The sequence below is a fragment of the Bos indicus genome, chromosome 9 (genome assembly GCF_029378745.1).
Source record: "Bos indicus isolate NIAB-ARS_2022 breed Sahiwal x Tharparkar chromosome 9, NIAB-ARS_B.indTharparkar_mat_pri_1.0, whole genome shotgun sequence".
Taxonomy (NCBI): domain Eukaryota; kingdom Metazoa; phylum Chordata; class Mammalia; order Artiodactyla; family Bovidae; genus Bos; species Bos indicus.
Window position 1 is genome coordinate 68,326,703 of NC_091768.1, and position 288,358 is coordinate 68,615,060.

The 288,358-nt window shown below is 39.0% G+C and overlaps 2 protein-coding genes, 1 long non-coding RNA gene and 1 other non-coding gene across 15 annotated transcripts; 2 read left to right on the forward strand and 2 right to left on the reverse strand.

Moving 5' to 3' along the window:
• The first annotated feature begins 819 nt into the window (after positions 1 to 819).
• Positions 820 to 55,846, forward strand: LOC139184934 (uncharacterized). The gene is made up of 3 exons (XR_011568471.1): positions 820 to 963; positions 34,524 to 34,566; positions 54,401 to 55,846. It is a non-coding gene; the product is annotated as an uncharacterized lncRNA (long non-coding RNA).
• Positions 55,847 to 86,238: 30,392 nt separating this feature from the next.
• L3MBTL3 (L3MBTL histone methyl-lysine binding protein 3) lies at positions 86,239 to 191,208 on the forward strand. 10 transcript variants are annotated; one of them, XM_019967416.2, is made up of 23 exons: positions 86,239 to 86,386; positions 89,945 to 90,018; positions 108,267 to 108,383; positions 116,259 to 116,370; positions 116,742 to 116,816; positions 118,273 to 118,432; positions 119,578 to 119,710; positions 121,490 to 121,574; positions 123,231 to 123,322; positions 125,398 to 125,502; positions 127,033 to 127,168; positions 129,098 to 129,189; positions 131,639 to 131,790; positions 139,830 to 139,906; positions 144,141 to 144,226; positions 145,925 to 146,035; positions 150,750 to 150,864; positions 152,465 to 152,567; positions 161,111 to 161,260; positions 172,837 to 172,916; positions 185,039 to 185,208; positions 185,425 to 185,487; positions 189,375 to 191,208. In XM_019967416.2, the coding sequence occupies exons 3-23, from the start codon at positions 108,282 to 108,284 to the stop codon at positions 189,516 to 189,518; spliced, it is 2,343 nt and encodes a 780-aa protein (XP_019822975.1). In that variant the 5' UTR covers positions 86,239 to 86,386; positions 89,945 to 90,018; positions 108,267 to 108,281; the 3' UTR covers positions 189,519 to 191,208. The 10 variants fall into 10 exon arrangements, with proteins under 10 accessions (XP_019822975.1, XP_070652249.1, XP_070652247.1 ...); XM_070796146.1 differs by lacking the exon at positions 86,239 to 86,386 and adding an exon at positions 86,447 to 86,467; XM_070796147.1 differs by lacking the exon at positions 86,239 to 86,386 and adding an exon at positions 87,174 to 87,194.
• Positions 191,209 to 195,242: 4,034 nt separating this feature from the next.
• On the reverse strand, positions 195,243 to 239,206 carry SAMD3 (sterile alpha motif domain containing 3). Of its 3 annotated transcripts, XM_019967423.2 has the most exons (11): positions 239,070 to 239,206; positions 238,725 to 238,824; positions 237,901 to 238,069; positions 234,985 to 235,092; positions 221,403 to 221,588; positions 220,843 to 220,927; positions 217,793 to 217,957; positions 199,954 to 200,154; positions 196,516 to 196,687; positions 195,940 to 196,022; positions 195,243 to 195,726 (listed from the first exon to the last, which is right to left on the reverse strand). In XM_019967423.2, exons 2-11 carry the CDS (start codon positions 238,801 to 238,803, stop codon positions 195,442 to 195,444), a joined length of 1,533 nt encoding a protein of 510 aa, XP_019822982.2. In that variant the 5' UTR covers positions 238,804 to 238,824; positions 239,070 to 239,206; the 3' UTR covers positions 195,243 to 195,441. The 3 variants fall into 3 exon arrangements, with proteins under 3 accessions (XP_019822982.2, XP_070652251.1, XP_070652252.1); XM_070796150.1 differs by lacking the exon at positions 234,985 to 235,092 and having other exon boundaries at positions 238,725 to 239,177; XM_070796151.1 differs by lacking the exon at positions 237,901 to 238,069 and having other exon boundaries at positions 238,725 to 239,176.
• A 14,113-nt stretch (positions 239,207 to 253,319) lies between these two features.
• On the reverse strand, positions 253,320 to 253,391 carry TRNAC-GCA (transfer RNA cysteine (anticodon GCA)). The gene has a single exon. It is a non-coding gene; the product is annotated as a tRNA-Cys (tRNA).
• Positions 253,392 to 288,358: the final 34,967 nt, after the last annotated feature.

The window sequence follows — 288,358 nt, forward strand, 5'->3', positions numbered from 1 at the left end:
TAATATCTTGCTTCACTGTGGTACATTTGTCAGAACTTGAAAGTAAATGTTTGTTGTTGTTGTTCAGTCACTCAGTCATGTCTGACTTTTTGTGACCCCATGGACTGTAGCACCCCAGGCTTGTCCATCACCATCTGTCCATCACATCACCCCTGCCCATCACCATCTCCCGGAGCTTGCTCAAACTCATGTCCATTGAGTTTTGAGGCCATCCAACAATCTCATTCTCTGTTGTCCCTTTCTCTTCCTGCCTTAAATCTTTCCCAGCATCAGGGTCCTTTCTAATGAGTCAGCATCAGGTGGCCAAAGTATTGGAGCTTCAGCTTCAGCATCAGTCCTTCTAATGAATATTCATTTAGTAACTCATTAGAATATTCATTTACTAACTATAGAGCCACCAAGCAGACGACCCACAAACTGCAGAACAATTAAACTGAAGAAAGCAAACCTTGGAACCTTATTATTACCTAAAGTCCCTACTCTGTTCAGATTTCCTTAGTTTTCACCTAATGTCCTTTCGCTGTTGCAGGATCCCACACAGCTTTCCATGTTACACTGAGGCAGAGTGTCCTTTTGTGCTCCTCTTGGCTGCGGCAGTTTCTCAGATTTCCTTTGTTTTTGAAGACGTTGATGGTTTTGAAGAATACAGGTCAGGTGTTTTGTTAACTGTTCCTCAATTGGGGTTTGTCTGATGTTTTTCTCATGATTAAAATGAGGTTATGGTTTTCTTGTGAGGAAGACCACAAAGGGAAAGTACCACCCTCATAACTTCAGAACAAGGGTACATACTGTTCACATGGTTTATCACTGTTGACGTGGATCTGCATCACAAGGCTAGTATTTGCCAGATTCCTGACCAAAGTGGTGTCTGCCAGATTTCTCCACTGTGAAGTTATATTTTCCCCTCTTTCCATACGGTATCCTTTAGAAGGAAGTCACCATGCAAAGCCCACACTTGACAAGGTAAGGAGTTACCCTTAGGCCATTTAAGTAGGAAGTATGCACACAAATTATTTGAAATTCTTCTATATGAGATGTTTGTCTCTTTTCCTCCATTTATTTACTTATTTCATAGGGACTTGTGGCTATTTACTTTGTACTTTGGGTTATAGCCCAGGACTTTGTTATCTATTCTGATGCTCGAGTTGTTCCAGTTTTGGCCATTGCCAGTGCCTTCGCGTTAGCCTCTGTGTCCCTTTGACATGCCCCATCATTTTGTTTTGGGAACACTTCCTTACTTTCTGTCACTGCAGTCTGCTCCAAGCTCATCTTGTGTGTTTCCAGCCCCAATGTTAGAATCAGCCATCTCTCCAAAGAGCTCTGGTTCTTTTTATTGGAGAATGTTATTAGAAACTAAGATCTGGGCACAAGATGTGATTTTTGTTAACTTTGAATCTTTCTTCTGTATGTTTTTACATATATAGTTCCCTCTCCATGTCTTAATCGTCTTAAAACTGAGATGAATTTCTAAAAGCTTTGAACACTTACGGATGACTTTGGTTAGTAAGATTTGCTTCGCTCTGGCTAACTGTTGTTTTGGATGATTTCTACTCTTACCACTACTCCATCACTATTTGTAGAGTTTGTCACTCACAGATATGAATTCAGGATAGAAGCTTTCTGGAGAGAAATTATAAATTATGTATGCAGTTTTTCTCGCTACATTACTTTTGACTAAATCAACAGCCGACAAATACGTTTCCGTAGTGAATAAAAAGCACTGCGTGTATATATGCATACAGGTGTTTCCCTTTAGGCTTCTTATTGGATCACATTTCGGGAAGAAAAGTGCCAAAATTATTAGCCTGTGATTCGCTTGAAAGTAGCACCTGTGTGTTCTCTCCCTCATCCTTATGTTTCCAGGGCTTAGCTTGTACTCGACACAATCCAGGGGTTTCCTCAACATTGGCTGCATAAATTACAGAGACTCCTAGAACATGGTGAGGCCTCCCATCAATAATTTAGGTGTGTCTAAGGGTTTTTTGTTTTCATTTTTGTTGTTTTTTGAATGGCCTACTTTGTTTTGTGGGTTTCAGTACCACTAATTAAAAGAATGGTGGTCACTATCTTTTTCAGGGAAACTGTTTTCATCCCTCGGATTATGTTTCATCATGAGCCATGGTAAATGAATCAGTTTTAGGCTTCTTTTCCAGTGATGAAATAAGGCTCAAACTGTTCATTTAAGAGAAAATGCTTGCCCATAGAAAGCCTATAAACAAGAGTGTGTTTTCCCTTGATTCACAGTAAAACATGAACCCTTTATCTGAGCTCTCTATTACATGGAAAAGCATTTCGATGTATCGTGTTGAATAAGCTCATCTTCTACTGGATGGTACTGAATTTAATTAGAAGAAAATATCTTCATGAAAATAAGGCTTAAATGATATACTGTTTCATTTTAAGACCATAAGTCATCATATCCTCTAAATGGTGGGATAATGACGCTGAAACAAAACCCTATAGCAGAAAAAGTATTCATTTGGTGCTCAGTCTTTCTGGGGAAAACATGTGCATTTTTATTCTTTATCTCCCTTATATTTTTACTTCCAGTTTCCCATTTGAAAGAAAGTTCTCTTGTATGTTTCATTTTAATTCTATTCTAGATTCAGTATAATCTTCATAAAATGAGATTCATTTAAATATACTTGAGGAACTGAGCAGTCTTGGATGAAAGTATTTGAGGCAGCATTTATGTCTTCAGTATAAACACTAGCACCACCATCCGTCCGTCTATTCATTCATCCACTTATCAACACTGCTGTGTGTCCATTGCTGCTGTGGTGCTGGGGAAACATGGATGGGGAAGATAGATCGTGCTTTCAGCAGGGGAGGTGTTAAAAGAAACTGAATAACGTAGCAGGATGGTTCTGGTTGAGCAGAGGAAAACACAAAATCTGGGTCTGGCCTATTGTCTTGTGACATAAGGTGGCCTTTAAGGGCCATGTGTTGTGTGTAGCCGCACAATGACTGGGACAGAGAGAACTGGGGTGGCCTGGAGTCTTGTCCCTGGCCATTAGCTTTTTTTTTTTTTCCTTTTTAAATAATAAGTCACATTTACTAAGTCTTAGCCCATGTCTGGACACTGTTCTAGGGACTCTGTGTGGTCTTAATTGGTTCATTTTTCACAAGAGCCCATCCCAACAACTAGCTTACTGAGATGACTCTGTGGTCTGGAATAGGCATTGTAGCTCCTATTTCCATTTTGCAGATGAGGAAACAGAAGCACTGAGAGTTTAATGAAGTTAACTAAGACCATGCAGCTCGCAGTGGCATAGTCAGGAGGAGAGCCCAGGCAGTGTGCTCCAGAGCCAATCTCTCACTGTAATGATTATCTGCACTCTTTCGAAGTCTTAAGGAAAAAGCAACAACAGTCAGAAGCTAAAGAAGTTGTTTTTCTAAAGGGCTCTATGAGTCAAGTAAAAGTAGTGAAGGAAGAAGGAGTGGGGGGCACACAAAGTGCTTCATTTTTTTTTAATTTAAATTTATTTGTTTTAATTGGAGGCTAATTACTTTACAATATTGTATTGGTTTTGCCATGCTGCTGCTAAGTTGCTTCAGTCAGGTCCGACTCTGTGCGACCCCATAGACGGCAGCCCACGAGGCTCCCCCGTCCCTGGGATTCTCCAGGCAAGAACACTGGAGTGGGTTGCCGTTTCCTCCTCCAATGCATGAAAGTGAAAAGTGAAAGTGAAGTCGTTCAGTCATGTCCGACTCTTAGTGACCCCATGGACCGCGGCCCACCAGGCTCCTCCGTCCCTGGGATTCTCCAGGCAAGAACACTGGAGTGGGTTGCCGTTTCCTCCTCCAATGCATGAAAGTGAAAAGTGAAAGTGAAGTCGTTCAGTCATGTCCGACTCTTAGTGACCCCACGGACCTCGGCCCACCAGGCTCCTCCGTCGCCATACATCGACATGAATCCGCCACGGGTGTACATGTGTTCCCCATCCTGAACCCCTTTTCCACCTCCCTCCCCGTACCATCCCTCTGGGTCATCCCAGTGCACCAGCCCCAAGCATCCTGTATCCTGTATTGAACCTAGACACGGAGGAAACCAGAATTGAAAGAGACACGTGTACCCCAATGTTCATCGCAGCACAGTGCTTCCTTTGAGTGGCCAACGGTGACCTAGAGTCTGGGAGAGGGAACTCAGCACTGCCCCTTGAGACTGATGGAGTCAGACCTGAAAGCTAGCATCCCAACATGGACATCATTGTTCTCACCTGGGACACCAGCCATCCTGAGGTGAAACATCCTCTGTTAACTTCAGAAGCCAAGGACAATGACAGAGGGCAGAGGAGTAGGGGAGCGGGCACAGTGAAGCAAGAGAAGAGCCCAGAATCTTCAAGGGGACTGTTCATGAAGCTGGATATATTGATACAGCTTAAGTTGCTTTGATGTGGTGCACATTCTGGCTGACCCCATGAGAGCTATGAAATCATGGTTTTGCTGTTTGTTGTTTTTTTTCCCAGGCAGTGTGTATAATATCCCTAAACCTTACTCTGCTTTGAGGCTCACTGAGATTATAAGAGATTTACGTTTTCCACTTCATTAAATATAATTTGAATGTTTATGGATTTATATTATTTGTATAAATGAAAAAAAATTTCCCTATAATTTGATAGAGTTGGGTTAACTTCTAAAGAAATTATAGTACAAATTTATTATTCGTAATAAATTTTTATAATAGCAATCATGCTTTATTAGTATTACTGACAGAAATGTCAGAAATTTAATTGAGCATTATTGTGCCATCCAGTGCTAAGAATGAGGACCAACTATGTGGACCAAATAGTCTCCTCCCTGCTGTCTTTAACTTTAAGGGAGAGATGTGAACATTTTATGTAGCTCATTCAAGATGCAAGGGAATTCTCAGAGATGAGCAGATGCAATGCTTAGAATGATTGATGGTCTTTTCCGAGATGAGCGAGTACAGGAAACAAGACTGTATGACCGTGTTTCTGCCGGGATTCCAGGTCCGTTCTCCTTTCATCTCTGGCCTCCCTCCATCATAGACTACCCCCTGTCGTAGAGGAGAACAATTGGATGAGTTTTCCCAAGGATAGGGTGAAGTGGTTTATTTTTATCATCACCTAGTAATACAAACTGTTAAACAGAAAAAACTGAGATAGGGTTTCATCCAAACATCTCATCAAAATGTCCCTGCTTCGGAACGTGTTGCACCCGAGGGACTCTTTCAAAGACTGAAGTCAAAACAGCTGCATCTGAGTGACTGCCTCCAAATGAAGAACAGCCCCATGGAAAGGTCAGGTACCGAGAGCCCATGGGAGATCCTCTCTTGACACTTCCAGGCATAACGGGACCAAGATTTTATAGTGTGTTCCCCCATGCCCACAGTCCCCTGGGGCTTTGAAATCTCTGTATTAAAAGTATCACATGAAAATAAATAAAAGTATCACATAACCTAAATGTCAGGGAAAAATTAAGCTCAGTGTTTTAGAGGAGGGAACCTTGAAAAGGAGATTTCCTGGAGGATAAAGAAGTGACCTAGGGGACTGGAGAAATGAGGGTAACTGGGAGGAGGGACAAGGGGGAAGGAGAAGGTATTCCAGGCTGAAGGGACACAGTGAACAAAGACACAGGCGTAAGAAACCGAGTGGATGATCACCACAACCTATAGGCATTTGAGGTTGCTCACCGTCCATCCTTTACTGAGCACCTACTGTGTGCTTCACTACACTGTCCCCATCATTTTAGAGAGGACATGACACGTGGTTGACCTAGCACATGGTTCAGTCTTTTTTCCCTCCTCTCAAAGACAACAACAAAATATACTTGATCCCTAAACCGATTTCAAAAAAACAATTTGATTTTAACCATGTGTGGTTTCCCCTCAAATATGTTCTACTTAATTTTTAAACTACTTTAATATGAATTAAACAATCCAGAAAACTATTTTTTTTCTATTTAGTTTTTAAATCACCTTAATCTGAATTAAATACAGATAAACAATTTGATTTATTTTGAAAAATACAATTACATTAGAAATAAAAATACAAATTGCTGACCAATTAAGTTATTAAGCATCCACTTAGTAAGCCATAACTTATAAAAATATCTTAATTACTCAATCTTAATAATGATAGTTTATATTCTATAGAATAGCAAAGTATGCTGAAATATTTTAAATACTATATGTCAATCTTCTTAAAAAATAAATCAACATGTGGATTAAGTTTTCTGTAACATTGCTATTAACCTGAATATTCCCATGGTAACAAGACATATCTAACAGAATACAAAGCAGATAACTTCCAATATTTAATTCAAATTCATAAATAAAACCACATTTGTAGTTGTATGAAAGTTGCACATTAATCCAGTTTATCAGGTATACAGAAATTTTTAGAATCATATTTTAGAAAATTTTGTGTTAAGACTTTATAATTAATTTCTGATTACAAAAGTAAGACATACTTTCTGTAGAAAAATGAAAAAATCAAAAGGAGAATTAATCTCAGATTAATATTTGTTTGCAGACTATTTGCAGTCTTTCTTATACGTTGTTTCATTTATAAATGTTTTACAATTTTGTATCAAATTATAAATTTAGTTTTGTATCTTTTATTTTTGACTTCTTCCTATGTTGTGAATTAGCTTTTACATTTTTTTTGATAAGTAACAAATTTGTGACATCCTCCACAATGTAATCATGTACTTCCTGTTTAAGGGAATTTTTTTGAAGTCTTAACCACAATTAATCTAATACTAGCAATTATGAAGCCATACTCTGCCCCTTAAAAAATAATGACTAAATAGTTAATTTCTTTATGTCCTTTTTTACTGATTTTGTCAGGTGATTTCTATAAGCATCCAAAATTGATTAACAGTGTTTCAGACTTACTCATCCTTACCAAACATGTTTTGTGTGTGTCTAAAATAGAGTAATTGAGAGAACTTCCAGGAACTCAATCATAAAACAACTAACTTCTGAAGGAGAACTTAGGGGAGGCATTGCCTTATATTTCAGCATTTCTAGTAATCTCCCAGAAAGGCCATAGTATAAAATTTTAAGTATGGTTTACTACTTTGGTACACAAAGAAAAAATGATAGTCAGAAAATGCCCTCCACTTGGACATTTTCACTTTAAATATATCTGTTTCCATTATTTTAACTTTGAAATAATATCAAACAGCAGATTATATCTATATAGGATAGATACAACATAAGGACCATAAAATCTAACAGATGCAATTTACTGGAATATAAATGATCAGACAGGGAAATGATGACATTGCCTTCCTCTGGTTGCAAAGAGCAGCAAAAGGGGAAATTTACAAGTTAGAGAAGACCTCAACCCAAGAGGAGAAATGCAGTGGAAGACCAGGAACTTTGGAAACCAAGATTGCCAAGATTTGGGAAAATCTAGGAAGTCCTCTTCTTTCCCAGAAGTCTCATTTCAGCATATCTATGCCACTTGATTCGTGCTTCTTTCTCTGCCAAGCAGCCTCCTCTGCTCCTCAGTCACAGATTGAGAAATGATGAATGATACCTGCAGCTCCAAGACTTGCAGGAAGTTACATACAGGTACAGCTACATGGAGAAATGGATTTTCTCTCAGTTCTATCCATTAGGTGCTAGAAACTGGATGTTTGTGTCCCTGAAAAATTTCTAAGTCCAAACTCTAATCCCCAGTGTGATAGTATTTAGAAATGCAGCCTTTGAGAAGTAATTAGGTCATGAGGGTGGAGCCCTCAAATGAGATTAGTGCCCTTATAAGAAGCAGCACCAGGCAGCTCTCCTCTGTCTGCTCTCAGCCTTTAGAGGATACAATGAGGAGATGGCTATCTGCAAACCAAGAAGTGGACTCACACCAGACACAGGATCTGCTGGCATCTGGATCTTGGACTTCTCAGCCTCCAAAATTGAGGGAAAGAAATTATTGTTTAAACTGCCCAGACTATATTGTTTTGTTATAACAGACAAAGCTGACTAAATCAGCCAGTAGTTGTCTCAGCTTGACTCACATGCCTAATCCTGTGCCCATCAGCTGTGACCAGGGTCCACAGTCAACTTGGAATAACCTCTGAATCCCCTCTGATTACTGCAGCAGGGGCCAAATGATGCTTATAATTTTGCCCACTGCAGCCAGGTATCTAAGAAATAGTTTCTGAATTTGTACAAAGTATGAGTTTCTTTTTACTATTTTTTCCTTTTTTGAGAATTATGTTAATAGTACACAAATACATTTTCCGTGTATCTGGTCCATAGACTTCCAGACCTTTTCTTCGGAGAAATCTTACTGTAAATTTTGTTCTACAATTTGTTTTTGTTTTGTCACTTAACAATATGTCTTGGGTGTTAAAGTTATATATTTTAATGAATTAATTTTTGAAGGTATACAAGTAATACTTGAATTCATCTTTATTGTAAAAAAATTCTAGTAATACATATCATATGGATGAAGAAGTCAAAGTTCTGTTTCACACAACTCCTGAATTATTTTTTTTTAATTTTACTACTATCATGGTTATGTACATTGCTTTGCAACTTGAATTAATGCATAAATGTATATTCATTATTTTAAAAATACATTACTTAATGAAACATTATTTTTAAATATATGTGCACAGTGAAAAAAATAGAATACCTTTTCAACACCTTCCTGCTACCGCAGTCTACCTTGCTTTCTCAAAATTACCATTAACAATGTCTTTCTTGTTTTTATAAAACAGTCATACAAAAGTGGATAGGTTGGGATTTTTTCTTTTAATGTAATTGGGATCAATTATATTGTAAAGTAAAAGTAAAGTAAAAATAACTACTCTTTTCAGTGTACAGATGTATTTTACAGATAGTTCCACATCAGTACATTGTTGTTGTTCGGTCACCCAGTCACGTCTGACTCTTTGTGACCTCATGGACTGCAGCACGCTGGGCCTCCCTGTCCCTCACCGTCAGTATATACAGACTTACTAAGTTCTCTCTAGCATTCCATTTTATGAATGTGCTGAACTATTCCTCTACTGATAAATTTTGTTTTCAATTTTTCTCTGTTAAATATTATGATGAATATATTTGTACATATTTCTCCATACTCGTGTGAGAATATTTTTCTATATTAAATAAACATAAATATTACAAAAGAGTCCTTCAGGAAAAGCTGCAATAATATAACTCCATTCCACATGCAGTGTTCATTTCCATACAACCTTGCCAACCCTGGATATCAACAATCCTTTTTAATTTTTGCCAATGTGAATAGTAAAAAAATTTTCTTTTCTTGTTATAATTTGTGTTTCCTCATTAGTGAGCCTGGGCATCTGTATTTGTTCACTGGTCATTCATATTTCTTTTTTTTTCTCTTGGAGTTTTTACCCTATTTTAAAAATCAATTTGTTGGAACAGTTTATTCGTCTGTCATTTTGTGTTCTGTAAATAACTTCCAGATTTAACTTTATTTCTGGTATCTTTATCATGTGAAGTTTTATTTTTTTTAAGTAGTCAACACCATTAGTCTTTTCCTTTATGGATTCCAGATATTGTGCATTGACTTGGAAGTTCTTTACCACACCAAGACTATAAAAACATTCTCCGGTTTATAAACACATTGATATATTTTTAAAGATTTAACTTTTAAAACAATCTAGAATTATTTGAGTATGTCTGTGTTGTACATTGAGAGCTAACTCTGTTATGAATAAGTGATTGTCTTATTGGTTATGTAATTGACTAATAACCACTCAACTGATTTGAAAATCTACTTTTCCTATAAATTGAATTCTTATACATAATTGTTCTATTTTCAGACCTTGTTTTCTACTCACCCCTTTCTATTATTTTTATAGTGCTATACTGTTTCACTGAACATAATTTTATATTATGCTTTGATATATGATTTTTCTTTTCTCGACTTTTCCTTTTTCAAATTTTCTCTTACAGATAAATACCTTCCAATTAAGTTACATAAAGAGTCTTATTGGATGTTTTCCTAATTTTCTTCCAACCTTCTGTAGGACTTTTTGTTGGAATTATGTTAAATGTAGAGACAAATGTGAAGAAAAAAAAAATGCCCACAGGATTGGAAAAACTCACCTGTAAACCCGTCTCAGACTGGTGCCTTTCTAAGACTCGTCTTTGACTCGTTCCAATCTCTTCTATGTTATTGGTCTTTCCTGGTCTTCTACTTCCTTTCCAGTCAAACATAGTCATTTGTATTTTCTAGAAAACCTTCCCTTTCACCAAGATTTTCAAATTTACTTATATACAAATCTTCCTCACTCATTCCTTATATTGGTGATTTTGTCTTCTCACTTTTGTCTTCATCAGACATGACAAAGATCTGTTGACTAGTAACTAGGCAGCTGGCTAAGGTCTCTTCTGAACTGTGTTACTTTGTTTCCCCAACTAGCTTCTTCTCCAAGAGTGACACCTGTATTCTGTGTGAAGTTGGCAGGGCGTTCCAATGGCCATGTTTCATTCTAAGCAGGAAGAAGCTAGGGAGGTTGATGAGCTCCTTTTTCCTATTACCAAAATTAAGAGAGCTTTGATTTGGGGTGGGTCCCATCCTATTACCAAAATTAAGAGAGCTTTGATTTGGGGTGGGTCCCATGAGCGTCATTAGACACGTTTCCTTTTTCTTTCTTCCCTTTGTGTGTGTGGTAGAGTTCCCGAGGAGCCCCCAACTCTCTACTCAGCTTCTCCAAGGCAGGCCGTTCTCTGAGGAACGCACGTCCTCCTGTGGCAGATTATCCACCCTCCAGAGACGGTTTTTCTGATTTTATCCAGGGACAAACACTGCTAATCCCTGCCACTCAGAATAAGTGGGAAGGGAGAGAAAAAGAAGGTGCCCAACTGGCCTAGCTATTTCAAGAATGTGTTGACTCTGAGTATGGAAAAATCACTGAAATTCTTTCAACACTGTAAAATGTTCTCTTCCCCGTGTTTTAGCCTGAGGTTTTCTCTAACCTTGTTTCTTCATCAACCTGATTCCATTTTGTTTCTATTTATCTTCCTATAAACTTTAATTTTCTGGACATCCTCTCTCAGTTTCCAGTGCTGAAACAGATTTATTCTTGAGAAGCAAGCAAATGAAATCCTTTCTGTCGTTTCCTTCAGGGGCTGGGAGTGGGGAAGAATGTGCGCTCTTCCACCATCTTTCGCCCGTCTCTGTTTTTAAGTTTGTTTACACTGAACTAAAGGGGATAGTCTCATAAGTAAATCACTTAAACAAAATAAGGAATGATCAGGCTCTCGTGTCACTCTGCATTTCCTCTATTGTTTCAGTAGTGAAACCTGTGCTACAGTTTGTCACTGTGAGGAAAATGATGGTGTCCCTCTCTGTGCTGCTCGTTCCTTAGCTCACAGCATTGCCTCCATCACAGTAAATGCTCTGGAATCCAGCTAAATAGAGACCTGAACACATTATTCTACATACAAACCAAAAATACAGAAATTCAAGAACAAGACCTCTGGAGGATTCGATGCAGGTGGATACGGACAAGGCTGAGACTAGGAACCAGGATGGTTTCTCTTGGAATGCGCTCATTTTAGTTGGCAGCGGCAGCAACTGTCACCCTGCCTCTCATGAGCGTCACTTCTTACGTTACCACTTCAGGGCACCAGCTTGAATAGCTTCATCCTCCTTCCTTTGCTCTCATGTCCCATATTAGAGTAATCAACTGAACCTCAGGTACAATTATCTTGTAAACTGTATTAGCATTTCTGGCCTTTAGTGCTTTTCCAAAGGAAAAAGATGTTGATTAGACTCTGTGTGTGGGTGTGTGGATCGGTGAGTGGGTAGGTGTGGAAGGCTTGTGTGTTTGTTGTTTTAAAGCTTAAGCTCAGAGTTAAGGAGAACTGTCAATTGGTGAGCCACTGGTTTCCTAGAATAAGATTGTTTCTTTCCAGAGAAAGGTAAAATGGCCTTTTTCTGTTTTGTTCCAGCAACATAATAACCATAGGTCTTTGAACCTAATAGCTGAATCCATTTATTCACTGACATCTTTCCATAGGTAAATAGATGTTATTTGTCTTGTCAGGGATAATGCCATTTATATGCCTAATGTGGTTGATAATCTGGATTTAGCAAAAATATTTTTGTTCACTTTTGTTGTAATTTATGTTTTATTACTTTTTTATAAAATAAACAGTACATATAAATTTTGTGAGGTAGGGGTATGTGCCTAACTCTTTCTTTTTTGCAGATCCATAATATGTGTTGTGTATAATGGAAAGTGATTATTACTGCAGAATGGTAATTAATAGATTATTACCACATCACATGATATAGACCAGACCTGCTGAGATTGTTCATGAAAAGGTTAATTACCTTACAAATAAAATTTTAGTTGATATATATAGTAATTTCCTTTTAGTATTATGAGAAATCTGGCATGTTTTCAGGTTGCAGGTTCTAACAGAATTGAATATATCTACTTCATATTAAGTAAAAAAGCTGCCAATAACATTTTAAATTATTTTCAGAATTGGCTTTCAGCAGTCTGTACATGGAATAGTTGTACCTAAAAAAAATGAACAACTATTTTCTTAAAAATAGGATATGTAATTCCAACTTAACTGGAAAATACTACTATAGAAAACAGAACAATCTAACACAATATCTCAGACTTGTCATAGCAATATAACATCATGAAATCATGGGCTGTTTATAGATGAAAGTTACCTTGAAGATATATACATGTATAATATGTATTATGGATTTGCTCTATGACCCTTGAATATATGAAAAAAATAAAATGTCTTAATTTTTACAAGTCCTGTCAAAACTTTCTAGGCCTTCAATATATAGGATTGTTGAAAATCTATTCTTTATTATTTGGAGTGCTGGCCTCTTCCTTGATTTAGGGCTGACACAGACCAGGAAACACTGGGGGAGGACTTCCAGCTTTCCATCAGTTTCATCCACACATGATGGTTAATTTGTCAGTTTCACTAAGCTATGATGCCCACTTGTTTTATCATGCACCAGTATAAAATGCTGGGCTTCCCTGATGGCTCAGATGGTAAAGAATCTGCCTGCAATACAGGGGACTGGGTTTGAACCCTGGGTTGGGAAGATCCCCTGGAGAAGGGAATGGCAACCCACTCCAGTATTCTTGGCTGGAGAATCCCAGGGACAGGGTATCCTGGTGAGCTACAGTGTGTGGGGTCGCAAAAGAGTTTGACACAACTGAGCGACTCACACACACACAGTATAGATGTTGCTGCAAAGGGTTTTTCTTTTAGATGTGATTAATATACAAAACAGTAGACTTGGAGTAAAGCAAATTACTTTCCAAAATGTTTGTGGCTTCATTCAATCAGGTGAACAAAAACTGAGGTTTCCCAAAGAAGCAGAAATTATGCCTATAAAGACTACAGTGTAGGAATCCTATCTGTTTCCAATCTGAAGATTCCTGACTCGAGACTGTAGCACCAACTCTTTCCTGAATTTCCAGGTTGTTGGTTTGCTCTACAAATTTCAAACTTTCTAGCCATTATATTCACATGAGTATGTTGTGTGGTGTGTGTTGCTCCTCTGCTCATGGAATTCTCCAGGCAGGAATACTGGAGTGGGTAGCTATTCCCTTCTCTGAGGGATCTTCCCAACCTAGGGATCAAACTCAGGTCTCCTGCTTTGCAGGCAGATTCTTTACCATCTAAGCCATCAGGGAAGCCCTCCGCTCTGGAGAAGTCTGATTAAGAACTGATTAATAATTCTTTAGGTCTTCCCAGGTGGTGCTAGTGGTAAAGAATCAGCCTGCCAATGCAGGACATGCAAGGGACATGGGTTAGATCCCTGGGTCAAAAAGATCCTCTGAAGAAGGGAATTACAACCCACTCCAGTATTCCTGCCTGGAAAATCCCACGTACAGAGGATCTTGGCAGGCTACAGTCTGTAGCATCGTAAAGAGTTGGACACAACTGAGCGACTGAGCACACAATGCAGTAACTCCGTAAGATATTCACTGACAAAGTGCTGTTTCAAAGTCAAACCATTTCACTGCTCTCCACATCCTCCCTTATGATTATACAGTAAAAGTGAGAAATAGATTCAAGGGATTAGATCTGAGAGTGCCTGAAGAACTATGGACAGAGGTTCATGACACTGTACAAGAGGCAGGGATCAAGACCATCCCCAAGAAAAAGAAATGCAAAAAGGCAAAATGGTTGTCTGAGGAGGCTTTACAAATAGCTGTGAAAAGAAGAGAAGTGAAAGGCAAAGGAGAAAAGGAAAGATATACCCACTTGAATGCAGAGTTCCAAAGAATAGCAAGGAGAGATAAGAAAGCCTTCCTCAGTGATCAATCCAAAGACACAGAGGAAAACAATAGAATGGGAAAGACTAGAGATCTCTTCAAGAAAATAGAGATACCAAGGGAACATTTCATGCAAAGATGGGCACAATAAAGGACAGAAATGGTATGGACCTAAAAGAAGCAGAAGATATTAAGAAGAGTTGGCAAGAATACACAGAAGAACTATACAAAAAAGATCTTCATGACCCAGATAACCACAATGGTGAGACCACTCATCTAGAGCCAGGCATCCTAGAATGCAAAGTCAAGTGGGCCTTAGAAAGCATCACTATTAACAAAGCTAGTGGAGGTAATGGAATTCCTATTGAGCTTTTTCAAATCCTAAAAGATGATGCTGTGCAAGTGCTGCACTCAATATGCCAGCAAATTTGGAAAACTCAGCAGTGGCCACAGGACTGGAAAAGGTCAGTTTCCATTCCAATCCCAAAGAAAGGCAATGCCAAAGAATGCTCAAACTACCACACAACTGTACTCATCTCACACGCTAGTAAAGTAATGCTCAAAATTCTTCAAACCAGGCTTCAATAGTTCATGAACCAAGAACTTCCAGATATTCAAGCTGGTTTTAGAAAAGGCAGAGGAACCAGAGATCAAATTGCCAACATCCACTGGATCATCGAAAAAGCAAGAGAATTCCAGAAAAACATCTACTTCTGCTTTATTGACTATGCCAAAGCCTTTGACTGTGTGGATCATAACAAACTGTGGAAAATTCCTAAAGAGATGGGAATACCAGACCACCTTAGCTGCCTCTTGAGAAATTGGTATGCAGGTCAGGAAGCAACAGTTAGAACTGGACATAGACTGGCTCCAAATAAGGAAAGAAGTACGTCAAGGCTGTATATTGTCACCCTGGTTATTTAACTTATATGCAGAGTACATCATGAGAAACGCTGGGCTGGAAGAAGCACAAGCTGGAATCAAGATTTCCGGGAGAAATATCAGTACCTCAGACATGCAGATGACACCACCCTTATGGCAGAAAGCGAAGAAGAACTAAAGAGCCTCTTGATCAAAGTGAAAGAGGAGAGTGAAAAAGTTGGCTTAAAACTCAACATTCAGAAAATGAAGATCATTGCATCTGGTTCCATCAGTTCATGGGAAATAGATGGGGAAGCAATGAAAACAGTGACAAACTTTATTTTCTTGGGCTCCAAAATCACTGCAGATGGTGACTGCAGCCATGAAATTAAAAGACGCTTGCTCCTTGGACAAAAAGCTATGACCAAACTAGACAGTATAGTAAAAAAACAGAGACATTGCTTTGCCAACAAAGGTCTGTCTAGTCAAAGCTGTGGTTTTTCCAGTAGTCATGTATGGATGTGAGAGTTGGACTATAAAGAAAGCTGAGCACTGAAGAATTGATGCTTTTAAACTGTGGTGTTGGAAAAGACTCTTGAGAGTCCCTTGGACTGCAAGGAGATCCAATCAGTCCATCCTAAAGGAAATCAGTCCTGAATATTCACTGGAAGGACTGATGCTGAAGCTGAAACTCCAGTACTTTGGCCACCTGATGCGAAGAACTGACTTATTTGAAAAGACCCTGATTCTGAGAAAGATTGAAGGTGGGAGAAGGGGACGACAAAGGACGATATGATTGGATGGCATCACCAACTCAACGGACATGAGTTTGAGTAAGCTCCAGGAGTTGGTGATGGACATAGAGGCCTGGCGGGCTGCAGTCCATGGGATCGCAAAGAGTCGGACACGACTGAGGAACTGAACTCAACTCAGCACAGCTCAACATCCTCTCTTTCCACACTGCCCCTAACCACTATGATGCTTGCTTTGGTCCTGAAGGCATAGCCCTGAGTGTTCAGTCCTAAGAATCCACATACTGGCCTTGCTACATCCTGGGCTGGGTAGTGACAGGATTCTCATCTTCACCACGTTGAAGTCTCACTACTCCTCCATCTTCTCAACCACTGGGAATTCAACTCTTCCCCAGGGCTAAGTCTTTCCCTCAACCATCCATCACCCTCTTGTCCAAGTGTAGAACCCATCCTTTCCCACCCATCCCAACTCTCATACCTTGGGCAGAACCAACTCCCATACCTTGGGCAGAACCAACTCCCTCTTACCAAAGATCCAAGTGCAGATACATTTAAGAATTCTCAGACACAGAAAAGCTATTTATTTCTCCTTGGGCAACAAACTCAGAATACAAAATGTTGGCATTAAGTGCTCAGAAATTACCCATTTATTCCTTTGAAGTGAGAATAGACATGAATTAATGTCTCATTAAACTATCCTGCTTTGTGGGTAAGGAGTCAAGACCCAGAGAAATTAAGTGGTTCCCTCAAGTTTCCCAGAACATTCTTATACAAAGGAGAAGCTGCTGCTGCTGCTGCTGCTGCTGCTGCTGCTGCGTCACTTCAGTCGTGTCCAACTCTGTGCGGCCCCATAGATGGCAGCCCACCAGGCTTCCCTGTCCCTGGGATTCTCCAGGCAAGAACACTGGAGTGGGTTGCCATTTCCTTCTCAAATGCATGAAAGTGAAAAGTGAAAGTGAAGTTTCTCATTCATGTCCGACTCGTAGCAACCCCGTGGACTGTAGCCTACCAGGCTCCTCCATCCATGGGATTTTCCAGGCAAGAGTACTGGAGTGGGTTGCCATTGCCTTCTCCGGAGCAGCTGCTATCGGATGCCATATCCCTCCCCACTACCTTCATCATATATCTGGCTATAAGCTGCTCCAGACTTGTGCACAAATTTGTGGAAGTCCCAGTGTTGACACTGCTTTGCTACCTTGATATGAAATGGCAGGTTGGAATTTGATGCTTAAATGTATCACAGTCTTTGTGGGTTTTGGCAACTGTAGCTTCCTCCAGATAATTCAGCCACAGGCTTTGGAGGGAAGAGGGTCTTTACTGAAATATGTGATTTAGTCAAGCTTGAAATTCAGTGGGCACTACCTGGCATCCGTGGTTAGAACGTTCTCTCTGCTTTTTTTTTTTTAAGTTTAGCAGGTCCTGAAAAGACAGTGCAAAATGTGGCTTTGGGCTGCAGTGTTATAATGGGCTCTTCCCATCCATCTCAAAGGCTCATTATATAAGCTTATTTCTTCTACTGATATCGGAGCAAAAATGGCTGACTTGTGACTTTTTTCCTATTGCATTCAGTTGTCCAAACATACTCAGACATTCAACAGTACATGAGCAGCCAGCCGTTTGGTCTTTCAACCAAAAAGGCTGTGGCTGGAGTTTCTTGAGAAAATAGCTGCTTTTGATCAAAATAAAATTCAAACTTCAAACGAATACAGTTCATTGCCTATAATAAGCCTTTGTACCTTAGGGGTCACAATAAAACTGTTAGCCTTATGTGTCACTCTCTTCTCTCTCTCACTCACTCTTAGTCTCATTATTTAACTAACTTCTGTAGCTAAAGGTCTCTGTGTTTCTGATTGTTTTTCTTTAGAGACCTGCTTTCTGTAGAGATGATCAAAGGTGTCCTTGAATTTATGATACATATATGTATGTGTGTATGTATATGGGATTCCCAGGTGACTCAGTGGTAAAGAATCCACTGCCAGTGCAGAAGATGTAAGAGACTTGGGTTCCATTCCTGCGTTGGGGAGATCCCCTGGAGGAGGAAATGGCAACCCACCCCAGTATCCTTGCCTGGAAAATTCCATGGACAGAGGAGCCTGGCAGGCTACTGTCCCTGTGGTCACAAGGAGTTGGACACTGATGCTGGGAAAGATTGAGGGCAAGAGGAGAAGGGGGCGACAGAGGATGAGATGGTTGGGTGGTATCATTGACTCAATGGACATGAGTTTGAGCAAACTCTGGGAGACAGTGAAGGACAGGGAAGCCTGGCATTCTTCAGTTCATGGGGTCACAAACAGTCAGACATGACTGAGCAACTGAAACAATTCTAAAAGAAAAGAGTGTGGGTATAGACTGTTAGGCAGTTGGAAGACATAGCATTGTTTGGAATCAGGATATCAGAATATGTCTTCCTGGTGTGATACTACTAAATACATCTGCCAGGTGTGGAGAGCTCAAGATTGCTCCAAAGCCTATTTATGCCAGATTAGCACCTGTGACCACTGCCTTGGGACCACACATTACAATTACTGTAAGAAGCAGGTTGTGCAGATTCTAAAACCAGGCTGCCAAAGTTCAAATCCTAGCTTTACTGCTTGTTATCTCTGTATAAAGCTTGTATAAGTTACTTATTTTCCCCATGCTCAATTCCCCACCTGTAAATTCAGGATTTCGAAGAAAGGACACACATCACAGAGATACTGTGAAGCTTTGGTGAATCAGTGCATGTAAAGCCCTCAGAATAGTAGTTGGCACATTGTAAGCAGTGATTCAGGGTTAGTGTTATTAACTAGATTTTTGAGAGACTTTTGTACAGTTTTACCAAACACTGGAATAGAAGGTATGGTTTTTATATTTGACTCTATTGCAAACCCTGATCTAGAACACTGTAATATTCCTTCAGTTTTCTGGATGGAAAACTATATTCCTGTTCTGGAAAATAATGATTTCTTCTGGGTTGGTTTGTTAGTTGGTTCATCTCAAGCAAGTTGCTCTTGAAATCGCTATAGCCGAGAAATTCTTCAGATCATTCAGACCCCCACCCATTTCTTTATGGTTTGGAAAGAAAAATAAGAAGAGATAAGAGCAATGGACTTAGCTTAAGATGGGGGAGGTTTAAATTCTAGGCTTTATTTGGTTGTGTAAAAAAATATCTGTGAGAGTCAATTTCCTCATCTGAAAACTGAGGATGTCCCTACAAAGAAGCTATTTTGGAAATAGTCCTGTTGCAGCACTAATTCATAATATAATAAACATTATTTTAAGTTGTACATATAGAAAAGAGTTAAATATAAAAACAAAAGTATTAAAATTGATCAGCACAAAATATAGATGAAAATCTGATCCTGGGGTGAAAAGGATCTTCCTAAGAAACATCTCAAAAAGGAAGAAGTTGAGTTGATCATCAAAATTTTTAAAATAACTTCTATAAATCAAAAACTTAAGGAACTATGAAAGCAAACATCACAGTAGTATTAACCATGTAACAGGGGAATATGTATACTGGATGAGTAATTCTTAAAAATCAGTGAAAAAGATGAAAACATCAATATAAAAATGAATAAAAAATATGAAACCAATCACAATGTGTGGATTTGATTTTGATTCTGATAAAGAAACTTAACAAAAAAGTATAAGGCAATTGGAAATTGGAATACTTTATATTTTCTGATAAAAATATTATTGTTCATATTTTCAAGTATGACAATAATATTGTGTGTGTGCTTTGGAAAGAGTCTTTACCTTTTAAAGATACATTCTGAGACATTTGCTGATGTCTGAAGTTTGCTTCAAAATAATACAGGGGTGAGGTGTGTGACTTGAGGGTATAAATGAAGTAAGATTGGTCATTACTTGGTCATTTTTAAAGATGCGTAATGGGTTCCTTATTCTAACAACCTTTATATGATATTTGATTTTTCAATAACAAGAGTATAAAAATTATAATACTGTTTATGAAAATGATAATATTTAAAATATGTTCATGTAGATACATAAATGTATGGTTTGGGGGCATGCATGCACATGTGTGTGTATGTGTTTATGTGTAAACCTTACCTCTGGGTTGAGGGGAGGGGTTGAGAAGGAGAGGAGTGTGATCAAGAGGGGTCCATGGGGACATAATTGTACTGTTAATTTTTCATTTCTTAAACCAGATGAAGCATAAAGTGGTGATTAAGATATTTTTAAAAAATTATGTGCATCTTTATTTTCCCTTATATTTAAAGAATTTTTTTAACTGTCGTGGAGAACATTGGAGATGTTGGATACAAGGTTTTTTAAAAATATGAAAAGATGTTTTTTAACAAAAGAAAAAATAAAACAGCAATAACTACATGGGAAAAGTGTTGAAACTTGTTTTTACTAAAATAAATATAAATTTAGATAAGATAGTTTTTTCCTAGCCCATTGAAAAAAATTAAAAATTATAGCAATCAGTACTGGCTAAAGGATAGTGAATTAGTCTCTCATACACTGCTGGAAATAAAGATTATTTCAAACTTTCTGGAAGAAAACTTTGGTACAGATCAAGACAAAATATTTCCACTTGTTGCTATTTATTGTTTGAAAGTAACCATGGGGAAACACAGAGTTTTTATTGAAGAATGTTCACTGCAATTGTATTTTACAGGAAAATTAGAAACATCTATGTCTTGCAATTGGAATTTAGTTAAATGTATGATGGCGTGTTCATAAAATAGAATTCTGTGTAGGACTGAAACATCATGTTTTTTAATGACATAGAAAACATGGGTGACATAGGATTATGTTTTATAAAACATGGTAAAGAGTGTGCATATAAACACGATCCCACTTTCATAAGCGACAAGTGAAATCTGAGTGTGGATGTGGTGGGAGAGCCGTCTCTGGGATTGTGTGTCACCTCCTGAGATGTAAGCAAGTCTGGGCAGGCTTAAGGGACTGGTGGGTGGCCTTCTGGGCTTCTTTCAGTTTGCTTAGGGGAATGAAGGAACCTCCTAGAAAATAACTCTAAGGGAAAATTATTCTAAGGGAAAAGGGAGTTGTGAGAAACAAATTTGGCTGTGAGACAAAACCTTAGGGTGAGAGGCTGCAGTAGTTCTGAGCCCAAAGGTGTCGTCTGGCATCTGTCCTGGCTCCATCTCCATGGACTTGGGGCTTGTCTTGGGAAACAGAGGACAGTATGCAAAGTGGGAGGATCTGCTCAAGTAAAGATTTTGCACAGCCTGGAGAGCACCCATGACACTTTCAGTGTGCCCACAACAAATGTAAGATAAATAGGAAGAGAGCTTTCTTTGCTGCTTTTCTGTGGCCTGCACCCAACTTGGAGCTTTGAAGGCTTCATTCAGTGTGTCTTGATAGTCAAAAGCAGTCAAAGCTCTGCGGAAACAGCACTGGGGCCTGGGGCCTGCCATGTGGGTGTTGCCTGGGCTGGCACCTGGGCACCTGGGCACCTGTATGCACTCTCTGGAAATCAGAGAAACATGCTGGGAGCAGGGCAAGATTTTCCAAGGCACTGAGGTTTGCAGTTCGCAGCAAAACAGTACTGCTGAAGTGACACTACATTTAACTCCCTACTGGGGTGGTTGCATGTGTGTGTGTGCACGTATCCCAAGAACATAAACCCAGATATTATTGGTGCTTATTATTGTAGCTGATCTCAATTTTTTTTCTTTTGTGTGTAGATTGTGATAGTGTCAGTGTCAGATTAAATGTTTCTATCACTGAGGTTTAGATATGACTGAGCATGCCCAAAGAACATTATTTTGAATGCAGTGAAACTTTCATTTCTAGCTTAGGGAAGGCCTGAGGATCCCTCTAAAGATTTTGACTCTTAAGAAAAAGAGAGGAAAAAAAAAAAAAAAAGAGAGTATATTTTCTGTACATTTCTGTTATCAGAAAAATATTGGATATATCTCCATTCTCCTCAAGGTCAAATACTCTACGATTTTACAATTCTGTGAAAACATGTGTAGGCCCATGATTAAATATTTTTACTAAACTAGGAAAATGAAAGTATAATAAATAACTTCTGTTGCACATGTTATGTTTTACTTCTAAAATTCCATTTGTCTCCTGTGGAATTCACAAAAATAGTTATGGAGACCATTAGTTTAATTCTTATGAGAGATCCAACAACTAAAATGTCTAGAGCAATGAAAAATAATGAGAAGTTGCTTAAATTGTGTTTTTATTTACACTTCAGTTCACTAGTCTTCTGAATCCTTTGCATATGTAATAGAGGCTGTGTACTTTAGCTATTAATATACTAAGCTGCTTTGTATTTCTCAATTAAGCTGGGATATGAAAATAATGCTTTTGCATATGTTAAGGGATAAAGTCTGACTCATATGTGATAACATATGATAAATGCCTAAAGTTCCCAAGGGGCAGAGAAGGTGGACCTTATAAAAAGGAAATTTGAAAAAGGCAATTTAAAGAGGATACAAATTATATATGTTCAAAAGGTATCAAGGTAATACATTTAGAATATATAAACTACACACAGTCTTTATCTTAGGGAGTACCACATTAAGAATCTTTACTAGTTGAGATTTTTAACTTTTAGAATATCTATTGTTTATGGAGGAACTGAGCCTTCACCCTACCTCAAGGCCAATGTAGGAGACACGGGTTCGATCCCTGGGTCAGGAAGATCCCCTGGAGAAGGAAATGGCAACCCACTCCAGTATTCTTGCCCAAGAAATTCCATGGATAGAGGAGCCTGTTGGGCTACAGTCCATGGGACCCCAAAGAGTTGGACATGACTGAGCAACTAAACAACCACAAATATTAAATATTATTAATACCAAAATGAGTATATTAGTATTAAGATTAAAAAATATTTGTTTTTCAAATGTGAGTTGAAAATCAAAATAGATCCAATGCTTTTTCAAATGGTCATCTTTCCAAATGCTTACAAGGGTTTTTTTTCTGTTCAAGTTTCTATTCTTCTTGGTCAAATGTGGTAAATGTATTAGTCAGAACAGGTTATGCTACACTGCAGTAACCAAACACTAAATTTTTGAAGCTTAACATGGTAAGAATTTATTCTGGCTCAAATCATAATTTGAGATGGGTCAGAGAGCCATCTCTGGCTCTCTGCATAGCTAGTAGCTATGCTATATGGAGTATGTGTCTTCTAAAATCATCAGATGAAAGGACTAGTGGAACGAGCAGGATATTTTTAGGTGCCAGACCCTGAAAATGGCTTATATCACTTGTATTCTCACTCATTTGACGGGATCTCGGTCTCATGGTCTCAACCTAATAGCAGAAAGTCTCGGTGTCCAGGAAGAAAATATAGGAAGCAAAATAGCATCTTTCTACCCTAGTAGTTTTATTTTTCCAGGAAATCATCTAGGTTCTCTTGACTTTCAAGTTCATTACCACAGAATTGCACATAATGTTCTTTTATAATCATTTAAATCATATCCCTATCTCTAATTATATCTGTTTTGTCATTCTTAATTTTGTGCGTTTTATTTTATCCCTTTCATCCTAATTTGTGCTTGTCTGCTATTTGATTGGTCTTTACAAAACACAAGCTTTTACTCTTATTTATCTTTCCATTGATATCACAAATAATTATTGAGTGCTATTCTAAGTAAGTGAACATTTTGTGACAATAGGTAAAAGAAAGTTCCTGCTCAGGAGAACTTGGACTCCTCCTGCTGCTTTCAGGCTATTTTGTTGTCCTCATAGCATAAGTTGCATGCTTTTCTCATTTATCTTTAATCTTTCTTTTTATTTTTAATAAAAGGCAGGAGGAAAAGGGGACGACAGAGGATGAGATGGCTGGATGGCATCACCGACTCGATAGACGTGAGTCTGAGTGAACTCCGGGAGTTGGTGATGGACAGGGAGGCCTGGCGTGCTGCCATTCATGGGGTCGCAAAGAGTCGGACATGACTGAGCGACTGAACTGAACTAAGGCTATAAAATTTCTTTTTAGGTTTGGGTATCATGACTTCTCATTTTCCTTTTTAGCTCATTTTCTTTCCTTTGGTTAAGATTTCTATTTTGATTTAGGATTTTTTTTAATAGCACATTTTAATTTCCAAGTAGTTAAGTTTTTTGTTGATGATTTATTTTTTCTCTCTGTGTTGAATTATTATCAGAGAATGTAAGTCTATAAAATCTCTGCTTTATAGAATTATTGTTTTCTTTGTGGCCAAGAACATGATTAATTTTTAGACATGTTCTATGGATTTAAGCAGAGAATATATGTTCTCTGATATAAGACATAGTTTTTTATAGCTTGTTGATTGTATTATTAAAATAATCTATGTCTTTCCTTATTTTTTGTTTACTTGAGCTATCAAATTCCAGAAAAGTGACATTAAATTCTTCCACTATATTTCTTTAAAGACCTAACTATACTTATAAACCTTTTTATGTATTGATGGATATGCTATTTTGTGCATAAATTATGGGACAAAACTTTTCTGAATCTAGGCAGATTGTATCCCTTGACATTAAATAATGTCTAATGTTTAATGTTTTTGGTCTTGTTGTTTATTGATATTTTCACATTTGCATTCTATTTGTATTTACCTGCTATATCTTTGTCCATGTCTTCATTTTCAGTGTTTCTTTGCAACTTTGTTTCAGATGAATTTCACATTTAAATTATTTTTAATAATGGCCATGATAAAAAATTTAGTTAGCATTGATATTCTTAATTTTATTCTTTCCATTATGTTGTATGTTTTCTGGATATTTTGCCTCATTGTCATTATTTCCTGTCTTCATTACATAGTCTGTCAATGTCAAATTTTTCTTTATTGCTTTTTAAAATTTGATAATTTAGAATTTCTTCTCATATTTAAATTGTTTGTGATTAAGCCTATCAGTTCAGTTCAGTTCAGTCACTCAGTCGTGTTGACTCTTTATGACCCCATGAACCACAGCACGCCAGGCCTCCCTGTCCATCACCAACTGCCAGAGTTTACCCAAACTTATGTCCATTGAGTCAGTGATGCCATACAACCATCTCATCCTCTGTCGTCCTCTTCTCCTCCTGCCTTCAATCTTTCCCAGCATCAGGGTCTTTTCAAATGAGTCAGCTCTTCGCATCATGTGGCCAAAATATTGGATTATCAGCTTCACCACTATATAGCTATATTTACCTATTATGAGAATACAAAAGCTCTATTTAATCCTATATATTTTGTTTTTTATTTCTCTTTCTCCCATAGCTGAGTATTAGAATATTTTTGTTTACTCAGTCTCCCACATGTTCTATTCTTATAATTGTTTATTCTCAAATTTCAGGAATTTCAACATGATAATCGAACTGTATAAATGAGGACATTTGTAGAGTTCATGTCATTTGTTTCCTTTTTTCTCATTGATCATGGTTATTGCATATAATTGTCTGGTTTTCTCATTATTTAATGTGAGAGGGTAAACCTAGTTCCTCTAAATCCAACATGGTTAGAAGTGAAAGTGTGTCTCTCTCTATTATTACAGTAATCTTTCCTAAAATTTGGTAAACCTCATTAATTCATACTTTCAGTCTCTTGCTACTCAGGGAAATTTCATCTTATAATTTAATTTCCAGTTTGCCTCCTTCTGAGTTCCAGAAGTCCCAGATGTTGAATTAATCCCTTGTTGGGTTTCCTGAATCTGTCTTCATATTTTCCTTTCCCTCATTGATTCCACCTCTTTGTATTTTGTTCTGTGTTCTGATATGTTTTTCCCAGTAGATTCTCTGCACTACCAATTTGCTTCTCAGCAGTAAACATACCCTACAGTAAGTTGTTTCCTGACTGTGGTTTTGGGTTTCCTAAGCACTTCACCTGGGTCAAGCTGTGGGGTCTAAGGAGCAGAAGAAACAACCGAAGGGTATAAGACAGAGCAGAACCTTTCTGTCATTAGAAAGTAGCAAACAACTCCTTTCCACACAATGAGGAAAACAAGGAAATTTGGATGGCTATCATTATGGATGCATTGACTTTTTTCTGAAATCCCATGGTGGACAGTCTTGGGAGAGAAGTAAAGCTTTGGATTTCTTACTCTGGGTAGGCTAAGAAAATATCGAAAGGTTCTGAATAAAGAACGAGTAAGTGTCACGTGGTGATAAGTATTCCAAGTAAGCCCAGAGCTAGCCCAGTCATAGGCAGAGTATTCTTGCATGGAGAATCCCATGGACAGAGGAGCCTGGAGGGTTAACTCCAGTTCAGTTCAGTTGCTCAATTGTTTCCAACTCTTTGGGACCCCATGCACTGCAGCATGCCAGGCCTCCCTGAACATCACCAACTTCCGGAGTTTACTCAAACTCATGTCCTTTGAGTTGGTGATGCCATCCAACCATATCATCCTTTGTCATCCCCTTCTCCTCCCACCTTCAATCTTTCTGAGCATCAGGGTCTTTTCCAATGAGTCAGTTCTTCGCATCAGGTGGCCAAAGTATTCGAGTTTCAGCTTCAGCATTAATCCTTCCAATGAATATTCAGGACTGATTTCCTTTAGGATGGACTGGTTGGATCTCCTTGAAGTACAAGGAACTCTCAAGAGTCTTCTCCAACACCACAGTTCAAAAGCATCAATTCTTTAGTGCTCAGCTTTCTTTATAGTCCAACTCTCACATCCATGCATGACTACTAGAAAAACCATAGCTTTGACTATATGGACCTTTGTCAGCAAGGTAATGGCACTGCTTTTTAATATACCATCTAGATTGGTCATTGGAGAAGGCAATGGCAACCCACTCTAGTACTCTTGCCTGGAAAATCCCATGGACAGAGGAGCCTGGTAGGCTGCAGTCCATGGGGTCGCAAAGAGTCAGACAACTGAGCGACTTCACTTTCACTTTTCAGTTTCATGCATTGGAGAAGGAAATGGCAACCCACTCCAGTGTTCTTGCCTGGAGAATCTCAGGGATGGCGGAGCCTGGTGGTAATAGTCGGAAACTATTGAAGCAACTTAGCAGCAGCAGCAGCAGGTTGGTCATAACTTTTCTTCCAAGGAGCAAGCATCTTTTAATTTCATGGCTTCAGTCACCATATGCAGTGATTGTGGAGCCCCCCAAAAATTAAGTCTGTCACTGTTTTCCATGGTTTACCCATCTGTTTGCCATGAAATGATGGGACCAGGTGCCATGATCTTAGTTTTCTGAATGTTGAGCTTTAAGCCAATTTTTTCACTCTCCTCTTTCACTTTGATCAAGAGGCTCTTTTGTTCTTCACTTTCTGCCATAAGGGTGGTGTCATCTGCATATCTGAGGTTATTCATATTTCTCCCGGAAATCTTGATTCCAGCTTGTGTTTCTTCCAGCCCAGCATTTCTCATGATGTACTCTGCATATAAGTTAAATAACCAGGGTGACAATATACAGCCTTGACGTACTCCTTTCCTTATTTGGAACCAGTCTGTCGTTCCATGTCCAGTTCTAACTGTTGCTTCCTGACCTGCATACAGATTTCTCAGAAGGCAGGTAAGGTGGTCTGGTATTCCCATCTCTTTCAGAATTTTCCACAGTTTATTGTGAACCACACAAAGGCTTTGACATAGTCAATAAAGCAGAAATAGATGTTTTGCTGGAACTCTTGCTTTTTCGATGATCCGTGTATGGGAGCAGTTTGATCTCTGGTTCCTCTGCCTTTTCTAAAACCAGCTTGAACATCTGGAAGTTCACAGTTCACTTGCGAAGCCTGGCTTATTGTTGAAGCCTGGCTTGGAGAATTTTGAGCATTACTTTACTAGCGTGTGAGATGAGTACAGTTGTGTGGTAGTGTGAGCATTCTTTGGCACTGCCTTTATTTGGGATTGGAATGAAAACTGACCTTTTTCTGTCCTATGGCCACTGCTGAGTTTTCCAAATTTGCTGGCATGTTGAGTGCAACACTTGCACAGCATCATCTTTTAGGATTTGAAAAAGCTCAACTGGAATCCCATCACCTCCACTAACTTTGTTCATAGTGATGCTTCCTAAGGCTCACTTTACTTTGCATTCCAGGATACCTGGCTCTATGTGAGTGATCACACCTAGGGTGTGATAGTGAAGATCTTTTTTGTATAGTTCTTCTGTGTATTTTTGACACCTCTTTTTAACATCTTCTGCTTCTGTTAGGTCCATACCATTTCTGTCCTTTATTGTGCCCATCTTTGCATGAAATGTTCCCTTGGTATCTCTAATTTTCTTGAAGAGATCTCTAGTTTTTCCCATTCTATTGTTTCCTCTGTTTCTTTGCCTTGATCACTGAGGAAGGCTTTCTTATCTCTCCTTGCTATTCTTGTGAACTCTGCATTCAAATGGGTTATCTTTCCTTTTCTCCTTTGCCTTTCACTTCTCTTCTTTTCACAGCTATTTGTAAGGCCTCCTCAGACAACCATTTGACCTTTTTGCATTTCTTTTTCTTGGGGATGGTCTTGATCCCTGCCTCCTGTACAATGTCATGAACCTCCATCTATAGTTCTTCAGGCACTCTGTCTATTAGATCTAATCCCTTGAATCTATTTCTCACTTCCACTGTATAATCGTAAGGAATTTGATTTAGGTCATACCTGAATCCACTCCAGTGTTCTTGCCTGGAGAATCCCAGGGACAGAGAAGCCTGGTAGGCTGCTGTCTATGGGATCACACAGGGTTGGACACGACTGAAGTGACAGCAGCAGCATACCTGAATGGTCTAGTGGTTTTCCCTACTTTCTTCAATTTAAATCTGAATTTTGCAGTAAGGAGTTCATGACCTGAGCCACAGTCAGCTCCCAGTCTTGTTTTTGCTGACTGTATAAAGCTTCTCTATCTTTGGTTGAAAGAATATAATCAATCTGATTTCGGTATTGACCATCTGGTGATGTCCATGTGTAGAGCCTTCAGGTGGAAATAACCCAAATGTCTACCATCAGATGAATGGATAAATAAAATGTGACACATATAAACAATGGTGTATTATTCAGCCTTAAAAAGGAAATTCTGGCACATGCTACAACACAGATGAATATTGAAAACATTATATTTAGTGAAAAAGCCAGATGCAAAAGAGCAAATATTATGATTCCATTTCCATAAAATACTTAGAGTAGTCAAATTGATAGGACAGAAAGTAAAACAGTGTTTTCCAAAACTTATGGGGAATTCCTGTTTAATGGGCAGAGCTTCAGTTTAGGATGATGACAAATTCTGGAGATGAATGATGGTGATAGTTGCATGACAATGTGAATATACTTAATGCCACTGAACTGTACCTGAAATGCTTAAAATGATAACCTTTGTTATGTACACTTTACCACAATAAAAATACAGTGGTAATATATATGTAACAAAATTATATATATATAGTATATATTATATATATAAAACAAAGTTATATATGTATAATTCTCAAAGAGTTACAGTAACTTTGTTTTTTACTGACCCTAAAACTACTCTTAAAAAATAAAGTCTTTTTTTAAAACATAGTTTATCTACATTTTAGCTTGTGGTGGCAAAGGGTATGCAGATAAGCACTACAAAAAACAGAAATATGTATAGGAAAAGAACTAAGCCTCGTAAAACAGTTAACTGGGAAAAAGAACAAAGGAAGGTAATTATATGGTTACATTGTCATTCAAGGCTATTTGACATTTTTTCCAGGAGATAATGTCAGATCCCTGGTATGAATGACACGGAGAGCAGGATTAGAATGTGACCTATTAGCCTGCAGAGTTCACACTAAATATGCCTCTTTAAAAAAAAAAAAAAGCTTTATTGAGGTATAATTGATATACAAAACCCTGCACATATTTAATATATACAATTTGGTGTCTTTGGACACACACATATACCACAGTAAAGGTAATAAACATATTCATCATCTGAAAAAGTTTTCTCATCCCTTCCAACCCTTTGTGTGTGTGTGTGTGTGTGGTAAAAACACTTAGCGTGAGATCTACCTACTTAGCATTAATTTTTAGTACACAGTCCAGTACTGTTAGCTACAGGCAATACAGGTAAACTCATCTCTAGAATGCATTCATTTTGCATAACTGAAATCTTATACCCATTGAACATCAACTCCCCATTTACCCAACCCGCAGCCCCTGGGAACCATCTTTCTACTCTCTGCTTCTATGAATTTGACTGTTTTAGGTACCTCAGAAAACTAAGATCATGGCATCTGGTCCCATCACTTCATGGGAAATAGATGGGGAAATAGTGGAAACAGTGTCAGACTTTATTTTTCTGGGCTCCAAAATCACTGCAGATGGTGACTGCAGCCATGAAATTAAAAGACGCTTACTCCTTGGAAGGAAAGTTATGACCAACCTAGATAGCATATTCAAAAGCAGAGATATTACTTTGCCAACAAAGGTCCGTCTAGTCAAGGCTATGGTTTTTCCTGTGGTCATGTATGGATGTGAGAGTTGGACTGTGAAGAAAGCTGAGCGCCAAAGAATTGATGCTTTTGAACTGTGGTGTTGGAGAAGACTCTTGAGAGTCCCCCGGACTGCAAGGAGATCCAACCAGTCCATTCTGAAGGAGATCAGCCCTGGCTGTTCTTTGGAAGGAATGATGCTAAAGCTGAAACTCCAGTACTTTGGCCACTTCATGTGAAGAGTTGATTCATTGGAAAAGACTCTGATGCTAGGAGGGATTGGGGGCAGGAGGAGAAGGGGACGACAGAGGATGAGATGGCTGGATGGCATCACAGACTTGATGGACATGAGTTTGAGTGAACTCTGGGAGTTGGTGATGGACAGGGAGGCCCGGTGTGCTGCAATTCATGGGGTCGCAAAGAGCTGGACATGACTGAGTGACTGAACTGAACTGAACTGAGGTACCTCATACAAAAGGAATCATGCAATATTTGTGATTTTATATAGATAGATAGATATGGCTTATTTCACTTATCAAAATATTAGGATGGCTATTATAAAAATGAAAAATATTTTTGGTGAGAATGTGGGAAAATTAGAACTTTCTTACACTGTTGGTGGAAATGTAAACTGGTACAGCCACTACCACAACAGTATAGAGATTCCTCCTAAAATTAAAAATAGAAGTACTGTACCATATGATTCAACAATCTTATGCCTGGGCATCTATCAAAAGAATTGAAATCAGGATCTCAAAGAGATATCTGCAATTTCATGTTCATTGCAGCACTGTTCACTATAAGCAATTTATGGAAACAACACACTGTCCATTGACAGATGAAAGGATAAAGGAAATGTGATTTATATGATGGAATATTATTTGGCCTCCTTAAAAAAGAGAGTAATTCTTTCATATGCAACAACGTGGATGAACCTGACTAGGGAGCAGTGAGGGGGTTTCTTTCATAAGGGCATTAATTCCACTCATGAACACTCCTCCTTCATGACTGAGCATCTCCCAAATGTCCCACCTTTTAATATCATCCTATTGGGAATAAGGATTTCAACACATAAATTTTGAGGCAGGGGGATATAAACGTGCAAACCATTCCTCTAATGGATAGATTTCCTAGATTTCTTGAAGGCGCTTCTTACGGAAGGCCTCCCACTGTAGTCGCCCACATTTAGGCAATGCCTCTAATCCTGCAGGCTATATAGGCTTCATCCATTAGTCCCAGAGCATCACCAGAACTTCCTTCCAGGAAGTGCTATTGAACCTGATTCAACAAATATCTAAGTTAGGCCCACATAGCCTTACTGTAGTCCCCCAGAGCTACATATGAGTCCGTGTTCACTATTGCTAAAAAAAAAAAAGCAGGAAATCCTCAGTACATCTCTTTCCCTCTCTTGCTCAGGCTGCTCCAGTACAGCTTCTTCACCAGGCTTCATGCTCCTCACCTTCTGGAAGCATAGGTTAACTTCTCTAAGAGATTCGCATACAGGCCCCTCTCCAGCTTGGCTTAAGGTAAAGAGGGAATGACAAGACACCATTTTCCTCTCTGGACAAAGTGTAGTCAGGGAAACCCCAAAGTTTGCAACAAACTTCTCCAAAGAAATTCTCTCTTTCTCTCTTTTTGCATCTTTAACTTCAAAAAGGTGCCTTTAGGTGAATAATGAAATAGGGATTTAAGTAACCAGTTTTAACAGGGGCAGTCTAGTACCTCCTCTTTGGAGAAGGCGATGGCACCCCACTCCAGTACTCTTGCCTGGAAAATCTCATGGATGGAGGAGCCTGGTAGGCTGCAGTCCATGGGGTCGCGGAGAGTCGGACACGACTGAGTGACTTCACTTTCCCTTTTCACTTTCATGCATTGGAGAAGGAAATGGCAACCCACTCCAGTGTTCTTGGCTGGAGAATCCCAGGGACGGGGGAGCCTGATGGGCTGCCATCTCTGGGGTCACACAGAGTCGGACACGACTGAAGTGACTTAGCAGCAGCAGCAGCAGCAGCAGTACGTCCCCTTAGAATATCAAAGATTTTAGAAACCACTGTTTTGTTGTTGGTCTTTGTTATCTCAGCCAAAAACTCACATGAATTATCTCCACATGAAATAGAGTGTTTTAGTTTATACTGTTTTTAAAATTATTGGCCCAGGTAATATATTTTAAAACATGTTACTTCCATTGCCTGCCTCTCTTCTCCCCTCTGTTTTGGTGCCTTAGAAATGTCTGAAAATTTAGAAAAGTAACAGGGAAATACTAATTACCTTGTTGTAAAACAGAAACAGAACCTTTTTCCTCTCTAGCTTGACAAATCATTCAAGAACTCTCTCCACTGCATGAGTAAGAACAAATGTTATATTGGTAAATACAAATATAAAACATAATTAAATCTTACTTAACTGGAACATTTTGAATGAACCACTCTGCTAAATTGAATTTCCAGGTTAAGCAGCAACCCCTTTTTGTTTCAACGTTCATCATTAAATATCTTCCTTATATTCCTCAGCTGCCTTAAATTCCTCATGGAATCAGGCGATAGGCAAGTCCCTCCTCATCTGCTGATTTGCTTTCCACGATTTCATTTACCCACGGACAACTGTGATCTGAAAATATTAAATGGAAAGTTGCAGAAAGGAACAATTCATGAGTTTTAAATTGTGTGCCATTCTGAGTAGAGTGATGAAATCTCGCAGGGTCTTTCTATGTCCCACCCAGGAAGTGAGTCACACTTTTAGTTCAGGGTATTCCCTCCCGCCCCACATTAGTCATTTAGTAGCCATCTCCGTTATCAGATCCACTGTCCTAGTATCACAGTGCTTGTGTTCAAGTCACTCTTATTGTATTTAATGCCCTCGAAGCATAAGAGTAGTGATGCTGGCAATTTAGATATGCCTAAGTATTTCCTTTAAGTGAAAGGGTGACAGTTCTGGACTTCATAAGGAGAGATAAACACTCTTTTGCTGAGATTGCTAAATTCTACAGTAAGAATGAATCTTCTGTCTATGAAATAGTGAAGACAGTAAAAGAAATTTGTGCTAGTTTTGCTGTTATACCTCAAACAGCAAAAGAAATGGCCACAGTGAGGGACGACTGCTTATTTTGGATGGAAAAGACATTAAATTTGTACAATAAGATGCTTCCAGACAGAGACCACACAACATTCACATACCTTTCATCACAGTATATTGCTATATTGTTCTATTTTGAGTTATGGTTGTTAATCTCTTACTGTGCATTCATGCTGAGTTGCTTCAGTAGTGGCTGACTCTTTGCAACCCTATGGACTGTAGCCCATCAGGCAACTCTGTCCATGGGCCAGACAAGAATACTGGAGTGGGTTGCCATGCTTTCCTTCAGAGGGTCTTCCTGACCCATGGATCAAACCTGTGTCTCTTATGACTCCCGCATCGGAGTTCTTTATTTCTAGTGCCACCTGGGAAGCCCAGTCTCTTAATGTGACTAATTATAAATTAAATTTTATCATAGGTATGTATGTAAAGGAAAAAAACATAGCCTATATAGAGTTCTCAGCAGGGCATCTACTGGGGGTCCTAGGATACATGCCCTGTGGAAAAGGCGAGGACTATTGTATATGAATGAAATAAAATTAATATACATGTCATTGCCACCTTTATATGGCTTATAGTAACATAATTTAAAGGTTGAGAATTATAGGAAATATCAGATCATCGTCATACTTCTGGCCTTCCTCTTTTGACATTATCTGGGTCTGGAGGCACCTATACTACACAGGAAAGTAAAGCAGCAGGATAGAACAGGCATCGTTCTGAGCAGCTAGGGCTAAAATCAAGTGCTTAGTCTCAAGTCAGGTGCCGCTTTGTACACGACAATATGGAGAACCCAACTGGAACCTGGGTCCTGTCTTGGGAGACAACTGGATGAGAAGACTGGCAGAATGATATACTGCCAGTCATATATGGTAATAACATAAAGCCAATATACACATGTTCTCCTGTATTCTCTTATATTCTATATTCTCTGGTATTCTCCTGTATTCCATTACACTATTTTATGCCAGTAGCCAGACTTAAATTCCTTGATCAACAATTTTAGGGAAGATACCTGAGGTCAGCATTTTGTGGGTAATGCCCATTGAAGGGCTTTTGCAATGTGGCTATAACGACAATGAGGAAGAATGATTCTAAGAGACTGACAAGAAGAAGAGGAAGTTCTGTAGACTGGGAATGAGAAAGGGGCCAAGGGTCCCTGGCAGTTTCTCAGGGGTGGTGAAGGTCTAAGGAAGGGTGACGGCTTGGAATAACTCAGCAGGAAGAATCTAGGCATGGGTTTCTAGCTTAGGCCAAGAAGCCTGTCCTTCCACCATGATGAGTTGTTGTTATAAAACCTCACAGGTTTCTGAGAGCTGAATTTTCTTTCTTTTTCTAGGTTTCCCAATGGAAGCCATGGTTACTGTAAGCAGAGTTCTAAGGTGGGTGACAATGTCAAAGATGGCCGGCCACATGTGTGAATGACCAGACGGCTTGTCAGAGATCTAGGGAGATCTGCCTACAGCTAGTTGTCTCCCCAGCAGGGGTAGCTTATACTGAATGGTAATTAAGTCAATTGAACTTTTCATCTTGGGGATTTTAAGTGTGAAATACTAGAGTTGATTATTAGTAGTAAAGGCAGAAGTTTATCTATTCATTTATTCAATAGACACTTCTTGAACTTATACTATTTTTCAAAGACACTGCTAGATGATGAGAATATAGTCAGTGAACAAAACAAAACAATTTCCTGCCCTCCCAGTACTCATATTCTAGTGGTAGAGACAAACATTATTATATTTAATTGATTTGAAGACATGCATTTTTTCACATTTTAAATTTCTGGAAAAAAATGGAATGCATTTTAAAGTCATTGGCCTCTTATAACCACAGTTGGACAGAGAGCAGTCAGAGTCATTTTTCTGTGTGAACTTAGTTATCTGTTTGTAACTATAAACACAATTGAATTACATGCATTGTTGGTACTGAATATGTGGACTTTAAATGCTGTTTAAAATATCTTCAAAATGTGGTATTCTGATATAGCTGAAAAAGAAAAGTTATTGGTAGACATCCAGGCTCAGAAATAGAGCAATGAGACATAAATTTGATATTAGAGAAGCAAGTAATATTATTTGAAGAATGACCACAATTCCATATTTCTTGCTTTATGAGTCCTAGAAAAGAAAGCCACTAGCAAGTAGATTAAGCTGTGTTCCATTTTATTAGTGAGATAGTGGGTGGAAAAACAGTGACATTGAGTATGAGATGAAGAATATATCAGAATATTGAATTCCAATTGTAAAGATGTCCTAGATATAATTTAATTGATTTATTTTGCTTATAGTTTTCTTTTTTGTGTGTGAAGGATATATGATTTTTAAAAAAAGTCTAAATAAGCCTAAAAGACCAATTCCAATGAGTATAAAATAAAAATTCTCAGCGATAAGAAAGATGACATGATTTTATTTGTCAGAGTTTCTCTTTCTCGATGGGTATATAAAATAATGGCACATGTTTCAACCGATAATATCTTAGAGTCACTGAAATTCACTAGCTATATAATGTCAGTGCTAAGTGCCACAAGAGAAATAAAGCAGATAAGAGGATAGAGAGTAATGGACAGATTATGCTATTTTGGGATGTGGTGTTCAAGTAAGTTCTTTCTACTAAAGAGACATTTGAGCAGAAATCTGAAAGAAGTGAGAAAATGAGTCATGCAGTTATCTAGGGGAGGGCTTTTCCACACAGAAGGAACTTCAAAAGCAAAGGTTCTGTGGGAAGAGCATGTGTGGAGTGTTTGAGGAATCAGGAAGAGTTTTCTGTGTTTGGAGCATAGTGGGGAAGTGGAAGAGTGAAGTCTGAGAGGTGGTGGAGCATGTACATTACGGGAGTCCTTGTAGACCATGGCAAGGACCTGGAATTTTATATACGTTATGTAAGTCCTTGGAGACCAGAGCAAGGAACTAGGATTTTATTCTGAGTGTGATGACAAGTCATTGAGGATTTTTAACACGCAGAATGCTGCACGGGGAATAGAATAGGGGGCTAGTTAGAAGATTGTTACAGTAAACCATGGAAGACATGATGGCAGCTTGTAATGGAATGTTTGTGGAGATGGTGGCTTTTGAATACATTTAGTAGGTAAAATCCATAGGATTTATTGATGATTATTTATGAGGATGTCAGGAAGGAATCAGGGATGGTTCCATGGTTTTGGGTGTGAACACCTTGTTAATGGTGGTGACCTTATGGAAATAGGCAAAATTGTAGGATAATTAGGACCTATAGAGGGTTTCAGGGAGGGAATTAGTAGATTAAGACTTTGTTTTGGACTTGTTAAACTTAAGCATCTAAGAGAAAAAGTTAAGTACACAGTCATATATAAGAATCTCTGTTTGGGGGAGGCTAAGGCAGTAGAAATACATTCAGGAGTCATCAGAGTACGGATGGTATTTAAAGTCACCACGCAGGATGAGATCACGATAGAAGTGAATAAAGAAGACTGAAGAGAGGCACGTAGGCAGTGATACAGGGAGTAAATTAGGAGGATTTGGAAGACAAGTGAAGAAAGTGTTTCAAGAAGATGAGACTAATTAACTGTGTCAAATGTTGATGAGATTCAGATGAGGCTTCAGAATTGACCACTGGATTAAGCAATGTGGTGGTCATCAACAGCTTTGACAAAAACAGTTTTTCATTGGAGAGGTGGGAATAGAACTTGACTAGGGTAGATTCAAAAATGAGAGGTGGAAGGTGAAGAAAATGAGACTGAGGAAAAATGGTGCATGTGAATTTGTGAGAGAGAAAAAAGAAACAAGTCAGATGTTGGAGGAAGACATGAGGTCAAGAAAGTTTTTTTCTTTCTGCTCCTTTTAAAAATTATGGGAATTACTACAGTGTTTAGTTGTGGTTGATGATATGAATGATCTAGTAGAGAAAAGAAACTGAAAGAGAGATATCAAAGAGTAAGCAAAAGAGATGGGATTCCCTCTATACAAGGAGAGTTTGTATAGGAGCCTTAGACAGAAGAATGACTGTGGTCCAGAACCAAGTAATATTGAGAGACGATTCATGAGTTGCTCATGGTTTTGCACATTTTGAAAACAGAGGCACTGACTCATTTACGTCCAAATATCTTTTCAAGAATGTTGGTGTAATGAACCGTCTTGGAAAACTGTGATTTTGTCTCTCTCTGGAGAAAAAGGTAGGCTAACCTGCTACCTATTATAAAAGATATGGGCCCCTAGTCTGAGGATTCCTTTCCTATAACACAACCGATAGCATGCATAAGCATCCATCTGGGCTCACCTGCGACGGGCATGGGACAAAGGGCGCTGACAGTAAATGTGCTGACGCATGTGTTGTCTGCCATGCTATGAGTGATAAAGTCTTTGTCTCCCTACCCAGGGGTCATGCGTCTCCTGTTGGCATTCACGGCTCTGTGATAAGCTATTAGCTAACAGGTAGGGTAAAATCTCAGACCATCAACTCTCCTTGAAATACAGGTTGGTGAAAGGATAATGAGGACATCCTTGCTTGATAAAATATAAAGCAAAGTCATAGGCTAAGAATGAGAATGGGGAAGATATTTTGGAGTTTAAGAAACAGAAGTGAAGGCATGAAGTAGACATCTTAGGGAGTACAGAGATTAAAGAGATAGAATTAACATTGCAAAATTATATTGGGATAATATTTGAATACTTTGAGATATAATATGAAGTGCCATCAGTCTATATAGGTTTTATCCAAGGTGTGGATGCTGAAGGGAGATTTTTGATGGGCTTGAAGAATTGTTGAAATAGACATACTGCGGGGTGTGATCTGGAAAGGTATCAGGGAGTGGTTTAACAACAGGATACCTGACACTGAAATTTTGGAAGCAGTTACATTATGGGTAATTTGTTCCTGTATGGGTATTGATATAGGAAGATGATGATGACTAAGGTAGTGGTAGAGAGAACGGTAATAACTCAGGGATAAAACTTACAGTGAATGAAAGAAATACTGTAGATGACTACAGTAATGAGATGAAGTGGTCTCTCGGGGTGGCTGCTAGTCCATACAGTGGGTGCTGTCACAGAAATTAGGAAATCACCCTGTTGATATGGGCAGCCTTGCCTAAACCTGGCTTAGGCAGGTCTGTCTCTGTGCAAATTACAAATGGCGCCCTTCCTTGGGCCACGGCCATCATCCTCCCACCTTCTGCAGGTTCTGGCTACACAACACTGTACTATAACCCTGAGTCAGATGGCATAAACGTGAATGTGAAGTCGCTCAGTCGTGTCCAACTCTTTGCGACCCCATGGACTATAGCCTATCTGTCTCCTCCGTCCATAGGATTTTCCAGGCAAGAGTGCTGGAGTGGATTGCCATTTCCTTCTCCAGGGGATCTTCCCGACCCAGGAATCGAACCCTGGTTTCCCACATCGCAGGTAGAGGCTTTACCGTCTGAGCCACCAGGGAAGCCAGATGGCATATGTCTCCTCCAAAATAGACTTTTGGGGGTATTTTTGCATATTTGTTTTAAGAAGTGGGTTTTTTCCCCCCTAGAAATGGCAATGGGAAGCAAGGATATGGACTTTCATTCTACCTCAAGGCCAAGCAGTTTGTGTAATATAGCAAAGGAAGCAATCATCACTTGTCAGGATTTCAGGGTAAGCTGAGTCCTCAAGGGAGAGTCAGGCTATAGTGAGAGAAAGAAGGTTCAGATAAGAGTTTAAAGTCATAGAGTATTTAACTGATGACATATTATGAGTGGCTTCCCTGGTGGCTCAGATGGTAAAGAATCTTCCTGCAATGCAGGAGACCTGCCTGAGTCAGGAAGATCTAGAGAAGAGCACAGCAACCCACTCCAGTATTCTTGCCTATAGGATACTATGGATAGAGGAGCCTGGTGGGCTACAGTCCATTGGGTCACAAAGAGTCAGACAAGACTGACTTATTAAAAGTTTCACTTTCTTTCATACTATCAGTATTGAGGGGTAAAATTTCATTTTTTAATTTCACTGAGTGATTGAACTGAACTGAGTCCTTATTTCATTCTTTTTATTTTATAATACACACTTTTTCTATCCAATTCTATTCTCTTACTGAAAATACCTGGACTCCTCTAAGATTCTTCTTTGTTTAGTCACTCAGTTTTGTCCCTCTCTCTGTGACCCCATGAATTGCAGCACGCCAGGCTTCCCTGTCCCTCACCATCTTCCAGAGCTTGCTTAAACTCATGTCCATTGAGTCAGTGGTATGATCCAACCATCTCATCCTCTATAGTCCCCTTCTTTTCCCGCCTTCAATCTTTCCCAGCATCAGGATCTTTTCAAATGAGTCAGTTCTTCGCAACAGATGGCCAAAGTATTGGAACTTCAGCTTCAGCATCAGTCCTTCCAATGAATATTCAGGACTGATTTCCTTTAGGATTGACTGGTTTGATCTCCTTGCAGTCCAAGGGACTGTCAAGAGTCTCTTCCAACACCACAGTTTAAAAGCATCAATTCTTCAGCACTCAGCTTTTTTTATGGTCCAATTCTCACATCCATACATGACTACTGGAAAAACCACAGATGGACCTTTGTTAGCAAAGTAATGTCTCTGCTTTTTAATATGCTGTCTAGGTTGGTCATAGCTGTTCTTCCAAGGAGCAAGCATCTTTTAATTTCATGACTGCAGCTATCATCTACAGTGATTTTGGAGCCCAAGAAAATAAAGTCTCTCACTGTTTCCATTGTTTCCCCATCTACTTCCCATGAAGTGATAGGACCAGATGCCATGATCTTCGTTTTTTGAATGTCAAGTTTTAAGCCAGCTTTTTCACCCTCCTCTTTCACTTTCATCAAGAGGCTCTTTAGTTCTTCTTCACTTTCTGCCCTAAGGGTGGTGTCATCTGCATATCTAAGGTTATTGATATTTCTCCCGGCAATCTTGATTCTAGCTTGTGCTTCTTCCAGCCTAGCATTTCTCATGATGTACTATGCATTTAAGTTACATAAGCAGGGTGACAATATTCAGCCTTGATGTACTCCTTTCCCGATTTTGAACCAGTCCTTTGTTTCATGTACGGTTCTAACTGTTGCTTCTTGACCTGAATACAGGTTTCATAGAAAGCAGGTAAGGTGGTCTGGTATTCCTATATCTTTAAGAATTTTCCACAGTTTGTTGTGATCTACACAGTCAAAAGCTTTAGCATAATCAATGTAGCAAAAGTAGATGCTTTTCTGGAATTCTCTTGCTTTTTCTATGATCCATCGATGTTGGCAGTTTGATCTCTGGTTCCTCTGCCTTTTCTAAATCCAGCTTGAACATCTGGAAGTTCTTGGTTCATGAACTATTGAAGCCTGGCTTGAAGAATTTTGAGCATTACTTTGCTAGCATATGAAATAAGTGCAATTGTACGGTAGTTTGAACATTCTTTGTCATTGCCCTTCTTTGGGACTGTAATGAAAACTGACCTTTCCCACTCCTGTGGCCACTGCTGAGTTTTCCAAATTTGCTGGCATACTGAGTGCAGCACTTTCACAAAATCAGATCCTTAGGGATGGCCAAGAGTAAGAGATTGTAGAAATTCTGAGTAAGCAGAAACCCAGAGGTAGAGAGGGAGATGGAGTGGCTGAGGCTTAAGCACAATGGCCATCTGCGACAGCTTTTCAATCATCAGAGATTCTGGTCATCACTAGGGTGACCACTGGGACTTTTACTCTAGCAGCTGCCTCCCACAGATCTCCCTGAGGCTAGGTGGACTATTATTTTGCTCTTCCTTCCTTCCTGGGTATTCTTACAATAAACCTCCATTATCTAAGGTAGATTTAACATATTTGTGGCATTTGAAAATAGAAAAGAACCTAATTAACAATGACTACGGTAGTTTTCGGAGAAGGCAATTGCACCCCACTCCAGTACTCTTGCCTGGAAAATCCCATGGATGGAGGAGCCTGGTAGGCTGCAGTCCATGGGGTCACTAAGAGTCGGACATGACTGAGTGACTTCACTTTCACTTTTCACTTTCATGCATTGGAGAAGGAAATGGCAACCCACTCCAGTGTTCTTGCCTGGAGAATCCCAGGGACGGGGGAGACTGGTGGGCTGCCGTCTATGGGGTCGCACAGAGTCGGACATGACTGAAGTGTGCTAAGTCGGACACGATTTAGCAGCAGCAGTAGCAGCGGTAGTTTTAGTGCTAGTTTTTTAAGATATCTCCATACTGTTCTCTGTAGTGGTTGTATCAATTGACATTCACAACCGTGCAAGAGGGTTCCCTTTTCCCCAGCCATAGTTGTCTGTAGATTTTTTGATGATGGCTATTTTAATTGATGTGAAATGATAACTCCTTGTTGTTTTCATTTGCATTTCTCTAATAATGAGCTATGTTGAGCATCTTTTCATGTGTTTATTAGCCATCTGCATGTCTTCTTTGGAGAAATGTTTGCAGAGCAGCAATAGAGACACAGATAAAAAGAACAGACTAGTGGACACAGTGGGGGAAGGAAAGGGTGAGAGAATTGAGAGAGCAGCATTAAAGCACATACATTACCATATGTAAAATAGACAGCCAGTGGGAGTTTGCTGCATGACACAAGGTTCTCAAACCCTGTGCTCTGTGACAACCTAGAGAGATGGGATGGGATTGGGTGGGAGGTGTGAGAGAGGTTTAAGAGAGAGGGTACATATGGATACCTATGGCTGATTCATGTTGATGCATGGCAGAAACCAACACAATACTGTAAAGCAGTTATCCTCCAATTAAATATAAATAAAATTTTTTAAATGACTATGAATCACAATGCCTCAAACATACTGGTTAGTGATAAGCAAGCACAGTAACAAAACAGGTCTTCTTACCCCAGGATCAAATTGATCTTCTCCAAGGCAGTGCTTCTCTAACTTCAGCATGTCTTTGTATCACCCAGGGATCCTGTAAGAGTGTGGATTTCGACTCAGTAGATCTGGAGTGAGGCCTGATAGTATGGATATCAGTTTTCATATCATACTTTGACCAGGGAGACTCTAGAGTAAGGTGTGGAAATTCTATAAACACCCAACTTTGAAATATTTAAGGCCTGGGGGGCCATACAGTGGCCGTCACAGCTACACAACTCTGCCGTTGTAGCATGAGAGCACAAAGCCACACTTAATACTTAAAGAAATGCACCTATGTTCCAATAAAACTTAACAGGTATATCTCAGAGATCTTGCAGGTTTGGTTCCAGACCACCCAGACCACTGCCATAAAGCAAATATTTCAATAAAGTGAGTCACAAAATTTTTGGTCTCCCAGTACATATAAAAGTTACGTTTACACTACACTGTAGTCTATTAAGTGAGTGATAGCACTGTGTTTAAAAAAAAATCCTAACACCTTAATTAAAAAATGCTTTATTACTAAAAAGTGTTAACCGTCATCTTATAATGCTGGGTTGCTACAAACCTTCATTAAAAAATATATAGTATCTGTGAAATGCAATAAAGTAGAACTAGGTAAAATGAAGTATACTTGGACTAATGGACACTAAAATTTGAATGTTTATAATTTTCATATGTCACAAAATACTGTCATTCTTCTGTTTGTTTTTTTTTTTTTTTTCAGCCATTTAAAAATATGGAAGCCATTCTTAGCTCACAGACCATACAAAAATATGTGACAAACCAGATATGGCACATAGGCTATAGTTTGCCAGCCTCTGCTCTAGAAGGGGCTGTTTTCACTACCTGGAATCATCACCTGGAATTCCCCCCATAGTCGGGGTAAACTTGCTCTTGGCCCATCTATTCCAATTTTAGTGGCACCATGAATATCATGATATCCTGACCAAAGAGTAGGCACCTGACCTGAGCTAGGTTTTTCTCTCCCAGGAATTTAGCTCTTGGGTGAAGTGATCTAAAAGACTTACCATGCTAGTTTCTCCTACAGTGGGGCTCCAAAGAGACTGTCCTCTAGTTCCTGCTAACGAGACCCAGGAAGCAGATGAGACCATTCCTTGCTGCAGAATTGTTTCCTAACAGTGTGATGTACACATATGAAACGTTTCTAGGTATAGCCTTGTCAGTTCATTGATTATCATGTAACTCCAAATTCATCTTTTTTTGCCAGCTCCATCCAAATAGAACCAGGCTCTTTAAATATTGATAGGAAAGTTATGACCAACCTCAGTTCAGTTCAGTCACTCAGTCATGTCTGACTTTTTGCGACCCCATGAATTGCAGCACACCAGGCCTCCCTGTCCATCATCAACTCCTGGAGTTCACTCAGACTCACGTCCATCTAGTCAGTGATGCCATCCAGCCATCTCATCTTCTGTCGTCCCCTTTTCCTCCTGCCCCCAACCCCTCCCAGTTTCAGAGTCTTTTCCAATGAGTCAACTCTTTGCATGAGATGGCCAAAGTACTGGAGTTTCAGCTTTAGCATCATTCCTTCCAAAGAAATCCCAGGGTTGATCTCCTTCAGAATGGACTGGTTGGATATCCTTGCAGTTCGGGGGACTCTCAAGAGTCTTCTCCAACACCACAGTTCAAAAGCATCAATTCTTTGGCACTCAGCTTTCTTCACAGTCCAAATCTCACATCCATACATGACCACTGGAAAAACCATAGCCTTGACTAGATGGACCTTTGTTGGCAAAGTAATGTCTCTGCTTTTGAATATGCTATCTAGGTTGGTCATAACTTTCCTTCCAAGGAAATCTTCCAAGTGTCTTTTAATTTCATGGCTGCAGTCACCATCTGCAGTGATTTTGGAGCCCAAAAAAATGAAGTCTGACACTGTTTCCACTGTTTCCCCATCTATTTCCCGTGAAGTGATGGGACCAGATGCCATGATCTTCGTTTTCTGAATGTTGAGCTTTAAGCCAACTTTTTCACTCTCCTCTTTCACTTTCATCAAGAGGCTTTGTAGTTCCTCTTCACTTTCTGCCATAAGGGTGGTGTCATCTGAATATCTGAGGTTATTGATATTTCTCCCAGCAATCTTGATTCCAACTTGTGCTTCCTCCAGCCCAGTGTTCTCATGATGTACTCTGCATATAAGTTAAATAAGGGTGACCTAGACAGCATATTAAAAAGGAGAGACATCACTTTGTCAATAAAGGTCCATCTAGTCAAGGCTATGATTTTTCCAGTAGTCATGTATGGATGTGAGATTTGGACTATGAAGAAAGCTGAGTGCCAAAGAGTTGATGCTTTTGAACTGTGGTGTTGGAAAAGACTCTTGTGAGTCCCTTGGACTGAAAGGAGATCCAACCAGTCCATCCTAAAGGATATTGGTCCTGGATGTTCATTGGAAGGACTGATGTTGAAGCTGAAACTCCAGTATTTTGGCCACCTGATGCGGAGAACTGACTCATTTGAAAAGACCCTGATGCTGGGAAAGATTGAGGGCAGGAGGAGAAGGGGATGACAGAGGATGAGATGGTTGGATGGCATCACCAACTCAATGGACATGGGTTTGGGTAGACCCCGGCAGTTGGTGATGGACAGGGAGGCCTGGCGTGCTGTGGTTCATGGTGTCACAAAGAGTCGGACACAACTGAGCGACTAAACTGAACTAAACTGAACCTTTCCTATTCCAATTGGTACAGTGTTAAGTTGCACCAGAAGAGGAGGATGGAGAGGCACTGCAGGAGAAAAAGGTTTTGCTTCTTGGTTTTAGTGGACCAGATTAGCCAGCTGCTACTGTGGGGACCAGTTCCTAAAGCATGGACAACTTCCACAGCACATGCCTTCTGCAGTATCCAGAGCTGCTCAGCACCAGACTCTTCCAATACACTGCAGCCAGCAGTACATAGTGGCCAGCAGCTGCCCCTGGAAACCCCCTCAGGTGGTTTTGCTGCAGAGTGCCTCTGGTGAGACACTTTTTTGTGAGCAGCTCTCCTCAGCACACCCACGGGTGGATTTCTGGCAAATTCCAAAGGGCCAGTTTCCAGCAAGTTCCTCTGGTGTGTGTGCATACTCAGTCACTTCAGTAATCCGACTCTTTGGGCCCCTATGGACTGTAGCCTACCAGGCTCCTCTGTCCATGGAATTCTCCAGATAAGAATACTGGAGTGGGTTGCTATGCCCTTCTCCAGGGCATCTTCCCCACCCAGAGATCAAACCCACATCTCCTGTGGCTCCTGCATTGCAGGCTGATTCTTTACTGCTGAGCCACCAGGGAAGCCCCTCCACTGGTGTGGTATCACATGAATTCTCTTCCGAGTCAGCCTGCTCTAACACCGTCTAGATCTCAGCTTTGAGGGATGAGAGCTCTTCCTTGGGTATCTGTTTAAGCCCCAAAGATAGTGGCTGCTTCTTACATCTGCTCTGCCCCCGTGTTCTTCAGACTTACTTCTTACTACCAATCCCGTTTTCATTCTAACAGGATTGGAGTAACAATTCTTTATATTAAACTTCCACTGTTCAAATAACTGTGGTTTCTGTATCCTGTTTGGATTCTGGATGATATATATGATACAATAACCAATTTAATTTCCAAAATGATTATACCAATTCACCATTTTATGAGTTTTTATTTCCTCAACCCTTTGAATTGGAAGATTTTTAATAATTGTGCATTTGATGAGTTTTGAAATTCTATCTCCTTGAAGATTGAATGTGTTTTTTCCCAATCACAAGCCCCTTCATCAGTCTCTCTAAGTAATTTCTACACCATGTTTTTGTATGCCAGCCAGAGGTGTGCCTCCTCGGGTTCTTCATGATCATCCCCTAGATGGTATGCTAACAAAGTACATTGAAGCAACAAGGCATTTTATTCATAAATGAAAAATTCAAAGCCTAAATCTGATTGCCATACCAAACCCTCAGATTCCTATGGCTACATTTTAAAAACCTCAGCTTTCCATTGTTAACATTTTCCCACATCTACTTTTGTAGATATGTGTATGAATTATATGAATACACAAATATATTGTTTTCACATCATATGAATATACACATATATTATGTTTATTATTATGTTTGAAACCATTTGAGTGTAAGATGAAGATGTCATATCCCTTTATCCCAAAATATTAAAATTTGCGTAATTTATAAACAGGAACAATATCTTCTATGGTCATGGGTACAGTTCATTTATAAAATAGGAAAAATTTAACAGGAATAAATTTGGTGACTGTAATATACAGTCAATATTTAAATAGTCCGATTTTTTTCCCTTATCTAGGATCTGATATAGGCTCATGAATGGCATTTAATTATCATGTCTCTTTAGTCTTCAATCTGAAGCAGGCTTTCTGTCTCTTTTATATGTTACAACGTTGATATTTTTGAATACACAATAGTTGTTTTATATGTTGTTCCTCAGTGTGAGTATGTCTGATGTTTCCTTATTATTAGATGAAGTTTAGGCATTCTTGATTGAAATATCACAGAAATGATGTTCTCTCCACTGCTTTATATCACAAGGCACGTGGTATCAGTTTCTCCCAATATTGGTGATGGAGGCTTTAAGTGGTATCTCTCAGTTTCTCCATATAAAGTTATTATTCCTCTACTTTATAATTAATAAGTAATCTATGAGGAAATACTCTGGGCCTATGTACTTATCCTGTTTCTCCCCTTCCCCAATGTAATTTTTTATAGTCCCTCCTCCCACAGTGAGAACCCTAGTGCTCCACTCATTTGCTTTATCTTATAAATACATCCAATGTTGTTTTATAATTACCACACTGATGCCACAAACAGCAAGAAACTAGTTACTGAGTAAAATTCAAAAATTCTTTACACTCCTTTTTTTTGATAGACTATGTCCTATTGAAGATGTATAGAGTAGTACTGAGTTCAAAGTTACTTAAATTATGTTTTTTTTCTGTTTTTTATTATTTTGATTTACATTTAGGTTTATTCATTTTGGTTTACATACTAGTTAGTGATTTACTTTTTTGTCCTTTTAATTTTATGTTTTGAATATTTAAAATATTAGTTTATTTCTATCAACCTCTAAAGAAAACCATTTTTATAAGTTTATGGTTTATTCTTTCAGTGTTTCTCTTCACAAAAATAAACATATATATGTATATGTTTTTATTTCTCTTCTTATACAAAAGGTAATATACTATACAAACTCTTTTTTACTTTGCATTTTTCATTTAACTATGTTTCACAGAAATTTACATAGCTTCATAGGGATCTTCCTCATTCTTTACAGCTTCAACAGTTCTCCCTTATGGGATATATGATAGTTTATTCAACCACTTTCCCTGTGTGATCATTTAGGTCATTTTAATACTTTCCAATTATAGACAATATTGTAAAATGTAATACTGTGCATATAAATTTTTGATTTTTTGAGGTGTAACTTTGGGGTAAGCTCCAAGAAGTGGTATTTCTGCATCAAAGCAGAAATGTGTAAGGGTTTTTTTGTTTTGTACTATTTTGCATTCCCATGAGGAATACATGAGAGTGTCTTAGGCCAACTTTTGAGGCAGATGCTTTTCTATCACCTGAAAAATGTAGTCTATTAGTTAAAGAAGGCCAATAAAGGAAGTTGGGATAGGAAGACACCTTTTCATGGTCTCCACTGGGAATAAAGAGAAATGAATGGAATAGAGAAAAGCCTCAGAAACAGACCAAAGTGCTTGTTGAGTAAAACATAAATGTGACAAGTTTGAAACCTGTGTGGAAAAGATACATTTTCAACAAGTGTTATTGACTAAGTGGTTAACTGTTGGGAGAAAAATTTTTGCCAGATAGCAATTACAGAATGTGCTATTCAGATGAACCTGGATCAACCCCTGATGGAAATAACTAAAGAGCCTGGATAAAATGTAAAAAAAAAAAAAAATTCCTAAAAGCACAGAAGACATGATGAGAGAGTAAAAAAATTTCTAGACTCAAACAGAAAGAAAATAAGAACTAAGATTAATCCCATTGACTCGGAAGTACCTTGGCCTTCAGAGCATTTTCTGATTCTTGAAAAGTAGCAGCTTAGTTTTGACAACTCATAGGGTGAAAGAAAGGGAAATTAAAACCTATAACTCATCCAAGAAAGGCATTCTCCCTACAATAAACTGGCACTCCAAAGGGCTACACCATCAAGGTAACGGCGAGCCAGAAATTAAAATAAACAAAACTAAAATAGACTTAAAGCTCAAATTCAAATTACTCCAAGTGGTTGAATACAGCCCTAGTCTGCCAGTGCCCCCAAGTGTCTGATAGAAGCAAATGTAAATCCTCTGGAAGAAGGATTTATTACAGGTCTCAGATTATTTCCACAAAGATTTTACAAATATAATGTCCAACACATAATAAATAATAAAGAGGAAAATAAGGAAATGAAGCTCTGTGACTAAGAACCAATAGAAAAAACAAACAACAGAAACAGATGCACAAAGACTTCAGATATTAGAATTATCAGATACAATATAAAATAACAATGTTCACTACACTTAAATAAATTTTGAAAAGGCTTGAAAACATCAATAAAGAAGATAAAGTTATAATAAATGATATTTCAGATTCAAAAAAGAACCTAGAATTTCTATAATTTAAAAATATAAGCAGAATTAAAACTCAATAGGCACCTAAATCACTCCATATATAAAAATTAACTCAAGATGGAATATACAACTCAAAACCATAATGCTTTCAGAGGAATACATATGACAATCTTTGTGATTTGGTGGAACATAAAAGTTTTCTTAGGTCATAAGAAGAAAAAATATTTAACACCAAAAGAAACTTATATATAAAGGAAAGAAGAAAAATGGAAACTGTAAATATGCCAGTAAATATAAAAGACCTCATTTTCAGTGCTCTTAAATTATAAAGTGAAAGCAAAAATAATAATTTATTATGACATTTCTAATAGGTAAAATTAAATGTATGAAAATAATAGAAGGGAAAATGGAAGTGTACTGTTTTCAGTTTCTTATGTGAAAAGTGAAGTGGTATAGTATTATTTGAAAGAATAATGTAAAAGATAAAGATGCATGTAGTAATTCATAAATAACCACTTCAAAATAAAATGAAGAGGCAGAGATAATAAGCCAAAGGTATGGATAAAACAGAACAGTGAAAATGCAAAAGAAGACAGGAAAAGAGTAAAAAAGGCAAAGAACAGATAAAACAAAAAAAATAAATAATATCATTGTGTTGACCACATTAAAGGTAAATGATCTAAGCACTGCAATTAAAAGGCAGAAAATGTCATACTGGATAGAAAGCAAGAGCCAATTACATATTTCCTGTAAAAGAAAACACTTATATGTAAAGATACAGATAAATTAAAAAAATAAAAACTTGCAGTCACTAATCATGAGAAGGATGGAGAAGCAGTACTAATATCAGAAAAATACATCACAGAACAAAGAATATTAGCAAAGATAGAGGGACATTTCAAAATGATAAAAGGAACAAGTTATCAGACATATGTTCAGATCTCAGATGTGTATGTACAGAGTAATAAGCTTAAAATATATAATATATTTTTATATATTTTATATTTGTATAAAATACATAAAGCCAAAACTGACAGATATAGAAAGATAAATAGATAAAAACACATGAAAGTTGAAAATGTAATACTCCTATCTCAGTAATTGATAGATTAAACAGAGATAAAACCAGTAGGAATATAGTGGAGCTGAACATCACTATCAAACAGCTTGACCTAATTGGTATTTAGAAACACTGTATCAACCAAAGGCAAAATAGACATTCTTTTCCAGTATACAAGAAATGCTCATTAAGATACATGATATGCTAAAAAATTTTAGTGTATTAATGCATAATAGAAGCTTCTATATGTTTAAGTAGACTGAAAACATGCATAGTATGTTAGCTAACACTATAGTGGTAATTGCTTTGCAATATGTTTATCGCGTTAACATGTTGTACACCTTAAGCTTATACAGTGTTATACATCAATTTATACCTCAATAAAAGTTTTTAAAAGCATACACAATATATTCTCTAACAGTAATGAGATTAAATTAGAAACTCGTAACAGAAATATCTTGAAAATTCCAAATTTTTGGAAATAAATGACACACAAATAACTCAGGATCAAAGATAAACCACAAGTGAAATTAAAATATATTTAAACTAAAATTTTAAAATATAAATAAAACAGACAAGATTTAAATGGTGCAGCTAAAGCAGTGCTTAGAAAGAGAGAAGTAACTTTAAAAGCTCATGCCAGAAAAGAAAAAAGTTTTAGTGTTGATCATCTAAGCTTTTATCCTAAGAAATTAGAGTCAATTAAATCAAGAGTAAATTAGTAGGAAAGAAATAGTGATAAGAGCAGATATCAGTGAAGAAATAAAAGGTTCAAACAATAAAATTAAAGAAACAAAAGCTAGTATTTTAAAAAGACCAATAAAATTTATAAGCAATTACTTAGACTGAGTGAGAAAATAAGAGAAATCACAAGATAAATTAAAATTACCAAAATCAGAAATAAAAGAGAGACAATCACTACAGATCCTATAGATAGTTTAAAAATTATAAGGGAATATTATGAACAATCTTAGAATAAATTTGATAATTAGATACAATGAATGAACTCAATGAAAGATACAAATTACTAAACCTAATTCATTAAGAAATAGAAATTTTAAATAGCTCTATATTTGTTAAAGATATTAAACAATAATTTTATAATTTTCAACAAAAACTCTGGGCCAGATAGTTTCACTGGTAAATTCTGTCAAACATTCACAAAAAAATAATATAATTGTAGACAAATTTATTGAAGAAACAAAAAGGACCACGTCCTAAACCTTTCCCTGACACTGAGGCAAAACAACATCTTTAAAGTTCTGAAAGGAAAAAATGTATCAACTCAGAGCTTTATATCTGCCAAAATATTCCTCAGAATTAAGGCAAGATAAGGCAGTCCCTCCGCTATCTGGGAGAAGGCAATGGCAACCCACTCCAGTGTTCTTGCCTGGAGAATCCCAGGGATGGGGGAGCCTGGTGGGCTGCCCTCTATGGGGTCACACAGAGTCAGACACGACTGAAGCGACTTAGCAACAGCAAGGGAAAACTAAAATAATTTGTTGCCAACAGCCCTGCAATATATATTTAAAAAACTGCTAAAAGAAGTCCTCAAGGCCGAAGCAAATGGTGATTGAAGGAAATTTTTATTTCAGATCAAATATCAAACATCAGAAATGATAAATATCTGAATAAATATGGGTCTATTTTCTCCCTCTGAGTGTTGTAAAACACATATGACTTTTTAAAGCAAAATTATGATGTTCTCCTGCATTACTTTCAATGTATATCAATATAGTGTGTATGTAATAGTCACTCAGTTGTGTCCAACTCTGTGACCCCGTGGATTATAGTCCACCAGGCTCCTCTGTCCATGGAATTCTCCAGGCAAGAATATTGAAGTGGGTTGCTATTCACTTCTCCAGGGGATCTTCCTGACACAGGGATCAAACCTGGGTCTCCTGCATTGGCAGGCAGATTCTTTACTGTCTAAGCCACCAGGGAAACCCATATCAGTATAATAATTATCTATAACATAAGGATGGCAAGAGGAGAGTAAGCAGTCTATATTGTTAAAAAGCTTTAATATTTTGCATGAAATTGTTAGTATAATATTAGTTTTAGATAGACTGTGAAAGGTGATAGATATAGAGAGTAATTCCGAGATCAATTTCTTAAAAAAATGCAAAAAGATATCTTAAAAACCAGTAGACAAAATGGAATACTGAAAAAAATAGTGAAATAATCCAAAATCAGGCAGGAATGGGGGAAGAGTGAGAGAAAATAACAGGGGAAAAAAAAACCCAGAAAACAATAAACTGGCGTACTAAATCCATCTCTATCAATAATGGTATTAAATGTTAATTGGACCCTAAACATTCCCAGTTAAAAGAAAGACATTGTCATACTGGACAAAAAAAAAATTATATCCTGCCTGTAAGAAGTGAACTACTGATTATTGCAATATATATGTATATATACACATATAAAACATATAAAAGCATTTTGCTGAGTGATAAAACTCAAAAACATATGATTATATGTCATTTATATAAAATTTTATACTAGACAAAACTAAAAAGACAGAAAGCATGTCAGTGGTTGCCTGAGACCAGGAACTAAGAGGTGGTGAAACTTTATGTGTGATAGAAATATATTTTTTTGATTTGGGTGATGACTAAAAGGCATATGCATTTGTCAGGCTCATTCAAACTGTAAACTTAAGATGATGAATTTTATTTTATATAAATTATCTTCAATAAAGTTGAATCAAAACATTAAAACATAAGTTAGAATTTAGTTTCAAACCTTTAAGTTTTTTTATATGTATATGTTTATGTATATTTTAATTTCAGAAGAAACACATTAGTTTAATTCTACTCCCCCTTCTGCTTTGTGCTACACAAAATTATTTTGAACTCAGTAGTCTAGTCCTTGGGAAAATAATACTTCTCACTGTTTGGAAAACATAGCTCATCAAAGGGGGAAAAACTTATGCCGTGGCTTCAGATTTGGATTTAATTCCCATCTGATATTTATTAGATAAGTTGAAATAAATCCCTTGCTCTTGTGGAGTTACTCTCCCCTGACATGTAAAATGGTCCTGCTGGGCTGCCAGAGTAAACAAGAGAGGGTGTGTAAAGTACCTGGTCCAGATAGGAAACCTGAAAGAAACGGTTGCCCCCTTTTTTAGAAGAACTACAGGTTCTAGATTTTTAAAAACAAGCCTAATTCCAAATGTTTCATTGAATTTATAATCTCATGTATACTCTTCATACTATGCATTCTGGAGTGTTTGTTTAAAAAAATAGATGACTATATTTTTGAAGCAAAAACAGATAGAGTTTACTTCAGTCATCACTAAAAATAAAAGACTTGGTCAACAATCTATTGACTACCGATTATGGGTCAGGCACTTTTCTAGCCTATGGGGTTACTGTTGGAAGGAGTGATGTGTGTGTGTGTGTGTGTGTGTGTGTGTGCGCGCGCGCGCGCGTGTGCGCCCGCGCGCTCCATGCTCAGTCATATCTGACTCTTTGCTGCCCCTGTGCCGTAGAGCGCCAGGCTCCTCTGTCCATGGAATTTTCCAGGCAAGAATACTGGATCTGGTTGCCATTTCCTTCTCCAGGGGATCTTTCCCACCCAGGGATCAAAGCCGTTGTCTCTTGTGTCTTCTACCCTGGCAGGTGAATTCTTTACCACTAGCGCCACCTGGGAAGCCTATATATATGCACATACACACACACACTTATTGTATGAGTAATACAATACACAACACACCCAAATGTAATATAGTGAACTTCTACAGATTTTGAAACATCTTGGAGTATCCCACAGAGTGATAAGACTGTAAGATTCTGGTTCAGTTCTGTCAAAACTGATGTCATACTGGGCAAGTAAACTACATTAATTTCCTCATCTGTAGAACAAGAGATTTGAACTATGTCTCCTTTCAACTCTAAGACACATGTATAGAAAAATATCTGAAGTTTTTTTTCTGATTTTCAAAATCACTCATTTATATGTTGTTTTTCCCACTCATTCTAGGTGTACATTATTAATCAGTTATAAGTCTATAGATAAAGAAGTTTGGTTTCTGAATTATCTTAAACCAAAACAAAATTTTCATTCATTTCGTCATTAAGTATCTTCTGAGCACCCTCTATGCATAAACAGCCATGCCAGATTCTAAGTATCAAGTAATGATCAAAACGATCTTGGTCCCTAACCTCATAGGACATAATAGGTGTAAAGGATAAGGAAGAGGTTCTCTGATTTGGGAAGAAGATAAATTCAATTTTGATAGGTTAACTGAGAGGTTAAGTTAGGATGATGTATGTTCCAGTGGAGCTGGCAGGTGAGACAAATTAGGGAGATATTACCAGGGATATAGTGTTTAAAACCACAAGACTGGATGTAATTAACTTGAGACAGTGTGTATACTGAGAAGAAAAGAAATCACAGGTTTACATTTTCAGGAATGTTAATTTTAGAGATTAGGCATAGGAAGAGTTGCTAACAAAGAAGACTAAGAAGAGATAGAAGAGTTAGAATGAAAGCCACAGTATAATATATCCCAAAGAGGGGATTGTTAACTGTATCAAATATAAATTAAGTGAAAGAAAGATCCATTGGATTTGGAAAAACTAATGTTACTGCTATACTTGGCATACATAGTTTCAGTGGGCTGGCTGAAACAAGATTGCAATGTGCTGAGAAGGAACTGAGGGTGCAAAGTCAACCCTGGACAAGATTAAGAGAGGAAAAACTCTAGTAGTTGGAAGGAAATACAGGCATGCCAGTTATTGCTGTTTGCTTGCTCCTTAGTGTGACTGTTTTAACTTTATTTTTTAGAATGAGTAATACCCGGGCTGAAGGGAGGTTGAAGATGCAAGAGACAGAAGAGAACTAATGAATGAGACTCCTTGGATGGTGAAGAGTGATGCGATCCACAGGAGAATGGGAGAGGTGGTCTTCAACAATTTTCAAAGACTGAAAGCAGTGGCAGGATGAAGATGCAGAATGGTTTGTAGAAGGATGAAGGGAAAAGAGGCAGCATGGTGGAACATTTAGGAGCCAGACTGTAAAGACGGGCTCAAATCCAGCTTCTTCCACTTGCTGAGTTTGATTAAATGCTGCTCTCTGAACTTCAATTTCTTCATCAGTGACATGGAAGCAAAGTGTTACCTATAACATAGATTCGTGAATTTTTAAATGAGTTAACACTTTATAAGAGCACTTAAAAATATCTGGCGCCTACCAAGTGCTGTATGGGAGGTTGTTGTCGTTCAGTTGCTCAGTGTATCCGACTCTGTGACCCCATGGACTAAAGCATGCCAGGCTTCCCTGCCCTTGACCATCTCCCAGAGTTCGCTCAAACTCATGTCCATTGAGTTGGTGATGCTATGTTTATGTTATTGTGAGAGGATAAAGAAGGTCCTGTGTGATGGTTTCTACTTTATCCAAGAACTGGGATGAAGATGAAAAAGCTGTTAACCTTTCCAGAATGCAGAATCATGTAAACAATGAGAGCACCTTTTTGTTGTTAAATTGCTCATGATGTAAAGACTGTAATACCCACTGTGCATGATGGTGGGGTGAATCAGGCCTACACCTCCACATCTGGTGAAAGCATAAAGTGTACATCCTCTTTAGGAGGCAATTCAGTTCTATGAATCACAAGATTTTATTATGCCAATAACACAGAGGTCCTCGGAGGAGGGGTGTGTGCTGTACAGAGCAGGTGGAAAGCCCTGCCACTGAGAAAGCCAGCTACTTACATTTGACTCCATCCCCAGTCCCCTAACTGGTGAAACTCCGAGTCTTCCCTGTGGCTCCTGTTAATTCCCAGGTTTATGCTCTGCGTGTAATTGGCCTCGGGCTACCGTGTTTGTATGCTGTCTTTGTTTCTCTTTCCAACAATTCGGCTTCTTCACAAGTCTCCGAAAGAAATCCACACAGAAGGAGGGGGTCTTGGAGCCCACCGTCTTATATTTTATTTCTCTCTCATATTCTCTGTCCCCACCCCCAACCACTCCACCAAGTCTCCATCCTGCCATTGCCGCTGGGGATTCAAAATTCTCTATTGTGCAGAGCACTTCAACTCTTCCAAATTTCTAATTCCAAAATTGCACAGTAAGCCCTTCAAAACATCCTGGAGACTATTGTAAGACCAACTGTGTTCCTACAAGGGTCATCAATGACAAAATTTTACTACTGCTTCAGCTAATCCATGTCCAGAGCTGCTGCTGCTGCTGCTAAGTCACTTCAGTCGTGTCCGACTCTGTGCGACCCCATAGACGGCAGCCCACCAGGCTCCGCTGTCCCTGGGATTCTCCAGGCAAGAACACTGGAGTGGGTTGCCATTTCCTTCTCCAATGCATGAGAGTGCAAAGTGAAAAGTGAAAGTGAATTTGCTCAGTCGTGTCCGACTCTGTGCGACCCCATGGACTGCAGCCCACCAGGCTCCTCTGTCCATGGGATTTTCCAGGCAAGAGTACTGGAGTGGGGTGGCATTGCCTTCTCCACGTCCAGAGCTAAGAATAATCAAATAACCACCAAAGCATAAACAGCTTAAATATTCAACTAAAAGGGTTAAAAATCATAATATATATCATGTGATGGAATGTCACTCAACCATTAGAATAGAGTGTGACAAGCACTTAATACGGGGGAAATTTTTGCAATATATTTTTTAACATACACTGAAGTACAAAAAATAAAACAACCAAAAAGGGGTAGGTCCTAACCTCCCTTCTCATCAACACTTTAGTAAGGAATAATGCTTGTATGAGGGTATAACATTTAAACAATGCTGAAAGTTCCAAAACGCAAAGCAAAAGCCCTCATTTCCGTCTTTCCCCTACCATCCTCTCCAAGTGAACAATTGCTTATTATACTTCCTAATTTTAAAAAGCATAAATCTACATAAATTCACATCTCTCTTTATTTTAATTTTACACAAAAGAGGGCATACAATTTACATAGTTTTATACCTTTTTAATGTTTATGATACATTTTAGAGATCTTTCAATAGCAGCAAATATGTATATATATGGATACCCATTAATATAGCTTTAATAATATTTCACATTATTCCACTGTACCAATATACTCTAGCTAGTATCCTATTTGTGAAAACTCTGGTTGCCATACTTTCTTCCAAAAGATTGCTCCAATTTATACAGTTTTCCCATTCATTGTATCTGTACTAAGTATCATTAAAATTTATGATATATATTTAAAAGAAAAAAAAGCCCAGTATAAAAATGTCAGTAAAGTCATTCAGCTACCTATGAATGAGAGCATACTATGTGAATCTGAAAATTATTGCATGGTATTATACAACAATTACAGGGATTAGTAAAATATAGTCCTTAATCTCTGTCCTCAATCTAATAATCTAGGGTGGAGGGGGAGAGAAAGATGTAAGTAAGTAACAACAATACAGATGTTGTTGTTTACATCTTTCTTTACAACAAGTAAGATGTTGTAAGTAACAACAATACAGAAGAGAATAGAAAAGAGAAAAAGCACAAAGAGAGAAATAATTGCCATACTAAAATTAAAACAAAAAGCAGAGCATGGAGGAAGAAATGATTTATTTCCACTGGAATTATAGACACCTTCACAGTACAGGTACATTTTATGTGGTCATTCTTAGAAACCATAACAGCGTCCATTTGCTGATGGTACCAGGCACTATGTTGATTTACCTTAAGTGCACTTTCTAATTTAATCTCTATAACAATATGAGGTAGGTAAGATCTTCACAGGCATTTTACAGGTAACAAATCAGAATCTGAGCAAAATTAATCACAACGTCACTCATCTGTTACCATACACCTTCCCTGTACATCTCATTTCATTTCATCCTCATAATGTTCCTATGAAATAAGAACTATTATTACCCCTGTTACAGGTGATAAAAATAAGGCACAGAGGGCTTAAGCTATTTAAGGTCACAGAAGGTCACAGTGACAGGTAAGTGTCAGAGCAAGGTCACAAACCAAGGCAATCTTAGAGCCCAAGTCCGTCCTTGATTTGTTGTGGGAGGAAATAGGGTGAGGAAGGGGCATGGTAATAGAAGAGAGCTGCATGATTTTTGTGAGGGATGGGTTGGCTCAGCCATACTTTGGAAGCACAGTGACCAGCAAAGGAGCCATTCGCTGGAGACTGGATAAGGCCAATGGGAGTGAGGGAGTTAAGCTCGTGGAAATTAGATACAGAGCAGAGGAAGAACAGAGAAGACTTTGATGACTAATCAAATGCCTCAATCACAGCCCTCTCAGCCTTCACCTCTCTAAACTAAGCGTTGTACTCCTTTTAGTCAATGCTCACAGGCTTGATTATTTTAGAGGCCTGTTTCGAGATGCTTCTGTTAGAACTGAGATCCATCTTGTACAACGTGGGCTTGAGAAAGGATGATGCTAATGAGCTTTGTGATTGGAATAGTACTTCTCCCTCCCTCGCTCAAGAAGGCAGCAATCATGAGGTTAGGATAGTGGTTATTAATCAGGTTGCAAGAGAAAAGATATCCTACCCTCCAGTAGTTGCTAAGATGAATGAAGAGATATGTCCAATTGCCAGTTTCCTCTTATCCTAACATTTCTTTCTGTAGCATTGGACACTGTTGATTACCCCCTCCTTGAAGTCCTCTCTGCCATTAACTTCTGCATTATTACTCTTACTGATTTTTCTCCTACCTCTCTGACTTGCCTTCCCATTTCCCTTGAATAGTACTATCTGCTCCTTTGCCTCTTAAAGGACCATGTTCCTCAAGGTTTGCTCAAGGTTTTCTCCTTCTGTTGCTACTTAAAATCTCAAATAAATTTACTTAGAATTTTTCAACTGTCAGTTCATAGAAAGCAAAGGTCTTGGACCTCTTTGTTTCACTGCTTTTATTCAGAGAACCTCATGTTCATAACTAGGACTCTAACTCATTTCTGAGAAGGTCACGTGGGTCAACTTTATATCTCCTATTTTCAGCAGCCTTGATGATTGGTCCTGATTCAGCTCTGACCTGGACTCTGCTCCTTGACTACATTCATGCTACACCTATGACTGCCCTGCTTCCAGCTACTATGTACAAACACTTTACTTGTTATCAGCTGTCTAGTTATCAGTAATCTACATCAGTAGTTCCCAGATTTAAAGCACATCAAATCACCTGGGAATCTTAAAAAATCTTGACACCTGTTTCCTGCCCCAAACATGTTGACTTAATTGGTATGAGGGAGGGATTTTAAAAAGCTCACCACATTGTTCAAATGTGCAGTAAATTTGGAAACTACAGCCTATGTGGTAGTTCTTACATCCAGTTGCTTGTGGGAATCACTTGGGGAGCTTCTTTTAAAAAATACAGATTTGGGGATTCTACCTTAGACCTCAGCCACAGGAACCTAGGAATCTACCTTTTATGTCTCCATTTGAATGGAATGTTGAGATTGATTCCTGTCATGTGTGCAACTTGAAGTGGGACTTTATGGCCAGATTACCACTGCCTTCATTCCAGTTTTTTTTTTTTTTTTTAATGCCTCCACAATATAACGTCTATCTGTATCTGAAGGGAAGCCAGTCTAGCTTTTTTTCCTGCCCACCTTCTGTGAGTCAGACTTGTGTGTATAAGATCCCAAAGATATTTGGCTGTCATGCCACATGCACTTCAAACTCAACATGGCCAAAACTGAACTCATCAATTTTAATTTTTTGTCTCATCCAGGTGAGCTTCACCCGTACCAGCACCAGTGTACTTGTCCCAAGCCTAGTCACCCTGTTTGTCTCTTAACCATAGCCAATAGCAACCACGTCAGCTACACTATCGGAGAAGGCAGTGGCACCCCACTCCAGTACTCTTGCCTGGCAAATCCCATGGACCAAGGAGCCTGGTGCGCTGCAGTCCATGGGGTCGCTAGGAGTTGGACACGACTGAGCGACTTCACTTTCACTTTGCACTTTCATGCATTGGAGAAGGAAATGGCACCCACTCCAGTGTTCTTGCCTGGAGAATCCCAGGGATGGCGGAGGCTGGTGGGCTGCCGTCTATGGGGTCACACAGAGGGTCGCAGCTGCTGCTGAGTCGCTTAAGTCGTGTTCGACTCTTAGCGACCCCATGGAGCAGCTACCCTAAATTCTATCCTGTTGGTTCTGTTTTGCAGATGACAGCCTTAGTTCAAATCTGTATTCTCTCTCTACCAGAGTACTTTTTAATAACCTAACTGGTCTTCCTGCCACTAATTTCCGGACTGCTAATCTCAGCTTTCTTCCAGTTCTTTGTGTGTTAGCTCAGTCATGTCCAACTTTTTGCCACCCCATGGACTGTAGCCCACCAGGCCCCTCTGTCCATGGGATTTTCCAGGCAAGAATACTGGAATGGGTTGCCATTTCCTTCTCCAATTTTTTACTGCTACTTGAATGAACTTTTCTAAAGTGCAAATCCGATCTTACCACCACTATGCTTGAAATCTTCTAATGGTTCTAGCTTCCCATTAGGATACAATTCAAACTTTCAAGCTTACAAAGTCTCATGAGTTTTGCCTCCAGTCTCATTCCTTGGGACAAAGTTTCCCTTTTATGTAAGTCACCTGAGCCCCACTCCAGACATACTGAGATTCCTGGGAGGAAGAGACTAGATACCTAATATTTAACAAGCCCTAGGTGATTCTGCTGATCGGGCAAGATTGAAAAGCAGAGCACACACATACACACGTAACACTTCAGAAAGCCAACTTGCATGAGGCTTCTGGAATGTTCTATACTGTGTCACATCTTTACTGTCATTTGCCTGTGCCCTTCCACCTGGCTCCCTTCTACTTTTTCCCTCAAGGTCCCCTCAGGAGTTGGAGTTTCCTGACTTCCTGGACTTCTCTTTGGTGTTTCTGTAACATCCCGTGCCCTTCCTTATTCCACTATTTGTGTGCATGCATGCTAACTCCTTCAGTCGTGTCTGACTTTTTGTGACCCTATGGGCTGCAGCTTGCTGGGCTTCCCTCTCCATAGGATTCTCCAGGCAAGAATACTGGAGTGGGTTGCCATGCCCTCCTCCAGGGGATCTTCCTCACCCAGGGATTGAACCCATGTCCCTTGTCTCCTGTATTGGCAGGTGGGTTCTTTACCACTAGCACCACCTGGGAAGCCCCATTCCACTGTTTACCACTTCATTATTTTCTTATCTAGCTTCCCCATTAGAATTTGAATTCCTTGATGGTAAACATACTGTCTTGCTTTTCTTTTTTTTTTTAATCCCCAGATTTCAGCACAATGTTGAACATAATGAATGATCGTTGAATGAATTACTAGAAGATGAAAGCGGAGGAGTCCATTGTTAAGTAAACAGGGTTGGCAAAAGCCCGGGCAGGATTAGCAATACAGACAAGTATCTGGATTTGAATTTAAGTCTGAAGGTCCTATACCAATAATTTAAAATATAAGTATGTAGAATCATGGTGTAAGTACAGCATACATCAAAATTTTTAATGCAGGTGATAGACACAGACGCAGGCTGATTGGAATAGAGAAGGAATTTATTGAAAGGTTGTTGGAAAGCCCACAGAATTTCCAGGAAGACTAAAATGCCAGGCTTTGAAAACAGACAGGAACAAAGGACGGCTGAGCAGCTAGAATCACGGCCACGGCTAAACAATGGAGGCTGCAGCCCACCCACCTGTCTCCACCAGCGCGGGGCACGCTGCTGCAGTTGGTGCTGCTTCTAGTGAAGTTGCTGTGGCTGCTGTTGCTAAAATGATTTCTCCACTGACTACTTCGTTGCCTTATTCACCCCACTGGAATTGCTATGCTACGCTATGCTCAGATGCTCAGTCATGTCTGTCTCTCTGTGACCCCTTGGACTGTAGCTTGCCAGGCTCCTCTCTCCATGGGATTTTCCAGGCAAGAATACTGGAGTGGGTTGCCATTTCCTTCTCCAAGGGATCTTCCCCACCCAGGGATCAAACCTGGGTCTTCTGCGTTGCAGGTGGATTCTTTACCAACTGAGCAATCAGAGAAGCCCACTGAAATCTCAGACTGGTTCAAATGACTGGACAAGTGTACATCTGGGTGTGTGTGAGATGGAGTTTCTGTGAGAGCAAGCTTCTGAAATTCTCAGCATCCATGTCCCATGGAGCAGATGTCCATAGCTTGGAGAACTTCCCAAATAAAGGCTGGAGTTCAGGTCCTGGATAGCCAATTTAAAATAAAAGTTTCCAATTTTATGTAGTGTTACAAAATGGTAAAATTAATTAAAATCTTAGGGTTCCCTTAATTTCTGAGTAAAATAACATTCACTACATCTTATGCTATCAGACTTGCAGAAATCTTTAGGCAGAAAAAACTGCAGCCTACTTCCTCTAGGATACTTGGAGCATGGATAGGTATCCAGAGGAGAAAGTTAGGTTCCAAATAAGGAGGACAGAGAGGGTAGGGGATGAGCTCAAAATTGGGACTGCAAGGCCAAGAGTTTATAGTTGGCGAGATCAAATTGAAGCAAGAGTGTGAAAACAAACATAAGTTCTGGATGATTGCCTATATAAGGGGAAGTATTCAAGGTTAATGGTTCACTTCAACATGTATTTCTTTTTTATTTAAAGAAAAATGTTCTTTGTAAAAAGATTAGATGCTTTAAAATTTTTCAGCAATATTGAAAAATGCAAAGGAAAATGTTGGAACAATCACTTCATATCCAACCCCCTAGAAATAACCATTAACACTACGGCAACATCATTCCAACCATCATTCCACACTTGGTAGATGTGCAGAAAATATATACACATGTATACAGATAAAAGCATCTGGGCTGCCACACTGCACCACTCAAGTGGTCATCATTCATCCAGAATGTATGTGATAAGGATAGTCGATTGGATGGATGGATGAACTTTTGTTACATGATCTCATTTCAAAAATAAAAGTAGCAGCTTTAATTTTCATTGAGAGAAAAAAATTAAAGGAATTGGTGGACTTCAAATAAATTTTTTTATCACAAAATACATTATTTCCTTTTTATAAAAAGTTAAAAATGAATTTGTTAAAAATAAGAGGTTGAAATTGTTTTTTTTTTTTGGTGTGTTTCAGTTAAATGCTTTGGTTTTAGACAGTGTCAATTGGCTCACTGCTTGCTATGAAAGATGAGAACTGCAGCCCTCTTAAGCTTGTTGTCTCATACCCTTCACGATTTTGCCATATTTGTGAGTTGTTTTTTTATACTGTCAAGATTTATTACAGTTGTATTCTGTATTTTCCAGTATTTTATTTGGAAATGGATTAATTGCTCACATTTTTTTTTTTTTTTGGCCACCATTTACCCATTTCCCAGTTTTTACTTTTGATTCATTTCTTAATCAGCTGAGTTTTTGTCATCAGATATATTTTACAAGAAAAGCTCGGTGTGTTATATTCCCTGAGGTCTTTCTTTTTAAAGTATGTTTGTTTTTACTTACATGACACCATGCCTGGGAAAATATTCTTTGGTCCTACTTACTTTACTTCAGAACTCTGTTTCACATTTCCTCATCAGTTCTCTGGCACTGAATACTGCTGTGGAGAAGAGTGTGATGCCAACCTTTCTCTTTTTTTTCTTTTGTACATGATTTGGTCTTTTGCCTTTGAAAATATTTCAAGCTCAACAAGTGAATTGGAAGTTTCCTGGGGCTGAGACTTCCTTATCTAATTATTCTCATCAGAATTTGAGGTGTGATTATCACTCTCCTGTCTTTGGCAGTCCTGAGAAATAGTCTTCTAGCAAGTCTGTAGAGCCAGGGAGTATGAATGCATCAAGAAAAATCCCAGATGGTATCTCTGATTCTCATTTTGTCTTCTAGATCCATTGCCTTTGGTTTTTGTTCCTTTTAGTGTTCAAGCGAGTCCTGTAGATTTTCTTGGGTAGCTTGGAGTGATTTCAGAAACTCAGTAGTTGCTGGAAAGGTAGTAAGGTAAAGAAGTAATAGAGGTAGAAATTATTGAGGGTGTTCTTGGTGGAGAGTTGTAATGAATTCTGAATATAGGAAGTGTGGTAGGTAGACCAGATACACTGTTAGGAAGATGAATTTTGTAAGATTCCTTCTGCCTGGCCAATGGTCTATGATTGGCTGTAGATAGATAGATACAAATGGATGGAAGGCTCTGAATAGAATTCTGTTTCTGGAATAGGTAGATGAAGTAGTTGACAGTCCACCAAGCTAAAATATTTCTGTACTGTCCTCTCATACAAAGATAATGCATGTCATTTTGGTGAGGACATGTACTTCCACCAAGATAATTTCGTACCTTAGTAAGGAAAAGGGGAGCAGCCAATGATAAAACACAGGATAATATTATCCCAGAGGTGCCTGGGCAGGGAAGGGTCAGAGGACTTGAAACATTATTCTGGACCATTAAATCTATCCTGCCTATATGTATGTGACATAGTTGTTTGTATTTTAGATGTCAATATGCCAAAGACCAGGCTTCCTTGGTGGCTCAGACAGTAAAGAATCTGCCTGCAATGCTGGAGACCTGGGTTTGATCCCTGGGTTATGAAGATCCCCTGGAGGACAGCATGGCAACCCACTCCAGTATTCTTGCCTGAAGAATCCCGTGGACAGAGGAGCCTGGCGGGCTACAGTGCATGGCGTCACAAAGAATCGGACATGACTGAACGACTAAGCACAGCACAGCATGTGCCAAAGACAGAGTTATCAGAAATTCCAGAGATTACTTTTAAATGTTTTTAGTGGGTCTCACTGACCCCAGATGTAGAAGCACAGAAATTGTGGTTATGCATTTCATGCCAAGACATATATCTAATTGGTTTGGTTAAGAAGTCTATCTCCTATCACTGAACCACACTACTGGGAACTCTGCATATTGACCAAGCGCTGGGCCTCTAGGCATTGGTTGGCTTCTCTTGGATTGCTTTCCTTAACTGTGAGTGAGGCTGAATGATCAGAGAGTTTTTTATACAGGAATATTCCTTGTGATGGGCTAGTATGGTGCCTATAGAGCCGTGTGTACATGTGGTTGAGCTCCTGTCTCTTGTTAGTGATGTGTATGTACATGTGTGTTCAGTCGCATCCAACTCTTTGTGATCCCGTGGACTGTAGCCCTCCAGGCTCCTCTGCCCATGGGACTTCCCAGGCAAGAATACTGGAGTAGGTTGCCATTCCCTCCTCTAGTAAATCTTTCCAACCCAGGAACTGAACCCACTTCTCTTGCATCTCCTGCATTGGCAGGTGGATTCTTTACCTCTGCAGCACCTGGGAAGCCCCTTGTTAGTGATACAGATAGCAAAATGTAGCTCCCCTTCTCTGATACAAGTAGAGTTCTCAAGATCACTGTGCTACTCATAGCCACCAACTGAGATGTGAACATATCAGGGTGTTTTAATTTAGTGTACTGCCAAACTGTCTTTGTCAGTAGATTTTTGCTCGCCCCCTCCCCCCACCCACCGCCACACTGGGGAGTTACCCTTGGCTAGAATGGGCTGCCCTGAAGAAGAGAAACGGGTCAGCTGCGATGGAATTCTCTTTGGGCCCCAAATGGCATTCACAAAGATATTAGAAAGTTAATTTAGATCAGAGATATCAAGCTATAAACCTATATTATGAAATCAGCCCACAGGCACTTTTTCTTTGGCCAAGACGCTCTTTGCCTGCACAGTCATTAAAGGATTTTTCTTTCAATTAGTTGCCAATTTTCAAAACTTAGAAAATGTCCCATTTAAAAAAATCCAGATTTCTCTCTCTTCTTGTAAAATGAGAGATATTATAATCACACCGAGAGCACATGTCTGCTGGCAACACCAGATCCAAAGCCTCCAAGAAGAGCTGAGGGGTGGGCATCCTCCTGACATTAGCCTGTGCTCACCACCTCCCCAAGGTCCCACCAGTTATTATCCTCCCGACAGCAAGTCCAGCTGTCAGTTCCCATTTATTTTTACACCTGAACTTTTGTTTTTCTTGTGGTAGAATCAAGAGGAACATCACAAACATCCTACCGTAAGTGGAACTATATAAGACAGAGGGAAATAGATTTCTTCTTCTTGGCCTGCTTTACTCATTACCTGCTGGTAACCTCTGAGCATCTGAGTGTATGACTGTTGCTTTAGATGATAGAAGGGTAAGGTGGTTCAGGTAGGCCAAGATTAGGATATACGCAAACATGATTTATAGAACAGGGCAGCCCATTCCATGTGACCAGCACTTAGCTTTGTCATGGAGACTTATTGCTTAGCAGTAGGAAAGGGACTGCTGGGGAAACAAAAGTCAATGGTGGGACTTCCCTGGCAGTCCAGTGATTAAGACCACCTTCCAATGCAGGTGTGCTGGTTCAATCCCTGGTCAGGAAGCTAAGATCCCAGGTGCCTTGCAACCAAAAAGCCAAATAAAAGAGAAGCAATATCGTAACAAATTTAATAAAGACTTAAAAAACAAAGAAAGAAAAATCATTGGTAATCAGGGATGATTTTATCCTCAATTGTTTGTAGTAACATATAGCTTTCCAACTTTTCTCCCTGAGTGTTACTATAGAATTATAATGTAATTTATTGCAAGTCCACTGTTTACTCTCCATGCCTGAACTACTGGGCCAATTAGTGGTTTGTGTGTGAACCTAACCAATGAATCTCAGCTAAGCCTCCTTGTGAGCCATCTGAGTTTTATACCAGCCAGACACTTTGCAACTATGCAGCCATGCAGAATATTATCTTTGTATAAATACAAGCTGTCACCTTACTTTCCTTTGTCCAGCTATCAAGTTTCTTATGCTCTTTAAAATCATTTTTACATTTATCTTGGAATGACTAATACATTCCCGTGGTATAAATTCAGAAAGCAAAAAGGGTTTACAGTGAAACATCTTCTACCCACACCTGTCCCCCAATTATCCAGTGCTCCTCATTGAGGGACAATAATGTTACCAATTTCTAATTTTTTACTCCATAAATTGTTTATGCTAATATTTTTTCAAACTGTGATCCACGGGACACCTGTGTGTTTCCAAGCTGCATTGAGGAGGTCTGTGAGGGCAGAACTATTTTTTTATGATAATAAGACATGTTTGCCATGTTTGCTGTTGACATTTTCCCTGGTGATGCAAAAGCAGTGGTGGATAAAACCACTAGTACCTTGACATGAGTCGAGACAGTGGCACTAAACTATCCTAGGAGGCATCGTTGTATTTTTGCCTACCACATGTTCACAGTGAAAAACATTCAAATGTCACTTAAGAACGTCCTTGATGAAGCAGGAAAAGCTAATAATTTTGTTAAATCTTGACTCTAGTGTGTCTTCTTAATATTCTATCTGATGCAAAATGAAGTACACATGAAGCACTTTTGCTGTATACCAAAGTACCAGGTTATCTCAAGGGAGTGTTCTTGCATGCTTGTCTGAGTTGCAAACCCAACTAGCTGCCTTTTTCATGGAACACTATTTTTATTTGAGAAAATGATAGACAAACTACGGTTATTCATACAAGGGTTTGGGAAACATTTTCTTAAAAATGAACGAAACGTGCCTGTTGATTCAAGAAAAACAAATGACGGTATGAGCTGCAAATTATAAAATTTGAACTTTCAAGTAAAAATTCGAATTTTGGAAAAACTGTGTCCACCAGTGTGAGCTCAATATCTTCACAGTATCTAAGAACTTTTCTGATGAAATTGGTGGTGATACAGCAAATGCAGTTTTTTATGTTGTGAAATGAGATGTGTTAACCTTTAGAAGATATGTGTAACTCAGTGGACCAATATTTCCCAAATGACCAACACATGATCCTAAAAATCATTCATGGGTAAAAGAACTACTCAAAGAGCAAAGCAGACCAGTGGATTTTAATGTAACTGGGTATGAATAGTTCTTTGATAGTTTCAACTACTACATTAACCTTTAAGAAACTATTAGTTGTCGAGTTTTGGTGTAATAGCAAAGAAGAATAGCTAGAAGTCATATGAAAAGTATTTTAAAATACTTCTCTGTTTTCCAACCTCTTATCCAAATGAAATCAAGTTTCTTTCCTTATAATTCAATCAGAACAATGTATAACAATAGATTGAATATGGTAGCAGATATGAGAATCCAGATGTCTTCTATCAAGCCAGATATTTAAGAGATTTGCTAATATATGCCACTCAATTTTTATTTTGAAAAACCCAGCTAATATTAATAAAATATGTTATTTATGGTAACATGTAATCGGTTCATTATTTCTGTATTTTCACATAGTGGAAGGGGCAAGGGAGCTCCCTAGAGTATCATTTATAAGGGCACTCATCACTTCCTTAAGAGCCCATCTCCTAATGCCATCAAACTGGGGACTTGATATCAATATATATATATTTAGAGGGACAAAAACACACTGTTGATAGCAACATATATTAAATATAAATACATATGTACATATATGTTCTTTATGTGTTCTTTTCTTATACAAAACATCCTACGCTCACTGATCCTGCACCTTGCTTTCCGAACTTAACATGTCCTCAAGAGTTATTCCATTATCAGGACACATAGATATTCTTTTTATGGCTACATGTTATCTCCTTGTAAGAATTTGTATACTTTAAAAACTAGTCTTTTATTGATGAATTTTTAGTTATTTTTGTTCTTAGAGACATGCCACAACGAATCACCTGATACCTGTCTCATGTCACACACGAGTGAGGTGTGTAGGAAATAAGTAGAAATGCTGACCAAGTATTCAAGTGCATACGTAATTTTGATATATGTTCCAAAACATAGAAGCTCATACTTAAAAAAAAAAAAAACAAGTAATCAAATTACCACTTTATGAAAATTGCTGTTGTTCAGTCACTAAGTCGTGTTTGACTCTTTGTGGCCCCGTGGACTGCAGCATGCCAGGCTCCTCTGTCCTTCACTGTCTCCCAGAGCTCGCTCAAATTCATGTCCATTGAGTCGGTGATGCTATCTAACCATTTCACACTCTGTTGCCCCCTTCTCCTGTTGCCTTCAGTGTTTCCCAGCATTAGTGTCTCAGCCTTTCCCAGCATTGAAGTCTTAGTCTCTCCCAGCATCAGGGTCTTTTCCAATGAGTCAGACTTTTGCATCAGGTGGCCAAAATATTGGAGCTTCAGATTCAGCATCAGCCCACCCAATGAATATTCAGGTTGATTTCCTTTAGGACTGACTGGTTTGATCTTGCTGTCCAAGGGACTCTCGGGAGTCTTCTCCAGCACCAGAATTTGAAAGCATCAATTCTTCGGTGCTCAGGCTTCTTTATGGTCCAACTCTCACATGCATACAAGACTACTGGAAAAACCATATGGAGCTTTGACTAAACAGACCTTTGTCAGCAAAATGATGTCTCTGCTTTTTAATATGCTGTCTAGGTTTGTCATAGCTTTCCTCCCTTCAAAGGACCAAGAGTTTTTTTAATTTCATGGTTGCAGTCACTGTCCACAGTGATTTGGAGCCCAAGAAAATATAATCTGTCACTGACTCCACTTTTTCCCCATCTATTCGGCATGAAGTGATGGGACTGGATGCCATGATCTTAGTTTTAATGTTGAGTTTCAAGGTGTTGCTTCTTGACCCCCACACAGGATTCTCAGGACACAGGTAGGGTGGTCTGGTATTCCTATCTCTAAGAATTTTCCACAGTTTGTTGTGATCCACACAAAGGCTTTCGCATAGTCAATGAAGCAGAAATCGAGGTTTTCTGGAATTTCCTTGCTTTCTCTATGATTCAACGAATGTTGGCAATTTGATCTCTGGTTCCTCTGACTTTCCTAAATCCAGCTTGTACATCAGGAAGTTCTCAGTTCATGTACTGCTGAAGCCTAGCTTGAAGGATTTTGAGCATAATCTTGCTAGCATGTGAAATGAGCACAAAAGTACAGTAGTTTGAACATTCTTTGGCATTGTCCTTCTTTGGGATTAGAGTGAAAACTGACCTTTTCCAGTCCTGTGGCCACTACTGAGTTTCCCAAAGTTGCTGACATATTGAGTGCAGCACTTTAACAGGATCATCTTTTAGGATTTTAAATAGCTCAGCTGGAATTCCATCTCCTCCACTAACTTTGTTCCTAATAATGCTTCCTAAGGCCTACTTGACTTCATACTCCAGGATGTCTGGTTCTAGGTTAATGATCACATCATTGTGGTTATCTTTTTTGTATAGTGCTTCTGTGTATTCTTCCCACCTCTTCTTAATCTTATCTACTTCTGTTAGGTCATTACCTTTTCTGTCCTTTATCATGCCCATCCTTGTATGAAATATTCCCTTGATAGCTCCAATTTTATGAAGAGATCTCTAGTCTTTCCCATTCCATTGTTTTCCTCTATTTCTTTGCACTGTTCATTTAAGAAGGCCTTATTTCTCTTTGCTGTTCTCTGGAACTCTGTATTCAGTTGGGTATAATATCTTTCTCCCTGGCCTTTTGCTTCTCTCCTTTCCTCAGCTATTTGTAAACCCTCCTCAGACAACCACTTCGCCTTTTTGCATTTCTTTTTCTTGGGGATGGTTTTACTGCTTCTTATACAAAGTTACCCGAGAAGGCAATGGCACCCCACTCCAGTATTCCTGCCTGGAAAATCCCATGGATGGAGGAGCCTGGAAGGCTGCAGTCCATGGGGTCGCTGAGGGTCGGACACAACTGAGCGACTTCCCTTTCACTTTTCACTTTCATGCATTGGAGAAGGAAATGGAAACCCACTCCAGTGTTCTTGCCTGGAGAATCCCAGGGACAGGGGAGCCTGGTGGGCTGCCGTCTATGGGGTCACACAGAGTCGGACACGACTGAAGTGACTTAGTAGCAGCAGCAGCATACAAAGTTACATCCATAGTTCTTCAGGTAGTCTGTCTACCAGATCTAATCTCTTGAATCTATTCATCATCTACACTGTATAATCATGAGGGATTTGATTTAGGTCATACCTGAATGGGTTAATGGTTTTCCCTCATCTTAAGCTTAAGCCTGAATTTTCCAATAAGGAGCTCATGATCTGAGCCACAGTCAGCTCCTGGTCTTGTTTTTGCTGGCTGTGTAGTTTCTCCATCTTTGGCTTCAAAAATTATAATCAATCTGATTTCAGTATTGACTATCTGGTGATGTCCATGTGTAGAGTCATCTCTTGGGTTGTTGGAAAAGGATATTTGGTATGACCAGCATGTTCTCTTGAAAAAACTGTTAGCCATTGCCCTTCTTCATTTTGTACTCCAGAGCCAAACTTTCCTGTTATTCTGGGTATCTCTTGACTTCCTACTTTGCATTCCAATTCCCTACGATGAAAAGGACATCTCCATAGAACTGGTCAACTTCAGCTTCTTCAGCATCAGTTGCTGGGGCATAGACTTGGATTACTGTGATGAATGGTTTGCCTTGGAAATGAACCAAGATCATTTTTCATTTTTCAGGTTGTACCCAAGTACTGCATTTTGGACTCTTTTGTTGACTATGAGGGCTATTCCATTTCTCCTAAGGGATTCTTGCCTACGGTAGTTGATATAATGGTCATCTGAATTACATTTGCCCATTCTCATACATTTTAGTTCACTGATTCCTAAGATGTTGATGTTCAATCCTGCTTGACAACATCCAATTTGCCTTGATTAATGGACCTAATATTCCAGGTTTCTATGCAATATTGTTATTTACAGTATTAGACTTTACTTTCACCACCAGACTCATCCACAACTGAGCATTGTTTCTGCTCTGGCCCAGCTGCTTCATTATTTCTGGAGTTATTAGTAATTGTCCTCTCAATTTTATATGTAAGTTGTGGTCAGGTGAGTATAACAGAGTTGAATGTTATGTACATACATATATGTAAATTATATGTTTGAGAGCAAAATTGACTTTAAAAAATAAAAATTAAGAAAGATGTAAAATCTGTTATAATATATAAGGTAAATATTGTAATTTTCCATAACTGTTCTGTATCATGGATGTAATTTTGGAGAAGTTGCAAGTTTTGCCATTTGGTCTGTAGTTGAAACGATTAGTTCTTTTGCTGGAGGCCCTGAAGCAGCTGGCACTGACTGCATCAATGAACACAAGGTCCCAGCATTTGTAAATTCCAAGTTCATAGTGGCCAGTGAAGGAGATAGTACTTGTCTTTGCATAAGCATGATTTCGGAGCCTAGCAGAGATGAATTCCAAGCAAAGACTGTTGCAGAGAGGCAAGATCAGTTCTTGAGTTCCTCACTAGCCATTATAAGTAAATGTAAATGTGGGCTCATAGAATGTGGGCTGGTAAGTGATATAATTAAGTATCTTTGTGTAGGAGGATGGTATTTTGAAAAATATTTTAAATTTTTTTCTTTTTCTTTTTAAAATTTTTAATTGGAGGATAATTGCTTTACAATGTGATATTGATTTCTGCCATACATCAGTGTGAATCAGTCATAGGTATACATATGTCCCCTCCTTCTTGAACCTCCTTCCCATCTCCCACCCCATCCCACCCCTCTAGGTTGTCACAGAGCAGAGTTTTTTTTATTAATCTTAACAGTCTCAAGTAAATTTAAAGACATGAAAGTCCTTAGTTACCTCTTCCCTGTCTCCAAATAAGCTTCACAATTTTTTTCATACTTATTGATCAAATTTTGCTCATTATATGGTTTCCCATATCTCCCATTTTATCTTCACATATCAACTTAAATGCCATCTTTTCCAGAAAGCCTCACAAATTTCCCTTACACTCAACCAAATTATTTTCCTTCCTATTCCCATAGCATTTTGTACATTTTCTACCATATTTATTTTTGTACTTTTACCACCAGTACTTTTCTAGTATATATTATGATGCAATATTATAATTGCCCATTTACTGATAACATCTCCACTATATTTTACATCTTAAGGACAGTGATAATATGTATTTTATTTAGTGTGTTTTATTCTCAAACAGATATATAACCTAGTATATTGCCTGGCATATAGTAGATACTCAATAAATATTTGTTGAAAAAATAGAAGGACAAATTTAGCTGAAATCTGGGCTCTTGGTATCTGGAAACTTTAATTGAAAAGTCCACAGGGTCCTAGCAATTATTTTAAACAGCCCTATTTTCACATCATTTGTTTTACTGTTTCACATAAAATTTCTAGCAAGACAAATATACATAAGTATTTCTGATATAGATATACTAGTGGTTTGATATAATTTAGAATGCTATTTTCTCTGCTGTTTTCTGTACCTTCCCTAGTGATATTAGTGCTATTTGCATTATTGACCATCACTGACACCTTGGGCCATCAATGACACCTTGGGCCTAAGAGGAAAAAAATGAATTTTCCAAGAAATAACAGGATAAATCATGTAAGAAAAGTAGAGTCAGTACTCTGGTATAATACAAACATCAATAGGCCAGTGAAAGCATGCTTTAGATGATGTTAAAATGAAATTATTTTTCTATATTTTGATCAAAATTGATTTTTTTTCCCTTGGTTTCTAAACTACCATAGGTCAACCAAAGGAAGCAGAATCTCAAGAGGTGGGGTAACATCAGCATCTTTTAATTCTGAAAAGGTTTCTTGTGTGTTAACTTCCAAGAGGAAGGATCAAGGGAGGAGGAACACATGAGAAGCTGGAGCTCCAGGAAGCTTCTTCCCCCAAGTTCCCTGCCACCTCCTCACTTTCCTGTAAGGCAAGGTCCTGTTCATTTTTCTTTGGGAAAACTTCTCTAATCCTTTCATTCCAGTTAGAAGTTATTATTCCCTCTTCCGTACACTCCTTTACTATCTTCCCATATATTTACATACATTTTTGACTGATCTTGTGTCTCTTCTGATAGAAAACGGGTTTCTTGGGGGTCCACCTTGGGTTGTCTCATGTCATCTACCATGATAATTCACATATGATGATGCTCTAAAGATGTCAAATGCCTTAATATCTCTGCAGTGACTTGCCCCTCTTGTCTATACAGACATGTGATGTAGAGAACAGGAGTATTCAGAAAAGGTGGAAAAAAGAAGCTAGACTAACTCTTAAAAATACAGAAAAGTTTCTGCAAGTATAAGAGGATTTAGATGAAGGAAATAAAAAATCATTTCAAGAATACCATGATTTAGCTTAAACGCTCGGAGAAGGCAATGGCACCCCACTCCAGTACTCTTGCCTGGAAAATCCCATGGACCGAGGAGCCTGGTAGGCTGAAGTCCATGGTGTCCCTAGGAGTCGGACATGACTGAGTGACTTCGCTTTCACTTTTCACTTTCATGCATTGGAGAAGGAAATGGCAACCCACTTCAGTGTTCTTGCCTGGAGAATCCCAGGGACAGAGGAGCCTGGTGGGCTGCTGTCTATAGGGTTGCACAGAGTGGGACATGACTGAAGTGACTTAGCAGCAGCAGCAGCTTAAACAGTGGCCATAGGCCTAGTTCAAATCTTGATATTAACATTTAGAATTGTGTCATCTTGAACAATGACTTACCTCTCTAAACCATAGTTTATTCATCTCTCAAATGGGGATAAAGAGTAGCTATCTGTGTTAGGTGGCCCCCAAGTTTCCTCCCAGCTGGTGTGTACTGTTTAATCGTCTCCCCTTGACTGTGGGATGAATATGATGGGATTCTACTGTACTGATTAGATTATGTTATGTGACAAAAGAGAAGGGATTTTTTTAGATGTAATTAAGGTTTTAATCATCTGACTTTGAGTTAATCAAAAGGGTGATTATCCTGGGTCGACCTGAGTTAATCAGGTAAACCTTTTAAAGGAGGGTCGAGGGCCTCCCTAAAGGAGATGTTTCAAATGAGAAAGATTTTTCTGCCAGGAATGAAGAAGCAAATTGTCATTTTTTGAGAGCCCTATAGATGTGGCAAGAACTGTAGGGCCCTGTAGGAGCTGCCACCTGGCAGACAACCTGCAAGAAAAAAGGGACTTCAATCCTATGACCACAAGTAGTAGATCTCTGCTAACAATGCATGCACTCAGAAGAGACCTCCAAACCTCATATGACATTGGTCCTGGCTGACACCTTGACTCAGCCTTGTGAGTCCCTGAGCCAAGGACCCAGTTTAGCTGGGCCTGGAGCCCTGATCTCTAGACAATGTGAGATCATAAATGTGTGTGGTTTTCAGCAGTTACATGTGTGGTAATTTGTTACACAGTAATAGAAACAAATATACTACCTTATAGGGAAGATTTGCAGGTTACCAACAAATAATTCTGGCTAAAATTAGATTTTTTTTTTAAAGAAGAAGTTATTGGAACAAAATTTAGTATGTCAAAAAGCTGAAGGAAAAGCTAAGTGACTAGGTCTTGGGGTAACAGATACCAGGGCTACTCTAAAGATATCATTTAGAAATTGGGGAGTGTACTCTGAAATAACCTATCTACAGCCAGCTACTCTTGACACTTAGCCCATGAATCAGTCGATACTCCTGACAGAGTCAAAATGGCCTCACTTTCATCACCCACCCATTCCTTGATGTTAGGAAACTGTGGACTTGACAAGCCCCTAAGGCCACACGGAATGAGTCTGCAAGCTCCCTAAAGGGAAAATTGGTGCTATCGGTGAAAGACGAGGAAAAGAATCTAGGGTAGTCACGCACACACACAAGTCCACCTTGCTGTTTCATAGGGTTGTCAAGAAGACATGAGATAATATAAGGAAATTGCATATTTTTTGGCACTCTGTAATCAGTTGTAAACTATTCAGTTCAGTTCAGTTCAGTTGTTCAGTTGTGTCCGACTCTGTGACCCCATGAATCGCAGCACACCAGGCCTTCCTGTCCATCACCATCTCCCGGAGTTTACTCAAACTCATATCCATCGAGTTGGTGATGCCATCCAGCCATCTCATCCTCTGTCGTCCCCTTCTTCTCCTGCCCCCAATCCCTCCCAGCATCAGAGTCTTTTCCAATGAGTCAACTTTGCATGAGGTGGCCAAAGTATTGGAGTTTCAGCTTTAGCATCATTCCTTCCAAAGAAATCACAGGGCTGATCTCCTTTAGAAAGAACTGGTTGGACCCCCTTGCAGTCCAAGGGACTCTCAAGAGTCTTCTCCAACACCACAGTTCAAAAGCATCAATTCTTCGGCACTCAGCCTTCTTCACAGTCTAACTCTCACATCCATACATGACCACTGGAAAAACCATAGCCTTGACTAGACGGACCTTTGTTGGCAAAGTAATGTCTCTGCTTTTCAATATGCTATCTAGCTTAGGCATAATTATTAAGCACCAGGGGGCCTAAGTCTCATCTAGAAAGCAAAAGAGAGATTCGGCCCCTGAAGATGAAAAGAGAAATCCCATCTTGATGAAAAAAAGATTTTCCTAGCATTCAAGAAAATAGCCTTCAGTGTCTGATGCTACCTGGATGACTTATAATTAAAAGCTTATCAGAAGATAGAACACTGTAGGTTCCTCAGTGCCCTTTTTGCTAATTATCGCCATGTGCTCAAAAAGAAACCAACTGTCATTTGTTGCTAAGTCACTTCAGTCGTGTCCGACTCTGTGTGACCCCATAGACAGCAGCCCAATAGGCTCCCCAGTCCCTGGGATTCTCCAGGCAAGAACACTGGAGTGGGTTGCCATTTCCTTCTCCAATGCATGAAAGTGAAAAGTGAAAGTGAAATCGCTCAGTCGTGTCCGACTCTTCACAACCCCATGGACTTCAGCCCACCAGGCTCCTCCGTCCGTGGGATTTTCCAGGCAAGAGTACTGAAGTGGGCTGCCATCACCTTCTCCGAGCTGTCATTTGGACCCCACCAAACTCCAGTGGGTCAGGAAGGGAAACCAACAGTTAATGGCTGTACATTTTCTCACAAAACCCTTAATGGTTGGCTCACATTTCTGACAGTAAATATACCGGAGAGTGCCTAAACCCATCCATCTATGTTTGAATCATGGCTTTCCATTTGAAATTTTAGAAAATTCATTCAGATGTGAGATCACAGCCCACTTACTAAGGATCATAAATGGAATCTAGAACAGCTATAAGTTTCCAGTACTGAGTGATGCTCTTGTGTTATAGAGGCAGGCTCTCCTTTGATCTTTGTGTTAGAGTATGTTACTGGCCAGTACGCCCCTCCTGAAGAAGGCCTGTCTATGAGGTGGTGTCATTTTTGGCCTGAAACATCACTGATGGCTGAATTTAACTTCCATTATGTTCTGTTCTACTCCACAAGTATTTATTGAGCCCCCCATTATGTGCAATGAACTGTATTAAGTGCTATGATAGATTAAAAAAATGAATAGATAAGATAGAGCTCCTGACCTCGGGGTATTTTATTATCTCACAAGAGAGACAAACGTTTACAGGGACCAGATATACAATAGGGAGCAGGATGTGACCAGCACGAAAACAGATGCAGAGACAGAAGAAAGCTTTCAATTTCAAGTGTAATGACCTGGAGTTTTTCATGGTGGAGGTAGAGTTTGAGGCCTTCTCAATTATACGGCGCTCTGGGACAGGTAGCAGAGCTGTTTGTTCATTGTATTCCCAGGGTCTAGCACAGTCCCTGGTATTTAATATATGTAACTTGAATTAGGAAAAAAACTTAATTGCAGTAAAATATACATACATAAATATACATACATAAATATATATATACAGTGGGACCTAATGTCCAAGTGAATGGATGAATGAATAACAGACACTTAACCTACTGTATAAAAGACTTTTTTTGCATCCAGATTTTTGTCTTTGGTTCTAGTCATTAGTGGTGGTCTTGGGGTTATATAATCTGTTGAAATTTAATATGTGGATGCACAAACTTTTAGGCCCCAAGTTAGGATTAGAATAAAATTTTAACTTCCCATTAAAATTTGCTGATGTAAAGGTCAGAGTAGTATATACTGGAGGGCCCTAAGATGCCGTGGAGAAGGAAATGGCAACTCACTCCAGTATTCTTGCCTGGAGAATCCCATGGGCAGAGGAACCTGGCTAGCTAAAGTCCATGGGATTGCAAGAGTCAGACACGACTTAATGACTAAACCACCACCATACATACATAAAATTGCCTATTTCAACCATTTTTTAAATGTTTGGTTATGTGGCATTAAGTACGTTTGCATTGTTGCCCAAAAACTATCACCACTGTCCAGCTCCAAAACTTTTCCATCTTACAAAACTGAAACTCTATACCCATTAAATGATGACTCCCCCCACCCCAGATAAGTGTAATCCTAGAAGATTTGTCCTTTTGTGACTGACTAATTTCACTTAGGAGACTTGGGTTCGATCCGTGGGTCAGGAAGATCCCCTGGAGAAGGAAATGGCAACCCACTCCAGTACTCTTGCCTGGAAAATCCCATGGACAGAGAAGCCTGGTAGACTACAGTCCATGAGATCGAAAAGAATTGGACACGACTGAGCGACTTTACTTTCACTTTCCATTTCACTTAGCATGATGTTTTCAAGGTTCACTTAAAGCATGAGTCAGAATTTCCTTCCTTTTATAAGGCTAAATAATATTCCATTGTATGCATATACCACATTTTGTTTATTTACTCATCTGCTTATGGCCATTTGTGCTGTTTCCACCTTTTGGCTCCTATGAATATACAGCTATACACACGGGTGTACAAATCACTTTGAGAGAGACAGAAATTTTGATAGGTCAGTGGGGGCAGAGAGAGGGTATTTCAAGCTTAGGAAATGGCAAGAACAAAAGTACAGACAGGTGGCAATACATGGGGTTTGCTTGGCATGGCTTACTCCTTGGTTTCTCCGGGCGTACTAGCTGAAGATAGAAAGGTCAATTTGTTTCAGTGTTTGGCACTGTAAGGCACTAAATACTAGACCAAGAAGATACATTTTTTTCTAAAGCTTTGAGGAACTATTTAGGGATTTGGAGCAGGGCAGTAACAATACCAACTCTATACTCTGAAAGAGTGAATGTAATGGCAAAGATGTAGTTAGAAATGAAGGGTAATAAGCCTGGCAGGAGACCAGGCTGTTGAGTGGCAGAGGAAATAATAAAATGGAGGGAGGGATTAGAAGATAGATATCACAGAGGAACAATCAATAGGATCTGGATGTGGGTAGCAGCAAGAGGAAGCTGTAGTTAAATGTGACTTAAAGCCCTGGGACGTTATAAACTGAGATGGAGAATGCAGAAGGAAGAAGTAGCAGACAGAAACAATAGTTACTATTCATTAAACTCTTATTATGTGTTAGGCAACTTACATGCATTATCTCCTTTAATCTTGATAATGACCAGTACAGGCGATATTATTAGACACTGGAGGAAATTCAGTTTAGGTAGATTAAGTTACTAATACCTAGTTAAGTAGTAGAAATGGGATTCCAACACAGGTTTAACCCTAAAGTTTTTTGTTTCTTTTAAACCATCACATTATTCACAGTCTTCTAACACATAGAATATCCACATCGATTTATAGCTCAAGAAATTGGAAATGTAAGTCTGAAGCTCTGCAGAATGGTCATGGACAAAAATATAGTCCAGGAGTTCTATACACAAAGATGAATTAAAATGATACTGAGGGAGTACATGAGTTCACTCAAGACAGAATATAAAAACAGAAGACCAGAACTTAACTCCAGAAGCAATCATATTTATCAGGTGGGAGGAGAAAGAAGGACTAGGTCTGAGCCACAAGAGAACAACCAGGAAAGCAAATTGACAAAGACATTACGTGAGAAGACAGTTTTGAAGAAGGGATTAGTCAACACCATCAAATGCTTCTAGAATCTTAAATAGGAAGTGGACTGTAGCCACTAGATTTGACATTTAGGAAGTCTCTGGAGACTTTAAAAGAAGAAAGCATATTCAGTAAGTCCATGGATTGAAGGATGACTCAGATGTATGGAAACGAAGAATGCTGAGTGCAAACTACTTGTTCAAGAAGTCTGGCAACAAAGGAGAAATTATGGCACAGTATTTGAAGGGATGTAGAACTGACAAAAAAGGTTTTCTTTCTAGGACTGGGAAGATATGAGCATATTTGGGGGCTGTAAAAAAGCCAGTGGAGAAGAGCAAACTGTAAATATCAGGAGAATAATGAAAATTTATGGAGGAATAGTGAGAGGGTGTGAGTGATCAAGAACACATTTAGAAAGACAGCCTGGTGAAGAAGTAGGAATATTTCTCCCCGGGATGGGAGAGAAAAAGAGAGAGATTTTGGAAGTTGAAGGGAAGAAGGAGCTTACATTGGGACAGGAGAAAACTGGGGTGGAATTTGACCTTGCAATCAGTACACAGCTGGTTGGGTTATGTAGAAGAGGAAGTCAACTAGAGTCAAAGAAATAGATCATCCAGCTTTATTGAGGGCTCCTCTGAGTTAGGATTATTTTAATCTTTAGTGAAGCCAATCAGCTAGAATAGTGACCAAAACTCACTCTCTCTTTTCTGTCCAATACATTTTCAGACTTTCCTGAAACTCTACAGAGACACCTGATTGGATTTGGGCATTTCCCAAGTCTCCTTAAACTAGATTACTCTTGACTGATTTCATCAACAGTGTACTGATTTTTACCCTTTCATTCTTCACTGTCTACAAATTCTAAGGGCATACATACAGAAAACCTCTAAGCAGTGACAGGAGGTAAGAACTACTTTCTTGGAGAGGTTTTCACAGAAAAAGTTGGGAAATTACTAAGATATGGTGAAATATTTCAATACTAAATCTCAAAATTGTATTCCTTAAAGTCTTCAAACCCATTGAGAAACCCCAGTTTAAAAACCTTTCTATTGATTCTAGTTCCTGAAATAGAACCAAGTGAAAGGCAGAGCTAGTATAATTTAAAGTAACAGATTGTCTTCTTCTTGAACACTGACATTCCATTCGGCATTCTACACGAACAAAGTAATGTTCCAGATTTTTTTTAATATACAGTTACACTTACTGTATTTATGTGATGAATTTTCTTCCAGTTATAGGTATTAATGATTGGAACCATGCCTCAGTTACCTCCCTTATGAAAGATAACATAGGAATGTTATAACAAATATTTAGTTAAAAAACTGAAAAGGGCTTTGAAAATGTAAAAGTGTAATATAAATGCTAAATAAAGATAATATATTCTGAACAGCAGGCTCCTTTGAAATAGGGCCTATGAATTCCATTAGCACTCTCTGTTTACATGCTTTTAGGAACTTTTTGGAGGATGTTGTCCACGGGCATGCTGGTGACGTGGCACCTCTGACGTGGCACCTCTGGCCTGGTCACCAGCAAGGAAAGAGGCAAATAAAAGAGTGGCCATAATAATTCACATAATAGTATTTTCTTAAGTCATTCGATAAATATTTATTGCATTTTTAACTGTGTGCAGGTACAAGTCTGGGTGCTAAGAATACTGCCGGGAGCAACTCAAGCAAAAACCCTGACTCATAAGCTAACATTTATTGATTAGTAACTACACACGAAGGCTTAGTCTTGCATTACTCCATTAAATCCTCATAGAGGGGACTTCCCTGGTGGACCTGTGGCTAAGACTCTGGGTTCCCAATGCAGGGGGCCAGGGTTTGATCCCTGGTCAGGTCAGGGAACTAGATCTGATGTGCTGCAACTAAAGACTGAAGATCTGTGTGCTGTAACTAAGACCTGGCACAGCCAAGTAAAAAAAAAAAAAAAATCCTCATAGCAGCCTCGTGAGCTAGGTACTATAAATATTCCCATTTTACAGATGTAGAATCTGAGGTAAGAGGTTCGCAACTTGCCCAAGCGGTAAACTTGGGATTTGCTCCTCACCATCTGGCCCACATGTTCCAGTAACAGGCACAAGGTTATTGGGTGTTGGGCCGACTCAACTGACTTTCAGAGTTGGTCCCCTTTAAATCTACAAAGCTAAAAAGAACAGGCCATACAAATTGTTGGTGTTAGGGGTCTTTTGCTTATCTACTCAATTCAAAAAATGACTCAATTTTCCATAAGGGATGGGGAGCCCTCATGGTGATACTAGTGAAGACAGAAATTCTAGCCATGCAGGTGGTTTTCATGAGGTCCCAGAGTGGCCAGGCCTAAGACTAGAATGACATTTGGGGAGTCAGGTGGCACCCTGGGCAGCTCTGGCCTTTATTTGGCTGGCTAACTTCTGCTCTGCTGTACCTTCTGACTTCTATTAATACTTACGCATAGTTTTTGGAGAAGGCAATGGCACCCCACTCCAGTACTCTTGCCTGGCAAATCCCATGGACCAAGGAGCCTGGTAGGCTGCAGTCCATTGGGTCGCTAAGAGTCGGACACGACTGAGCGACTTCACTTTCACTTTTCACTTTCATGCATTGGAGAAGGAAATGGCAACTCACTCCAGTGTTCTTGCCTGGAGAATCCCAGGGACAGCGGAGCCTGGTGGGCTGCCGTCTATGGGGTTGCACAGAGTCGGACACGACTGAAGCGACTTAGCATGCATAGTTTTTAATGCCTAACAACTAAGGAAACTACACTCTACTTGCTTCTCTCTGTGAATCATTTAGTTTTTGTAATGCCTATCAACTAATTTTATCTCCAGAACTTCCAGTTCATATGGCAAAGCATAAGTATAGATGAGTCCATTTCATCACTTTTATTCATATGGGGAAGCACTCCCTGCTGACTCATAGGCTACCCCTTACTTGATTTAGTCCTTGGATTAAATGTCCACTCCTGGACCAATCAGCTGTGGCCAGGAGGCCATGTAATATGGAAAGAACATTCTAGAACAACCAGGCTCTAAAATTATCAGGGGCTACAATCACAGATATGTTATGAAGTCTGGCTTGTTCCTCTAATACTGTTTAGTTATAAGGCTTTTGGATTTAGGCTTTAAGCAAGTAAATGTGTTCTGGAAAATTATTAACTTTTAAAATTTATAAGTCACTTTATAGTTCTATATTGGTCCATTGTTTTAAATATGTCTGTCATATTTCTATCTTTACTTTTGCATCTAAATAAGATTATAATAAATAAGATGCTCTTTTATATTAATTTCCTTAAGATGTCGAGAATTTAAGATTTACATCATAATCCTTTCCTTACCTAATGAGTAATACTAACATATTTTTTCTCTCATCCTTAGCATGTCAATTACATTTCACCATCACAAGCTCTGTGCTAAGAATGTATACAGATGTGTCACAAGAAAAATAAGGACTCAAATTAGAGTATTACATGAACATTTCAGTGTTATCTAGACATTAACAAGAAAATCAAACTCAGCTTGTATAAATAATTATCAATAATAAGAATCTTGGCCAAATCAATGTTAATGTCATTTTTATACTTGGAAAAACATGGAGCACACAATTATATAGACTAAAAAAATCAATAACTTGACTCACACTTAAAAGTAAGATAATGCATTGAAAAAATGATTTTAAGTATTGTTCACGTTAGAAAATTTCTATGGAAAGATTCAATTTTACATGAAGACTTACAACCAATAACACACATTACTACATGGGAAACGGTTTAGGAAAGCAGTTTGTGGCTATGAAACAGATCAAAACTAACTAGCCATTAGGGAATGGAACCCATGACCTTCATCTCATTAGTAACAGGCTTAAACCAACTGAATGCGCTATAAACTGGTAACATTCTGATACCTAGCAGATGGATAGATTTTTCACTCTTTACTTAAAATTCATTTCTTGGTTCCATATTATTTGTACTAAAATGTGACAATGCTGCTGTTACGTGGAAGGATGGTGAGAGATGTGGATTTCAGTGAGATCTCAGAAATCAATTATTACTCTTTCTTTGTGTAACTAGTGAGAGAATTCAAAGCCTGAAGATGAGGTGACCTGCCTAATGGGTTCCCAGTGGATGGTGGCAGAACTGTATTACAATAAAAATCTCTTGGACTTCACTCCTGGTCACTTTCAATTTGTGAGGGGCTGGCTGGTGGAGCAGGTTGTCCTTGAATTGTTCAAGGAAGGGGGAGTATGTCCTTTCAACATGGAACAAACTTAGTGCTAGGAAAAGGGAGTGTAAGTTTCTAAATTGAATTCATACTGAATGGAGGTTACAGGAAGGAATATAGTGAGAAAGATTTTGAATGACCTTCATCTGGGAGGGGATGAGAAGCCTCAGAAAGTCTCCAGAGAATGAGTACAGTGATGGAAAACATTTTCCATGTAAAATGGCTTTAGCTTCAGTCCATGGGGTCGCAAAGAGTCAGACACATCTGAGCATGCACACATACACCTCAGGATATTTAGGAATGGAGTAACCTGAAGTCATGGGGCTGGGGGCACAAGTTTGGGTATAAATGAATAAATATAAAGAAAAGTAAAGTAGTGGCTAATAATTTCACTTGGGAGGTCAAGGAAGTTACAGATCTGGTCTGAGGATGGGTTAGGTATATAGGTGTGATAGGGTAGAGTTGGGTGGAATGGGAACCGGGAGAGTGGTGGAGACTGATGCCATGAAGAGATGCTGGAAAGAAGGGATTCATTATGGATTATTAACCAGTGACTGAACAGTGGAAGGGTGAAGGAGCAACAAAAAGCTTCTACTAGTATATTATCATTTAGGGAACAGATGGAGAAAGGTTCTGTAAATACTACCAATTTATATAAAGGTCCAGTGTTATTTAGATTCTAATATCACATACTGCCTCTGTCTCAGGTGGTCACACCAGTGGATTCTTTGTAGCAATATCTTTAGATGTGAGTACCTTCAAAATATTTCCCACCTGGAACCACATCTTGGGAACAACTTACATTGTCTTTGAGCTTTTACTGATGACCTCTGAAGGAGATTGGCCATGTATTGGAGATAGCCTCAACTCATCCTTATTTTTCTTACTGCACCTCAGTATGTGCACAGGTCCCAAGCAAGCCATGCTTTCGTGACCCTCGGACCTTTACTCAGACTTTCTCTGATTGGATCATCTTCCCATATACCCTGGACACTTGTCCTTCAAGAAACAGTTATCACCTTTTCTAGAAAGCCTTTTCTTATTGCTACAATAGCTCCTCAATACAGTAGCTCTGCATACCCCTAGTACAACATCTTTCACACTGTAAAGCATTGCCCAGTGCACTAGACTGCCTTTACCAGTCTGAATTCCTTGGGGCCTAGTTTTGATCATTTGTTTATCCCCAACACCTTGTAATGTGGTTAGCACAAGGTAGATCTTTAATATAAGTTTAAAGACTATGTAAATCTCTGAAAAAGCTTGTGAAATAGAAATATAGTCTAGAAATTATCTAGAGAGAACAAGTCTAGAATGGATTTTTATAAAGAGGAATCTAAAATTAATTTTATTAGTTTCCTTGGGCATAGGCCTTAGTTTTGCACATAGCTCCTGGCCTTGCTTCCCTTCTCCTCTTGTAGCCTGCCTTTGGCTATTTCACTGCTTATTATTCAAGGGCTAGGGAGAAAAGGAGAGAAGCTGAAATTCAGATCAGTTAATTAGGCTGTTTGGGAACAGCTCAGAAAAAGGTTGGATATTGTGGGTGAAATCAATATTATCTATAGCCCTCTCTAACCCAGCCTTCCTCATTTCACACTACTAAACCAATGGTTGCCCGACACAGGAAGCATATTTTATAAACTCTTTTCAGCGTCACAGGGTTTGTTCGCTTGTTTTGAGTACATGTCAAGCTGTATGTCCTGGGTTTTGGTTTGGAGAATTCGGTCACTACACCAGCAGAAGACACTGTGGAGTAGTCTGTCTCTCTAGGGTAATTTCACGGTCCTAAGGAAAGAATTTAGCAGTTTATTTTTCTGAAACTGGTTCAAGGAACATTCCCGAAGTGAAAAAATTCAATCGAGAATATTATTACTTACATTTTGGAGAAAGATTTTTAATACAGAATGTCCATCTGTGATATATTTAAATTCTAGGCCTCAGGCAGCAATTTTGGAAAAGGGTCTCCTTTACGGTTTATTAGATGCAAACTAGCCCACTCTGAGGGGTAGGGGGCCTTACTTTATCTCCCCACCCCAGCAAAATGTGAAGATTTGCTTCCACCATTCCTGAAATTACCGCCGCTCCTTTTTTTTCCCCTTGCACGGTGAACTCCGTTATTGACCTAAAGTGTTGATCACAACTTCAATTTCTTCAATTATTTTCTAAGTACTTGTATCTAGTAGAAAAGGAGAATGGTAAGCTGACCAAAAAGAGGCCTACAGTCATCAGTGGAAAGCTGTCAATACCGAAAAACAATACTCTCGCTTGATCTGGTTTTGATGCCCTAACAAAGACAGGTTTTGCTGTTTAGGACCGCTCAGCCATCTTGACTGAATACATTCAGAAGGTAGTCCTCGACCTGCTTACTGCCAGAGGACTTTAACACTGATTTCTAAGTTGACATATGTATCCCAACAGATTTCACAACAGAGGCCTAACGCATTTAAGCTGTCAATAAAGACCAACACTTCAGAAACGCAAGGCACGCGGACACTACATGCACACTTTATAATGCATTCTTCCAGTCCTCTAAGAGAGAGGTTGTGTGGGGGGTGGGGGGGTGGGGGGAGCTTAAAACTTTATTTCTCATTTCTCCTGACCTGTAGCATGTGTTTAGCCTTTAGGTTGTGTTTTTGTAAGACCAAGGCCCACACTTTAATGGCTGAAAGCATACGTTTAACAGTACATGGTGGATCAGCTGCTCTGAGGAATGCCTTTTTTAAAAAAGTAAAGTGGAAAATAGACAAAGAAATCTATCACCTTAGCAGTCTTTCATATTTGTTTTGATTGTTCTGGAACCAGCTCTGAGCTGGTGACAAGGGTATTGAAAAGATGCACCTGAAACAGGATCTGCGGGCTGCTGCATTTGCCAACCGGCTTTAATGCTGCTTTCCAGCGGCGAAGGCGCAGCAGCATTAACAGGGAAGCCAGCGCGAGCCTCCCCGGCAGCGGCGGCGGCACGGCGGCACCGGCACCAGCGCAGTTTCCCCTCTCCCCAGCCCTGACTCTACGCGCACATGCGCACTGCGCCCGCAGCCCTGGACCATTTGTCAGGACTACTCGTGAGACGGAGAAAAAAAAAAGAGAAAATTTGGGGGTAAGAAGCGGTTGATCGGATCTAATCTCTAATTAATCTGAAGATTTGTCCGTGCCAAAGCCCATTCATTTATTTTCCTAGGTGAGGATGAAAGTTAAGAGACCTCTACAGAGAAGGAAGCGCACCCTCGTCTTGTGAAACAGATCAGGGGAGGGGAAAGGACAGAAGGGGTTTCTCCCCCACTTCTCTGCGCCTCTGGGAAAGAGAAGAAAACTTAATCCTGGGGAAAAAAGTGGGCAAGTGACTCGGAAACGGCTGGAGGGGGAGTCTCTGGGCATCTCACTCTGAAGTAGTGAGTGCGAGTGTGAAAGAGGAACAAAAGAGAGAGAAAAGAGAAAGGAAAAAATGGGGGGAGGAGAGACTTGTATTTTTTTCTTTGCGCGCACACGGGGAAGGGTGTGGGGGGCCGTGCGGAAGGGAGCCGGGGCGAGGCGGCCGCGTCGGGCTCTCGCCCGCGCGCAGGCGGCGGGATGCGTGTGGGCCCCCTCCCCCGCGCCCCCCGAGCTTGTCACTTTGGTCGCTTTCATGACACCGGGCGCGGGGTGGGGAGCGCGGCGGCGCCGGGCTCCGCCGGGGTGCGTGCCTGAGTGGGCGCCGCGGAGCCGCAGCCCGGGCGGCGAGCGCGGCGGCCGAGGCGGGGGGCGCCGGCGGCGGGGGTTGGGGGGGGGCGCGCGGGGGTGGCCGGGGCCGCGTATCGGTGCGGCGGGAGGCGCAAGCCCCGCGCGCCGCCCCTGCGGCCCCCTCCGCCCGTGTGGCCTTTGTGCCGGGCGCGCACCGGAGAGCGAGCGAGCGAGCGCGAGAAGTACAAGTACGGGAGACCGAGGCAGTGGGAAAAGAGGCCGGGCCACTTTCTCCCCGCTCGGGCTGCGGAGAATGGACTGGTTGAATGTGCAGGCGCGTCTCCCCGGCGTGTGCTGTGTGTGTGTGCGCGGCGGAAAGGCCTCCCCGACTCCCACCGCGCACACGCACACTCACACGCACGCACACACTCACGGACCCGCGGCGGGCTCGGCGGCCGAGAGTTTGCGTTTTCTTCCTCGCCGCCTCCCACTTCCCGACCGACTGTGTGAGAATTTCATATAGATCAGCTCCAATTTCCGCCATTTTGGGAAAGTTGCACAAAAATAAACCCTCCGGTTTATTTCTGCCCGAGGCAGGAAAGTGCTTCGGGAAGCGAGGCGGCGCGGGCCCGCGGCGGCCGTCCGCGCGGGGGAGGGCTCAGGGCGCGGGCCGGGCCGGGAGCCCGCGCCGTCGCGGCGTTCGCCCCGCGCCGTGCCGCGCCGCGCCGGGCCGGGTGCGGGCGCGGGCGTGTGTCGGGAGGCGGCGGCCGCGGCCGCGCCGGGGCGGCGGGCGCGGGTGGGGGGGTTAGGGGGGGAGGCGCGGGGCTGCTTTTCCTGCAACTTGTTTACGCCGTCCTTATATTGGGGAGGCAGAGAGGGGTCCGAGGCGGGGCCGCCGCCCGCCTCGCGCGGCGTGCGTGTGCCATTCCGGAATAATGGGTTTTGCACACTAGCGTCCTGGGCCCGGCCGGCCGTTCTCGCGCCGCGGCGGCTCGGCGGGGGGAAGTAGAGGCCGGCGGGGGTGGAGATCGGGGAAGCGCAGGAGCCGAGGCATCCGCCGCGCGCCCCGAGAGCTGGTGGCGGGGGCGGGGGGGGAGGGCGGAGAGGGAGGAAAACTTGGGAGCCCTGGAAGCGGGGGAGGGGGGCACGGTGGCACGGGAGGGGGAGGGCGCAACTTTCGTGCTGGTGGTAAAACTTTAATTACCTTGAAAGAAAAAGGCCCTCTGGTCTCCCCCACCCTCTCTGGGCGAAGCCCGGCCCCAGCGCGACCGTGAGAGAAAGTTTAAAAGCGGGCACTTTGCTCCCCGCCTTCCCTGCGGAGGGGTAGGGGTATCTGTTTGTCCGTCTGCGCTCTGAGAGACGTGGGGGTAACGAGCCGCCCTCCGGGGTCGCGAAGATCGCGGCTCTCACCCCACCCTTCCACGGGGAGACGAAGGTAAACGTCGCTTCAGTTTCCCTCCTACCTTCCCCCCCCCCGCCACCCCCCCGCTTCCTTTTCCTCCCCCTCCCCGCCGATTTTTTGAGGGGACCCAAAAAACGGAGTCTCTTTCCTTATGCAACTTCCTCGGACGCTGCGAGCACGGCCCTTCCCCCCTCCCTGCATCCCTCGGCAGGCTCCTTGACCACCTCGGGTCTACCGCCAGAAAAAAAATGCGTTAGAGATCATTCACAGTGCACCGAAACAAAAATAGATTTTTGATTGTTCTAAGTTTAAGTTAAGGGAAACTGAGATGAGGAATAAGAAGGGGGGGAGGGAGCGGCTGGAGCGAGTGCGTCGAATTTTAATTTTCCTAGAATGTTGTTTGTGATAGCTTTATTGCTGTGGGGAGCCCGAGAGTCTCCGTACTGGCTAGCTCTGTCGCGTGGATTTTTGCGCAAGTTTTTAGAAAAACACTGACTCGAGTAGAGCATTTCTCCGGAAAGTTTCAAGTGCAGCAAAATAGCGAACGTGCAAAACTGGCCAAGGGGAGACCTCTAGTGGTTAGACGCGTCTTTAAGTTCGGAAGGCCGAGAGCAAACTTTGGCCTTTACTTTTTAGCTACGTAGTCCGTTCAGACGTGGAAGTGATTAGACGACCTGAGCCAGGGGCCAGATGTTGTTTGAGAGGATGCTGATCAGAAATAGAAAGTTTAGTAAATCGGAGAGCAAATGAAATCTAAGGACCCAGCCTTCCAGTTGGGGTACTTCTATGGGGAAAACACTTTGCTTTTATTCTGGGATTTGAGATCGGTCACTCTCTGGATTAGACGCAGTTGTTTGATTTTTTTTTTTTTTTTTTTTAATATTTGTCATTGTCTATACATTTGATCAACCTTTAATCGGGAGTGACGGATAATTTCATTTGAATGTTAATAAAAATACGAAGTGCAATACATGTTTAAAACTTTGAAAAAATGAAAAACACTTGTGTTTGAAAAGGCTCATATAAATCATTTTATATGAGCTAATCATTTTATTCTCTAGTAAATATAATTTAAGGCCTTATTTTGTTTTTTAAACACATAGTCATATATAAAAATGGATGACCCCAATTTACCTCTAAGAGTGTAATTTTGTTTCACTGGTTAAGACTTATTTCTGAATACTTTGTATAATTTGGGATTTAAACACTTAAATATATGGAAAAAACTTGCTTACATAGTATCTATTCTTCTGCCGGTGTGTGTTCTGCAGGGTAACTTTAAATAAGAGAAACAGTGAGAGAAGTTAAAATGAATCAAATGATCCTGGGAACTTTCATTTGCTTGTCATACAATGGAAGAGACTTTAACAGGGGAACTTAGGGTAGGGCAGTGATATAAATGTAAAAGCAATTTCACCTCATCCAAAGCTAGTTTATTTTTGTGTGTGTGTGTTGTAACATATTAAGTAGTAGTGTACAAAATTATGCAATGTCAGTAATTCAGAATTTGAACTTATTATCTATGAGTTTCAAGGCTTCTTTTTTTAAAATGACAATACTTTGATTTTATTTCTCTTCTCTTTGTATCGATGATAGACCTCCAGGAGAAGTCTTGAGGGTGAACCACAGTCTTAAAGACCATCAGATAATTATTTCTTCACTGCCACTAGGTAAGAGTTGTGTGTTGAAACAAATTGCTTGATATACTTGCAAATATTAAAAGCTGCATTTGAGGGTAAGGAAGGAGAGTGTGGAACAGAGTTGGCAGAAAAACATCATTTTGAAAGGGGTGCTTTGAATTCATGAAAGTCTTGACCCTGATTGTGACTGAAGCTCCAATTAAAGCATTATGAAAAATTAAGAGATTGTTTTGGATAATCTTTGGACTGGCTTTTTACTGGATTCTTAATTCACACTTCAGTTGTACCTGTTCTTTACTGAAAGTAAATAGTTTTATTCTTTGGAATTGAGGAAGCGGGAAATCTAGAACAAAGCAATTGTGAATTAATATAGCTGTTGTAGAAGTATGCTGTGATGTGGAAAGTTCTGGAACTTGGTAAAATTTTGTAGGTGATATTTCCAATAAGATGTTTGGGCACGTTTAAGTAACTTATCTTCTGTGGCTCAAATCCTATGGTGGGCTGATGTGTGCCAAATATCATTTCATAGTGTTATAGTGAATTTCCAGTGTGTTAGCATAAACTTGTCAACTTTTAAGCATATCACCACAAGCAATACAGCTGCTGCCCAATAAAGATCTCTTTGGTAATTTTGGAGGGTGCTGGTTAGTCTCCAGTAATCCAGGGCCTACTCTCAGAACAAAGGTCATCCTCAGGCAAAAGGGAACCCTGGGTAGAACATGAAAGTACATTTGTGCGACTCTAGTGCTTTTCTACTATTCATGATGGTGATGTTTAGTTGATAAGTCATATCTGACTCTCTTGCGACCTCATGGACTGTAGCCCACCAGGCTCCTCTGTCCCTGGGATTTCCCAGGCAAGAATATTGGAATGGGTTGCCATTTCCTTCTCCAAGGGATGTTCCCACCCCAGGGATGGAACCCGAGTCGAGTCACCTGCATTGGTAGGCGAATTCTTTACCACTGAGCAACTAGGGAAGGAAGCCTCTTCTACTTTTTATAACTTTTTTTTAATCGTTCCCTTTCTTTTTCTGCTTCATTTCATTTTCCTTTTCTGTCTCAGGTATTAAAGGAGTTGCTAATTCTTGTTTGGCAAAACAAAAGAAAACAAAAAGTAGCAGGACTAATAATCCTTTTTAAAAAAATTTTGAATTTTATATGGGAGTGTAGTCGATTAAAAATGTTGTGAATAGTTTCAGTTTCACAGTAAAGCGACTGAGCCATACATAGCCATGTATCCATTCTCTCCCAGCCTCCCATCCAGGCTGCCATGTAATATTGAGCAGAGTTCCCTGTGCTATATAGTAGGTCCTTGTTGGTTATCCATTTTAAATATAACAGTGTGTACATGTCCATCCCAAACTCCTTAACTGTCACTTCCCACCACTCTTCCCCGCTAGTAACGTAAGTTTGTTCTCTTAAGTCTGTGAGGACTAACAGTCCTTATTGAGCCACGTTATAACCATGGTAGGTGTGGTCTAGATGTCAAAACTGAATAAATACCACTATAAAAATGATTGTCAAAAAGGAATTTATTGACATTTTCTGCTCGTGCATCACCTTGAGAAGTATAAATAGCAAAATAAATAGATGTCCATGTAGGTGATGCAGCAGAAACAAGGGGGCGAGAATGGCTGACAAGAAGATCGCAGATGGAAGTAGAGTTCAGACAGAGTGAAGTGTGTTTCCTAGGATGGTTAGTTTCATGTTTAGATATGCTGAGTGGAAGACAGTAGTTATTTTTATTCATTTGGGGAATCATTGTGATTGTAGGTAGAGTGCTAGAATAGGAATCAGAGGACAGTTTAGCCACTAAATATGCCACTTTTTGTAAATCACATTAACTCTTTTAGCCTAGATTTCCCCTTCTGGAAAATGGGAGTGACAATGCTTGCCTTGGTCTCTTTGTTGAAGGGATCAAATAAGGTTTTGAGAACTATGAACAATTATTCAAATGTTTGGTAGTCATATTATCACTTTACCTTAGCCAGGTTTTGTGAAAAGGGCAGAACAAAAGGTAGGTTTTTAAAAGCTGAACAGAGTGATCTAACTCTTGGCTAAAATAATTGGTTTAGTTTTTGGTGTACATATTATATGGACTTGCTACAATGCTTTCAGGGGATATTTCATTTCTTTAGGAAAATAGTAGTTTCTCTTTTATGGCTTTCTTGAGCGAAGAGACCATGTTTTAAAATGGGGCTGAATACAAATTGTGTTTTATCTCAAGGTAGTCATTTAATAGGTAGGAGTTGGTGAAATAAATATTTAAATATAAAATAATACCAAATTGTGGAAATGGTAGGGTGGTGAAAGTAGAGGGGTTGGTGTGAGGGGAATTTATGTACTGTAATTAATATTTTAGTTAGCATGGGTCTGTTGGGAAATGAAGATGACAAAATAGGTAACTGGAGTAGTAAGAATTTAAACTATAGGGACCAGAAACGGGGTCCTGCAAATGACTGTGAATTTCAGGGGTGCTCCCTGTAGGGCTTTTTCCTCCCTACGTTTTCTAGAACTCTTGGCTGCTTTATTCTAATCTTAATCAACTATATATTATCTAGATAGAAAAAAGAAAATCACAAGTCGTTGCTTTCAGTTTGATAATACTGAATTTGCCAAACTCTTGAGAAGTTTTAGCCTATCTCTCTTATCTTGTAAATTATCCAATCAATACTCTAAGAACCTAGAAACCCAGTAGTGGAGGAAAGAAGAAATAATAGTTCCTGTTTAATTAGTCCCTGTGTAATTGAAGGTTGGTTCTTGAATAATTCCGCTGTTTTGTTTGATAGTTTATTTCTAAGACATACATATATCAACCAAAGCTATTTATAATAGATGCAGTTAAGACAGAAAATTTACAAAAGAAATCATTGAGTTGGCCAGAAAGTTCATTCAGATTTTTCTGTAGGATGGTACAGAAAAGCCGAATGAACTTTTTGTCTAGCCCAATACTTGAGGTAGTGTGGACTAGGGTACTAGTCCAACTTGGTGTCCCAAAGTTGGGTAACCTGCATAATTCCTCTAGTGGTATTTCTACTAGTTAACTGATTTTTATTGAATTCTTACAGTGCCAAACACTGCAAGACCAGGTCTTTGCTCTTGAGGAGTTCCCTACACCCTTACCCTGGGAGTTTGATTTATGAAGTCAAACTGAAAAGCCTTTAAGTCCTTTTTTAGGAGACAGGGTGGTTTGCAGGAAAGAATAAGGACTTTTGAGAGGCACTTGTGTAAAGTTGACTGATTCTGGATGCACCTCCAGTTTCTTCCTCGGAAGTGAACTTATAGTTAATGACTTGGGTAGTGATTGAAAGAATTACATGTGTATTAGGTTGAATTGGTCAAAAAGTTCATTTGGGTTTTTCTGTACCATCTTACAGATGAATCTGAATGAACGTTTTGGCCAACCCAATAATAAAGCTTTATTATTATTACTTACTATTCTTTCTGCAAGTCAGTGTTTTATGTCAGTCAATAGATATTTATTGGGTATCTTTGTAACTCTGTTGGAAAGTGCTTTACATAATTAATGCATAGAATAGGATGAAATAAATGACTTTGTTGGGGCTATGAAGAAAGCAACAATCTTTGGCCTTAGTGTGTTTATAGTCTATTGAGGAGATAATCCATACACATACAATGATAATTACCAAAACAAAGCTGTGGTTCAGTGCTGTAGTGAAAGGTCGAGGTAAATGCAGTGGGTACTGTGGCGGTAAGTGTGTCCCTAACGTAGGGACCTGCAACATGGGGCGCCCTTTGCAAAATACTGTGAAGTGTTAATATAGTCAGTGTAATTGTATATTGAGTGCCTTCTGAATGTCAAGCATTAAGCTGGATATTTTACATTCATTCATTCATTCACTCATTCATCTAACAGAAACTTACTGAGTGCATTCTGTTTGCCCAGGTACTGTTTTAACAGTATTATCCCTAATACTTTCAGTAACCTTGAGTGTTTGGTATTATTAATTCTCTTTTAGAGGAAACCGGTCCTCAGAGATACTTAGTAACTTGTATAAGTTCATGTGCAGCTTGGAAGGGCTGGGACAAGGGAAAATGACACTGGCTTTTGTCTTGTTATGTCTTTAACTTTCTAATTTTCAAAATAGTAATTCTTAACAATATTTCCAGGAAACACATTTCCAGATTTTGAGGAATATATTTGCTTTTATACATTGGTTCACTAAGATGAGCAATAGCAAACAGGTGTAAGAAAAAAATGATGAGAAGAAAACACTATTTCTTCACTTTACTCTTTCTTCCTCCCTTTTTAAACGTTGGGGAAAGACTTAGTTGTACTGAAAAGAACACCTTGGTCTAGTTCATGGCCTTGAAATGATCATTAGCTGTTAACAAAACATTACTGAGATTAGGTTTGGTAATTACTGGGCTTATTTATTAAAAGGTTTCATCTGTTCTTTGTAGGAAGAGACCTGATAAGGCAGTAGGGTTTGTTTTCAATTAATTTAAATTAATTGATAAATTAAGTTTAAATCAATTAATCATCAATCAAAAGAATAAGACCTAAATTTACCATTTTGTGAACTCAAAACATGATGGAATTTATTGATTATAAAAAAAAAAATTAAAATGAGGGATAGAGATAATAATGGTGAGAAGCTGGAGACAGGGAAGAATGTAGAGTATGAGAATCAAAGTTTAAAAAAAGATACCAAGGAATATGACTAAGAATATATTCACCAAAATGCGATAATTACTGATATTATGCTCTAACCAGAAGAGTAGGCCCATTTACAAAATAAAGTGAAGAGTCTTTGATTCATTAGGTGGTTCTGGTTTATAGTGGGAGTCATATGACATTCCTGTTATTTGAGTCATGGTCCATCGAGCAGAGCTTTAGTCTTAACTTCAGAGGATGCTGTTGCAGGCATTGGTTATAGGGTGATGGACTGTTTCTCCTTTGTTGAAGCTCTATCATCCAACAAATTTTTTTAAGCACCTGCTGTATGTTGGAGCCTTTCAAGATTGGACCATGGCTGTATGTTACGTGTGCTTTTATAGAATTAAACTAGTTCAGTTACTGAAACACTTTGAGTAGGATGGTTGAGGCACCAAAATCAGTTGATTACTTTTCCCCCATCTGTTAAACTGACCGAGCACTGAACTGTGAATTGAAGTCCCCGGTCTGGTTGTTAAATGATCTAAATAATTTCACCCCATTGCTTTGTGGTCTTATTTGGAAGATTTGAGGCCTAGCTGTTCAATTTGTTGATAAGGAGTTTAGCTGCAAAGGGTTATCAAGATAAGCCTGTAGACATGACTTCTGTGACAGAAATAAAATCTGGACAAATCTAATTTATTATAGGCAAAAGAAATCAAGTGTAAATCTTTTAATTTTAGCTCTGTGTTCTATAAAAATATGAAGCAGAATAAGAAAAAAGAATGTACTACTTTTAGCATTTAAAAATTATGAAGTGAAGTAAGAAAAAAGAACAAGATACTACTTTTAGTTTTCTTTTAAAATTTAAACTTGTGCATATTTTGCATAAGCATGGAAATATCTCTGTGAGACAGGTTCTTGCTCTTTTTATGCTCTTGAATCCCTCTAATGGGTGTAAAATTTCTATTATTACCCTACTAGTGTAGTGTATGGATGACATTATAGCACTTTTCAGGATATTTCTGTCTCAAATTGAGTATCTCATAGTCTGTACATTGAAAATGAACTTCAAATAAAAGCATTTGAAGAGAGTGTGTTAAATGTGCCATAAGACTGTTAATGTCAGTTTGTGATTTCATTTTCTATATACATTTTTTTTTTCTTGAAAGGCATTTTTCATTTTCTGTTCCTCCTTCAGAGGAAGTAAGTAGGTTAAGGCCACAGACTCTCAAACAATTCATCCTTCTTACAGTAACAAACGGAAGGGCAGGAAGTTGAGATTTTGTAAAGGTTGCCTTTGGTGACTACCCCTTTGCATGTAATCGTCATAGCAGAAAAGGTAGGAAATCAGATAAGCCATCGATATGTTATAAATAGAGTCATTTTCATTAAACATGACTAGTAGTAGATACAGGAGCAGGAGGTATCTCTTGAAAAAATATCAACAAGAAGGCGCCGTCCTAATAATCGATTTCATATATAAAGGGAACCTAGGTTAGCTGCCTCTCAGGCATCTACTACAGGAACATAGATAGGGACAGAAAACCCAGATTCTCAAGAATTTGTTCTTGATGCTATTGAGATTTCAGTTTTCACGTTGAAGTCATCTACAGTTCTACCTGCCTAAAAAAAAAAATCTATGAACTTGAGCCCTCAGGGCAGAATTCACATCTCTCCACAACAGATCTCAGTTCCAGTATGTGTGCGATTCAGAGTTCTTATCAGTCAGGGTTACTGGAATATCAAAGCTGGTATCTGTCATGCTTGATTTGAAAGGAAAATTTTTCTTTGTAGCAAAATATTTGTTGAGAGATGCTTCATGGGTGAGTTTAGATTTTTCTCTTATCCTTATTGAATAAGCCTGTTTAAGAGGCTTGAATTTAACTTCTTTTGATGTGTTCTTCACTGACACTTAAATAAGGAGGGTTTCTTGGAGCTGGAGAATTATCCTCTTGCCAAAGAGGTAAATAAATACTTAGCAGCCTCCTTGTTAGAATTTTCACTGGAGAATATGAGATAGATGGACAGATGAAGATCTGTTTCTGATTTTCCCTCTCCCCAGTCCTTGCCCACAACTAGTCTGTTACGTTTTTCCCTTCTCTTTTGTTCATTCATGTGATAAATTTTTATTGATGCCTACTGTGGATATTCACATGAGGGTAATAAAATGAATAAATCAAAGTCTCTTTCCTCCAAAACCTCCTGTAAGAAAGGATCATGATATGATGTAGTAAGTACTATTATTGGGGTACAGAATCTCCCTTCAGCCCCTGTTCTCCTGGCATCTTACATACCCATGTTCCAGCACTTGTACAGAGAAAGACTCTGTAGTCATTTGAGTCCCCTTTGGAGAGGATCCATAGCTTTCATCTCTCTTTTCTCTATAGGCCTCTTACTGTGATTTCTCAATGGTGCTTTCTGTTTGCCTCTGTGTCTTTCTTGAAAGCAGGTCCTGGAACCAGAGTTGATACGCGACGATGTTTTTATGCCTCCTCAGCAAAAATGTCACAGTAAGGTTGCCAATGGCTTAGTCTTAGGTCATTGTTCAGAGATTATGTCCTTCATACTTTTCTCATTGTTAGAATGTTCTTTTCTTTATAAGAGCTTGGAAAAACCAATACTTACTGACTTTTCATCAGTTTCCTAAATTCATTTTGAAGTTGTACTTGTTTGTGAAATCCCAGAGTCCTACCATAGTTCTTAACTCCCACTTTTTTCCGCCTTCACTTCTGGACTCTGGAGAAATCTAATAGGACTTTGTGGTGCAAAGGTATTAGCTTTTGTACAGTTATCATTTCTCTGCTGTGAGATATTCAGACATCTGGTAAACTCATGCTTGAAGGGAGTGTGGACACTGGAGAGCAACTTGTTTCTTTTCTTCAAAATTACTGTAGCTGTTGTGAACTGACTGTCCACAAAGTACAAAGCACTTTAACGTGCATAATTTAAAAACGCTTAAATCTCTATGAAGTAGATATTCCTATTCATTTTTTAGATGAAGGAGCTAAGGCTCAAGAGAGGTTGGGTACCATGCCCAAGATTATTCAGCTAGTAAGTTGTGAAGCCAGGATTCAACCCAGGCACTCTGGCTGTTGTGCTTTTCACCTTTACATTAGATTGGCTTCTTTATTGACTAAAATACATTGTTTTGGGCACTATGGTATAGTCTGAGGGTCACTGTTTTGGGAGGTGAAAGTCTGTTTATTGGTTTGGTGATCTTTTCTTATCTGTAAAATGAGGCCAACAATTCTTGGCCAACTTAAAAGGTAGCTGTTAGGGTCAAATAGGCTAGTATTGGTAAGATCCTTTAAAATGACAAAGTGTAGAAGAAACCCTCCAGCTCCACTGTGTCTGTATCTCTGGAGTGGGTTAGACTTACTGACTTGGTCTGACTCCCCTTACGTGGCCGTGTATTTGTAAATATGTGAGTTCCCCATTACAGCCAGTGTACCTCTCAGGTGTCATGAAAGTGCATAGGAAGGCATCAGAGGATAAATCAGAAAACTGTAGATAGACCTTAAGAGGTGGGGCCATGTCTTTCTCAAGATCACTTTCTTGGGCCTGGACTCTAGGTCCCCAGGACTTTCCCCAGTGTTAGATACTACAGATTTCAACTCATGGATGCAGACTGGGAGCTCAGCCAGAATGTAGCATCTCTATGGTTGATTTCCTAACTTGGAGATGAATGAATTCTCTCCTGTAAAACACTGCCTGTTCTCATGTTATTTCTTGAATTTATTTTCCATAGCTCAGCATTTTCTGAAAAGGGGTTCCATGGGACTTGCTAGACTGTGACAACAGAGCTGTAGGGCTGGCTGACTGTGGGAAGCTTGAATTCAGCACTTCACAGATAGCTGCGTTGCTGCTGATGGGTGCCATCCATCTCCCAAAGACCCAGAGGTTACATTTCTCCATCACCACAACACTTGTGTCACAGGACACACAGAAATGGTCTCCTGTAAGTTCTGAGGAGCGGATTTTGGGACAGATTGCCCTAGCCTTTCATCTTCGTCTTGTTAACCCGCTTTAGCCTGGTCTCCAGTGTGCTGCCAGCCCAGCGTGATGGTGAAGAGAGCCCTGCCTTCGGGTCCAACTCCCTCCCTACGTGGCAGATCCTTCTCCATTACTTCAGAGGAATTGTTCCTTGAAGAAAGCTAGTCATTTCTAGAGCCATGTAAATATGAGGGATTGTTGTTATTAACAGCACAACATCTATGTTGTAATGTTGACATCTTGTAATGGAGCTTTGAACACAGGTGGCTTACCATAAGAGACACCACTGAAATAAAATGAAGGGAAAGGGGGAGGAAAATGCCAGTGACTAATTTTTTAAGGTTGCTGAGCAATTCTCATGAACTCAAATAATTGTTAAACCAGGTAACTATAATAGACAGTTAAGATTTTATTGACTGCGTAACTTTGGAGTAGGCACTGTGTTGAACTGTTATCTGACTCATCTTATTCAGTCCTCACCACGCGCAATGAAGAAAAGTTCTGTTATCATCCACATTTTATAGATGAGGAAATTGAGGCTTCAGGGGGTTAGTTGGTCTGAAGTCACAGAACAGGACATTGCCAAACCTTGGAAAGTGAATTGAAGAGGAGGAAAGGAAGGTCATGGCTCCTTTAGGAAAGGGCAGGGGATGGAGAGAGGAACTTGAGAGAGTGTGGCAAGTTTTGAGGATGATGCATGAAGTGTTTGATTTGTGTCTGTGAAAGGATGACAAGGAGCAGGGTGGGTGGGGAGAGGGAGGCTCAGCAACTTGATACACCATTTTAATATGGGTTTAGCAGTGGGCAGAGGCCCTTTCGATGATATTACTGAAGGTGATGCTTAAGACTTATTTTTTGAGAATGTCACAATGTGCCAGAGACAGCTTTTGGTGAGTGATTGATGATTTCTACAAAGTGAACCGAAAGCCAGCTTCAGTTGATGGTATTCATGTGGGCATCATAGCAGCAGAGCACTGAATCCCCACTGTGGATGTTGACTTTTCTTACTATTGTCTCACTGTTCTGCAGAGCTGTCATTTTTGTTTCTTTCATGGTCATGATTTAAGGGTTAGCATTCCTGACTTACTCTTCACAAAAGATACATTGCCCTCTTGAACCAAAAACTGATGTGTTTAGTTCCTTGACACCAGGCACTGAGATCTCACTCAGTCCCATCATCTCTCTGAGTGATAGAGTTAAATCTGATTCTCAGATGCTGCTTCTGGGGTGATGCCTACCCCCATTTTACAACTACTCCCAGCTCTTGGCCTTGTTATCTCTGTAACTTACTTTTGAAAACTGTACCTGTTAATGGTAAAGCTATAAAATGGAATTCTAAAAAAACAACTTTATTTGAAAATATTAAACCTGTTTAACTGGCGTTAGTGAACATTAGCTGTTCTTGTAAATACTCTACTATTTTGAAAACAATGGTTTGAGCAGGAATGGCCAGGCTGCAGTTAGTACCCTTTCTTAGTAATCTTTAATACTGACCTTATCTGCAGATCCAGACTTTTGGTTTCTAGGCAAGGCCCACTCTCTCACTTTGTGTTGCAGCTACCAGATTGGGTTGCTTATCTTCCCAGGGACTGTTATCTTCTCTTCATCTCAGCCCCAGGCAGCCTCTTCACCTTGAACGTGCTGTACAAGTGCACGCCTGGGGCGTCCCTGCCCCCGACTCTGAGCGGCCATTTTATCCTCTCCTGGCAGATATGAGCAAAGGAATCATATAAAGAGAGGATTATGAAGGACTCTGTTTATCTCCAGTCAAAATAAGATACCGTAGATTCTTGACATTTATGATGGATATAGCCCATGACCATTGCCAGTCCACAACCTGGAAAAAAATCGTTGTAGCGCATAATTCCTCCCTTCAGATTGCTAAAGTATAACTGAGTAATGTAAATGATCTCTCTAGACCTTAACTACTTATCTTACTTGATGAGCAATTTTTGTACTGTCTAGAGCACTTATTGAAACAAATTCACACGTCTTTTCTACTTATTTCCTTTTGGAGCGTTCTGTAGTTTTGTTCACACAATGTGTCTGAGTCATCATTGCATTTGACATTTCAGCCTTTAATTTATCTGAAACTTCTGTTTTGTGGCTGGGACCTATCACTTTCATAAGCATTTCCATGTTCTCCTCGTTCTGTCATCAACACTAGAATCAACTAGCAGTTCATTTTGTTTGTTTCATTTCTTCACTAGAAGCGGAGTTGTTGTCACTTTATGTATGGTGGCTGTAGCACTCTGACACCGCGCTGTGACTCAGAGCACACCTGGACCTTGGCCGGGCCCCCCAGTTCATGGTGTGTGTGATTCAGAATCTTGTCTCTGCGAAATGGCACATTGCTAAATGTGGGAGCTTCAGCTGTTGCTCAGGAATGGTAGAAATCAAGATAGTCTGTGCATGCCAGGGATCTCCTGTTTGTTTGTGATACCTGAGTTGTAGAGAAGTGAGCCCTCAACCCTTTCTTTTTCCATCCGTCTGTGGAGCTGATACATTTGTGTATGTAGTTAAATACCTACTAGTTAAATTACACAAGAGCTTTGGGGAAGTCCATTTCCCCTAGTGCCTTCCAGGCTATGGCTTCAATTGTTGACATCTATAAGAAGCTAAATATTTTTGTAAGGAGAAGCACCTTTCATAACATAGCGTATTTTAAATAAATATGAAATAGAATTTTAAAATATATTTTTATGTAATTTTTTTCTTAAAAAAAATACACATTTAAATATTCAACAGGTGCTAAAGTGGCCACAGAGAGTAGGTTCCCATCCTTTAGCTGTCTTTCAACCTACCATTGCCGCTTCCTGGAGGCAGGCAGTGTTAACCAGCTTTTGACAAATCCTTGTAAAGATAGTCTATGTATATATAAGCAATACTCATACTGATATATGCCCCATTTGTTTTACACAAATTGTATCACACTGTTTATATAACCTATGTAAAATTAGTAGTATTGATTGTATCTTGGAGCTTTATCTGTATCAGAATGTAAAGGGTTTCCTCATGGTTTTCTATAGTGGTATTTTATACTATTGTATGGATGTACCACAGTTTTCCTTTACTGATGGACAGTCGGGTTATTTCCAGTTTTTTGACATTACAAGCAGCGCTATAGTCCATGAACCACCTTTTACATTTTTTAGACACATGTGCAAGTATCTATGGGATAAATTTCTAGAGATAGAAGGACTGAATTGGAGGATATGTTCTTGAAAATTCATTTCCGTAGAGTGGAGGTTGTTTCAATCAATGCTACCATAGTATATGAGAGGGCCCACATCTCCATATTCTTATAGGATTTTTTTTAATACAAGATATTAATTAATTTCATTACCACTTAATGTTTCTAGATTCCTGGTGGTACATGGTAAGCCAGGGCTTCCAAGAATTTCTTTGTGTGAGAGATTGGGGAAGTGTATCCATTTGATAAATGATTCCAAGGGAGAGTCAAGTTGCACAGCTTTGGTTTAGAGGCAGGGGGTGGAGCAGGAAAGAAAGAGGAGGTAATTTTTAAAATTTTTATTTATTTATTTTAATTGGAGGATAATTTCTTTGCAATATTGTGGTGGTTTTTGCCATACATTGACATGAATCACCCATGGGTACACATGTGTCCCCCTATCCTGAAACCCACTCCCGCCTCCCTCCCCACCCCATCCCTCTGGGTTGTCCCAGAGCCCTGGCTTTGAGGCTTTGAGTGCCCTGCTTCATGCATCGAACTTGCACTAGTCATCTATTTTACATATGGTAATATACATGTTGCAGTGCTGTTCAGAGGAGGTAATTCTGTGTTAAATGTCATTTAGTCTGTCAGCCAGCCCTTTTGTAGATTGTTACGCAAGGAAATTATAATAAAAAGAGTAAAAACTAAAGTGAACTGTTTCACACAGGAGGGACTTTGAGAGTATCATATATTTGCATTGGTGCCAGCAGTAATGATCTCCACCTACAGTATTGATGAGACATCCACTGTAGGCATTGGAGGGAACACACTGGGTGTCAGTACCCTTGATATTAGCCATTGTCAGGTATAGTATGCTGCTGCTAAGTCACTTCAGTTGTGTCCGACTGTGTGCGACCCCATAGACGGCAGCCCACCAGGCTCCCCCGTCCCTGGGATTCTCCAGGCAAGAACACTGGATTGGGTTGCCTTTTCCTTCTCCAGTGCATGAAAGTGAAAAGTGAAAGGTAAGTCGCTCAATCATGTCCGACTCTTAGTGACCCGTGGACTGTAGCCTATCAGGCTCCTCTGTCCATGGGATTTTCCAGGCAAGAGTACTGGAGTGGGGTGCCATTGCCTTCTCTGAGGTATAGTATAGGTGAGTGGAAATCAGAAGCTGCATTGGTGCATTTCCTGGATATCTGATCTCCAAAGCTGTCCCTTTTGATATCAGCAATGGCTGGACTGGTAAAGAACCCACCTGCCAATGTGGGAAATGCAAGAGACATGGGTTTGATCCCTGGGTTGGGAAGATCCCCTGGAGGAGGGAATGGCAACCCACTCCAGTATCCTTGCCTGGGGAATCCTATGAACAAAGGTGTCTGGCGGGCTACAGTCCTTGGGATTGCAAAGAGTAGGACATGACTGAAGCGACTTAACATGCATGCACTGGAGAAAAATGGTAGATCTTGGCTAATAACACAGAGGACACATCATGGTACACGTTTAAGGTACTGCCTTAGGAAATCTCAGCGGATTTAACAAGAGATTTGGAGTGTGCTTTTCTGCACAATGAGAAATACTGCTTGTGACTTAAATGGTGAGTGACTTAACCTACCTGGTTTTTAGGCCTGTAGAGTACAGGTTACACATGAGATGATGGGATAGTGCCAGATGATAATTAAAGAAAATACAAAGGATAGTATTTCTAAGTACTAAAAAAATTTGCTTAACTCTTAGAAGCATAATTTGTTGGCATGAAAAGACGGTATGTTTGTATACAAGATCACATACTTACAGAAGACAGAAAAAGAGGAAAAAGGTGTCATAAAAACAGCTTCTGTTAAAATAATATTGGCTTCTGGTTGTTCTACCTGATTAGGAGATGATGGAAAAAATGCCTAATCTATACCAGCTGTTCATAATTTATGTGATAGTGACTTCAAAATTAGATGAAGGAAAGGAAGGTAGTGAATATTTTTATGCTATAGAATTTTATACAAAATCTGCATAAACTTTAGACTGAGATAATGGATGAAAACTATTTTTATAAATGTTAGATATGTGCTTACAGGCAGAATATACTATATAACATTACCAGTGTTTTGTATGCTAATTATTTCCTAAAATATATAATAAACATTTACTGCAGCCTTTGTACAATTATAGCTTTTAGATTTCTCTTATTTTTCTAGTCCTCCTCCTAGTCACAGATAGGATTTTGCTGTTGTAAATTTCATACATTTATGGTTTTTAGGTAGGAAAAGACCAGAAATCTATGTGTTGGATATGTGTCTCAGTGACATTTTGTTAATAAGCATATATTTGATGGCATTTTATTAAAAGGATACATGTGGTACTAATCTATATACATCAAGAACTTCGGACCTAGTGAGCTGGTTTCTGGATATTCTTGTTCCAGAAAGTAAAATAAGGAAAAATAGCCTTAGCCAGATTCTCGAGGGGATAAGAGTTTGAAACAAGAAGACAGTGGTTGAAGAAAAACACCAGGGTCAGAATCAGGCTGATCTGGGTTCAATCCTGACTGTGTCACCAAATATGATTCTGGGTGAGTTACTGAACTCTGCAACTCACTTTCTCCAACATCAACTAGAGGGATAATAGAACCCATCTTTCTGTGAGAAAGAAGGAAATGAAATAAATAATTTTTATAAATTATCTAATGCTTTGAATCCTTTTTTGGAAGAAGATGAGATTGAATTAATAAATTTACAGTGTTTCTTTTTGCAAGATCACTCAGGGTTTACCTCATTTATCCACCAGGGGGAAAATTATACTATCACTCTATCAGGAAAAAGTTGCCACTCCTACATTATTTAATAGGGAAGTCAGGTTCATTTCTTTTGTTTATTTAGTGAGATAGGAGTCATAGAGAACATCAGTATGAGTCTTAATTTATTTCTTATTTTTACTGCTTTTTAGATGGATTCTTCTCGGGCCTTTACAACTTGAATTCGTGAGTGCTTAGTCTTTATAGCTCACATTATAACTCAGAGAAACACAGGGTTGTTTTTTTTTTTCCTATTGAGTGTTTAAGATGTATAGAATGTAGGATAATAACCACTCTGGACCCTTCACTCCTCTTCGCAGTTTTCCAGGATGTTGCCAGTCTTGTTTCACCACTTTACCGCTTAATTAATTTGTAGCAACTTCCTCACCTTGTAGCATTTCATTTCACAATTTTGATTTGTATCTCTAAAAATACATGGAAGGCCTCCTCTCTTTAAAGTATGTATCATCTCTCTAAAAAAAGCAACTGTATTTCCCTAATATCATCAAATAGTTGGTATTTGTATTTCCCCTCCTACCTAATAATCTTTTTTTTAAATAATTTAAATCAGGGTTGAAACAAGATCTATGAAATGCAGAATATGATTGATTAGTTAATATGTCTCAATCTAAATTTCAAATTTCCTCTTTCGTCTGCTTATTTATCATTCCTTAAAAATTTTTTGTGTGCGTATGTGCAGAAAACAACTTTTTAATCTTGTGTAGCAATGGCTTTCAGACTTTTGGGTCTCAAGTCCCCTTTATGCTCTAAAAAATGAAAAACAACCAAAGACTATTGTTTTTATGTGTTACATTTATCAATATTTACTGCATTAGAAATTAAAATATATTGGTTATTTATTACTTATAACAACAGTAAATTGATTACCTAAGTGTATACAAGCACACTTTTTATGAAATATAAGGATAATTTCCAAAATTTAAAAGAAAAGGTGAGAAAAGTAGCACTGTATTACATTTTTGCAAATCTCTGTAATGTCTGCTTAATAGAAGACAGCTGAATTATCCCATCAGTTTCTGAATTCAGTCAGTTTCAATACATTGTTTTTGATTGAAGCATGTGAAGAAAGTCTCCTTCACACTGGTATCGAGTTGGAAAAGGGAGGAATATTTTAAGATTTTCATTTAATGATGGATATTCTTTAGTATTATACCAAAACTTGACATGTGGTAGTTTCTTAAAGGTCAGTTGCAGTGTGCAATTTGAAATCTTATCAATGAGTTTTCTGTATTCTGTCACATTAAAATCACATTGGCCTGTCCTACATTCTGAATGGACCCTTTAACCATGCATAATTTTGTAACTTTAAGCGTTGGTTGTTTGGAAAATACTGCCTAACTGAGTTATGACGTATTTCATTATTAAGTATCTTTAAAGGTCATTTTCATGAATATCACCATCCATCTCCTTGGAAAAGTCTATAGCTATTGGGAAGCTGTCAGGCTTATCGTGGTACATACAGGTTTTCCAAAATGTTCAAGTTGTATCATTACATTAGTAACATGCTGTCAGTGTTTTCCTTCATATGACAAACTCTTCATTTATTTTTGACAGTGTATTTTCCAGATATCCAAACTTGAATAAACATAATTTTTAAAGTAAAAGTGGGATTTCAAAGGAAAAAAAAACAACAAAAAACAGCTTGTTCAGCTTGCCTCTCAAACAGTTCAAAAGTACTTTGCCTGGAGACAGCCATGGTACTTTGGCATGCCTGAGCTCTGTGTGCATACTCCTCTTTCATCAGACAGAATATTAAAAAGATATATAGTCAAATATCAAGACTTAATACAGTTTATTATTTTGCTTCATCAGAGATGGTCTTTAGTGAGTCTGGCATTTGTTGACTCCTACTGTACCTGGGTGCTTCTGCTCCAGCAGGTTTACCGTTGCTTTGGCTCATCAGCGTAAATATCAGCATAGTGAAAAAGGCAAATAATGTGCTAGTATTTTTATGAAAATAATTTTGACTTCTTGGACCTCTTGAAATTCCCAGAACAACTCATATCTTGCTTCTTACATCTTCTTGGTGTGATTTCACATGTTCTTTTGTCTATGGTATTTCCTGTGAATAGACTTGATCACATCAGATTTGATGTAATTTTTTCCTGGCAAGACTGCTTCATAGATGGTATTGGCTTGGTAGGTATTCTTAGAAGGCACTCATGGTTATTGTCTAGAGCCATTATTTTTAAAGTTGCAAATGGTTATGTTTCAGTTTTATCATTCCTTCTTATTAGGAATCATAAAAAATCAAGAATTTTTTTCTAAAAGGAAGCTTCCTTTCACCCATGATTTGGTTTCCCTGAGATACAGTTCTTATTGATCTCATGTGATACAGTCAGGATAAATCCTTATTTCTTTTCCCCAATAATGAATTAGTGGTTCTCTTGTATTCTCAAAAGAAGATCAGTGAGGTGTTCTTGATTGGTTGGTTTTGAATATCGTTGTGAACTCATAATAATTTAAACTTATTTGATATGTTTCAAATCACTGCAGCTAATATCCTTACTTTGGCCAACAGAAGCCTTTTCAGATTGGTCTCTGAGTCCTTTTGGTATGAACTCTGCTGTCTTTGATAGCTTCCTTGCTTTTTAATTTGATAAGATGTTCCTGATTCATCTTGCACATTTCCTGCTGCCAGTTAGCTCGTTCTCTGGGAAGACCTGGGAGAAACGGCATTTAGAGACTATAGTCTGAACACTAGGCGATTAATTTTAACTGGTGGTTGTTTTCCAGAGTTTGTCTGGGCAAAGCTAGAAAATATGCATATTTCTAAAGCAAAGTGCATCATGGAATCATAATGATACTTCCATTCAGATTTAGGACCCATTGATCTTTGACCACTTGTCAGTGACAGCAATGTAATTACTTACTTGTTTTATCCCATACCACACAGACAGCATCCTCAGAGTAACAGTATCAATACTACCACCAGTGGGTATATGATTATGAAAAAGTTTGTTTTTGAATTTTTTTTTAAATGAAAGAAAGTTAAAAGTATTATCACCGTGTAGCTACCCAAACTGGTTATCTTAACATAGCCCTGTTATGTTTGCTCTACATTTTGAGACTGTTTTTCTATTTCTAAGAACATCAGTTTGGCAGCTGTTTCAACTAAATTAAATAAATAAGTTTATTGAATCAATCATACTGTGTATTCGTTGTGTTGATAGCACAGACTTAATTGACAAATTTAGTGTAGATAGCATTCAATAATGGACTGAATTTTCTTGTTCTTTTCATCTTCTTTTTTTTAAATCTAAATGGCCTTTCTTTTCTTTTTCAACATTTTATATTGGGTACTCTCCTTTATGCACATCTACTCTCTTTTCAAAGTCTTAGAGGGGGAAGAAAAAACAGAGGGTGAAGAATTCTATCCCTATGTGATCAAAACTTTCTGTTTTAAGTAAATATGCTATGAAACAGTGAATTCTTTTTCTAACAATGGCAAAGGTTTACCATGGTACTTTTTGTTTAAACTAGAACTTATTTTCTCCTGTAATATACTTTAGATTACACTCGAAAAAATGTTTCTGAAGCAGGTATTTCTAAATCTCTGGATGTGGGACACTGTGACCAAGAAAATTATGTAGTTAAGGGAAACTGAAGGAATGACCACTGAAATAAAAATTGATTTGCATGTAGACTATGTGGTACTATGCCCTTTTTTTCCTTTTCCAGGTTAAAAAATAAATCATGACTGAATCTGCCTCTAGCACAAGTGGTCAAGAATTTGATGTATTCAGTGTTATGGATTGGAAGGATGGAGTAGGTACATTACCAGGAAGTGACTTAAAGGTAAGCTGTCTGTATTGCATACAACTGTATATGTGTGTATATCTGTTTGTGTTTATTATTAAAATGAATTTGAGCACATATGTGACATAAGGATTAAAAGCATTAAGCATAGGTGTGTGTAGGTGTATTCAGTTGCTTCAGTCGTGCCTGACTCTTTGCGACCCTATGGACTGTAGCCTGCTGGACTCGTCTGTCCGTGGGATTTTCCCAGCAAGATTACTGGAGTGCGTTGCCATGCCTTCCTCCAGGGGATTTTCCTGACCCAGGGATTGAATCTGCGTCTCTGGTGTCTTCTGCATTGCAGGCGAATTCTATACTGAAGCACAGGGGCTATAGTTTTGTATGATACTTGTTCCTCTGCCTCTCAAGACAATACATGGCTGGTAGATTGGCAGACGCCTTTGTCATTTGGGGTGGGGGACTAAGAAATCCTTCTGCAATCTGTACTCATTTTGTAGAAATTAATGTATAGTTTCAAGGAAGATCGTTTCAGGATTTCTATGGCTAATAAATTTTAAGAATGGTAGACTTAGAAGGCCTAGCTTTGTATATGTTTTGTAGTGATGGGCTTTGTAACTGAAGTGAAAAGCTACCCTCCCTGTGTCCTAGTTATTTTATGTAAAAACTGGATAAAGCTAAAATACTGAATAAACAGGACTGTTCACCTCCCTTAAATTATTTATACTGTAAACTGTGAATATGGATTTTTGTATAATCACTTGTTCGGAAGCTGGTGCTTCCTGTAAATGAGACTGCTTTTGTAACAATGAGAACTCTCTTCAGAGAGCAGTGCTTGAGTCTGCTCCTTTTCTAGGTGCTCACCCTGCCCCCTTTTCCCCAGCACCCCCTGCCCCCGCCTGAGCCACTCCAGGACCACACCTGCTGCCCCATGGAACAGGGTTGTGCAAGCACCCACCTCTCATTTCTAATTTGCTTTTGCTCTGATCCTATCTCTGGGACCTTGAACCTGTCTGTGGCCCTTTAGACTTCGTGTTTGTACTTGGTCACTTAGGTGTTTGAACTTCTGATCTCCCTGACTGTCTCTTGGCTTACCTCGCTAACGCTTGTCTTTCTTGCCTGTCTTGACTAGGAATTCACGCACCCTAATATTGACTTCTTGGAATCTGCTCCCTTTTAGTGGCTACTTGACAAGTACCCGAGCCAAAACTTTTCTAGTTGATCCTCAGTGGTGAGATTTGGACAGTCTGCTTGTTGTTGGAAAAATACTTAGATTTTAGTTGGTTTTGGTTTAATTAAGTGCTGTGTGCCAACATATCTATCTGAGTTTAGCTTAACAAAAATATTGCAGTGAGGTTTAGTGAAATCTGGGAAGACTATCTGGTTTTTAGTGTTAGTTTTCTGTGACCTTGAACAAGTCAGTTAATCTCTTTGGGGCCAGTTTCCTCTTTAGTAAAATAAGGAATTAAATGAATACCAAGGATTTTATCTGCTCTAACATTCTCCAAATGTTCATCTGGATTAGATATGATGGAAATAGAGTGCTGAAAATTTTGAGAAAGAACAACTGTTTGAGATTCTGATAGTGTCAACCACATACTAGCTAAATGAGTTTTGTTTAAATTGAACTTCAGAATCTTTATCTGTAAAATGGGGATATAGGATCTATGTCATAAGCTGGTTATAAGGATTAAAAAAAAATACGTGTAAAAAAATTTAACAAATTCTATCTTTTCTTGCTTTATGGTGTATTATGTAAACTACCTTTTTTATTGTTTCCGAGTCTTATTTTTCTTGTACATTTTTATCCTTTTTCTTCTGAATGGCTTTTTGTGTGTGTGTGTGTGTCAGGTGGATGATGAAATTTATACTTTTTTTTCAGTTAGATTTTAATAATAGAGTGACATCTCCATCCCTGAGAAATTTAGATTGCCTGAAGGTTTTTAAGCAATGGATTTTAGGAATTAACCTATTACTTTTATAAAGGTAATCAGGTAATTAAGCCACTTAGTGGGTATTATAAACTAGGTTATTTGATTTGACTTTTAGACTCATCTAATTACCTGGGTAATTGCCATGTACCCAGTTTACTTTATGTGCTGTTGACAGTTTGATATCCCACTTAAAAAAATAATTTAAAAAACATTTTCTACTTTAGAACTCCTTTTATCCAAAGAGAGTCAAAGACTCACCAGTTGATTATATTGCTTAGGACTCACTTGCTCTTCATATTAAAATTTGAGTTGCTTAGGAGATCTAATTGAGAAATTTATTTTTTCACAATTAAGTTATTGGAAAGAATTTTAAATAAATCATGAAATGTACTCTCCTGCATCATACTTTGCCTATTTGACCCTAGAAGCTCTTCTTTTTTTTAATGGATGAAGGTATGTGGCTTTCCTAATGTGCAGTCACTAAGACAACCAGCTGAAGTTAATTCAGGAAATACATAGAAGTCAGTTTCTTTTCATGGGAACAGGTTTTTATATGCTTCAGTTTATTGCCGTTTTGGAAGAACTTTTCTCTGTAAAAGCCTCATGATTGCTGGCCAATCAAGTTACATCACTCTTCTGCTTAAAATCCTTAGCAGTTTCCTGTATCTTTCGTGATAAAGTTCAAACCCCTTAAGTTCACCACAAAAGGTTTTTGGTGGTCTGACCATTACTTTTCTCCCCAGCTGCATCTTGTTTCACATCTCCATGTCACCCGGTTTCCTTTCCAGCCCAGTCAGCTCGTTCACACCTTGGTCTCTTTTTACTGGTCCCTGTTGCTGGAGTCCCCATTCCCCACTTCCCACTGGGCTAACCAACCCTTATAGGAAGCAGAGTGCAAAAGCTCCTTTTTTGGGTGCAGTAGCAGAAAGAATAGAGAACTTATTCTCTGGTGAGCTCTTTGTTTCTTGTGCTTAGTTGCTCAGTTGTGTCCGACTCTTTGCGACCCCATTGGCTATGTGGCCTGCTAGACTCCTCTGTCCATGGGATTTCCCAGGCAAGAATACTGGAGTGGGTTGCCTTTTCCTTCTCCAGAGGATCTTCCCGACCCAGAGATCGAACCTTTGTCTCCTGTGTTTCCTGAATTGCAGGTGGATTCTTTACACACTGAGCCATCAGGGATTGGCCCTACGCCTTTTACTTTAAGTCACTTATTTAACCCATTTGAGGCAGTTTCTGTCACTGATGTTAGTTTACAGATGAAGTAAACAGAGGCCTGGGGTGGTTAATGTCACTTGCTCAAGGTCAGACAGTTAGTTATTGGTAGAACTGGGTCTTAAAACCAGGCTTTTCTGATTTTAAAATGGATTCTCTTACACTGCTATTCAGTCTAACAAGAGAAATGTTTTCATATCAAAAGAGATGAAAGGAAAATGTTAACAGCAGTTTAGAGGCAGTATTATGTTAGCTGGAGGGATCAGGAGGGTTTTGGAAACAGATGTCACGTGAGCTTTCAGGTGCCTGAAAATAGGTAGAAGTCTGTGAGGACTTTTTGGGACGGGGATGGGAGAAGGGAGAGAGAGGGACATTCAGAAAGGGGGTCAGCATCAGGAAGTCCAGTATTAGGGGAGACCAGGAAGTGTCTGCTGGTCCTCTTGTAGTCATTAACAAGACATTTTCACTTAAACAAGCTTTGGAAACTTTACTGTTGTCTCATTTGTTCCTTTAAAATGCACATCAGTGTTTGTAGATTAATATCTCAGGGCCAGCTGTAAGAGCAGGCAGGCGACTTAAGTGGTGAGGCTAGTGGAAAGATGCACGGTAGGGCTTGCTGTCCCTAAGCAGTTCTCTACCTAAACTTCTTATACGATTTCTGAAATTGATCCACAGAGAATTATTCCTCTGTGTCATAAGGATTTAGCCTTCCAGCATCCCTCAGTAAAATGTCGGTACACTCCCAACAGTGATAGCATCTTATCTCGAAAGAATAGTTGCCACTTAACCGGGAGCAAGACCCAGCAGCAGTGATGCAGAAACCCAACTGGAAAATTCACTACACTCTTTGTGCAGGGTTTTGCCTTGTCTTGATTGGCGTTCAGAACACTTTAGTTACTAAATATCTTTGCCCTTAAAATAGATTGGTAAGTAGAACTCAACATTTATTTCAATGTAGTAAGTAATAAAAACAGTAATCTCAGCAGTGTCTTTTAATGATCTGTTATTAAAGACAGGCACAAATAGGCTAAAGATCCTTTGTCTCTATAAGCAAAAATAAAGAAGAGAATGAATCAAAGGTAGTTTAAGCCAAGACAAACAAGTAAAACCTTCTCAACCCCTTATATATTTCAGGCATAATTGTTTTCTGATTGACCTATATGTATCCACTAACAGAAGAAGTTAGTCTCAACTGATATGCTTGATTTGCTTTATAAAGCCCTTTTATAAAGTTTGTAAATTTTTGCATTCTTGATTGTAGAATAGAGTCAGTTGCTATTTTTTTTTTACTGCTTTTAAGGTGTCTAAAAGAACCAATAACCTGGGGAAAAAAGTGATTTTATCAAGTTTCTATGGTTCTAGCAGCATTCATAAAAATGTTACCAATTTCAGACTTTGAGCATATCATAGGATACTTTAAAAATACTTTGAGGTTAATGTTTTATTATAAGTTACAGGTGTACAATTTAGTGATTTGCAATTTTAAAAGGTTCTAGTCTACTTATAATTATTGACATTGGTTATATTTCCCCATGTTGTACAATATATCCTTATAGCTTATATTGTACCTGATAGTTTATAACTCCTAGTGCCTTACCCCCATGTTGCCTTGTCGCCTTTCCCTCTCCCCACTGGTAACCAATAGTTTGTTCTCTATATCTGTAAGTATGTTTCTTTTTGTTATATTCAGTAGTTTGTCGTTGTTTTTAGATTCCGTATATGAGTGATACCATAAAATATTTGTGTTTCTCTGTCTGACTTGTATCACTTATCCATGTTGCTGCATATGGCAAAATTTCATTCTTTTTGTGGCTGCATAGTATTCCATTGTGTGTGTGTGTGTGTGTGTGTATCACATTTTCTTTATCCATTCATCTGTTGGACACTTAGGTTGCATCCATGTCTTGGCAGTTGTAAACAATGCTGCTATAATCATTGGGGTGCAAATATGTTTTAAAATTAGTGTTTTGGGTTTTTTGATATATTCTTAGGAATGAAACTGTTGGCTCATATGGTAGTTCTGTTTTTAGGTCTTTGAGAATCTTCCATAGTGTTCTCCACAATGAGTACACCAAGTTACAATCCCACCAAAGTATAGGAGGGTTTCCTTTTCTCCATATCCTTGCCAAAATTTGTTGTTTGTGTCCAGTTTCATGATGGCCGTTCTGACGGTTGTGAGGTGATGAAACATACAACGACAGTGGTTTTGATTTGCAGTTCCCTGATGATTAGCGATGTTGAGCATCTTTTTATGTGTCTATTGGCCATTCGTTGTCTTTTTTGGGAAAATGTCTATTATGTTCTTCTGCTCATTTTTTAGTTGGGCTGTTTGTTTTTTGGTGTTGAGGTGTATGAGCTGTTTAGATAAATAGATGTTAACCCCTGTTGCTCATATCATTTGCAGGTATTTTCTCCCATTCAGTAGGTTCTCTTTTCCTTTTGTTGACGTGTACTGTGCAAAGCTTTTACATTTAAATAGGTGCCCCCCTTTGGGCTTTTATTTCTTGTGTGTTAGGAGATAGATTCCCCCGGAAATATTCCTATAATTTATGTCAGACAGTGTTCTGCCTGTTTTCCTTTAGGAGTTCTGTTTTGTTTTGTTTTGTTTTTCCCCAGCGGTATAGGATGCCTTTAAACTTAATGAACCCTATCCACAGATAAATCAATGTCTGCCCTTAACCATAATTTTGCATTTATTTGATGTGATTTATCAATCCCTGAAGTCCATCCATGGGTCCCCGGCTTACAGGAGTTAACCGTGTTCCTAAGTGCATTGTATCTTTACTTTGTGCTTAGACTGTAGGTCAGTTACTGGCAGTGAATATTAGGAGAAGGGAAAGATAACTAGAATTAAATGTTGTTCTGTGGGAATATTATCTTTTAACTTTAAACGTGAGCCTAAAACTCCCAGGTGTCACAGGTCTGAATTTTAATGTGAAGATCCATTCAGCTGCACTCTCTTTCTCAGCGTTTGAAATGCCAGCGTGTAGTTTAGCAGCAGTCTGGAAATTTGAACCACAGAAGACTTTCTGTGCAATGTAAATGTTTTGTACTGTTTCCCACATTTTGTATTAATATTTATCAAAAAGCTTAAATTAACATCAGCATATAATAAAAGTAAACTTACTTACCTGGGCTAATGCTAGTTTTTTAAAAATTCCATTCAGAATTGATTTTCCACCATCATTTTTAACGTCATTAATTAATAATCATGATGGCTTGACTTTTCTACTCTTGCCCAGTAGATGGTACTATCAGCTTTATTTTCAAATATTCTGGTTTCAGTGCTGATCATTTAAAACTTTATTTTTTCCCAACAAGTGAAGTTATTTTTAGCTCTTTCCTTCCCAATTGACTTTTTACCACCTCTTAAACTGACATTTTTAGGTGAATCCACAGGTTTAGTATATGCATGCTACCTGGGAACTTGTATCTGAAATATATAATAGGGAGAAAACATTTTCACTTTCCATAACTATGTCACTTGTTCTATCTAGAAAGCTTTTAATAATTGTGGACCATGTGCAGAAAATTGTTTAAGGTGCTATTTTCACCTGGTGGAAAGAATAATTAGTTGTAAATTTGGCTGAAGATTTTTCTGACTTGTAGACTGAATCTAGTTTGATAAAATTAATCATTCTGTTGGCATGTTGACCAAACAGATTTTTAATTGGAAAATAGAAGGCCTCATTTTAAATACTGCATATTTGCATGTTCATATATTTCTGGGAGCGATCTAAGAACTTTAAGCCAATGTTTTATGATCCTTTTGAATTTTGAGCTTTCTAGCTCTTTGTCCCCTGGTAAAATTAGTGAATCTCTTATGTCATTCTGTTTTATGGGAAAACAGAAGGAATACAGGGTAACTTTGACTCTCATGAATGTGAGTTAACCTAGCTGTTTCAAAGAGGATGGGGCCCCTGCACACAGGTAGTGGTTCAAGGCTTTCAACACATTATGCCCAGTATGATTCCACAGAGGATGCCCAGGAGATTGCAGAAGAATATTTGGTTTGAGGCTTGCCATGAGATGAGGTGAGAGGAAATTTTCAATATTTGGGGTCCAGAATACCCATGAAATCAAAATGCTCTTACTTTTTAGTGGTAAACTTGGCCTGAGGCTAGTAGACTTGTTCAGATCTCTCAGATATTACCAGTTGTTTGGGAGGACTAGAAGTGAATGACTATAATGGAGAATTCTAAAGAGCAGTGAAAGAGGAAATATAGAGCCTGGGGGGAGTCCCATGACTCATGCTTCAGCCTTCCTTCTTCACATCTTGGAATATGGAGATTGGATGTACAAGTCAGAATTTCTAAAATGGTAATTTTTCCTGCTCTTTGAACTAGGTGATCTTGGGTGAGACAAGTTGATTCCTGGGAAAACAGTAATTCTGCTTTTACTAACTTTAATTATTAAATAAACCGTAATATGAAATGTGAAAAAAAAAAAAAGCCTTAGCCAAAAAAACAGTATTTGAAATTGGGAGCCAAAGAAGTGAGCTGGCAACTCCACGGGACAGTGCAAAAGTGGTGGCTTGTGTTGTTAAGAAGTGCTTTGCCGCGTTGTTCTGTTCCCTCTTCCCGAAATTCCAGATTTTTTAAATGCAAAGGTTTTCATCGTGGTAGTGAGTTTATCTGGATATAATTGGGGCTTATCTGAATATAATTGTTGAAATTAACTCTTAAAATGTAGACTCTAAGTGTCAGCCTTTAAATGGTGACAGTTCTGAACACTTTTATAAATTCTGCCTCTTTTCTTCTGTTGCTTCTAGTTCCGTGTAAATGAGTTTGGAGCCCTGGAAGTTATTACAGATGAGAGTGAGATGGAAAATGTTAAAAAAGCAACAGCAACTACAACTTGGATGGTACCAACTGCTCAAGAAGGTAAGAGTGGGCCATCTGCATTGTCCTTTCTCTTTTTTTTTTTTGGAGAGTTTTTAATGTAAGACTAAGGTTTTATAATAGGCTGAACTTTGAAAATCCTGGGTGATCTTCATGTCACATATTCTTAGGTAAATTTCTATAATGAAACTGATATGGAACCAGCTTTAATATTTTTGAAATAACTGTAAAGTGTCTTCTTTCCTCAAGCCAGATCTGTCATAGCACAAGGTTAATTGAAAATTACCAAGTAAATTCATGTTGTAATAGCCTACCCAGGTGATTTAGCCAAAAGCCTGCCACTTTTTTCTCATCTGCTCCGATGGTTGTAACTAACACCTATATGCTGATGACTCCTAAATCTATATCTCCAGCCCCGACCTCTCCCCCGAGCTCCAGGCCCGTATTTCCACCTGCCTACTGGACATCTCCACCTGGATGTCCCACAGGTACCTCAAACTCCACATGTCTAAAATGCGATTCATTTTCTATTTCTTTCTCCCCTCCCCCAACCTGCTTTTTCTTCTGTAGCCCGTAATATCAGTTGATGGTAGCACCATCCATCCAGTGGACAAGCAAGGAATCTAGGAGTCATCCTGAATTTGGTCTCTCCCAGCCCCATAGCCTATTACTGAATCCTCTTGGTTTTTGTTTCCTAAATATGTCTCAGATCTGGCCTTTTCTACTTATTATCACTGCCGCTGTCTTCATTTAGGCCTTTATCACCTCTCACTTGAACCACTGCAGACATCTCTTAAAAAATCCCTCTGCTTCTGATCTCCCCCAATTTATCCAGCACACTGAAGTGAGAGGAACTGATGTAGATTGCTTATCTGACACTTCACCAACTTCTTGTTGTCTCTTTAGCAAAACATACAAAGATCTGGGTGACCCGCACCCACATGCTTGCTTTTGTCTCTTTGCTCTCTGTTCTGTTCTTTGTACGCTGTGTTCTGGCAGGGCCAGCAGCACTGAATTACATAGAATTCTCCCAGGACTATGTGGTTTCATGCTTCCTTGCCTTTGCTCACACTGTTTCTTCTGGCCAGGATGCTGTTTCTCTCTTTGTCCAGTTGGTAAATTCCTCTTTGGCCTTCAAAACTCTATTGAGGCTTTCTATCAGAAAATCTTTTCTCGAACTACCCACTGCCCCCCCCCGCACCCCCACCCCGGGCTGGATGAGTCACTTCTTCCTCTGCACTGCTTCTGGAACTTGTTCATGCTTCAATTATTGCATGTATCACATTTTATTATAAATATTGGTTTTCTTGCCTGTCTTCTCTTCTAGACTGTGAGCTCTCTTGGGCAAGGTCTGTACTATCATTATCAGTGTCTAGCATAAATGGGTGCCTAATAAGTGTTTGCTGAATGAATGATTAGCCTAATGATTCAGACGAAAGGAAGTGTGGACTCCTAGACAATATGGATAATTATGATTCAGGAGATCTGCTACATTAAAAGTAAAATAGAAAGATGATTCAGCCCATTAACTAAAACTCATCAAAAACATTATATAACATAGATAACTCTTTTTAAATTTTGTCAAAAAGATAACAGCTGTAAAGGACTCTATGGACGGACAATTTCATCTTCTGAATTTAGTGACTAATGAAATTTTCTTCCATTTTACTTTGAACTCTGTAGAAAAGGCATAAGACAAGCTTTTGCTTGTCTTTTCTACAGGTGTTTTTGTTATGTAAATGATTTGAGTGATCCCAGTCCAGCCCATCCACCTGTCCCTCCCAAAGGAATGATCAATGTTCATTCATTCATTCAACAAACATTATCCTTTTTATTGTGTTGCTAACAAAATTATTAGAATAAAAAGTTTAAATGTATTTTGCCACGATTTTTGTCATGGTTTTAAGTTTTTTTTTTTTTTTTTTTCTTCTTTTCACCTTCTAGTCTTTTCTGAGAAGACTGGAATGCCTTTCAGGCTGAAGGACCCAGTGAAAGTAGAAGGGCTTCAATTCTGTGAGAACTGTTGTCAGTATGGCAACGTAGATGAGTGTCTTTCTGGAGGGAACCACTGCAGCCAGAACTGTGCTCGACATATTAAAGACAAGTAGGTTTTTGCCCACATTCCACTTATAAAATGAGTTTTAGAGTCCAAGGGCCTGGTGCTTGGAAATAGAGAGGTTTAGTGTTCTCTGACGTCTGTCATCCAAATGCCTCCCCCCCCCCCACCCCACCCCACCCCTCAAGACTTTCCCTTCGGAGGCACTTGGACCCTAATCCCACTGCTGGACCAGGTGGCTTCAGTTATACTGCTCATGTCCTACCTGCAATACAATCTTGGCCTCTTTCTTTAGTCTTTTATTTACATTAATTTTCTCCCCAGCCAAGAGTATTTAGATCTCTTTGGGCTACATACACGTTTTAGTGACGCTGATCCTTGTGAAAATGTACTTGGGTTTAAATTTTAAGAGTTCTTAGGCAATTGAGCTAAAACTCCATGAATGAAATACAGCTTCCCCTGACTGAGCATCCACTAAATGGCCATAGTGAGGAGTCTTGTAATTGTGTCTCTGTGATTCTCAGGACAGACTGAGGATTCTGAGACAGGGCCATCAGCTGTGACTGATGGTGGTGTGATTGCCTTGCGGGACTCTGATGAGGTCAACTTATCACTAACAAGGTGTATTTCCTGCAAGTACTTGTCTACTGCAAATAAATGACTTGGTATTTATGTTCTTTTGGAGTTTCTCATGTATTTTAATTAGCACAGGCTGGGGAATTGTCTGTTTTTGTTGGCCATCTGGTATTTTGCCAGATTACATTTGGCCTTTTTTGATTGAACTTGGCATTCTCAATAATTGCTAGATTGTTGCTTTAAAATCGCCACCAAAGACTAGGATAGCTCCAGATAATCGATTCTTTTATTAGTATGGATGGTAGCTGTGAAAAACCAATAATTTAAAACTTGTTAGAACCTGTTTCACCTGTAGGGCTGGTGCCCTTTTAAAATTCTATCATTAATTACATAATTATAATAATTATATAAATTAATATATAAGCTAATTTCCACTTTTTGTCTTGACAGTGTCATTCATGATTTTTGTCTGAAGTGTCTCTTATCTATGATATTCTAATACATACACATTTCTCTTCCTGGTTAAATATTTTTAAAAGGTTTTTGCATTGCTAATCAACATGCAGATATTTGATGGGTATTGTTTCCTAGTCACTCTTTTGGGTTTATGAATTCAGCAGAGATCAGAAGGAAGAAAGGGACATGGGAGAAGACAACGAGGAAGAAGATTCTAAGTGTAGTAGGAAGAAAAAGCCAAAGTTATCTCTGAAAGCTGACTCCAAGGAGGAAGAAGAGCGGGATGATGAGATGGTCAGTACCCACAGGGCTTCTCCTTCTGCAGGTGGCACCAGGGTTTCAGTGCTGCTTCTGTGACCTTGTTTTACCATCAGCAGAGTGCCCACCTGTCCTCTCTGTGTGTCACAGTCCTCATCTCATGATGAGAATAATAAATAGTATAGTACCCCTCCCTCAGGGTGAAGAAGTAGGAAGTCCTGAAATTTATTGCTGGAGTGAGAGAGTCACTGGCAGAACCTTCAGTTCTGCAAATTAATTTTAAATTCTTCTTGACAGCAAAATGCCAATCTCATTTTGGTAAATTGCAGACAGATCTTATAATACTATGCGAGTAGGTAGAAAATGGCAGATAAATGTCAGATATATTTAGGGAAAACTAATTCAAAATATGCTAATTAAAACATAAACATCTCTAAAGTATTTATTAGTAGCTCTATATGAAAAGACAACTTTGAAGTCTCAAAGCATTTTCCTTAAGATCAATATTGAGCAATGATTATTGGTTAGTCACTGTTTTAGGAGCTGGGAATTCAGAGATGAATAAGATAGCAGAAGGACAGAATCTTTTTTCTCAGGGACCTATAGTAAACCACTAGGGGAAATATCAGCCTGTGGTAAGCACTGTGATGAGAAGTACAATAGAGCATTGAGATAATCTGACTGTTTCAGGCTAGGTTATCAGGAGGCCTCCCACGGAGGGTGGCTTGGACAGTATGATCTGCATAAGGAGACTGATGTCAAGTTGAGAGTAAGGAGCTCTGCAGGGCAATGGAATTGTTTGAGGAAAAGACCATAATGAAAAACATGTATAGCATGCTTTATTTAAGGAAATAAAGAAGACAAGGTTGCTGAGCCTTGAAGGCTAGAGAAGAGTGGAGTAAGATGAGACTGAAGAGTTCTCTGCAGTCCAGGGCTTTATGGTAAACCAGAGTCATGGGTTGTCACTTTACTCTGAGTGTGCTGGGAAGCCATTGGAAAGTAGAGGGCAAGGGGAATATTTTGATATGATGTTTTAAAATGATCACTCTAGCTTTGACATGTGAGAACAGAGTAGAATCAGGAAAACCAGCTGGACGCTTATTGTAGTAGACTAAATAAGAGGGCTGTTTAAGATAGAAGGCAGTGGTTTTGAGATAGATGCTAAAGGCAGAGTTGGCAGGGTATATGAGGGAGAGAGAAGAATGAGAGATAACTCCTAGCTTTTTGGCTTGAACTGTTGACTGGGTAATCATACCATTTCTTGAGAATGGGAAGGCCAGAGTGGAGTATAGAAATTAGAGTACGTTGGCCATCATGTGTTTGAGATACTTATTAGATGTCCAAGCGAAAATCCCAGGTAGGCATCTGGATATATGAGTCAGAGCTCGATATATAAATAGGGGATATTTAGCAGACAGATAATCTTTCAAACCTAAGGAGAGTGATTGGATAAAGAAGAGAAGGGGATTAGATGGCAGGAGATGTCAGCAAAAGGCCCAAGAAAGAGGGGTGGTGAGGTACCAGGGGACCCAGACCAGAGTGGTCAAGGAACTGAAAGAAGAAAGCTTTTCAAGGAGGTGGGAATAGTATCTGTGCTATAACAGAGTGTAATTCTTGGAAATATTCTTATTTTGTAAGGACCTCAGGCCAAGAGCAACAGAGTTCTCAAGTGACCTATATTCTTTCTTTCTTTCAAAGTTATGAAGTGAAACTGAAGAACAGTGCAAAAAATTGCTTTCTGACAGCTCTCTAACTTTTCATTGGTGCCAATATCATGAACTTTTAAAAATCATAAACTTTTCTGCTTTACCGTAGGAAAACAAACAAGATGGGAGAATCCTGAGAGGTTCACAGAGAGCCCGAAGGAAAAGACGAGGTGATTCGGCTGTATTAAAGCAGGGTGAGTTGATGAAAGGAAGGTTTTACTTGTAATTTTATGAAGTTGAAAATATTTCACACAGGCAGACATTTTAGTCTTAATTGTAACACACACTATGGCAGTTAAAGGATCGTTTGGGGATTTTCTTTGGTTAAATTGTGTCAATAAAAGTTGGAGTTTAGAAGAAGTAGAAAAGGGCAAGGGGAAAATGGAAATTAGCAAGTTTCAAGCAGTATCAGGGAAAACTTGAGATCATTTTCTGTTATTTATTTTTCCATCAGGTAGGTTCTTTTACTTCTGCACTTTGACTAAAACCTCTGCTCTTACTCATTTCATAAAATTTTAGATTTTTTTTCTTAATGTTTTCTCTCAACCATGACTTCCTGACACAGTACCCTTTTTTCCTTCCTTTATTTCTCGAGGAACACTTTATTCTCTGAGGAATCTAGAGCTTAGGCCCTGCCCTTCAGTACTTGGTGGGCTAATTTGCTTCCTTATTCTTCCTGGACCTTGGGTTGTCTCCCCAGAAGCTTCTGTGTGCCCCACTAGGGTGTGTCGAAGGACCTGCCACATCTGCCCGGCCGGTCTTCCATGTTAGGTCACTGTACTTTGCACAGTCCCATCCTGACCTGCCAATCACATCGTTCCCGTGAATCAGGGCCTGAACCCAGCGCTTCTCTTCAGGGTTTAACCACATTCCTCCCTTGTTCGTCTCTTAAAAACAGTTTGAGATGTTTCTACTTGCATCGAGCACACAGCCTAACTTTTACATTTGGATGGCCTTCTCTATTTCATCACTGACATTAAAGGTAGTAAATTCCCAGTTACTCTGCACTCTGCCTCAAAAATGTCTTTGTCCTTTCTGTCCCTTCCCCTTCATTTCTTCTACTCTCAGGGCTCTGGCCCTTCAGTGGCCTTGTTGCTTTAGCCATTTCCCTCTCTTAGGTCTTCCATTTTCTTCCTCTTCAAGAGCTTTATCATTGCCTGTTCTAAGCTCATCTCCAAGTATCTTTCCCTCAATTTTAAAAGGGAAAGGCTTTCCCATCAAGCCTAACATTATATATCCTTTCTTCATTTTCATTTTTTTGTTAAATTAACCCCAAATAAAATTGCTGTAGACTCTGTATCTTTATCATTTATGTGTTCTTTTGCAACTTAAAATTTGGGCTTGGATGCACTGATTTCCCCCCCCAACCCACTTTCTCCAAGTTAGCAGCCAGTCCCTAAGTTACTCAGTACACTGACCTTTTCGCAGTTCTCAGCTTCTTGATTCATTAGGAAAAAACTTTGGAGCATCCTGCTTCTTACTTGCTGAGCTTCCATGATTCTGTTCTATCTTGGCTTCCTACTGAGTCTCCTTCATTTACTTTAAGTTCTTAAAGTAAATGTACTTTACTTTAAGTAAAGTACTTTAAGTTTTTAAAAGTACTTTAAGTTCTTCTGTTCCTTTCTTCTACACTCATTCCTGGGTATACACATAGTTTACTTTTTAGCTCTCATTTCTTCAGAAGAGGAGTCAGGGGAAGAAATTGAGAAATATCAGTCATGGAAATAAGAGAAAATATCAGTCATGGAAACAAGAGAAGAGCCAGGCCTAGGGGTCGTTAGGGAAGTGAGAGTTCACAGTAAGTATCCTGCTCTGGAAATTCTATCAGTTTAGTCTCACTTGCCTTTCAGGTTTGCCTCCTAAAGGAAAGAAAGCTTGGTGCTGGGCATCCTACCTGGAAGAGGAGAAAGCTGTGGCCGTGCCGGCAAAGCTGTTCAAGGAGGTACCGACCTTTCTAGAAGGCATTGTGCATAAGGGCAAAGGAGCTGGAACGCTGGTCTGGAATTAGTATTGCCGTTTCCACTATCTGTCTAGGAAATGTGACTTGGGATAATTTTTTCAAACATATTGTTTTTCATATGTGGAGGGGGAAGTGGGAGGGTAACTATCATCATATATGCACACCTCCCCTAGAGCCACATGTGTGGGCACACAACGCACATACAAGCACACACCTACAGACAGACACTGCTTTCTGTCAACGTTTGTTAGGCTTTCATGCATTGATTTGAAGGAGGATGCTTCTGTTACTACTGAAAAACTAGTAGATAAAGAAAAACAACATAAAATGTCATGGCTTTGAGAGAATAAAGATGAGTTACTAAGGTTTGCATAATATAACGGAACATCAAAAACCAGATTGTTAAATAAACTATAGTAAAAATCTTTTATCAGAAGTGAGTTAAGATCAGTAAAAGTAGTTCTGAGTAGGAACTGCTGTCACTGGGCTAAACCAGGGATCAGCAGACTTTTTCCATAAAGGGCAATAGAAAATCTTGGAGGCTTTATGGAGTATATGGTCTCATTTGTAACAGCTTAACTGTTCTTGTAGTGAAAGCAGCCATAGGCAATGTATAAATGAATGAACATGGCTAATATTCCAGTAAAATTTAATTCACAAAAACAGTGGTCGGCTGGTGTGTCCCATAGATCGTAGTTCACTGACCCTTGATTTAAATGATTTAATTATGTATCACATGATATATAGTAAATCTGCCATCCGTACTTTGTTACATACATATTAACGCACCATTTTTAAGAAGTGGTGAATATTCAATAACAATTTTTTTTGAAAACTGATGAATAGTAAATGTTGAGATGATTACATTTACATTAAGACTTTAATTCAGATATAATAGCAATTGCATATGACTTGTTCTGTATAATTATTTTTTGCAACTTTGGTCCTTTGCATAATAGACATTTTTACACTTTAAACAGTTTAAATACAGTTAATTATTTGAATCAGCAATACATTCATATGATTCAAAATTTAAAGTGCTATAAGAAAATTACGTGTACATATAAGCAATATATAGGCAAATCTTCCCCCTACCTTTAACCACATGATGACATATGTCACATACTGTTTTGAACTTTGCTTTTTTGTCTAACTGAGTTTGGAGATTATTCCATCTCAGTTCATTTACCCACTTCCATCAGTCTTTTATACTCATACATATTTCATCTTATGTTTGTTTCATAATAATACAAACTGGTCCATACTGTGGTTGACATAAATGTCATATATGTATGTCATATATATATCACATGAGTGTTACATACATACATGTGTCAGTCAGTAGAGACCAGCTTAAGTTATTATGGGACAGATATGAGATGAAATATTATTTGTATATATGGACTGCGAGTGTGCTCAGTCATGTCCGACTCTTTGCAACCCCATAGACTGTAGCCCGCCAGGCTCCTCTGTCCATGGAATTTTCCAGGCAAAAATATTGGAGTGGGTTGTCATTTCCTTCTCCACTATGTGGAATGTATAATATATATATACATGAATCTTTTGGTAAGTAAATGCTTTAGTGAATAGCCTCATACACTGCTCATTTTGCACATATGTGGCTATCTCTGTTGGGTAACTTCCTAGGATTAAAATTGCTGAGTCAAAGAGAATGTTCTTTTTTATAGATCTCAGGAGATTGCTAGAGGTTATACAAATTTATATCCCTATTAGCAATGTATTTATACATCTCTTTCCCTAGAGCTTTGCTAGTGTAACCAAACTTTTTGATCTTTATCAGTCTGATAAGTGGAATCTATTTTACTGTAATTTTACTTTGTATGACTCTTATGGGGGGGTTGATCATCTTTCCGAATATGTAAAACATTTGAATTTCCTTTTCTGTCATCTCTTTGTGTTTTCCGTTTTCACATGAGATGATTGGGTGATCCTTTTTTGTTTTTTTTCCCTGCATTTTTAAGAGCTGTTTATGATTTGGTTATATAGTCTTAAGAATGATTATCAGTCACTAAAACTGCTGTCATTTTACATTTTAGTATCAGTCTTTTCCATATAACAAAAATGGGTTTAAAGTTGGCATGAAACTAGAAGGCGTGGACCCTGAACACCAGTCTGTGTATTGCGTCCTCACTGTGGCTGAGGTAAGCTCTGCCTCCTCTTTATTTTTAAGATAACATAGTGCTTATAGGGTTTTAATAATGGGAAAAGATGCCATTTGTTGAACACTTCCTTTATGCCAGGCACAGTACTTAGTGTTTTGTAAACATTACCTCATTTAATCTTTGCAAGAACCCTTTTTCATCCCTGTTCTATAGAGGAAGGAACTGAGGTTCAGAGAGGTTAAGTGAGGTATACAAGGTCACACAACTTCAAAGTAGTAGAACCACGATTTGACCCTGGTCCATTTGACACCATAGCCTTTGCCATACCATGTTCCTTAACATAAGAGACAGACCAACAGATACTTGTATTATTTTTAGTATTTCAAGGTATCTCTGAAGTTTTTCAGGAAAAAATGTCCAAGTCAATTATGTGTATCTTAGTACAATATATGGACTTCCCTGGTGGCTCAGACAGTAAAGCATCTGTCTACAATGTGGGAGACCTGGGTTTGATCCCTGGATCGGGAAGATTCCCTGGAGAAGGAAATGGCAACCCACTCCAGTACTCTTGCCTAGAAAATCCCATGGTTGGAGGAGCTTGGTGCAGGCTACTGTCCATGGGGTCGCAAAGAGTCGGCATGACTGAGCGACTTCCATTTTCACTTAGTACAATATATTACTGAGAACTCTTTAGAACTTTTTTTTTCATTTATGTGCTTGACTCCTTGTTCTGTCCCTTGAGTTGGGGGAGGTATCTTTTAAAATTTTCCTCAAAGAATCAGATGATCTTGTGTATTAGTTTTGCTTATAATTTTCCTTCAGTGACTTAGTGGTCTTGTAAGAAGTTTGGCTCCTACAGAACATAGAACCCATCTGCTGTGCTAATGGGAAGAAGATTCAGAGGCTGAACTTTTGTGAGCCCAGTGCCAAGCGTGACCTGGCAGAGGTTCCATAAACCCACGTGACTTTTTAACTTAGAACTCTCCCAATCAAGTGCCGCCCTAATTTAAGCAGATGTGTGACCTCAGTGTTGGGCATGGGTTACATAGAGTGAGTTCTCACCACATTCCAGGGATCCTGTTTCATCTAAGTATGAACTGGGGAAGCTCTTCTTTCTCACAACTCTGCTACTGGTGGAAAGGAGACTGTTGAGTTCTCCCCGTGTGTGCACCAGCCTTGGTCTGGCCAGATATCACTGTGTGTGGAGCTTTGTAAAGGACAGACAGCCAGCACTGAGCCAGTGCACAATAGGGCACCCACGCTGAGCCCTTGCAGGAGCTGTGCACCCTGTGCTTGTACAACGCAGGGGATAAAGAGGGGGACTTGTCTACATGGGAGAATTATTCTTCACCCAGATCCATGTGCTTCTAATGGCACTAGGAATGAGGCTGAAACCCCTAGCTCAGCTCTTTGCAACAAAATAACGTTTGCTTTCAGATTTTGTTATTTGTTCACTTGTTTTTGTGGCTTTTAACAATGGTGCTCTAATATAATCCATATCATATTTGAGATCCATGTTAATTTATTTTTGTACATGTGCACAAATATTCTGTTCTTTACCTATTACAGGTTTGTGGATACCGGATAAAGCTGCACTTTGATGGATACTCTGATTGTTACGACTTCTGGGTAAATGCCGATGCTCTGGATATCCACCCAGTTGGGTGGTGTGAGAAAACTGGCCATAAACTCCATCCTCCAAAAGGTATTGTCACTTTTTAATTTCATATTTTATATTTTGAAAGCACTTAATTTCTTATATTGTAATTTAGATTTTTGAGAATTCAGACTTTGTGGTTACTCAGGTGGGCCCAAATTTAAGCTTATTGTTCATGATGAAAGATGTTTTTTAAAGTGAAAGAAATTAAAAAAATAGAACCCTACTTAAGAGAATAAACTATGTCCATGTACTTATTTGCATGTCACACAACACTTATTTGATACTTTGACTACAGATTTTAGCTACAAATTTCTATCTCATACACACACACACACACACAACACATACGTGCATACCTTCTTGAAATAACTGATTACAAAATTATTTCTAACCTGTTTGCATAACTGTGTTTACTAACATTTCAGTAAATAAAAAACCTTGAGAAATTATGCATTGAACTTATCTTCATATTTAAGAGATTGGAAAGGAGACTATACTATAACACTGAAAAGCAATTTGGGTGAGGGTTGAACTAATAGTGATTACTCATTTATTATTAAGTTTTTATATTACAGTCTGCCAATGATTTTGCCTATTTCATCTTTACAAAATATCCAAGAATAACAGATTGTATCTTTTTCAGTTCATCCCTAGGGTATTTAATAATATCTTACTTCCTTTCTTTTCATGTTGCATTCAGTATTGTTTGCTTGATGTGAAAGAACCAGGTTACCAGTCTGATAATTTTGGTCTGGGTCTCAGAATTACTGGGGCTTCCCTGGTGGCTTAGACGGTAAAGTGTTCTGCCTGCAATGCGGGAGACCTGGGTTTGATCCCTGGGTCGGAAGATCCCCTGGAGAAGGAAATGGCAACCCACTCCAGTACTCTTGCATGGAAAATTCCATGGATGGAGTAGCCTGGCAGGCTACAGTCCATGGAATCGCAAAGAGTTGGACACGACTGAGCAACGTCACTGGTTATTGCTGCTGCTAAGTCACTTCAGTTGTGTCCGACTCTGTGCGACCCTATAGACAGCAGCCCACTAGGCTCCTCTGTCCCTGGGATTCTCCAGGCAAGAATACTGGAGTGGGTTGCCATTTCCTTCTCCAATTCACTGGTTACTACATCATTGTAGTATTATTGAAGTTTTTTTTAGTGGGGGTTATTGGATTTTAATGGACAAGCCATCTTTTGGTTTTAAGTGAAAAATTAATGGCAGAATGGTATTTTCAGATAACTGAAGGATTGAACAAAAACACCTAGAAAAGAGAGGGATGAAAAAGAAAATATGTAAGCCTTTACATAAATTGGCCTCATATGTGGTGAATGGTTTTTTTCACACCACCTTCTGGACTTTGATGGAAGTAGAAAAGAGAATCTACTGGGTAAAATTAAATGCCCAATTTCCTTTTTAAAGAAATGTTGGCTTTACCAGTGTTGAACATGAACTGGTGAAAACTAAGGAAAGGACATTTCCATTATTGTAGTTGGCCAGCATGCTCACTTCATGTCATTCTTGTGGTGACAGGCTAGAAAGATTTTATCTCTTGTAGTACCATTTTTTCCAGCTTCCCACTGTCCCTACAAGTTAGTCTCCCAAAATAGAATGAGTGAGGGAAAAACAGAGAACTCAACTACCGAAGCTCACTGCTAATGAATTCTACCTAAATACTGGTAGAAATGGTCTGGTAATGAAAAGAAGTCCACCTGAGGACAATGTGTATTTGCTTCCTCACACCTTTTCCTTTCATCCGTTACCATTCATTCGGAATTGAAAAAATAATACAATTTGTTGGAAATAAATACCCTGTGTATAAAAATCCTTAGAGACTAATTATGAGTTAAATACTATCCATTAAAAAAGTCACTTGACGGCTTGATTTTGGCATGTTGGACTTACAGATAAAAGTAAGAATGGAAAGCTAAGTATGAAATATTTTGGTATTTTACTGTCTCTATATGTGTGAATCCTAGGATATAAAGAAGAAGAATTTAATTGGCAGACCTATCTCAAGACATGCAAAGCTCAGGCTGCTCCCAAGTCATTATTTGAAAATCAGAATATAGTAAGTACCTCCAAGATACTTTTTCTTTCACGGGAAGTTGCTTTTGAGTGTTTCCTTGGATAAATTACAAGTGATAACAAGAAACTATAATAAATGTTATTGCTTTGGTAAATAAGGTGCTCTTAAGCTTTAAAATTAACTAAAAATTATCATGAATAAATATCTTTTTAACTATATCATGGCTGTCTTTTTGAAAAATTAAATAGTAAAAGGCAATATAGTAGAAAACCTAGGTATACTTCACAGTTAAGGCGCCTAAGCAAATTAAATTGACTGGGGCATTTTATGGTTATGGTCACTTGATTTTAGGAGTACTGTTCAGATAGGATTCGCATAGTGAGATGAATGTAACCCTACTTGAATTTGCATCCTAGCTATCATTTAAATCTTTTCTCCAGCTTCTAGCTCTGTTTTGCAGTGTTAACAGGAGCAAAGTCCAGATGTGTTTGTATTTTCTACTTCTTAAGCTATGGGCATCTCTGAGGAGGCCTGATATGTTACAGTGTTCTGCCCTGATCAAGTTCTGATCTGATTGGAAAGAATAGAGGACACGCAGGTGGAAAGCCAGAATCTCACCTTTATAGTTGATGAGAGCTCAGTTGCAGTACATGTGTGGCCTATATCTGCTGACAAATGAGTCTCTTGATTCTGAGCGCTGGAGTTAGAGATTTACTGGCCCTTCCAACCTCACCACTCTAGCCCATGAGCACTGGACCAGGGCAGACTACTGTCTTGCAGGACAGAGCCTGCTTCCAGAGGGGAGCAAAGTGGAAACTATATGCCCTGTAGGCCCGCTTAACGGTGTGACCACTTCTTCCTTCCAGATTCACCAGTTAGGTGACAGTGTGGAGAGAGGCCGTCATATTTCACTAGGGATTCCCTCCAGATATCAGGAATGAGAAAAACCTTCTCACCTACCCCACATACTCTCCACTTGGGAAATGACATTATCCAGGTGTTTTGAGGGCAGCAAGTCTAATGGCTGAAACATTCTCTAATCAAATTGAACATAGGCCAGCTTGAGTTAGAGAATTAGAAGGGGATTTGTGTGTGTGCGCACACACATGCATTTAGGTAATTAATAGAGATAACGAGCCAGATTATTATTTTTAAATATCTTAATTGAGAAGATAGCTTAATTGCTGAGATGTCCATGCTGCATAGTCAGTCGGCATTCTCCTTCAAGATGAGGGAGGCCAGTCAGGTGGAAAACTCAGCAATTGGCTTGCTGTTACGGCTCCAAGTTTCCTAATCCTTGTCTGGTTCTCTGATGATGAGTTCAGTCAGGTATTTTTGAGCCACTGACCATCATCTTAAATTCTGTGCATTGCTAGCACAAAACTGAATCTTGGACCGTGTGTGTTTGGTATGTAATAATTTTTGTATTTCTAGATTTCTCTACCTAAGAATACTCAAATATTTATGGTCTGATACAGAAGTCCAGGGCTTAAATACGTAGTAACAGTACCTGTGTAGCATTAGTGCCTGATCCTTCGACTCAGACAGGACTTCACTCTAACATACTCAGATACATGCCTGTCCACATTTTTGTGATGATAGCTGTATAATTATAGTAAAAAGAGATAACATCTATTTTGCTTAAAGTAATGAGAAAAGTGTCTGTATGCTTCAGCCTGGACAGAAAGATTTTTTCTGAAGGGCAGAAATGACTTGTAGTGTGTTGTGATTGACACTACTGATATCCAAGTACTTCTCTGAGATTAGGATATTTTTATTCATGAAATATTTTGAGGAATGTTTACATCCACAGCATTTCAAGTACTGCACCTGACTGAATTTTTATTGTTTTTGTTTCATGTCCCAGATGGCCAATAATCTGTGGATTTCCTTATACTACAAGCTATTTTGAATGGCTTTATGTATTAACAGCCAGCTCTTTGGGTGCTATTATGAATAACATCTGGATTGTTGAATTACAGTTGTAATAATTTCCAGCCTTTCATATAGGAAGATGGCCTACTTTTAGTAGAGTACCCTTTTGAAAGATTTTTCAGAAGTGGGAGTGAATTTGTACTGACTTACACACATTTTTAACTTGATTATGTGCATATTCTGTATGAAGTAATTTTCATTGTTAAGTCTGTAATAAAGAAAGAGAGAAACTGAAAGTAAACTATACGGTACATAAAACTTGGCTAACTAGCATAGTCATCTCAAGTACCAAGACACAAGTTAAGATTAAGTAAACTTTTCAAGGTTGTGGGTGTGTTTGCTTTAAAGGTCCAGATAATTAATTGGGTGTAGCAACGGAGCGTTTTTCTTATTGCTGCTTCTTGGAAAGCAACTCTGCTGCAAAACTGGTCTATGATTTTTAAATTATGTGAATATAGCTGATGGATGCCAGGCTTTCAAGCAGGGGTGCAGAGAGGGTTCAGGTCCTTGTTGTTAAGTGTGTGCTTATCTCTAATTAAATCTGTATATTTCATAGACAGTGATCCCATCAGGCTTTCGAGTTGGAATGAAGCTTGAAGCTGTAGACAAAAAGAACCCTGCATTCATCTGTGTTGCTACGGTAACAGATATGGTGGACAATCGTTTCCTCGTACATTTTGACAACTGGGATGAGAGCTATGACTATTGGTGAGACATTTTTCATTGCTGTGGGCATTTTCTAATTGATGTTTATTCAAGTACTTATTTAAAACCAGTAATAATGCAAAGCAGAGAACACAAATAACAGTATTCTGTACTCTTTCTCATTTTGGATTTTTAACTTTACCTGTTCCATATGTCATGTGTTTCTAAATAACATCCTTTAGTTCTACTTTGTGATTTGTATTTTAGTTGACTGCCTCCTATGAAAGCACAGTTCGTACCACACTCCCAAGAGACACTCACACATGTGTGCACGCACAGATTCACACTTCCCCTCCTCATCTGAGGTGTCTTCTCTCATTTCTTAAGAAAATATTTTAATCTTCCTTTCATATTTTCATGCTCAGCAGCTAATTTTACTGTTTATAATGACAATACAAATTATTAATTGAGGAATATTGTTTTTAACCCTTAAGGGTTTTGGCTATTTTATATAAAGTGGCAGGAGGAACATAATTATAAAGTTATATAATCATGAAAGGATTATAGTAAAGCCGTAAGATTTTGATTAGGCAGTTGAAATAATGGTTTTTCATACCTAATTCACGTTCACTAACGAAACTATAGTTTGCTGGTGAAAGGAATTTCTGCGTGGTTTAGTTCTTTCTGGACAATACTTGCATTGAGAAGTGACAGTTATCTTTATAAAATATGGCTAATGTTGCAGTAGCAAATGGATGTTAATTTATATAAATGTAGCTCAGTTTGAGGAAAACTTGTTTCCTGACCTTTTTAGTGTGTGTATAGTTAAATATTCAGCAGAGCCATTAATAATTTCCATTACTTCTTGGATTGGATTCTTACACAGTCATCAGTTTTACTTGTGTTGTTTTAAAAAAGGAGAGACATTGAAAGCTATTTGCTGTTTAGACTTTTAAAAGATGAATTATAAAAATCAGAATTATATTTTATGTATGGTTTTCACAGAATAATTTAAAGTAGCTCCATGATCACATCACATAGAATCAAGTACTTTAGAATCAAGTACTTTTGAATATTATAGTAAGTTTTACCCAGCTTTTTTCTGCAAAGCATAATTTTCCTCATAGGATATCTTTTTTATTCAATTTGCAATCAAATTTGTTACTGAAATACAAACCATTTCAGGTGTATACAAAAGTTAGAACAGTAGAGTGACCTCCTGCAGGCATTACCTACTACTGGCAATTACCAGTATATACCAATCTTGTTTCCGGTGTTTTCCTGCTCTAAAATCCCAACTCCAGGACTGTTTTGAAGCAGATTCCAGATTCCATAGCATTTCATGTCTGAATATGTATCTTCTAAAGATAGAACTTCTTTTTCTTTTTTCAAATATATAAAGTTATAAATAGCATCATGTCACTAACATACTAAAACATTATCCCCCAACTATCTTGGTTTATTAGCTTTTGGTCCAAATAGGGTGTGCATTGTATGATTGCTTTGATGTTTCTCTTGATCTCTTTTGGTTTATAGTTTCCTATTCCTTCATCGTTTTCTTCCCCCTGTAACTTTTATTTAAGAAACCAGGCTGTTTGTCCTGTTGACTCTGCCACAGCCTGGATTTGCTGATTGAATCCTCATTGCATTGCTTACCATGTTCTTCTCTTTCTCATATTTTCCGCAAACTGGTGGCTTTTGTTTCATTTAGAATTATCCATACCTGTCTTGAATGAGTGAGTAGATGAGAAAACTATGAATTTAGAAATATTGGAATCTGTCCTGGGTAGAACATATTTTTCTCCCTCCTGTGTTTGATGTGCTGTGTTGATGGCAGTACCAACATGACAGTTGGGATCCAGTCCTTTTATTAATAAATGATACCTTATTTATTAGAATCTGTTGAAATGAGAGCTTTTTGCTTTTAAAGTTCTGATTGCTTCAGGGAGAATTTTTTTAAAACAGCTTTTGCCTGATTTAAACACAGTAGGTGAATGTTTCAGTTATTTTTGTGGTCCTGTAAGTATTATAGGGTTTTAAAAGTACAGGTTCCTTATTTGACATAATATGTATTTCCTTTAAAAGCATTCATTCTTCTGGGGAGAAAAAAAGTAATGAGAAAGTCTAGGAGAATGTATCACATTTTTCTCTGATGCCAAATGCCTAGGGAATAGGAAGCATCCTGGTTTCTTATTAGAAAGAGCAGGGGAAAAAATTGATCTCTTTCAGCAATGATTTTGCACTTTTACGAGCACAACCAAATTATTTTTAGAATGGAATGTACTTTGAGGATAGACTTACAATTCTAACTGTTGAAGTTATATTTGTTAATTGTCAGAAAAAGAATAACAGTGTGTTCTCTTCCTTGATATGCAATTAAGGCATATTGAAAATTACTTAAGTGCACTGAAATTTCTCCAACCTTATTAAATATTATGTTCTTTGATCTTTGAATTTTGGAATGGTTTTTATCTGCATAAATTAGTTACTTAGGTATGTAATTGAGGTTACAAATTGGATTGCTTTCCCAATTTAAAATAGTTTGAAAATGAGATTTTTTTTTTCCTTTGAAACGGGCAGTGATCTTATCTCTTTTTACCTTAGTGGGAATGTGAAAGTGTGTTTGAATGCGCATGTGCGTGCACGCACTCTCACACACACACACACACACACATACATTTGTGGTACTGCGTGTTTAATTGAAGTAAAACATTTCTTCCTTTCAAAGAGTAATGCTATGTGGCATTTAAATTTATGTAGGGTTGTAGTAGTTTTTAATGAGAGCAAACAGTATACATGTATTAGAATAAAAATTGGTTTACCTCTGGGTTTTCTTTACACTTTTGTTACTAGTAGTTGGGCTCTCTTACATGTATACATTAAGAGTAATAGTAATTTTATGTGTCTCCCCAAATAATGTTGAAAAGTTTGCATTGTGTTGTCAGTTTCTCAGAGCAGTGTGTGTGTCATCAACCATTATATGCAAGAAACACCCCTTGATGGTGGTGGTGAGTTACAGAGATGACAGGGACCTAGGGACCTCTGCACTTCAGTCTTGAGAGGCTCGGTGTCTGGGAACAGAGAGAAACACAGCACCTCTGTCTTGGCTGCAGAGTCCATGGTGGTTAGCACTTAATTATTAAAACCAACTGCTTCCTGTCTGTGGTGGCATGTGGAAGGAAGGACTGACTGACTCACTGAAGGTTTCTCAGAAAGATCTTCCTGGGGACATGGAATTTGAACTGGATCATAAAGAATGATAGGAGTTAGTACTTAGAAGTTGGGATGAAATAGTTCTGGCCAAGGAAAGCACTTACTTATGTTTAAGTCCATGGAGCAAACAGGGATATGTTTGGGGTGTGGCAGCCTTGGTATTCAGTAAGTGACTTAATCCTTCTAAGCTTTAGGTGCCCCCTGTGGAAAAAGGGTTAATAGTCCGTATCTCACAAGATGTTGTAAGGATTGAAGTAAGAATTTTAGAAACAGAAACCAGTTTGCAAAATGTTAAAGAGATGGCCGTTATGCAAAGAACTGACTCTTTGGAAAAGACTCTGATGCTGAAAAAGATTGAAGGCAGGAGGAGAAGGGGACGACAGAGGATGAGATGGTTGGATGGCATCATGACTTGACAGACATGAGTTTGAGCAAACTCCGGGAGTTGGTGATGGACAGGGAAGCCTGGGGTGTTGCAGTCCATGGGGCTGCAAAAAAGAGTCGGACACACTGAGCGACTGAACTGAACTGACTGAAAGAGATGTCTGTAAGGCACATCGGGCAGAGAAGTTTAGCCCTGAAGGTGAAAGTGGATTATTGTCTCAGAGGGAGTAAGCCCCTCAGGTGTTGAGCTTGGTTTTAGGCTGAAGGAAAGAAGCCGCTGTTGAGGGAGAGTGGAGACATCTGAGACTGGATAATTGAGGACCCCAGGCCCGTAGGAGAAGGGCTAGCCTTGGGGAGAAACGAGCTTTCTTCTCTCTCAGTGTAGAGAAAATGAAGACTTGAAAGGAACATTGATGTTAGGGTGATGAGATGGCACCTCCTTTGTCTCTTCCTGGTAGTCACCTTGTTAGTGAAAATCAGGTTTTATGCTTGAAGCAAATTATGAATATTGAAAACAGCTTCTGTAGGGAATGAGCTTGGAAATGAATTAAGGATGAAAAGGAGAACGAGATGACTCGGTGGGATGAGGTCTGGGGCTTAGTAAAACAGAGTGATGGAAGCCCTGAAGAGTGTGCACAGAGTGGGAGCCCAGAAAGTAGGCACCGGAAAGAAATTGGCAGTCATCATGCTTTGAATTTAGGGAGTGGGAGAGACCAAGTGTGCTGTATTTCTTCAAAGAATCTAAACCATTATTGCTTGAAATGAAGACTTTGATGTGTTCCTTAAGTGAGCAACTTGAAATGTTCTTATCCGACTCTCCGCCGACATCTGGGGAGCCCAGTGTGCGCATATTAGTTTTGTTTAGCTTTGCCAGTGACTGATGAAACCAGGGCCCTTTACTGTCAACCCGAAGCCACTTAACCTCTCAGTGTTTCCATGAGGGTCTTAATGTTTGCTCACTTTATATGACACATGTGGGTTCTTCACGAATTCTTATTTCTATTATTATCTACCAATCTAGGTCTGATTTGGGTCTTAGCAGCCTTCAGAAATAATTTGTACGTACTTGTGAAATGGACTTAAAAATTGTTTTGAAATGGACTTTCTTAACAATACACATAAAAACCCCAAAGAAAGAAAGGAAAGGCACAGGGAGTAACAGTTTGCCAAACATTTCACCATTAGTTGTTCTTCATTGTTTCTTCTTGGTTACATTTCTGCTTTTGAACACTAGATGGGACTAAGAGATGACTTGTGTTTCAATAGTAACAAATAATTTCACAGCCTTCCCACTTCTGAAGGAAGTATTGTTTGTTTATAGAGGGGCTGTAAGTCAACTAGATAAAAATGAGGCTATTTTTATTTTCATAATTGAGACAGCTTCTTTATTTTATTTACCGTTTATTTTAAATGGTGATTTTGATCGATATTTAAATAATATTGAAACCTCATATGAGATTCTGGCTGTACAGGAACAAGTGGCCAAAATATGCTACAGTGTTTTCTTTACTTGTAATATATAGAGAAATCCAATAAACAGAATTGTGTCTAATGATTTTACTTTAATCATCATGAACCTGACATAATTAGAAGTACTTGATAGTTGTCTTAAACTGAAAAAAATTAAAGAAATATTACATACTTGTTATTTTTTTCATTTTTAAGGTGCCATTAAGAGTTTTCCCTAGAATAATATAAAAATTTCCCTAAAATAAAGGCTGCATCATTACTAATAATCCATAGCCAAATGATTTTCCAGGAAAGAATAGTATAACTGGAAAATCAAGATCCATAGTTTTGCTTATACAGTTTAAAACCATGCATCTGACGGGATTGGGCATTAAAGTGTACTGAGATTTCCATATATCCCTCACCTGCTGCTGCTGCTGCGTCGCTTCAGTCGTGTCCTACTCTGTGCGACCCCACAGACGGTGGCCCTCCAGGCTCCCCCGTCCCTGGGATTCTCCAGGCAAGAACACTGGAGTGGGTTGCCATTTCCTTCCCCAATGCATGAAAGTGAAAAGTGAAAGTGAAGTTGCTCAGTTGTATCCGACTCTTAGTGACCCCATGGACTGCAGCCTACCAGGCTGCTCCGTCCATGGGATTTTCCAGGCAAGAGAACTGGAGTGGGGTGCCATTGCCCTCCCAGCTTAAAAAAAAAAAAAAAGCTTTCTTTTTTCTATCTAATGTCTCATGTCTCTACTTCTTTTAAAAACAGAACTCCTTAAGTGTGTTTTCTGAGCTAGCTGTGCTCATTTCCTAACATTTTCTCCTAAACCCACTCTGTTCAGGCTTTTGCCCTTTCCCATACCCAGCTCCACCACAGCAGCTCTTGTCAAGTATACCAGTGACCTTTACGTTGGTAAATCCAGTGATCAGTTCTTGCTTTTTCTTTTCTTTGACCGAGCAGCAGCATTTGACCCAGTTGATTTCGTCTCTCTCTCTCTCTCTCTCTCTCTCTCTCAATTTACCAGTCATTGTTGTTTCTTGGACTTCCTCGCCTTTTCTCTTTTCTGCCCTCTATACTTATTTTCTGGATGGTCACATCTCTGCTTATGGCTTTAAATACCATCCTATTTGCTGATGACTCCTAAATGTGTGTTTTTATCCTTGATCTTGCCCTTAAATTCCAAATTTTTGTGCTCATGATCTACTATTTTACATGCTTGTGAAACATGTTAATATCAGATCTCTTCATTCACTGTTTGGAATGTCAGGCTGTGCTTGCAGTCTTCCTATCTCAAAAAATGGTAACATCCATCTTCTAGTGGCCATGCCCAGAGCCTTGGAATGTTCTGGACTTCCCTTCACTCCCACTCTGCGTCAAATCTATCAGCTTATCCAGTGGATTCTTCCTTTAGAACATTGACCTAAATATACAATCACTTCGTATTATCTTCACCACCAGCACTCTGGTTCAGGTTACCCTCCCCAAATCTGGTAAAAACCTTCCAGCAGCCTTTTGTCTCCTTCCCAAATGTGGTTTACTATCTGCAAAGCAGTCAGACTAATTTCTTTAAAACATAAATCAGATTATACAACTCTTCTGCCTAAAACCTTTCACAAAATGTTCTAGTAAACATCATTTTACTCTAAGATTCCAAGACCTTACTGTGGCCTAACGGCCCCTCTTGATATTTCCTGTTCTCTGCTTCTCTCAGTCCATTCCTAACACAGTTCTGCTTGGTATCTCCTCTTAACATAGCATCTGTACTTGCTGTCCTCTCAGCATGGAAGGCTTTCCTTTATATATTTGAGTGGCTCAGTCCTCTCCTCACTGTTTTCAGATGTCATCTTATTTAAAAAGTCATCTTGACTATGTGTTTTGAAGGAATATCTTAACCACTGTTTCACTCTACTTTTTTATTCCAATTCTTTACATAGCATTTTGCCCCCAGAATATACATTTTGTTTGTTAATTAATTTCCTCTTTTCCCACTATACTATAAGTTCCAAGAGGCTGAAAGTTGGTATTATTTTATTTGCTACTGTATCCTCAGTGCCTATCCCAGTGTCTGGCACATGATAGACACTCAGCCTTTAAATGAATGGCTGAGTGAATGAATGAATGAAGAGTGTTGGGATGAGAGTACTATATGGAACAGGTTTGATTAGGAGCAAGGAATCAGATGTGCATACTGATAAAGAGGCCTTGGCAAAGCATATACTTGACTGAAGTAAAGATGACAAAGAGAAGAGGTAAGGAAAAGAAAGACCCCATCTTAATACCTGGTCTCTGCCATTCTAATGGGCAATAGAGAGAGTGTGTTTGCTTTTTGAGGGTGATTGCGCTTCCTGCTTTTGTATATTTGTCCTTAGAAATACTGAAATAATTTTAGCTTGCCTGTGTATATGCTGTTTATATACATGTTTATTTTTCCAAATGATTTTCCTAAATGGAAATTCCAAATTTTAGTGACGTTATCTTTACATTTGCTATGTTTGCAGTTGTGGAATATAACACCACTTGTGTGGGAACAAAGACTATTTGCTTGGTGTCAGTTTTGTATGTTATATGTATCTGATAGAAATCTCCTTGGTACTAATATGTTGGAAGAATGAAAAATTCTTTGGTTTAGCCATTTTTTCCCGAATAAGATAGATTGTGAAAAGGTAGAACTTGGTGTCAGAGAAGGCAATGGCACCCCACTCCAGTACTCTTGCCTGGAAAATCCCATGGACGGAGCAGCCTGGTAGGCTGCAGCCCATGGCGTCGCTAAGAGTCAGATGCGACTGAGCGACTTCACTTTCACTTTTCACTTTCCTGCATTGGAGAAGGAAATGGCAACCCACTCCAGTGTTCTTGCCTGGAGAATCCCAGGGACGGGGGAGCCTGGTGGGCTGCCGTTTATGGGGTCACACAGAGTCGGACACGACTGAAATGACTTAGCAGTAGCAGCAGTAGAACTCAGTGTAAAATGTTCACAATCACTAACTTTTTTTTTTTTTAACTTTTACTGGTATTTGAGAATTTTCCCTAATTACCAAATTTATATAACTTACAGGTGTGAAGCCTCTAGTCCACACATTCATCCAGTTGGTTGGTGTAAAGAACATCGAAGAACGCTCATTACTCCTCCAGGTTTGTGTTGATTATGTGCCTGCTGTTTGTTATTTATGTCAATTTGAGTTTATTTTCATGTGCTGAAGAGCAGACTCTGTGACTTCATCATAAGACAATGCATTTTTGAGCATGTCACTATTTAACACTATTTAACATGCCATGGCTGCTGCTGGTATGAAGTGATAGAGTGGTCAGCTCACACAGAACGTCACTGTGGTGTATGTGGCTTCTTGTGGATACTCCTGTAATGAAAACTGTCATGGTCATAGGGAAAGGATGCCCCCTTGGCTTGTCAGGAGCTGTTGTGTGGATGTTGCCACAGCATGTAAGCAACAAAGACTCAGCTTGGAGCTTCAAATACTTGTCTCGTTCTATTCTGCCAGCTAGTGTTGTTTTTAGGCTTGTCCCTTGTTCCTTGATACTGCTTCCTAGTTAGCGCCTGATCATTTACTCACTCAGAACCAACCGTTCCTATGATGGGCAAGGCAAGTCCCTTCTACCTCCTGCATTTTCTTCTGTGTTCAGGGATGAAAGCTCCTATTCTTTACTGATTTACAGAACTGTTTGGAAGGTGAAAGAATAATTGCATAAACCATGTAATGTTAAAGTAAGATATTAATTGGTTTGGTAACTCAAATGTGCTGCTGCCTGAAAGACCCCACTCAGCCCTCCTAGGTTAGGAGCCAGGCTTCTCTGGTGGCTCAGACGGTTAAGTGTCTGCCTGCAACACAGGAGATCTTGGTTCGATCCCTGGGTCAGGAAGATCCCCTCGAGAAGGAAATGGCAACCTACTCCAGTACTCTTGTCTGGAAAATTCCATGGACTGAGGAGCCTGGTAGGTTACAGTCCGTGGGGTCACAAAGAGTCAGACACGACTGAGCAACTTCACTTTCAGGAGCCAGTGAATAGTGACTGCCACCATCACCATCTGAATTACGTTATACAGATTCTTTTTGGACTTCGCAATTTGATATTGATCTTTTTATTTTTTTCCTTACCATCCTTTTGGTCATCATTGGCAACCCACTCCAATATTCTTGCCTGGAGAATTCCTTGGACAGAGGAGCCTGGTGGGTCACAGTCTATAGGGTCGCAAAGAGTCAGACAAGACTGAAGTGTCTTAGCATGCACGCAGGGATCTGTTAAATTAACAGGACCAATGAACAGCAGGTTCCTGGCTATGTCTTCACAGCCTGGGAAGGGGTGTGTGAGGTATCATTACTGACTTCTGATGTCAGGCAGATTACCAAGTCTTCTGTCTCTTTTCATGGACTTTTATAATTCAGTAGCAGAGAAAGTATATAGCTTTTGGCAAAATTAAAAAATACAAAATGGCATGTGAAAAGTACCAAACACATAGCAGTGTGAATATGATTGATGCCACACTAACTGTAACACATGAAGATGGTTAAACTTGTAAATTTTATGTGATACATATTTTATTACACTAATTTAAAAAGTTGAAAAAAAAAAAAGTAAAAATATGCCAAATAAAAAGACTGGTGTGCAAGGCCTGTGCTGATGTTACTCTGCTCTTTGGATCCATGGCAAACAAGACACCCTTTCTCTGGAGCCTTTTCTCTAAGGGCAGATTCCTGGCTTGTGTCTCACATCTTCTCTATGAAAAGAAAGGATGTTAATCACCTGTCTCCCTAGGCAATTGCTCTTCTGCTTCTTAGATCAGTCTTATGAGCTGCCCTGCCAGCTACTCCATATTCCTGTTCTTTTTTAACATTGGTACACCTACTGTTCTTTTTCCAAAATTAAAGTCTTCATGTCTTTTAAAATGATTTTTATTTTTTAATTACCAAATTATCCATTTAGATATGCTTATTTTTAAGAGTTTAGAGTGAAACTAGAGATAACCACTATTCTCTCTCTTAATGGCTTAATAGGTGGTTGTTATATCTTTGCAGAGAAACCTTTTTTGCCTCTGTATACACATACATGCAGGGCTTTAAAAGTGGCGCAGTGGTGAAGAACCCACCTGTCAATGCAGGAAATGCAAGAGACGCAGGTTCGACCTCTGGGTCAGGAAGATCCCCTGGAGGAGGAAATGGCAATCCACTCCAGTCTTCTTGCCTGGGAAATCCCATGGACAGAGGAGCCTGGCGGGTTACAGTCCACGGGGTCACAAAGAGTCCGACACGACTGAGGGACTGAGCACACACATACGTGTATGCATGCAGTCAGCTTTAATGTTACTTAATTCTGCAAGGAATATACCTTAAAAATGCGCTGTAAAATGTTGACTACTTGGAAATGTTTGCGTATTTACTCTTTCAGACTTTTATTTTGAAACATTTTCAAATGTACAGAGAAGTTGTAAGAACAGTAAGTAGCTCATTTATATAACCTTGAATCAGAGACCCATCCAAGTTTGTCAGTTGTATCAAGGATGTCATTTATAGCAAAATAATGGCATATTGCTTAGTTGTCATATTTCTCTGGTCTCCTTCAATATGCTGTCCTTGACTTTTATAACTTGAGTATGTTTAAGAATTACAAATTGATCATTTTGTAGAATATTACTTAATTTGAACCTGATGGATACTTTCTGGTAATTAGATCCATGGTGTGCATTTTTGGCAGAAATATCACAGAAACAGTGCTGTGTTCTCATTGGATCATCTTCTGTGCCACTTGATGTCTGTTTATCTCATTACTGGTTGATTTTTACCAGTGATTGATTGATTAAGATGCTAGTTACCAGGCTTATTCATGGATGTAGGGGGGTTTCTGTCTGTAATTATTAAGTATTTTGAGAAGACACTTTGAAATTGTATAACTATCCTGTGCTTCAGTCCCACGTCGCTTCCTAGTTTTAGCATCTGTTGATATTTCTAGTGTGAATCAATATTCTGATAGTTTCTAAATGGTAATTTTTCTTAGTCTTTCGTTGTACATAATTAGATGACATTCTTCTGCAAAAAATAACTTTCTCGTCTTCCTGTTTATGCATTCAGTTAATTTATTTATATCAACATGGACCCAAATATTACTATTATCATCAGTGGCTTATATTCCATTACTAACATTATTTATTTTCATGTTCAGATTTTCTTACATTTGGCCAGTGGGGGACCCTTTAGGCTGGTTTCTGTGTCCTTTTGACATTTTTTATTATTTTTTGGAGACATTTCCTATTTTCTGGCACAGCCGGGCTTATCTTGTGCTTTCCCTGACCCAACCTTGACGTCACCCATTTTTCCCAGACTCCGTGGTTTATTTTTATAGAGAACGATTTGTAGATGCTATCTGGACACTTGATATGCTCACTGCTTCTGAACTAATGCTGCTGTTGGCCTTTCAGGGGACATATGGTTAAGTAAATATAGAAAAATTTGTTGATTTCTATATCCATTTATAGATATTGAAAACCATGAATGTATACCATTAGCTGCAGTTCATATCTAACACCACCAAATTCATTCTGGTTTTTCACTTTTCATATTTATAGTCAGTGAGAAATCTGGCTTCTATTTTCTCTTTTTCAGTAAGTAAAGACTACATAAAGTAGCCATAAAGAGGATTACATAAAGTAGCCGGTTTCCTCCCCTACTGGGCCAACGCTAATTCCTACTCATGTCTACCTAAGGGGCTTTGGACTCTGGAGGAAACAGGGAGAGTGAGACGGAGGAAAGATGTTGTTTTTATACATTCTATCAGTACTGTTCCATGATTTATTTTAACTTATTTGGCCTAACAATATGATTGTCTGGAATATTTCACATATTGGTGTATATATAAACCTGCCTCACTCTTTTTAATAAATGCTTTCTGTTTTACATTTACGATATTTGTGTGTGTGTGTGTGTGTATGTGTGTGTGTATATTTCTATATTGATGGTCATTTAACTGATTTTACATTTTCACATTTACAAGTGATGTATTTTCTTTGTACACACATATGAGATTCTTCCTAGATTGATAGAAGTGAAATATCTAGACTAAAGGGTGTTTATATTTGTGTGTTTGTGTATATCTTGTGTTGTAAGACTGTCCTAACTTGAGAATGCAAATTATATATATTCTCATTTAAAAGTTAATAGAGAAATCATGATCTAGATGAAAACTATTTCATTATTACATGTAGTTCCAAGTGTGTAATCAGTTTAAGTTTGTTTTGTGTAATATGAGCATGCTTTTCTTCATTGTAATGATAACAATATCTCATCATTTCATAGGCCTGCTTGTGGTTGTCACTATCACTTTGGTTAAACCTGATAGGATTTACTGTTTTCATTCTTAGGTTATCCAAATGTGAAACATTTTTCTTGGGATAAATACTTAGAAGAAACCAATTCTTTACCTGCTCCTGCAAGAGCTTTCAAAGTGGTGAGATATTATACTTTACAATATTTGATTCATTTATGTTGGTAATAGTGTTCAGTCATTGAAATTTAAGAACAGAAAAAGTATTGGTAAACAGAAACGAGAGAGAAGCAGAAGACCAAAGAAGATGTTTTTGAATTTTTACAATTTTGAAAGGGAAATGATTACTGGGGCGGGGAGGGGGTTTGTTGTTGCCAACTAAAGAATACTTCCATTTTGGACTTTAAAGTCTCCTTGGAAAATACTTATGTTTGAATTGGTTTGCAGTGAGTTGATTGTACAGCAGACTTCTGTTTTTCCAGCTAGATATTCTGACAGACCAAACAGCACAAGATATCTATTGTTTTATAATGAAAACTTTATTTCTTCATTCCTTTGGGTTTGTTTATGGCAAGCTGAGATGTTGTGTGTATGTGTGTGTTTTAATATTATTGCTATAAATCATCATGTTTGACTACCACAATACAAGGTCATCTGTTTTGATTATAGTGTCTTTCTAATCCAGGTAATTGCTTCTTGCCTATTAAGATTCAAAGTTAACGTCATTTGTGTGCAAGGGAAGAATACAAAAATGAAATGTATTTAAAATTTTTTTAAATCTCAAGCAACTTGCTTTATAATTAGTATTTAAGAAAAGAAAGATATATTAAATACTTGATTTTTTTTAAAAAAAAGTGACAGTATTATAAGCAACATTTTTAATAAATCCTTTTGTGTGTAAATTTATAGGATTTTTAATGATAAAATTAATTAGTAGATATGGATCCAAATACATCAGAAAAGAACATAAAAATTTTTGAGAGAAAATTTGTTACATTAAGAAAAGCCATAAATTCAGGATTATACATGAGTAATGTTTAGAGTCATGAAATTTTATAGATTTTTATCTGACCCTCTAACTTAGCCTCATACAGAAAAGAGCTGCTTTGCAGTTTTGCTTTGAACTGGATAAAATCATGTCAAACTCGGTTTGTATATCTAGTGTCACAGTGATTTCAGAGAGAAAATCAGAATTCCTTTAGCTTGGCCTTTAGGTGCCTTGCATTAATTGTTTTGCATCCTTTGCATAATTTTCACACTTGATTTTCACAGCCAGACTTTTATTATACCTGTTAGCCATCACCTTTCCTTCTGCCCATAAATTTTTCAGAGGGTTGTAGGTTTCTGCTGAGTTTTGAGATGTAGGTAGCCCCATTCCTGTTCTTTGTAGAACAGTTCTACCTGTGTGTCTTGATTGCTAAATTTTCTTCTTAGAAAGACTTCTGTTACTTTTTTGTGTCAAGCTAATTTCTATGTCTCCTCTCCACAACTTCAATGTTCTTCCCTCTCTTTTATAACTTTCATGTTTGTTGACTTTTGCCAAGACAGCTCCAAGTAATGAGAAAAAATTCTTGTCTTCCCTATGACTAATCAGAAAAACCACAGTGTTCTGAATTTCAGCTTAAGATTTTTGACTTCCTGTTTGCTCCTGTGGCTAGTTGCTCAGGCTCTTTCTATCGCCTGCAGGCTTGGCTGTGTGATTTGGGATTTTTTTTTTTTTTTTGTAAGGAGAATGAAGTCCAAAGCCGTTTTAGGAACTTGAGTTCGGGAGGCTGGTTCTCTTATAATAGTTCAGTTTTTTTTTTTAACTCTATCTTTGTGACATAGAGCTCACCTTCCCTTCCTCTATGTCTCACTATATAAAATTTTCTGTTACGGCAGAAGCCACCACATGGATTCCAGAAAAAAATGAAGCTTGAGGTCATAGACAAAAGAAATCCCATGTTTATTAGAGTAGCAACAGTTGCAGACACAGATGATCACCGAATAAAAGTAAGTATTTTCTGTTGTGCTTTTGTTTTTCTTTTTTTTTAACAAGACATCTTGGATGAAAACTTCAGCAGACATTTAATTCGTGAAGTCCTCAAATTACATTAGTAAAATCATAGGAATATGCAAATTAAGTGATTATGTATCTTTGTAAGTGTTTTTCTACTTTATGTAAGTTTTCTCCTTATTTATGACTGACTTTTAATATTTTAAGTATGTATTTGGAAGAAAAAGTAGATACAGTGTATAAGGTAATCTGTTCAGAAGGCGATATAATACTTCATTTTCCAATAGTGTGTGTATATATATATATTTTTTTTTTAATTAAGTTCGGGTTTTTTTTTTTTTATGGGATGTTGGTTTTTGAGACATCCAAGGCCACTGGGTTCCTTCCTTCTCTTTGAAAATTTCTCTCTGGAAACTCTCAAGATTATCTTTGTCCCTAATATTTTGATGTTTTGTGATAACATACTTTCGTATGAGGGTTTTTTTTCATTATCTTGCATAAACCTCCATATTCAGACTTGAGCCAGTCCTGTCATTTTCCAGACCTCCTGACATACTTGCTGCCTCCACATTGAGTCCTTCTGGATTCTACACAGTGAGCTCGTTCTCCCCGGCCCTGCTCTCCCTCTCACGGCGTCTGGGTTGCAACCCACCCCCTCTCTTCCAGTGGCTCAGCTCTCCCTCACCCACTTGTGCCCTTTGCACTCATCATTGCCACGTCTATCAGCTACTTTGCTTCTCCATTTGTCCTTCTGGGTTTATACATTGTCACACATAACTTTCATTTCAGAAGAGAGTGCAAATAAGCACCTGGGTCTAAAATGTGGTTTATTGAGTTGCCTTTCACCTCAACAGAAAATCCAACCAAATTAGTGTTTTTTAAAAAATGAAATACTGTGCTCTCAAAAACTATTATCTGTCTTCATCTTGAAATTGTCAATAATGAATATTCAGTTTTTATAAAGGGTCCAAATTACATTTTTAGGTAAAAAATGTATCTAATTTCCTAAACTGTGATTTAAAATATTTTAAATTATCTGTACTATGCTTTGATATCTAGTAGTCTATTTTCTTTAGAATTTTCATTCAGCCTCATTGCTGAGTTGCTTTTATGTTAATTGTCTTTATAGTGGAACATTTCTATTATAAGTATTTTTGGATGTCTCTTAGGCTTCCCTTATGGCTCAGCTGGTAAAGAATCTGCCCGCAATATGGGAGACCTGAGTTCAATCCCTGGGTTGGAAACATCCCCTGGAGAAGGGAAAGGCTACCCACTCCAGTATTCTGCCCTGGAGAATTCCATGGACTGTGTAGTCCTTGGGATTGCAGAGTTGGATACGACTGAATGAGTTTCACTTTCACTTGTGTTTTGTACAATGCTTAAATATTTCGTGTTGCATGTTTATGTGTCTTTCTCTCTTACTCTTTGTTAGGTAATTTTATTTCATTTCAAAATAGGACCCAGCAAGAGAACAACTATCACTTAGCATTATGAGAAAGTCTGATTTTTTTGTTTATGAAAACCTCTTAATGTGCCAGTGACTCAAGTAGTAAAGATGAAATGAAACTATACAAACTATAATAAATTTATTTCATCTGGGCTTCCATAGTAAGAGTATTAATTAGGTTTAATTTTTTTATATATTATGTTTGCATAATTTCTGATAGCAATCTTTAATTGAAGTATTGGTGGCTAAGATGGTAAAGAATCTGCCTGCAATGCAGAAGACCCAGGTTCAATTCCTGGGTTGGGAAGATCCCCTGGAGAAGGGAATGGCAACCCACTTCAGTATTATTGCCTGGAGAATTCCCTGGACAGAGGAGCCTGGCAGGCTACAGTCCATGGGGTCTCAAGAGTTGGACACGACTGAGCAACTAATGCACACATATTTCTGATAGCAATTTTTAATTAAAGTACACTTGACATAATATTTTATTAGTTTCAAATGTACAGTGTGATTCAGTATCTTTGCAGGTTATACTCTATTAAAAGTTATTACAAGATAATGGCTATAATTCCCTTTGCTGTACAGTATATCCTTGTTGCTGATCTGTTTTATGCACAGTAGTTTGTAATCTATTAATCCTGTACTGAACTCCGGGAGTTGGTGATGGACAGTGGGGCCTGGCGTGCTGCAGTTCATGGGATTGCAAAGAGTCAGGCATGACTGAGCGACGGAACTGAACTGAACTGAACCGAATCCTGTACTGCTAATTTGTTCTTTCTCCCCTCTCTCTTCCCTTTGATAACCACTGGTTTGCTTTCTATATCTGTGAATCTTTCTGTTTTGCATATACGTTTACTTGTATGATTTTTTAGATTCCACATATAAGTGATTAAATAGCAGTTTTTAAGTGCATTTGCTCCTTATTAGAGAATTGTATTGTTCCTCTGTTCATAATATTTAAATTAAATTTTAACTCTGAAATTTAACCTTAAATTGCTAAAATTCTCCCAGTTGCCAGCCAGCCTAGTTTGTAGAAGAGATTCAGCTTATTTACAGTAACTAAAATATTGTCTCCTTTTTGTTGCATATTGTCATATATTGTCAATAGATCTGTCATCTTTGATAGATGACTTTTCATTGCCAAACTGAGATATCAGTTTTAATGAAAACTAGGAAGGGGTTTGAGGTTGCACAGAGTTGGACACGACTTAGCAGCAGCAGCAGCAGGAAGGGGTTTATGGTATCATTAGATATATTATCTTCAACATATTCTTAAAGGTATTTGGGAGGAAATTATTAAAAGAACCCTTTTATTTATGATGATACCAAGATTTTTGGACTCTATATTGCAGTACAATAGTGTCTTTTTTAGTATCACTGGAAATTTTCAGTATACAGTAGAGTTACTTAGAAGTTAAGTAAATGACATGTTAGGTGCACAGAACCCAAGTTATACTTCTAAGTTTAGAACCTCCTTGGTGGGCTCACCCATTGTTTTTTTCTTCTTATTTTTAGTTATCACAAGTAATTCTAGTGTGTATCCAGGTCGGAGAACCATTTACTTATTAGGATTGAGTTTGTTTGCTACAGGAAGATAGCTAAATTTTGTAAAATGTAACAAATGTCACATGAGTTACATGAACATTGTTTCCAGTGTGGAAGAAATGAAATTTAGGAATAGGAATATAAGAAAACAGAGTTTCATGTATTTAGTAAAATAGAACACTATCACTTGATGATTAGTTGAGAATTAGAATGCTTAAAATTTACTTTATGCTATGAACTATGTATAACTTCTTAGTTATTGGTAGTACTGACAGCGTAAGCTGATACTCTTAATCAGTGTTATTTGAATGTTACTTTTGATCAGAGGAAAGAAAAGGGTTGTTTCAAATTAAACAGCTTTAAGTGTTTCTTTTATATGCAATGTATGTGAACGATGAACAAGTTTATTTTGGATCTGTGAATCTTAAGCTGGTTACTCCTCCCTACTAACTTTGTGATTTTTTTCTCCATTTTAAAATTTTATCCATGATTTCCTCCAGATGTGGAATTCTGTGGGATTTAATTCTAGGATTAATTGATTTCTAAGCTTGAGAAAGCAGATCCATTGCAAAGGACATTATTTTGAACCCATATATACATACTTTCGGAGAAGGCAATAGCAACCCACTCCAGTACTCTTGCCTGGAAAAATCCCATGGACAGAGGAGCCTGGTGGGCTGCAGTCCATGGGATCGCTAAGAGTCGGACACGACTGAGCGACTTCACTTTCACTTTTCACTTCCATGTATTGGAGAAGGAAATGGCAACCCACTCCAGTGTTCTTGCCTGGAGAATCCGAGGGACGGGGGAGCCGTCTATGGGGTGGCACAGAGTCAGACATGATTGAAGCCACTTAGCAGCAGCAGCATACATGCTTTAGTAACTCTGTACTTCTCCGTTACATAAACATACCGTAAGTTATATAACCAGTCTTGTAGATGGTAGGCATTCTGGTTTTTTTTCTGGTACAACAATGAATTATTTAGATTATCAAGTCAAAGATGATATATTTTAAGTGTTAATCACTGTTGCCACATACCTCTCCAGAAATATCTCATCAGTCAAGGCTCTTGTCAGTGGTCTATGAGAGCGTCCATTAATCTCATGTTCACTAGCTCTAGGAATCACCAAAATGAAACATTCTGGCAGATTGAAAGGAAAAGTATTGCATCTTGTGGATTTTAATTTGTACCTTTTTAGTTTTAAGTGAAATTGTCTTTTCATATGTTTACCATTTATTTTTCTGTTAATGAGCTGTTTGTTGCTTTTCCACCTTTTCTATTAGATTTTTCATCTTTTTATGATATGTGATTTTTTTACGAATTGAGGAACAAAGTACATTGTCACGCGTTAACAAATATGTTTTTCAGGTTTCTTTTGGGTTTTTCATCTTGCTAGCAGTCGTATTTGCCATTGTGAAGATTTGAACTTTGATGTAGTTAAATTGATCCATCTCTCATTTATGGCTCTTGAGTTTGGCATCTTGCTTACGAAGGCTACTGAGCTCTTAAGAGTTCGGTAATTCATGCTTTCTTCTAGAACTTTTATTGTTCAGTTTTCAACATTTGAATTTTTATCCATCTGACATCTATTGTGTTTATTTGTATATTCAGTGTACTATTTATAAGTTAGAATGAAGATGGTTACCATTGGCAGAGTTTTTACTGTAGGGATTTTTGTGACCTGAATTAAACTGTTGATCTTTTTTTGTTATCCAGGTTCACTTTGATGGCTGGAATAGTTGCTATGATTACTGGATAGATGCAGATTCTCCTGACATTCACCCTGTTGGTTGGTGTTCAAAAACTGGGCATCCTCTTCAACCTCCTTTGAGTAAGATACACAAGGATTACTTTAAGAAGTGTTTCCACTGTTGCGTAGTGTGCTTAATATTCTCTTTTCCTTCTCATTCTACTTCTCTCCTGTACATTTTTTCTCTGTGTAATCATTTTTCCTCTTACTGCATTTTTAGTTAACCTGATAGTCAAAAGTACATAAAAGAAGAAATTTAATATCTGAAAAAGTAGTGTGTGCCTAGACTTTCTTTTATTTAGCAGTATCGTCATGTTTTAAAACTAGTACTAAATTTTGGAAGACAATTTGTCAGACTATCAAAATTTAATGTATCAATGTCAATATCTTAATAGTGACTGGATACAATAGTTTTGCAAAGTAGTACCATCAGGAGAAACTGGGCAGAGTGTACAGGGGATCTCCCTTTGTGTTATTACTCACAATTGCATGTGAATCTACCGTCACCTCATTGAAAATTTTAGTTAAATTCAATTTTTTGAAAAAGGTACACCAAGAGGTTAACATGTGTGTGCTGTCACTTCAGTCATGTCTGACTCTCTGCGACCCTGTGGACTGTAGCCCACCAGGCTGCTCTGTCCATGGGATCCTCTAGGTAAGAATACTAGAGTGGGTTGCCATGCCCCCTTTAGGGAATCTTCCCCACCCAGGGATTGAACCCATGTCTCCTTTGGCCCCTGCATTGCTGGCAGATTCTTTACCGCTAAGCCACCGGGGAAGCCTTGGGCTTAACATGCTGGATTTCAGTTGTGGAGGAAAGTAAATACATTGTAGAAAGAAAAATGTGGCAAATACAATACATTATTATGGAGTTTCTTAAAAATTTATCATGCCCTTCCCAACTAGTGGCTTCATTCCTGGATGTCACCTAGAAACTGCAGAAGGCCACCAGAATGCACTGCACGATGTTGGTCACAGTATGTTTAAAATAATAAACCTTGGTAACAAATATTGCTTAAATCTTGGTGCACTCATAGTACAACTACTGTGCAAATCATAAAAATATTACTGTTGAGTTGAAGCTAAAGACCAAAGAAGACTGCTTCAGAATAGTATATACCCATGTTGTCCCTAATTTATGTGGCCGAAGTAAACCAAAGATGTGACACATGTACATACGCAAATGTACGTACATTTGGGAATGCTTGGAACATCTAGGAAGGTCAGGTTAACATGGTTAGTCAGGACTAAGGAGGCTATGAAATGTGAAGAGAGTCGCTTAAAGGGGATCTGTAGCTGTTCTTTGTATCCTGGTGTGTTGTTTGAAGTTTTCACAGCGTGTGAGTGTTCATATATTAATTATGTTATTTACTTGATCAAGCTGTTTAGAATCATCTCATTATTTCAGATTTAGGTATCTCTGGAATTTGTGACATTTTGAAAGAGGGTTGGGTCAAAGTTTACCGTTTCACTATTAAAGAAAGACATTGTGAACAAAGTACTAGGGAAAACCTTTAGAAGTCGAGACTTTAAACATAGTTTTAATTTTGTAAGGCCTTCTTTTTCTGTGTATAAGTGTTGATTGAAAAATTGTTTTTTTTTTTTTTTTCCTTCTTCTGCTCCAAGGCATTTGCCTCTTACAGCCTTAACTTTTTGCTTTTTTCTTTTGGCTTTTTAATAGGCCCCTTAGAACTGATGGAAGCCTCAGAACACGGTGGCTGCACAACCCCAGGATGTAAAGGGATTGGCCATTTTAAGAGAGCGAGACACCTGGGCCCTCACAGGTATTTGGTGCTTCCACTCACATGGAGGTTCCTTCTGTGGTCAGATAGAGGGTGCCTGTCCCTTGTAGGTGGACGGTAATGATTTCCATGGATACTTAATAGACATGAACTAATTCTGCATTCAGATCCATATGAACTATGGTTGCTATGGTGACCATGTAAGAATAAAGAGTGTATGTGTAGTTAAATATTCCTGGGAGAGAATGCATTTGTGAATTTAAATAGATTTACGGTAGTTTCTTGGCAACCTGACTAGTTTTATAGATACTTTACGTCTTAAAGTTATTTGGGGTTGACCATTAATAGTGAGAAGAGGGCGGGCCTTGTTGAAAGTATTTGTTTGGTAAAATATTCTGATTGGGTGACTCAACAATTTGAATAGTGAGAGGTGAGATTATTGTAGATTAGCAGCAAAGATCACAAAAAGCACAAATATAAATAGACACATTTCAGAATACATTGGTCAAAATTAAATGCCTTTCAATATTTTTCTCTTACTTCTAAGTAACTTAAAAGAGAAACCAAAATTATACATTTGAAATTTGATGTGTTACTTGGGCAGTTTGGGCTATTTGTAGACATATTCAAATATTACTGGAATAGAAAGAAATTTCTGTGATTTTAACTGGGATTTTTAGAGAACAGAGGCATCACCTATTCTTGTATATATTAAAATAATAATTTGTCAGTGTAAAGTGTTCTAACTGCATGTTAATTGGATTGCCCAGTAAGAAAAATGATTCCTTGTTTATCTAGTTTATGCAGGTTGTGAATCTCCGTGCTTAAAACATCTGAAGATTGCCCTGCCTGTTTCTCTAAGCATTAATAGGAATTGTAAAATTGACCTGGTTGTTTTATCTTCATATAGGATTCTTCTTCCTTAAATTTCTATAACCTCAAAGCGTTTTGCAGCACTGCTGCCAAGTTTGTTTTATGGGGTTCAGTGTGTTCCAGGGTAAAAATCTGCATGTAGACAGGATCATGATTCCACTTGCAAATATCCATTTAAAAATCCTTTTCATGGCTTATATGACTCCAAGCCAAAAGCAGTATGATTAAGGGGAGATAAAAATACTGTATCATAGGAGTGATTCAGTATTGGCCAGTGAAGGCAGCTGGATTACTTTCAGGCATTACAGTAGTATCTCTCCTACCCTCCCCATCCCTGTGTGGGTATGTTCCAAGATCCCCCATGGATGCCTGAAACCTGGGATAGTACTGAACCCTATATATATCATGTTTTATCCTATTCGTACATACCTATGATACAGTTTGACTTATAAATCATGCACACTAAGAGATTGGCAACAATAATATTAAAATAGAACAGTTATAAATAATGTACTGTAATACAAGTTATGGGAATGTGGTCTCTCTAAAGTCATATTGTACCCATTGAATGCCTTTTCCATTTTAACTATGCATCTGTTACACACTGTGGCCCTCACTTTCGCAGTCTGAGGTGTGACAGGAGAACTAGGACAAATTTCTTTTTCCTCACAATTTGACAGAAGATTCATTTTCACTGTAGAGATGATTTCCCCGTGAAGTTGAGCGTTGTCACCTGTTCACCTAAAGGAAGCACTTTACGGGCACCTGAAGCGCCAGCATCACCACTGTTGTGCTTTGGGGCTCTTGTTAATTACAGCAAGGATGACTGAACACAGGCACTGTGATACCTTGCCAGTGGATCTGGGAACCGAGGAGGCTACTAGGTCACTAACAGGCTGGATGCACTGGACTGAGGGGTGGTTTGCTTCTCACAGGGCCAGAGTGGGACACTGTGAGATTTCATCATGCTGCTCAGAATGGTGCACAGTTTAAAATTTATTGTTTATTTCTGGAATTTTTCATTTAACATATTCATACTTAGATTGACCTCAGATAAGTGAAACCATAGAAAGCAAAACCATGGATAAGGAGTGACTATGGTATATAATGGAGAAGGCAATGGCACCCCACTTCAGTACTCTTGCCTGGAAAATCCTATGGATGGAGGAGCCTGGTGGGCTGCAGTCCATGGGGTCGCTAAGAGTCGGGCATGACTGAGCGACTTCACTTTCACTTTTCACTTTCATGCATTGGAGAAGGAAATGGCAAACCACTCCAGTATTCTTTCGTGGAGAATCCCAGGGACAGAGGAGCCTGGTGGGTTGCTGTCTATGGGGTTGCACAGAGTCAGACACAACTGAAGCAACTTATGCAGCAGCAGCAGCAGCATGGTATATAAATCCAAATAACTCATTAGTATGCCAGACTTCTTTATATATCTATAAATTCTTTCACTCAGTAAATATTTTTGAGCAGTAGGGTTTTTCTTTTTTTTCCTAGTAGCATGTATTGGATAACCTTCAAGTGACCCTATAATGTTGGACTATTATTTTCTTCATTTTTTTGGTGAAGCCACCATGATACTGTAGAGGTCTCTCTAACTTGTCTAATTGACAGCTGGTGAGGAAGGAGCCAGGAATAGCACCCAGTCTAACTGTGCCCTTGACCACTCCCCTGTCACTGAGAATCCGGGCATGGCTTTCCAAATAAGTCACAGATCTAGCCTTTAAAGAACTCAGGGACTAATGAAACTATAAAAACTCAATTTAATTGAAATATGAGATACAAAGTAATAACTAATATTGAAACTTTGACATGTGTACCTTTCTGCTTTACAACCCTAAGATGTTCTTTGAACCAAAGGCAGTTTGTTCAAATTATGAAGGAAAAGATTAAAGAAATCTTACAAATGGGTGAATATTGACATTATGTTGTGTGGTACAATCAAAAATTTACGAAGAATTTTTCTTTTTGGTCTTCTGGGAAGAAAATCCACCTTAGAGCAATGTCTGTAATCTCTTCAGGGGTGTGGTAGGTCTGAGCAGAGAGGTTTGCCTTTCACAGCAAGGTCTGTGCCTACAGTCCTGTCCCCTGCTTGATGGCACCAGCCACTCATTAAGACCACCTTTCCCCAGAAGGGTTGTGGACCTCAGAGGTGGTCTAGCTACCTCCATTTCACAGACTTTCAGTGATTGTCTCTGCAGTGTTTTTTCACAGATGCAGTGTTGTATTTGCTAAGTGAAGGGAGAAATTATAAGGAGAATCATATAAGATGTTATGGAGAAATGTGGTTAAAAAAAAATCTTTCCGTATAATTGAAGCCATACGGAGAATGACATATTGTTTGGGGGAATGAAAGAGGAAGAAGTAGACATCGCGGCTTATAAGACATGCATTGATACAGAAGTGTTCATTTCCTTGTCACCTATCAGACATAGCCGGCATATCTGTGCATAGTTTGGGACAGGAATGCAATCCAGAGGAGTAGCAGACAGTGTCAACTCCTGCCTGTGTCGTGGCTTCCCATTTTCTCAGCCCACTCCACTGGCTTTTCTTGGTCTCCCTGAATATGCTATTCTCTTCATAGCACTTACTGCTCTTTATCTGGCGGAACATTAACCCTTAGTAACCACAGTATGTTTACCATTTCCTTACTAGACTTACGGAAGAGCTGCTGCATCATGAATATTCTTTGACAGGTTCATTTCACTGGCGCTTATTTTTGTCCTTGCCAAGAATGCTGTGTTTAGGAAAACGTAATGAGAAAATTCTCTCTGGATTAATGTGAGAAATTGCATAAATCAAAACATGCATTCTTTGCTTAGATAACAAAGAAAGTTGCTCTTTTGGCAAGAAGTATCAATTTTATGAATATGTAAGCACAAGCCTATGTTTTGACTAGGATGTGTTGTTAGCGTCTCCAAAAATTACAGTAGTTGAATTTGATCTAAGAAGTGTTGGAAATACAAATGTGTTCTCAACAATGAAATTTAAGAATGTGCTGTTTTTAAATGTGGCGATATAAACGATCAGTGAGCGAGTTGGATGTGGACATGGTGTTCCCATTTCTAGAGATGCTCAGAAGCCAGATGATAATTCTGTCTCTAGCAATGGCAACCTTCTCCAGTACTCTTGCCTGGAGGATCCCTTGGACAGAGGAGCCTGGTGGGCTACAGTCCATGGGGTTGCAAGAGTCGGATATGACTGAGCAACTGACACACACACTGTTCCCATTTCTAGAGATGCTCAGGTGACAATTCTGTCTCTAGCAAGGCAGTATTAATATTGGCTGTGTCATGGTGTATCCCTTTCTTGATTCACTCATTTGGCTTACAGAGAGGGCATAATGAGGAGAGATTAAAAGAAAACTAAAGTTATATAAAACTGAATATTTTGCATATCTAATGTCTTCAGAAGTGAAGTAAATCTTCCCTATGTAAGATTTTATCTCAGTAAAATTAAACAGGAAAAGAAAAAAAAGAAATAGTACTTCCTACAACCTCTAAAGGATATTTATAAAGTCCCTGGAGAGTTTTTAAAAATTAATAACTCTGGACATACACCTGCAAACCACAGTCATCATTTTAATTCAAGATTCAGTCCACTCGTGGAACAAACATTTATTGAGTGCCTGCTGTGTGCAGATACTGGGCTAGGTGATGGGCTCTACAGAGAAGGCCTTACTTCTAAGGAGGCCAGCATGGTATAAACAGGGATTTGGAGACGCATGAATGAGTAGCGCTCAGAATTACCACCTTTTCCTGAGGGAAGCAGTGAGCCTCCATAAGCAAGGCATGTTATGGAGTTTTTAATGCTGTTGTTTATTTTTGCTGATGGCCTTTTACCCAATAGGGTTTAAGTGTTCCTCTTCTTCTCCTTTTAAAATAATAATCCTAGGCAGGCTTTTTTGTGTGTGTGACTTCCTAGGTGCCGGGCTCTGTTTTAGGACTTAGATCTGTTATCTCGTTTTATTCTCTCAGCAGCTTTATAAAGCTGGCACTACTATAATCTCTGTTTCATAGAAGTGGGAACAGAGATTTAGAATGCTTGAGAAAAGTACCCAAGATCAGAGAGTGGCAGACCCAGGATTCAGCCTAGGCTCTTAAGGTACTAAAGCCCCTACTCTTAACTGCTAGACTCTCATGCAAACCACAGTAGCTGGATAGAACTTGTATTTTATAGATTCCTGTCTTGACAGAGAGTGAGAATGAGCATGTGAGCACTTAGGAAATGGAAGATATCATCCAGTTGTTTAAATAAATGTATTTACAACTAAAAAGGTTGTAAAGGTGGCAGTGGAAAGCGGTGAACAAGGCCGTTTTTTCCACCTTTCCTAATACACTGGACAGTCATTCCAAGGAAAAACTGCCTCCTTACAGGGGCCAGTGGGACAAGAATTTATATATGTATATAGCAGGTATGGAATGATTTGCTAATAGAACAGAGTTCACCCTAATAAAGTCCTCATAGTAAAGAGCTGTGTAATCCTGTGTGAATCTGTTCCCCTGATGTCTGGGGAACTGTGTAACAGCAGAGTTGTGTGTACATGTATAATTGCATGTGCCCATTACTGTTTGTAAGTGTACCTGTTGTTGTGCCACGGGCCAAGCCGTACTTACGTTTGTTATTAGAAACCTAATAGACAAGAAATATAAAAATGATTATAAGCCTAGTGAAACCCACTTTTCCCAGAGAAGTTTGATCAGCACTTCTGTGTTTATAAAATCATTAAAACTGCATATGAATTTTATAAACTTAAAAATGAGGAAATTGGCCCAGAAAGGTTAAGTACTGCTTCAGTTCATATTTAACCTTTCTGAGCTTCCTTGGCAGTGTGGTAATAAAGAATCTTGCCTGCCATTGCAAGAGATGCAAGAGATGCAGGTTCGATCCCTGGGTCTGGAAGATCCCCTGGAGGAGGAAATGGCAACCCACTCCAGTATTCTTGCCTGGGAAATCCCATGGACAGAGGAACCTGGTGGACTACAGTCCATGGGGTCGCAAAGAGTTGGCGTGACTGAGCATTCACACACAGTTCATAGCTTCATGGCAGCAGCATCTTGCTAAGAGGTGGTACTCTCAGGTTTAATTGTCATGGATTAGGATAAAGAAATAATTCAATATTGCAAGGTACTTTTTGCTCCGGTAGGAGACAGCTGGAGTTCATATGCTAATGGGATGATACTAAGCAAGTTCCCTTTTTTAAAGCCTCAGTCTCTGCATTAGCGTTAGAATAAGAATGATTTTCCAGTTTTGTGGGAGTTAGATGACATCATGCCAGTAAAGCAGAATACCCTGGGTAACACACTCCATCTGTGTAATGTTTGTTGTCATGCTCTTCATTTTACAAGTGTCTTGTAAAACAGAGTCTTCCAAGTTTGTTTGCTCACTGTGGACAGAGCTGCAGAGCACATTTAGAGCCCGGTTCTTGATTTCCGTCTGGGGCATTGCCCATCCCTCTGTGCACACTTCATTTGCATTCTGTGCCTTTTTATTTTTTAAATCACCTCCCACTATGGGAACCAGCTGGTATCCCTTTCTGTCCTAGAGTAGTTGTAAGAACTGGAGATGTTTAAACCCATTTGATTTTTCTCATGGTTCAGAAGAAGAGAAGGCTTAGCATAATATGTATAGCCGATCAGCACAGGGTTGTGTTGGTTGATCATCCTGGCCCAATAGTGTGTCTTTGTTCAGAAGGCTGTGATTGTTTCCCTGCTTCAAAATGAGAGTTTGAAATTTCCCTCTGGCCCTAGCAACCGAGATAAGGGGGATATTTAGGTGCCAAGTCTCATTCTGCAGCCTTGCCTGTCTGAGCTACCCGTGTTTACATATGGTGGTCTAGAGAGACATCCTCTTCCTTCACGTAATCAATAAACAGGAAGAGGCTGCCTTTGGGGGAGCTTCTAAACTACAGCTATTCACTGTAGTGAGTAGGTGGGAACCCAGCCCATCTGAAAACCCGGGAATCTTCCCTGTGTTAGAGTGCGGTGGAAATCAGCACCCTCATTTTCTTTTCTTTCTTCAAAATGAACATGCAGACAGTTTTCAATAATTGTAAAGCCAGGTGTTTAACAGTGAGTCAAACATTTGATGGTTGTGATATTCTAGGAAGACCAACACATGTATCAAAAGAAATTAATTAAAAAAATTATATTCATATTTTTTTTCCTGCCACTTTTTTCCTGAGTGATAGTCACTCAATTGTGTTCGACTCTTTGTGGTCCATGGCCTGTAGGCCATCAGGCTCCTCTGTCCATGGGATTCTCCAGGCAGGAGTACTGGAGTGGGCAGCCATTTACTTCTCCAGGGATTCCCAACCCAGGGATTGAACCCAGGTCTCCTGCATGGCAGGCATATCCTTTACCTCCTAAGCCACCAAGTAGATAATTTGCAATAGGGTACATACACAATATGAGAAAGAAAGAACAAAATCAAACTTGACTGTGATCTGAGAGTTGGTTAGTGTATTTCCTTTATCAGAAAGAAAAAATCAAGAGCAAGAAGAGATAGTTGTGTTTTTTATCCTTTTTGTTTTCAGGGGAAGGGAGTTCATTAAAGATGAATTTGGTTTTAACCAAGTTTATTATAAGACATAGCAGTATAAAGTAACGTGTAAGTAAAGAAAATAAAGATGTACTTTTACTTACAAGTTACCTGTGATAAATTTTGTAGACCATTTGCAGAATTACTTTGGGAGCCTGTGCACACTCTTCTCTTCTCCCAGGAGGATGTGTCAGATTCTCTTGGTAGAGGGCAGAAAGGCAGTGTTTAAGAATTTTCCCCAAATATTACCTAATCTGAGGAAAAGAATATGCAGGACACTAGCATAATTTACCTAACTCCACATCATTTCCAGATTTCAGGAGGTTTCCTAAAAACCAAGGGCCAAGATAGGCAGTTAGTCGGAGTGGTTGATTCTATATCAAGATACAGAAGCTGCCAGTTGTTCTGGAGTTGGAAGGTTGAGGCCCAGGCACAGGAGTGTCCTGACTTCATGCTGAATGAACAGTTAGTGACCCAGATTCCCTTTGCTTGGATGACAGGAATGATCCCCAGATGGAATCTGAGAGACCAACCCAGTGGTCACCAGTGGAAGGGAAGGGAGCTAGATGGGTCATTATCCAAGTTGCCTTCTTGTCCTTTTTCATATCAGGAACAGGATTAGCTACAGGATGATGTTTTTTTCTGAGCAATCATGAATGCATATGGGCCTGGAGACAGGAAATGGGGGAGCCTCCTTCCTTTAGAGGGCAGCAGCTGTCACAAAGGAAATTAAACAGTTTGTGATGACCCAGGGCCTGGAGATCACTTTGGGAAGCAGGTCTGCTCTGTCTGTCAATCATCTGTCTCTCTCCCACCTCAGTCATCAACCCTCCTATGTTAAGCATTTCTCTCTTGGGCTGATTGTTCACAGACTTACACACAGGCCCTGCCCTTGGACAACACAAGAGGGAATCCTTTGCTGACCATTACTCACTTCCAGAGATTGCAGGAGATTGTATTTAAAAATTTAGGGCAAAGACATATTTTTTTATCAGAATATACTTAAATTATGTTTTAAAGGTAAAAATTTTTTGCTATATGTTTAATCTATGTAACTATGTATTCAGTTAAATTTTTGCATTTTACATTTTGTAGCTTGTTGTCTTAATTGGAAGAAGTAATTATGGTCTAATAGGAGTCTTCTCTTTTTTCGATTTGTAACGTTTTAGTGCTGCCAACTGTCCCTATTCAGAAATCAATTTGAATAAAGACCGAATTTTCCCAGATCGTTTAAGTGGTGAAATGCCTCCAGCTAGTCCATCATTTCCAAGAAGTAAAAGAGCCGACACAAATGAAATCTCTTCGTCTCCTGAAACCAGGTAATTAAAGTGGTAATATTAGTGTTACTCAGAGGTAACTGTGGTTGAAAGACATTTTTTTCCTTAAGGTGTTTTGTGTTCTATGGTGATGTCTTCTAGTACATTACTGAAAATGCCCCTGATTTAATGTGAAATAATGGTGGGGGTCAATACTTGGATTGAAAAAAATTTAGGCAAATTTTTTATAAAAGTATATGCACATCGGGCAAGATTTCTCTTGTTCATCTTTTAGCTGAACTTGCTTAATATTAGAAGTTTGGACATCCCAGTCATTGTATTTCCTGATAATTCATATTTCTCAATGAACTGATCCATATTTATATAAGATCATCCTCTGTAAAGAAGATGATCGATACCCTGTGAAGAATGGACTTTCTTTTTAGTGTTCGTTATACGCCACATGCTTGTATCTACATTGTTTCATTTAATTATTAGCGTATTCGTTGTACAGTGTGCTCAGTCATTTGGTTTTGATTTCACTTGTAGAGTTAAGCTGGAACGTTTTAACCTCTATGGATTATTCAGTAAAGAACCAAGTTTTGTTTGATGTATCTTTAAGTAAATGGCCTCTGTCCTTGCATTGACTGAAGATACTACAAAAGAAAACAGTAATAGAAAGATGATCCTTCACACTTATGTTTGGGGACTTTTCTTTTATGGGGAGTCTTTAAAATCTAAGGCAATGTAGTTATTTGATTATCTTAATATTTGGTAGCTCACGAATGTCCCAAGTGAACATTTGAATTAATTAGTTTGATTCTTAGTTCCCAGCAATGTTGTCGAAGCAGTGGCATTTAAAGTATCAGTATCCTCATAGAAAAGCAGTTTTGCCCTATGGATGAAGGAGAGTTATAATCTCTTTAATTAGAAAGAACAGTGATGATTTATTCTTAATCCTTAAAACCATGACTAATGTAACCTAAACTCATTCACCTAACTCAGAACCCTATAATGAGGGCATATCACTTGAGCAAATTTACTTTAAGACAAATGAAGTACTAATTCACATAGTAGTGATTATAGCAACAGAGTTCATTGACTCACAAGGAGGTAAGGATCCCTAAAGTTTTTATTTCAAAAGCCAAGATATTGTGTACAATTTTAAAAGGATACTCTGAGGTGCTGGCAGTTTGACCTTCAGGCTTTTCACTAACTTTCTGGGCCCTGGGCTGGATAGCTGGACTCAGTTTCCTCACAGCAGAAAGGAAAATGATAACAAAGGAAAGGTTGTTAATAAAGAAGTCTAATCTTATGGCTTGAGAATGGTTGCTTTAAGGTAGAATTAACAGAGTTGAAGTTAGCTGGCTTCTTTGCTGTAAGTGAATCTGTATCAACGTATTTAATATTTTTAAAAAAGTTACTTTTTAAAAGATTTTTATTAGAGTATGCTGCTGCTAAGTCACTTCAGTCGTGTCCGACTCTGTGCCACCCCATAGACGGCAGCCCACCAGGCTCCCCCGTCCCTGGGATTCTCCAGGCAAGAACACTGGAGTGGGTTGCCACTTCCTTCTCCAATGCATGAAAGTGAAAAGTGAAAATGAAAGGGAAGTCGAAAGGGAAGTCGCTCAGTCGTGCCCGACTCTTAGCAACCCCAGGCTCCTCCGTCCATGGGATTTTCCAGGCAAGAGTACTGGAGTGGGGTGCCATCACCTTCTCCTTATTAGAGAATAGTTGATTTAAAATACTGTGTTAGTTTCAGATGTACAGCAAAGTGAATCAGTTAGACATATGTGCATTCCTTTTTAGCTTCTTTTCCCATATCAGCCATTACAGAGTAGAGTCCCCGTGTTATACAGTAGATCCTTATTAGTTATTTGTTTTATACATGGTAGTGTGTATAGCAAACATGACATTTTTTGATCACTGATTCTTTTACCTGATCTTAAGAATGGTAAGGTGTACAAAGCTCTGAGAACAGTGAGTAATAAGTAATCAGTCCTCAATAAATGTTAGTTTTTATTAGTTTTGTTGCAAGAGGAATAGTTTGCTTATTTGTTTCTTTTATTCCAGAGAAGCAAAGTAAGGCTGGCACATTTTTTAAATATATACATATATCTAGGTTAAGGAGAAGGCAGTGGCACCCCACTCCAGTACTCTTGCCTGGAAAATCCCACGGACGGAGGAGCCTGGTGCGCTGCAGTCCATGGGGTCGCTAGGAGTCGGACACGACTGACGACTTCACTTTCACTTTTCACTTTCATGCACTGGAGAAGGAAATGGCAACCCACTCCAGTGTTCTTGCCTGGAGAATCCTAGGGATGGGGGAGCCTGGTGGGCTGCCGTCTATGGGGTCGGACACGAATGACTCGACTTAGCAGCAGCAGCAGCAGGTTAAACTTTGAGTAGAACACTCAAACAAGATGATTCTCATGATGTCAGATAATGTTCTCTCCTCTTTTCTCAAAATTGTTGCTCACGTGGATGGAGTTCCAAGTCAGGTTTTAACACATTTTATTTGCGTCCTTCATAATAATTTTCAAAACATTGGTCCACCAGACTGTATTTTTTTTTAATTTAATTTTATTTTTAAACTTTACAATAGTGTATTAGTTTTGCCAAATATCGAAATGAATCCAGACTGTATTTTTTTAAAAAGGCATTTGGCACAGCAAGGGACAGCTAGCACTCCCAGAAGCAGACCTTGAGACAAAGATTTGATTGCAGGTGGTTTATTTAAGAGGTGAGGAAAGCGCCAGTGGGGGAGTAGGGAGGTGAGGCCACGAAGGGAAAACAGCTGGTAAAGCTTCACTGTCACACCAGCTACCACTGTGAACAGCAGGAGCACAGTCCTGCTGGGGCCTCTCTGGGAGACTGTGTAAAACACACCTCTCAGGTTTTCCCACCATAGGGATGAACACGCTCAACTGTTTTAAACACTTGGAAAGGAATTATCCTTCAATTAAAAACATGAATAAAGTGGAAAAAACAAACACGAGAGTTCCCTTTGGTCACAGAGCGAGGCTGCCAGGGTGGAAGGATGAGCGAATGCCCCAGCATGTCCCCTGCCACACCGCAGGCAGAGCTGCCAGAACCCGGGTAATCCTTGGGAAGGCAGAGCAAGTGAGACAGGTGGGCACAGTGGGTGGCCAGGGGACGTGGTCTAGGCACGGCTGACAGTGTCTGCTGCACCAGCCGAGGCACCCATTTCAAGTGCCAGCTGGACACCAGAATGAAGTATGCTGGCATTGCTTTTGATCCAGAAGCAGAAATAATAAGGCCAGATAAATGAAAAATTTGAGGACTACCTATGTCTTTTTCATACCAGAAAAAGTATTTTAAGGGCCAGTTCATAGGCCAGCTACTCAAAATAGACCCATGGACCACTGGTGTTCCTTATCTATGCTTCACAGGCCTGACTCCATATCTGATCCCCTGACATCTCTAATATTCAGATTAGGGGCCCAGCCAGCCAGAACCTTTCAGTCTGGAGCCCAGGAGCCTACATTTTAAAAGTTCATTTGGGAATATATCTCCCTGCTTAAAAATTTCAGTGACATCTCTTTACTCTTGGAATTAAAGGCCTAATTCTGAATGTAGCCTGCAAAACCAGTGTTATCTGGTATCTGCTGAACTCTCCAGCTTTTTACCGATCAGGTCGTTTTTAAACAATGCTTCAGCCGTCTTGGTCCTCAAACCTTTTCTCTCTGCCTTGAACCCTTGTCTCTAACCTGTCCTAGTGAGTCTCACCTCATGGGCTTCAGGGTAGCTCCCATTTCCCCAGGGAGGCTTCATCCTTTCCTGCAGACCCTGGGTCAGGTTCCTCATCACTTGCTTTTGTGTTACACATGCCCAAACTGTTGATGGTTCTCTGTAAATACTTCCTCTGAGTCTGTGTGCTTGTCTCATTGGTAAGCTCCACAAGGGCAGAGGCCACATCTTCTCTGATTCTTAGACGCCCTCAGTGCCAAGTATACTACCCGACACTCAGTGAGGCTGGAAGGCCGCCATGAGTCATCCACTAACCTTCAGAGGAGACCTACCAGTCATGTCGCCCAAGAGGCCACCTCTGTGTAGCCTTTTTTTTGTTCCAGCAACACTTCTTACTTTTTAAACTTTGTACAATCCCCACACCAGATATCGAAGAGGTGATTATTAAATGATGAGATAAAGCCCCCAAACACATACCTGTGCTTTTATAAATGTTTCCCAAACTGTTGTTTGCCTTCCTCCCTCCATAGAAAACCATACCATACAAATGACAACATTTGTATGACGCAATGAGAAAGTGGTTGGGACTGCCTCTGGGTGACTAGACAGGGGCCGTGTTTACTGACAGGACCACCGGCAACAATATCTCAGAACTCTTGTACCTGAGCGTCAGGGCATCCTGGCTGGGAAGCTCTGCTCCACGTTAAGAGGGCTCTGCCTTGAGTACTTTTGTAGGTGTACTGAATGTTTGGGTCTGTTTTCTTTACAGAGACTTGTCAAATGGGTGGTCAGCTAATGAATGAGTTGCCAGTGTGTATATAGATAGAAATATGAGATTGTAATGCTTTCCCAGTTATCCGTTCATTCATCACATGCATAAGGAGTGTCAGTATTGTGTCTGGAGCTTTCAATGAGATGTTTTCCTTGGGAGATCAGCAGCTCATCTCTGCCCTCACTGCCCTCCTGGCAGCAGATGGTAAGGGTCTGCCAGTCGGTGGAGGTTTCTGGGGACCAGTAACCTTACATCTCTATATGTCTGCAGCTGAGTAAGAGAACGTGTTTCTCTATATATCTGAATAAAAGCTTTCAAAGTTCTAAACTTTGTTTTGCATCAGAAATATCAGATGCTTGTTAAAATGCAACCCTTAAGGTACCATCTCCAGAGATACTGACTCAGAACATGTAAGCTGCATCCCAGTTCATTTTTAACAGGCACCCCCAGGTGATGGAAGCAAGTGATCTATAACCCAGACGTTGTGAATCATTACTGAATATAAAGACCCTTCTCCAGAGTAATAGTTCATGATGTGTTACCAAACAAAGAACATCAGCATCTGTCTGATGTAGTCTTATTCTCCTGAATATATTCTATAGTGGCTTGTCATTGTGTTTCTAAATTAGGTGCTATGTCTGTTTAAAATCACATTATGTTTTAAGGTCCTGTGTTGTTTAAGCCCGCTTAGAGATAACCATAGAAACATAATAAAGCCTTTTAAAAATACCTGCAAATGCTTATATTAACTTGCGAGGCAAATGTCCATTACTAACCTATATCCAAAGAAAAAATTCAAGTCAATCTTATATAGGCCATTAAAACAGCTTTTCGAGTTGTAGATCCAGTGTTTCTACTTTGAGAATTATGTGGAACAGTTACAGGAGTTGCAGCTTCAATCTGATTTACATAGTTAGGATGAATCAGATTTGCCCATCTGTACCCAAAAGAAGGGCTTTATGAAACAGATGGGAATACAAACTAACATAAAATATGAAACTGTAAGCATATACATCTCTTTACTTTGCTAAACTGTAAAATCAAGTAGAGTAAAATTAGAGCCAGAAGTTCTAAAAGGTGGCAAAAGTTAATTAGAATTCTTCAGAAGCTTTGTTTTGCTTCCTAAGGTACTCTGGTCATGAGGACTTGGTATTAATGACTCAGAAAGTCCCTTTAATCCGTGGGCATCCCCTGCCTATTGTAAAGCCTCTCCGCCCCCCCACCCCTTTAGTTGATATGCTGCCAGATACGGATTAGGAACTGTGAAACTCTTCAAATATTCCAGTTCTTGGGAATCTGCATCAAATCTATGCAGTTGTTTATGCACGCTAGGGAGGAGCTGGGTTATTAAAACACTTCCAATCCAGATGCCAACTGCTGTGACACCAAGGCACCCATTCAGAGTGTAAGGAAAAGATGACTGTTATTGCTGATGCATGGGAAGTTGTTAGAACAATATTATAACAGGGTCTTACTTTATCTCCTTGAATAGCACTTATTTTTGACTCAGGAGATGCTTTTATATACACTAGAAAATAACATCTGTTCTCCTTTTCTATGACAGCAGCATGAGAGCAATGCAGTCCTGCTCTTCTTATGACATGATCTTTATTTCCCAAATCTCACCTTATTGGTTAGGGCTTTTCATCTTATACAAGAATTGATAAATTAATTGAGGAATTCATTTTACTGGGGAGTTTCCTTGGCATCTTGATAACATCCACTATATTTACTTACTCATTATATTCCTTTTTTCACTAACATGTTAGTAGCCTTATTAATTAGGGCTTCCCAGGTGACGCTAGTGGTAAACACCCGCCTGCCGGTGCAGGAGAGGCAAGAAACATGGGTTCAAGCCCTGGGTTGGGCAGATCCCCTGGAACAGGGCATGGCAACCCATTCCAGTATTCTTTCCTGGAGAATGATGTGGACAGAGGAACCTGGCAGGCTACAGTCCATAGGGTCGCAAAGAGTTGGACACAACTGAAGTGACTTAGCGTGCACGCAGCCTTATTAATCAAAATTTTTTATCTGTAGTCATTAGGTAAATAGTAAACTGTGTTGACCTTTCCTGAGCTGTGTTAGGAAAAATGCTGTTAAAACTATTGTTCGTGTATTGTCTCAAAAGGAATTTAATTTTTAAATATCTTTATTCAAATGTTAACTGTAGACATACATGAAAGTTTTATTTGCCACTTTTTTCTAATCCCTTTGAATGTGGCGACCTCCTTGTTTGGACACAATCAGCACAATCTTCTCTTCATTTGTAGGAGGCATTTTGGAGACAATTTCAGGTTCTCTAATTTTAGATTTCCTCTAACATATTACTCTTAAGATTTCCATTTGATTTTTTTTACCTGTTAGTGACCTCAGCCCCAAAACTTTTTTTTCAAAGTGCTGGGGGTATGCAAAGAGACATCCTTTTAATATTCAAATTAGGAAGCTACATTTCTTACAGCTCTCACAACATTCACTGTGTCCCCACTTGTTCCTGGAAGTACAGGTAATTTACAGTTCTAACAAAGCCCCAATGAGGCTAGAGTAAGCTATTCTGGAAGGAGAATGATGGAGTGGTTTTGAGGTATGAGCCAAGCCAAATTCATGCTGGAGTTAGAGAGCTGGCTAAAATCCCTGAATTGAAACAGAATAATTGTTTCATATTTTTTCAGTATTATTTTTAACAGACTGATGACTAATTGAAACATAACTGGCTAGGGATTGTTTTTAAATGAAAAATAAGCTTGAAGAAATCCAGCTGTTTGCATTCAGATGCTATCCTGTTGCTATATATTTACTCTTCTAATGTTTGTTTCACTAATATTTACCACAAAGTCTAATTTGAGTAAGATAGTAAGACATCTAAAGCATGACACATAATTACAGAGGAAAAAAAAAAAAAGGGTGCTGACTCAGAAAGAAAACATTTTTCCATTTGAGTGGATTCCACTGTCTTAATTAAAAGCCTACAGAGTATTCTTCACTAAGATTTTGTGCTTAGTCACTCAGTTCAGTTCAGTTCAGTTGCTCAGTCGTGTCCGACTCTTTGCGACCCCCATAGACAAGAGCCCGCCAGGCTCCTCTGTCCATGGGTATTCTCCTGGCAAGCATATGGAAGTGGGTTGCCATGCCCTCCTCCAGGGGATCTTCCCGATCCAGGGATGGAACCCAGGTCTCCTGCATTGCAGGTAGATTCTTTACTGAGCCACTGGGGAAGCCCTTGAGTAAGATATAAGTAGGAGCATGATAAATGGTAACTTAATATTTAAGAATTACTTACATTTTAGGATACAATTGTTTACTGACATCTGTTTTCTTTATGTAACCTGTTTTTCTCAGGTTTTGAAACAACCTTTAGATAAATGGTTATGAACCAGACTACAGTCAGACTTCCTAGGCTGCTACTTACTAGCTGTGTAAACATGTAACCAAGAGAGGTTTGTCTCTAGAATGGGAATGTAATAACAGCATCTGCCTCACATAGACATTATGAGGATTGAATGATCTAACACAGGTAAAAGCACTTAGGAAAGTGCCCGGAATACAGTAGTCTCCCTTGGGATTTGAGAATTTTTAAGAACCAATTTATTTCAATATTTCTTTAGCCTGAATTGAAATATAATCATAGCTAAATATATATGATTATATAGCTAAATATAATATGATTATATTTCAATTCAGGCTAAAGAAATGTTGAAATAAACTGGTTCTTAAAAATTCTCAAATCCCAAGGGAAACATTTATCATGCTCCTACTTATGTGTCTGGCTGTGCGTTAAGCACTTATTATACATTATTTTGTTGATCCCTCCAAAGCCTGTGAGTTAAAGGATTTATTATCCTTGTTTTACAGAAGATGCAGCTGAGGGTTAGGGAAGTTCAGTAACTTGCTGAAGGTCATATAGGACTAGTAAGTAGCAGAGCTGAAAGTTGAACCGGGTCTATTCACCTTCAAAGACCGTACATGTCACCACTGCTGGGCTGCTTTCTCCACGTTATAATACACACCCTGGGCCTAATCAGCTTGTACTCCCTTCCTAATAGAAATTGTTGGTAGTGAAAAATGGTGATCCAGAGGAGAAGATAAGAATTTTAAAGTAGAGCAAAATCATAATATTAAAGTACAACATAAAAATATTTTGGGTTGTCATTTAAAAAAAAAATCTTCAATAAGCATATCTTGTACTATGTTCCAGAGTGTGTAATAATATTGTCCCAGAGTTTTGACATTCTGATATAAACATGTTTTATTTATAATTGGAAGACGGTATAGCTAGAATAACTTTTTGCTTGGAAAGTTAATATCCTTGATAAAGCGTTTCATTTTTGCATAGAGAAAGAAATTCATAACAGTTCCTATTCAATCAGAATTAGCAATGAAATTTCTAAACTTATGGGTGAGAGAAATACTGGTTGTCCAATTCAGAAAGTGATTTTTAAGTAAAATATAAAACAAGAAAGGATATTAATGAGTCAGATTCTTCATTCCTAACCTTATCAATAAAAGACAGTTGAAAACTTTAATAAGATTATGATACAAGAAGGAAGTTTCCTTTAAGTGTATATAATAGGGATGTGTACTGTATTCTGGAAAAACACAAGGATAAAAAACAAGGAATAATTATTTCTAAGTATAGATTTTGGTGTGTTAAGACCTGGTTCTATACTAGTTCTGAAAATTTGGGATTAACCTCCAAGTTTGAGCGAATGTAACAACAGAACCTTCTTCCAGTGATTGTTATGAAATATCAGACATGTAAAGAACTCAGCCAGTCTTGGTGCATAGTATCTTTCTAAGTATATTAACTTTTCTTATTACTTCTCATTAATACTGTTTCCACATTTCTGTATGTGCTTGATCAGGAGTCTGTTTCCTTAAGGGGCTCTGTTCACCCATCTATTTCATAATACCTGTTCTAATAGACTATTCAGATAGACCCCACACCACCAACCATCTCACTAAAGGAAACATCAGAACCCTAGGGGACTTAATCACTTTTAAGTTTAAGGAGTTAGCAGGCTCAATATATTAATTGGAAGTAAAACATTCAGTAAACCTTTCTTGTAGTGTTCTGTTTTGGTGCAAATAAATATCCATATTTATAGATTCCCAAGTTTATATGGGTTAAGTTTAATGAAATATCATGAGTTTAAAGTAAGGAAAATGAGAACTGAACATGCTTTTGTAATGAAGCAATGTGAATAAGAGCAGAAGGTTTCTTTTTTGCTTCTCTTTGGGGATAGATAATGGCAGATCAGGCACAAAGAAACTCTTAGGGTCAAACATATTATTTTCCTTTTCTATTTCTGTTTCTTCCTAGAAAATGATTCTTTTCCTACATTTCATAAATCATCCATATTGTATTTGGGCATAAGAATACAAAAGAACTTCCCTCATACTTTGGTCTTTATAGCTTTATTTTAATGAAGTTTACTTTTAGGGAATATATAATATACTTTACTGAAACCACAAAAATAAGCATTAATTATTAGTGGACAATTTCAATCATAAAAAATGAAATATTCAGGAAAATCTAGGACTTAATTTTAGCCTTTGGACTCAGTTTGGGCTTTGGTTTTTGTTTTCTTTTTGGGGTGTTTTATTTGGGGCTTTTTTAACAATATTAATTAAAGCTTTTAGGTAATTATGCTAATTAATTGGGAATTTGTTTCCTTTGACTCAGAAAAATGCCAGTTTTAAGATACATCACTCTAATGTGTGATTGTTTATAACAAGCATTAAGATTAGCTATCCACAGACCATTTTTTTCAGTGGCCACAATAACGGATAAATTTGTGGACTCAAAAACTATTATTTCCAGTTTAATATGAAACAAATGGAGAAGATCACATAAGCTATTTTTAGCATAATGTGATCTTAACATGTAATTATCAATTCTTTTTACATAGAAGACAGTTTTCTGTTATTACTTAATGTCCTTTTTCCAGTTATCATTAATTTTCCTACTTGTTTTCACTGTACCTCTATCTCCCCACTTTCCATGGAGTAAGAGCCTCCAGAGTCATTAATTGATTTTTCGTAGAAAAAAATTTTATTGCATAATAAAAGTGATTCTTTCCATTCTCAAATAAGCAAGTATCCTTCAGCAGTTGTAAAGATTGTTTTCAGTATACACTAAGCCAGGGAGCTCAGATTCCAATGAAATTTCACGTATCTCTGGAAGTGATCTTTCTAAGAAAAGAAGTAGTGAATATATTATTTATCACATGCTTACTGTGTTGACATCGTTATGTTAAATTACTGTTGTTACAAATAGGGAATAAATAAGTGCTTCAGTAATTAAGATTATAAAACTCTTTTATATTTTGTTGGGATATTTGGCTTCAAGGGTATTTTCCCTTTTCTTAACACTGAGCAAAAGTGTGGTCTGAGTCTTCAAGAAACTAAGGATATTTGTAAAGGTAACAGCATATGAAACAACAGAACATAAGTACAGAGGATTATAAAATATTATGAAGTATTCATTTTGAACCCTGAGTATATAATAGATTAAGTTAAAATTTTTAAATCCCTGAAATTTAACTTTAAAGAAAATATACATAGCCTGGGCCTGGTTTCCTTTAAAGCCATTTTTGTCCCTGACTTCAGGGTAAAGCTCTGAATTAGGATTGTAATGGGTCCATTCCATTTTAGAGCATTCATGGCATGGTTCGATTAGCATTAGGTCATTCCTAGTCAGAAAGAGATGGAATCAGTTCAGCCTATGAATTTAACCTATTTAAGCCAGGAAAAGCTTCCTAGAATTGAGTTTGATTCTCCTGAGCAATCTCAATCTCAAATCCCAGAGCGGAGTAGTATATGGTGACTTGATTAAATGATGTGGACTTTAAAGCCCTCTTTTTCCTTGAAATTGTAGTTTTACCAAACAGTGCAAGTAATATTGCTCATGAACATGTGTCTCAATTTGAAGTTGAACTATTCAGTAGCCACATTTTTCATTCTTAGCTTTCTGAACAGTAAATGAAAATTGATAATGAAGGAAATGAACATTTATAGATGTTCTTAGTATTAATTGCTTCTTAATGAAGCTAAAAATCCTTTCGAACATTTTAATGATATCATTGGTTTTTAAATTTTAAGTAACAGTTTCTGAGGTGCAGTGTTGAACCATTTCTTTAAACATTTCTATTTTTCTCAGAGACCAGCGTGCTGAGGATGTCAAAGAAGACTTTGAAGAGAGAACAGAGAGTGAGCTGAGGACACCACATGAAGCCAGAGGTACCCATAATACTCTCATATTATCGATAGGTATTACGATTAATACTCAACAATCAAAACTGGAATGTAGCAGTCCCTTTTATATTAAAGACAGACTTCATCTGTTACTGCAAGCAATAAAAGTTTATTGTTCAGGATAATTTTGGTATACAATTCATAACGAGATGGATCCATCTGTGACCTGTATTTATATTCCCTTTCACATCTGTGTAGAATATTGTGTGTAGAGTTTGAATAAGGCCTTCTATTTGCTCCATGTAGTGTGTTTTTAACATTGTTGATGTCGTTTGCTTCATATGTTTCAGACTCATCTCAAAACATGTTGACATACAAATAGAAGTAATATGGTCTTAATCTAATACCTCAAAATGAAAAGAAAATCACTTGAGCAAATGTTTTAAGTTGTTCTGAAGAAAGTAACTTGTCTTATATCTTTGCTGAATAGATATTACAGTAGTTTAACTGAGCAATGAAGTTGTAATGACTGTTGTTCATAGTATAACCTGTATTTATAATTTACACATGGCTTTATAATTACTATTTATTTTTATAAGAAAAGGTTGGCTGGATTAGGATTTTAATGATTGCCTCTGAGGACTTTGCCTGTCATGTGCTTTCTTGGGTTTAGATTATTTGTAAGATTATAGAATGACACCTAAGGACTGTTTGCCTGTAATGACCTATTCTGTAAGTGATGCTTGGATTTCCATATCTGATTTTCATAAAGCAGTAATTTATGGTTAATTTAAAAGCTGTATCCTCTGCTGTCCTCAGCATATTTTATAGTGTCTAATATTACACCATTTACAAACCCCTACGGATGGCCAGGGTTTCATCTGTGATCTCCCACCTGTCCACTGTGTAATCTTAGACATTTCACTGAACACTTTTCAGTGCTTGTTTCCTTATCTGCCAAAAGATTGATAGAGGTAGTCCCTCCCACAGTTGTTATGGGGATTGAGTACAGTAACATTTGTAACTTGCTTAGAACAGCGCCTGGTACATAATAAGTGCTGTGCAAGTATTTGATTATTTAAAATGTTTCTAGTCACTTAGAAAGGAAAAGAAAAACAATTTGTGAAGGTTTTGTCATCAAGGTATTGTGCTGCTGTGCTCAGTTGTGTCTGACTCTCTGTGACCCTTTGGATTATAGCCTGCCAAGCTTCTCTGTCCATGGCATTTTCTGGGCAGGAAGCCTGGAGTGAGTTGCCATTTCCTACTCCAGGGGATCTTTCTGACCTAGGAATTGAATTCATGTCTCCTACATTGGCAGGTGAATTCTGTACCACTAGCGCCACTTGGGTTCTTAATCCAAAGCGTCAGCCTTTCTTAGTGAATGGTGGTTAGGAGCACGGCCTTCATTCTTGTCTCAGCTCCACCAGTACCAGCTGTGCGGCTGGCTCCGGGGAAAGCATTTTAACATTTCTGTGTCTCAGCTTCTGAGTAGTGCCCACATCACTGGATTATTACGAGAAGTGAATGCATCAGTGGCTGCAGGATTAGCTGTAACAGCAGTGGTAATAGCAGGAGTGGTAGCCTTGTGAAGTAAGTGTCTATTGTGTGCAATTATCTGATCCCTGGAAGTTTAGATAGAGTCATGGTAAAATCTTCTGGGCTCTGAACTTTTTGAGGGAAGGATAAGGCAATGGCACCCCACTCCAGTACTCTTGCCTGGAAAATCCCATGGACGGAGGAGCCTGGTAGGCTGCAGTCCATGAGGTCGCCAAGAGTCGGACACGACCAAGCGGCTTTACTTTGATTTTTTCACTTTCATGCACTGGAGAAGGAAATGGCAACCCACTCCAGTGTTCTTGCCTAGAGAATCCCAGGAACGGGGGAGCCTGGTGGGCTGCCGTCTATGGGGTCGCACAGGATTGGACATGTCTGAAGCGACTTAGCAGCAGCAAAGCAGTGATTTTCAGCCTTTTCAGTTTCTTCCTAACTTGGTGATATAATTCACTTTTCACTTGATTTACTGAGCTGATTTTGATCCTTCACCCCCCCACCCTCAAAATAGTCTATTTAATGGAGAATTTGTTTGTTAATGTGATATGCATGGTGTTCTTTCTTTTTCATGGTAGTTTTGTCTATTCAAACTTTGTATATTTTTATCCTGTTTTTCTTGATTTGAATTACCTGAGTTTTTCTGTTTTATTATTCTTTCCAAACATTGCTAGGATTCGTATATAACCCTTTAGTCTTTTTCTCACCTACAAAACCTGTAGTTTAGTATGCATTTTATGCTGTCTTATTTTTCATTAGTGAAAGGGAGCCTCATAAAAACAAGCTGTTTTGAGAATTTTTGCACATATGTTCCTAAGTAAAATTTGCCTATTAATATCTCATCCAGTTTTAGCCTCCTAAAATGAGTTTGATAACTTCCCTTCATTTCCAGATTTTTGAAACATTTTATGTAAAACTTTCATAAAATTAATTTTTTCTGTAGTAAAATCTTTTTATCATAGTTAGCTTTTATTTAACTGCTTTCTTAGCTTTGTATTATAATTTTTTTGAAATTTTTTCCAGATTCATTCTGTTTGGAAAAGATTTGAATTTCACCTGCTGACCTTACCATATAAGAGTTTGTTGGTTTTCTTTCTCTGGACCCCATGAACCTTCAGTACAAAATGAGCTCTTATGGTATCTTGGTGATGTTGGGAATATCTCAGATCCTAGTCAGTGTGTGGATGTGTTTAGTTCTTTCTGTCCTTCTGCCTCTCAGGTATAGAGCCATGACCTAGTGTCTCAGATGAGGCTCTCTGTTAGCAGACATTGAGAGTGGTGTGTGCAGGAGTCTTGTTAGTGGTTACTCGGGAGCAATACCAGTGGGAGAGTTGAGAGAAGCAGTAGTGGGCAGAATGAGAAATTGAGTTGTGATGCAGTTACAGCAGAAGCCTCAGTTGATCCCATAAGGAATTCTGGATGAATATTGAGAATTATCTCAGATTTAGGCAGGAGAATCCCACCTTCGTATCTTTGCATTGACTACTCCTCGGATATTGGCTGAGAAGGGCAGGAACCTCCGTTTGGCTTAGGGCAGTTTCTGGAGAGGGAGGTAGCTGTGAGGCATCAGCAGTCACAAGGTAGGAGAGTGAAAGGTCTCGTTTCTGAAGGGTGATTTGGGTGGCGTGCTGCAGCGTCTGCCACACTTGGCTCATACTACACGTCTGCTACACTTGGTCTCTGACTTTCCTATAAGAAAAATCAAACAAAAATGAAAAACAGTATCCTTTCACATATGTGGAGTTAGGCCAGCCAAATTAAATCTAATCTTTTGGTTTTAAACAATGAATTTGACTCCTAAATTCAATCTTCTTTCATTATTTTGCCTGAGATGTTATGAGCTTGCTTTTTTTTTTTTTTAATCCAGAAAACTTCCTTCCGTTATCATTTTTATTATTTGGTATTGTTGCTGTTCAGTCGCTAAGTCATGTCAGACTCCTTGCAACCTCACAAACCGCAGCATGCCAGGCTCCCCTGTCCTTCACTATCTCCCAGAGTTTGCTCATATTCATGTCCATTGAGGCAGTGATGCTTTCAAACCATCTCATCCTTTGCCACGTCCTACTCCTTTGGTCTTCAATCTTTCCCTGCATCAGGGTGTTTTCCAGTGAGTCGGCTCTTTGCGTCAGGTGGCAAAGTATTGGAGCTTCAGCTTTAGCCTCAGTCCTTCCAACGAATATTCAGGGATGATTTCCTTTAGGATTGACTGGTTTGATCTCTTTGCAGTTCAGGGGACTCTCAAAAGTCTTTCCAGCATTTGAAAGCATTAACTCTGTGGTGCTTAGCCTCCAATTCTCATATCCGTACATGACTACCTGAGAAAGCATAGCTTTTACTATAATGGACCTTGTTTGGCAAAGTGATGGCTCTGCTTTTTGACTGGTAATGCCTATTATTCTTGGGTTAGATCCAAAGGATGATATTCAAAATATTTAACAGTTGGTTTGACAGCCAACACTGAACAGGACAGTTAAAACAAACACCAGCTTTAGTGCTGTAGCAGTTTGGAGGCTCCGTGGTGTACTTAGTTACAGCATCTTAGGGAAGTCCCTCAAGTGCCTGACTTCTGAGGGTGGAGGGGCCTGTTACCATCCAACGTGGAAGCATTATAATATTTCAACAACTTGTACATTTTTTGATATTCTAAGCATATATCTCAAGTTGGAATATCTTACTCTTGCTCTGTCAAGTCTGCTATTTACTGCCTTTAACATGAATTTTAATAGTGGTTTTATTTTCCTTTAATTTCTTGCACTAGCTTTTTTTTTTCTTTTTTCTTTTCATAGCCTGTTTTTGTCTTGTAGAGGTCATGTTCCCTTGTGTTTTACTAAAAATCATGAAACTCTTCTGTCAATAATTTAATGCTCCTTTCCTGATGTTTTGTGTAACTTTTTATCAAAGGCCTCATGGTGATTTTTTTTTTTAAATCATTTTTGAGTGTAGAGAAGTTTCCCCACATTTTTTGTGAAGAAACTTACCTCTCAATGCTCCCATTGGGTATGGTAGAATTCCTCTTTCACACCTGAGATTGAGGGTCAGGTAGGTATGCTGAGCTTAGTACGTGCTCCGTAGTGTTCATTCACAATGCCCTTCCCCAGGGTGGAAGCAGCCTTCCCAGATCTAGCCTGATTAGAGGGTAGCGTAGGAGACAGGAGAGAAATCCTCTTGCAATTTGTGCACTATTTAGTATAGAGGAGACTGAAAAGATCCACCTAGTCACAGCTATGGTTTCTCCAGTAGTCATGTATGGATGTGAGAGTTGGACCGTAAAGAAGGCTGAGGTCCAAAGAATTGATGCTTTCGACTTTTGGTGCGGGAGAAGACTTTTGAGAGTCCCTTAGACAACAAAGAGATCAAACCAGTCAATCCTAAAGGAAATCAACTCTGAATATTCTTTGGAAGGACTGATGCTGAAGATGAAGCTACAATATTTTGTCCCCCTAATGTGATGAGCCGACTCATTGGAAAAGACCCTAATGCTGGGCAGGATTGAAGGCAGGAGGAGGGGATGAAAAAGGATGAAATGGTTGGATGGCATTACTGACTCAATAACATGAGTTTGAGCAAACTCTGAGAGATAGTGAAGGACAGGGAAGCCTGGCATGCTGCAGCCCATGGAGTCACAAAGTGTTGGATACAATTTAGCAACTAAACAATATCAAGACTGAAAACAAGCCACCCTATATTCCTTATAGTCAGTAGGATTTAAGACTCAGTAAGCCCATGAGAGCTATTTTATTTGGAGTCTTAGAGCAAATTGATTTTTAAAAACACTTCCCCTAATAAAAAGCCTCCTACCTTGTTTCTTCTGTTATTTCAATTTAATTCCATACAATATGTGTGATTATGAACCTTTTCAACTTTTTGATGATTCCTACTGTGTTACTGAATTTGACCTTTGGAGACCTTTACTAAATACAATTCATTACATTTTTCTTCTTTCTCTATTTGCTGACTTCTATTTCCTTTACCTGAAAGATAAAATAACTCTTTTTCTCCATTGTAGGAAGGCCCATTAATAAAGGATCCTATAAATTGACCTTAAAATTTAAACTCTTGTATTCCTGGGAAAGGTGTAATTTTCTTTCCCTTTTGCAAACGTTCTTTCTCATGGATGCTGATGGGCAGAGAGAGTTGAATTATATTTTGTAATGTGCTAGATTCTTACTTGAAAAATCAGGCTTGCTTTTTGCTTCCATAGAAGTTGGTTTTTATTTTGGTTGTTAACCTTGAAATGATCCTCAAATATTTTTAATGCTTGAGTGTAGGATCTTGGAGCTAAGTTTATCCACATTCCTTGATGTTGTGATCCATTTATTCTACCCAATCACTGTTATTGTTCATCCTTCTTATATTTAGTCACCAGTGTGTAACTCCATTAAAAAGATTGGTTGACAGATGTATCCCATTTCTTCTGGCTTTTTTCCTTTCACATTAAGAGCATTTTTTTATAGACTTATGGAATATTAACTTAGAAGGGCCATTGACTCCTTTTCATTTTTGCCTTTTTATATTCAATATACTCTCAGTTATATGCCTTTCTTTCAAGATAGGAATAATTTCTCCCTTTTGCTGAGCCTTTACTATATGTCAGATAGTGGAATAAGCATTTTTAAAAATATCATGTAATCCTTGCAACAATTCAGTTGCATTGATAGCCAAAATTTAGAGCTGATTAGTGACAGAACAGGTTTTAAATCCTGGTCTGAGTGCATGCTAAGTTGCCTCAGTCATGTCCAACTCTTTGCGACCCCATGGACTGTAACCCGCTAGGCTGCTCTGTCCATGGAATTGTCCAGGTAAGAATACTGGAGTGGGTTGCCATGCCCTCCACCAGGGGATCTTCCCCACCCAGGGATCAAACCTGTATCTCATGTCTCCTGCGTTGACAGGCGAGTTCTTTCCCACTAGTGCCACCTGGGAAGCCAGTTTTATCTGACTCTTAAACTCACCCCCTTGACCATGACTCAGATGACCCAGGGCCACTTTCTGATGCTTCCACTAGCTCACAGTGGGGCTTTGGGCTTTGCCCTGACAGTGTGTTTTTCTCGTCTTCAGGATAGCTACCTCCTAGTGCTGTTTTGAAAATAAAAATGAAACAAAGCATTTGAAGATTCTGGTCTCACTTCTGTCACTGGCTTAAAGGGAGGAGAATGAGTTGGGACAAGTGGCAAGTCATGGTTGGCTTGCTGATTAGCAGTATTCAGGCTTGGAAATAGGAAGCAGAATGGAGTCTGAGTCTGAAAGCAGCGGAGAGCGTGAAGAGTACTTTTCCTTTTCTTTGGGACTTGGGCTGCCTGTGGTTCTGCTGGGGTTCTCCGGGCCCCTGACGGGAACAGTCCTGTACGATGCAGGTTCTCATGTTCTGTGATACTGAGGACATCTCTTTCTTCTAGGAGATTTCATGTTTGGTTTAGAAGGTGGTCTCTATTCTGAAGATTTATTGTCTTGATTCTGTGTGAAACATTGGAGGATATATTTCTTTCAGGATCACCTTTATCAGATCTGTCTTCTCACAAGAGTTAATCTTCTACTTCACTTTTTCCTACCCTGAAGTCAAATCAAGAATTTTAATACCTATATTTGCAGCCAGAATTGACAGACATTTGTATTTGCAAACTTCTACTTTGGATAACCACATTATTTATTAAACTTCATTTCAAGGAAGTCTACAAGGATATGCTGTATTAATGTAGCCTTCCAAATTGCATTGTAAATGCTGAGTAAATTATTGCTCTGTGAATGATTTTCGTGTAAGTAGTTGTAAATGATAGAGGCAGGCCTTTACTATCCATTCATGAAGTATCAACAAAAGAAAATAGTCCTCATTTGATTGTCTAGAGAGATGAAGTAGTGGTAAAACCATACAAAGATCCACAAAGTTATTTCTCTGACACTATTCCCATCTAATATTTTCTTGCTTCCAATATTAAGGAAGCTCAGCAATTGATGTTTTAATACTATATTTCCAAAAATGCGTTAAATTGCTTTCCAGGTCATGAAAGAAAGATTTTCTTTTTTTTTTTTTTTGGTATGATTTTTTAGTAATAATAAATAGCTTATTCAACATCAGTCTCTGGTTTTATATAATTATTGTCGAGATAACATTTATTGTAGGATAATTAGAAAATACAGGAAATCAAATAGCAGAAAATCAAAATTACTTGTGATTTTATCTTCTAACACACCATTTTCTAAATTTTGGGCAGCATTTTGGATTTTTTAATATCTGAAATATTGTATTAGCTATTTTGTAGCCTGCAGTGTTTTAACTATGTAACATTACAACCATTTTCACATAAATATTTATACTAATTATAAAATAATATCAAATATTCCCTCTGTGGATTGATGCAGCATTATTTAATGAAGTAATCTCTAATGGATATCTAAGCTAGTTATTCCCTGTCTCTCACTATTATAAATGCTATTGCAGTAAACCTTAGTAGTGATTAGGATTAGGGGTGTGTGTGTATGTGATATAAAATTCATACAAATGGCTTACACAGCAGTTTATTTCTCTCTCACATGGAGGAAGTTCAAAGGTAGGTGCTCCAGGATTTAATGGTGCTCAATAGGATCAAAGAAATCAGGTTCCACCTATCTTGTTGCTCTGCTTTGCAGAATGTCTGTTCCCAAAGTCTTATCTTGGTCAGAGGTGTTCTAGAGGGCTGGTTACTCAATTAGTGTTCTTCCCTGGAAGGAAGGAGGGTTAGGGTGAGAGAGTGGGGAGAAAAAGTTTGACCATATACCTTTAGTAAATTTTCATCTTGGGAAATGTCAAGAAATACAGAATACTCCTTAAAAAATAATATTTTTCATGTAGGTAAGCAGTTTGAGAGGAAAGTGATAAGAAATCTGACCCTTATAAAATGATGGTGGCAGAAATGTCTTGCAGAATTAAAGGCTTTGTTCTCTGAAGCACATTGTACACATTCAGACCTACTCTTCCCTGCTGTTCTCACTGAGCCAGCTACTTGAGCCAAAGTCTGTGCACGTTTATTTGAATGTATATCACATATTCAAATAAAAAATCTGGAGTCATGTTTCTGTGCATTTCAAGGGATTTGGCTCATAATAGATTTTCAGTAGAACAGGATGAGGACCTAAAACCTTAAATCCAGTTATGTGAGATTTGCTGGATGAAATGTGGAAAGAAGGACCATGAAGGGTTTTTTATAAAATATTTGAAGAATTGAAATGTTTCACGGGGAAACAGTTTTCTATATAAGCTCACTCAGGAAGAACCAGGGCTAGTGGATGTTAGCTCCAGTAAGACAGATTTTTTTTTTTTTTCAAATTCAGCATAGTGACTTTTCTAACATTCAGAGCAATTCAAATTTAGATTAGGCTAGTTTAAGAGAAAAGTTATTCAAGATCAACAGTAGAACAGTAGGAAATAGGTTGAAAAAAAACTGTACCCCTAGGCTTCCCTGGTGGGTCAGTGGTAAAGAATTCGGCTGCCAATTCAGGAGACATGGGTTTGATCCCTGATGCAGGCAGATCCCACATGCTGTGGAGCAGCTGAGCCTGTTTGCCACAACTATTGAGCCTATGCTCTGGGTCTCCTGAGCCACAACTACTGAAGCACACATGCTGTAGAGCCCATAGTCTGAAACTAGAGAAGCCACTGCAGTGAAGCCTGCACACTGCACCTACAGAGTAGCCCTGCTCACTGCAACTAGAGAAAAGCCCATGCAGCAAAGAAAACCCAGTGCAGCAAAAAAAAAAAAAAAAGAAGAAGAAGAAGAAATAAAAATAAAATTTCTAGGCAGGTCCAGTGGCTTAGATGGTAAAGAATATGCCTGCAATGCAGGAGACCTTGGTTCGATGCCTGGGTTGGGAAGATCCCCTGGAGAAGGGAATGGCAACCCACTCCAGTATTCTTGCCTGGAGAATCCCATGAGCACACTGCAATTGCAGAGCAGCCCTGTATACTGCAGCTAGAACAAGGCCATGCAGCAAAGAAGACCCAGCACAGACAAAAAAAATAGATAAATAAAAATAAAATTTTATATTGTACCACTTATAATAGCAACAGAAAGCCTCAGATACATGAGAATAAACTTAACAAAAGAGATGCAAGGCCTCTACACAACAATGATAGAACATTGAAGAAGGATATTAAAGAAGATCCAGAGAAATGAAGAGAGACACTTTGTTCTGGGGTTGGAAGACTTGATATTGTGAAGATGTTGTCTCTCACCAAATTGATGTATATTCAGTGATAATTCTAGTCTAAATCCTAGCATTTTTGTTTTTAACAAGCCCATCCTAAAATTGGCAGTGCAAAGGGGTGAGGATAGTCAAGGCAATCTTGAAGAAGACCTAGATCACAGACATCAGTACACTTATAAAATGGGGGTTGTCAAAATCCATGGATTGGTATAAAGACACCAGTGGAACAGAATCAGAAATCTTTAGTAGCACATTTATATTTATTTTAAAGTTGGAACTGTAGTACAACAGGGAAAGGATTTCTTTTCATTCAGTCATGGTTGGGCAATTAGAAATCCATGTGGAAGACTCATCCTTACCATACACAATAATGCCATTTGTAGCAACGTAGATGGATCTAGAGATACTGTGTGAAGGAAACCAGGGAAAGAAAAACACCATAGGACATCCCTTATATGCGTAATCTAAAAAGAAATGATACAAATGGACTTACTTAAAAAATAAAACAGACTCACAGACTTAGAGAACAGCCTTATGTTAATCAGCAGGAAAGGAAGAAAGGAAAGGATAGTTATGGAGTTTGGAATCAACATGTACACACTGCTGTATTTAAAATGGATAACCAATGAACCTACTGTATAGCTCAGGGAACTCTGCTCAATGTCTTGTGGCAGCTTGGATGGGAGGGGAGTTGGGGAGAGAATGGATACATGTATAGGTAAAAAAAAATTTTAATATATGAACTCATTTTATAACAACTTAAAAAAAGATTGTCAAGTTTGTTATCAGACAATTACAGTTGTAACCACAAGTGTAGCACAACACACTCACTAAAATGAATACAATAAGAAAGACAGTACCACGTGTCGGTGAGAGTATGGAACATGTGCAACGCTTTTACACTGTTAGTTGGTGTGTACTGCACAGCTGTTTTGGAAAACTGGCAGAATTTGCTGAGGCTTAAAGTACACAAATGCTATATCCACAAAGCCGCACTCTTCAGTATATATGCAACAGAAAGGTATTCATATATTCAAAAAAAGATACATACAGGAGTGTTCACAGCAGCACTGTTGGTCATAGCCAGAACTTAGAGACAACTCAAATGTTCATCAGACTATTAATTGTGAAATAGTCGTAACAATGAAAACCCATACAGCAAAGAGCAGGTCAGCTACAACTACGTACCGCAATGTGGATGAATTGCACAAACTGTTGAGAGAAAAAAGCCAGATACCAAATGGAATTTTCATCAAACTGCAGTTCAGAACCAGGGCAAAAAGCAGTGGTGTTAGAAGTTGGGGCAGTGGTTTCTCTGTGGCATGGGGTATGATTGCAGGGGATTCTGGGTGTGCTGCCCACTTCTGTTTCTTGCTGAGCTGGTGGGTAGACGGGAGAATTAAGTATGAGGGAGGTGCCTTTCTTCTGAAGGGCTTTGAGTTAAGTCGTTTTCAGGAAAGATTTCTTTTCTGAAGGATCTTATGCTATGCTAGGCTAAGTCACTTCAGTCGTGTCCAACTCTGTGCGACCCCATAAACGGCAGCCCACCAGGCTCCCCGTCCCTGGGATTCTCCAGGCAATAACACTGAAGTGGGTTGCCATTTCCTTCTCCAATGCATGAAAGTGAAAAGTGAAAGTGAAGTCGCTCAGTCATGTCCGACTCCTAGCGACCCCATGGACTGCAGCCTACCAGGCTCCTCCGTCCATGGGATTTTCCAGGCAAGAGTACTGGAGTGGGGTGCCATTGCCTTCTCTGGAAGGATCTTAGGAGATAATGATTAACAAACTCTGTCAAGAGTCCCAAGGACAAATAATCATTTATTTAAGAGGCTGTTTAAAAGAATTGGAGAAAACTAGGTTTGGATAAAGGCGTTTGCATTTGTTTTATTTTTATTGCAATAATTTCATATCCATTTTCAAAAAAGATAAGGTGGCTATTTAAAAAGTCAGTGTAATTAGTAAATAGAAATTGGAAGAACAAAGCAGAGATGAGATAAAAGGAGAGAACAGGTATGGTATCTACAGGGTAATCTCAGTAGATGGACTTGAACATACTTTCCTTTTACTTCCAGGACATCCAGAGGCAAAAGAGAACCAACTATAATTTCCTAGGTTGAGAGTTATTTTCTTTGTCACTAAAGCTCCGGTGCAGATTTCTTCCCTGAAGTATTAAAAAGGCAACACTTACTGATGTAATGGTACATGTCTTCAGAAATGGCGATATGACAAACGTGTCAGTTGAGTTTTAGGTTGTTTCTTATGATGACCTTCGGTAAAAATGAAGAGAGTGTAATTACTCAGTGAATGTAATGCTGAACCAGTGCTTTTACCTGGTATTCCTGCCACTTGTGGTTTGGGGGTGTCACATAGCATTGGGGTATTTTTTTTCTTTTTTTTTGCTACTTTTCAGAGAGTGAGTTCACATTGTTTCTGTCAACCAGGTGCCCGGGAAGAAAGCAGCGTACAGCAGGCGCAGCGTCGGTCGGCCGTCTTTCTGTCCTTTAAGTCCCCAATTCCATGTCTGCCCCTGCGCTGGGAGCAGCAGAGCAAACTTCTCCCCACAGTGGCTGGCATTCCTGCCAGTAAAGTTTCTAAATGGAGTACGGATGAGGTAGGTTTTACTTTCGTTGTCTGCCAGGGACCTGACATAGGAATACCAGCTTAAGGAGAGGGCAACATGAATGCGTATGGGGCTTAGTCTTTTTTTTTCTAAGAAGAAATTATTCTGAGAGAAACAATGACAACATAGGTTGGATATTTGGAACCTGTACCAGTTAGAGTCTGGCTTCTGTTTCAGAACTGGAATTTTGATCTTATTTTTTAACAGGTGTCAGAATTCATACAGAGCTTACCTGGATGTGAAGAACATGGAAAGGTATTTAAAGATGAAGTAAGTGTTCAACTGAATTGCAGTATGTTTCTTAATGGGGGACACAGCACTGAAATGCAGTGAATAGTGAAATATTCTCAATTGGCAGAGGAGGGAAGAAATGGGTTATGTTGCAATTGACAAAGTGATACTGAGTTGTCTAACAAGCAGTGTTAATCAGTTGTATAAAAACATGTAAGATGAGGAGTAAAGGAAATGTTTGTACCATTTTATGATGCCCCACAGCAGTAGCACTAAACTCATTATTTAAAAAAAAACACAAAACTTACTAGCATACATTTATGTAGTATATAGCACAGAAAGAAACCAAAGCAGGAAATAAGCAACGTTTCATTTTTAATAAAGTGAAACTAGTTCCCGTTATTTAATTTTCAAGTGTCATTTTAACACCAAGATTAACTTCATTTGATGCTTATAATTAATATTACCATTATTGCTAAAACAGTCCCTTCGATCTTACACATTTCTCATGTTTTTATACTAACTGACATGCATTACATTTATTAACATCTGCCATTGGAAGTGGAGAAGGAAATGGCAACCCACTCCAGTGCTCTTGCCTGGAAAATCCCATGGACGGAGGAGCCTGGTAGGCTGCAGACCATGGGGTCGTGAAGAGTCAGACACGACTGAGTGACTTCATTTTCACTTTTCATTTTCATGCATTGGAGAAGGAAACGGCAATCCACTCCAGTGTTCTTGCCTGGAGAATCCCAGGGACGGGGGAGCCTGGTGGGTTGCCGCCTTTGGGGTTGCACAGAGTCAGACACGACTGAAGCGACTTAGCAGCAGCAACTGTTGGAAGCTTATTTTATTAGTTTTTTTCATCTGTCTGTCCAAAACTTCAATGTAAGGGATGATTAATAATGATACCACCTCTAGTGAGCATTAGGACAAAAAGAAATTCGACCTCTAACTACACTAGAAGCTGGAGACTCTTTTCACTAGAGAACTTTAGATATAAGCCACTTGCCTGTCAGCTCCTCCAAGCAGAACAGTCCATTATCACGTGATCTTGGCTCCCAGAAGGTACAGTGAGGACTAAGTCATCTCAGAAGTCTTTGTCCCACATCTGCTGTCCGCAGTAATAAGTTATCTTGTTTGTGCCTGTGTTTAGCCTACACTGTTCAAAATGGCACATTTTCTGTTAAGAACATTGCAACAGAGTAAGAGTGTCAGGACTGCCAAGAATTCAGCCACCAGTCGCCAGTGTCAATATACTATTAGCTATCATTTATGCTGTATGTGGTTGCCTGTGAAAATGCACAAGGATCTGATTTTCATCAGCCTTTTTCTGACTTATGTTCTTATTTCAGAAATGTTGTTTTCTTTCTAGTGGATCTTTAATTTGCAGTTACTCAGATTTTGAGCTTAAGGCCCAAGTCCTAAGTGTCTTTGTGTTCCTCTCAGTCGATTTTCTATCCCTAAGCAGACTTATATACCTGCAGGGAGCCATTGTTCTTTCTTTGAAAGAACCTTTGAAAATGATGCAACAGTTTTAAAAATAAATTTCTAGTACATATATTTTATAAACACTACTTTTGGTTCTGTTGATGTCTAGACAGTCCGTATAGATTGCTCTGTTATTTAGTTAAATTAAGGTTCAAATTCACATGATATGTCATTTCTTTGAATAACTTCTTTCTTCATATTATCTTTGGAGACACTCCTCAGGCACCAACCCGATAGCCTGAGGCAGAGCCTTCTTTTGAAGAATGAGGCAGTGAATGTTCTCTGTTCACGTGTCATTCATACGTTCATTCCGCTCTTCATTCATCCTGTGAACTCTTGTTAAATGCCTGCCATGTGTATGTTGCTACATGTGATGCTGTGGTGAGAGGGTTAATTCAGAAGCAATAGGACACGATCCTTGCTCTCAAATGTCTCACCAGGTCAGCAGGCGTGGGGTTCGAGTCCTAGACGAAAACCAGAAAGCAAATCTAAAGTCTTGTAATTCATCTCTGAAAGGCAAATTTGCAGTGCAGGTGTGGGCTGTTACCTGAAACCATCCTTGACTTCTGTTTCTCTTATACACTCCACATATAATCAGTTGAAAAACCCTATTGGGTGTATTTTAAAAGCATGAGGATTCTAGCTCTCTCTCCACCACGACCTCTATGGTCAGAGTCACTGTCATCTGCCAGTTGGATTAAAGCAGTAACTTCTAGCCAGCCGCCTTGCTTCTACTTCTGCCCTTCTAGAATTTATTTCCAGCATAGCTGGGCTGATTCTGCTAGAGCGTTAAGTCAGATCACGTCTCTCCTCAGTTCAGATCCTTCTGGTAGTTAAATCAGAGTAAAAGCCAAGATCCTCACCAGGGCTACAGTCTGACACTCCATCGCCTCTCTCACCGTCTGACCTCTTGTCCTCTGCCCTCTGCTGACACCGTTCCACACACAGACGACCTTGCCGTTCCTAGCATTATCCAGACACACACCGGCTTTCCTGTCTGTCTGGCACGCTCTTCCTCTAGGTGTTCACATGGCTCACTCCACTTCTCAGTGTCCCATCCCAACTGTCCTCCTTCAGACTGCCACCTCCCACCCCGGACTCCACTGCCCACTTACATCCTCAACCAGCAGTTTTGTCATGGCACTAATCACCTTTTAGAATTATTAATTCCAATTTGCTTGTTATGGCTTTTCTTATAGTCTACCTCCTACTCCTAAAATGTAAACTGTACAAGGAGTTTTTGTTTGCTGATTTTGTTTTTATCTGTTTTAGTCTCTGCTGTATGCCCAGCCCCAAGAATAATACTTAGAATATGTGCTCGGTCGTGTCTGACTATTTGTGACCACAGGGACTGTAGCCCGCCAGGCTCCTCTGTCCATGGGGATTCTCGAGGCAAGAATCCTGGAATAGTTTGCCATTTCCTCGTCCAGGATCTTCCCGACCCAGGGGTCAAACCCAGGTCTCTTGTGGCTGCTGAATTGGCAGGCAGGTTCTTTACCACTAGCACCACCTGGGAAGCCCATTTAAAATATAATGGGTACGTAATACATTTTTGTTGAAGGAATATATTCATCCCTTTACGCCCTGAGAAAGACATTCAAAGAGCAGGTCGCTGTAATTTGTGGAGTTAAAACATTGGAAGAGAACCACGAGTACACAGTGGAAAGAGTAATGAAACGGGAGGCAAGAACCCCAAGTTCCAAGTCTTCCTTCAGAGTTTTGGGCCTTTAGCAAGATACTTAATATCTGGAGTTAGAACAGTTTATATGCATTATGAAAGCATAAACAAAAAGTAAACCCAGCAATATATCGCAGTAATTACTGTTTTTAGAAAGTCGTTTCTTAATTTACTTCTTTCCACCTGAGGTTATCCTTATGGCTGCACATCAAAGCAGCTTGTGAGAAACCCGTTTTCCTGTGGGTTGATTTTTTCAGATGAATAAATTTGACTTTGCTCACAGTCCCTATTTGGGGTGTTATCACATATATGGGTCAGGGTTTCGTACGTAGCAGAGCAGCTCCCTCGCTGCGATCTACTGAAAGTCAGCCCTCGACACAAGGGTTTGTTTAGGGCTTCCCTGGTGGCTCAGAGGTTAAAGCGTCTGCCTCCCATGCAGAAGACCTGGGTTTGATCCCTGGGTTGGGAAGATCCCCTGGAGAAGGAAATGGTAACCCACTCCAGTATTCTTGCCCGAGAATCCCATGGACAGAGGAAGCCTGGTAGGCTACAGTCCTATAAGGGTCTATAAGTCCTATAAGGGGTCGTACATATAAGAAAGATCTACTTATCAGGAAATGTTTGTACACCTGAACTCCCTGTCTGTGTTGTTCTAGTGTTGCATGTAGAAAACAGCTGATAATTTAACCTTGAATATGTCCCACGACCCTGTGTCCAATCAACTCACAATCTTTTGTCTTTTTTCCTCTCCTTTTAGCAAATTGATGGAGAGGCATTTCTGCTTATGACCCAAACAGACATCGTGAAAATTATGAGCATTAAGTTGGGCCCAGCGCTCAAAATTTTCAATTCTATCTTGATGTTCAAAGCCGCAGAGAAGAACTCTCACAATGAACTTTGAAGGTGGTGAATTTTGAATACCATCAGCTTTCTGCTTTAAAGCTCATATTTTACTCAAAGCACAAAGACAGTTGTAACTTCTAAGTGAGAAGTCTCCAAAAATCTAAAGAGCAATGCTATCAGATTATTTATATTCCTCAAGAGACAATATATATGAATTCTTACAAAAGTGCTTGAGCTTTTAACCAGGTACTGTCTAACAACAGTCATCTTTCGGTTCTGTTCACTGAGCTAAATTTATCTTTGTAAATCTTTTTGAGGCTGGGGGGGGTGGGGGGAAGGGGGACTTCATTAATTATTTATGGAAAAAGTGGGGGGGCAGAGTAAGAACTTTTGGCATTTTGTAAACATTGTTGAATTCTCTTTCATGTAAACTGTTTCTTTTTCAATACTTTCAGGAACCTTTTTTATATAATCAAACTTCAACTTAAACCAAATTAGTCAAAACCTGGCTAAGTGTAGCCAGTGGGACTGTTACCTGTATTGTTAATTCTGTGCCATATTTTGAATTGCAACATTATGCTAAGTATAACTTTGCAAGTCATGATATTGCCTAACTGCTTGTCCTGATTCATTGAGGCTGAATAGTTGTAAAAATTACCTTCCTTTAAATCAGTGTTTTTACTTTTGCACGCAATTATGAAATGTTAAACAAATTACTTTCACCAGCATCTTGACTATAATTACCAAAAACGTGTATATAAATAATGGAATTAAAAAAATAAAATATATAAACATAAATAAGGTGATGTATTTGAATGGCATCAGTCTCATGCATTGTGGTACCCTGTGTTTACAGGATTCCAGTGATATCAAAGGAATACACAGTTATATTTGAAGGGGGCGCTGTTTGTATGATCTTGAACTATTTATGAGATTATATTGAGCTTTTCTGTAATTGTCATTGAAATAACTGTGGTGCTTTGCAGAGGTGAAGGGATCGTTCTGTCGATGTAAACACTAATCCCAAAAGAGCTCTGTCTTAGACCTTGCAGTGTCCTCCAAACCCAAAGGTTTTCTTCAGTGTTGGCTAAAGAGAGAGTGTATAGATTTTACTGAAGAGGCAAGATTTGAGGGTGCAACCCCAGTTGAGGCAAACATTCTAAATGCTCACAAATCAGGAAGTGACTTCCTAAAGCTGCATTTTGGAGAGACCCTCTTCTCCATAGAAGTGTTTGCCTCAGGATAGAAGCGTACAGATGCACTTTAATTGAAAGCCCTTGATTCCCTTTAAACTGAGAGCTGGTAGTGTTTCTTTTGCAAGAATGCATTTCCAACGCAAAAGGTAAATTATTTTATCAGCCTATGTATGTAACTTCTATTTCCAGGATTGGATATTTATCCAAGGACTATTTTAAAAGTAGAAAGTAAGTTTGTAGCATGTTGTCTGGATTCTGGGGAAAGTTTCACTTTCTCTGTAGTTGCTCTCATTTGTCCTCATGTAGGATTCCCTTGCATCTGCCCTGCCCCACACACCCTGTTGGAGTCTGTCGTGGTCCTTTGCTTTTGTTGTAGTTCAAGGTAAAACAGGGCCCATGAAATCTGCCATGGCCCCTTCGTTTCTTTGCATGAGTCTGCTTAAAAAAAGTTTTTCGTTGTTAGCTTTTCTTTTCTTTATGTTTTGTTCAGAGTTTGTACGTTCAAGTTGCACTTGTTATACCTGACATGAATAAAATAAAATCTTAATTGCAGATACCTTTTCTACATACGTATGATTCTTAAAAATAGACGGGGTGAATGAGAGCAGGAGTAATATCAAACGTATGGCATTAGATAGCTGTGTAATGGAGCTCCAGGGTTCAGAGCTATTTGTCAGGCTATGTCCCAGATGATGTGAAGAGTGACAAAAAGGAAGAAAAAAATTTAAAAATGTTATTGTTAGGTCGACTAGGCTTCACACACATTGAAGACTTCTTTTTTAAAGCATGTGTTGTGAAAAAAAGAGCCTTTAAATCTTACTGAAAACATCCACTTATTCTGAGAAGCATGTTGTTTGTGTTCAAGGCAAGATATTAAGCATCCCTGTTAGGGTGGAACAGTCTACCAAAAGAAGTGGGAAGCTTTCACCATTCCATCCCGGGGATATGCTCTAAGAATGGACTGAGTTTTAACAGAGGAAATAGGGAGCCCATGGTGACGGGGAGGTCCCTGAAATGAGAGAAGCAGGTTTGAGGTAAGACAAAAGGGAAAGATAAGAAATGTGGACCTTGACAGGACCTTCCCATCAGAAGGCATTTTAAAAAACTTACAAATACTCTATGAGCCAAAGGAGTCCTGCCTGGAGGTTAACATATTATCCCAGGCTGCCATTTTGCAACTTTTGGGTTCAGTGGATTCAGCCTCCAAAGAAAATAGGGTTAGGTTGGTCAAGCAATATTGAATGTTTGCCAAGTGGCATGGCCATGCTGGACATTGGAAATAGATACACCACTGAAGAATGAATTTTATGGGACTCTGCCCTCACGGTCAGCTCATGTCTGTCATGTTCAAAGCCAAACTTCACTGCAGTTTACCTGCAGCTAGCTCCACCTCTCTCTCTCTACCCTCAGCCCAAAGGAGCAAAGAGAGGCTTTCATTCAAGGCTCTTAAAAAAAAAAAAGGTAATACACAGAATTGAAAGAGACATGTGTACCCCAATGTTCATTGCAGCACTGTTTATAATAGCTAGGACATGGAAGCAACCTAGACATCCATCAGTAGATGAATGGATAAGAAAGCTGTGGTACATATACACAGTAGACTATTACTCAGCTATTAAAAAGAATCCATTTGAATCAGTTCTAACAAGGTGGATGAAACTGGAGCTTATTATACAGAGTAAAGTAAATATCAGAAAGAAAAACACCAATACAGTATATTAATACATATATATGGAATTTAGAAAGACGGTAATGATGACCCTATATGTGAGACAGCAAAGGCGATACAGATGTAAAGAACAGACTTTTGGACTCTGTGGGAGAAGGTGAGGGTGGGATGATTTGAGAGAATAGCATTGAAACATGTATATTACCATATATGAAATATATCACCAGTCCAGGTTTGATGCATGAGACAGGGTGCTCAGGGCTGGTGCACTGGGATGACCCTGAGGGATGGGATGGGGAGGGAGGAGGGTGGGGGTTTAGGATGGGGAACACATGTACGCCCATGGCTGATTCATGTGAATGTATGGCAAAAACCACTACAATATTTTAAAGTAATTAGCCTCCAATTAAAATAAATAATTTACAAAAAAGGTAATACAAATGAAACATATTTACAAAACAAAGACTCAGACTTAGAAAGCAAATTTATGGTTACCAAAGGAGAAAGGTGAAGGGAGAGATATTGGGAGTTCGGGACTTATGTGTACACAGTGCTATATTTAAAATAGTTAACCAACAAGGTCCTACTGTGTAGCGCAGGGAACTCTGCTCAATATTCTGTAATAACCTAAGTGGGAAAATAATTTGAAAACAAATAGATACATGTGTATTTATAACTGAATCACTTGGCTGTACACCTGAAACTAATACAGTATTAATCAACTATACTCCAATCCAAAGTAAAAGAAGAAAAAATTAAAAAGGCCAGCCATAGAAATTGTGGGCCTCCAAGGGAAAGGACTCTTTTAGAACTTTGTAAATTCATTCTGGAGAAGAGGAATAAGAGTGAAACTTAAAAAATGGGAGTGGGGAGGGAATAATTGGGAGAAATAAAAGAAACTTCATAAGGAACTAAAAGCACATTGTAGTGAAAGGCAAGAAATGGAAACTGTAAAATAGGGACTAGTTATGCAGAAATATACCAAATTGTTCTTGCCTGTCCATTCTCATATAAGCAGTGAATAATCATTGCAGAGGTGGGCAGCTGATCTCAAATTTTCTTTTTTCCCACTGGCTTAAGCATTTTAACGAACAGTCAGAGATAAAGATACTAGTATTTTGCAGTATTTCTAGAGATGTGTTATAAAAATTTCTTCAATAATATGAAAACTTCTTAAACTTAAAAAAATAATTGGATGCAATAACCCAGAAAATGTCCATTGCACTGTGATGCCGTATTAGCACACTTAAATTCTTCAGTCTTTTAAACCAATCAATTCTTTCAAAACTGAGTAACGTCAAGATTGTGATGATAACAGCAAGGGGCACCTTAAAATCATAATGTTTGATAAATTACAATGTAGGACTCGGGGCTGGATGAGGCACAGGACTACGGCTCCTGAGAGAGACTGGAGAGCTGATCTGCTGCTGCTGCTAAGTTGCTTCAGTCGTGTCCAACTCTGTGTGATCCCAGAGATGGCAGCCCACCAGGCTCCCCCGTCCCTGGGATTCTCCAGGCAAAAACACTGGAGTGGGTTGCCATTTCCTTCTCCAATGCATGAAAGTGAAAAGTGAAAGTGAAGTCGCTCAGTCATGTCCGACTCCTAGCGACCCCATGGACTGCAGCCTACCAGGCTCCTCCGTCCATGGGATTTGCCAGGCAAGAGTACTGGAGTGGGTTGCCATTGATCTAGGAAGGGCCTAACTTGGAAACTGTAAGCTGGGGCCATGGGAGTGAAAAACCAGGTTCTTATTACAGATCCAAACTAGCCCATGGGGCAACCAAGGCATATGAGAACACTGGAGGTCAAAACCAGGGAAAACCAGAAACCTTGTGGTGAGACAAGAACCAGCCATATCTCTGTATCTCAAGGGAAGCAGAGGAAGAGGAATATGGGTCACCGATGATCAAAACCTGTGCCAGCGAGACCATCCAGCAGTGAGGAGGCCTCAGGAACAGCCACAGTTCCCCACAGATAGGATGGAAGGAAACCTAAACACCCTGCAGGGCAGCTGAGCAGGCGAAAAGAGGAACTGGGGAGCTGTGTGCCGTGCTAAGTTGGTTCAGTAGTGTCTGACTCTGCGACCCTGTGGACCATAGCCCACCAGGCTCCTCTGTCCACGGGGATTCTCCAGGCAAGAATACTGGAGTGGGTTGCTATTCCCATCTCCAGGGGATCTTCCTGACCCAGGAATTGAACCTTTGTCTCAGCTATGTCTCTTGCATCGGCAGGGTGGGGCAGGGTTTACTACTAGCACCACCTGTACATCTTAAAATGCTGAAGTTCAAAATGTTTCCAAACAGTGCTCAAACCAAATGGACAGAACCACAGGCCACAAATGTGCAGCTCCTGGGCATTCAGTTCAGTTCAGTTGCTCAGTTGTGTCTGACTCTTTGTGACCCCATGGACAGCAGCACACCAGGCCTCCCTGTCCATCACCAACTCCCAGCGCTTACTCAAACTCATGTCCATCAAGTCGGTGATGCGATCCAACCATCTCATCCTCTGTCGTCCGTCCCCTTCTCCTCCTGCCCCCAATCCCTCCCAGCATCAGGGTCTTTTCCAATGAGTTGGCTCTTTGCGTCAGGTGGCTTAAGTATTGGAGCTTCAGCGTCAGCATCAGCACTTCCAATGATTATTCATTCAGGACTGATCTCCTTTAGGATTGACTGCTTGGATCTCCTTGCAGTCCAAGGGACTCTCAAGAGTTTTCTCCAGCTCCACAGTTCAGAAGCATCAATTCTTCAGCAGTCCTAGGCATTAAGTCTTTCAAAAGTGGACATATTGCCTTAAGTTCAAGTCATACCCTAATTTGAAGGATTTTAAGAAAATGTGAAGCATAGTGTCTTTTAAAAACTATGCCCCCTTGAAAGTGTTAACTTGGATTGGAATTTCTTAAAACTTGAAATAAACAGCTCTTTAAGTCATATTTTATTACAGAATTTCAATAAAGAATTTGTGTCAAAGTGTAAAGGTAGAAGGCATTAATATTCATTTGAATCTCAGTGACAAGATGATTTTTCTAATATTAATACCTACCTCTACTAAATCAAAACAATGGTTAATAGTTTCAGCCACCCCAGAGATCCATTCTGCTTAAATATTTGGCATGCTGTTAAGTGACTGGATGTTGAAATCCTACTTCCTTTTCCTTTTCTTTCATAGAAGGAGAATATGGACTGTGCACATCAAAAATCAGTGTCTCTAGGAAGTTGAGGGTTTGAGACAGTCTTCTTGGACACTCAATCCCAAACACATGGAAGGAAGCTATGAGAGCAGCCAAAGCTGTAATACAGTCATCCACCTTTGTGAGTCTCTCTTTTTCTAAATACAAAGAAAATTCACAGACATCCATGTTGAAAGGGTTCTTAACTTCTAACACAGGCGTGGACACTTGCACCTGAATAAAAAAGATTACAGTCACTACCCCGTGGTATGTAAAATAGCTCAATAATACAATGTGCCTCAATTTAACCATGATATTACAATAAACGCACTTGTTACAATTAGCATATTTGTAAATATGACAAAACATAACTTTAAAATAGGCCACCATCCTGCTTCAATATATCGTATTAAACATCAAACCAATGATCACTGATGTACTGCATACCTTGTCATTCACAATGACAAAAAGGCTGGAATCCTCCCCAAAAACATCTGGTAGGAGTAAACAAGTGGCTGTCATCTTCATATCTGTCAAAGCAAACATATTTACAGTCCAAGTAAATGTTGTAAGTAAAGCCAGTATTAAAAGGTGTGGTTTTTTGGTTGCTGTTACTTACCTTCTAAAGAACAAACAAGCTTTCTTATATCTTAGTTCCCCTAATATTTTTTTTAAACAACATCCCCATGTAGTAAACATTCAAGATCTCCTGTTCTGCCCTCCATATTACAGCCAAGAGGAGGCAAGATTTCTGTACTCTCTGTCCATCTGCCAGAATGATTTCATTGTACTTAACCTGTGGTCTGTAAATTACCTTCTATATGAAATTAACAGGTTACTAGTTTCCTAAATATTATATCACGTATACTTTTAAAATCTATTCTTAAGCTCCTTCTACTTGAGAAATTATTTTTTCTTCCTCACGTATTTTTTCACTAAATTCTACAAAATATAGCTTTCCTAATTATCCTAAATTATACAGGTAACTGAGACCAGATCACCCTATCCCCCAGGTTTACTAACGTTTCAACATGTCTTCATCTGTATGCTGTTTCATCTTTTCTTGCAATGCAATATAGATTGGGTTGTCCACCAATGAAAGAGAAGTCAGTATATTTTCTGAATAGGATTCCAAAATGTGCCTTGTTTTCTTAAAAATATCTGTTCTTGTAAGAAGCTGGAATTCTCTGAAGAGCTGAAAAAAGAAAAAGATCACAAGAGAAGCTAACCTATGGACTACAAGGAATTAAATTACTCTGTAGAATTACATTAAGTTTTGAATGCTAGTTTATATACTAGATATTGGATTAATTTTAGTGGAGAAGTAGACGTAAGACAGAGGAGGAGAAAAGAGTGGAAGCCTGAAATAAACAGAAAAAGATAAATAGTGGACATGACAAACATCTAAGCATGCAGAACTAAATCTAGATACAGACTCAAGCAAATGAGGGTAACAAAGTAATTGGGGGAAAGAGCAAACAAAAAAGAAATCCCTCCTCAATGAATGCAATGAATATTTTGGCTGTCTGTGTCACCCAGCGGAAATTCTAGGATCTTACACTTCCTTACTACATTGTTGTTTTGGCACTCCAGGAAGAAGCACAAGAAGAAATCTATCCGATTTTAGGAAGCAAACCTTGAAAAAAATCCCTAACCCTATTATCCTAAAGGGAAAAGAGCTTTAGAGACACTGTAACATCAGACAGAAATAAAGGATGAAAAACAATCTACGAGATTCGATTACGAGATGAAAGCAAAACCAGTTAACCTGTATGGAAACCTCTTTACTCAGAATCACTTTTTCCTGCAACCACCTAAATTCTTCTCTTGGGAGAGTTCCAGCACCACTCCCTCCCAATTTTTTTTTTTTTTTTGACAGAGTGACATTATAAAACTCATCACCCACACTAAAAGGAATTATGTAGTCATTACTTTCCCTAAAACTCCATAAGAAATAGTTATATGCTACCCACTGGGTCTCATTGCTTCTTGAATGTTTTGGTGGATCATAAATTGCCCAAAGATTAGGTCTGAAAGTTATCAGAAAACTGGAATGCACATCCTCATAAAGGCATAGCAACTCTGCTATCAGGCAACCCTCAGTGGGCACTAATCTGTATTAATACCCTAAAAAGAAACTCTCAGAGAGCAGGGAGATGTGAAGTGAAACACAAGGATGGTAGAGAGTCCACTTTCTTGGGTGCAGAATCTAGGAATTTCTTTAACTTTTTTAAAAAAAGAGAATTTCAGGTTGACATTAAAGTTGCAGAAAGAGTAAATAGAGGTCACAAATGGCCTTCATGCAACTTTGCCCAAGGCTAACATTTCTGACTGATTTGAAAATAAGCTGTAGACAGGATGCCCTCTTAACCCTTAATTCTTCATTGCATATTATTATTCCTTGTACTTAAGAATTACAAGGACACTATCCTACAGAACAACAGCATAACCATAAAAATCAGGAAAATCTAATCCACAGACCCTATTTAAACTTTCCAGTTGCAATCATGCTCTTTACAAATCTCAGATTTAATCTAGGAACACATGAGATTTAGATATGTTTCTTTGGTCTTTCAGTCTGAAACAGCATCTCAGTTTTCCTTAAATTCCTTAACATACTTGAAAAGTAGAAGCCAATTACTTGGGAGAACACCCCCTCATTCCAGGTTCATATGATGTTTCTTCATGATTTACATATTTTTTAGCCAGAATGCTGGCACTTCTCCATCAGGAGGATGGTTGTTGGTCCCATTATTGAAGATAGTAACTGATTGCTCGGGTAAAATGGAATCTTCCAGGTTAATTCATATATATGTAATAATTATTAATTAAAATACAGTTGAATGTATTTTATGGGGCGATCCCTTGAGCTGGTGTAAATATCTTGTTCCTACTGTAATTTTCATCTGAAAGATTTAGCATTCACCAATGATTCTTGCCTCAATCAACCATCTACTGACTCATTTAGCATTTAAAAAGATCAGTATTTCACTGGTATTTCACACACAGTACTCTGCTAGGTACTTTGGGAACTGCCACAATGTTTAGAACATGCTTAGCTCAGTTGGTAAAGAATCCGCCTGCAGTGCAGGAGATCCCGGTTCAATCCCTGGGTCAGGAAGACCCACCAGAGAAGGGATAGGCTACCCATTCTTGGGCTTCCCCTGTGGCTCAGCTGGTAAAGAATCCATCTGCAATGCAGGAGACCTGGGTTCAATGCCTGGGTTGGGAAGATTCCCTGGAGAAGGGAAAGGCTACCCACTCCAGTATCCTGGCCTGGACAATTCCATGGTCTGTATAGTCCATGAGGTCACAAAGAATCAGACACGATTGAGCGGCTTTCACTTTCATTTTTTCACTTTCTAACATTTTAGACTATTGGTTTAAGAATTTTTGCTTTAAAAGTATATTTCATACATGTGTCAATCTGTCATACTCTTCTAACAGTTAGAGGCTACCAGATATTGCTGTTCCTAGCAACTGAAAGAGAATCAAGCAATAAATAAGGTATGGTTGCTGAAAATGAATTAACTAAAATAATCTATGTAAAGCACTAAGAACATGCCTGCTATGAAATAAACATTCACATGTTCTCTATAGACATTATTATTAAAATAAAACTTCAGACAAATTCTTATTTCAATTTTTTTTTTTTTTTGGAGTGGGGGGTGAAGAGAAGAAAAACCTGTAAAACTTTTCATTTCATTTGGTTTCTTGCACCCATAGCATTCCTTCATGAAATGCGTTCTCAGATAAAACTCTGATGAATCTTTCATTATATACTACAGCCAAAATTACAGTAAAATTATAATAGGACCTTTAATGGCCACCTTAAATAAACTAAATGGAAGGATGTTTGATTTACCCATAAAAACTTCATATATTTTAAGACCACTTAAAGAATCTATCTGCAATGTGGGAGAACTGGGTTCAATCCCTGGATTGGGAACATGCCCTGGAGAAGGGAATTGGCTCCCCACTCCAGTATTCTTGCCTGGAGAATTCCATGGACAGAGGAGCCTGGCAGGCTACAGTCCATGGGATCGCAAAGAGTCAGACATGACTGACTTTCACTTTCACTTTATGGAATAATTTGGGATGATAAAGGAAATAGATTGTAAGTAATGCTGCAGGCTAACAGCACACTAATAAACTATCTTGATTGTCTAAATGCGTGCAAAGGGAAAATGTTTCCCACTGTCAAAGTCCCCAAAAGCAGGGGGGTGGTGCCTTGGGGCACCACTGGCAACTCTTCACATCTGATGACAGCCAGTGCGTGTTATCAGAATGACTCCAGAAATTCTTACCAAATGCTCCTCATTGTAGCCCCTTGGACCCCACACATTCTACTGAGACTCACATCCATCATCTTGCTACACAGTCCTGTTACTGCTCCAAGAAGAAAGAGCGAAAAGTCCATTTGAACACACTAATCAGAGTATTATAGGTAAATACAGATACCTGATAAGGGCACTGCAGGAAAGGAAACATTTTAAGAATGTCCTTCAGAGGTGTTCTGCCGCCAATCAACTTTCTTCTTATTTCCAAAGTCTGGCTCATCCTCTTATCAATTTCTCTCCAATCCTTTTCTGTTTTCACATATTCTTGCTGGAACCAGTTAATATGTTCATCTACCTCAGGATCTAAACAAACAGCTTCCTCCTGCAAAATATTTTCAAAATATCATATGTTACACGTTTCAGGTGGCAGTTTAACACTCCATGAAGACTTGAATTATGAGCTGTTGTTACATACTCAGTAATGCCCTCATATGTAGCATTATGTTTGACCTTGACTAACAAATGCTGACAATGCTGTGAACAAATCTTTGATGCTGTGAACAAATCAAATAGTTAATTACCAACTATGGAGTTATAATCTGTTCTCTTGACAGATTTAAGAGCTATTCATTTCCTACACACCCTTTTACATGGATATCTAGATTATCCAGAAGTGTAACATGTAATAAGAATGTCATTTTTCCTATGCATTTAAATTTTAGAATGCAAAATATTAAAAAGAGATAAAGTTTTTAATGAAGGTTTTGTTATTGTTTGTGTTCTTCCTTTTTAAATGCCTATTTGGAGTTATAGTACCAGGCCATATAATCCAAATTCAAAACAAATACAGTGGCTATATTGTGATACTAAATCATGAAGTTGTCAATTATATTCCCTATACATTTGGGTACCTTGGATCAGGTGGGGTGGCTAAAAGGTACCCCACGTATTCTCATTAAAAATCTAAAGCAAAAAAAAAAAATCTAAGGCAGGCGGAACAAGACGGCAGAGGAATAGGTGGACATGTAGTGCATCTCTCTCCACGGATACATCAGGAATACAACTTCAGACACAGAAGTGGATGCAGAACACCAGCTGAGAGCTGACAGGAGTACCTGACCAGTGGAAAAGAATATGCAGAACCATGCGAAACTTGGTAGGACAAAGGAACTAGGGGGAAAAACAGGAATGTTTCTAGGATGGACCTGCCCTTGGTGGGTGGAGGAACTGAAGCAGGGGTCCAATCCCCACATCCAGGCAATCGTCTGAGTCAGAGGAAAAACATCTAAGGCTGAGAGTAAAACAGCTGATCTGTGGCAGCCTAAATGGATTGAGAATTAAACAGTCCTTGCTGCAGCCATACATACCCCGGACAGGGAGGCAGGTTCCCTAGAAGGTGCAGCAGCTGGGAGCTGGAGTTTTGGGATTGTGGAGCGAGCAATCACAGGGTGAGGACTCCCAGCGAGGGAAAGCACTCTGACAGCAGTGACTCAAGAAAACATTTATTATTCTTATGTTTTGACCTGTTGTGTAGTAGACTCTTTTGGATTTTTTTTTACTTTTTTCTTTTTTTCCCCTTTGCCCCCTGCTCTGTTGTAGTTGTTGATTTTATTGGCACTATGAAATCTAATTAAGCTCTTGAGTTTTTTTTTTTTTTTTTTTTCTTTTCTCACATTTTTTATTGTTGTTATAATCCTCTGCCTCTATATTGGGCTTCTGCAGTTCTAAGGAGTTTTCCTTTTTTTCTCTTTTTCTTTTTTTAGTTTTAATTTTTTAAGCTTATTATTATTTTTTATACATGTATTCCTGTGTTTGCTTTTCCTACTGTTCTTTTCCCCTTTGCAATTAATCTTTAATGTATATAAATCTTCTTCATCTAAGTTTATTTAACTTTGCATACCTATTCTTTCTTTCTTTCCTTTCCTCTCAACATATTTGTTAGTTTTGTTTTCATTGCTTTATTCCCCACTTGGCACCTTGCTTCAGTTTTATTTTCCAGTTTGAGCTTTAGTTAGTGTTGTTCTTAACTGGTAGATATAATCTTTTATTTCCTTTGTTTGCTGGATCAATCTACTGTACTTTATTGGACTGTTTTGATTTTGCTTATTTTACAGTCATCAAGACAGTATGGTGCTGGCACAAAGACAGAAATATAGACCAATGGAACAAGATAGAAAGACCAGAAATAAACCCTTGCACCTATGGGTACCTTATTTTTGACAAAGGAGGCAAGAATATACAATGGGGCAAAGACAGCCTCTTCAATAAATGGTGCTGGGAAAACTGGACAGCTACATGTAAAAGAATGAAATTAGAACACTTCCTAACACCACACACAAAGATAAACTCAAAATGGATAAAACCCTAAATGTAAGACCAGAAACTATAAAACTCTTATTAGAGGAAAACATAGGCAGAACACTGGATGACATAAATCAAAAAGATCCTCTATGACCCACCTCCTGGACTAATGGAAATAGAAGCAAAGTAAATAAGTGGGACCTGAATAAACTTAAAAGTTTTTGCACAGCAAAGGAAGCTATAAGCAAGGTGAAAAGACAACGCTCAGAATGGGAGAAAATAATACCAAATGAAACAACTGACAAAGAATTAATCTCCAAAATATACAAGCAGCTCATACCACTCCACACCAGAAAAACAAACAACCCAATCAAAAAGTGGGGAAAGTACCTAAACAGACATTTCTCCAAAGAAGACATACAGATGGGTAACAAACACATGAAAAGATGTTCAACACTGCTCATTATTAGAAAAATGCAAACCAGAACTACAATGAGGTATCACCTCACACCAGTCAGAATGGCCATCATCAAAAAGTGTACAAACAATAAATGCTGGAGAGGATGTGGAGAAAAGGCAACACTCTTGCACTGTGGTGGGAATGTAAATTGATACAGCCATTATGGAAGACGGTATGGAGATTCCTTAAAAAGCTAGGAATAAAACCACATATGATCCAGCAATCCCACTCCTAGGCATATACCCTGAGGAAACAAAAATTGAAAAAAACACATGTATCCCATTGTTCACTGCAGCACTATTTACAATAGCTAGAACATGGAAGCAACCTAGATGTCCATCAACAGATGAATGGATGAAGAAGTTGTGGTACATATACAAAATGGAATATTACACAGTCATAAAAAGCAATGCATTTGAGTCAGAGGTGGATGAAACTAGAACCTACTATATAGAGTGAAGTAAGTCAGAAAGAGAAAGATAAATTTTGTATTCTAATGCATATATACAGAATCAAGAAAAATGGTACTGAATTTAAGGGCCTAGATCTGATAGATAGAGTGCCTGATGAACTATGGAATGAGGTTCGTGACATTGTACAGGAGACAGGAATCAAGACCATTCCCATAGAAAAGAAATGCAAAAAAGAAAAATGGCTGTCTGGGGAGGCCTTACAAATAGCTGTGAAAAAAAGAGAAGCGAAAAGCAAAGGAGAAAAGGAAAGATATAAACATCTGAATGCAGAGTTCCAAAGAATAGCAAGAAGAGATAAGAAAGCCTTCTTCAGTGATCAATGCAAAGAAATAGAGGAAAACAACAGAATGGGAAAGACTAGGGATCTCTTCAAGAAAATCAGAGATACCAAAGGAACATTTCATGCAAAGATGAGCTCGATAAAGGACAGAAATGGTATGGACCTAAGAGAAGCAGAAGATATTAGGAAGAGATGGCAAGAATACACAGAAGAACTGTACAAAAAAGATCTTCACAACCCAGATAATCACGATGGTGTGATCACTGACCTAGAGCTAGACATCCTGGAATGTGAAGTCAAGTGGGCCTTAGAAAGCATCACTACGAACAAAGCTAGTGGAGGTGATGGAATTCCAGTTGAGCTATTTCAAATGCTGAAAGATGATGCTGTGAAAGTGCTGCACTCAATATGCCAGCAAATTTGGAAAACTCAGCAGTGGCCACAGGACTGGAAAAGGTCAGTTTTCATTCCAATCCCAAAGAAAGGCAATGCCAAAGAATGTTCAAACTACTGCACAATTGCACTCATCTCACACGCTAGTAAAGTAATGCTCAAAATTCTCCAAGCCAGTCTTCAGCAATATGTGAACAGTGAACTTCCTGATGTTCAAGCTGGTTTTAGAAAAGGCAGAGGAACCAGAGATCAAATTGCCAACATCCACTGGATCATGGAAAAAGCAAGAGGGTTCCAGAAAAACATCTATTTCTGCTTTATTGACTATGCCAAAGCCTTTGACTGTGTGGATCACAATCAACTGTGGAAAATTCTTCAAGAGATGGGAATACCAGACCACCTGACCTGCCTCTTGAGAAATTTGTATGCAGGTCAGGAAGCAAGAGTTCAAACTGGACATGGAACAACAGACTGGTTCCAAATAGGAAAAGGAGTTCGTCAAGGCTGTATATTGTCACCCTGTTTATTTAACTTATATGCAGAGTACATCATGAGAAACGCTGGACTGGAAGAAACACAAGCTGGAATCAAGATTGCCAGGAGAAATCAATCACCTCAGATATGCAGATGACACCACCCTTATGGCAGAAAGTGAAGAGGAACTCAAAAGCCTCTTGATGAAAGTGAAAGTGGAGAGTGAAAAAGTTGGCTTAAAGCTCAACATTCAGAAAACGAAGATCATGGCATCTGGTCCCATCACTTCATGGGAAATAGATGGGGAAATAGTGGAAACATTGTCAGACTTTATTTTTCTGGGCTCCAAAATCACTGCAGATGGTGACTGCAGCCATGAAATTAAAAGACGCTTACTCCTTGGAAGGAAAGTTATGACCAACCTAGGTAGCATATTAAAAAGCAGAGATATTACTTTGCCAACAGAGGTCCGTCTAGTCAAGGCTATGGTTTTTCCTGTGGTCATGTATGGATGTGAGAGTTGGTCTGTGAAGAAGGCTGAGCACCGAAGAATTGATGCTTTTGAACTGTGGTGTTGGAGAAGACTCTTGAGAGTCCCTTGGACTGCAAGGAGATCCAACCAGTCCATTCTGAAGGAGATCAGCCCTGGGATTTCTTTGGAAGGAATGATGCTAAAGCTGAAACTCCAGTACTTTGGCCACCTCATGTGAAGAGTTGACTCATTGGAAAAGACTCTGATGCTGGGAGGGATTGGGGGCAGGAGGAGAAGGGGACGCCAGAGGATGAGATGGCTGGATGGCATCACTGACTCGATGGACTTGAGTCTGAGTGAACTCCGGGAGTTGGTGAGGGACAGGGAGGCCTGGCATGCTGCGATTCATGGGGTCGCAAAGAGTTGGACACGACTGAGCAACTGATCTGATCTGAATGGAGAAACAGATATAGAGAATAGACTTATGGACATGGGGAGAGGGGAGGAGAGGGTGAGACGTATGGATAGAGTAACATGCAAACTTACATTACCATATGTAAGATAGATAGCCAATGGGAATTTGCTGAATGGCTCAGGAAACTCAAACAGGGGCTCTGTTTCAACCTAGAGGGGTGGGATAGGGAGGCATGTGGGAGGGAGGATCAAAAGGGAGTGGATATATGTATACCTATGGCTGATTCATGTTGCGATTTGACAGAAAACAACAAAATTCTGTAAAGCAATTATCCTTCAATTAAAAAATAAATAACAACAACAACAAAAATCTAAGGCGATCAGGGAATTCCCTGGGAGTCCAGTGGTGAGGACTCTTTCACTGTTGAGGCCCTAAGTTTAATCTCTGATTGGGGAAATGTGATCCTGCAAGCCTCACAGCTCAGCCAGAAAAACAAACAAACAAACAAAAAACCCTAAGGCAATCAACAGGTTTTGGGGAGACAACAAAAAAATTCTTGAAAAATTAGCTGAGAGGACACTTGGCTGAACTACACTTGAATCAGCAAGTTGACATCCTGTCATCTGACCAGAATGTGAACAGATGTTACCTATAAAAGATGGGAAAAATTAGGACTTTTACAAGTATATTAGGAAAGTGTCAGGTAGATCCACTATCTGTGAACATAAGATGATTAGCAAGACATAGAACAAGTGAACAAATTTCTAGAAAAAAATGTAACATACCAGCAGATCGAAAAGAAATTCCTACAACCTTATATAAATTTAGTTAGAAAATAAAAGTCTTTCCACAAAGAAGATACCAAGACCTGAAAGTTTCACAGTTAAATTTTGCTAAACTTTCCAAACAGAGCATGTACCAAATTTACATAAATTCTTTCAAGGAGTCAAAGAAAAAAAAGAATTCTATGAAGTATTCCAGTCCATTCTACGAAGGCCTCTGTGAAGCCTCTGTGATTCCTAAACCTGAAAGAACTGTATGAGAGAAGATAATTACGGGCCAATCTCATTTCTGGACAAAGTTGCACATACTAGGAACAAGGAAAAACTAACTTGGATTTACCCCAGAAATGCAACAAGGGTTTGACATTAGTAACTGGTCATGCTTCCTGCTAACTATGGTGTATACTGGAGAGTGTCGTTTAACCCTCTAATTCCTCTAAGGTAGTCGTCCACTCTAGAGTCACTGGCCACATTGGCTATAGACCGCTTGAATTGTGGCTAGACCAAATTAATACATGTACTGGAAACACTGGATTTCAAAGACTTAGTATGCAAAACAAGAATGTAAAACATCTCATTAACAAACTTTCATAATGATTACATGCCGAAATGATAATATTGGGTTAAGTAAAATATAGTTTTAATATTATAATTCCACCCGCTCTGTTTCACTTTTCTTGAATGTGACTACTAGAAAATGTTACATTATATCTTTGGTGCATATTATATTTCTATTGGAGAGTGCTATGTTCGATGGTAGGGTTTTCTTCATACCAAATTCCAATCATCCCTGTTTTTACTTCTATTGTCATCAAAGTGACTTTGAAAACGATGCTTCCTTGTGTAACTTGAGCAGTTTTCCTTAACATACAGCCATGTGTCTTAGTCAGCAGGGAAAGGGCTTTGACTTTGCCCCATGTTTCCAAGTGCACAGCTGACTTGTAAACCTTCACAGTATTAGCAAATGTGCCACCTGCTGATGGCAGTAATTGCATTATATCCAGAATGCAATTAACTGTCAACGTTTTTCTTCAACTTTTGCTATCTTGTTCAGTTTTGTACCATGAGAGAAACAACTGTGGAAAAGGCTATAAAAATGATTAGAATATTATACAGTAAATTATCATCTGTCAGGTACAGTAAGAAGCAAACAGTAAATGCCCTAAAAGAAATTCAAAGGAACCTCATAGATGTCCTTAGCATTTGACTATCCAAGCAGTTTTTTCATGGCTTTCAAATCCATTTGATTTCTAAGCCAAGGAAAGCTAACACAGAGAACTACTAATGACTTTCAAAGTCATGGGGTACTTATATTCCCAAATAAATAGAAAAATAAAATGTTTTAAGAGAAATAAATTACAGTAGTCCCCTCCTTATCTGCAGGGCATATGTTCAAAGAACCCCCCAGGAAGCCTGAAACTGCAGATGGTATTGAACACTAGGTACAGACTGTTTTTTCCTTAACAGACCTATGATAAAATTTAATTATAAATTAGGCACACTTAACTTTCACTTTTCACTTTCATGCACCAGAGAAGGAAATGGCAACCCACTCCAGTATTCTTGCCTGGAGAATCCCAGGGACAGGGGATCCTGGTGGGCTGCCGTCTACAGGGTCGCACAGAGTTGGACACAACTGAAGCGACTTAGCAGCAGCAGTAACTAACAACAATAACTAAAAATAAAATAGAAAAATTATAATGATATACTGTAATAAAATTTATGTGAATGTGGTCTTTCTCTCAATATAAAACCTATGCATTCTTTATTTCTAGAATTTTCTGTTAAATATTTTCAGAACATAGTCCACCATAGGTAAGTGAAATCTTAGACAACTCAGACAATGAACCTGTATAAATATGGTGCTTGTAATTTAACACCTAGCAGTTAGTTAGCTAGCTAGCTTCTTTATCTATTTAACCAATGTTTGGAGGACTTTGTATGCAAGGGCACCCCAGAATCATTTATTAAATCCTTGTGTTACTGTCCTAGATACGGCATAAGTTTTTTTAAAAAGCACCAATTAACCTCTCTATGGAAACTTCTGTGACATTCCCAGTATATTTTGATATTGCAAGTCAGAGTTGGACAAAATATTACTTTTGTATTTTTCATACTCTGAGAAAAGTCCTTAGAACTCCATCACTTGATGAAGCTTGCCAGGAGCAGAAGAATCACTAAGATGTGGATCCAAAGCCTGACATGCTGAGCTTGGAGCTGCTGGTATTATTCAGGATAGGCAAGATGCTGCTGCTCTACCTAACAACCCCCAGATGTTAGAGCAACAGAAGTTTATCTCTCATGGGACAGACCCATCTCTTCATCCTCTTCCTCTGAAAAATCTGGCTTTACCATCTAGAAAGTCAGTCACCACTGCCAAAGAAAGGGAGAAGATGGAGCACCGCATACTGGATCTTCAACACCCTTGACATTCCTTCTCACGTTTCATTGGTCAGAGTCAGTCCCATGGGCACATCTCACTTCAAGGGAGTGGAGAAGTACAGTCCTGCTGGTGGTCTGGAGGAGCCGAGCTGAGTACTTGGTGAGCAGAAATCATATCCACACTCATCTTCCTCTGGGTTTCTTATTATGTGACACCATAGCTCTCCTTATCATTTTAGCCAATTTCAGGCAGTGTTGTCTGTTATCTATGGCCAAAACCATGATAACTGAATGCTGCTGCTGCTGCTGCTAAGTCACTCAGTCATGTCCGACTCTGTGTGACCCCATGGACTGCAGCCCACCAGGCTCCTCCGTCCATGGGATTTTCCAGGCAAGAACACTGGAGTGGGGTGCCATTGCCTTCTCCGAACTGAGTGCTAGAACACCCAAATCTCAAACCAGAAAAAAATCCCCTATATAAATTCTATATCCAGCAAAACATCCTTCAGATATGAAGGAGAGATTTAAGACATTCTCAGATAAATAAAAAGTGAGAGAATTGGTCACTAGCAGATCTGCCCTACCAGAAATTCTAAAGGTGGTCTTTCAAGCTAAAATGAAATAACATGGACTATAACTGAAATCAACATGAAAAAATAGAGTACTGGTAAAGGTCACGACACAGGTAAACATAAAAGACAGTTTAAAATAGTTCTCTAGTTGTAACTCTCCCATCTTGTTGGTTGTAACAACTGCATGAAACAACAGTTATAAATTCTGTGTTGAGGGACATACAATGTATAAAATTTAACTAACAGCACAAAAGGGAAGAAGAGTATTGTTATACAGGGGCAAAGTTTTTATATGCTATTACAATTAAAAGGGTATGAATCCAAACTAGATTATTATAAATCAAGGTATTAGTTGTAATCTCCAGGGCAACCACTAAAGAAAGAACTAAAAATGTTTATTTACTAAGAGAAACAAAAAGGGGAATTACATTAATATACTAGAAAATATCTACTTTAACACAATGGAAGGCAGTAATTGAGGGATAAGGGATAAAGTAAGAAGAGATGACATATATTAATAGAAAACAAATAGTAGACATAATTCCTACCTTATCAGTAATCATATTAGGTAATTGACAGAATGGATCTAAAAAATGTATCCAACTATATACTGTCTACTAGAGACGTACTTTAGATTCAAAGTCATAAGTAGGTTGAACGTAAAAAGATGGGAAGAGATATATTATGCTGCTGAGTCACTTCGGTCGTGTCCGACCCTGTGTGACCCCATAGACGGCAGTCCACCAGGATGCCCCGTCCCTGGGATTCTCTAGACAAGAACACTGGAGTGGGTTGCCATTTCCTTCTCCAATGCATGAAAGTGAAAAGTGAAAGTGAAGCCACTCAGTCGTGTCCGACCCTCAGCGACCCCCATGGACCGCAGCCCTCCAGGCTCCTCCAGGCAAGAGTACTGGAGTGGGGTGCCATTATATTATGCTAGCAGTAACCAAAAGAGAGAGAGAATAGCTATACTAATATGAGACAAAATAAACAACACAAAAATTGATCCTAGAGACAAAGGAGGATATTTTAAATGGGAAGAGAGCCAATCCATTAAGAAGATACAATAATTATCAACTTACACACATTTAACAATGGCCCAAATGTCATGTGGCAAAAACTGACAGAAGGAAGCAAGAGACAATGATAGTAGTTGGAGATTTTAATGTCACTTTCAATAATGAATAGAAGCACTAAACATGTGATAAACTAGCAGTTGGAAGACCGGAGTGACTGTTATTCCTGGAGAAGACAACAGGGATTGTAGGAATTTGGAGCTGGATAAGGGCTTCTTGGGAGGCAACAATGGTAAAGAATCTGCCTGACGATGCAGGAGACATAAGAGATACAGGTTCAGTCCCTGGGTCAGAAGATCCCCTGGAGGAGGGAATGGCAACCCACTCCAGTACTCTTGCCTGGAAAATCCAACGGACAGAGGAGCCTGGCAGGCTACCGTCCATAGGGTCATACAGAGTTGAACATGACTGAAGTGACTTAGCATGAACAGAAATCATGCATAAAACGAAAACCTCCAAGAAAATATCATCAAAAGGACTTCTGAAGAAACAGGATTAAGTTACTTAAAATTCTAAAAAAATTAAAGTATAGATTAAATTAGCTGATAAAGATAAAATAATCTGTGCATTTAAAGATCACATTAATAGCCTCCAAACTGAGAGAAGATCATTGCAACTAGGAAAAAAATAGAGAGAAAAACAAAAGCCTTTGTGGGAAATTCAAAGTCCTTCCTGTACTGCTTCAAGAAAAAAAATTAAATTTTCACCAGATAAATTCAGAGTTCATTTACTCCATAAAGACAGAAGAGAATCTTTTCAAAGTGGATGAAAATATCAGGTACAGATATGAAGAACTGGACACATGAAAGATTCAAGCCAAGTTTTTTCAGAAAAACTTGAAGGAAGCAATGACTATTATCAAAGTCAGCTTATATCCCATGAGTAACAAGTTTATGGTAATAAGTTGAAGGTTTTACTGGCTGTAAGAAATCTCGATAATTTAAGAAAAGAAAATATGTACTTTAGCCAAAAAAAGCATTTCAAAAGTATATTTAGATCCTGATGTTTCAAATGAGGCATTTGGCAGAAACCCAAGAGGACCACCAACGAATCCTCTGGATGAAGAGATTCCCAGGAAAGGATGTGCATCAGGCTGTGTCAGCGTGAAATGAAGGATTCCTCCATATGCCACCTTCATCTTGTCACAGCAGGCTCTTCGTGAGAGCAAGACAGAACTTAGCCTAGTGCTCCTTGCTCTGGCAGATGCTCAAAACCTTCCTTTGGTCCTATATCCACTTGCCCTCCCACCTCAGTACCCCTAGTCCAGGCTCTAGTTCTCTGTAAGAAGTCAAGTGCTACAAAGGAGTCCCAGGGGCAAATTCTTGAGAAAAGGACCCACTATCCTTCTCCATATTCCAGAAAATGGGGGTGACCTGCCCCAGAAATGTCTATATACTAAGTGCTAAGTGATACTGAGTAATAAACATTAAGTATGGTTTTTCCTGTGGTCATGTATGGATGTGAGAGTTGGACTATGAAGAAAGCTGAGTGCCGAAGAATTGATGCTTTTGAACTGTGGTGTTGGAGAAGACTCTTGAGAGTCCCATGGACTGCAAGGAGATCCAACCAGTCCATTCTGAAGGAGATCAGCCCTGCGATTTCTTTGGAAGGAATGATGCTAAAGCTGAAACTCCAGTACTTTGGCCACCTCATGCGAAGAGTTGACTCATTGGAAAAGACTCTGATGCTAGGAGGGATTGGGGGCAGGAGGAGAAGGGGACGACAGAGGATGAGATGGCTGGATGGCATCACTGACTCGATGGACTTGAGTCTGAGTGAACTCCGGGAGTTGGTGATGGACAGGGAGGCCTGGTGTGCTGCGATTCATGGGGTCGCGGAGAGTCAGTCAGACATGACTGAGCAACTGAACTGAACTGAACTGAACTGAATCAAATGAATTATGGCAATGGCATTAAGAATAGACTGATAGACCAATGGAATAAGAGTGAGTGCCCAGAACACACTCAAGTCTTTTAGGGGGAAGTTAACATACAATTAAATTGCCACCATAAGCCAGTGAAAAAAATAAGTGGTTGTAAGGGCAATAATTCTATGGAGATCCTTACCTAATGGCATATACAAAAATAGACTCCAGATGACTCAAAGATTTAATCATAAAAGTGCAAACTATAAACTTCATAAAAGAAAGAGTAGGAGAATATCTTTGTGACTTAGAGTATGGGAAGTACTGCTTCCTACAAATTAAGAAGAAAAAGATGCCAACCCATTAAAAACGGGGCAATGGAACTAAAGAGGTAATTTTCTAAAAGAAGGAATTCAAAACTCTAACAAACACATGGAGAGATGCTCAGATTCATTAGTTATCCAGGGAAATGCAAATCACAAGACTGAGATTACAGTCTGTACCTGTTAGTCTTGGCAAAACTCACAAGGCTGGCTAAGGCCAAGCACCGGCAGGAAGACCAAGATATGCAGTACTATGGGGCTGAGACTGACAAAACCATTCTAGAAAGCAATTAGTCAAATTAAGTACCCATGCTGGCCCCATCAGTTCCACTTCTGGGTGGACAAGCCAAAGAAATAACACACAGCTTCATCCAAAACCAGCCAGGTATAATAGTGTTCTCTGTAGTACCATTCATTGTGGGAAGGAAGGGGCTTGAAGCAAGGACTTGTAAAAATTGCTGCAAACACGGGGTAGAAATACACATGGTAACATAAACGAGACTTCAAAAGTGTCAGTGAAAAAGTGAAATACAAATGAGGTATAGAATTGCATTTGTGTGTGTGCTCAGTCATGTCTGATTCTCTGCGACCCCATGGACTATAGCCCATCAGGCTCCTCTGTCCATGGAATTTTTCAGGCAAGAATACTGGAGTGGATTGCCATTTCCTCCTCCTGGGGATCTTCCCCATCCAGGGATTTAGTCCCCATCTCTTGTATCTCCTGCATTGGCAGGCAGGTTCTTTATCGCTGCACCACTTGGGAAGCCCAGAATATCATCTACATTGAGTCAAATATGTATAAACCCAAAATTATGGTACACATTTTAGAACACCTCACAAATAAAAAGTACTCTTGCCTGGAGAATGCCAGGGATGAGGGAGCCTGGTGGGCTGCCGTCTATGGGGTCACACAGAGTCGGACATGACTGAAGCAACTTAGCACAAACAAAAAGATACAGATGAAACACATTAGAAGGGCTGCCCAAGAGCAGAGGTGGGGAAAAGGGCATAGAAGAATGAGCACATGGGAATTCCTTGGTGGTCCAGTGGTGAGGACTCCGTGTGCTCACTGCTGAGGGCCCAGGTTCAATCACTGGCTGGGGAACTAAGATCCCACAGCCACGTAGCATAACAAAAAATAAAATAAAAATTAAAAATAAAAGGACTCTCATACTTAAAAAAAATGAATGAGCACAAAAAGAAATGAGTAGAACAAGAGAAGCCTGGCACAGAACAATGATGATAATGTGCCATGAGGTGAGTTTGAGTCACTCGACTTTAACACCTCAGGTTTTTCACAAGAAAATAATACAGTACAAAGTTAATTCCACTACACTGCATACATACAGTTCCTATAAGCTTTTAATACCAATATGTCTTCATCATTTAAACAGGATAATATTGTCAGCAACTTAAGAAATTACTCAGTTAAAACACAGACAGAAATAGACTCACAAACATAGAAAACAAACTCAAGGTTATCAAAGGGGCAAAGGGGTGAAGGAGGGATAAATGAGGAGTTTAAGATTAACAAATACATACTACTGTATATAAAAGGCACAACAACTCAGGACCTACTATATACACAGGGAACTATATTCAATAGCTTGTAACAACCTATAATGGAAAAGAATCTGAAAAAGAATATATATATATATGTGTGTGTGTGTGTGTGTGTGTGTGTGTATAACTGAATCACTGCTAAAACCTGAACCATTGTAAATCAACTATGAAAGTGAAAGTGGCTTAGTTGTGTCTGACTTTTTGTAACTTCATGGATTGTAATTCTCCAGGCCAGAATACTGGAGAATTCTCCACTCACAGAATAGAGTAACTTTTCCCTTCTCCACGGAAGATCCCAACCCAGGGATCGAACCCAGGTCTCCTGCATTGCAGGCAGATTCTTTACCAGATGAGCCACAAGGGAAGCCCAAGAATACTAGAGAGGGTAGCCTATCCCTTCTCCAGCAGATCTTCCTGACCCAGGAATTGAACTGGGGTCTCCTGCATTGCAGGTGGATTCTCTACCAACTGAGCTATCAAGGAAGCCCTAAATCAACTATACTTCAATAAAAAAAAATATATTGCTCAGTTAATTCTACTGTTTTGAGAATCTACTTGTGTCTCTGTTTCTAAGTACTCTAAAAAGTATAATAAAAGGCAATTAAGCAAGTGAAACAGATTTATCAATTCACAGGGCTACAAGTTGCTTGGACCTAAAGCTAAAACTCAGATGCCTAAGAAGCAGTGTTGCTTATGCTTATGCTGCATTTGATTGAATGTACAACCAGCAGTGACATGGGGTCATGAGGTTGGCAAAGGATTTTTAAACATCACATTTAAATCCAGTATTTTTGGAGGATTGATCTAGAAACATAGCCTGGGATTCTGACAAGTATAGCTCTGCGTACCATGGTTATAATTCCTTTTAGTAGCAGAATGTCAGGAACCAAGGCATTTTTAAGACTCACAGGTGGATGCTTGATGCTGCTGAAGCTTTGGGTTTTATAAGGGCTTCCCCAGTGGCTCATCTGGTAAAGAATCTGCCTGCCAATGCAGGAGATGCAAGAGATGTGTTGGATCCGTGGGTTGGGAGATCCCCTAGAGGAGGAACTGGAAGCCCACTCCAATATTCTTGTCTGGAGAATCCCGTGGACAGAGGAGCCTGGCAAGCTACAGTTTGTGGAGTTGGACATGACTGAGTATGTGTGCATGTGACACACACACACAGAGCATAGTTTAAGCAGTGCCACGCTGACCTCAGAGATTAAGGGAGGAGGAGGGTTGCGGACAAAAGATCTGTGACCTCAGACTCACACAAATTCTGCAGCTGCTTAGTCATCTTCAGAAGCCCACATGAGGGGAGTAAGAAATGCACTGTCCTTCACTGAGGCAGCTACCATCAATATTTTGGTAAATTCCTTCTAACAACAGAAACATAACAAGTGAAAAACTCTTCTCCTTCCTTATTTATTCCCAAAACTTTTCTCCAGTTTAGCAAAACCCACTTCCCTGCCTTTGAGAGGATGGCCTGCCTCCTGGCTTGTTGCCTACATCAGCATTTCCCATCTCTCTAGCACAAGGGGGTAACTTTTTTTCTAGATTATGGAAATGCTGTGCCCAGTCAAGAAGTTTTAAAACATGGGAAAGTTGCCCAAGTATATCTTAATCCAACTATCTTCAGAAATCATAAAGACATTTAAAAAGAGCTATAAGAATTGAAAATGCAGACTGGAAATAATTTAGGCAACTCATCTGAAGTCTAAAATCCCATGAGATAAGTGGTATATTCACTGAACTTGTCCCTCCACTCTTCTTGGTGTTTTTCCATTTGCTTAGTCACTATGTTGGGTACAAAATACAGAAATACATTGTTTCTGTAATATTCTAGTGTAAAATTTTTTCCATTCTTTGAAGCACTTGGCTTTACAGAACATTAGGTCATAAACAGAGACATTACAATGTTTAAAGAACCAGCAATGTGTAGCTCCATTTGTAAGACTGAGAAAAGTAAATTCTTACCAATTAGATTTGCTTGGCAAGAAAAATGTTGCCTCTTTTTGTCCCAGCTGGCAGGAAGGTCAAAACTAAATTCTGTTGCAACTTAACTCATCTTGGGCCCTGATACATTCAATCCCTATTCTTTTTGTAGCAAAGACCCCTGCATGGGCCTTGCTGCTGCTGCTGCTAAGTCGCTTCAGTTGTTTCCGACTCTGTGCGACCCCATAGACAGCAGCCCACCAGGCTCCCCTGTCCCTGGGATTCTCCAGGCAAGAACACTGAAATGGGTTGCCGTTTCCTTCTCCAATGCATGAAAGTGAAAAGTGAAAGCGAAGTCGCTCAGTCGTGTCCGACTCTTAGCGACCCCATGGACTGCAGCCCATCAGGCTCCTCCATCCATGGGATGGGCCTTAGTAGGATTCAATTTAAGACGCAGGCATGTCTAGGAGACTCCAAGATAGGACCCACAAAGGGCACAGTTACAAGATGAACTGAGGTGGTTATGAGAAAGAATAGAAAGATGACTGTACAGGCTGGGTCAATGATGGCTCAACACAAGACAGGAGCTGCCATTCAGCCTGTGTCTGTCAGGGTGACCTCTGACCCCGTGGGCTTACCCTTGCTGGGGACAATGACTGCTTTTCCAGTTTTACCATTCATCCCACTCCAGTGAATTTTGGTGGAACACGCATCAAAGGGAAAGAAATAAAACTGAATTTTTAAAATATTAATTCATTTATAAAGGAACTCCATTTGTAGTATGAGGAAAGTCACATATTTTGAGAATACTTATGCATAATGTAATTATGTTCCTTTACAAAGTGGCTCTTTATTTTAAGAATATAAAATATATTTTCAAACAAATCTAATTCTATCTTATGATTTTAGTTTAAAATTGGAATATTGCAGTTGAAGTTTCTATAAAATCACATCTCTTAATTTATGTACCTTTCACCTGTCTTGTCTTTTCATCAAAGAGCAGATATAAAATTGTATTACCTTAACTGGACTGTCATTTTGAAAACACTTTGAAAGTTACATAATAAGATATTTAAAAATACATCTTGATCTAACATTTTTCTTATGTATAATGCTAGAATGAATAGTTTACAAAATATGTTTAAAAAAATACTCCCGTCCCCTGAGACTTATAAGTAGTGACAATAAAATTGAGATAATCTGATAGGCTGCCCTATTAATATTAAATAATTATACTAGCTGAAAAAGAAAACAGAATATTTACACCGAGTACATTCACTAGCATAAATGTGCTTATAGTGAAAAGTTAGATTTACATATTCATGTTGTGCTGTGTGAGTGCTAGGTTGCTTCAGTCATGTCTGACTCTTTGCGACCCTGTAGACTGTAGCCTGCCAGGCTTCTCTGTCCATGGGATTCTCCAGGCAAGACTACTGGAGTGGGTTGCCATGCTGTCCTCCAAGAGATCTGCCCGACCCAGGGATCAAACCTGCGGCTCTTGTAGCTCCTGCACTGTAGGTGGATTCTTTACCACTGAGCCACCAGGGAAGCCCACTCATTCCTATTGGATTGAGGGAAAAACAGTATTTCGGGGGACATGAGATTTAGCTTCTTGAACTTGATAGTTAGGACATCCTTCCCAAGGAGCTCAGTCTATTTTATTAGCAGGGGACATTTTTGTTTCTGAGAGCATCTGGGGGCCATGAAGTAGATAATATCTACAGAACCTCAGGTAATTAGGACCCACATCAACATTATGGTACAGCAAACCCACTGTAGAGTAGGGAATCTCCAGACCCTGCCAGGGGCCCTTGGCCTGAAGTTCCTCACGGCCGCCTCTGTACAAAGCAAGAACACTGTGGAGTTTTGTACCCATATCTTCCTCCCCAAACCTTGAAACCAGAGGCTACTTGACCCCTACAATATGAGTATTAAAAACTTTCTGTAGTAATAAGAACAGTAAGAGCATAGGACACATTTTAGGATGGGAGGTAAAGAAATTATTCAAAGATCCAGAACTTAAGAGTTTCTCCAGGTCTTTTGAAGATTGTGAAAGAATAAACGAGATGTTCAATAAACCCTCTGCTCAGGTTTTTGGAAACCCTCTTCTGGAAATATTCTCATTCACAAAAGCAAAACAGATTTTCTTGGTTTCTGACCCACATGTTAAATTTTCAAAAGGATATTTTGTTTTGCTTTAATTATTTTAGTATTTGTTATTTCTTAATCAGTCAACCAGTAAGTTGTCAGAACAATTAAAGATTCAATCTTACTTTTATCTGGACAGTTTTAATTTCAAATCTTATATCAGCAAGAGATTTCCTTGTCTGGCCTCTTCGGTGTCCAAATTTACACTTATTTCTCATCACTTGTTCATCATCTTCTATGGGTCTTCGAACATATTTAAAGCGATCTTTGAGAGCTCGTTTCCATAAAAACTGTGTAAAATTATAAAACAGGGCAGTTAATATTCAAAGAGGTTTGCATAAGCCTATATAGACAATAAAATAGTTGTCTTTCACCTTTAGGCTTGAAAATATCTTCATTTTCAAATTACAGACTGAGAAAAGTCTGTAATTTTCAAAAGCCAGACTGAGAAACCATGATCCAGTTAAAAGGTGTGTGGGTGTTCACTGTAACAGTCTTTCAACTTCTGTTGTAGATTTGAAATTTTTTGAAATAAAAAATTGTGACTATCAAAATCTTGTAACAATCTATAATAGAAAATAATCTGAGAAATTATATATTTATATATATACATATATATATCATTGAATAATTTTGCTGTACACCTAAAACTAACACTGTATTATAAATCAATTATATTTAAATTTTTAAAAGTTAAGAATAAAACTAGTCCTAAAAACAACCAAATGCTTCCTCACTTGTGTGCTCTCTCTCTCACATTAAAATTCTAAGAAATTTTCTACATCTTTCACGGTTACATCAGAAACACAACCTCACATACACTTGTGGGGAGAGTCTGAGTAAACACCTACCATGCCCCAAAGTTTCCCCTTCCACTGTATGTGTACAAACCTGGATCATAATGTGCTAAGCAGTTTTGCAGGTCTCTTAACAGTGAACCATCTTTAGTTAACATCACTGGGAGAAGATGTGGGTAAAAAGCACAAAAGACCAAAGTCAGCATTATTAATAACTTTCTGTTTGTCTCATTTGATAACCACAAAACTAAAGGTCAAAATGTAATTAGGTAGATATGTATTTGCTTATATATATGCAAAGATTCTCTGGGAGGAATCTTTAATAATACTGGTTACTTCTGGGAAGGAAACTTGGATGATTGGAGGATAGAGGTGGGAGGGAGATGTTTCCATTATCCTTTTATAGCTTTTGAACCCCATGAAAGTATAACTTATTGAAACAGCAAATTTAGATTCTTTCTTTAAAACACAACTAACTCTATAAACAGTACCACAAATTTTTGGCAAATATTATATCTTAAGTATAGAAGGAATTCATGTCATGTCTGGTAATTATCAATACTAGGACCCCAGATTTGTTTGTATTTTTTTTTTTTTTTGAGAAAATTTAGTTGACTTTATCGTGTGCTTTTGTACACAACAGAATATTTTAGAAAGGATATCATACTAGAAGCAACAGTAGCTGAAGACCAGTCTGACTTCAAAGTTACTGGTTCTAGATATATCTTTTCTGAGTCTGGGTGGTGAAAAATAATCTTTAAGGCCCTCTCGCAGTCAGAAAATTCTATGATTCTATCCATATATAATGAACTTTTTCCAAGAAAGAAAGAGAGAAAGAAAGAAAAAAGCAAAGCAAGGGCGGGAAGAAAGAAAACAGAGGCCTTAAATGTTATGTTCACAGATAGTGACATTTATTATTTGTTATTCAGATTGGAACTAATTGCTTAAATTCCACATCTTCAAGAAAGTACAGCAAAAAATTTTTCTCACAGATGTCTGTGAAAATAAAGTACAAAGGACATGCATCTTATTTAGATACAACTACCAACGTATGCATGTCACCTAGAGATATAAGAACTAATAGACATTATAGCTTTAGGTATAAAATCTATAATTCTCCACAATTGTCCCTTAAGTCATACAGTTCCAGTGTCACAATGCACTCAAATTTTTTTAACCACATTGACTTTTTTAAGTGTGCAGTTCAGTAGAGTTAAGTATGTTTACATTGTTGGGCAATGCAGATCCCTGGCTTTTAAAGCCAAGGGACTTGCAGATCCAGAGAGCAAAGCTTATACCGAAACCTCTAGAACAGTGTTTCTCAACACTGGTTTCACATTAGAATCATCTGGGGTACTTTTAAAGATGCAAAGCCTTCTTCTTCAGATCAACTAAATCGGCATCTCCGGGGATCCTGATGTGCAGCCAGAGTTGAGAACTGCTGCCCCAGAACACCACCAGGATCTTTTTTTGTCAGAACAGCAGAACCGTGAGAGAATCAGGTGAGGCTGTGGGTCAAGACCTCAAGACTATACAACTTCTGCATGGGTCTAAACAAAGGCAAGAACCACTCTAGTGATGTGAAAGCAGAGATGTAGGTACAGTCACAGCCTCTCTTTCTAGTATGGCATCTCTCGAAGATCCTTCCTAGAGACTCACGGTTAAACACGAGCTTCCAGATAGCTTTGAGAGAGAGATTCTGATCATCTTTCTAGAGGATAACATAGAGAGAGAAAGAAGACCAAGGAGGAAGATGGGGAGGGATGAACAGGTGGAGCACAGAGGATTTTTAGCACAGTGAAAATACTATATATGATACAATAATCATGGCTACATCTGTCTAAACACACATAGACTGTACAATGCCAGGAGTGAACCTTAATGTAACCTATAGACTTTGGGTGATTATGATGCATCAGTGTAGGTTCATCAGTTGTAATGAATTACCTCTCTGTGGGGGATGTTGATAACGAGGGATGTTAGGGATGTGTAGGGGCAAGGGGTATTTGGGAAATCTCTGTATCTTCCTCTCAATTTTGCTGTGAACTTAAAACTGCTCTTAAAAAAAATAAACTTTTTTTTTAAAGAAGACATAGGAACACATAGAAATCATCAAAAAGAACAGAGCAGAGAGAGAAAGACCAAAACTAAGAACAAAATGGGAACTGAGAGCAAGAGACAGAAGAGATGGTCAAGGGAATGGAATTAGAGAGAGACCAGACAGAAAATGACAGAGAAGGAGAAACAGATAGACCTAGATAAACAGGGAGAGAGAGGGACTGAGGAAAAGGGAATGAGGCCTGAAATTAGTGGACAGCACAAGGCTCTTATTTTAAGGAGGGTTGAGAGTAACCGAATGGTGCTGTGTGGTCACTTACAAAGCCACAGCCGTCCTCATCCAGGAAAGGGTGGGCCTGCAGTAGGGCATTGACCACGTCGTTATACTGCTGGGTGCTGGGGTACCTGTTCAGCGTGACAGGGAGGACATTTTTCAGTTCAAGAAGCCCGTGTTCCTCCCTATGAGTCCAAATTACATTCACTTTTCTTCCAATCTTTCTATGTGATAATGTAAACACTCAAATAAGGGCTTTCCTGATGGCTCAGTGGTAAAGAATCCGTCTGTAATGCAGGAGATACAGGAGACCTGGGTTCGGTCCCTGGGTTGGGAAGATCCCCTGGAGGAGGAAATGGCAACCCACCCCAGTATTCTCGCCTGGAGAATCCCACAGACAGAGGAGCCTGGTGGGCTACAGTCCATGGGGTAACAGAAGAGTCAGACACGACTGAACAGAGCACACACATTCAAATATTGGCCAATGCTGGACTTATTATCAATCTGTCATGCAAAATCTGAAGAGAGTGGGTTCCAAATGATTTCAAGTCTATTCTGAAAACACGCCCTCTCTCAAGGCAGCAAGTCTGCCCTGTTATTACTCACAGTGAGCCTTCCAGATACTTGGTCATGTCCGCCTGGAGGAACTCAATGATCCTTATCCTCATGCTGTGATCAGGACACTTCTGTTCTGCTAGCATGCACTTGACATCATAAGGAAACTCTGGTAAGACGTAGGACTTAGTCCATTGTAAGGCTTTATTCCTTGCTAGAATGTGTCTCACATTCCTTCTGTGAAATAAAAAACACAAAGAGTGAAATTCTATTTCAAATATATGTAACTTATTAATTCTCTATACCCTGAGAGAATGGCTGGATGGCATCACTGACTCAATGGACATGAGTTTGAGTAAAGTCCAGGAGTTGGTGATGGACAGGGAGGCCTGGTGTGCTGCAGTCCATGGGGTTGCAGAGTCAGACACAATTGAATGACTGAACTGAACTGAAGTGATACGCTGAGAACTGATGATAGAAACCACATTCTTGAGATCTATATATATGAACGTCGTCAACCCATCTTCCATCCAGTCATCTATGTGCAAATGTTTAAAGATTCATCAAGTATCTCTTGTTTTCTTTCCCTTTGCACACACACAAATACTTGTCATTCTGGAAAAAATATCATAACAACATAGGCTATAGAAGACAGTCTGAAGTTGGGAAGAATGTCAATCCATGTATCTTGAGAAGGCAATAGGTAATGCATAGTTTAAAACTGAACAAGATATCTAACTAAAAGAGAGTAAACTGCAATTCAGCAAAGCAAATAAGGCATGTGATAAAGTCTTACTTAGCATCTGATTCAGAAAATTCTTCTAATTAATTGGCTGCAAATAAAATTAATTTATTAATTCTAATTAATGTGTTATTTATTTCACTACAATAAATAATATGGTAGAGAAGTGCAAGAGTCACTTAATGAGTCACTTAGTTGTTCTTGGCTATTTTAATAAGGTAAACTTGGTCTCTAAATTTAAAATAAGTATTAGATATTCTGATCCTCTCAAATGAAGTTTCTACAAAAGGCTACGGAAAGTGATAGCTACAGAAAGCAGATGAGTGGTTGCCTGGGGCTTGGGGTGGGAGAGGAGACTGACTGAAAAAAGGACACCAGGGAATTTTTTAGGGTGATGAAAGCGTGCCAAAGTGGACTGTGACAATGGCTGCACACCAGCATAAATTTACTAAAATTAACTGAGCTGTATATTTTAAGTAGGTGAATTTTAGGTTATGAAAGTTAAATCTCAGTAAGTTTGTTTATAAAATTAAATATCAGAACCACTTTAAAACCTTAAGATCAGTGATTGATCCAGTGTGTAAAAACTAAAATTTTCAAGCAAGTTACCAGAGGGAAGTGGTAGCATTCAGTCCATTTCACTAATAGGACTGATTGAGAAGGAAGTGAAGTAATAGAAGCAAGTCAAGCGGAAGACAAAGAAAGATTTCCTAAATTAACCTAAGTAGGTTAATCTTCTGGCACAAGCATGGACTACTTAGTAGCCCAAACAAAATTCAGATGAGCTTTGAAAGATCAGGTTTCCTTTAGAATTTTAGGTCATATTTTGTAAGAGACCAAGAGATATAACAAAACATGAGGAATAAAGGAAATTGGAGAAAGAATTCTGCTCTCTTTTCATGATAAGATCTTTCTCCTTTTTTCCCCTTTGGCAATAACTGTATTGGTGGTGAAAACAGGTCCCAGCTAAAACAAGCACACTGATAATTCAACACTTGATTCAGTACAGCAACAGGCAATTCCCAGAAGAAATTTGTGCCTCAGCCCAAACTATTTTCCAATATGTTCCCCTTTTATTTCATTCATTCATTCAAGCAAATATTTATTGGGAAGATACTAGGGGGCAATTACTCGTCTACAATCCCTATTTCCTTTCTTATTCTCTTATTTCTTTCTCCCATGATCTCTCCTTTATCTACTTAGATCAAGATTCTAAAGTAATGGCAAGTTTCATTGGCTGTATTTTGTGCCTTCCCAAGATTTTGAAAGGTGCTGTAACTGTGCAGGCATTAAATTTGGTTTCAGTACAACATTTTAACATCTATCTCCTTTTCCTATGAATTTCAAGTCTATTTAACTGCATGACCCCTTTAGACTTTTGAGGTTGCTAGTCTTATACAGTATCTCATCAATGGATAACTTCTACATTCCAATGCTATAAAATAGGTCTTGAGGCAATTTTTATCTTCTTGCTCTATATATGTCTTTTCTCTTCAACATCAGGGTAAGAACTATATATATATATATCATGTTCTTATTTCTGTCAAATGCCTAGAATGTGACTAGACACATATAGGCTCAATCAACGCCAGACAGTCCATCTTGCTCCTAATTAGACAAAATCAGAGGCAACAAATTTTCCTTTTCTTTACATTAAAACAACTTAACAAGATATTTGGAGGTGAACAGAATACAAAGTATGCTAACACAAGTCAAAACTAATATTATACAGAATACTAGAATCAGAAATTAAAAACACACTCTAATTGACTGCAGATAACTGCGGGCACAATCATCACCCATTCATAAAAATATTAAAATTCAACATTTGCATTGTATTTTAAAAATCTTTACTCTGAGGTTATGATTATTCATATCATTATTGAGGTAGAGTTGAGCAGAACACTGTAGAAGTCAGCTCAAAGTAAGAACATGGAGCAGAAAACAATCCCAAACTAAGAGGATGCTGATATTTCTGTTTCCATTTCAGAGTCAGTGCCCTTTAACAAGATAATATCAGAAAACAAAGATCTTTAATTCAATGGGTCACAACCCTGGGTTCATAGTACAATCACCTGGAAAGCTTTTAAAACATGTTAATGGCTAGGACTGATTCCCAGTCTAATTGAATCAGAGTCTACTGCACTAAACACTCAGTGTCTATGTAGACTTTATATTTGTCATAAAATGAAACTAACAATAAACTCAAGCTGACGCATTTGATAACTATCAATATTATTATTGCCATATGTGCCACTTTAAAAAATCATGAGGGACTTCCCTGTTGGTCCAGTGGCTAAGACTCTGTGCTCCCAGGGTATGGGGGCCAGGTTCGATCCCTGGACAAGAAACTAGATTCCACATGCCTCAATCAAGAGTTCACACGCTGCAACCAAAAGATCCACATGACGTAAGGGAGATCAAAGATCCTGCAGACCTCAACTAAGACCTGATGCAGCCAAATAAATAATAAATGTTTTAAAAAAATTATGAGATAGAGGTTCTCAGGAAGAAGCTCACTGACTGTAAAACTTTAATAAGAATGAAAAATCATCTAATTATTTTTACTCCTAAGAAACAGACAATATGGGCCTCACCTAGGATAAGGGAGATGGCCCTATGCAGAAAAGGGCCACTGGAGTTTCAGCCTGTTAAGGAAAAATCTCAACATACAGAAAACAGAAGTTGAGCCTTGGTAGGGAGCAGGAGAGACATACATGTGGGCAACGACTGCTTGTTTTATCGCCACGGTATATAACTTTTTCAATAATTAGGACAGCTCATAATATAGTCCAATTTTGCATGCCATTTTATTATCAGCTAGTATCCAATGTTTTTTTCTCAGATCCAGCCAAGATTCAAGCCTTCTAAATCTCCAGGACACACTTTGCATGTGTCAACCGTTGTTTCCCTCACTCCAAATGCCCTGAGTTTCCTTCATTCTTCTAGGTTCATCTTAGGTCTTCTCCCCAGGTAGATTCTCTTCCCCTCTCTCCTGACTCTCTGGTGGTCTTCCTTGTCTAAATCCCCCACATGGCCTGGTCCACTACTGGCCCCATGGGTACTCACCTATATCTTGCTTTCTTACCTGTTTTGATTTCCCTAATGCCATTGTCAAACGAAACAGTTGTTCTACAGTTCTATAACCATTCTTTAACAGGTCTAGAACTATAACTGCTACATAGTTATTTAGGAACAGTTCTATAACAAAAATGTTATATCAAGTTTCAGGAACATTTGAGAGAGATGTAAAAATATTAAATATAACATTCTATGACAGATAAATAAAGACAGTCATAAATTGCCTAAACTTGTATTTTCACACATGAAATTGACATCTTTTGAACCTTTTCAAAAGGTTCAAACAACCCACCCATGATAAAGGAACCATTGAACAGGAAGGCATCAAGCTGACATGCTAGTGGAGAGAAGTGTGATATCACTAAGTCCTCAAGTTTGAGATATGAAAATGTGTGGGACCCAGATGCAAGAGAGGCAGATCTGGCGATTGGAGTACAGTCCTCTGTTTACACAAAAGATACCTAAGAATTAGACTATGCAAACTTCATAATAATAAACCACCACTGAGAAAACCCTCCCAAAGAAGTTTTCTCACCAGGCTTTAGCTACATCCCATGTGGGTTCTTTATAGAACCAAGGGCAGAGTTCATGTCACACTCAACTGAATTCTGGTTGACTTTTGGCATCACAGTCATGAATCAGGTCTGCTACTTCTGCTAATGCTAAGTGGCTTCAGTCATGTCCGACTCTGTGCGACCCCACAGATGGCAGCCCACCAGGCTCCCCCATCCCTGGGATTCTCCAGGCAAGAACACTGGAGTGGGTTGCCATTTCCTTCTCCAATGCATGAAAGTGAAAAGTGAAAGGGAAGTCGCTCTGTCGTGTCCGACTCTTTGCAACCCCATGGACTGCAGCCTACCAGGCTCCTTCGTCCATAGGATTTTCCAGGCAAGAGTACTGGAGTGGGGTGCCATCGTGTCTACTTTCCTAAAATTTGGGCCACAAATGACACTTTTCTCTAGGGGCCCCCAGCTTGGAGATAATCTGTTACCCTGAGGGACTGTGATGCTTTTCTAGTCCTGCAAAATGGTATTGCTTTCCGGTCCTTAAGGAAGAAGAGCATGAGATAAGTGGAAGTCTTTGCTGCGAAGAACAGCCATTCTCACTACCAGGCTTGGTCTTGATATGTAAAGAACCACCTCTATCAGTAGTAGCATTCCCAGCATCGAAGGAAAAAGCAGTGACAAATACTGTGCTCTCCAGGGACTTAATGGAAAGACTGTGTTCCACAAGCCTACATTCATTTTATTCTTTTCCACACAGAAACTTGCAGACTCTCTACACTGAAAATGGTATATATCAGGGTGCCCAGTTTTCTATTATCAACTCTGAAACGAAATGCCATGTAACCACATCAAAAAGCTTCAATGTTTGGGGAACACAGAAGAAGAGAATGGAGTCAAGTAAGAGAAGGTATAGACATCTGTTTAAAGAACTTGCTGTCATCTAACTGTAGGACATGAAAGGACCTTATAATACACATCTTCAAAACAGGGATCGAAGTTCACCAAACTACAAAGTTCAACAGAAATGTTGCTTCTGTGTTATTAGGCCATACTCTGTGAATCACCTTCTTTACTTTACCTAGGCAAGACTTTCCACTGCTAAGAAAACAAAGTAAACAAGAAGTTTTTGAAAAGCCCAATAGAGAGATGCATGTCAATGAGCTAGGTGAGATGCCATCTCTGAAAATGTAGAACGATGTCACAGCAAGACATGCACGGACTATGAAGGAAATGCTGTTTTCCTTCAGCTGCAGCCACGAGTAATTCAGAAAATGTTTGCACTGCAACCACCAGTAATTCAGAAAATGTTTGCTCCACATTCTCATCATTTGATATGTGCTTTTAATTTGTGTTTTATAGCTCTGGGCTATCACAGCTGCCATTTAATCTATGAAATTTCCAGAGGAATTTAGTTTCTGAAAGGCATGAGTGAACATGTAATCAAGCAGAAAGTAGAGGTAGAGATGTGGCTGGCATCAGGCACTGTGCTGTAACACAGACAGACAGACACCTCTTAAATCCCCCCTGTCCTTGGTTGCCAGTGAGAGATTCAAGGAGCCAGGAACTTCTGGGGTTTTGACTAATCAAGAAAAGAAGCATAAAATAAGTATATTTTTTATTTCTCCCTGTTCTCCAATTCTTCTTGGTATTGACAGATGGTCAAAGACCCAGAAATGTGACCTTACCCTCAATATTTACACTTATTAGCATGATAGTCACAAAAACAGATCTCATAGAGCTATCATGTCCGAGTCCCTCTTTTTCTTTTTTATTTCCCATTCATAAAAAGGAAAAAGTAATGAGACATTACCTATGCAGTTGTTGCAAAATGTCCAGTACTACAATTTTGTAGTTCATAATTATCAAAATCGGGTGGTTCAGGGCAGTTTTTTATTAATCCACCTGTATACTACTAGGCTTTTGAACCCTGACCTCATGTAAACAGTTTATATCCTCAGAGCATCTGCTAAATAGGGATGAGCCTGGAAAAATTCACTTTTCAAATCTGGCCCACAGTGCTGGTTTTATGTGACTTTTGGGGCCAAAAAAAGAGACTGACTTAGTCTTCCCAACTGTGTGCCATCTAGGCTGTGACTTGCCAGTTCCTCAACCATACAGCTTCATACAAATAAAAGTTTCCTAGTTCTAAGGATTCAAGCAATTTGATTTATACCAAAGTACCATTAAACCGGGTGGCTTAAGGGGCTTCCCAGGTGGCACAGTGGTAAAGAATCTGCCTGACAATGCAGGAGACGTGGGAGATGCAGTTTCGATCCCTGGTTTGAGAAGATGCCCTGGAGTAGCAAATTGCAACCCACTCCGGTAATCTTGCCTGGAAATTTTCATGGACAGAGGAGCCTGTCCATGGAAAATTTCAGGAAAATGTCCAGGAAACTTTCATGGACAGGTTACAGTTCAAGGGGTCGCAAAGAGCCAGATACATGTCAGATGTGTAGTTGATCTGACTGAGCAACTACACATACACACACGGGTGGCTTCAAGAACAAACATTAATTTCTCATGGTTACAGAGGTTGGATGTTCCAGATCAGGGTGCCAGCAAAGCTGGGTTCTTGGCAAATGTGCTCTTCCTGGTTTACAGAAGACCGTCTTCCTACTGTGTCCTTACATGCCAGAAAGAGAGCAAGTTAGCTCTCTGATCTCTTTCCTTTTTATTAAAAAATACTATTTTTTTGGCCATGACCCACAGCATGTAGGATCTTAGTTCCCTGACCAGGGATTGAACCTACACCCCCTTGCAATGGAACCATGCAGTCCTAACCACTGCACCACCAGGGAAGTCCTGTTGGCCCCTTAGCCTCTAATAAGAACACTAATTCCATCCATACGGAGTCCATCCTCAGGGCCTAATTACTTCCCCAAAGCCCCTCCCTCCAAATACCATCATATTGGGATTAGGGTTTCAACATAATGAATTTTGGAGAGGCACAAGCCTCTATTAATCTATTGTACACCCAGAAACGCCTTGCTGCTGCTGCAAAGGCTGGTCATAAGACAACACTAGCATCACTTAGGGCACCTGTTAGTGGTGCTGGCTCTCAGGTCCCACTCCTGACTTACTAAATTAGAACTTGCATTTTAATAAGATTCCTGGATGATTTTTAATTATATTGGAGCTTGAGAAGCACTGGTGTAGGGCCCTGATCTATTTCATTTAAGTCCTCCAGGAAATTCTAATGTACAGTCACAGTTACAGAGCACTGTCCTGTCCACTGGCACAGCACAGGGGCTTCTCGCCTCCTTAACACCACCCCTCTTCATTTCCAGCAAGTCCATTTTCTCTGCCTCTATCTCTCACATTCCAAAAGCACATATTCCAAATAGAATGTCCTATTCCATTTCAGGTGCCTGTACCTTTGCACATGGTATTTGCTTTTCTGGAAATGTTCTTTTCTTCTCTTGCTCCATTTTTCTTCAGATGAAATTCAAATTATGTTTCAAATCCACCCCCCCAACCCCGCTGCCTTCAGTTTCTGAGAAGACTTCCCCAGGGGCCTTCTCCATACTTACTTCTCTAAAAGTCTCATTTATCTTTCTTTCTGTGCTGTTTCCATACCCTGTGCATTTCTATTTCTGTGTCTCTTTCTCAATATTGCGGTTATTAACTTCTGTGTCTTTCTTGTCAGAATCTGCTTTCCCCTAGGCAAGGACAAAATCGCCCCACTTTACCCACTGTCTATATCATATCTAGTTCATGGTTTATATTCAGTAGCTTTTGGACTGAACAAAAGGGAAGAAGAGACTAGAAATCAAGTTTACTTTAATCTCTCTGAAGACATCCTATTAGTTAATAAGAATGAGCAGGAGTCAAAGAGTTATTTATCAGTCACAACAGCCCAGTTTTCCCTGCAATTCCTGTTTGGCTGCGTCCAGATAGCCTCCACTGAAGGAAAGTTCTGTTCTAACTTGATGAGCCAATGTTCTTCATTTCATTTCATTTGGGTCTCTGCTCAAGCAACATCCAGTCAGAAGTTGAAAGACTGCCCTGAAAACCCTCCTGAAGCTAACACACACATGCACTTACATACACTATTTCCTCTATTTGCCCCTTTTTTCTTTGCCTTATTGGCCTCATAGCACTTAAACATATTTACAGTGTAATATCATAGGTATTTATTATTTCCTCACTATTAGAACTCTGTGAGAGGGGAGGCTTGGTCTGCTCTGCTCCCCACTGTATCCTCTGTGCCTCCCAGGGCCTCGCATCCAGTAAGCACTAGGGAAATGTTTACTATGGAATGAATGAATGGACTCTGACTCAGGTGAAAAATCATTAAGTCAGTAGTTCCTAAGGTGGGTCCTGTGGTGTTAATAGATGTTACACAGAGAAAGAATTCTGGGCCAGACAGAGGGAAATGCTTTATAGCATTTACTAGGTCACTGTACAGACTTTTGAGAGTCCTTTGGACTGCAAGGAGATCCAACCAGTCCATCCTAAAGGAGATTAGTCCTGGGTGTTCATTGGAAGGACGGATGCTGAAGCTAAAACTCCAGTACTTTGGCCACCTCATGCGAAGAGTTGACTCATTGGAAAAGACCCTGATGCTGGGAGGGATTGGGGGCAGGAGAAGAAGGGGATGACAGAGGATGAGATGGCTGGATGGCATCACCGACTCGATGGACGTGAGTTTGGATAAACTCTGGGAGTTGGTGATGGACAGGGAGGCATGGCGTGCTGCCACTCATGGGATCGCAAAGAGTCGGACACGACTGAGCGACTGAACTGAACTGAACTGAACTGTACACTGGGAATGTCCAGTCAGGGACTAGACTTGGAAGGTAATACGTCCAAAACACACAAAACTTAGGCATGGGTGTTCTATACACCTGTAGGGTAGGAGATGAGGGATGTAGCACTGCACTCTAGTTTCACTGACCTGGGATTCAGCATCTAAATGTGACAATGTATCACTTGGGTGGACTTGGTGTACTTTGAACCTCCCCTTATTATGTGATGGATAAGATACACACACAAGGGTGCTGCTCCTTATTTTAGCTGTGTATGTGGCATTGCCTACAAACAGTATGTCAAGTGTGGACCTACTGACATTTGCCCTCTTGAGCATAGGTGGGTAAGATCATTCTACAGTATTTTATAGTAGTAGCCAGACCCAGAAAAAAAGTCATCATTAAAATAATTTTAAAACATGCGTGAAATTGTGACTAATTTGTCATTACACCCAAAGGCTGAAGCAAACCATCTGCACACAAATATATTTAAAGTTCAGGGCAAGTGTTTTTAAAGTGGCATTTAGGAAACCTCTACCTGTTTATCTGATTTCATGCCTTATTAGGTACCAAAAGGGAAACAAACAGTTCCGAACAGTGTAGAGGAAAAATAAAGAACGGCATTGTAAAAGAAAAAATATCTTTCTAAAGGATCGCCAACACATGCTGAGGACAGGACCTTATAAGCTTTCCATCAAGAAAGGGCATTTAAGCAATTCAGTAAAGAGCATGGGATCACCTATCACCAAAGAAAGCTGCTTCATGTCACAGCAGCATGTGTTTCCTTGGGACTTGGAATTCATCCACTGGGACACACACATCGTGTCAAGAGTCAAAGTCATGTGAATGTCCTGCCTCTAGAGCCTTCTTTTACCTCTTGTCTGCAAATGATCTGGATGGAAAACACATGTTCCTTTTAGGGACCATAGGGGAAATTATCACAAGCATAATGACAGCCACCTTGTATGGGATCATAACAGCTGCCAGGTACCTTCACTGTTATCCTACCTGCAGGTGGGGATTCCCATCACACAATGTGCGGAGACCCACCGGACAACAAGTAACAGTCCGGATTCCCACCCCAGGTGTGTGAGATCCCACCCCAAGTGGCACTTGATCCACCATCCTTTCCCACCTCATTAAAGCACATGGCTTCGTGAAAGCCTTGTAGCCAAACATCAGCTTGCTAGCTGGTTATGTATGAGTGGCCCATAAACTCCTGGGGTTTAATTCTGTTCAAAAAATGAGCACATTTAGCAGGAATTGTATAAAAAATGTCTAAAGAGAAATTGATGCTATTCAAATATTTATGCTGTCTTGTAAAGGTGTGTTCAGTCTTTCATTAGACCATACATCCTCATTTCAAATAAAAACTCCTATTTAGTCTCTGTTTGCCAGGTACTATGCCAAATGCTCTGCTCACAAGGGGAAAAGGGTATGGATTTTGCCCAGGTAGCACTTCTATGGAGGGAATACAGACTTTAAAGTGATTAGTTCCATTATCTAGTCTTATAAGTAAAGAAAGGGGTGTGTAAAGGATGCTACACAGTAGAAAAAGGGCTCCTTGCCTGAGCTGGAATATAAGTGGCGGGCCAGGGGGCGGTTTCCTTCAGAAAGAGGGATTTTTGAGCAGAATCTTCAATAATGAGCAGGTAGAAAAGGGAAGAGAAGAACACAGCCCGACACAGGAACTGTGCAATAGGCTCTTAAATCAACACCTGTTGAATGAATAGCACCCTGGGCAGAAGGGCAGGAGATAGGTGATTTTTAGAAAATATTTGTTTATCTGGCTGTGCCAGGTCTTAGTTCTTAATTCGGCATGCAGGATCCTTGATACTTGTTGCCACATGAGGATTTCTTTTTGTGGTTGTGGCATATGAGCTCTGTTGCAGCATGTCGAATCCAGTTCTCCAACCAGGGATCGGATTTTAACTCACATGGCTGGATGATGGAGCCCCTCTCTGAGATAGGATGTGGGAGAGGAGAAAATCTTTTATCCCTCCCCATTTCATAGCCCTGAATAAATGGCAGAACCAGAGCAAAACTATCTAAAACAGGTACCTCTGCTTTGTCCTCATCTGCCCACACATAGCTGACTGCCCAGGAGGGACATCTGCCCTGCACTGGAACCCCCTAGTTCCTCTTCCCCAGGTACTGAAAGGCTGAGTCTGTTACCTGGGATGATCTGAGCTCTTTTCATGGGGAATGTCCTGGAGGCAGTGCTATGGTGAGCCTGCCATAGGCCAGCCAGTCTGAATGGGACAGAGTGTACGTGAATAGTAGGATAAATCCATCCTCAAAGGAAGAAGCAAGGGCATGAGGCAGATGAGGGAAGCGAAAGAGAGATGGAGATGGCCATCAGTGGCTCCATGAGAGTGAGGGACAGCTTGACCCCTGACTTTCTAGCACCAGTGTCTCTACCCCTGTCACTGGGTTCTAGCGAGTTTGTATTTCTTACACTTAAATATACACTAAAGCAAGAAACACAAGTTCAGTTTTTGGACATGTTTAACTGTGGTGCTTGTGATGAGCAGCCGGTTGGCACATAGATTAGAAGACATTTTATGATTAGAAGAAAGATATGAGACTCTGGTTTCCAAACTCTCCTATTTTTCTCCATTTCTAACACAATTCCTTTCTTTTCCTCCTCCATGCCAGACACTGTAAAGGATGAGAAATACCCTGAAGCACTGGTTGTACTTTTGATCAGCCATGTGAAAAAACAGGCATAACAATCTGACTCAGCCAGCATTGCAGGACCATATAAGAGTGGAATATCATCAGAGAGCTTAGGAAAAAGAAAGGACCCAGAGAACCTGTATAAAAGGGCATCCTCGTCTCCCACTGGTAGCAAGAAGGAAGAGGAAAGAGGTCCTCAGCAAAGTGAGCTTACTACCTGGAGCCGTGCTGAGTAGACTGTGGTACTCTGAGTGCTTTCCAGGGCTTCCTGTGCTTAGCACTGAGCAGGTGTTATCTATCTTTAGATAATGGTCCTCACAGGAGCCCTGTGACAGAAGTAGTTGTGGTTATTATTCCCATTTTTCGGTTTGAATACTGATTCACAGTGGTGTCTGGGTTGGACCGCTGGGGCTAATTGTTGCTCTTCCTGTCTCTACTGAACAGTCAGAGAAGGGACTGGCAACTTTTGGCAGCTTCATGAAGGGGTAGTTGAAGACTCCCGACTGACTCCACACACCTGGAACCACATCAAAGGATGGCACTGGGAATCAACAAGCACCCATGAACAGAAAGGAGGTGAATGAAGCCACCATTAAAACATATTTACATCTTCTGAACCACAGTTCAGACCAGGAAGACCCCGGGGACCAAGCCCTACCTAGGATATTGTCTCTACCTCCTTGTTCGTCACCCCCAAGTGGGAGCCAATGGCTTGAAGGAAAGTGGATTCTACCACTTAAAGAGCTGGAGCCTTTGAGCCCAAGGATGAGAGTGCAAGGTTGCAGGTGGTGGAGAGAGAAAGAGAGCAGAGAGGATGCCCAGAGACAAAGCCCATGTGCAAGAGCTCCTGATCCCAGGCGCCAGGCTTCCCTGCGCTCACTCACGGGGCTGCTGGCGCTGGGCGGCAGGGGCTCAGGCTGCTGCCTTTGGTCCCCTGAACTCCCATGCTGATGGCAGTATATCCAGTGCTGAGGTGAGAAGAGCCCATCTGGGCAACTAGATAGAAGCCCCTGACTTCTCTAAATCTCAGTTTAACTCAGTTCACAACAAAGAGAGAATAATACTGACCTGACAGGACTGCTGCGTGGGCTAAATGAGATGATAATGGAAACTGAAACTATAAAGGATGACATTCTGGTTTGACTATTGCCGGATTATATGGTGCCAGCTGACATCTCTCCTTTCCATGACAGTACACTTAAAGAAAAGCATTTGCTCAGCAGCTGCTGAAAAGAATAGGTATCAGGGTGATGCCTGAACTGCACAGGGCAGGTGGCTGGGAAATCCGAGGTTGACTACCATGACTCTTGGACTGTATCTTACCTAAAGTCCCCCTCAGGACTTTAGTGCCACATTCCTGGGTCTGTTTCTCTAGATATATAGTTTTCCTCTGTTCCAGTGTAGCCCATATGTTGAAATACTATAGCTCATAAAACCCAGTGTAGGGATATAAGGAAATGTTTAACAAAGCAGTGCCTCCATCATGAATGGTCAAGACTGTTAATTCAAAAAAAAAAAAAAAAAAAAAGACTCCGCAAAAAGCTAATTCTATAAGACACTATTTGCAGAACAAATTCCATCTTTGTGGCTACTGCCAATCACTCTGGACAGTTTATGACAGAAAAATCATCTTTTTTCCTTAACAACATGTCCTTGAGAGATGCATAATATCATCTCAAAACTTAACTTGTTCAATGCAAAGATAAAAAAAATGACCTTCATCTCTTACCAAATATCTTCATCACTTGATTTACAAAAATCCCTTCCAGAAAAACAAATAGTTTCCACTTAGAAATACATTTAAACATGAAACCTCATAAAAATAAAGACAAATATTATCAACTGGCTTTAAGATGTTTAGAAGTTGTCCATCCCACCTCTGTTTCAGTACTCTGTGGTCAATTAATCCATTATCAAGGTTGTCAGCTGGATAGAAAGATGGCATCTGCTCCCCACCACTGGCTGGACTCGAGGGCTGTTCATCCCTGTCACCAAGAAAGAAAAGGTGGGTCTAGGGTATTCAACTGTTGCTTTCATAGTGACTCTGAAGGTATAAATCAGCCCAGAGTAAACACTATGATCTGTGTCCGTTCCAAGCTCCACGTTAGAGTCATGACTAAGAGGATTGAAAGAAAAACCCTCTGGGGCCATCTCACTCACTACCAGTTTATACATGCTGGGAGGTGCATGGTGCCAGTTCACTGTGCTGTTCTCACTCCTCTATCACATTTAAAGATGGTATTATTGATAATCCTTTCCTTTATGAAACAATGGTAATAACAGAATATACCTTTGTTGATTAACATTATTATTTGGCAAAAAAAATGAAACTCTATATCAGATCCTTTCTCTCTTCCCTGCCATCTAGGGGAACCTTTTATTATTTGTGGAATTTCATGATCTTTGAACCACTCTTCACTAACTCCCTCATCTTCTAAGTGATACAACTGAAAGGAAGGCAACTTGCTTACCTCCACAAGCTACTCAGTAACAGCACCCATTACCTCAGTTTTCCAACTTTCCAACTTCCTGTCCAGTGATTTTTCTACCGGCTTCAAAAAGAGCAACACAAAAGCAACTGGATATACTCCTTCCTGTTATATATTCCTGTCATCTACCTAAGTCTGAGTTGGAGGCCAAGTATCCTGTCCATATGTGGCCTGTAAATTTTTTTTCAAAGTAACATACCAGGCAACTGTTAGCCACCAAATGAAATTTACACTCAAGTTGGAACCCATCTGTAAACTCTGATCTAGGCTGCCACTTTATAAACTCTTCAGAGTCCTAAGCATCATTTATTCTACCCACTTCATTTTACAGTTGAAACTAAGAAAAGTCAAGCAAATCTCCAAGGTTAGATGAGTAGCTAATATCAGAACAGAGATTCGTAATCCAGTTTTAATACCTAGCTTCCAGGTTCTTTTTACTACACCAAATTTCCTATCTTTATTAAGAACTTATTAAAATTATTTAACTAAATAAATAGCACATTCTTATACATTTTTTTCTATTACTATGACTCCCACATGACAATATATTTGTCAAGTGCCTACATATTTGACAATAAGCAAAAATAGCCAAAAAACATTTTTACTAACTATAACCTATAAACCTACTTGAAATTGTGATTTTGCACCAGAATAATTGAATCTGAATGTAAAACAGCACAAACCTTAGAGTCAACTATTTACTGGGTAGAATGAAGAGTCCCCACTCAGCCCCTGGAAAACCAATGTTCTAAGTCATGGTTACATTTCAAAATGGCTTTATAAACCAATTAATAATGCTTAATATTTAACAAAAGACTATATTTTAGTGTGGGAGAAGGAGGAGATATTTTCTCAAAGATTATGATACTCTGAACATCAGTGTGATTAACTTTGGAAGTAAGTATGTATTATTTTTCACAACCTAGAGATGAAGCAAAAGGAGTGTCAACATTTAATGCAATCAATCCAAGTCAGTGGTAGGACCAGGAATGATGCCCAGACTTCCTGGCAGTCCAGTTAGTCCTCATTTACTAGAGGACATTATAAACTGCTTTGCAGTGGGAAAAAAGGCTGTCAGTTTTCTTCCAAGCTGTGTCTAAGGTAACATCAAGATTCCAGTCAACTGAGGGGAACTTCCAGCTCAAGAGTACAACTCATCCAAGAATGCTGGGAAACTACTTTGAGCTCTAGATGAGGTTTACTCCCTCCCTGTGCTGCAAAGGAGTAAAGGCATACAATGGGAACTGCATCAAAAGTCACGTATCTTTTACACAGATGTGTCAAAACAGCATTTAGAAGAAATCCCTCGAATAAATCAAATAGTAGACTCTCCAGACCAAATGTGGGCCATTCCTTCAAGCTGACTTATCCCCCTCCTTGTCCCAAATATCCAAATTCTCTAGAAACCGAATTACCTAAGTTAGAGCTCTCTAACATTGCATTGCTTATAAAAAAACAAGACAGAAACTTAAGAGTTTTACAGATATTCTGGAAAAAAAAAAACTGAAGTAAAAACATGGAATGGATTTCATCAAACATCATAACCTTATTTTAAAAATTAATGAATAATCAGAATGTAGTAATTATTTAAACTTAGAAATCTGGCAAAAAGTTTCAAATATCAAAAATCCAAATCAGAATGATTTGGGACATAGCCTGAATGATCCTGGGACATAGATTATAAAGTGAAATTTTTAATTTTATAATTTTTGTTATCATTCCTTTTTATGGCAGAAGTCAATGATTTAAAAAAAAATAACCTCAAAACCATCACAAATTTTTCTACAAGACTTCTCTGGGATGCTACCACAGCATTGAGTGCTCCAAGAACACTCTTGAAATCCAGTGCAGCAAAAATCTTTAGCAAATCATATTATGAAGGCCTCTAGAAGAGAATATAAATTAGTTACTGTAAGGAATCCTGGGCAAATAAGTAAATACACACATAAATAGCTTTGGGGAAAGCAAAGAAGCAGAAAAAGATGCCTTCCTCAAGTCTTAACTTTAAGACCTAAGCTCAGGAGTTCATTTCTGCTTGTGTTATATTTTAACTGCTTGTTACAGAGATTTCTATACAGGAACTTCAGGCTTATAGGTCTTCCCTAATAAATGGAGTTGGAGTTTAAAAACCTGGTGCATTAAAAGAAAAGATATCTTGATTTATAAAACTTTGCAAAAACTGTTACTGTACACACAAGCTGAAAATGGTCACAATTTTCAACAAAGTTTAAACTCCATATGCCATGCTACAGCCATCTTAGGGAAAGCACAGAATCAAAAATAAGGCCATTCATGAACACTTACTCTGCTTGTGTGACCGGGGCTGTTTCTCCAGGGGACTTCAGCTCTTGACTCTTCTGCTTATATTTTTTAATTAAATCCATTAGAACAGCCTGGTGCCCAATTTTCTTTACCAATTGCTGAACCATCCGATCATTAAGTGCTAGGAGAGCAGCCCCACTTACTTCTTCCTCTGGGAAAAAAGAGAAAAAATCTCTACCTGTCTGCTGGGTAAAATACTGTAAAACACGGCACCCTGAGCAGGCAGAATTATTTCTCATGTTAAAAGGAGCATCTAAACTTGTGCTCTGCAGTTATAAAATTATCTGTGTTTTTGCAAAAATAGAACACTAATATTGCATAATTCCAAATGCACGTCTGCTCCTAAGAAAGTACTGCAACATGGAGTCACAATAAAATTTTTTACATTCACATTAATGCCTCCCCTCTTCTGATTCTACCATTGTTTTCATAAGGAAAAAAAAAATCTTTTTGGAAAAGTATTCTTAATGTACCTCCCAGGCAATAATCAATACTTGTAAATCCAACACTGTACAGAGCTGCCTAAAAATGCACATCCTGGACAAAAGCAATATTAAATGTATATATCAAATGCGTATTTTAAGTAACTCAAGATTTATTTTGAGTTCTTTTTGAAATAATTAGATTTTCTCATGGATACTAGGTCAAATGCAAACTCTGCTACAGTCGGTAAAGAAATGAAAGTTTCCTAGTGTAGCAACTCCACATCAATGTTCACATGCATTAGGAAAAAAGAAATCAATGACAGAGGACACTCAGTATCTCGACTGCTCAATTAACATTTTTTGAAAGTATAAACAACTCACCTTGAAACCTATGTACTAGCTCTCCTAAGTTTTTCTCCACCAGCCAACTGCAGACCTGATCAACTGACCAAGTTTCCATGGCTGTATCCTGTAAATACACCTGTAGAATAAAAAGAGGAGTGAGTCTTCAGTTTTTCTTTCTGACTGTTGTTCTTCTGTTTAATTTTAGCAATCAGCAGTCTAAGCCTTTCCTTTGCAGACTCTTTGAGACTCTCAGTACTAAGCTTCTTTAAAATTATTGTTTTCCGAATACACATCTAAAAGTTGCTAATAAAACAAATACCCATTTTGAAAATGAGACCAGTTTGAACCTATTTCTTAGTCTCTTTTCTCAAATTTCTTCACCTTCTCCTACTTTTTTTCCACAGGCATCCCTCAGGTTTACTAACAGACAGCTAGAGACATACAATGGTACTCAATCCTGTACCATTAACACCCAGGTTTCTTCACAAAGAAAAGAAAGGTGTGAAATTCACCACTCTAGGCTTATCAGGAAGTGGTTGACATTTACAAAAGGGGTGGGCAGGGGAGGAAGGGAGGAAGGATGGAAGGATCAGATAAAAGCCTGACACAGATACTTAGTAAACCCAGCCTGATTAACCCCTTGCAGCTCCCAATCCAGGAGAGTTGTAACTGCTTCTGATTGCTTCCTTTTAGCAAGAGGACCAAGTAGGAGCCAAATTCTCCAGAGTCTGAATGTTTCCTTTCTTTCAATAATATTCTTACATATTCCACTCAGTTCTAGAACTTTATTGAAGACCATTATGATTCATAAAATAACTAGTACGATCTAGCACATTGATTGAAAACCCTAACAAAAATTAGTTGGTAGATTCAAAATGGGAAAATGATTCAATATGTCAATAATTCTAAGTGAAAGAGGTATATTATTTGTAAGATATATTATTTAACTATTCAGTTATACTGTCACTATTCTTTTCTAACTATTTGAAAACTTAAAACCAGTATACCTATTGCAATAATTTTTCTAATCTCCCTTAGGCAGCCCATCCTGTTTTTGTTTTTTAATAGTTCAATCCAAATGACTTAATGGACTGGAGAGAAACTGAAAAAACTTAAAACATTTAAATCTTTTTAACATTACTTTCGATTTCATTTTTCAAACCAAACGATATAGATTTCTTTGTACAGTAAGACACTGACTCTCCTATGAAAACAGAGGGAAAAGCTAATCTTACAGAAATGAAATCCCAAGGAAAGATAAAAAGAGTCATTAAATCATGTATTTAAATTTTATTGCTAGAAGTTCTCCAAATAAACATTATTATATTTTTCATTTTTGTGTATTTGAATAAGTTACAATTTCCAGCAGTTAGAATGGTGGCAAGGGAGAATCTGATTCCCTTTCATTCTTGACAATCTGAAAAGATAACAGACTTCAAAAATAATTTTCTAAAAAACAAGGACACTTCAAAGGAATAAACCACGTTCCCATAAGTATTCATGAATACTGAGTTAAAAAATTGAAAACAAGGGTTAAATGTAGAAGAACGTCTTTCCAAATTACAGCAGTGGATTTAATTTGCTACGACAACAGTAGCCACAGAACTCCTCCCCTAGGCTAAGCAGCAATAGCAGGGTGTGAAAAGTCATTATTTGCGAGACTCTGGTGTAAATTAAAAATCACACCTTCCTGTCACACTTCTGGCTTCCTTGTGAAGAGTAGGACTTAGAAAAAAAAATAGAAAAGAAAGAAACAAGACAATTCTCTAAACTTCAAGATTAAAAGATATGCAGAAGATACTGCCCTGCAGCCATCGATGGATAAAAGGAAATTTGAAAATAGAATGAATCCTTGAAAACCCCCCTATATTTTTAAATTTCTAGATTCTGCAAAATCTATTTCTGGGAAAAACAGAACAGTTATCAGATTATAACCTCATACAAAATAATAAGATTAAAATTAGTATAGTATAACATTTGTTTTTCTGAACGTTTCATAAAATACACTATCACTGCCTAGACAATGTAACATCTTTAAGTACAAACCTTACAACTTCCTCTCACATAAATAATGGATATATTATTTATGATCTTATGCATCATAAAGGAATAAAAGATATGTCAAAGGAGAAAAGACATATCCAGCAGCTTTATTGCACGTCCAGTATTTTCAGAAACATCTGAATATTTTGAAACGTGAGGGCAAGTATGATCATTACTTATTATAAGACACAATAGTAAAAAAAATTAATAATAGTATTCTGTTGGGATACTCCTGCCAAATAATTATCATTATTTGATTACATTATATTTCAATTAAATAAATTGGTATTAAATATTAAGGAATCTCATCTAACTAAAGCCAGGAAGAAGTAAGACTTTAGCTAAAGCAATCTAAATGTGGGCAAGTGTTATTTAATAAACTTGTTAAAACTCCAGAGGAAAATAATACTGCAAACCATGGATGTGGTTTATAATCTTCAAGAGCAATATAACATATAACAATATCAGCCACAAATAAACACTTTTTAAGAAAATGCAAAAACATTTGTCTCTTTCCCTTCTGTTTGAATTTTTACTTTTATTTTCCCAGAGTTAAAAAACTGAGAAAACAAAAAGATTGTTAAAAGCTTTGATGGCAGCATCTGCCCTCTCTTGAATCAAGGCATCATCCTGCTCTGGGAAAGGACATCTCCTGCCATGGTTAGACTTGAAAGAACCAACCATTTAGCAAAAATTGGGTCCTGATAGTGAAAAAGAAGGAAAACCAAGAGACAAAAATTAAGGATGTGGCTGTCATATGGAGCAATGTCCAGGCAGTTCTGTTGGGCAGCAACCTTGCTTTGACACAAGCAATGATATCACTGAACTCCACTGGAGCATAATATCTCATCTGCTTTGGACTGCCATCTATTCCAACCATCACCAGACCAGGAGGAATGAAAACTGGAATAGTCAATTAGAAAACCTTGCATACCTTAGTAATCAAAACATTTACTGCCTAGATAGCTCAGAGCTAAGTAACTAAAGATAGACCAAAGAAATTAGGTGCCCTACCAAGAAGATAAGACACGTACATAACCAGAACATAGAGTCAGTTATGATGGATGCAATAAATAGAGGGCTTCCCAGGTGGCTCAGTGGTAAAGTATCCACCTGCTAATGCAGGAGATGCAGGTTCAATCCCTGGGTCAGGAAGATTGCCTGGAGAAGGAAATGGCAACCCACTCCAATATTTTTGCCTGGAAAATTCCATGTACTGAGGACCCTAGTGGGCTACAGTCCATGGGGTCGCATAGAGTTGGACATGACTGAGCACCTTCGCATGGTATAAATAGCACTAGGGGCTGAATTTTCCCATTCCCCTGGAAAGGAATGCATCTTGATTTAGAATCTGAATGAAAGATACACTTTAGATAGTGAAGAAGCCTGAAGAAATGAGATCAATCAAATGAACTAAAAATAACATGGCAGAAATAAGCAAGTTATGTTTTGGGACCTGAAAGTGACCACTCTTCCTAGAATGGTGAATATATTGTAGGGAGTAACAACGGAGAGAGTTGGAAAGATCACTGGAGAATTAGAACACTGAATTCTGAGTTTATAGATATAAGCTTTGGGAAAAAAGTCATTGTGTTTTAGAAAAATTGTTTACATAGCTGAGCCAGATGAATTACAGGAAAAGTTGTTCTTTAAGTAAATTGCATATGAGAATGAATGCTTTAACTTTTACTAAACATTCATAAAGGCTTCCTTGGTGGCTCAGATAAAGAATCTGCCTGCAATGTGGGAGACCTTGGTTTGATCCCTGGGTTGGGAAGATCTCCTGGAGGAGGGCATGGCAACTCACTCCAGTATTCTTGCCTGGAGAATCCCCATGGACTAATTTTTCTTCATTTTAGAAAGATAGATATTTATGTTTATATTTATCTTTCCAAAAATTATGGGAATAAAACTTTTAATTTTTTTCATATGTCTTGAGCAAAAGAGGAGTGAGATGTACAAAGCTAGCCAATACCAAGCAAGTGAAACACACCAAAAGGAACTGTCAGTATATATTAAGTTATTGCCTATAGAATCTGGAACTGCATCACCTTAGGTCAAACAATGAACAAGGAGGGAGCACAGCTGCACCCATCAGAAGACAATTGGATTAACGATTTACTGAGCATGGCCCCGTCCACTAGAGCAAGATCCAGTTTTTCCCACATCCAGTTTCTCCCATCAATTGATGGTTTTGAACTGTGGTGTTGGAGAAGACTCTTGAGAGTCCCTTGGACTACAAGGAGATCCAACCAGTCCATCCTAAAGGACATCAGTCCTGGGTGTTCATTGGTAGGACTGATGTTGAAGCTGAAACTCCAATACTTCGGCCACCTGATGCAAAGAGCTGACTCATTTGAAAAGACCCTGATGCTAGGAAAGATTGAGGGCAGAAGGAGAAGGGGATGACAGAGGATGAGATGGCTGGATGGCATCACCGACTCAATGCACATGGGTTTGGGTGGACTCTGGGAGTTGGTGATGGACAGGGAGGCCTGGCATGCTGCAGTTCATGGGGTAGCAAAGAGTCCGACATGACTGAGTAACTGAACTGAACTGAAGTCCCTCCCATCAGGAAGCTTGCACAAGACTCTTACTCTCATCCATCACAGGGCAAACAGAAGAAGCAAGAACTACAATCCCACAGCTTCCAGAATGAAAACCACAATCACAGTAAGCTAACCAAAATGATCACATGGATTACAGCCTTGTCATGGCAAAGGGGCTTGCATAACTCAACGAAGTTATGAGCAATGCCATGCAGGGCCACTCAAGGTGGAGGGGGTCATGGTGGAGAGTTCTGACAAAAGATGATCCACTGGAGAAGAGAATAGCAAACCACTCCAGTATTCTTGCCTTGAGAACCCCAAACGTTAAGCAAAGCCAGATGAGATTGCCATTTCAAAAATATATATTTATTTATTTGGCTGTACCAGGTCTAGTTGAAGCATGTGGGATCTTTAGTTGCAGCACGTGGAATCTAATTCCCTGAACAGGGATCAAACCCAGGACCACAGCACTAGGAGCATGGAATCTTAGCCACTGGACAACCAAGGAAGTCCCCAAAATGTCAATTTTGTACATACAAGAACCTAAAATCAATAATTCCTTATAGTGGAACTTATAGGTTGAATCTTGATTTTGTGAAAACTATTAGTAAGTGTTGGTTGATTCCTTTTGTTCAGCAAGACTTATCAGAGGTCTCTGTGATTCATACCACCTCTGAACTTTGAGAGAGAGAAGTGGTGAGCACAATAATGGTCACTTTAAGGAAAAAAGTTTCTTTTTACACTTATAAGGAAACTAAACAGCAATCTATCTGGGAGAGTTAATTAAATTAATGAAAAAAAATAGCAATGAGCCAGAGTTAGAGGTCTTTGGGGATGTCTGGGTGACAAACACCCAGTCTTTTGGCTTTTGAGTCAGACTTCTGGGGCATCCTTGCCTCTGGTTAGCTGACTGTCAAAGCTGATGATCAACAACATGAACTACATTCTCTGGATTCTTGCCAGAGATGGTAGCTGTGAGCTGCGTTGTCAACTTCTGTCAAAATCTGAATCTGTAACTGAGAAGATTTGATAGATGTCAACCCTTCCAGAATTAATCTATAAATTCCAATTAATATTTAAATGTGTTTGTGTTTTAACTTACTATGGTTCTGGTACTGGATAAATACATAAAAGAGATAGAAATGCTTGGCAAAGGGACATGTACTACCAAATATTCAAAAGTAGTTTTAAATTATAATAAGTATAAAAGCATGGTATTACTGAAACAGAATAGAAACCTGGAAACAGAAATATATGGAAGTATTAAAAAGATGTTACACTGTTGGTGGGAATGCAAACTAGTACAGCCACTATGGAGAACAGTGTGGAGATTCCTTAAAAAACTGGAAATAGAACTACCTTATGATCCAGCAATCCCACTGCTGGGCATACACACTGAGGAAACCAGAAGGGAAAGAGACACGTGTACCCCAATGTTCATCGCAGCACTGTTTATAATAGCCAGGACATGGAAGCAACCTAGATGTCCATCAGCAGATGAATGGATAAGAAAGCAGTGGTACATATACACAATGGAGTATTACTCAGCCATTAAAAAGAATACATTTGAATCAGTTCTAATGAGGTGGATGAAACTGGAGCCTATTATACAGAGTGAAGTAAGCCAGAAAGAAAAACACCAATACAGTATGCTAACGCATATATATGGAATTTAGAAAGATGCTAACAATAACCCTGTGTACGAGACAGCAAAAGAGACACTGATGTACAGAACAGTCTTATGGACTCTGTGGGAGAGGGAGAGGGTGGGAAGATTTGGGAGAATGGCATTGAAGCATATATAATATCATGTGTGAAACGAGTTGCCAGTCCAGGTTCGATGCACGATACTGGATGCTTGGGGCTGGTGCACTGGGACGACCCAGAGGGATGGTATGGGGAGGGAGGAGGGAGGAGGGTTCAGGATGGGGAACACATGTATACCTATGGTGGATTCATTTCGATATTTGGCAAAACTAACACAATACTGTAAAGTTTAAAAATAAAATAAAATTTTTAAAAAAAAAGATGTTTTTTTCAAATTGGTGGTGAAAGAAGTGACCATTCCACAAATTTTGTTTGGATACTACCTCGTATCACCTACAAAATAAATTCCTCAGATAGATAAATAATTATTTCAATCATATTTTCTGATCACAATGTAGTAAGATTAGATGTCAACCATCTAATAGTTTTATAGTTTTTTTAAAAAAAAACTATTAAAAATACAAACTAAACAACATGCTTCTGAATAACCAACAGATCACAGAAGAAATCAAAAAGGAAATCAAGATATGCGTAGAAACAAATGCAAATGAAAGCATGACAATCCCAAACCTATGGGATTCAGTAAAAGCAGTGCTAAGAGGGAGGTTCATAGCAATACAAGCCTACCTCAAGAAACAAGAGAAACATCAAATAAACAACCTAACTTTATACCTAAAACATCTAGAAAAAGAAGAAAAGAAGAACCCCAAAGTTAGTAGAAGGAAAGACATCATAAAAATCAGAGCAGAAATAAATGAAAAATAAATGAAGGGGACTATAGCAAAAATCAACAAAAGTAAAAGCTGGTTCTTTGAGAAGATAAATAAAATTGACAAACTGTTAGCTAGACTCATCAATAAAAAAAAGAAGAATCAAATCAATAAAATTAGAAATGAAAATGGAGAAATCACAACAGACAACACAGAAATACAAAAGATCATAAGAGACTACTATGAGCAATTATATGCCAATAAAATGGACAATTTGGAAGAAATGGACAAATTCTTAGAAAAGCATAACCTTCCAAAACTGAACCAGGAAGAAATAAAAAATCTTAACAGACCCATCACAAGCACAGAAATCGAAGCTGTAATAAAAAATCTTCCAACAAACAAAAACCCAGGAGCAGATGGCTTCACAGGTGAATTCTACCAAAAATTTAGAGATGAGCTAACACTTATCCTACTCGAACTCTTCCAGAAAATTTCAGAAGAAGGTAAACTCCCAAACTCATTCTATGAGGCCACCATCACCCTAATACCAAAACCAAAGATGCCACAAAAAAAGAAAACTACAAGCCAATATCACTGATGAACATAGAAGCAAAAATCCTCAACAAAGTTCTAGTGAACAGAATCCAACAACATATTAAAAAGATCGTACATCATGACCAAGTGGGCTTTATCCCAGGGATGCAAGGATTCTTCAATATTTACAAATCAATCTATGTGATACACCATATTAACAAATTGAAAGATAAAAACCAATAGATGCAGAGAAAGCCTTTGACAAAATTCAACACCCATTTGTGATAAAAATTCTCCAGAAAGCAGGCATAGAAGGAACATATCTCAACATAATAAAAGCCATATACGACAAACCCACAGCAAACATTTTCCTCAATGGTGAAAAATTGAAAGCACGGCCTCTAAAATCAGGAACAAGGCAAAGGTGCCCAGTCTCACCACTACTAGTCAACATAGTTTTGGAAGTCCTAGCCACAGCAGTCAGAGAACAACAAGAAATAAAAGGGATCCAGGTTGGAAAATGAGAAGTAAAACTCTCACTGTTTGCAGATGACATGATCCTCTACATAGAAAACTGTAAAGACACCACCAGAAAATTACCTGAGCTAATCAATGAATATAGTAAAATTGTAGGATATACAATTAATACACAGAAATGCCTTTCATTATACAGTACAATGAAAAAACAGACAAATTAAGGAAAAATCTCATTCATTATAGCAATGAAAAGAATAAAATATTTAGGGATAAATTTACCTAAAGAAATTAAAACCTATACATAGAAAACTATAAAATTCTGATGAAAGAAATGAAAGATGACACAAATAGATGGAGAAATATACCATGTTCGTTGACTGGAAGAATCAATACAGTGAAAATGAGTATACTACCCAAAGCAATCTATAGATTCAAAGCAATCCCTATCAAGCAACCAATGGTATTTTTCACAGAACTAGAAAAAATAATTTCACAATTTGTATGGAAACACAAAAACCTCTAATAGCCAAAGCAATCTTGAGAAAGAAGAACGGAACTGAAGGAATCAACCTGCTTGACTTCAGACCATACTACAAATCTACAGTCCTCAGTACAGAGTGGTACTGGCACAAAGACTGACATATAGATCAATGGAACAAAATAGAGAGCCCAGAGATAAATCTACATACTCTATCTTTGACAAAGGAGGCAAAAACATAAAATGGAGAAAAGACAATCTCTTTAAAACGTGGTGCTGGGAAAACTGGTCAACCACTTGTAAAAGAATGAAACTAGAACACTTTCTAACACCATACACAAAAATAAACTCAAAATGGATTAAAGACCTAAATGTAATACCAGAAACTATAAAACTTTTAGAGGAAAACATAAGCAGAACACTCTGACATAAATCACAGCAAGATCCTCTATGACCCACCTTCCAGAGTAATGGAAATAAAAACAAAAATAAACAAATGGGGCCTAATTAAACTTAAAAGCAAACTATAAGCAAGGTGAAAAGGTAGCTTTCAGAATGGGAGAAAATAATAGCAAATGAAACAATTGACAAAGAATTATCTCCAAAATATACAAGCGCTCCTGCAGCTCAACACCAGGAAAATAAATGACCTAATCAAAAAGTCGGATACTGGATGCTTGGGGCTAGTGCACTGGGATGACCCAGAGGGATGGTATGGGGAGGGAGGAGGGAGGAGGGTTCAGGATGGGGAACACATGTATACCTGTGGCGGATTCATTTTGATATTTGGCAAAACTAATACAATTTTGTAAAGTTTAAAAATAAAATAAAATTGTAGTTGGAAAAAACAAACGAAAAAGTCGGAGAAGGCATTGGCAAGCCACTCTAGTACTCTTGCCTAGAAAATCCCATGGATGGAGGAGCCTGGTAGGCTGAGTCCATGGGGTCGCTAAGAGTCGGACGCAACTGAGTGACTTCACTTTCACTTTTCACTTTCACACAATGGAGAAGGCAATGGCAACCCACTCCAGTGTTCTTGCCTGGAGAATCCCAGGGACAGGGGAGCCTGGTGGGCTGCCGTCTATGGGGTCGCACAGAGTCAGACACGACTGAAGCGACTTAGCAGCAGCAATCAAAAAGTGGGCCAAAGAACTAAACAGACATTTCTCCAAAGAAGACGTACAGATGGCTAACAAACACATGAAAAGATGCTCAAAGTCACTCATTATCAGAGAAATGCAAATCAAAACCACAAGGAGGTACCATTTCACTCTGTTCAGAATAGCTGCCATCAATAAGTCTATAAACAACAAATGCTGGAGAGGGTGTGGAGAAAAGGGAACCCTCTTACACTGTTGGTGGGAAGGCAAACTAGTACAGCCATTATGGAGAACAGTGTGAAGAGTTCTTAAAAACCTGGAAATAGAACTGCCACACGACCCAGCAATCCCACTGCTGGGCGTACGCATCAAGGAAACCAGAATTGAAAGAGACACGTGTACCCCAACGTTCATTGCAGCGTTGTTCACAATAGCTAGGACATGGCAGCAGCCTAGATGTCCACCGGCAGATGAATAGATAAGAAAGTTGTGGTACACATACACAATGGAATATTACTCAGCTACAAAAAGAACACATTTGAGTCAGTTCTAATGAGGTAGATGAAACTGGAACCTATTATACAGAGTGAAGTAAATCAGAAAGAGAAACAGCAATACAGTATATTAATGCACATATATGGAATCTAGAAAGATGGTTAACGATGACCAGATATGCAAGACAGCAAAAGAAACTCAGATGTAAAGGACAGACTTTTGGACTCTGTGGAAGAAGGAGAGGGTGGGATGATTAGAGAAAATAGCATTGAAACATGTATATTACCATATGTAAAGTAGATGACCAGTTCAAGTTCGATGCATGAAGCAGGGCACTCAAAGCTGTGCTCTGGGACAACCCAGACGGATGGGGTGGGGAGAGAGTTGGGAGGGGAGTTCAGGATGAGAGGACACATGTACACCCGTGGCTGATTCATGTCGATGTATGGCAAAACCCACCGCAGTATTGCAAAGTAATCAGCCTCCAATTAAAATAAATAAATACATTCTCCAAAAATAAGAAAAAAGAAAAAAATTAATTTCAAGTTAATAAAAACTAAAGAATTAAATGAATTTAAAGTAAGATTGTACAATAAAAATAAAGAATGATCTCAGTTCAATTCAGTTCACTCAGTCGTGTCCGACTCTTTGCAACCCCATGAACCGCAGCACACCAGGCCTCCCAGTCCATCACCAACTCCCAGAGTCCACCCAAACCCATGTCCATTGAGTCGGTGATGCCATCCAACCATCTCATCCTCTGTCATCCCCTTCTCCTCCTGCACTCAATCTTTCCCAGCATCAGAGTCTTTTCAAATGAGTCAGCTCTTCGCATCAGGTGGCCAAAGTATTGGAGTTTCAGCTTCAACATCAGTTCTTCCAATGAACACCCAGGACTGATTTCCTTTAGAATGATCTATTTGACCACAAAAACTAAAAGATGTAGACATACATATATGTTATATGAAGTTTTAAGTAATATAACAATATTTAAAACAATACAAAGATAAATACAGCTTAAATACAGGTAAATGTTACTAATACACATCAAAAATCTTCAAAATATTCTTGTACTTTGGCCCCAAAATAACATTTCTCAGAATTTGCCCTAAGGATATTCACAGAATGTGCACAAAGATGTTTACAAAGCAATAGCTAGAATTGTAAGGAAATCAGGCAAACTAAATTTCAGCAATAGGAATTGATCAGTGAATTGCGGTCTTCAAAGTTTAAAACAAAATACTTGTAGTGATGAACCACTGTGTTTTAGAGAAATAGTTATGAAATACATTTAAGTGAAAATAGGTTTAAAATAGTATGATTCAATTTGTGCAAAGAAAATAAAATCGGAACAACACACAAAGGTAACATAAAGACCAGGGGAACATACCTGAAGGTAAAAGTGATTCTCTCAGTTTGGTGGAATCGTGCTTTTTTTTTTTTGATTTGCTACTCTCAAAATTGTTTCCATTAAAGAATGTTATTGTTATTTTCAGGAAAGTTAGGGTTTTAAAAATAAAAGGAAAAAAGTGGTTATGTATAGATCATTGCTGAAGCGGCCTCAGTCCATCTGTTTTCACACTAGAAAATTAAAAGAGAGAGCACTGGACCAGATCCAGCCTACTGAAGTAGTTTTAGTTCCTTTACATTATTTTAAAAATGAATAATTTCACCTATAAATCTGGAATCTTGGTTTCTCTTGAAAAATTGGGAGTTCTCGCAACACTGAATTCATATTTCTGAACAGTAACTATTCAGGTCGATGCTGCTCCCATGAAAGAAAAGTAAAACAGTCTGATGTGTTGTAGAGTATAGGAAGCATAGAGCAAGTTTGAAACAAGCTGGATCTTGGATAGCTAATGTCTGTTAACTCTTGAAAGAAGAAGATTTTGAGAAGAGTGATAAATATCTATGTATACATGTATACGTATATGGGCTCCCCCATGGCTCAGTGGTAAAGAGATGCAGGAGACAGGGATTCCACCTCTGAGTGGAAAAGATCCCCGAAGGAGGGCAGAGCAACCCATTCCAGTATTCTTGCTTGAAAGATCCCATGGACAGAAGAGCCTGGTGGGCTATAGTCCATGGGGTCACAAAGAGTTGGACACACAGAAGCAATTGAGCACGGCATACATGTATATGCATATATATGTGTGCATACAATAATTATCTTTTAATACACTTAGTTCTTAACTAACTTTTTGTTATGTCCTAAAAGAAATAATATCTATCAGAAAAACATTTGCCACGCTTAAGGCAGATATAATAATACATATATTAGAATTTAGGTCTTAAATCAAAAAGTCAAGGACTCAAAGCTTTGTGAGTCAGAAAGCCCTAGTGTGGTGGGGCTTTCGTTTTCCTGATGGCTCAGCAGTAAAAGAATCTGCCTGCAATGCAGGAGCCACACGAGATGTGGGTCCAGTCCTTGGGTTGGGAAGAGCCCCTGGAGGAGGAAATGGCAACCCACTGCAGTATTCTTGCCTGGAAAATCCCATGGACAGAGGATTCTGGCAGGCTACAGTCCATGAAGTCACAAAGAATTGGACATGACTGACGTGACTTAGCACACACATCCTCATGAAGTAAAAGGCACATTTACTGATCATAGACACTGGCTTAGTTCAATTCTTATTATGTTTCCCATCTCAATGTGTGTGCAATAGTACAGGTGAGAATTGTTTATTTTATAGCTCTGACTGGTGGCAAGAGCTGATGCTATTAAAACATTACAGTTATTAAACTGTTTCTTCAGAACCACTCATCTGTTAGAGCACATGACAATTGATTTCTGAAGCTTCCTAGAAGGCTTAGCTGGTAGAGCCAAGCTGGGCTCTTCTGATCTGTTATACTAAGTGTTGGTCTGATGTTATGGGTGCCTTTTTAGAGGATCTTCTTAATGCCATGTTGCTGAAACCACAGGAGGGAGATGTGGGGACAAAATAGGCACAGGACTCTAGTTCTCCCACGAGATTTCTATAGTTGAGTGACCAGTGTTCATGCTTCTGCCAGGTCTGGGTTTTTCCGAAGACAGGCTCTAATGTTCAAACTTTTTGTTGATACCAAGCTACTCTTCCTAAAATATTGGCCAAAAAAGTAAACATGGTACGAAGAGGTAATCTATGGTTGACTGGCTAGTCTGAGTGTGTGTACTTGAGATTGTGTGTGTGTGTGTGTGACAAAGAGAGAGAGAATGAAAGCAAGACTAAGCAAGGGAGCAAGCCAGCCTAGAGTAAGGAGGAGAAGAAAAGATTGTCGGTTTATCATTTGTTGTTCAGCTCCTAAGTCACGTCTGACTCTTTGCGACCCGATGAACTGCAGCATCCCAGGCTTCCCTGTCCTTCATTATCTCCCTGAGTTTGCTCAAACTCATGTCCATTGAGTCTGTGATGCCATCCAACCATTCCATCCTCTGTCATCCCCTTCTCCTGCCTTCAATCCTTCCCAGCATCGGGAAGGATTTTTTTTTTCTAGTGATTTGGCTCTTCACATCAGGCGGCCAAAGTATTGGAGCTTCAGCTTCAGCATCAGTCCTTTCAATGAATATTCATATTTTCATGAATGATAAAGAATAAATGTTACCAAGTCAAACTTGGGTCCACTTGCTCACTCACAGTAAAGCCAGTCTTCTGACACTGGGCACCACACAAGGAGTTCAGGGTAGATACTTAGTCTCAAAAAGCCTGCACTCTCCACGGGTTTCAAGATAGCACTTTTTTAAAGGCCAAGTGAAAGAGGGATGTCCCAGGATGTACACTCAGCTCATGCACATTCTCTGATTGGCTGATGGTGCCGTAACAGGGCTGTGTAGCAGGGGTTAATGTTATCAATCCCTAGGCTCCAGGAAGCCTGGAGGCTACATGCTCATGGTCATCAAGTAGTTAACATCTTTCATTTGGGTTTTCACATCTCTTAAAACAATTTGGGGAATGCGCATCAGATACTAATATGGAAGTACTTCAGAGACAGCTAGGGCAGAGACTATGGGGGAGGAGTTTGTACCAGGAAGGTCCCAGAGGGTCCTCCTCAGTAACAATAAGATAATTGTTCCAATACTCGAAATAAAGACTGTAGGAACATAATAAAGCATTCATGTTAGGCAGAGGTAAACAGATTTTTAAACTCACCTACAGCCAGACATCCTGGAATGTGAAGTCAAGTGCGCCTTAGAAAGCATCACTATGAACAAAGCTAGTGGAGGTGATGGAATTCCAGTTGAGCTATTTCAAATCCTGAAAGATGATGCCGTGAAAGTGTTGCACTCAATATGCCAGCAAATTTGGAAAACTCAGCAGTGGCCACAGGACTGGAAAAGATCAGTTTTCATTCCAATCCCAAAGAAAAGTGAAAGTGAAGTCGCTCAGTCGTGTCCGACTCTTTGCGACCCCATGGACTGTACCTATCAGGATCCTCCGTCCATGGGATTTTCCAGGCAAGAGTGCTGGAGTGGATTGCCATTTCTTCTCCAGGGGATCTTCCCAACCCAGGAATCGAACCTGGGTCTTCTGCACTGCAGGCAGACGCTTTACCGTCTGAGCCACCAGGGAAGTCACCAAAGAAATCCCAAAGAAAGGCAATACCAAAGAATGCTCAAACTACAGCACAATTGCACTCATCTCACATGCTAGTAAAGTAATGCTCAAAATTCTACAAGCCAGGCTTCAGCAGTACGTGAACCATGAACTTCCTGATGTTCAAGCTGGTTTTAGAAACGGCAGAGGAACCAGAGATCAAATTCCCAACATCCACTGGGTCATCAAAAAAGCAAGAGAGTTCCAGAAAAACATTTATTTCTGCTTTATGGACCATGCCAAAGCCTTTGACTGTGTGGATCGCAATAAACTGTGGAAAATTCTGAAAGAGATGGGAATACCAGACCACCTGACCTGTCTCTTGAGAAACCTATATGCAGGTCAGGAAGCAACAGTTCGAACTGGACATGGAACAGACTGGTTCCAAATAGGAAAAGGAGTACATTAAGGCTGTATATTGTCACCCTGCTTATTTAACTTATATGCAGAGTAAGTCATGAGAAATGCTGGGCTGGAAGAAGCACAAGCTGGAATCAAGATTGCTGGGAGAAATATCAATCACCTCGGATATGCAGATGACACCACCATTATGGCAGAAAGTGAAGAGAAACTAAAAAGCCTCTTGATGAAAGTGAAAGTGGAGAGTGAAAAAGTTGGCCTAAAGCTCAACATTCAGAAAACTAAGATCATGGCATCTTGTCCCATCACTTCATGGGAAATAGATGGGGAAACAGTGGAAACAGTGTCAGACTTTATTTTGGGGGGCTCCAAATCACTGAAGATGGTGATTGCAGCCATGAAATGAAAAGACACTTACTCCTTGGAAGGAAAAGACACTTACTCCTTGGAAGGAAAGTTATGACCGACCTAGATAGCATATTCAAAAGCAGAGACATTACTTTGCCAACAAAAGTCCGTCTAGTCAAGGCTATGGTTTTTCCAGTGGTCGTGTATGGATGTGAGAGTTGGACTGTGAAGAAAGATGAGCACCGAAGAACTGATGCTTTTGAACTGTGGTGTTGGAGAAGACTCTTGAGAGTCCCTTGGACTGCCAGGAGATCCAACCAGTCCCTTCTGAAGGAGATCAGTCCTGGGATTTCTTTTGAAGGAATGATGCTAAAGCTGAAACTCCAGTACTTTGGCCATCTCATGCGAAGAGTTGACTCATTGGAAAAGACTCTGATGCTGGGAGGGATTGGGGGCAGGAGGAGAAGGGGACGACAGAGGATGAGATGGCTGGATGGCATCACCGACTCGATGGACATGAGTCTCAGCGAACTCCGGAAGTTGGTGATGGACAGGGAGGCCTGGCATGCTGTGATTCATGGGGTCAGAAAGAGTAGGACATGACTGAGAGACTGAATTGAACTGAAACAAATTTTAAAATTTTGTTTCATGGTAAATTTGTAAAACTCTCTACATTTCAATCTTGACTCTTATCCTAGTCAGGTCTACCATTCTTTGATTGTATTTGAGAACAAATGTGGCACACCATGGTAAAGATGAGAGTAGTTTGGAAGAAGAGGAAGAAAAATAAATTGGATTCAGAAATTAGGTCTTCTCCAAGAGATTAAAATATGAAAAAACAGTTGATATTCCTGAAGCCAGGTCTAAAACTAACTTGTCATTTCAAATTCCTTGGCACTTAGAATACAGCTTAAGAAATGCTTGCCTGGGCACTTGTTCCTCGTGAAACTTTAAGGAGAGATGCCTAAGTGAATTAAGCTTCATTGACTACTAATCACATTACCCTTTTAATCCAATTGCCCAAATCCCCTGTTGAGTTATCCACTTCAGGTTATTCTCTTTCTGGTACAGTTTTCCATCCGTTGCTGCAAACATAATCGCAGTAATTCAGCACAGCATCAACTTTCTGGGGAAAGGGTATTAGTGAAGCTGTCACCTGGTGGGACCTAACAGGTAGACCAGGGGTGGAGAGGGGTAAGAGGTGTGGCTGAGGGGTGTCTGACTGCTGCTGATTCCCTACCTCTTTCTCAATTGAATTCAGAATTCAGAATTTAACTCAAGAAGTATATTTCCCAACTTATCCAATATAAGAGTCAACCTGGGGTACTACATGAAGATATTGATTCCCAAACTTTTCCCAAAAGATTCTGGGTCAGGTGGCTTGGGGTGAGTCCCTGAAATAAATTTTGAATTATTTCCGGTGGTTCTTCTGATTAGCCAAGTTTGAGAAACAACTGAAATATTCATCAAGATTTATTTCCAATTTATAGGGCCCCATTAAGTCAAAGTTTATAAACTTTGTTTATAAATGTTATAAACCTTTATGACTTGTCATTGAGTTTCCCTGGTGGCTCAACGGTAAAGAATCTGCCTGCAATTCAGGAGACACAGGTTTGATCCCTGGGTTGGGAAGATCCCCTGGAGAAGGAAATGGCAACCCACTCCAGTATTCTTGCTTGGAAAATCCCATGGACAGAGGAGCCTGGTGGGGTAAGGTCCACTTGGTCACAAAAGTGTTGGACACGACTTAGCAGCTAAACAACAACAACATGTCATGAGGCATAAATTATACTGTTGAGAAACTTTTTAGCAATTTATTAAAATAACCAGGTAAATATCACTGGAATTAACATAGTACTATTGTATTGAAAAGGATTTTCATAAAACTTAAGAATGTAAAATAAATATGGTAACCTGATTTTTTTCAACATTTTTATTGTGGTTAAATATATGTATATAGCATAAAATTTACCATCTTAACCCTTTTTGTGTGCAATTCAGTAGCAGTTAGTAAGTTCAGATTGAATGGAACCATCACTATGAACTGTTTCACCATCTGAAACTGAAGCTCTCTACCTGTTAAATAATAACTCTTATCCTTCACCCTGATAACCACCGTTCTACATTCTGTCTCTATGAATCTGACACTTGTACCTTGATATATGTGGAATCAGAATATTCTTCCTCATGTATCTGTCTTATTTCACTTAGTATAATGCTTTCCATGTTGTAGTATCCTTCCTTTTTAAGGCTAGATAATGTTTCATTGTTTATATCACAATCTATTTATCATTTTATCTATTGATCAATGTTTGGGTTGTTTCCCCTCATTGACAGCATTTTGTGTATAACGCTGATTTGAACATGGTTGTGCAAATATTGTTCGAGTCCCTGTTTCAGTAACCTGATTTTCATGGTTATAATCATTCAACAAAGCCTGACTTCTTCCTATACCACTAGCAGACGTGGAGACTTTACATGGATCTTCTAGATCTGGCAAAATCCCTCGCATATCCTAGTTGGGGAAAAAGGGGTTTCAGAAATGCTAAGTGACTTGCCCAAGGATGCACAGCTGTTTGAATGAGGATGTTTTATCAGGTCCAGTAAGGCAAGTAAAATGAGTTCTATTTAATGAGACCAACCTGTAAGTCACTTTCATCCTAATAAAGATAGGAAACCCTTGTATGGTGACGACTGTCTTCATTTTTGTATTCCCTGTGCTGATCACTAACAATACATTGTAGCACCTCAAAGCTTTTCAAGAAAAATGCAGAGATACACTAATAATCACTGTTTAAATATGCTTTGAAGGAAAACACATACAGTTTGTAAATACAGGGCAGATAGCTATTTTAACCCAGTGTTACCCAACTGCAGTGTCTGAAAACACTGGTTGCCTCCAATCTATTGACAGGTGGTTAGAATTGATATCTCTTTGCCATAGATAGAACTTCTTCCAGGTATACAGAGGTTTCAGATAGTTTCATGCATTAATCCCTTTTCTCACTAAAAAAAAATTTTTTTCCTCCATATGCCATGATATGGAAAAGTTTGAAAAGTGGAGTCAGGCTAGTAATATGGAGCTTGGAAGAAACAGGAGGAGATGGATATAGCAATGTTTCAATCATTACCTTTGACTACATGTTAATCTCTAGGCAGGCTATGCCCAGCTTCTATACACCAGTCCAATTAAATGAGAATTTCTGGAGCAAGGATCATAGGCAGTAGCATTTTTTAAAGTTTTTCCAAAAGATTCCCACGTGTGTCAGAGCTAAGAACTCATGGTGTAAAGTGAGACAGAGGGAATAAACTTCCAGAAACAAAAAAAGACTTTGCCATGGAAACACTTCTCTCGCTTTTTTTTTTTCCCTTTGACCATGTTGCATGGCATATGGGATCTTAGTTCCCTGACCAGGGATTGAACCTGCCCTCTTCACACACTCCCATCCCCTCACAATCCCCCACATCCCCCAGCCCACACTGGTAGCACAGAGTCTCAACCACTGAACCACCAGGTAAGTCCTATGGAAACACTTTTGTTGAGACTCCTCTTGAATTGTAGCCATCAACTCAAGGGTGTATATTGTCAACCTGCTTATTTAACTTGTATGCAGGGTACATCATGCAAAATGCTGGGCTGGATGAAGCACAAGCTGGAATCAAGATTGCCAGGAGAAACATTAATAACTTCAGATATGCAAATGACACCACCCTTATGGCAGAAATCGAAGAAGAATTAAAGAGCCTCTTGATGAGAGTGAAAGAAGAGAGTAAAAAAGTTGGCTTAAAACTCAACATTCAGAAAACTAAGATCATGGCATCTGGTCCCATCACTTCATGGGAAATTGATGGGGAAACAGTGGAAAAAATGAGAGACTTTATTTTCTTGGGCTCCAAAATCACTGCAGATTGTGACTGCAGCCATGAAATTAAAAGACACTTGCTCCTTGGAAGAAAAGCTGTGACCAACCGAGACAGCATATTAAAAACGAGAGGCGTTACTTTGCCAACGAAGGTCTGTCTAGTCAAAGCTATTGTTTTTCTAGTAGTCATGTATGGATGTGAGAATTGGACTATAAAGAAAGCTGAGCACCGAAGAATTGATGCTTTTGAACTGTGGTGTTGGAGAAGACTCTTGAGAGTCCCTTGGATTGCAAGGAGATTCAACCAGTTCATCCTAAAGGAAGTCAGTCCTGACTATTCATTGGAAGGTCTGATGCTGAAGCCCAAACTCCAATACTTTGACTACCTGATACAAAGAACTGACTCATTGGAAAAGACCCAAGGTGGGAGGAGAAGGAGATGACAGGATGAGATGGTTGGATGGCCTCACCAACTGGATGGACATGAGTTTGACTAAGCTCAGAGAGTTGGTGATGGACAGGGAGGCCTGGCGTGCTGCAGTCCATGGGGTCACAAAGAGTCAGACATGACTGAGTGACTGAACCGAACTGATACTATCTTATTATGCTTTCATGTTTCTATTATGACACTCATCACATAGAAATAATATTGTTTGATAATGGTCCATGAGGTCACAAAGAATTGGACATATCTTAGCCACTGAACAACAATGGATCTAGGCTTTCCCCATTGTATGTTTTTTGATGATAAGGACTGTGTCTTATCCAGCTTTGTAGTTCAAGCACTTAGTACTATGCCTGGCACAGAGCAAGCCATCAAATAATGATGAGTAATAGACTGCATTGCTCCTTTTGAGCAAATTCATAGCTAGCAAACTGAGTAGCTAGTAAAAGACAGAGCTAGTAAAATGAAGAGATCCCTGTGAGTCAGTGACCTGCATAGCTAGTACAGGAGATACTCAAAGAAAAAGAGTCAGAAAACACCCCTATAGTGTCAATTTTAATGATTATTAAACAGATTTAACTGCAGACTCTCATATAGGCACATTTCATGGCTGGAGAAATTTTTTACTCTAGTCATAATTCATAAGACAAGTATCTGCTCATACAGATATTATCAAATGTTTGATAATAAGCTGTGATCTGTTTAGCAACTAAAGTTTAAAATAATTACTCCATTATATTATATTTTGTTCATGTAGTCAAAGCTGTGATGCAGAATAGTGTTGATTAAATTACTGAAGAGAGCAGATTTCTTTCAACCAATTTCCCTAAAGAGTTCCTAAGAACCTAAACCCTGAAGCTATTCCTTTCAGCTTGTTAGAAGAATGGTATGATATTGGAACTCTTTGCACTTAGAGCATTAATGTCAAACCCAAAGGACTTTTTGGTGGGAAGTTTGGGCAGGCTGGGGCCAGGCAGGGACAGGAGGACAGAGGACTGTCTGAGCTGGTCCAGTTCACCCAGGACCAGGGGTCTGCTATGCTCATAGCTATGGTAGAGGTTTGTTCACCTCTCATATGCACAACCCTGGAACCCTTCCTGTTCAGGGCTATGGTAGAGGTTTGTTCATCTCTCGTATGCACAACCCCGGAACGCTTCCTGTTCAGCTGGAGGATGGCTCCTCAACAAATGTTGGTTGAATAAGTTGAATGAACAAACAAATTTGGTCCTGGTTGCCTGCATGTTAAGTCCCGTCAGTCATGTCCAACTATGTGCCCACCAGGCTCCTCTGTCCATGGGATTCTCCAGGCAAGAACCCACTGGAGTGGGTTGCTGTGCCTTCCTCCAGGGGATCTTCCTGACCCAGGGATGAAACTCTCATCTTTTACGTCTCCCACATTGGCAGGCAGGTTCTTTACCGCTAGTACCACCTGGGAAACCCAGTCCTGGTTAAAGAAGTCTTATTAACATCTTGTGATCAAAATATAGAAATATGGGTTGGGTGCCAAGATAGTAAGAAATTTTTTAAATGTGTGAATAATCATATCTGAAAAGTTCTGATAAGGCAAAATTGAACCTGGGGGGAAGATCATCAGTGTCTGTTGCCTCAGTTCAGCCTGTAGTCACATTCTATTTAAGAGCATTATCAGTGCTTTAGAAAAGAAAACAAAGATTTTGAAGACCTTGACAATTGTGTGTATATGTGTACCTTTTTAAATTTATGACTATAAAGATAACATTATCATTATAAAGATATATAGTATAATATATGCATATGTGTTAATATAGTATAATGTATATAATTATACTATAATGTATACGTTTTAATGTAGTAAAGACTATAGTACACAGTTTTAGTTTTTATTATTTTTATTTCTCCTATATTAAAAAGTTTTTGCACATTATTCAATTACAATAGAATTAAAAATAGACAGTAACCTCTTTAACATTGATCTCAGAAATATTTTTCGTGTGTCTGTATGGGCTAGGGAAATAGTAGCAAAAATAAATGGGACATCAGATTAGAAAGCTTTTGCACACAAAAAGCAGCCACCTTTTTGAAAAGGTAATCTACAACTGAATGGGAGAAGATATTTATAAATCATATATCTGATAAGGGATTGATATCCAAAATATATAGAGAACTCATACAACTCAATATAGCATGAATAAATGGGCAGAAAACCTGAATAAACTTTTTTTCCAAAGAAAACATGCTGATGTTTTGTGTCATCCTCAGAAAACTAAAAATAGAACTACCATACAATCCAGGAATTCCACTTCTGGGTATTTATCCAAAGAAAAGGAAAGCGCTAATTCTATGAGATAGATGTACCCTTATGTTCATTACAGTATTATTTACAATAGCCAAGATATGGAAGTTACCTAAGTGTCCATCGATAGATGAAAGGATATAAACAAGAAATGGGGTGTGTGTGTGTGTGTGTGTGTGTGTACATGTATGTATATATATATGGACTGCAGCCCGTCAGGCTCCACTGTCCAGTGGGATTCTCCAGGCAAGAATACTGGAGTGGGTTGCCATGCCCTTCTCCAGGGGATCTTCCTCACCCAGGGATAGAACCCGGGTCTTCTGAATCGCAGGCAGATTCTTTACTATCTGAGCCACCAGGAAAGTCCATATACATAAATACACACACAATAGAATATTGCTCAGTCACAAAAAAGAAGGAACTCTTGTCATTATCAGCAACATGGTTGGACTTGAAGGGTATTATACTATGTGAAATAAGTCAGAAAGAGAAAACCAAATACTGTGTGCCTTCCCTTATACATGGAATGTAAAAAAATAAGGCAAATGAACAAATAAAACAAACAGCTTATAGATACAGAGAACAACCTGATGGTTGCTGGAAGAGATGGGCAGGGGACAGACAAAATAGGTGAAGGGGATTAAGAGGTACAGACTTCCAGGTATAAAAGAAATAAATCACATGGATATAATGTACACATTACATCATGCAAAACAGTACATCATGAGAAATGCCAAGCTGGATGAGTCACAAGCTGCAGTCAAGATTGCTGAGAGAAGTATTAATAATCTCGGATGTGCAGAAAGTGAAGAGGAACTAAAGAACCTCTTGACAAATATAAAAGAGGACAGTGAAAAAGCTGGCTTAAAACTCAACATTCAAAAACTAAGATCACAGCATCTGGCCCCATCACTTGATGGCAAATAGATGGGGAAACAGTGGAAACAGTGGCAGACTATTTTCTTGGGCTCCTAAATCACTGCAGATAGTGACTGCAGCCCTGAAATTAAAAGATGCTTGCTTCTTGGAAGAAAAGCTATGACAAACCTAGACAGTGTATTAAAAAGCAGAGAAATCACTTTGCTGACAAAGGCTCATATAATCAAAGCTATGGTTTTTCCAGTAATCATGTACAGATGTGAGAGCTGGACTGTAAAGAAGGCTGAGTACTGAAGAATTGATGCTTTTGAACTGTGGTGTTGGAGAAGACTTTTGAGAGTCCCTTGGACAGCAAGGCGATCAAACCAGTCCATCCTAAAGGAAATCAGTCCTGAATATTCATTGGAAGTGCTGATGCTGAAGCTGAAGCTCCAATGTGAAGATGTGAAGAGTCAACTCATTGGAAAAGACCCTGATGCTGGGAAAGACTGAAGACTGGAGGAGAAGGGGATGATATAGGATGAAATGGTTGGATGACATCACTGACTCAATGGACATGAGTTTGAGCAAACTCAGGGAGATGGTAAAGGACAGAGAAGCCTAGCATGCTACAGTCCATGAGGTTGCAAAGAGTTGGACATGACTTAGCTACTGAACAACAACAATGTACACATAGGAACATTTAACAACTTTTTGTGGTGGCTAATAGTGACATTGTATAATGCATAAAAGTATCAAATCAATTAGGGAAAATTGACACATAGCATTAATTGTTATTTTATTACCTGTGATTTTGATAATGGTGTGGAGCAGCTATTTCCTTAGTGGGCCAACTTTGTGTATGAAAAACTGGGATATCTTCCAAGCTATTTAAGAGAAGAATTAGCCAGTGGGAGATAGAGCATTTCCACCAGTGTGGCACTGGTCTTGGGTCATTCATTGTGACACAAGCTGACCTTGTGCTGTTTCTGATAAGCAAAGACAGGCCTGGCTGAAGTTTCAGAACAGTCCAATGAGTTTGTCAGACTACAAGGTGTGAGGGCACAGTCCTTCATAAGACTGATCTCACTTAAGAACCAGCTATAAGTTCAGGGGTTCCCAGGGCCACCCCCACTTTTTAGACCAACTAGCTACACAATTTTAAGTTTCCACAACCACTTTAGGTTCCATAATTCACTAGAAAGATTCACAGAACTTACTGAAAGTGTTCTATATATGATTACAGTTTTATTAAGGCAAAGGGATTCACATTAGAAGCAGCCCAAAGAAGAGACACATAGGGCAGTCTGTGTGTATGTGCTCAGTCACTCAGTTGTGTCCAACTCTTTGTGATCCCATGGACTATAGCCTGCCAAGCTCCCCTGAACATGGGATTCTCCAGGCAAGCATACTGGAGTGGTGCCTGTTTTGGAGTGCCATTTCCTTCTCCAGAGAATCTTCCCAATTCAGGGTTTGAACCCAGGTCTTTTGCATCTCTTGCATTGGCAGGCAGATTCTTTACCACTGAGGCACCTAGGAAGCCCAGGCAAAGTCTGGGAGAGTTCCAGATGCACAGCTTCCATCATCCTCAGAACCTGGTCCCTACCCAGTATTGAAGTGTGACAATATTCAGAGCATTCCTGACCAGGGAAGTTCACTGGATCTTTGTTGTCCAGAGTTTTATTGAGGGTTCATTATATAGGCAAGCTTGATTGAGTCCCAACAAAGACATGCCTATCACTTGGCAAATTCCAAGGGTTAGACCTTAACCTCCAGGGACAAAGCCAGCCAAATCCTTTACAACACTGACAATAATCGACTGACGTTCAGTGAGTCCAGGGGGTCCATAATCACTGGGAGATAGAGCATAATGTGTGGACCCAGGGCCCACCTCCCTGTTCACTCTGAAAGCTTTTGGTTTCAAAGACTAAAGTGGAAATAACAGGAGAACTCTATCACAGTTCACAGAGGACCACAGCTACGAAACCCTTCATAAACTCCTGAAAACGATCTAAGCTTGCCACATTGCGTGGCTGAGCTGACCCAGACACAGGCCTGGGGAGATGTTGATAACCTTCTTTATATTCTACAACCTAACTTGCCCTTGAAGTTCCCTGAATCCAAGTGAGAAAACAGGCAAGTGAGGAACAGAAGAGACAGGAGGCAAAATACACACCTTTCCTTTCCTCTGATTTCTTTCAAAGAAACAAACACTATCAAAAACACTAGCAACCAAACTCTGTCTATTGATTTCTAAACTCAATTGGAGGTATTAGCTGAGTTCCTGGGGCGATTTACCTCCATATGTCTCTTAGGGATAACTCTTCCTGTTTGGGGCCAGGAGCCATGTCAGCACACAGATTATTCTTAGTCAATTTTGGCCCAGCATGGGGATGGCCCAGGCTGGTTAGGAGTTTGGATCTGCACAGTGAAAACTGGTAGGGAAAAAAAAAAAACTGTCACCAAATGGATTTGTCATCTTGTATGAAGTCCCTTGTTATTCAACAACCTTAACTCTGATTTGTTAATGATCACTCACACTGTGAATTTCAAGCTCAAAATGGAAAGGATTTGATTTAATTTTCGGATTAACGAAAGCCTCACACTGTCCTCTCAGCCATTTAATGATGTGAATGAAGAGCAAATGAGGTCATCAAGGATTCCAAGTTGAATGGAAAAATAAAAGTCAAACATTTGCTTGAGTTTCTATTCAACAGTGATTTCTTTGGATCAAATCACTTTAAAAAGCAAGATTGGCTGAAGGTCACATTTGGCCTTGGATGAAGGTTTTCCTTTTTAATCAAAATCCTGAAGTAACATCGCTTGATTTCTATTACAATGAAAGCTGACTTGCTGAAGATTATTCTAGTGCTTGAAAAGTAAAAATCAACTTTATTTTATTTTTAAAAATTTCTTCATTTTTTGGCTGTGCCAGGTCTTAGTTGTGGCACGTGGGATCTTTAGTTGCAGCATATGAACTCTAATCTGTGGTTTGTCAGACCTATTATAGTTCCCTGACCAGGGATCGAACCCAAGCTCCCTGCATTGGGAGCACAGTCTTAGCCACTGGACCACTGTGAAAGTCCCCAACTTTTCTTTAAAAATTAATTTCATAGAACATTACTCTCTAATACATGCTAGTTACTTTTGCAACTGAGACCAAATTGACGTGAAAAAGTGAAGTGAAAGTGAAAGTCTCGACCAACTCTTTGCAACCCCATGAACTATACAGTTCATGGATTTCTCCAGACCAGAATACTGGAGTGGGTAGCCTTTCCCTTCTCCAGGAGATCTTCCCAACCCCGAAATCAAACCCAGGTCTCCCGTATTGCAGGCGGGTTCTTTACCAGCTGAGCCACAAGGGAAGCCCAAGAATACTGGAGTGGGTAGCCTATCCCTTCTCTAGGGGATCTTCTTGACCCAGGAATCAAACCAGGGTCTCCTGCATTCTAGGCAGATTCTTTACCAACTGAGCTATGAGGGAAGCCCTTAGACCAAATTACTTCCTTTTAAAAAGTGATGTTTGCAAGTAAACTTTTCATACTTCTATAACAAGACTACAAATCCTTTCATATTGTCATTCTAGGATAATTCTGTAGGTTTTTGGGGCAAAGTTTTCTTGTTTAATTCCATTTAGATATACACACTGATATAACCCTCAAAATGCCTAAATTCTTAGGGTCTCTTTGGGAAAGAAATCTTTCATTAGGGATTATAATTACATGAATTCTGAATCACAGTTAATCAAATAATGTTCCCTGATTACTAACAAATCTATATAATAAGCACTTAACATAAAATGACCCTTTTTTTTGTTTTTAATACATACAAAATATAACAATATTTTTGATATAGAAATATGTTTGTGTGCATGCTTAGTCACTCAATTGTGTCTGATTCTTTGCAACCCAATGAACTGTAGCCTACCAGGCTCCACTGTCCACAGAATTTTTCCAGGCAAAAAATACTGGTGTAGGTTGCCATTTCTGACTCCAGGGTATATATGCTTACTTACTTTAAAGATAAATATTATAATAAATATAAATAAATCTATTTTCCCTTTCCTGGTCCCATCTACCAAATTCCTCTTCCTTACAAATAACCTTGTTTATTCTATTCTATTCCTTTTTATTATTTCTATGTGCAAATGCAAGATAATGAAAATATATCTTATGTTTCTCTATAGTTTCAGAAGCATTTTCTTACCCGAGCAGCTGTGCAGTGCACTGTGCGGACATAGCTTCGTCAGCCTGTGTTTTAGTGGTTCATCTGGGTTGTCTCCAAACTCCCGTGAATAGAAACAATGGTGCATATTGGCGTATGCCACTCTCTGTGAGTTCAGCAATCTGTTGACTGCATTCCCCAGAGAATACTTGCTGGATCAAAATTAAATGCACTTGTCATTTTGGTAGAAACTGCCAAGTGCCCTTCATAGGATTTTATCATTTTTTTTCCATTCCTGTTAGCAGTGTGGGAGAGTGTTCCTCACTCCTTTCCTTGCCATTGTGAGTTACCAAACTATAGCATTTCTGCCGTTTTTATGTAGTGAGCTGAGGTTTAGTTTTTATTTCTCTTAAGTGTAAAGTTAATCATCTCTTCTGTTCAAGACCTATCTATATTTTTTATGGGAAGTTCATATGTTTTTATTAGTTGTTTGACTATTTACTCCAAATGTCAAAGACTTTTTTTTAAGTAACTTTAATGAGTAATTTATCATTTATTAAGTTAATTGCTGTATTTGAAAGTTTAATTGATATGCTGCACATACTTAAAGGGCACAGTCTGATAAATCTTCTTACACACACAAACACACATATATACCCACCAGTGTATGCAACAATATGGATATGAATACATATCAATCATATATACATACCTATGAAACCATCACTACAATCAAGATAACAAGCATTTCCATCACCCCGAAAGTTTCATATCCTACCAAATCTGCATAACAAACTTGATCTCAGAAATAAGGTATCTGTCCTTGAACATACAGGAGAACAATGTTTGCAGTCTACCCTACCGTTGCTTCTTCTACATTTTAGATGGAAATGGGTGGTCTGAGCCCCCTATCCATTCGTTATGCCTGAAATTGAAAGCTCGTTGTCCTTAAATATTTTCTAAATAGTTTTAAATTTTATTAAGATTTAAAAGGAAATGGAGAAATAGATCTTTTTTAGATCTTTTCCCCCCAGTTTTGAGATATAATTGACATACAACAGTGTGTAAATTTAAGGGTGTACAGCCTAATGATTTAACTTACATACATCATAAAATGATTACCATGATATGTAGTTACATTTATCATCTTATAGAGATACATAGTTTTACAAAAAGAAAAGGAATCTTTCCTTGTAATGAGAATTCTAAGGATTTACTCAACAACTTTCATATGTTACTTATAGCAGTGTTACTATATTTATCATATTGTACATTACATCCCTAATATGTATCTTGTAGCTGGAAGATTGTACTTTTGACCACCTTCTTCTAATTCCCTTTCCCTTCACCCCCACCTCTCTGATCTTTTTTTCTATGAGTATGTTTAGTTTTGAATTACAATTGACGTCTAATACTGTATTACTTCCTGGTACACAACATAGTGATTCAATGTTTTCATGACCCAGATAATCACGATGGTGTGATCACTGACCTAGAGCCAGACATCCTGGAATGTGAAGTCAAGTGGGCCTTAGAAAGCATCACTATGAACAAAGCTAGTGGAGGTGATGGAATTCCAGTTGAGCTCTTTCAAATCCTGAAAGATGATGCTGTGAAAGTGCTGCACTCAATATGCCAGCACATTTGGAAAACTCAGCAGTGGCCACATGACTGGAAAAGGGCAGTTTTCATTCCAATCCCAAAGAAAGGCAATGCCAAAGAATGCTCAAACTACCACACAATTGCAGTCATCTCACACACTAGTAAAGTAATGCTCAAAATTCTCCAAGCCAGGCTTCAGCAATACGTGAACCATGAACTTCCTGATGTTCAAGCTGATTTTAGAAAAGGCAGAGGAACCAGAGATCAAATTGCCAGCATCCGCTGGATCATAGAAAAAGCAAGAGAGTTCCAGAAAAACATCTGTTTCTGCTTTATTGACTATGCCAAAGCCTTTGACTGTGTGGATCACAATCAACTGTGGAAAATTCTGAAAGAGATGGGAATACCAGACCACCTGATCTGCCTCTTGAGAAATTTGTATGCAGGTCAGGAAGCAACAGTTAGAATTGGACATGGAACAACAGACTGGTTCCAAATAGGAAAAGGAGTACATTAAGGCTGTATATTGTCACCCTGCTTATTTAACTTATATGCAGAGTACATCATGAGAAACGGTGGACTGGAAGAAACACAAGCTGGAATCAAGATTGCCGGGAGAAATATCAGTAACCTCAGATATGCAGATGACACCACCATTATGGCAGAAAGTGAAGAGGAACTAAAAAGCCTCTTGATGAAAGTGGAGAGTGAAAAAGTTGGCTTAAAGCTCAACATTCAGAAAATGAAAATCATGGCATCTTGTCCCAGCACTTCATGGGAAATAGATGGGGAAACAGTGGAAACAGTGTCAGACTTTATTTTTGGGGGCTCCAAAATCACTGCAGATGGTGACTGCAGCCATGAAATTAAAAGACGCTTACTCCTTGGAAGGAAAGTTATGACCAAACTAGATAGCATATTCAAAAGCAGAGACATTACTTTGCCAACAAAGGTTCGTCTAGTCAAGGCTATGGTTTTTCCAGTGGTCATGTATGGATGTGAGAGTTGGACTGTGAAGAAGGCTGAGCACCGAAGAATTGATGCTTTTGAACTGTGGTGTTGGAGAAGACTCTTGAGAGTCCCTTGGACTGCAAGGAGATCCAACCAGTCCATTCTGAAGGAGATCAGCCCTGGGATTTCTTTGGAAGGAATGATGCTAAAGCTGAAACTCCAGTACTTTGGCTACCTCATGCGAAGAGTTGACTCATTGGAAAAGACTCTGATGCTGGGAGGGATTGGGGGCAGGAGGAGAAGGGGACGACAGAGGATGAGATGGCTGGATGGCATCCCTGACTCGATGGACTTGAGTCTGAATGAACTCTGGGTGTTGGTGATGGACAGGGAGGCCTGGCATGCTGCGATTCATGGGGTCACAAAGAGTCAGATATGACTGAGCAACTGAACTGAACTGAACTGAAACATTACAAATTATAGTTCTATAAGTTATAGTTCTACAAATTAATAAGTTGAATTTATATTTTTACTTTATTATAATAAAGATGGAAGCATCTATGTATCTATGTTTTTCTCTAATGAGTTAAATAAACTACTGAGGGGAAAATTGTATCTATACATACCTAGCAACAATGTATATGATGCCATGAAATGCAATTTTATATTGCATATAGAACTCTTCTCATTCAACTCTGATATCAGAATTGTTATTTTTACATGTGTGAAAAACTACAAACCAATTTCATGTGTTTGCACTGAGTTTGAAAATAATAATTTGGTTTCCTGTTGAGCTTGAACATTGTGGTAAGTTTCGAATTTAGTAATGGCTTCCTTAATGATGTAATTTTTCTCTTAAATTTCTATGCGTTGATTGTAAATCTAGATTTTTAAGAACAAGCTCACTGTTAGGTTGAAGTCAAAAAAAGTGAAAAGATTTTCTATCTGGACCGTATCTTGAGTTTTGCAAAACATACAGCTAAAACTATATACGTTTAGACCCCCAAACAGTAAAAAGACATTTGAACCTGGCATCACCTCTGTGTTTTGGAGCATATTTCCTTTCTCTTCCTGCATTCATCCTTGATGAGCTATCAAGCTGCTCTAGTACTCTCTCTCTGGGGGAAGGCCAGAGGATTCCTTCTGGGCCAGTTAGATTCTTTTCACTTGAAATTTGAGTACTGATGAGGGTTATACAAGGTTAGAAGCAAGGCTATTCTGTTGACTCCTTGAAGAATCTGTTCTGCTACTTAAATCCCCTTTGATTCTACTTGCACCCCAAATCTTTCTAATACATTTCCTTTTTTACTTAATAGCCCGTGTTTCCCTGTTTCTCTAGCTTGTAACCAAGGAGCACTTACTAATGCAGACAGTAATATTTTTTATGTTAAATTAAAAATCAAAGTAGAAAATTTTCCGTATTAATATAAAACAACTTTAGAAAACGTGTTTGGAATAAAGATTGAGAAGGAGAGAATTGATGTTCTTGTCATCTGTCCCTGAGAAATGGGGTGGAGGTTGCTTTTTTCTCTACTACATTTTCAATAATGAACATTTATTATATTTTAAAATAATTTTAATTAGAGGAAAATAAGTATAATAATTTAGAAACCTATTATATTCCTGGATTACATCCAGTTACTTTAATATAACTCTGAAAATATGATAGGAACTCTAGTCTTGATTCTTATCATATATCCCACCATAACCAACAGCTACAAAAAACAGTGAAAGAAGCCTTAAAAATAAATGTAAATATTATGCATTATGATTCTTCAGCTACTCATGGTAATATAAACTTTCAGGGCAGCAGCATCTAAAGAATGCTGCTGTTCAGTCGCCAAGTCATGTCCGACTCTTCACGACCCCATGAACTGCAGCATGCCAGACTTCCCTGTCCCTCACCATCTCCCAGAATTTGCCCAAGTTCATGTCCATTGAATTGGTGATGCCATCCAACCATCTTATCCTCTGTTGTCCCCTTCTCCTCCTGCCCTCAATCTTTCCCAGCATCAGGATCTTTTCCAATGAATCAGTTTTTGGCATCAGGTGGCCAAAATACTGGAGTTTCAGCTTCAGCATCAGTCCTTCCGAAGAGTATTCAGGCGTGATTTCCTTTAAGATTGACTGGTTTGATTTCCTTGCTTTTCAAGGGACACTCAAGAATCTAAAGCCTACGAAGGAAGAAACTTTTCCCTGGAGCAGGGGGCCTCACTTCTCTCTCTAGTGCTTATTTATTTATTCATCAAATATTATTTAAAGCTTATCACGTACCAAGTACTGTTCTTCTGCTAGAACAATGAATTAGACCACAAGTCTGCAAACTTTCTCTATAAAGGGACAGATAATAAATGTTTTAAGCTTTGTGGATCAGAGAGCTATGTCTCAGCCACTCACCTCCACTGTAGTACCACAGATCTCCCATAGAAGATATGTCAGTTTATGTGTGTGTAGCTGTGTTCCAATAAAACTTTTTTCATATAAACAGGCAAAATCTCTGTTCTGCTAGAACTAGCTCTCCAAGGAGGGAAAGAACACTCACAAAGAAGAAAACAAGTAAAATAAGATATTTTGAATAGCAATAAGTGCTATAAGGAGAAGGCAATGGCACCCCACTCCAGTACTCTTGCCTGGAAAATCCCATGGACGGAGGAGCCTGATAGGCTACAGTCCATGGGGTCTCGAAGAGTCAGACACGACTGAGTGACTTCCCTTTCACTTTTCACTTGCATGCTTTGTAGAAGGAAATGGCAACCCACTCCAGTGTTCTTGCCTGGAGAATCGCAGAGGCAGCGGAGCCTGGTGGGCTGCCATCTATGGGGTCGCACAGAGTCGGACACGACTGAAGCGACTTAGCAGCAGCAGCATCAAGTGCTATAAAGGAAATCAAACAAGCAAGATGACAGACAGACAATGACAGGAGAATGTAGGCTACAATTCATCTAGGTTTGCAGGAAAGGCCTCTCTGAATAGCAAGAAGGAGGTAGCGGAAGAAAGATTTGGGAAGAGGAGGCTCCAAACTGAGTTTCCAGGCATGACTTGTAGAATGATGCTGAACCCACTAAAAAAGTACTTCCTCTGCCCAAATCAGGAAGTTGAGACATCCTAAGCTCTATGAGGAGTAAAATATGGGGAAACGTGGTTGGAATGGCGTGCCTTCACCTTAGGAGGTATGGTTAGCTCTGGTGCTAAGCTCATACCTATTTAGTAGCTGGAGTCAGACACCAGTGAGGGTGGGGGCAAGTCTGAGGTCAACAAGACTGTCAGGATGGCACCAGCTCTTCTCCATAATTGCCTGGGGTCTTCCAGGATTCTGCAGCAGGAAGCCAGTCTGTTAGTCTTAGTCTCATGTCACAGAAGTAAAGAATGACTGTCTCTTCCCTGATTACTGCTTCCCCATAATTCCAGGGACCTCATCTTTGCACAGAGCCCCTACATGTGAAAGGGCATATAAGTAAAATGGGTCAAATGCCTGCTCCTTAGATCTCCACTTGAATCCCTACTACTTTCTGTCCTTGTGAGCTGGACTGGATATGCGGAAAGAAATTTTAAGTTGCACTTTACTTCTCTAACCTCAGATATGCAGATGATACCACCCTTATGGCAGAAAGTGAAGAGAATCTAAAATGCCTCTTGATGAAAGTGAAAGAGGAGAGTGAAAAAGTTGGCTTAAAACTCAACATTCAGAAAACGAAGATCATGGCATCTGGTCCCATCACTTCATGGGAAATAGATGGGGAAACAGTGGAAACAGTGTCAGATTTTATTTTAAATCACTGCAGATGGTGATTGCAGCCATGAAATTAAAAGACGCTTACTCCTTGGAAGGAAAGTAATGACCAACCTAGATAGCATATTCAAAAGCAGAGACATTACTTTGCCAACAAAAGTTCGTCTAGTCAAAGCTCTGGTTTTTCCAATGGTCATGTATGTATGTGAGAGTTGAACTGTGAAGAAGGCTGAGCACCGAAGAATTGATGCTTTTGAACTGTGGTGTTGGAGAAGACTCTTGAGAGTCCCTTGGACTGCAAGGAGATCCAATCAGTCCATTCTAAAGGAGATCAGTCCTGGGTGTTCATCGGAAGGACTGATGCTAAAGCTGAAACTCCAATGCTTTGGCCACCTTAAGAGTTGACTCACTGGAAAAGACTCAGATGCTGGGAGGGGTTGGGGGCAGGAGGAGAAGGGGACAACAGAGGATGAGATGGCTGGATGGCATCACCGACTCGATGCACATGAGTTTGGGTACACTCCGGGAGTTGGTGATGGCCAGGGAGGCCTGGCATGCTGCGATTCATGGGGTCGCAAAGAGTCGGATATAACTGAGCGACTGAACTGAACTGAACTTACTTCTCTTTCTGAAAATTTAGAATCTGCATATTCTCCTCTCTTCTTCCCTTTCGTGGGAACCACCAGGTGTGGCTGATTCTTTCTGAGACAAAGGTTTCCCCTAAGCAGGAGGCCCCTCTACTTCCAAATTGTACCTCCCATGTTTCAGCAACCCCTTCTAAGAGAGGAGAGAAAACAAGACAAAGGGGAAGAAAGAGTTGGAACTGACATTTATAATGCTAGAAGCTGTAGATTTTGCATCCATTATTTCACTTAATTTTAATGACCTTCTTACAAGATAGATAGTGTTCTAATTTTTTCAGGTTAAGAAGCTTAGATTCAGCAAGGTTTAATAACTTGCACAAAGTCACATAACTATTAAGAACGGAACCAAAATTTGAACCAAGTTCATACTAAATTCTGGGCTCCTCAACCATGGATAATAGGCACTGTGTGCTAGACATTATATGTTTATAATCCCACTTTATTCTTTTAAAAACCTTGAGGCTTAATGAAGCTTAATAATTTCTCCCAAGGCCAATAGTTGGGGAAAAAAGTGTCTCCTCTCTGTGTTACATGCACACACATATACACATCATTAACTGTACAATAAAATTTTTAAAAATTCATCTACTGCTACTTGTATGTTGTTTTTTCCTCATGAATATATATTATCTGCAACTTGATTTTGTATTCTTTATGTCCCTAGGTAAAAAGAGTAGGTAACCACTAAATTCTCATCAGATAAATGACTAGCCAAATTTTAATCAGCTTGCAAATACAAAATAGAAGGTAGATTTCAAATAATGGTTCTTTTTCTACACAAGTTTTTGTTGTTGTTCAGTCGTTAAGTTGTATTTGACTCTTTGCAACTCCATGGACTTCAGCATGCCACGCTTCCCTGTACTTCACTATCTTCCAGAGTTTGCTCGAACTCATGTCCATTGAGTCAGTGATGATATCTAACCATCTCATTCTCTGTTTCCCTCTTCTCCTCTTGCCCTCAACCCTCAATCTTTACCATCATCAGGATCTTTTCCAATGAGTTGGCTCTTTGCATCAGGTGGACAAAGTATTGGAGCTTCAGCTTCAGCATCAGTCCTTCCAGTGAATATTCAGGACTGATTTCCTTTAGAATGGACTAATTTGATCTCCTTGCAGTCCAAGGGACTCTTAAGAGTCTTCTCCAACACCACAGTTCAAAAACATCTAATTCTTCGGCGCTCAGCCTTCTTTATGGTCCAACTCTCACATCCATACATGACTACTGGAAAAACCATAGATTTGACTCTACGGATCTTTTTTGGCAAAGTAATATCTCTGCTTTTTAATCACTGTCTAGATTGGTCATAGTTTTTCTTTCAAGGAGCAAACATCTTTTAATTTCATGGCTGCAGTCACCATCTGCAGAGATTTTGGAACCCAAGAAAATAAAGTCTGTCACTGTTTCCACTTTTTCCCCATCTATTTGCCATGAAGTGATAGGACCAGAAGTAAGACTGTTAAATTTGTTCCTAGTAAAATGAAAGTATATTTTAATAGAGATGCAAATTTAGTTTTATTGAGTGATTTTATCTAGAGGATAATATTGATATTTCATGCCTTGGACAAAGAATAAAATTTCTATATGCTGGACAGTTTGAAGCCTCACTAACCTTATGAAATGTGTCTTTAAAAACATATGTATGACTGAAATACTTCTCGGGTAGAAATTTTCATTAGAAGGAAGCAAGTATAGTAGTTCAGAATAGACTCAAAAGTCAGAATGTCAAGGTTTGATTCCTCCTTCATTTACTGTATAATGTATGTTTAGCTGAGTACTCTTGCATAAACATTTATTATCTCTGTGCCTTGATTTTTTTCAGCCATAAAATAGCACAAAGGCACATCAACTCTATAGGACTGTGTGATTAACTGAATGATGCTACAGGACTGTGTAGAACTAAACTATGGAATTGTGCCCTCAGTAAATATGCAGTTTTCACTTCCAAGCCAAGTTCAAGGGGAACGCAGATATAGCATTGTCACTGAAATGCTCTGACATTCTAACAGGGTTACATGAGTTCCTCTACAGGCTGAACTCTGTAGAAGTTCACAAATTCATTTGAATTGCTATTATTTTTGGTACATGCCTACGAATGCCCCCAGGAAAATATTCCACCGAACACTGGAAAATTACAACCTGAGGCATATCATCTTCTATAAAAAACCAAGATTGTGTGGAATGTGCTAGTCTAATTTGAAAAGACATTAAATGGTGTTTCTGCTGCCAAAGAACAAGAAGGAAATTTACACAACATGAGCAGGAATTTCTAGAAACTTTTAAAACTCTTAGAATGGAAAAGGAGCAAGTGATGGTATTTTGATATGACATCTTTGTATTTCACCACAAGATCCAATTCATAGAGTTCAAATCTCTCACTTTCTTCAGGGCACTGTGTGTGCTAAAGTGTAGTTGAGAGGAAATGCTCCCTCTCTCAAATTCTCTGTGGTAACATCTCAATTCAGACTGACTTACTCTGAACTCAAAGAGAGGAAGTGATAGTCCATTTAGATCAGAAGTCACTACATCCTGCAAGGAGTAGTGTGTTTTATACTAAACTGCAACCACCGCGCTGTGTGTTTTATACTAAAGGGAATCAAGAGCACACTGGAGACCACAATACAGTCCATGGAGACCTGAGATGATAACCCTCTCAGTCTCCTTTGGAGCGGAGTCATGAATGGGCCTCTGAGAATATAGCAAACCTCTGGAAATGTGTGTAAAACTATATAACAGAGTAAGGCAGAAACGATACAAGTGCCAACTGAGGTGGATATCTAAGATTTATACCAGATTCTCCAATGTCTAGAAGTGGAGTTCAAATGTTGCCCTGAAATACTTTTTGTATTTTGTGGCCAATCACTTGAGTGGTGTCCCTTAGTTACATGAGTATTAAGACAAGGTAGGAGGGTGGTAAAAGTATAACAGAGAGTTTAATAACTTTCAGATTGACACACTGAGATTTTGTTCATGCAAAGCTAGTCTCAGGGAAGTGTAGATCAGTCTGCAAATGGAGTTGGTGGCCCATCCAACGGCTCTTTCTGCCATATCAGTTAAGGTTCTTAGTTGCAAGCAACTGAAGCCAATCTTAGTAGACTAAGCAAATTAAAAAAAAAAAAGTTTATTAAAAAGACATTCAGTAGCCCACACAAGCACTGAGAATCCTGGAAAACCAAGATCAAAACCAAGCTGGACCCCTGGTGGTCTAGCGGTTAAGAATCCACCTGTTAATGCAGGGGACACAGGTTTAATCCCTGGACTGGAAAAATTCCACATGCCATGGGGCACTAGGCCTGTGTGCCACGATGACTGAGCCCATGCACCTCAGAGCCTGTCCTCTGAAACAAGAGAAGCCACTGCAAGGCCTGCTCACTGCAACTAGAGAAAGCCCACACAGAGCAATGAAGACCCAGTGCAGCCAAAAGTAAAATAAAATAAACAAAAGAAAAAAGTAAGCTTCTAGAAAATTTATAAGAAATCCTGACACCCTAAAAATTTAATATATATGTATACCATATTTTGTATATTCAACTTTGAAACTATGTAAATATGTTATAGGTATTTATATATGTGTGCTATATATGTTACATATGTATGTTATACATGTTATACATGGAATTATAAAACAGAATAAAAATTTTAAAAGCCATTACTACAAACCAAAAACAAAGCAAAATAAAATGAAGGAACACAACAGTATATCAAGTTGGCAAACTATACAGAAGAGAAATAATTTCAAATGTCTCTAAAATAACTTAATTTGGCTATATATCATCAGTGGATGGACTGTAAGGACAAACAGAACCAGGAAAAATATAAACAATTTTCAGTGATCGTATCTTTGTGGTAGAATTGGTATTGAGACTGCTATGTGTATAGTAAATGGATAATTATGTTGATTCTAAAAAATAGAAATTTGGGTGCAGGGAAAAGCAGATAAAAATATGAGACTGAAAAAGCTAAGTAAAGTCCTTCTATTTGTAAATTCAAACTTGAAATTCCAACTTGAACTCATGATTTAAGTGTATATGATTATATTGTGTGTGCTTAGTTGCTCGGTTGTGTCTGAGTATTTGTGACTGAGTATTTGTGACTCTCCATGGACAGGCTCCTTTGTCTATGGGTATTATCCAGGCAAGAATACTGTACTGAGTTGTCATGCTCTCTTCCAGGGTATCTTCCCAACCCAGGGATTGAAACCAGGTCTTCTGCATTACAGGTGGGTTCTTTACTGTCTAGGGCGCCAGGGGAGCTTTTATATATTTATATATCATATTTACATATATGTCATATTTAGATTAATTTTGACCACTAGAAAGGCCTAGAAATATTGATCATCCTTAGAAGGCAGATTTTATCTCTAAAATCTATTTCCAAAGGAATCAGTTCTCCTTGGTGAAATGACTAAGTCCCAGCCTAGGAGCATCAGTGTGAATAATACATATACTGGATTGAATATGAAATACATCAAGTATATTTAAACCATGAATTCATAATACAGTAAAACAAAATCATGGGGTCAGTCACCTCTGGACGATGCTCGATGAACAACTCATTATTTTGCAAGCTGGTAAATCAGAGAACAGCAATGAAGTCAGGAGTCTCTCCTGTCTTTCTGGTATGACATCTATCTCAGGATAAGCACATAGTTAATGAGAAGTCCCATGTTATAAAAGTATTTGGATCAAACAAGAAGAAACTACTAGGTTATTTAGCATTTCTAGCTCTCTACTCCTTTCTCAACCATCAATCTACACAGCCTGAGTGAGGTGCGTTGCAATTATCTATCGCTAGTGTTTCTGCCAATGGCACCCCACTCCAGTACTCTTGCCTGGAAAATCCCATGGATGGAGGAGCCTGGTAGGCTGCAGTCCATGAGGTCACTAAGAGCGACTTCACTTTCCCTTTTCACTTTCATGCATTGGAGAAGGAAATGGCAACCCACTCCAGTGTTCTTGCCTGGAGAATCCCAGGGACGGGAGAGCCTGGTGGGCTGCCCTCTATGGAGTCGAACAGAGTCGGACACGACTGAAGCGACTTAACAGCAGCAGCAGCACTGTTTCTGGATATTTCTGATTGTATCTTGTTTCTTTTATGATTGTTGGCTCATAAATATTTATAATACATTTAGTGTGAAGTATATCCTGTAGCATTATAAACTTTCCTTCATTTTGTTTAATATTTTGTGCCATATTTTCACCTTGCTAATATTAAGAGTCACAGATAACCTTTCTGTGTTAATATTCATCCAGTATACTTTTGTTCCCCCCTGCTATTTTGAACTGCTGTGAGTCATTTTGTTTCAGGGGTCTTTAGTGTTCCAATCTGAAAATTTTGATTTGTGAGCCCCTTTGCCTTTATTAACATAACATCACATCACAGCATTTCGAAATGTATTCAAATACTGCAGTCAGAGACTCCAACAAGGGACCACCTAGTGTCAGGATCAAAGCCGTACTGCAGGGAGCTGGGTTCTCTCCAGTCTGTCTCCTAAGCATCTTCACCTCTTCTTTTATCTAATATGCCTGATAGAAAATGTGCAGGAACAAAAATCACAGTGGAGGAGTTGGGGGCCCACATTGTTAACAAGGGGAAATGTTAGATGTTGGAGGAGCAAGCAGGAAAAGAACTGCTTGTCACCCAGGGCTGCCGGTCTACCCACTGCAGCTGGCTGCCACATGCTCAGCCTGTCCATTCCCTTGGTCCCAGTAGGGACTCAGCACAGAAGAAGAAGCAAGGAAGATACTACAAACCTGGCAGTATTCCACACTGAAGAAATTAATGCTAACTCAATCAAGGGACAGAACTTCTCAGTAATAAGCCAGCCTCTCCTTGAGGGCTGAGGGGTAGGAAGAGAAGGCTTTAGACAAAGGATCTGGGCTTCATTTATCAGCAGTTTGGCTAAGATACCTTCTAGAAATCTTAGTGATGAATCCTGCTCTTGTTCTTGGGGCATTGGGAAATTTGAAATTAATATTAGATGGCTATCAGGATAAAACTTGATTAAAACCATCTCTCAAGGGCAAAAATATCATGTCCATCTCACAGAGCATCTGATATAGGGCTCAATATCAGGTTTTTAAAATAAGACTGTACAGAGGACTTCTGAAAAGACAAATGAAAGAAAATGTATCACTGAGCTAATTGTTCTGATGTGTGCCTTTCCAGACTTCCTTTTTCTTTCGTGGAAAACTTGGTAATACAATTTGTGTGTGCGTGTGTTGCTTCAGTCATTTCCAACTCTATGCGACCAAAAGGACTGTAGCCTGCCAGGCTTCTCTATCCATGGGATTCTCCAGGCCAGAATACTGGAGTGGGTTGCCATTTCCCTCTCCAGAAGATTTTTCTGACCCAGGGATCAAACCTGGGTCTCCTGCATTGCAGGAAGATTATTTACCATCTGAGCCACCATACTGTACTGTTACAATAAAGTAAGCTTGAAAAAAGAAAATGTTATTGAGAAAATCATAACAAAGAGAGAATATATTTACACTATGTATTTGTATCTACTTTAAAAAAAATCCATGTATAAGTGAATCCTTGCAGTTCAAAACTGTGTTGTTCAAGGGTCAACTGTACTCAAGACAGTCATAGAAATAACATCATTTTTGGACACAGCTACATAATACATTTGATACCTTCCAAAGTTTCCCCCTTCTGCTCTAAGCTGTCAGGAGGTCTACCAAGTGCCCTTACCTTTGGTCCAGCACAAAGGAGTGGGAAGAGAGGGGGCAAGGAAAGGTTGAAGAAGCAGCCTTTATTTAGCCTTTACTAAATAAAAACCTCCCACCAATTGCATCTTTATTGAGACAGACCTCACAGAACATGAAATTTACCCATTTAAATGTATGACACAGTTGTTTGGGGTATATTCACAGAGGTGTGCAAACATCACAATTTAATTTTTGAATATTTCAGTTCAGTTCAGTTCGGTCAGTCGTGCCCGACTCTTTGCAACCCCATGAATCGCAGCACGCCAGGCCTCCCTGTCCATCACCAACTCCCGGAGTTTACCCAAACTCATGTCCATCAAGTCGGTGATGCCATCCAGCCATCTCATCCTCTGTTGTCCCCTTCTCCTCCTGCCCCCAATCCCACCCAGCATCAGGGTCTTTTCCAATGAGTCAACTCTTCACATGAGGTGGCCAAAGTATTGGAGCTTCAGCTTCAACATCAGTCTTTCCAATGAATACCCGGGACTGATCTCCTTTAGGATGGACTGATTGGATCTCCTTGCAGTCCAAGGGACTCTCAAGAGTCTTCTCCAACACCACAGTTCAAAAGCATCAATTCTTCGGCATTCAGCTTTCCTCACAGTCCAACCCTCACATCCATACATGACCACTGGAAAAACCGTAGCCTTGACTAGACAGACCTTTGTTGGCAAAGTAATGTCTCTGCTTTTTAATATGCTATCTAGGTTGGTCATAACTTTCCTTCCAAGAAGTAAAAGTCTTTTAATTTCATGGCTGCAATCACCTCACTGCAAAAAGAAATTGCACACATATTAGCTGTCATTCCCCAATTCCTCCTTTCCTGCTGCTCCAGCTGGAGACAAGCACTAATCTGCCTGTTATCTCTTTGCATTTGCCAATTCTGGACATTTCATATAAATAGAATCATATATCACATGGTCTTTTGTGTCTGACTTTTTTTTTTTTCATATCAGAGCATAGCTGATTAACAGTGTTCTAATAGCTACAGGTGCACAACAAATCAACTCAGCCATACGTATACATGTATCTATTCTCCCCCAGTGGTCATGTATGGATGTGAGAATTGGACTATAAAGAAAGCTGAGCACCGAAGAAGTGATGCTTTTGAACTGTGGTGTTGGAGAAGACTCTTGAGAGTCCCCTGGACAGCAAGGGGATTCAACCAGTCCATCCTAAAGGAAATCAATCCTGAATATTCATTGGAAGGATTGATGCTGAAGCTGAAATTCCAATACTTTGGCCACCTGGTGCAAAGAACTGACTCATTGGAAAAGACCCTGATGCTGGGAAAGATTGAAAGCAGGAGGAGAAGGGGACAACAGAGGATTAGATGGTTGGATGCTGTCACCGACTCAATGGACATGAGTTTGAGTGAACTCCAGGATTTGGTGATGGACAGGGAAGCCTGGTATGCTGCAATTCATAGCATCGCAAAGAGTCAGACACGACTGAGTGACTGAACTGAACTGGGACACCAGGGAACCCCTTTAGTACTTTTAAAACCACTTTATTGAGGTATGATCGACATGCAAATGGCAATACATAATGTATACAACTTGATGATGAGTTTAGAGATTAAGCATACACCTTTGAGACCATCACCATAATCAAGGCCTTAAACTGATCACCTCTAAAAGTTTCCTTTTTCTCCTTTTGTTTATAACATTTTAATTTTCCAGTAGTCATGTATGGATGTGGGAATTGGACCATAAAGAAAGCTGAGCACCGAAGAATTGAGCTTTTGAATTGTGGTGTTGGAGAAGAGTCTTAAGAGTGCTTTGGACAGCAAGAAGATCAAACCAGTCAATCCTAAAGGAAATCAGTCCAGAATATTCATTGGAAGGACTGATGCTGAGGCTGAAGCTCCAACACTTTGGCCACCTGATGGGAAGAACTGACTCATTGGTAAAGACCCTGATGCTGGGAAAGATTGAAGGTGGGAGGAGAAGGGGAGGACAGAGGATGAGATGGTTGGATGGCATCACCCACAAATGGACATGAATTTGAGAAAGCTCCGGGAGTTTGTGATGGACAGGAAGCCTGGCATGCTCCAGTCCATGGGGTTCCAAAGAGTCAGACACTACTGAGCTACTGAACTGAACTGAATTTATTTTGCTGTAAGAGCATTTAACATGACATATATCCTCTTAGTAAATTTTAAGTATGCAGTGCATTATTGCTTATTGCATAATCCTACTTTTATGAAAAATTTAGAATAGTCAATTGTGCAAAACCAAAGAGTAGGATAGAGGTTCCTAGGACTGGGAGCATGAGAAAATTTAGAGGCATCAGTCAAAGGAGACAAATGCGAGATGAATCAGTTCTGGAGATCTACTGTACACTATTACCACTCTCTGTAGAGTATTCCCTTGCCTGCTATGATTCTTCCTGAGAGCAAATCTTTTTGCTCAGAGATCCCTCTAGTTTTTACTGCCTCACATCATCCCCTTTTTAAAGCAGAAAAATCTTTGTCCCCTGACTTGTCTGTTTATGATTTTATGTTTTGTCTATATGCCCTCTTCTCCAGTTTTCATGGAAACAGCTGTTGTTGCCTAAGCTCTTTCCCCAATATAACAAATGAAATAGGATTGGAATAAAAAACAAAACATTTTTTGGTTTCAAATTTATTTTAAACATCCAATCCAGATGTTGCAGCTTATCCAATGTCATTAAATGAATGAGTTCATTTTTCTATTACTCTATGAGATGTTTAAGTCAGCTTTATGAAATGGCATGAAACAAAGGTATTTTATAAGCACTCAAAAATCATTATTTAGCTAGCTCATGTCCTGGAAATAGTTGCTCTGCTAATAATTCTCTAAAAATCTTTTTTGTTTTCCTCCTGGCATACAAGTCTTTTGGCCTCAACATTGCATTGACATGATCTAAAGTATTTTAAAAATAATGGAAAAATTGAGTTAATAAAGTAGTTGTAATTCATTTAATGTATTTTTCAATAAACTAAAAAAATAATTTAACTGCTGATAGATTAAGGAAACCAGTGAGTCAATTATCATTGATTTGCTATCCCTTAACCCAGGGGTCTTCAACCTCCAGGCTGTGGACTGGTATCTCCTATCGGATTAACAGTGGCATTAGATTAGAAATAAGGGCACAATAAAGATAATATACTTGAATCATCCTGAAACCATTTCCCCTTCCTGGTCCACGCAAAAATTGTCTTCCACAAAACACGTCCCTGGTGCCAAAAAAGGTTGGGGACCACTGCCTTAACCACTGCTTCCCCCCTCTTTCTTCCTCAACTCTCCCCTCAAGTAGAATCAAACTTCTATGATTTATATCTAATTTACTCAAAAGGTTATATAACATCATTGACCTTTTAATTTATAAAATTCAAATCACTTCTAAAATATTTTCATTAAAGTTATAACTTATACATAGCAAGATTTATACATTTTAAGTGTATACCTTGATGATTTTTTACATAAGTATCTAAACCAGCAAGTTATAGAACAAGATCAAGATATAGAACATTTCCAGTTACTAGGGAGACTCCCGTGGGGCTCTTCCTGCTGATATCCTTGAGGTAATCATTATTCTGACTTGTGTTATAGTTTTGCCTCTTCTTGAACATCACATAAATGGAATCATACAATCTACGTTATTGTCAGTAACAATGCATGTTATTGCTTACTCATGTTCATACAATATGTATTTTTGCATTGCAGTAGCTTATTCTCTTTTATTATTGTTAGTATTCTATTGAATGCAATTAATTCTTTTCACGGTGCTGTTAATGGGCATGTGGGCCTTCTAGTTTTTTTCCTGGTGTGATTGCAGCTGTTTTGAACACTCTTGCGTATTTCATCTGGTCTACTGTGTCTGATACTAATACAGTAGTGCCAGTTGTCTTATTTTCGTAGTTTTCATGGTGTATTTTTCCCATCCCCTTACCTTTCATCTGTCTCCCTAAATAGTTGAAATTTCCCTCTACTCCTTACTCATTAAGAGATTTATTGTCAATGGATGTTTTATATTATCAAATATTTTTTCTGTGTCAATTGATATGATTATGTGATTTTTCTTCTCTAGCCTGTTGATATAGTGGATCACATTGATTTATTTTCAAATGTTGAACCAGCCTTGCATACCTGGAATAATCCCTACTTGGTAATGCCATATTATTGTTTTTATTAATTATTGGATTCAATATGCTAACATTTTATTGATAATCTTTACATCTAAGTTTATGAAAAATATTGGTCTGTAGTTTTATTATACTGTCTTTGTATAGTTTTGATAGCAGGGTAATATTTGCCTCATAAAATGAGTTTGGAAATGTTCCTCTTCTTCCATTTCCTGGAAGAGATTATGTAAAATTGGTGCTAACTCTTCAAATGTTTGGTAGAATTCTCCATCTGGATATGGAAATTCCTTTCCCAAGAGCTTTTAAAAATATGACTTTGATTTCTTTTATTGTTATAGAACTTTTCAGATGATCTATTTCATCTTGGTTGAGTTTGAATAGTTTGTGATCTTTAAGGCCTTGGTCCATTTCCCTACGTTGTTTACTTTATAAAGCTGTTTTTAGCATTGCCTTACTATCCTTCAGGTGGCAGAGGACTGTGTTACATCCCTGGTTCCAGTCCTGATGTTGATGATTTATGTCTTCTCTCTTTTTATTTTGTCATCTTGCTAGAGTTTTATCAAGTCATTGATTTTTTTCTCCCAAAGAACCAGCATATTTGTTTAATGTTCTCTATTGTCCTGTTTTCAATTTAAATAACTTCTGCTCTTAACTTTACCATATCCTTCCTTTGGTTTGCTTTGGGTTTATTTTGCTCTTTTTCTTTATTGAGGTATGAACTCTCATTGAAACATTTCTTCCATTCTAATATAAGCAATTAATTCTGTAAACTTCCCTCTTGGTTTTGTTTTACCTGCACCCTACGCATTTTAAAATTTCCATCGTGATTTCTTCTTTATCAGTGAACTATTTACAAGTGTGTTGCTTAACCATAAAATATTTTATGGGTATCTTTCTGTTACCAAGTTTTATTTTAATTTCATTGTGGTATGAAAATAAACTCTCTATGATATCAGCCCTTTGAAATCACAATTACAAAATGTTTAAGGTCAAGAAAATACTTCAAAATAATTTTGTGCAGCCCCTCATTATAAAATTGAGGTAACCCATTTTTATAACTAAAATAAGAGAAAATATTGGCTTTAATAATGAGATTTAAGTGATTTTCTGAAAGTCGCATTAACTGAATAAAGTTATAATGAGAACCAGAATGCAAGTCTTCTGAATCTTTAGCCATTTTCTACAATCCCATGCTTCCTCTTCTTCCCAGTTAAGTTCATTCACTGACTTCTTGGCTAGTCCTACTTTTTCCATTAAAGGGTATGTGACTAATTCAGCCTTTCTTACTGTACTTTCCCCCTGATATCCTATTGTGGACTTTCAATTACCATGTGGGTTAGCTCTTATTACTATTTTAAAATTTAATCTTATCTGTCCTATACTTTTTAGAAGGACTGACCTGAAGTGTTTTACTCTTCCGTTTCTCCTATCATACTGAGTTTAGTGCTGGGCAGACAATACTTGGTATATTGGTGGTGGTGGTGGTGGTTCAGTCACTGAGTTGTGCTCTTGTGACCTCATGGACTGTAGCCCACCAGGCTCCTCTATCCATGGAATTATGCGGGCAAGAATATTGGAGTGGGTTGCCATTTCCTTCTCCAGAGGATCTTCCTGACCTAGAGATCAAACTGGCACCTCCTGCATTGGCAGGCTAATCCTTTATCACTGAGCCAATATGTTGGTATATTTAACTAATTAAATCTCCATGCTAGTTTTTCATTTTTTTCAAACAATTAATTTTGTTTTTTTCATAGCCAGGAATTTACTTAAATTTTTTGCTAAAAATTTGAATTAGAAAGTAACTTCCTCAAAATCCTTAACTTGAATGTAGATGAGTGGAATTTACTTATTTTCCCCAGGATACAAAAGAATGCAGTAAGAAACTAAATATTAAAAAATATACATATATTGATACATTTAAAAATATATCAAAAAACTTATATTGAACCTAGGACACTAAATAACAATCATCTTAGGTAAATCATACTAATTAATAAAAAGTACCTTATGCTACTACTATTAGTACTAATAGCTAACATTTACTGACTGCTTTCCATGTAAATAACTATTTTAAAATTCCGGCAACACTATTGGAATGTTGTGAGATATCACAAGCCTTGTAATTTGGGCATCACTATATTTATTCTGTGTCTGATGGGGATTTCGCTTTAAGCATAGGCTGTCTACAGTCATGTCGGAATATAAAGCAGACTGGTTATATGAGTCAACACAATTCTATTTTCATGGAGGCTGAAGTGTATTCTGGGAGAAACAATTTATTAAGCATAAGAAGAGCCAAGCCTATTGAGGAGAACAGTAACAAATAGAAGAAGAAAAGGAATTCTGAATAGAATATGAGATTCATTAACTTGCCACTAACTTCTAGAACAGCCTTTACTGACGCCTTAGTTCTACAGGAAGCAGGTGATCTATAAATTAAGGGAAGGAAAGAAGTAAGAAAAAAAGAGAATAAGATGAAGACAGGGAGGGAGGGAGGAGAGGATGGAGACAGAGAGAAAGAAGAGAAAGGGAGAAAAGACAGGGAGGGAGGGAGGAGAGGATGGAGACAGAGAGAAAGAAGAGAAAGGAAGAAAAGACAGGGAGGGAGGGAGGAGAGGATGGAGACAGAGAGAAAGAAGAGAAAGGGAGAAAAGACAGGGAGGGAGGGAGGAGAGGATGGAGACAGAGAGAAAGAAGAGAAAGGAAGAAAAGAAAGAAGAAGAAAATGAACGAGCTCTGTCACTGGAACACAAAAGCACCATGTTTTTGGAAACTGTAACAGAAAGTACTGCCCAGAGAAGGGGCACCTCTTCTCTACAAATCACTAAGGAACTTCGAGCCCCTGAGTGCTGTTGTTTGGGATGACACCTAGAGGAGCAGCAGAGGTTGCTGCCAGGGCTAGAGGTCGAGTGGCAGCAGGTAGAGTTAGCACCAGGGACTTGCTGTCCCTTGTGGAGTAACAGCGTTGCTGAGGAACCCACTGCAGACAGCAGGACTGGCACCCAGGGGAGCCCTGGGGCACAGTAGAGAAGTGCAGTGCCCATGGAGCAAGGCTGTGCAGAAGAAGCAAACTCGAAACACTTAGGGAGAGGTGTGCAGGAAGCTGAGCTTATGAAACTTGCATGTGGGGAAAATGAGCCCGTAAGAGTTGCATTATTCTTATTAATGAGACTTCAAGTGCACCCACAATGGCCCTGAAAATGTTGGCAAAGCCTGGTGGGTGGGGATATAGTTTTTCCCTTGATGAGAACATTGACTTGCTCTAAGTCACCACAGCTAGTGAGTAGAAGAGCCAGGATTGGAATCCAGTCTCCTCATTCTGAGGACCATGATCTTGGACCAATTGTTCTCTTTCAATAATTAATTCTAATATTTACTGAGCAACTATTAGGTACAAGACTATGCATTAAACTCTGTAAGCAAAGTTCTCAGTCTTAAGGAACAAATGATCTACCTTGTGGTTTATTTGTGGTCCTACATGGAAACAGACAGTTAGACTAGAATGAAAGACTTCTACAAGTGTCTTGAAAGCATAGGTTTCTATATTTATAGATATCTTGCTGATCTTGAGATTCCACTTTATTACTGGTATGCATAAAAGAAATTTCTTTAACTACTATAGCAACTTGGTCAGTGTATGAAAAACATTGTCATTTTGTTCAGAATAACTCACAATTATAAGTAACAAGTCTCTGATCATTTAAACAGCTCTTCTTCAAAGTATTAATATCATTTCAGGGCAAAATGCAAATCATTCCATGAATTATACATGTGGTACTGACTTCAAGGTCAAATCAAAATTGCTTTAAAATATATTTTTTTGAAAATTTGTTAAGACTCTATCTATTATGCAAATAAGCATCAATTATTACTGGTTCTATAAATATTCTTGGGCCTCCAGTTCCATGTCTGTAAAGCCTGGAGGTACAGCTGGATATCCTAATAGTTCCTATGACACTATGACTCAAACAGAGGTTAGCTCCTGATCTCATGATGTTTTCTGGGGCTTTTTTGGCCTGAAGCAATCTCTTCTTTCTGTTTCAACTTAACATCCCTCCCAGGGATTTTAGGTAAAAGGATTAAACAAGTGAGAATTTGCCTATGTAGTTACACTTAAATCAAGATGTGATCATTTATAAATGTAAACCATGGATAGTCTAAAAGATCAATTTTTCAGAAATTCCCTCTCCAAAATAATTCCATATGGTTCTCATCTGATATTGCAGATACTTTAATACAAATAGACATTCATTTTAATAGTTATATAATGTTTCTTTGTATGAATAAATGGCTTTGGCATTTATTTGGCATTAATTTATTTGACATTTTACTAATAGGTTTTAAGATATTCTCAAGGGTAGGAATACAGCTAAAATTTTATAATGACTTTAAATGAAAAATAATCTACAAAAACACTGAACCACTATATTGTATAACTGAAATTAATATAACATTGTAAATAAGTATACTTCAATAACTGGAAACAGTGTCAGACTTTATTTTTGGGGGCTCCAAAATCACTGCAGATGGTGATTGCTGCCATGAAATTAAAAGACGCTTACTCCTTGAAAGAAAGTTAGGACCAATCTAGATAGCATATTCAAAAGCAGAGACATTACTTTGCCAACAAAGGTCTGTCTAGTCAAGGCTATGATTTTTCCAGTAGTCATGTATGTAGTGAGAGTTGGACTGTGAAGAAAGCTGAACGCCAAAGAATTGATGCTTTTGAACTGTGGTGTTGGAGAAGACTCTTGAGAGTCCCTTGGACTGCAAGGAGATCCAATCAGTTCATTCTAAAGGAGATCAGTCCTGGGTGTTCATTGGAAGGACTGATGCTAAAGCTGAAGCTCCAATACTTTGGCCACCTCATGTGAAGAGTTGACT

Coding starts and splice junctions, on each gene's coding strand:
- L3MBTL3 (XM_019967416.2), top strand. CDS start 108,282: ATGACTGAATCTGCCTCTAGCACAAGTGGTCAAGAATTTGATGTATTC. Junction 116,371..116,741: donor GGTACCAACTGCTCAAGAAG/GTAAGAGTGGGC, acceptor CTATATCTCCAG/CCCCGACCTCTCCCCCGAGC. Junction 131,791..139,829: donor GATGAGAGCTATGACTATTG/GTGAGACATTTT, acceptor TATAACTTACAG/GTGTGAAGCCTCTAGTCCAC.
- SAMD3 (XM_019967423.2), bottom strand. CDS start 238,803: ATGGAAACTTGGTCAGTTGATCAGGTCTGCAGTTGGCTGGTGGAGAAA. Junction 235,093..237,900: donor GCCCCGGTCACACAAGCAGA/GTAAGTGTTCAT, acceptor TCTTGGTGACAG/GGATGAACAGCCCTCGAGTC. Junction 221,589..234,984: donor CACAGAGTACTGAAACAGAG/GTGGGATGGACA, acceptor TTTATTTCACAG/AAGGAATGTGAGACACATTC.